Source organism: Mustela lutreola, chromosome 7 (assembly GCF_030435805.1).
Source record: "Mustela lutreola isolate mMusLut2 chromosome 7, mMusLut2.pri, whole genome shotgun sequence".
NCBI classification, from domain to species: Eukaryota; Metazoa; Chordata; class Mammalia; order Carnivora; family Mustelidae; genus Mustela; species Mustela lutreola.
Genome location: NC_081296.1, coordinates 31,673,949 through 31,919,286, shown reverse-complemented (window position 1 = coordinate 31,919,286; position 245,338 = coordinate 31,673,949). Strand labels below are relative to the sequence as shown.

At 38.6% G+C, this 245,338-nt stretch overlaps 1 protein-coding gene across 2 annotated transcripts; it reads left to right on the top strand.

Moving 5' to 3' along the window:
• Nucleotides 1-2,451: 2,451 nt before the first annotated feature.
• On the top strand, nucleotides 2,452-223,645 carry GABRB3 (gamma-aminobutyric acid type A receptor subunit beta3). 2 transcript variants are annotated; one of them, XM_059180239.1, is made up of 9 exons: nucleotides 2,452-2,642; nucleotides 2,772-2,863; nucleotides 3,086-3,153; nucleotides 159,245-159,465; nucleotides 183,023-183,105; nucleotides 185,728-185,865; nucleotides 207,940-208,092; nucleotides 214,306-214,550; nucleotides 223,252-223,645. In XM_059180239.1, the coding sequence occupies exons 1-9, from the start codon at nucleotides 2,563-2,565 to the stop codon at nucleotides 223,591-223,593; spliced, it is 1,422 nt and encodes a 473-aa protein (XP_059036222.1). In that variant the 5' UTR covers nucleotides 2,452-2,562; the 3' UTR covers nucleotides 223,594-223,645. The 2 variants fall into 2 exon arrangements, with proteins under 2 accessions (XP_059036222.1, XP_059036224.1); XM_059180241.1 differs by lacking the exons at nucleotides 2,452-2,642; nucleotides 2,772-2,863; nucleotides 3,086-3,153 and adding an exon at nucleotides 38,072-38,169.
• Nucleotides 223,646-245,338: the final 21,693 nt, after the last annotated feature.

Here is a 245,338-nt window from a genome sequence, read left to right as displayed (position 1 = left end):
AAAGGGAAAATTATTTATTTACCTGGATCCCACCTTTCATTCACCAAAGTTCCAACCCATGAACCATTAGCTCTCCAGCAACTTCGAATTGCATATATGTAATTACTGAGCAGGTAGCATCGTGGATCTCATTGTCAACTGAGAAACTTGAAAGTGGGAGGTGAGAGATAATAAATGTGGATATGAAGTGAGGGGTGTGAGTTTGTTCACATGTAAGGCTGACCAGAGCTCTTGCGGAACTGCATGCTAAAGTAGCAACTGGTATGAAAAATAAGGCCAAGAATCTCAGGCACTGGTTGAAGCTAAGATCTGAAGCGGTACACAGTTGGATAATAATTACATTTGTCATGTGGTTTTGCAAGTTTTAGAACATATAAACCAGTAGAAAGAGAAATAATACTTACTTTGTTATCAGCTTTACTCAAACACCTTATTCTCATTGTTTACTTTCTATAGCTGTGATCCCCAGCAGGGCATTTCTCTAAAAGACATATATGCAAATAGGAGAAATAGACTGAAACATGAATGTGGAGGGAACAGCATAATAACACAGAACTCATTTTCCTTATAATTCCATTGAACATTAACAGAACACAGAATATAAAGTAGTTGTGAACAGACTTTTCCAGAAAACAATTAGGGAGCTATATTTATCTCTTAACCTATCTTAATATCAACCTTGCAGGTTTTGTGGTCAAATTTTCTGTTCCAAAAATAAAATTGCTGATTTTTAAAAGACAATGATGTTTAAAATTAATGCACGGAAACATGCCAGCTTTTAGAATATAAGTCTAGATTTAGACATTTACCTACAAAAAGTCTCAACAGTAGAAAAGAAGACCTTAATCTTTTTTTAAAAGATTTTACTTATTTTTGAGAAAGTGAGAGCAGTGGGAGGAGTAGAAGGAGGAGGACAAGCAGACCCTGCACTCAGCGGGTAGCCCCCTGTGGGGTTTAATGGATGCGTAACCAACTGAGCCACCCAGGCACCCCAAAACCCTTAATCTTTATAGAAAAAAATAAGTAAATACAGAAAGGCAGTTACCTATTAATCAGTTAAGTCCTAGAATGGCCCAAGAAAATCTGTCAAGCACAAAAGTGAACTTGATTTGTAGGTTTTGCTGGTTGACCACAAGTAGGATTGTGTAACCATGTACCTCAATATTAGAAATCTGAGGAACAGAGAAACTTTATTGAAGATTATTCACTAAAGAAAAATATACAACCTGTAGGCGTGGGTGAACAGACACCCCTTAGGCGCACTGGTGACACACAAGGCAGGGTGGCTTGTAGTGAACAACGGTCTGTTTCTTAGTCAAAGTACCACGGATCTTCTAATGAGAACCAATGGATGGAAGCTTGTCATAGAGAAAACAAGTTTCCTTGCTTTGTATTAAGAACTACGGACAGCTCCACGCTGCACCAAAAAAAGCACGTTACTTTCCCAAACCTGGAATCACAGCCAGGGTCTCCTCGTCTGATTCAGACTCCATCTTACTGATAATAGGTGCATAATCAGGCCTCTCTTTACCATTCATTATAAATGTATTTACGTGAGGAGGGAGGGCCCAGTGCTCATATGAAATGTTGGAGGGTGAGAGTGAGAGGAATACTTTAATGAACCGATTTTTTGAAAACGGTCTTACAGTGCATAAATAATTAATAGAGCCGCCATGCGAGGGGCTGGATGATGGGTCAGGCGGGAAAGCCCGTGGGTGGGGGCAGGGGCGGGGATCCCCGCGTCGCTGTTTGAATGCTCAGTGGCTGTGGGGGAGAGCGGATCCCACCCAGAATAGGTCGGAGGAGCAACGCCATGTGCTCCAGGCTCCCAGCTCTCCTGCTGCCCATCTGGCTCTCCTGGACCCTGGGGACTCGAGGTTCTGAGCCCCGCAGGTGAGGTGGGGTTTTCCCCCCCGACCCGCAGTCTCTTTCTAGATGCTGTAGCGCGCAATCCGGTGGGCGCAGGCTGTACTTCACCCACTGGCTTTCGGCCCTTGTCGCAGGTGGGCGGGGGTCGTAGAGGGGTCGGACCCAGGAAAGGGGCGGGGGAAGCGGATAGCGTTTCCCTCACCGCCTCTGCCCGTGTCGCCGTGGGTCCCCTCCTACTCCCGGTCGCTGGGAGCGCGGCGGAGCTGGGAGCGCAGCGGAGCTGGTTTCACTGTCGACCCCGGCCCTGCTCCGCGCCGCGCAGCCGCGGCTTCAGCCTGCTGTCCCCGGCGCGGCTCCAAGTCCCGCTCCGCTGCCGCGGTGTCGGGAGGGAGCGCCGAGGGCCGGGGCTACCCGCCCGGGAGAGTGCGGGGGAGGCCAGGGCGAGAGGCTCAGCGGGCTCCGCCTCCGGCTTGCCTTGCCTCCTCCCCCTCCCTCCGCTCCCAAGTCCGCTGCTCCTCCTCTCCCCAGGCCCGCTCCTCCCCCTCCTCTCCTCCCCCTCCCCCTCCGCCCTCCTCCGCTCGGGGCCAGCGCGGCGGCGGCGGCGGCGGCGGCGGCAGCAGCAGAAGCAGCCCCGGCTGCGGGTCGCGACGGCGGCGGGGCGCCCCCTCCCCCGTGCCGGGGCGCGGCGGAGGGATGTGGGGCTTTGCGGGAGGAAGGCTTTTCGGCATTTTCTCGGCCCCAGTGCTGGTGGCGGTGGTGTGCTGCGCCCAGAGGTAGGGTCGCGGGTGGGTTGACGGGAAGCGGGCCGGGCGGCGAGCAGGGCGCGCGGGTGTGCGCGCCGGGCGCTGGCGGGTGAGCCGCCGCCTGACCCTGCTATCTCTGCCCCTTGCCCCCTCCCCCAGCGTGAACGATCCCGGGAACATGTCCTTTGTGAAGGAAACGGTGGACAAGCTGTTGAAAGGCTACGACATTCGCCTAAGACCCGACTTCGGGGGTAAGTGGGGTGTGCGCGGCCGCTGCGGGAACCGCGACCCACAGCGCTGGCGGCCTGGGTGGAGGAGGGAGGCGGAGGGCGCTTAAGCCGAGCTGCGGCGAAGTAGAGGGGGTGGAGGGCATTTCGCTTGCTCCCACTACTCGGGTAGGCACCCCCATCCTCAGAGCCACCCTCACCCCGTGCCCGAGCTTCGCTGATCAGTGTGTCGTGCTCTTTCTGCAGGTCCCCCGGTTTGCGTGGGGATGAACATCGACATCGCCAGCATAGACATGGTTTCCGAAGTCAACATGGTGAGTGCCCTCCCTCCCCAGGGCTGTCCCTGAGCCCCTGCCCCACTATCTGGGCCCACAGTACTGGGTCAGAGGCCTTCTTTGACGGGGCCGCCCGCAGAGGGAGCGGCTCTCCGGGAGCCAGCCCCCAGCTCGTGCGGCTTCCTCCACCCGCCCGGTGTGCGCGGGGGGCGTCGTTGGCGTCGGTGCCATGAGGAGGGCGCACCCTTCCTGCGGAAGGAAGGGGTCCTGGGCTGGCCTAGCACTGGGCTTTCACCGCAGCCCTCGTGCTCCTAGCTCCTCCAGGGGTCTGTCACCTGGTCCTGAGTCTTCCCAAGTGCAATCTCGCCTCCTTAGCAACAGGCGCTGGGGAGCTGGGGAAGAGAGGCGAGTTGTGGGGGTGGCTCATATTCTAGGTAAGAGGTACTTACGGTTTCCTTTGTTGTATTTTGGAAAGAGATGTTGGCAACTGGAGAGAACCAGGGACAGTGGTCTGTGTATTCTAGGGTGTCTCAGGTCAGTTTCCTTGGTCTCTGGCTTTTCTAAGGGCAAGCTCTTTGGCTGTGAATCCCCGAACCCCGCTCCGCCAAGTCGCTGTCGGAGGTGCTGACGGAGACCGGGTGGCTCTCGAGAACTGGGGGAGCTGGGCAGCAGGCGGGCAGCTCTGCCAGGAGAGTTAAAGGCTAGTGAGTCCAGTATTACTTAGATATGTTCATATGTCAGGGTTCAATATCGTAACCTGTGGAAAGCGGTCCGTGTCCCGAGGTGCGAAGTGGGTACCGTGTGTGTGTGTGTGTGTGTGTGTGTGTGTGTGTTTTGTTTGTTTATTTGTTTTTTGCTCAGCACTTTAAGCCAACAGGGAATGGGGGGGGGGGAGAATGACCCCTTTCATTTGTTAATTGAGCTGAAATATCCTGGGATTTGGAAACAGACTTAATTTTCTGTTGAGTGGCACTTTAGAAATTGTAAGAATGAACATTTGCAAACAGTATTTTTTTGGGAGAAACCATTTGGTGACTTTTCTTTCCAACATAACATTGAGGATATATTGAGGCATGGTTTCAGATAGACCCAGTAGGTTTCTCAAGTCTGGTATATGTCAGAGTCACCTGAGCAAACTTGTTTTAAATGCATACTCCCAGGTTCCTCGCAAGAGATTCTGATCCAACCGTGAAGAGGAATCTTGGGGTCTCTGCATTTAAAACTGGTGCTTACTTACTTTTTGAAGTAAGGATTTTGTGGACAACATTTTGAGATGCATCATCATAAATAGAAATATGGACATTTATAAAAATTAAAACTGTTGTTTTGAATAGACCGCTTAGCAAGATATATTTAAAATACATACTACTGTGGATTTTGTAGGAAGAAATCTCTGACCACATAAAATTAATTTCATCAAATTTTCACTCTTAATCTAAAGTTTTAAAATTATAATATGTGTTTTAAAATCATGTCCTTTTCTTTCAATGTATATCACTTAGGACATTTTTTGTACAAGGCATTACAATCATAAGTGTTAGTAAGAAACACAGAAGGAATAGCACTTAATACATAACATTCAAAATTAACCTTACGTATGTTTTTATAATCTTGTAAAAATGATCCTTCCCAAAAGGTATGCTTTTTGATCTTAAGTGAACTAAGTTGACATAATCTGTGATTTTTCTCAGTTGAGAATTTCACATTCTCTAGAGACAATCTTTATGGAAGATAATTGACTATTTAGTGGATTATTATATCAAAAATCTGTATATTGGATGTCAAATGAAAGAGAAGGTATGTTGATGTGGCTCTTTTTTTTTTTTTTTTTTTTTTGATGTGGCTCTTTAAGAACTTTATACAGTACTAAAACAACCAGATGAATAAGGAGAATGCGTTCTTGTACACTACTGCACATTTTATTTGAGTTAATTTTTTTAAAGATGTTTATTTATTTATTTGACAGAGGGAGGCATAGTGAGAGAGGGAACACAAGCAGGGGGATAGGGAGAAGGAGAAGCAGGCTTCCCGCTGAGCAGGGAGTATGATGTGGGGCTGGATCCTAGGACGCTGGGATCATGGCCTGAGCCAAAGGAAGACACTTAACGCTTGAGCAACCCAATTGCGCCTCTTTGAGTTAATTTTTAAGTTTAGTTATCCAGTTGTCATCATACTGATACTTGGTACCTTTGAAAACTACATCAGTAGTTGCCTAATTCATGCACCATGAATTGAAATGTCCCAATTTTCTCTGGACCCAATAATAGAAAGGCAAATTTAAGATACAAGCCATTATACTAAATAATCTTTAGAATAGTTTATATCCCAAAGCCAATAATTATGCATAACTTAGGCATAGTATACTTGTATGCATTTTTTTGCATTCTCATAATGCTAATTTTTGTAGTTCTCTAAACATATATTCATTGTAAACAAAAACTGAGAATTGATAAGAATGGAAACTTGATAAGAATTAGACATATTTCATATTTGAAATATCTTCAACAAGTGGACTGAGTAAAATCTTATGCTAGAAAAACATGATTTCTCTTCACATATTTGCTCACAATGAGAGTTATGATATTTGACCTATTATTTTTAAAGATTTATTTATTTATTTGAGAGAGTAGACATGTACTTGCACACACATGGGGAGAGGGGTAGAAAGAGAAGGGAGAGAGAATCCCAAGAAGACTCTGCAGCTGAGCACTGAGCCAGTGTGGTGTTAGATCAGGACCCTGAGATCACAAGTTGAGCTGAAACCAAGAGGGCCATGCCTAACCGACTACACTACCCAGGCGCCCCTTGACCTATTATTAAAGAAACTTTGAATAGCAGTGGTCAAGCATCATTTTGGAGGTCATATTTCATAAGGAAAGAACAGAAGTACAAGCATAAGATTAGAACCATCCTTCAATCATGTTCCTTAAAAATAACAAATTCCACTTATGAATTTCTTTAATCACTTTACTGGTCACACAAAACTAATATGTGTGAAGTAATGAAGCTGGATAAATAATGGTCTTACTTTGAGAATATTATAGCTGTTAAAGGTTGTAGCAAATGGTTTTAACAAAAAGTATGATGTAGTCAGTCCCCTTAGAGGAACAGAAGAAAGGAGCACACAGAACAGAGAGTGGAAAGTGGGGGTAAGATTGGGGAGGAGGGAGAAAGATTATTTCTGACATGGAAGGTTTCATGGGTAAGTGGCGTAGATGGAGGAGAGTGTTGTGGGTTAGGGAAGAAATTGGCAAAAGTTTGGATGAATAGATAAGCAGGATAGGAGGTTATGAAGGGGAGAGTCAAAAAGGTGAAATTGGAAAAGTACAAACCCCTGTTCACTTAGGTTCTTCTCTGCCATGCCAATTCCAGATGCTAATTGTGGAGAAATAAAGAGCCCTGTAAATGTTTTAAGCATGTGATTGACATGATTTGAGATGCGGTTTCAGATGAATCTTTTAGCTAAAATGTAAATTTAGGTAGAAGCATGAGGCTGTTACAGCAGAAGCAAAATTTATAAGAAAATTAAGGGTATATATACACATATATATTAATTATATAATTATTATATAATACATATTCTATTATATAACTTATTAAATTATTATATAAATATATATTTTATTAGATATATAGATATATTTTTGAAAACATTTATTTAGTAAAATAAAAACTTACCTGAGTTTCAAATAAGAATATGTAAAGCATGTGTACCTCAAGGTGGAACAGATATGTGCATGTTCATGAACTTTTGGGGGTGTTTGTAAAGAATAACATACACGCATAATAGCAGTATTGGTACTTTTCTCTTTACAGTCGTAAAGCACAATCTTTATCTATTGAGAGTACCTACAGATGGTACCTCCAAATAACACCTCTGTCCTCAAGAAAATAAATAAATTTGTATATATACATGTGTACATCATCATGCTTTTTGCTATTTTGTAGAGACAGCCTAAGAATGAATTTGAGTATTTCAGTATTTAACTATAACTTGTGTCATGGAAAGTTTCTTTTTTTTAAAGATTTATTTATTTATTTAGTTGACAGAGAGATCACTAGTAGGCAGAGAGACAGGCAGAGAAAGAGGGGGAAGCAGGCTCCCTGCTGAGCAGAGAGGCCAATGCAAGGCTCAATCCCATGACCCTGAGATCATGACCTGAAAGCCAAAGGCAGAGGCTTAACCCATTGAGCCACCCAGGTGCCCCTCCATTTTTCTTAATCTCCCAATTCTTCTTTTCATGCACCTTTTAAAAAATTAGCTGACTTGACAAAGTCCAAGGAAAACCATTTTGTCTTACATAACTTCCATTGTTTCTCTTAGCTTTTGTTTTAAAATTTCATATGTTTTTTAAGATAATTTAGATTTAGTTTACATATTTCTTTAAGTGACATTGTATGTGTGAAAGAACACTGTTGACTGAACATTTTTATATACACTTTTAATAATTCTGATGCTTAAGTATTGGTCCTAGTGTATAAAAGCATGTGTTGCATATTTAGATGGGGAGATGAATAAATGGGGGAAAATTATTGATAGTGTAGGAAACAAATAAATATTAAAGATATAAAACAATTAAAAATTTTTATTTTCAAAACTATTTTTACTCAGAGAATGAAGTAGTTCTATAATTCTTAAAAATAAATTTAAAAATGAAAACAATATTTTAAAGTACTCGGGTTTTTTCTTAAATTTGACTAGAATAAGCCATTTCTTGATTTATTAATTCAGAGAAGAAACTATACATACTTAATTTTTACTTAATTAACTTTAAAGTATCGAGGATAGAAAACTAGGTTTAAACTCTAGTAGTCTTAATAGTAATTTCTATGATTTATCTTGTACTTTGTTATTATTTTTTACTTAATTAGTCCATCAAAATTATTCCTAACATAAGTGAAACTAAAGGATTTTTTTTCTGATATCCATGTAAATCATAAATTCTCTTTTTTTGTTGTTTCTGAGTTCCTTTTAGATAATATATAATGTGTATCCTTAGTTGTTAAGAGATACGTTTTCATCCATTTTTGTAGTTCTACTGTATTCTTTTCTCATCTGTTGCATTTTCTTATAAAATCCACTTTTTGGGGCACCTGGGTGGCTCAGTGGGTTAAGGCCTCTGCCTTTGGCTCAGGTCATGATGCCAGCGTCCTGAGATCCAGCCCAGGCTCCCTACTGGGAGGGAAGCCTGCTTCTTCCTCTCCCACTCCCCCTGCTTGTGTTCCCTCTTTCTCTGTGCCTCTCTCTGTCAAATAAATAAATAAATAAAATCTTAAAAAAAAAAAAAAAAAGCCTAGATGTAAAATAACTATTTTACGTAACACAGTGTTGCACATCCCAAGAAGCAGCTTTGGAGCTGCATCACTGTAAAATCGATACAGTCTCACTCATGTACAAAACCAGGTACACACACACATACACACACACACACAGACAGACATTTGTACTATCACTTTGTCTTTCCTCTCTTCAGGACAAGTAGGAAAAAGGAGGTCATCTTGGTTAGAGTGAGCTGGGATCTGTGGTCTGGAGAATTCAGCTTTCTGGCATTTTTGACCAAATTTATGTCAATCAATCCTCCCTCCCCACCTTTCAGAATCTAGAGGTTTCTTTGTCAATAGAGAATGCTGAACCAAAGTGTAGTGTCCAGCACATGCTAGAACCTCAGGTGGAGTAAGAGCTAAATCCCAGGAGTCCAGGTAATGTGCTGAGAAGAGCCTAATGGGGTTGGAGTTTTCCGTTCTATTTCCAAGTCAATGGGAACATCTAGCCTTAGGCAAATCACTTAACATTCAGTAAATCAGTTGCAGGCTTTCCAGATGCCCCTAGCATGCCTACAGAATGGATTCCAAAGTGATATCACACTTTTTCTACAGAGAAAATCGTGGTAGACAATCACAACTACATAGACACTTGGTAGACAGTGATCCTTTACTGATTTTTTTCTAGAGGCTTGGGCCATATTTAGAGTTTGCATATTAATTGTTATTAGCATTTTTAAGGTTGAAAATGTGCTCAATGCTCTTATTACAAAGTAAGCTGGGGGATGATTCAGCAGAAAGAAAAAAAAAGTGTTTCTCTGACCCAGTTGGGATTGGAAAACTGCTTACATGGAAGGCACTCCAGGGGTAAGGTCCACAGACTGTGTTGGCATTTGGTTCCAAGTTGCTGCATTTTGGAGGTAAGGCTATTTATTGGGGACATTACTTTTCACTGGCGGTATGTTTCATGCATAAGTGATGATCATACGTCAATGCTGAGGTACTGATAAGAAAGCATATAATGAACTTCAGAGATGGATGAAAATAATACCTTATATAATATGCTTTTTACGAAGGGGAGTTTGTGTTAAATATTGGAAAGAATGGTATAGAGTGTGCAAAGAGAATACTTTCTGCCTTTTCCCTCAGGGAGGTTGTAAAACTTATGTTGCTACATTTCTTAAAAGATGGATTTTACACACATCGTCCTCTTGTGAACCACCTCTTGCCTGTGCCTGGCTTAGGATTGTCCGGTGTGTTGCACTTAGAAATACTTGGTTTGAAGTGATGGTGCAAATATACTTATTTACATATAAAAGAATTTCCGGTTTTTGCAAGTAAAGCAATATGGATTCAATCTTTGAAACTGCTGTTGTGACTCTTCTGTTGGTATAGGATCTTTCTTTCTCATATGGGTTCTGTATTGTATCATGTATACTGTCATTGCATAAGAAGCCTACCAATCATTCAGAATCCTTTAAATGATTTTGTATTACATTTTCATGTTGAGGTGCAACTTAGGGAAATGATAGCTTACAGTTTTATGCCATTTTGCAATTTATGAACTACTTCAAGTATTTTGTCATTGGTCTTCTAACCTGATGGCAACACAGGTGTTAATCTCATCTCCATTTCTCAGAAGAGAAAATAGCTGTAGGACTTGGGAATAGCACTAACTTGGCCGTGCTCCTTTCGTGTTTCTCACTCAGACTACAGGGCAACAAAAAGTGCTCTGTTAGGAGCACACAGGATTTTATCTTCTGCCACCTTCACTGTTGTCTAAATTAGATCCTCCCATTCTACTTTTCCAAGAAAGTTTATTCTTTGCTTATAACACTTACTGAACTATTACATATGATTATGGTGTATTTATTTACTTAAAAATCTTTCTCCTCCGTTCCTTTTCCCATTAGATTATAAGCTCCATGAGACAGAACGATGTCTATTGACAGTCCTTGCACTCGATAGGCACCTATTAGACAAATTGTTGAAAGAAAGTGTATGAATGAAGAATGAATGAATGAATGAATGAATGAATACATAAGTGCCTAAATAAATAGATTATGTAGCTTTCCAATGAAATATTTTTATAACCCAGAATTTGGGCTCATGACCAAGAAGAAGCTTTTACTGGCTCAATGTGATGTACTGAGATTTTACCATAGGGGACTTAATTCAGCCAGATTTTGTAGGATTGTACAGAATATAATACCTTCAGCTGATACTTTGTAGCTGCTACCCCTTTCACTGGAGAGCTTTTATGCTGATTTCAAAGCAGAATGGAGAGTATTGTAGCAATGTCTGTGTAAGGTTTGGTGCGGATATTCTAACACCAATCATTGCTGCCTTCTTACACTCCGTTTTGTGTCTACTTGTCGAGTATATATGCATTGAGTTTTCCTATATGATACAAGTTTTGATTATTGTATACAGATTCATCATTCATAAGGCTTTGCCTTCCCTTCCCAGTGGCCACTCAGTGGTATAGTGAGACTGCGGTGGTTTTTATTTGTTTGCTTGCTTTCCTGCACAGTTTACTTCTGGACCATTTATGCCAGGCATTATGAAGATTCTTTAGCTGCAAAATATGGAACACTAAGACTAAGATAGGTCTCATCTCTTGGCAATCTGCTCAGTACCACCAGTTCAACAGAGAGTCAAGCCTCTGATCTCTCTGACTGGGGATGTAAAATTCCTTTATTCCTTCTTACCAGGAGACCACGTCAAGTAATAGAAGTCATTTGTAAGCATTAACTCACGTGCCCCTCTTTTCATTTTCCATCAAACTTAAGCATCACACAGAGGCATTAATACAGTGAACAAAAAACTTTAACATGCATGGAACTGACATTTCAAATGAATGGGAATAAAACTAAGACGTGAGAATGTCACAGCTCTTTAAATGCCCTAATTTGTGCTTCTCCAGTCAATCAATCTGAAAGAGGATATAGATTCTACTAATTACAGCATCATTGTATTTTATCCCAGTTCTTTTTTTTTTTTTTTTTTAAAAGTAAAGCTATTTTTTTTTAAAGATTTTATTTATTTATTTGTAAGAGAGAGTGAGAGCGAGCACAGGCAGACAGAGTGGAAGGCAGAGTCAGAGGGAGAAGCAGGCTCCCTGCAGAGCAAGGAGCCCGATGTGGGACTCGATCCCAGGTCGCTGGGATCATGACCTGAGCCGAAGGCAGCTGCTTAACCAACTAAGCCACCCAGGCGTCCCTTTTATCCCAGTTCTATAATGCAATAATTCCTTTTATATTAAATATTTGCTAAATCCACATGCTATGATTCAGGACATGAAATACATTTGTTTTATTTTGAATTGACTTTAAAGGACAACAGAAACTACTGATTTAAAGCTATATACTACTGATTGTGTTTATACATATGTATAAAACATGTTACTTAGCATCACATCATTGTTCTTTTTAAACTGAGCTTTTTGAATAAGACTTGCCAATTGATAACACTAATAAGTAGAAGAAACAAGTTTTCTGGATCACCCATTGCTACGTGCTCTGTGTATGTGTGCATGTGTGTATCTATGCAAACCAAAATTTGTTTTAAAAGAAACAACAATTTGGGTAATTTGTTGTTATATTACTGATTTTTCTAGTCCTGCTAAGGCTAAATATCTATCCAAGAGATAAGTTCAAATATCAGGTGGGAAGTAGACTAGAATGGTTACAGAGTATAGGGTCTGTCCTGTAGAATATGCTTAGTAAATATTTGCTAAATGAATTTGTGTAGCGAATGACCGTTGTAGTAAAACTGTATCTTTGATAAATTTTATTACAGAAATTCCCTTGTTTGGGTTTTTTTTTTTTTTTTTTTTTGCACATAAAATGAACAAAAGCTTTATATGCAAGGATTCCTGTGAACTTGTCACACACACACTTACAATTATGGAAAACAGTGCCATTCATATCATCTAGACCAGTGACTCCAAAACTTATAGATAGACTAAGAATATTTGTGTAGTATTAGAGTTATTGCAGGGGTGGACATAGATAAGTGTTCTCCAAGTATGATTTCTTATTATTGGTGAATTCTGTGCTTTGCCTTTCCAGAACAGTACACATACTAGAAAAAAGATTGGGAACAACTGAGTATATGAAGACCAGGATTGACTGTGCTATATTCCTTTTTTATGCTGTTATACATTCTACAGATAATTCATTGGAATGAGGGCATATTTAATTGTGCTGTTGAATGAGTTCATATTTCTGAATCTTTGTTTTGGCCCTGGGCGCTAAAATTTGCTGTGAGAATGTCATTTCATATGGTATGGGCTAAAATAATGGTTTCTTAAGAAAACACTGTTCTATAGAATGCAAATGTGGGCCCCATAATCAAAATATTTCTGCTCAAATCATATTGGAAATTATGTTAAAGATGTAAAATAGGTTTCTTCTCTGTGGGAATTTCTGGCCGATAATATGCTAATGATTTTGTAAATCTTCTTGGGAGGGGTGAAGAATTCAATATTTAAAAAATTATGTTTCCCTGGGCACTTTTTCTTTGTGGGTGAGGGACCGAATTAACACTTCTTCATGAAGTTTTTTGTAGAACACTGTTTAGAAAATATGGGGCTAATCCATTGAATCATATCAGCCATCTCCTGTGAATGATAACTGAGAAGATTGATACATTAATAAAACCTCTTTTGGGGGCACCTGTGTAGCTCAATTGTTAAGCATCTGCCTTTGACTCAAGTCTTGAACCCAGGGTCCTGGGATCAAGCCCCTCATCACTCTCCCCACTCAGAGGGAAGCCTGCTTCTCTCCCTCCCACTTCCCCTTGTGATCCCTCTCTCACTATCTCTCTCTCTGTCAAATAAGTAAATGAAATCTTAAAAAAAAGAATAATTAAAAAAAGATAAAATAAAACCTCTTTTGGTGAAGATGTCCACAGCATGGAAGTTATAATTTTGATCAAGAATCTACCAGTACATATGGGGATGGGTTATTTTTCTAGAAGGAAAGATTAGGCATCTGTTATAACTGATTGATAAAAAGCACAAAGATTTTCTATAATTATAGACTACCATATTGAGGGAAATCTGTGTGTTTTAAGCTTCCTTGTTTACTTTTATTATAAGAGTACAAGTACATGATACAGAGGCAGAGATGTATGTGTTAAAGAAGAGGAGATGCTAAAGGCTCTTGGGCCAAAAGCAGCAGACTAATATTGAAAGCAGTATATGGCTCCCTGAGGCTGTTAGGCTTGGCCAGTGGTTTTTAGATGGTGGTCTATATGTTATTCATATTTATATGTAATATAACATTCTGTTTGGATGAAAGGTTCTTGTGATAAACATATTTAGCATCCCTTAGAGTAAGCTATTCCTAAAATTTCCCTTATGACTAATTTTCTGTAGTTCAATGGGAGAGATCATATATGCTTATAAATAGTCAGTGACAATAGTCTATAAGGCAGATGCGTTTTCTGGATTTTTCTATAAATCACAGTGATGTTATAAGAGGGCGTATTGCTCAATATTGTCTCTACCACTGTGGAGGCCCTGCTGGGGATCTGTGGTGGGTTCAGGGATTATAAAAGACTGGTGGTAAGGGGCACCTTGGTGGTTCAGTTGGCTAAGTATCTTCCCTCAGCTCAGGTCATGATCCAAGAGTCCTGGGATCACCCAGCATAGGGCACCCTGCTCAGCAGAGAACCTGTTTCTCCCTCTCCCTCTGCCTGCTGCTCTTCCTATTTTTTCCCTCCGTCAAATAAATAAATAAAATCTAAAAAAAAAAGACTGGTGATAATGAGCAAATAAGCCAAAGTAGATCCAGAAAGTAAGAAATTCAGAATGGTATTTGATTATAATAGTAAATGGGGTTTTGTTTGTTTGCTTGTTTGTTTTTAGCATTTGGAAGCACAAAAAGCTGGTTTAAAAAAAAAAAAAAAAAAAGATGGGGCACCATCTCTGCCTTTGGCTCAGGTCATGATCCCAGGATCAAGCCCTCATCAGGCTCTCTGCTCAGCAGGGAGCCTGCTCCTCCTCCACCTTCTCTGCCTGTCTCTGCCTACTTGTGATCTCTGTCTGTCAAATAAATAAAATCTTTAAAATTAAAAAAAAATTAAATTAAAAAAATTTAAAAAAAGATTCTTATTTTGGAAATATAGTATTTCTCTGTACATATATATGCATGTAAAAATATATAACAATATATTTTTATATATTTATAAGAAATTTTATATTTATATATTTATGAGAAATATTTATAAATATAAAATATAAATATGAGAGAAATATAAATAAGTATAAATATAAGAGATATAAATGTAAAAGAAATATACATATTCTTTTCTCCCATGCTATGCCTTATTTAATATTACACTGTATTACATCTAAATTTTATCTTTAGTTTATGATTGAAAAGCTACTCTCAAAACTTGAGATTTTACTTTATTATTGTAAATCATTTGGAATTTTAGTTACCTAAGTAATTTCTTTTTTTTTCTTTTATTTATTTTCAGTGTAACAGTATTCATTATTTTTGCACCACACCCAGTGCTCCATGCAATCTGTGCCCTTTCTAATACCCACCACCTGGTTCCCCCAACCTCCCACCTCCCGCCACTTCAAAACCCTCAGATTGTTTTTCAGAGTCCATAGTCTCTCATGGTTCACCTCCCCTTCCAATTTCCCCCAACTCCCCTCTCTCTCTAACTCCACATGTCCTTCATGCTATTTGTTATGCTCCACAAATAAGTGAAACCATATGATAATTGACTCTCTCTGCTCGACTTATTTCACTCAGCATAATCTCTTCCAGTCCTGTCCATGTTGCTACAAAAGTTGCATATTCATCCTTTCTGATGGAGGCATAATACTCCATAGTGTATATGGACCTAGGTGATTTCTTCAGTACTCCGGGGTGTTTTGCTTTTAGAGACCATGGGGAATCTAACTTGCAAGGTTGCCCTCTGCAGTGAAAAGAGTTGCTTGTCAGAACACTTAGATCCCATGGAAGGGTTTGTTGTTGGAACTTTGGCAAGTCGTTCAGGTGCAATGGTCCTCAATTTGATCTTTTTAAAGAGTGTGTTAATAAGATTCTCTAAATTGCCTTCCAGTTTCGGTTTCTGTGTGTCTTAGAGTCTGTGAACAGTTAGAACCATTAGGGGACCTTCTATTTGCCTTACACAAACCACTACTTGTTCATTTGATACTGCATGTGGTTTAATTGGTTATCTGAGAGGTTGTCATCTGGCAGTTTGCAACCTTGTATTCTAAGCATGGCAAGTGTGAAACCTAGAATGATGTGCTATGATATTCAGACATTTTGCACATGAAGAGCTGGAATTTTAAACTCTGCATCCATGCTCATCAATTTTTAGGTCTCAAACAGTGGTATTTGCTTTTTCAGTTTGAATGTAGAATTATAATTTATGAGTAAAAACTGTAGTGGTCTGTTAAAATGCCTTTTTTTTTTTTAAACATTCAAAGTATAATCTTTACATTACCACCTAGGAAGAACAGTATAGAAATGTCTTAGTTGCTGTTGGATTCCAAATTGTCTATATTCAGGTTTTTTAAAAACTCTACATAAATTTAATTCATGCATAATTTTTTAATCTTCTATGGTCTTTTATTAACATAACATAATTTTAATATTGTTTGAATACATAATCCAGTCCAAAGGGAAGAGGGCACAGACCTGGTCAGTGTCATCAAGACTGCTTCATTCAGCCAGTTTGGGATGCTAAGACAGCATTCAGTGGAGAAAACTTTAAACTTAGACCTCAAAGGCAGAATTTCCCTATTTTGGCTCTATAAAAAAAGAAAGTTTTACCATTTTCTGCCTTTTTCTTGATTCCTAGTCTTATTTAAAATTGAATTTCTTATATATAACGCCAAGCAAGTGAACCTGTGCAGATACAGGGATGAAAATTTCACTTACCTCTACTATAGATTGCAAAATAAAATATGTAAAATTGTCTAATTTTATTCCATAAAAGTAAACATGTGGATGTACCAATTGTTACATTATTAAGAAACTACCTATTTAGGATGATATAGATTAAAATGCAAACTTAGATCTAACCAATCAGTAACCAAAAACAAACAAAACTAGGTCACTAGTTAGTGACCTAACTAGTATATAACTGCTCTCATAACAAACAAACAAAAAAAAGGCAAAAAAACCCAATAATTTTCAGAGTGCTCAGCTCATATTTTTCCACTGTAGGTGAAATCCTGCTAATTTGTAGTATCTGGTTAAGGGGAATTGTAGCACAGTCTAAAATGATTTCCTGATTTACACTTTGAAATTTTAATTTGTCTACAGAGATAGCCCCTCATGTATATATTCCTCAAAGGTTTTTTTCTCAGCAGTCATTCTCTCCTTCCTTTTCCCTCTCCCTGTCCCCACAGACAAGAGAGGTATGAAGGTTCTGGCAAAGCTCAGATATTAAAAGCGGAAGACACTTTGTCCTAAACGTAACCAAATTAGCACTCGGGGAGTAGAGCCAACTCTGAGGATCATGAGCAGTGGCTGGTTTACTGAGATTAAGGAGAAAAAGCCAAAAGAGGGATAAATGTTCCTGAATGACATTTATCTCCCCTTACCAGATAAGAAGTAAGGGTTTTACCTGCCAGTTTCTCTCGCCATTTATCTTTTCGGGATTTTGAATTCAAAATTTGGATACCTCAAGAGCCCGTTTGGCTTAGTAATGTTTCTCCTTTTATCATATCTCTCAGTTTCTGAAACAATGAAGGAAAATCCTCTTTTCTTCAACATTTTTCAGAGGAAAACACAATGAAATTTGTTAAACAAGTGTTGACAGGAAAGCAAGTGTCTATTAATTGGTATCCAATTTCCCGATATGCCAGCCTTTGCCCAAGACTGTACTTGGTTATGCAATAATGTGCAGACAGAAAAATCAGAACCTGCTCTTGCTACAATACTAATAGAAACTGTCAGTTAACCAAGGGAAAGTCTCACAAATCAGTCTCATACATTACTGAACTATTTTCTCTATCACCAGTTAATATGAGTGTTTCTAGGTGGCTCTTCTATGGAGATTTTTGTGGGACTGTCCACACTAGAATGGCAATTGTGAAAACAACAATAATCACACACACACACACAAACCCTAAAATGTAAAAGAAAGCATGGTGGAATTCCATTATACTGATAGTAGAGCCTGACGGGATGGTAGAGAAGAGGGGTGTGGGGCTTGTTTTGTGGATATGTATGGCAAGCACTATTTGTGATGCTTCAGCATGAAGTCCTATACCTAATTTACACTTATTCTAACAGCTCTTCTAAAAAAAGACTATGCATATAGATTTTTTAAATCTCAAGCTTATCAAAACACCTTGCATTTATAGGTCAGCACTAGAACTTGGGGGAAAGAAGCAAAGCAACAAACTTTCCCTTTTTTAAAATTCTTAAAATAACTAAAATCACTTAATAATTACTTCTTGTATTGTCTTTCATGGTTGGACTTTTTAGTTCAACCGTTTTGTTGACTGATACTGTTGTGCTGTTTCATTCCTAATGTTTTTAGATTTAAGCAGTGACCTAACTAGTGTATAACTGCTCTCATAACAAACAGAATGCCCAGGGCACCTGGCTGGCTCAGTCAAGAGAGCATGTGACTCTTGATCTTAGGGTCATGAGTTTAAGCCCCATGTTCGGTGTAGAGATTACTTAAAAAGTTAAAAATCTTTAAAAAAAAATGGAATGTCCACCATCAGAAATCCGCATGATGATAGTTTGGGATTTTCCCTGTTTCTTCAATTTAGCACACCTGTTCAAATTTTGCCTGCATTACTTCAGACTTGAAACTGGCAAGACCTCAGGTCCACGTAAAGTTATTAAAGAAACTCACGAGGAGGGTGCTTGACTAGAGCCAGGAGTGAGTGAGCTAATGAGCGAGTTGGACAGTAAATGTGTGAAGTATAAATAATTTTAAACTCCATGGTTGCAGCAATGGTAGGAATGAAGAAAGGACTGACAGACAGTTGGGCCTGTGAAGCTGAGAGATATACAATCAAACATTACCATTGGTATTCTGAAAAGCAATTTTGGGGAAATATGGCTAGAACTAGAAGGCATGGAAAAGACTTTCAGAGACCTATGGGAGGAATAAAAATTGCAAAAATGAGCAAAATTGTTATAAGAAACAAGACTTTTTATTCTTTTTTAAAAAGATTTTATTTATTTATTTGACAGAGGGAGAGACATCACTGGTAGGCAGAGAGGCAGGCAGAGAACGGGGGAAGTAGGCTCCCTGCTGAGCAGAGAGCCCAATGCAGGGCTCAATTGCAGGACCCTAAGATCATGACCTGAGCCGAAGGCAGAGGCTTAACCCACTGAGCCACTCAGGTGCTCCAGGATTTTTTATTCTTTAAAAACTTGAGATACTGGGGTAGCTAGCCATGTTTAATTAGAAAGTAGATACACACCAGTGTGTACTGTGCTATATATATACATAGATATATATATATCTATATATATATGTATATATATATACATATATATATAGATATACATATATATATACATATATATATATATATATATCTATATATATATGTTGTTTACTTTTCCTCTTCTTACATTTATCCATGATAAAAGTGGAACCACTGGTGGTGTTAACTCCCTGAAATGGGACCCATCATCCTCCTGGTGTCAGCCACCTCAGGTACAAGACTCTAAGTAGATTTACAATCTGCAAGAAACCCATGCAGAAATCCCTAGGTGTTTTCAGAGCTGCAAAACTTGCCAGTTGCTTGATAGATGTTCCTTTCAGGTATGATAGGAGGAGCAAAGTGGGAAGGAGAATAGTTAAGTGAAAAGGAAGACAGGATTCTTCTCTCTTATCCGGCTATGAGCTCTCTAAATAATCAGCACATTAATGAACTATTATATATACAGTTGTGTCAGGCAGGAGATTTTTCCTTGTGAGGGATGAATTCTCTGTACATTCATAGTGAAAAGAAGGCCTTCTGGCTGGAGAAGGCACCATGGCTGATGACCATCTGTTGGGAACTTTGGTACTCATTATACCTTTACTGCTTTCACAAGAGAGCATCTATTATTTTCTAAAATTTATATATGTATGTATATATACATATATACACACACACATACACATATATGTATATTTTCACACTAGAAAATTTAGAATATTTAGAAAAATATCCTTGGATATATTTTTAAGTTGTTTTATACATATATACCATGTATGCACTATTTTTTACACATAATATGTACAAGTTATTATCATGCTTTTCAATGTGATTTGTATAATATATACTTCCATGCTATGGAATATATTTTATAGTTATTTTTTTTATTTTTTATTTTTTTTAAATTTTTTATTTTTTATAAACATATATTTTTATCCCCAGGGGTACAGGTCTGTGAATCACCAGGTTTACACACTTCACAGCACTCACCAAAGCACATACCCTCCCCAATGTCCATAATACCACCCCCTTCTCCCAAACCCCCTCCCCCCAGCAACCCTCAGTTTCTTTTGTGAGATTAAGAGTCACTTATGGTTTGTCTCCCTCCCAATCCCATCTTGTTTCATTTATTCTTCTCCTACCCACTTAAGCCCCCATGTTGCATCACCACTTCTTATATCAGGGAGGTCATATGATAGTTGTCTTTCTCTAATTGACTTATTTTGCTAAGCATGATATGCTCTAGTTCCATCCATGTTGTCGCAAATGGCAAGATTTCATTTCTTTTGATGGCTGCATAGTATTCCATTGTGTATATATACCACATCTTCTTGATCCATTCATCTGTTGATGGACATCTAGGTTCTTTCCATAGTTTGGCTATTGTGGACATTGCTGCTATAAACATTCGGGTGCACATGCCCCTTTGGATCACTATGTTTGCATCTTTAGGCTAAATACCCAGTAGTGCTATATTTTATAGTTATTTTAAGAGCTGTACATTATTCCCTTGCCTGGCTGAATAATGTAACTTACTTAATGTTTTCCTTTTGTTAGATATTTAGGTTACTTGCTCTGGTTGCAAGAAAATTGTGTTTTTGATCACTATCCTTGTACAGACATGGGGAAACTCTGAGGAGAAAGGCCTCGAGCTGGGAGGAGCTCATCATCACCAAATGTGCCTCTGGAGGGAAGGGTCCTCATGTGTATCAGTGCCTTGATCTTTATCAGGAGGACAGTGAGGCTGATTTGACAGGAGCTCCCAATTAACCTGAGGGTACTGGGTATATTATTTTTTTATTAACATATAATGTATTATTTGTTTCAGGGGTACAGGTCTGGTGATTCATCAGTCTTACACAATTCAGAGCATTCACCATAGCACATACCCTCCCCAATGTCCATCCTGAGGTACTGTTTAATGAAGCATTAGTTAACTTTGCCTACATGAGTAACAATTTCAGAGATTATTTTCCGTAGACTTAATAAGAAAAAAAAACAACAACACAGACATCATTTAATGTGATCTGAAGTTTGGTCTACTGATGCAAAGGTGGGAGGGGGAAGTAAGTGGACATTACCATTTAATTGAAAAGAGAATTTGGATTTTTCCACGTTGATTATGAGATGACTGGGTAATTATTCTTTCTCACCACCCTGATTCTATCATGCCCAGAAATGGCAGTAAAAGCCATTCAGAAACAACCACAGTTTCTTGATTACCCCTGACCTCTGTTCTTATCTTTTTCATATAGAAGTCACACATGTGACTAAAGGTTCCATCCTGCTTTTTGAGAAGACCCTTTCTGCTGGTCCTCTTGTCTCTTTCTCCCTAACTTCTTCCCTGTTAGAAACTTTAGTTTGACACCTTAAGCACCTTGTTCTGCCTCTCATACCAGACACTAAAGAAATCTCTTTCAGGTTTCTGTAGTCCTCATAAATGTAGTCAGCTTTTGCCCAGCCTTCAAAAAGATATTTGTCCAGGCATACCCATCAAGAGGAAATAGTTTCTGATTACAAAAAGTCTCTCAGTTTATAATTTTTTATTATTTAATCTTCATTGTTTTCACCACATGGAATATTCTCTCTCCTTAATGTCTCCATTCTAACTTCACATCTTTCCTGCCAGTGTTGACCGCAAGTTTTGTTTCTCTCAGAAGATTAAGAGCATAGGCTCCTTTGCCCTGTATCAGCAGAAGGTAGGGGCTCCTGTTTCTGATGTCTTTCTCAGAGAAAGATGTTTTCCCTTCTGTCTGAAATCCATCATGCTTTGTGTGCTCTGTGTGTGGTTTTTTTGTGTGCCCACATTCACTACATCTTTTCAAATATCTTCCTCTTCATTAGGTTCTTCCATTTCATCTTCATATGGGAAAAGGAACATATCTGTATATAAGAGATAAACCAGGCTCTTCCCTTGACTGCACTGCCCTCCTTGACCACATATTTCTGGACACTATTTCTGGGACCAGTGACAACCTGTAGTCCTTGCCCATACCCTCACTAAAAATGTTGCTGGGGAGTGTGTATCCATGTACATGTGTACATGTGTTGTGATCAGGCATCATTCTTCTGCATGCTAATGCTGGTTAAAGTTCCTGAATTATGCTCCTCCACCTTATCACCCAATCCTAAAGATACTTTTTGCCTTTCCTTCCCCCCCCCCCCCCCCAGTATCCAGTTGTTCACCATGTCTTGCCCCGATAATTTTGGTAATATACTGAAGACTCACTCCTTTTTTTCCCCATGACCCTACTTTAGATCCCTCAAATACAGTGATCATGATCTGTCTGAAATCTGTGATTCTCCCATATTCTGGTTCCACTTGTGAGATATTGTCGCTCTACTCTTCTTGCTGTTTCTGGGATAGGAGACCCTAACTGGCTCCAGAGTACCTGCTGGATATGTCATAAAATGGGTGATTGGCACTAATGCCTACAGTCACAGGGATGTTAGGGTTAAGAACCAGCTTCAGGATTTGGAGCAAAGTGCCTGTGGTCTATGTCTGTGAACATCAGGTTAACCATAAGGGAAGAGAGTGGAGCTGGAAATTTTCAGGTTCTAAGCTGATATCAGAGCCTTACCCATTTGGTTCATACAAGGGGCAAGATTTTGGGTTCTTTCTGAAAAAATGCAAAAATGAAAGAAATGGTCGTGTATGAGAGTGTTGAGTATACACATTGGGTTTTGAGAGCACTCAGAATCTGAGAGCTGGGTTAATAGTGAAGTTTTTACCTTAATATGGTCAACTTGCCCTATGATTACCCAATTTTGCTTTATACTAATCTGCACTACAAACTTTAATGTATTTGTTTTTCCATTACTTTTCTATTAGCCTTCAGTTGCTTCCCTTGTACATTTCTTCCATTTACCATATTAGGTATCACTTTACTTCCATATATTCCAACTATCGGTCATAATTAGATGCCTTAAAAATGAGTATTGAGGGACGCCTGGGTGGCTCAGTTGGTTGGACAACTGCTTTCGGCTCAGGTCATGATCCCGGAGTCCCGGGATCGAGTCCCGCATCAGGCTCCCAGCTCCACGGGGAGTCTGCTTCTCCCTCTGACCTTCTCCTTACTCATGCTCTCTCTCACTGTCTCTCTCTCAAATAAATAAATAAAATCTTAAAAAAAAAAAGAGTATTGAAAGTGATGATATTTGGAATGTCAAGATGGCCAGAAGCAGAAAAGGGAACCATCACCCTGATACACAGTGCAATGAGACAGAGAGAACCATTAAAGGTATTCATGAAAGAGAGCAAATAATGAATGTTGAGGAAGTAATTGTGAAATTGTGAGAGTTGGAAGGGTGTGTGCTATGGACTCCTCTCCACTAGACCATCACCTTAATCTTGGATAACTGCACAGTTAAAAGGGAGAATCAGAAAGAAAAGACATAAAGGAGTGGGTATGAGAAAGGGTCTTGGTCTGCCACTTAAGTAACACTATGATGTCAAATTTCAAAACATTTGAAAGCATGGTTTTTTTGGATAGAAAAATACATTTCTTGGGAGGGACAGGCATGCTGTCTCAGCTAAATACCTATATTTAATATGTACCCTCCTTTCTTGCCAAGTACCCATTAGAAGTAAGGTTATATATTATATCAGAAAATTAAGGTTGGCACAAAAGCATTGCTTTTATTCCTAAAATAATAAAAACCTGGAATTAGTTAGAAAAAGAACAGACTTGACAAATATGAAAGCTGGAGAAGTGGTGGCAAGATTCGTGCTCTGGATAAATTTCATCTGCTGAGATGCTGAACCAATAACACAACTCACCTGAGAAAGGTGTTGATGAGTTTAGATATACTATTTTTTTTTTCCTTCTAAGTGCTTTGAGAATATTGGGATATAATGAATGTGAAAAGCCATGCATTAAATTCCAAATCAGAAGGAAGAGGTGAGAGGTGGTTAGTTTAAGATCCTTTATCTCATGACCTTCTGTGTCTAGCGAGCTCTTTTTAAACTGAAGGGATCTGATCACTGCTCTGTTATTACCATTGGGCCTTGTTCCAGGAGCTGGAAACCATACACTATGGAACAATGTAGCTTTCCATCTGCAGTTGTTCTGGTGCATTTCTGTTTTGAATTTCCACAATGAATTTGTTGCCAGTTGATATTTAAAAGGTTATTATTATATTTTAAATATTTGATTAACACAAGTTGTAAAGTATGCTTTGTTAAAGAAAGAGAGGAAAGAATCCCGTGAATTCTAGATAGCTGTAACATCAAAACAATTTTTTTTTCAAGTTAGCTAAAATAAAACATACAAACACTTAAATTTCAGAGAAATCTTGCAAAAGTGCATTATACAAGTATTAACATTGTCAGTTCATGAATCTTCTGTAATTTAGAAAGATTATGAAAATCTAGAGATTCCACTATTCCTAGATGCTAATTGCATTTTATAACACATTTTGCAGGAGGAAAAGAGCCAAATGTTGCACTGCTATATGGGGAACTTAAGGGAGAAAATGATTCTGTTATAATGAAATGTGAAAATAAATTAGCTTTGGAAAACTTTTATGATTCATGATATTTCTGTGTTGTAATAATTTATTAGCAAAACTTTTCTTATTTCCCCAGTCTAAATAGCATTACTCCTGACCTCTTTACCTTCCCAGCTACTTCACAAGCTTTCAGAGATTGTCCTATTTCTGTCAATTTTCTACCATTCATGAGTTAAACATTTCATGAAATTCTATTTCTTTAACTTAATAGAGCCATTTATAATAAAATAGCTCCTTGTGTTAACTTTTCTTTTCATAATCAACAGTAGCTTATTTAAAACCAATGTAAATCCCATATTTTCATTAATCTTAATTCACTTGTCTTCATGTAGTCAGCCTGTCTCTTCTTATTTAATTGAGCATGCCTTAGAGGTGGGTACCATGCCAGCTGGTCACTTTGCTTGGTACAAAACAAAACTTTTTTAAAAGCATAATTTTTATCTTTCATAACAAAAAGTTGACATTCCTACTTTGTTATCTAGCTTTCTAGCCTGGGTTGGAAGTACCTTATCATGCTCTGAGCAGTTCCATCTAGAAAGCATTTGAAGGACAGTATCTAGGCAGTGAATGGGGTCTAAGCCTTAGTGTTCCACTACTGCTAATTGTGGGCTTGCGTGAATGGATAATTAACACCCACAGATTATTGAAAACCTCATTTTAGTAAGTAGTTTCAACTTCTTCCTTCACTGAACCTCGTCCAGAGTTGCTAATGAGTAGCAAAATGGACTGATTTCAAATTTGAGCTCCTTTTATTTCCCTGCCTTCTTTGTGATGGAGGTGCTAATAAGCAAGAATGCAATCACAAGGCATGACACATAAGGGAAGGATTCAATGAAACTGTTTTTTAAAAACCTCTAAACAGATTCCTAATTCCAGCCAAGATGGAGTAGCCTCATTTTTCCTTGTCTTCCCTCTTAAAACTAAAAGCCCGGGACATAACACAGCTACTAAACAAGATTCTAAAGGTTGAAAGAAGAAGGAATTACCTGAAGATCTCAGGACGTGAGGAATGGCTTGGTACTGAATTCCCTAGGATTTCCTTCTGCCTTTCAGATGTCCCAGATAGCGTACTCAGAAGCCTGTAGCCTAGATAGAACTGTCAATAAATAGAGACAAAGAAAATAAACTCCGAAAAAGCCCCCTCCTAGCCAAAGGATCAGGAAAAGAATGGCCTAATAGAACAGAAACTTTTTGATAATGCCTACCTTAGTTCAGCCAAACACCAACAAAAAACAAAACAAAACAAAATAGAAGCCCCAACCCTATATATCCTTCTCCCATCATGGTTTCATCCAGGCCAAATAGGAAGATGATCTTCCACCCACTGCCCAGTAGAAACAGGTGTACATGCTCCCAGAGTATAGAAGAACTGAACAACACCTCAGTAAACAAGATCTGATTGGCATTTAAGGAATACTTCACCCAGGGCTGCCTGGGTGGCTCAGTGGGTTAAAGCCTCTGCCTTTGGCTCAGGTCATGATCCCAGGGTCAAGCCCCGAATCGGCTTCTCTGCTCAGCAGGGAGCCTGCCTCCCCCTCTTTATCTGCATGCTTCTCTGCCTACTTGTGATCTCTGTCAAATAAATAAAATCCTCTTAAAAAAAGTTAAAAAAAAAAAAGCAATACTTCACCCCAAAACAGCAGAAAACAAGTGTCCACAGATAATTTCCCAAGATAAATCATGTTCTGAGTCATAAGACAAACTTCAACATATTTAAGAGAATTCATATCCCAAAACCAAGAAATATAAAAGAATTCACATCATACAGTTTGTTTATGTTTTCTAATTACAATGAACTCAAACTAGAAATCAATGCAGAAAGACAATGGGAAGATCTCCAAATAATTGGAAATTGAAAAAAAAAAAAAAAAGACTTGTAAGTAATCCATAAGCAAAGTGGATAACTCAAAGGAAATGAAATGAATGAATGAATGCTGAGTGAAAATGAAAATGTAGTGTATCAAAATTTGTGGGATACATTGAGAGAAGTGCTGAGAGTGTAAGTTATAGTGCCAAATGCTTACATTCAAAGAAAGGTGGTCTCTAAAATCTAAGTATCTTGAAAACAAGAAAATATTAGAATAAACCCAAATTAAAGAGATGTAAGGACATTATAATGATAAGAACAGAAATGAATGAAATTGGAAACAAGAATTTTAGAGAAAAACAATCCAAATAAAAAATTGGATCTTTTGAAAAAGTCAATTAAGTTGATAAACCTTAAACATACATAAAAAGAAGACACAAATAACCAATGTCCTAAATGAAATAGGAGCTATCATTACACATCCTGCACTCATTTAAAGAAAAGTAAGAAAATAGTATGACCAAGTTGCAGATAAATACAACAACTCAGGAGAAAAATACCAGTTCCTTAAAAATCACAAATTACTAAAACACATTCAAGATGAATTAAGTAATCTGAATATTCCATTAATGACTAGTGAAATTGAATTTGTAAATATAAATTTCCAAACAAGTAATCTTTGGTCCCAGATGATTTCCCTGGGAAATTCTATAGTACATTTAAAAAAGAACTAACACCAGAAGTACACAATTTCCCCTGGAAAGGAGAAGAGGAAGGAGCAGGTCTTAATGTATTTTAGAACATCAGTATTGCTCTGATACCAAACCAGAGAAAGACAGACAGCACATAAGAGGAAATCTCTCAAGAACATTGGCACAAAAATTTTGAACAAAATACCTGCAAATCAAATTCAGCAATTTCTAAAAGTAATTCTATGCCTTGACCAAGTGTCATTTATTCTAGGTGTGCAAGGCTGTTCTTTTTTAAATAAAAAAATCAATCTGTATTTATAGTATCAAAGGGTAAAGAAGAAAAATCATATGGTATGTATTAATAGATACATAAATACATTTGAAAAATACAGTAACCCAGTTGTAATGAAAATTCTCATCAAAGAAGAAAGAACTTGCCCATTCAATAAAGAAAATCTGCAAAACCCCTATAGTTGTCATGGTGCTTAATGGTAAATGACTGGCATGGATGGCAAATGACTGATAAAAGAAAATACATACAGTTTGGAAAGGAAGAAATAAAAATGTCTCTCTTACCAGATGACACCATCATCTATGTAGAAAATGGAATCTGAACAAAAAGACCTAAAATTAAATTCAGCAAGGTTACAGGATATGAGATCAATAGGAAAACCAACCACATGTCTATATGCTAATGAGAATGTGAAAACTAAGATTAAAATTAGAGATAATAACATTCACAATCACTTTAAGAAAATGAAGTACTTAGATATAAACTTAATAAAACAGATAAAGAACCTGTACACCAAAAATTGAAAAATGCTAAAAAATTGCAAAATCTTAATGAAAGAAAATTTTTAAAAGCCTTAATAAATAGAGCTACTGTTTTCCGAGCTGGAAGACTCACCATAGCAAGACATCGATTCAAATTGATATGTAGTCTTTATGCAATTTCTATCAAAATCTCAGCAAGATTTTTATTTATTTGACAGAGATCACAAGTAGGCAGAGAGGCAGGCAGAGAGACAGAGGAGGAAACAGACTCCTGCTGAGCAGAAACCCCAATGCTGGGCTCAATCCCAGGACCCTGGGATCATGACCAGAGCTGAAGGCAGAGGCCTTAACCCATTGAGCTACCAGGGGCCCCAGCAAGATTTTTTACAAAGACAGACTGACTCTAAACCATAAATAGAAAGGCAATGTGCAAGGAATGCTGAAATCAACTTCAGGAAGGGAGGAAGGAAGGAAGAAAGAGAGAGAGAGAAAGGAAGAAAAGGAAAACAGTGGGAGAGAACACTCTCTACAATGTTTATTTTTCTCTGTATAGCTGCAATAATCAAGTCAGTGGGGTATTGGCAGAGGGACAGACATATAGATCAGTGGCATAGAATCCAGAAATGACCCACACAAATATGCCCAACTGATTTTAAACAAAGGTTCAAAACAGTTCAGTGGAGGGAAGGCAGCCTTTTCAAAATGGTAATGGAACAAATGAATTTTGACTTAAATTTAAGATTTATACAAAAATTCACAGAAAATGGGCTTTCACATAAAATGTAAAACTTAAGAAGCAAATATATCGGGAATATTCCTCAGGCCTGGCATTAGGGGAGGAGTTCTTCAACTACACCGAAAGCTTGGTTCATAAAATTAGACCTCACCAATATTAAAATATTTGCTCTGCAAAGACCCTGTGAAAAACATGAAAAGACAAGTTATGTAGTCAAGGAAAATATATGTAAATCATATATTTGATAAAGGACTTGGATTTAGCATATATAATTTCCCAAATTTAAGAGTAACAAAATGAATAATCTAATTAGAAAATGAGCAAAAGATATGGATAGACATTTCAGCAAAGATTGTATAGAGCTGGCAAATAAGCACATGAAAAGATGTTCAATATCTAAAAACTATCAAGATGGCTATAATTTTTAAAAAACAGTGACAACATCCAATACTAGCTAAGATATGTGGAGAAACTAAATCATGGATACATTGCTGGTAGACTATAAAATGGTCAGCCACTCTGGAAAACAAGTTCACAGTTCATTACAAAACTAAATGTGCAGTTACTCTACAACCCAGCAATTGTACTCTTTGCTGTTTGTCTCAGAGAAATGAAAACGTACAGTCACACAAAAACCTGTAAATGAATATTCATAGTAGCTTTACTTTCAATCATCAAAAACTGGAAACCAAATGTACTGCAGTGGGTGAATGGTTAAAGGAACTGTGATACACCCATATCATGGAATACTACGCAACAACAAAAGGGAATGATCTACTGACAATTCAACATTTGAATGGATCTTATAAAGTCATGCTTTTGAAAAAAAAATCTCAAAAGGTTACACACTGTATGGTTCCATTTACATAACAAGTTCGAAGCAACATTATAGAGAAAGGACAGATGTGTGGTTCCAGTAGTTAGAGAGGGAAGAGGAAAGGGTGGTGGTAAGGGTGGTTAGAAACAAGGAGCAGAGGGAGGCTTGTGATGCAAGAACACATCTGTATCTTGATTATGGTTATCTGAGTGTCATATGTGATAAAATTGCATAGAACTATAACCATTATGCCCCCACCCACTCATCTAACACACACACACACACACACACACACACCACACAAGTGCATATGAACCTGGCAAAATCAGAATGACATCTGTGAATTGTACGGATATCACTTTTTTTTTTTAATTTTTTATTTTTTATAAACATTTATTTTTATCCCCAGGGGTACAGGTCTGTGAATCACCAGGTTTACACACTTCACAGCACTCACCAAAGCACATACCCTCCCCGATGTCCATAATCCCACCCCCTTCTCCCAAACCCCCTCCCCCCAGCACTTTTTTGATTTGGGTATTGGTTTATACTGATGCCAGATGTTACCATTGGGGTAACTCGGTGAAGTATACTGGAATCTCCTTGTACATTTTTTTTTTTTTTTTTAGGATTCTATGTATTTATGACAGAGAGAGATAGCAAGAGAGGGAACACAAGCATAGGGGAGCTGGAGAGGGAGAAGCAGGCTTCTGGCTGAGCAGGGAGCCTGACATGGGGTTTGATCCCCAGACTCTGGGATCATGACCTGAGCTGAAGGAAGACACTTAACGACTGAGCCACGCAGGTGCCCCTCCTTGTACATTTTTTTTTTTTTTACAGTTTTCTGTATTTATGTGTTTCTAAATTAAAAGTTAAAAATTAAAAGTTAAAAATTAGAAGTTAAAAAATTAAAAGTTAAAATTAAAATGTTAAAAATTAAAATTCAAAAGTTAAAATTAAAAGTTAAAAATTAAAATTAAAATTTGAAAAAAATTCTGAACTTATGCATAGGTATACATAAGTACATATTTAAATCTACCTATATAATACCTATGTAATATGAGATAGAGGAAATTTTCTTGAGAATACACATTCAGAATTGAAAATATGAGTTTCAACGAAATGAGCTTATTACTGTTTTTCAAATTTTAAGGGAAGTTTCTGTTCTTATTGAGTTATACTGAAAATAATTTCCATCGTAGCTGGTAACTATATTTATCTCACAAAGGAAGCACGGTTTAAGTGTTTAAAAAATTACACAATCGAAAGAAGTGGGCATTACAAAAGCAGTTAACCATCCAAATAGCCTATCTGACTTTCTAAGGGAACTATCTGAGAATTTTCATGCTGGATCCTAGTATCAAATGCAATTACTGAGCAGTTAGCCCTGATCCATACGAAACGGCACGTAGAAAGAGCACGTAGATTGTGCTGTTTTTATATGCCTCATTCAGAAAGCCTCACCCTACATAGAATTCTTCACTGCAAGTTGTGTTGAGCTCTGCTAGTTATTTTGGTGGGAGGCACGGTCTCAAGAACACTGGAAGGGAAATTACGTACATAGGACTTTATTTTTGGTGACTGGCAGCAGTCTTTTTCCCCAGCTTCCTAATCTGTACACATAATTTTCTTCCTCCTTAGTGAGATAGGAAATAGAATTTTTTTTTTTTTTCGAAGAAACCTGAAATGTACTTCTTAGAGATGAGTGTTCAAGGCATACAAATTGTTGCTGATCCTTGTATGCGTGTTCATTCATCTCTGGTGATCCATCCAATCACTGCTTTGAATCAGTTTTTTGTTAGGATGGTAGAAATGAAAATGGTACAAGGTAAACATTCACAAGGAGGAGTCTTCCTATTAAGTCTTCCTATTGAGACTGTCATGTTACATTTGGCTCAGTAACAAAACAGACAGAGAAACTAAGATGATGTGCACTTTTTTTTTTCCCCTCAATTTTGGATTTTCTTTGCTCTGCCATAGAATGTTGGTTGATCTAATGAAATCTTATGGAAACACATAGTTATATGCAGGCATCATTCTGAATCAGAAAGTGTTTATAATGATACATACTAATAATCAAACAATACAAATTGAGCACCCACAGATAAGCATTAATAGCTATCTGCTTTAGGCAGAAACTGAAGGAGTGTAATTTCTCCAAGCCACATAGCTTGCTTAAAACCAGGATTCAACCCCAACCTGAAATCTTTCTACTATAGAAGTGAATGCCTTTTGGGGTATGAAGGCTTCGGTTGGGGATGGTGGAAGGATTGGATATAGGAGGCCGAAGAGAAGGATGTCATCCATTATATGTGTACCATTTTCATGAGGAAAATAAAGTCTAGTGACAATGTAATGATAGGATGAAAAGACTTGATATTATATAGATGCTAATCATTCCCAAATTAGTATGTAATTAGAATCCCAGTTACAACCTAAATTTCTGGCAAGAACTTGATAAATTGATAAAGTTCATATGGGAGAATAAATGGGTAGATAATAACAGTCTTGGAGAAGAAGATTAATTATGGGAACTTTCCTCATCAGATATTTAAAAAGCAGTATAAAATGAGAGCTGATTAAGTTGCAGCAAGGGTGATATAGTGAATCAGAGGAAGAGAAGAGAAAGTCTGGCAACAGATACATTCATATATGAGAATTTAGGCAGTTAACAAAAATGGTGTTTCAAACCAGGGACAAAAGAATGATCTATTTAAGATTTGGGCGAAAATATTACCTACTTGGTTTTCTACCTTTTGCTGTGTGTAAATATCTTCCCGATGAAGCCAAGGCTTGCACAAAACAAAACAAAACAAAAACAAACAACAACTCAGGAGAAAATATGGGAGAATATTTGGACTACATCTTGGACGTTAGTTATGATTCCAAGATAGAAAAAAGTGATGTCCCTTCCCTTGCCTTGCCTTGCCTTCCTTCCTTTCAGTTTTTTTCTTTTAAAGCTACACACCAAGACCAGACACTATAAAGAAAGCAGAGTTAAAATTAATAATTGGGTGAAGTGTACAGTATGGACTGTACCATGGCAAATAGTAACTATCTATTGTGGGAAAAGTACTCTTAGACCTAAAGATATCAAAAAGCGGGTCTCGTAAGAGGCCTATAAGAGGCCCAACGGATAAGCCGTAGAAGAAACATGGATGTCAATAGTGATAATGAAGAGGATGCCAATACGGGTAAGATGCTTAGAGAAGCACAAGTAAAGCAATACGGACAAATCATTACTTATCCAGCATTAATAAGGCTGCAAACGAGTATGCTTCTGAAACATGGATCGTAAGAATGCATTAGGATACCATAGAGAAGGGTCACTTCATGCCATATAGTGCATTTTAAAAACTGGTTTTTTTTTTTTTTTTTACTTTTTATTTTTTCAGTGTAACAGTATTCATTATTTTTGCACCACACCCAGTGCTCCATTGACTGAGATGGTGCAGCATGAGAATTTTCCTTTGGAAACACTTGCACAATTGTTATAAAGATAATTAAATCATTGTTTAGGACAGTGAGAAAATGATAAGTAACTACAGTAAATGCCCATAATAAGGGAGGCTCATTTAATAAGGGTGGATACTTTCAAACAACAGCATACACTGAAACCCTTCAAAAATTAAGTATATATATAGCCCCATGATGTCCATAAATATTTGGAAAACAGCATATGTGATATAAACATAAATTTGGGAAAAATGTATATACATTAGACATGGGCAGAAAGAATATTCACCCATTATACCATGTGTTTTATTTAACTATTTTGGAGGGTATCAGGGAGATGGGATTACAAGGTACTTTCATTTTACAAATTTCTTTTTTTTTTTTTTTTTTTATTTTCACAGCTAAGAGGAATTATTTTTTCCCCCCAAATGGAGAGTAGAGGTACTGGACAGCTGACTTTCGTGGGTCTTATGTCTCAATATTTGGCATGAACACTCATGCCCAGTGGAATGGCTGCAATATTAATTCTCTTTACTTCTCTGCTAAGGATTATGGGAATCATCAAAAGCAACTACTCATTATGTCACAGGGAATTCAGTCCAATTCACACAAGGCTTAAACATTTTCTATTCTGACCCTAAGCTTGGTGCTGCAAAGAAAAAAAACATAAATAAAAGAAATAGAAAGAGATGAAGACCTTGAATGGCTTGCTTTGTGCCAGGGGTTTATATAAAGTATCAGGGCACCCATACACACACCCCTTCCTTAGCTCTATGGGGTAGGTATCTTTGTCATCATGCCATTTTCCAGGGAAAGAAACAGAGCATTTCATAAGTGTTCTATTCCTCCAGGCATCCGAGAGTCCGTCTCAGCATCTGTGCTCTTGGTCTTGAATGTCAGCCTCTCCTACTGTCTTTATCCTTCAAGCAACTCCAAGAATGCACATGTATGTGCTGGGGAACCTGGGAAGATTCTATATAGCTTATCTGTCCACAGGGAGACTTTGAGCGTGAAAAAGCATTACTAATAACCATTCTAGGACAAGCAGTGGTAAGCAAGTGTGCCTGGGAAATAGTGGGACCACCTACAACTGCCATCAAATTAGGTGCATCTCATATTGTCTAATATAGAGCAAAAGCGTTTCATGGCACAGATTAGGAAATATCTGAGAGTTCAGAAGGAGTGCAGAGCCCTGTCATGGGAAAGGGAATGCCTTTGTAGGGTGCCACTGGCAGTGACAAGGTTGTCCAAGCTGAGTACACAGAACTGGAGGGCTAACTCAAGTGCTACAGAGGAGAGACAGACCTAGTGAGGGGATATCCAGTGCAGGGGGCTCCTTCAGCGTTACACCAGGCATTTCTCTTGCCGGGAACATGGCCCAGTCCTCAGGCCCCAATGCACTGCCCATGTTATCTGCTTGGAGATGGTTTTGTTCCTTACGAACTAGTGTGCTTTCTCCATTCATGGCAGCTCCTTCCCTGACTAGGCCAGGGTAAAGTGATGCCTTCTATCCTTGCTATGCCTCTGAGCCCTGCCTACACTGCAGCTTCATTTTCCTGGTCCATATCAGCTCATTGGAGCTCATCCTCTGCTGGACTCCTGTTACTCAGCCTAACCTTCCTGGCCTGCCAGCCTGAGCTTGGGGCCTGGCACCCTCAAAGATGGTGAATGTGATGAGACATGAGTCTTGGCCAGTCCTGAGAAGCTCCCGACTGTTGTTTGAATGAAGGAGTGCAGACATCAAAGCTGATTTGTAGGAAGACTACTTTTTTGGCAAGGTGGTTCAAAGCAGGGACATCCTGGAGATGGAAACAAGTGAGCAGCTTGTGCAGGTGTCAAAGCAGGACGCAGCAAGGTGGATACAAGAACTGGAAGTCAGCTCTTGCATGCATCCCCTTTTATTTTCTGGAGATAAATAATTTTAACTCCATTTTCCTCACTTCTACTTGATATATTCCTCTTAATCTTTTCCAAAACATCCCCATATTCTAGTTCCAAATCAATTGTCTAGACACAACAACCATTTTTTACTGAGAAATGTCTAGTCAGTAAGAAAAGACACACTCTCTCCCTCCTACTGCATCAGCCTCTCATTGCATCCTCACCATCTAGTTGGTATAGAAAGGTGAATGAATTAGTGCATTAATTCGCTCAACAACTATTTATTGAATACCTACTAACACCGTAATAGACTTCTGATTTCCCAGCAATAAAGATAAAGCTGTCTTGATTTTCTTTTAAGTTAACAATTCCTTCTCCTTACATCTGACACAAACACACAGGATAGAATACCATGCACAAAATGGTATTTGTCTGATCAAAGACCCTTATAATTTGATAACAGGCCTGTATGTGTTCTGTAGAACTTGTTCTTATAGTAGACACATTCTATTTATTTATTTATTTATTTAAGAGAGACAGGGATCACAAGCAGGGGGGAGGGGTAGAGGAAGAAATAGACTGCCTGCTGTGCAGGAAGCCCGATGTGGAACTTGATTTCAGGACCCTGGGTTCATTACCTGATCTGAAGGCAGACACTTAGCTGACTGAGCCACCTTGGTGCCCTTTTAGACATGTTCTAATTGATAGATAGACATGTGTCTTATTCTATCACATAGAGCAAGAAGATGGCTCACGTGGGTGGGCCTCAGTGGGCAAGGGTGGAGCAGGCTGGGTGGAGATGCTGCACCTCCCAGTATCAGCTGCATGAAGATGGACAAAGCAACCAGCACAGGCACTGAGGAGCTAGGCCACTTGGGTCCACTTCGTCACTTCACTAAGCCCAAATTTGATTTCTTGTCTTTGATAATGACCTTGCGTATTTGTTGCTATAACTAAGTTAAGTAAGATGTATCATTAAAAGTGACTACTGCATATGTTCAGTACATCCTAGGTCTTTACCCCTTTGTTCTTCTCTCTGCCACTGTCAAACATGAAAACTCACCCCCTCTCACTCTAGCATTTCAACCGTTGTAACTTAAGATATATGGCTGCTCTCTCACAGATACGCCCATCCATCACTCAGGATGCGATAGCTCAGGCAGTCAGGAAGTGAGGAGAGAGTTCAGCGGAACACTTGGTTTCCCAGAGAGTGAAACTCAGCCTCTCGATTGCATCTGTGCAGGTACATGTTATCCGGGAAGGAATTCCAAGGTAGGGATAGGAGCAGAGTGTGGAAGGCATCATGGAGTGAAGACAATGAGAGGGGTGCTAATAGCAATGGTCCGTGTTAGAGAATCAGAACTCTCTGTAAGCTGAGTTGACAGGAGTGTTCACTGTAGGTGGGATGCTCTTTCCCTACCAATAACTTGTATTGTTTATTGAGATTCTTTTAAACTTTTCCAGCCTAAAAAGGAATTATAATTCTCACTGAAGATAAAGCAGCAGAGACAGACTCTCTCAGTCACAAATGATACAATGACAAATCCATACAAATTGCCAATAAGTATAGGATTCTTAAAAAGTTGGTATTTCTCTTCCAGCCTTCTCTTACAAAGGAACATTGATAAACTTAGACAAAGACTTAATGCCACATTCTAGTTTTAATAGCAAAAAAGCACAAAATAAACGTACAACGAGTAATGTGTAAATAAATGATGGTGCAGATTGAAAAGGTACAATATTACATGGCAATAAAAATTAGTGTTTTTAAAACTATTTCCTCTAGGAGAATGTTCATGTAATGTTAAGTTTTATGCAATAAACTACATAAAACCTTTCAATAAATCAAGATATTGGCACTAACAGGTGCATGAAAACTGATTTGAAGAACCTCTTTCCATTGGCCTGCAAAATTCATCTTTGTTTTCAGTTTCTATCTTGATAAAAAATTTTGCATTTTACCTAGCCAAAGAAATAAAATTTATCTTTATTTCAGAACATGGAAATGATTGATTTTGCTATTCTCCTATTTTCTGTGTCCAGTCCTATTTTGCATAGTGAGTTCTTTTTCCCCTGGGCTATCAAGTTGTCACTGCATCAGAGGTCTCAGGCTTTTGAAACATCCGGCAGAAATCACACAGATACATGGTACTTTTATAGTCAAATGCTCCACAAACAAATCAAGAAGGAAGCAAGTACTGGTGGCCTCAGCTGTGTCAGTGGGCATGAGTGTAGAGGGTGTCTTTCCTTGTCTGGCAGTGAGACGGCACGTTAGATGGCATTGGTGGCCCCTGGAGACCTGGCAGTGACGTAAGAGGCTAAGTGGGAAAATCAAGAAGGTCAAGCCCAGAGGGAAAAGGTGGCACTTTGCCATCTGTCCTCCTTATTGGAAAATGAACTCTCTCTCTAGACCTAAGCTTGGAAATGCTGGTGATCTGTCTATGTGTTTTAGGGCATTTCCACGCATGCTGTGTTTTTGGGCTATTCTCTTCTCTGGGTCAGGGCCCATTGCCATTATTTGTCCATTACTTCAGTCAGTGTATACTGAGCACTGGGGACCTGATTATCCTCACAAGAGCCCCCGTTGTGTGATATTGAAATAGAAACATGGACTAACTAGTTAATTACCTTGCTTTACTCCGCAAAGCTGCCCTGTGCTCCTGATCCACAGCCCTGGAGTGTCCCAACTCCCCGTGAAAGCCCAAATGTTGCCCTTCCCATGGGGCATGGGACTTCTTCCCTGATGTCTGGGATTTCCCCATACAGATGTTGGCAATATGTTTTCATCAGACTGTGGATGGAAAATCCCTGATGGGAACATTTAGCTAACAATTTCAGAAGCAGTCGTCTTCAAGACAGCAGTTTCTGTCATGATTTATTATTTCCATCCCTATAAACTGTTGCTAAAGAAAATTCTTTACACTTCAGCTTAAAGTGAAGCATAGGTTATGCCTTGTAATTTTATATAGTTGCTGAACAGCATATTTTTCTTCTGCTTTATCCTAATGGGACTATAAGTATGCGATCCCACTAGATACTGGCTTATGAAAGTAGCTTCTCTTTTTTTTAGGGTCTTCAAACAGGATGGAGGATTGACCTATCAGGAGTTGAGCTTTCCTTGTAACCAGCTAAAATTCCATGTTGACTTTGTTCTCTAGGAAATAAACCTAATCGATACATAAATATCATTCATTACCCAATTCAGCCACATGGTCTTTATGCAGGGGGCAGAGGCTATTGTAATGTTTTTCAGAATAGCACTAAGTACTATGTAAGGTCTTCTCTTTTCTTGTTGACAGCTCTTCCACTTGTCTCCCTCTGTTTGTTTACCAAATTTTGACATAAACCCTTTGCAACTGGCATTATTGTGTGTAATCATCCATGCAGAAATAGAAATGCAGAGTGTCAGGAATACAAATAAGGAAAGAAAAAGGACATTATGCTATGAGCTCAGTTCTTCTGTTTGAGTTGAGTTTCATAAGAGGGTACAAAAATAGCATCTGCGTTGGCCTGCACGCCCTTTGCATACAAGTGTGGGTTTCTATCTATCCTGCTTCCCATGTGTGTCCCCAGAAAGAACTAATGAGGTTGAAATCCCCTGTGTAAACTCCAATGTGAAGCCCAGGGAGCCAGCAGAGCTCGAAAGGTTTTTATTCAACTTGAGAATTCAACAGGGATATTATTCTGGTAAGATCTGTGTACGATGAAAAATCATTCTCTCAGTGGCGAAAAGAAGTCTTTTGAAACCTTGAAATGAAACGCTTGCTGTAGTAAGCAATGCTTTTTTGTATGTCTACTGGTTTGTTTTCTTCTTGCTGTTTATTTTTGTTTTGTTGTTGTTTGGTGATTTCTTTCACTATTTTATTAAATAGGTCAAAATGTGTCCTACTAGTACTTTCCCATTTAAACAAGTAGAACTGTGAAATCAGTGTCGATTATAAACATAACTTTCGGATGAAAATAGCATCATTGATTTGTTGAAAAGATTTAAAAAGAGAGATGATATCTCTCATATTAGTGTTGCTGAACATAAAAGAAACTTTGCAGTAACAGCTACAAGGATCACACTAATACAACTAAATGTTGAACCCGAATTTTATTCATGATTGTTTGATGGGAGTTATTTGTGTGCTTCCTTTGTAAGTGCTGTCTTTGTGCAAATTCACTTTTCACTTACAGTGATCCTGTGAAGAAAATGTATTATTAACCCTTTTCTTAATCAATGAGGAAGCTGAGGCCCAATTGGGGTAATTTGTGCCATATCACATAGTCAGAGAAGAGTAGACGGAGGATTTAAGCTCAGACATCTGGTTCCGAATTTTTGTTCTTACCTTCTATATCGTATTTCTCATTAATTCATTCATAATTAGATGCACACAACCCAGAAAAAAAATGCCCCCCCCAAAAAAAGAAAAGGTCTTAAAATGTAAAGGAAGAGCAATGGCCTTGAGTGTCCTGTTTAGACTCTGAGTGAGATGAAAGTGGGCTCAGCCCCTCCCCTGTCCTCTGTGCCCCCATGGCCTCAGGTCAGGTGCTCTGTCTTCTCTGCTCAGTTTTCTTCTCTGCAGTGGGATGCGGCTGTGTTTACCCCCCGGGGTCTTGGCAGAGAACACATGTGTGTACTGGGAAACTGTAGTTTTCATCCTGTAAATCTCTCTGTTCTAGATGTTCTCATCACTGAATCAGTAGTGTCAGAGTTTCAGGAAATGACACATAACCCACAGAAGAACAGTGTATTTTCTCAATTTGGACTGTCACAGCAGGTATTTGATGGACTTCTCAAGAATTCAGTAGATTTGAAAGCCCCCCATTTTCTAAATTCTTTTGTGTGTCTTAGTGTTCCTTCCATAACAATAAAGGGGACACTCTTTTTGCTTCATCCAGCCAGGTCATTCCTGTGTTCAGTATCCATTCACAGCAGTTAGTGAGGAGCTTGAGCTGCCAGGCCCTGTGCCAGGTGTACATCCAGGGTTACCTCAGGGGAAAAAGTCAAGTCCCTGCCATGTTGAAGCTAACAGTATATGGGAAGAGATAACAAACCAACAAACATGCAAAAGACCTACTGGTCAAATAGGAAAGCCTCCTGGGGAACGTGGTGAAGTCGGGCAGAGAGGAATGAGGGGAGGCCCCAGGCTTGGGTAAAATCTGAGTGTGTACCTGGAAGAAGTGAGAAAGCAAGTCATGAAGCTATCTGGAGTGACGATGCTTAGGGCACAGGACAGAAAGTGTAAAGTTTTTGCCATGAGAAGGACAGCTAAAACAGATCCATTTTTGACCCAGCAAGTTGTGGGGAGAAATCAGGTTGTGAGAAAATAAAGAATACCACACTCACGCACAGTGGCAGCTCTAGAATGACCTCAGTTATCATGATGGCTACTTCTGTAGGCCTGCAAGGACCCTAGCCATTAGCTTGCTGACTTTGTCCAACAAGGGATGTGGTAGAGTGGGCAGTCGGTAATGGGTGGGTCACTGAGCATGCCACAGTGCTCCCTGGCCGCCCTGGGCCTGTGTGCCTCAGGAGAGGACTACAGAGAAGGAGGCCTCTGGGCACGGGTGGTGGAAAGGACTATACAATTGAGGGCTCCAGGTTTTGTTGACTGCACATCACTCTTGAAGACTAATTGGAGGCTGGAGGTAGCTGTGCTTAGTGGTCTCGAGAGTAGTCTGAACATTCTCTGCAGCTGACACCACAGAGAATGTAGCGACCCCATGCTGTCCCAACACTGCCTCCCTCCCACTGCTGGGCCAACAGTAACCGTCCTGCGGAGGACTGGCAAAGGTAAGAGCTGAAAGAATAGATTGGTTTAAAAAAGAATCTGAGTAGGGCGCCTGGGTGGCTCAGTGGGTTAAGCCGCTGCCTTCGGCTCAGGTCATGATCTCAGGGTCCTGGGATCGAGGCCCGCATCGGGCTCTCTGCTCAGCAGGGAGCCTGCTTCCCTCTCTCTCTCTCTGCCTGCCTCTCCATCTACTTGTGATTTCTCTCTGTCAAATAAATAAATAAAATCTTAAAAAAAAAAAAAGAATCTGAGTATATATCTTACAGATAAATTATTGAATCAGACTTATTTTAATCATATATACTCAATGTAGGTAGGAGTGTTTTTGGGATACCCAAAAAGTGAGCCATCTTGAGGAGAATCGCATAGGGAGCTGGATTTTCATTGTACATTTTAGTGCTGTCATGCAAATTTATACAACTAGATGCATTTAAATTGCTTAGCACAAAACCTGGCCTATATAAAGGGCTAAATAAAAGTCAGCTGTGGTGTATGGGGTGATATATCTAGAAAGGATAAGGGATATTTTGGGAAATGATATACAAATGGAAACATGAGAATCCTTTGTATTTGAAAGTTTGACAACAATCCTAAAGCAAATATGTGATGAGATTTGAAGTAAATTAATAACATCTTTTATGGAATAGTACCATCAGAGCTTTTTTGAAGAATTTTGATAATATAAACTTATCCTTCCCTCATGAATATTTAGCTTTGTCAGTATGTGCAATGTGGCCGCGGTGATTACCTGCTCACAAAAATCCACTCTCTTCTCCTTCAGACCTGCAATAGACCACATTTTCCAGTGTCTCTTACGGCAAGTGTGGCCTTATGCTTGAGTCCCATGGAAATGATGGGTCTTCTTCTCGCTATGGCCCCCAGAGACCCGTATGCATGCCTGGGTGGAGACAATCCCCAGAATTATTTTGGAAGGCATGTGTTGAAGATGACAGAGTCTGTCTGGGAATCCAAGTGAGTGGAGTCTTGACCACTTGCCTGTCTGTTTCCCCTGCCCAGTGCTGTGACTGGAAGACTTTAACTTTGATGGTGTTTGGGTTTTGGTCTCATTGATACAGCTAACCTAATTAGTTGGCCTGACCCAATATGCACGGTATATGATAAGCTATTTGACAGAGCGTCCCTCAGTTTTTCCCATAAGAATGTCTCTCCTTCCTATTTAAGTGTTTATTTATATTCAAGCTTGAGGGGAGTAAGAATTAGTCCAGGTAACTTAGAAAATAATATTTTGACCATTGACTCTTAGGCAATAATTCTACTCAAACATTGTACTCTAATTTCTCACCGATGCATGGGTTAGAATTTGTGAAACTATATATAATTTTGAGCATATAAGCAAGTATATTATGAGTAATGAAAGCTAGTTTTCTCACTGTCAGAGAAAGGAGTGACAAAGACAGGGACAACGGTAGAATGACCTATGCAATTTATGAGCCCACAGATTTTTGATGTACATGTGGAGAGAGAGACACAAAAATGGACATTAATGTATGGAATGTGGTTGTGTGTGTGTAGAAAAGAATGTCCCAGCTTTGTCCATGGAGAGGGCGGAGAAGCAGCAATACACTGGTAGCAAGGAACATACCTAGCTTCCAGATCTTGGTTTCCAAATATTTTCCGATGAAATTAACCTTCTTGGAGTAATAGCTGATTTCAGGGCTGGGCCAGGGAAAGTACAAGATGATCCTAGAGTATCTTTTCATACCAAAGAGTAAGAAGGTGCTTAAAAATGATGGAAATCCATTGGAAAAAACATGGGAACCATGCTGAAGGCGTTAGCCAAATCCGGAACAATTCAAACAACAAAAAATGACAGTAATGGACTATAACTTATAGAATAAAAGTAACCCATTGAGAATTAATTGTTGTTGTTGTTAGTTGTTGTGACAAGCACCAGGTGTTGTATGGAAGTATTGAATCACTAAATTGTATACATAAAACTAATATTACACTATATGTTAACTAAATTGGACTCAGTAAAATTTAAAAAAAATGACCCGTCGAATAATCTGTGAGTTCATACTAGTATAAATAAACAATTTAGTAAATAAATATATAAATAAGTGATCAAACAAGGGAGCCCTTCCTTACTATAAGGGATGGTAGACTGGGCACCTGGATGGCTCAGTGAGTTAAACCTCTGCCTTTGGCTTAGGTCATGATCTCAGGGTCCTGGGATCGTGTCCCGCATTGGGCTCTCTGCTCAGCGGGGAGCCTGCTTGCCCCTCTATCTCTGCCTGCTGCTCTGCCTACTTGTGATCTCTCTCTGACAAATAAATAAATAAAATATTTTTTAAAAAGTGGGAGAATGGTAGACTAAGAAAACCACCATTAGGCAGGTATCATAGCAATAGTTGGTTCAGGCAAGAATGACTAGTGTGCTAAAATTAGTGAGTGAATTTTTTTTTATAAACATATAATATATTTTTATCCCCGGGGTACAGGTCTGTGTATCGCCAGGTTTACACACTTCACAGCACAGTGAGTGAAATTTTGAAGAGAAACAAAACATTTGCATAGTGGGGCAGTCTCTCTCCACAAGATACTTAATTACAAAAGGAAACAATAGTGAACTAAGCGCAGAAACTAGGCAAACTCCAGTTCAACTAAGTAAGGAAAGTTGCTGATGAGGAAATCTTGCCAACAGTGGCACAAAGAGACATCCTACCCTTCCTGATGTGACACACTGAGAAGGGTACAGCAGTTCTTCAGTGATATTATTCCCTAAAACACAGAACCTGAACTGAATCATGAGGAAAAAAAATACAGACAAACCCAAATCACAGACATTCTACTAGATACCTTGCCAGATTGAGGAAGAGTTCAAGGTTCAAGAACACTAAGGGGCTGGGGTGCCTGGGTGGCTCAGTGGGTTAAGCCGCTGCCTTCAGCTCAGGTCATGATCTCAGGGTCCTGGGATCGAGTCCCACATCGGGCTCTCTGCTCAGCGGGGAGCCTGCTTCCTTCTCCCTCTCTCTGCCTGCCTCTCAGTGTACTTGTAATTTCTCTCTGTCAAATAAATAAATAAAATCTTTAAAAAACAAAACAAAACAAAACAAAAAAACACTAAGGGGCTGTGACACCTACATGAAGTATCTGATCCTGACTTGGATCCTGGTCCAGAAAGAGACATTAGTGAAACTGTAGATGAAATTTGAATAAGGTCTGTAAATGAGTTAATAACATGATACCATTATTGGCTTCCTGATTTTAATCAATTTGCTGCAGTTTTGTGTGATGTTAACAGTAAGGAAGCTTGGCAAGTAGTATATCGGGAATTTTTGCAATTATTTTATAAATCTAAAATTATTTCAAGATGACAAATCAAAGAAATAAATGAGAAATTATTCATATGTTATTATGCATTATCATAATAGCATTACCAGTTGCTTGCATATGAAGTAGCTCATTTTCATTCTGGAAGCACAAACTTATCTGAACATCTTGCATGGTGCCTGGAAAGATGGCTTTTGTCACAGCCACCTATAACTTTTCCAGGAACAGATATGATCAGATGAAATCCTTCACAAGCCTGTAAGAATCCAGACTGGTTTGTGTGTGCCCCAGGAAATAAGGCGTTTCTTCCTATTAATCAATTCATTCTACAAATATCTATTGGATATCTCTACCAGGCACAGTGTAGTGTGAAGCACTTTGGGAGACAGACACAAATAAGAAATGACACCTGTCCTCAAGGAGGATACACTCTACCACTTGCATTTGGCAGGTCATGGCCAATTTCAGTACAATGTGTTGTGTGCTCCCTACGCTGGGATAGCCCTGGTGGGGAGGAGCTGTTAATACTTGTAGCAGTATTTTGCATGGAGGAGAACATAAAAGTGTTGCAGAACAAGTGACATTTCAAGAAGATGGGCAGGATGTTCCCTGGGAGAAGGGTGTTCTCACTAGAGTTTTGTTTTGTTTTGTTTCTAATGTTCAGTTAGCCACTGTATAGTAGTACATCATTAGTTTTTGATGTAGTATTCAATGACACCTTAGTTGCTTATAACACCCAGTCTCATCCTAACACATGCCCTCACTAGAGTTCTGCAGTAAAAAACCAAAAACGAACAAACAACCCCAGATACAAAAAGTTTGGTTTGCTGGAGACTACTAAAAGAGCAGAGTGATGAATATGTGGCAGTAGATGAAATGTGAAAAAAGGGGGTGTTTCCAGATTGCAAGTTGCCCTGTAAGGAATTTACTTATGTCTGTGGCTAACAAGACTTTTTCTGGCATTCTTCCTTATTGAAAAGCAATTTAGGAAACACCCATACAATTATCTGATACCAGCCTTTTGATCGATCTCTTTTTTTTTTCTTTCCAAATGATCAGTGGAGTTTTAGGAATTGTGGGTAACGGGTGGGCAGAGAAAGATATAGATATAGTAGGCAGAATCTGACCAGAATCTGTGGGAACAATGACAGTGGTTGGAGGCCATGTGCGTGTACACATTTGCATACCTTCAGCTCCCATTGCTGTGTGTTCAGTTTTTTTGTCTGTATGGAAAGGCACATTCTATCTTCATATATGGAAAGATAATTATTTACTTAAATTAAGCTGGAGTAGCTCATTCTTTGCAGAATTATAGCTGATGAATGCCACAATGTGGGATTTCTTAGTGTGAGAACAGCTACTCTAGGTGGGAGTTATATTCTGAGATAGTCCATACTTATGAGGATGTCGAATTAGAAAGAATGTCAACAGCAAAGGAGAATACAACATTCAAGCTATTTTATCATAGGAAAATGTAAATGATGTGTATAAACCTGTTTCAAAGCTCACATACATTTTATATAGTGACCTTGTAATGACACTAAAGATAATATTACTTCAACAAATTTCTCCAGAAATTGAGCAGAATTTTCTTGTGTTTTCTTTGATATGTGGAACTTCAGGACCCTCTCCTTCCCTTATTAATGTGCTTATCATGGGCAGAGAACTTGAAATGTTCTCAGTGGATGTACAAAGGTCTTCATGAGTGACATTTTGGAAGCTCCTCTGAATGTCTTAAAGTTGACAGCTTTTGTATTATTATTAACATGAATTTACTCTCCTGGGAAATGTATGATAAAATCTAAAATAGTGTGAAGCTGGTAGGTCCTTGAGGCAAAGCAGTGGACACAGGAAGGCAGTAACAAGTACAAGCTGAGCAGACAAGCCCAACGGGTAAATAAGGCTAATTTTGATACTCAGAGGCAGAGGATCAAAGGCAAGGCCTTTAGAACTGGGAAATCACATTTGAATGAATAGAGTCAGAAACCCTGAGTCCTGTGACTCTTTTTCTAGGTAGCCATTGTGTCCTGAACGGGATACCTTTACCAGTTTCTCCACCCATAAAATCTAAAGAGCTACTGAGGTAACGTATAAAGACGCTGCCAGGGGCACCCAGCATTTTCTGATTAGAAAAAGGCTATCTTTAGTATTCTGTTGTCATAATGTGTCAGAATCTATGCATTAGAGTTGATGTGTTTTGTACTAGTGTCACAACATAAAATCATATTACAGTGACTTAAGGATTCAGGGTCTCATTATAGAATGATCATAGCTTTATATTGGATGAAAGCCACTGTGCTTGTCTTTTGATTGGAGATTCCTTTAATGTCAGGTGTTTGGAAGCCAATGATGTTTGCCACTGAAATTTATATCCATAGAAGTATATCATACTTCCATGGAACTTTGCTTTAAGTGGCACTATGCACGAAGAGTTGGCTCATCGGGTGGCTCAGTGGGTTAAAGCCTCTGCCTTTGACTCAGGTCATGGTCCCACGGTTCTGGGATCGAGCCCCACATTGGGCTCTCTGCTCAGTGGGGAGCCTGCTTTTCCCCACCCCCACACCTGCCCCTCTGCCTACTTCTGATCTCTGTCTGACAAATAATAAATAAAATCTTAAAAAAAAAAAAAAGATGCTGCCAACTGGAAATTCTGTCAGGTATGAGAGGTGAATGTTGATGTAAAGTTCAGTGAATACATTGCCTTAGAATTTTCCCCCTCAACCCAAAGCACATAAAAGAAGCAAGGGTGAGAGGCTAGTTTTAATTTGCACAGCTCACCATGTTGCTTATTTTCTCCTGGAGTGCTAGTTTCACTACTATCTAAGCGGCCCAGAAGAATAACCAACCAGAAGGTCTCAGGGTCCAGTGTTTTCAGATTCTGTCTCATAAATAAACAAGTAATTTAAAAGGCAGCCCAGAGATTTCAATGAAATAGCTCTTTTAAAAAAAAATTGTTTTTTTATTAACATATAATGTATTATTAGCCCCAGGGGTACAATGAAGTAGCTCTTTTTGTCTTCATTTTGTTGGCTGGTTCTGTATTTCCCCAAATTAGCTTAGAGCTGATCCCAATAGCCCCAACATCACCCAACCCGACTGAGTCGAATCTCTGGGCTGGAACTTCAGCCTGGTTAAAAATCTTCTGGATTATTCTAATGACCCACTCCTGTTGAGGGTTCCTTTCCTAGATGGCGCACACTACGGGATGGGAAAGTGAAATTAGATGACATAGGCTGTGGAAGATTCATTGCATGGGACACACTAGGGGTTCATTAAAAAAAAAAAAAAGGATTGCATTTCCGTTTAAAGAATGCAAAACTCTTGCTAGTAATACTGTGCAGATGGAGCACTGAGCTTGGGGTGGAACTATAGTTGGAAAATAACTGTGATTATGTTAGCAAGCACTAATTGAGCCACTGCTATGGGCACAGATCTCCCTGCAGCATTCTTAGATATTTCTACAAAATATTCCAGGAGAACAGAGGGCGCAGCTGAAATTTACCCGTTCTGGCTCTTTTTGGCATCTCAGCTGACTCACCAGAGTCTTGAGTAATCAGAGTGCTGACACCCCTGGGAGGGAGTGCTGTGGGCATTTGGGGGATGGGCTCTTGCACCCATTTTAGGAGGGTGAGCTGCTGTGGCCTGACCTATTAAATTCTGGCTGAAGTCCTCCCATTTTCAAAAAGCCTGAGAAGAGCTGAGGAGACCTCTTGATAGATGAAAGGAGAATGGAGACCTTGTAAAATAAAATGTTTACTCACATTTGAAATGTTGGCATTTTTTTTTTCCCTGATGGGATCTGGTTTGAATCCCCCTTCTGAGTACTTTATTTGATTCAGTGATAAGACCGAAATTCTTTGAGCACCTTTTGATAAATGAAAGCAAATAGAGTCTTTGGAATATCAATATAACTCGGTTCACTGAATTTATAGTTCCCATGTTGTGTTCCTTATCTTTCTTCCTCAGCTTTTCCTCCAACTTCTATTTCAAGTTTCAATTTGAGGGAGCTTTCTTCCTTTTGAAGTAACTGGAAAATTATCTGGGCCTATGCACTTAGCTGTCAGTGTGTATGTAAAGAAAGTTTAAAAAGAAATAATGTAAAAATTCATGAATCAGAGAACTCTCAATATTCCTAAGGGGGGGTCTGGGCAAAATAGGTAAAACCAGATGCCTTTTGAGGATGGAGGGGGCAGGAGATTGCACTCTTGCCAGTTTTTAAAAGTATTTCTCGGTCTCTCGGTGCTCTGAAATGAATGCCCACTTGTTATGGTGATCTCGTGTCCTAAGTCACAGTGCCTTGTGTCTCCATCACACTTATTTCAGAGCCCAAATCATACTGAGCTGCAGGAAGGAAGTGACAGTCTGACAGTCAGGAGGTAAGTGATGGCTGATGGCAACTCACAGTGGTGACCAATAGTACAGATTCTGATGATCAGTCAGGTCTGGGTGTCACCAATTTTGGTATCGGAATCAACTATTGGATCAGTTTTTGCTTTTTATCTTTTCTCATCCAAATGTCCTGGTTTCTTGAAGTGGTTGGTAACATTAGTAATTAGGTCTAACCTTCCTGAGAAGAGCTGTGTCCATAATGATACGCTGGCATATTTTGTGACAGAAATAACAGCTGCCTGTATGGGATAGTAAGACACGGTGTAGGAATCAGTGTCTTCACTCCTTGAGGCAATTTAAAACACTGCATTTGAACGATAGCAAATACTCGTTATCTAATGTTGTCAGTCATTCAAGGCAGAATATTTTAAAACTTCACTTTTACACTCCCGTGTTGCAAAATGGAGCACACAAACGTATGGATGAAATTCGAATATTAACAGTTTTAATAATTATTGACAGTTGCTGGAATCACCATGCCACAGATTTTCACAGAATGATTTCATGCCTGATTAGAAGTGTGAAATTGAAACCAGGGACGTTCAGTTTGTGGTATGTGCCAACCTCAGTTCCTGGGAAGGTCAACATACATGTCTGTGTAGGTGTGGCCTTCTTAAAATAGTCCACACTAAACGGGGGCCCCTGGGAAGCAAACATGCCCTGTGGTCTGCCATGTGCCCAGCTCTATGCTGTGTGCCGTGCATGCAAAACAAAGATCATGGAACTCTTGTGGAGGCAGCAGGAATACCTACAACCCACGTGAATGTGTGTATTAAGCAGCACAGGTGCGGTATATGCAGGGAACACCAGGCAAGGTCCCAACTGCCCCACCCAGGAGGTAGGTTCATGCAGATGGAAGCAGGGGCCTGGATGACTTGTGGTGTTGGAGCGGGCTGAGTTGGGGATTCTAGAAGCCTGTGGCTTTATCTTTACGTAGGAACACACCATCGCTAACTGCATCATGATCATCGTCTCACCTGCTTTGTTGGATGTGGTTCCTTTTTATTTCTCAGGGTGTTTTCCAGCTCCACTCTTGGCACGTGCTTCCTCACACCCCACCACAGTCAGCAGAAGACATTCAGTCTGTGCCATTCCCTCACCAAAAGCTCTTTTGCACTGTATATCCTCTGGACCCTTAGGACAAAAACAAAACAACAACAACAAAAAAAAAACAAACAACAACAACAACAAAAATTGATCACTATCTTATGTTTTGAAAACAAGGTTTTTCTGTTTCCTTTTTCCAAATTGGGATATTGATTGACTCCTATGTCTGAGTTGGGTGGATTTGCTTTAGGAGAAGTGGGGAGTTTCTTCAAGGCTTGGTTTCCCGTTCTCATTGAAAACCAGCCTCCGTTTTCCTGGGAAGTTTGTATTCTTACCATGGCTTGTTTGTTCCCTCTGCATTTTGCTTTTTGTAGTCTGGGAGATGTCACAAGTCTGGACATTTTAGGGAAATCTTTGTAATGACACACGATCACATTCTGTAGATGATTAATGATTTATAGTAAAGCATGCCTATATACAAGTCATGTACACTTTTAATAACTTACTCACAAAGGAACCCCTTTTGCGCAAGAGACAACAGATGAGATTCAGGCAGTGAACACATCAGAGCCATCTACTCCCTGTTGGTATCCTACACGTCATCAGAGGAACAATGCACCCGCCCTATGCACATCAACATTTTCTAGCATTTCACTCTCTTTAATTTTTGTTTCAAGAACATATTCTATAGGCTCAGAATCCATAAGAGAATTAAGTTTATAAATGGTTTCACAATTTGTTCCACGTAATTACCAATGCTAAGTCATACCCTCCCAGTTCCTGCCTTGGCACGTAAGCACTTATTGTCATACTGTGGCATCTTTGTGAGAGTCTTACTCCGCCGTGTGGGTTTTCTTGCCTCTGTCTTCGGAGATGCAGCACATCCCACACACGGCTTCAGGGAAGAGTCTTTGTAGCCGTCATATCTGTTGCCCTGTTCCCTGCTCCACTTGCGAGAGGTTCTGAGATCCTTACACATTCAGAGTTGACTTGGTGGCCCAGAGGTAGTGGCTTCCAACAATTGTTTTTCCTTCCTTTCCTCGAGCCTTTCTGTCCTATAGGAACCAGTCCCCATCTCCCATATTTGGTGCTGCCTCTCTCCTTCGGGAACCTGATTTATCAAGGCTTGCTGGTCTTGGAGAGTGACTCCCCAGGCCACATCTGCCTCAGCCTGTAGTCTTTCTGGCTCACACGCGCTCTTCCTTAAACCTCCGTATTTGTCCTTCACCCACTCTTCTTGCCCCTCATCTGGGCACTCTTAGCTCATCTAAAGTTAACCGGCATTCTGTTTTGGTTTTTTGTGTGTTTGGTTTTTTTTTGTTTGTTTGTTTTTGTTTTATTTTTACCTAACTGCTATGTGGCTTTGTAATTTTTCCCATGTTGCTTTTTTGGGATGTGTTTTCTCTCCCCATGAGGCAGGTGATGTTTCCTTTCTCTGTTCTTTCTGTGTCCCTGGAATATGTCATAGTCTACATGGGGCTCAGATCTGTGTTTGACAAGAGTTTATGGAATTTCTCTTTTGAACCAGGGACAGTGCCAGATGATTTCAAACACACATGTCATCCTTACCAACCACAGTGATAATGATGATAGCTACAGGGGGGTTATATTTCAGACACAGTTCGCATCTATCATCTCATTTATTCCTCCCAGTGAGGGGCATGACAGTGATAGGCAGGGTCTGTTCTGAAGGCTGTTTTACAAGTGAAGAAACTGAAGCTTGAATAGGTTACATAAGTTGCCCCCAAATCATGCACCACGATGCTTTCACGTCTTCTAGGACTGAGATCCCGTGGGTTTGAATGGAGCAACAAGTTCATTCTCTGCTTTTACCATTCTTGTTGCTGGCATGTGTTAGTTTTCTTCTGGGTCCAAGGTTCCTGTCAGCATTTTCACCTCAGCACCCAACCTCGGGATGACACACCCCTGGACATATCTGCTGTGGTTGACTCCCTTTCCTGGCTACCTCACCTGAGGTTTGGTGTTGTTTTGAAGTATCACATACAGAGAGGAAAGTGGGCCCATGAGGTGGGCAGCCTGGTAAACGCACACTCTTGCACAAGTTGCCACCAGTGCCCAGATCAGGACAGGGAGCACTTGCTCTCCACCCAGCACATCTAGTTCTTCCCTCACTGGCTGACAGCGCACAACCATCCTCTGAGTGACTGACTAGCTTGGAGAACTTTTCATCCTGCCTTCTGAACCCTCCACACTAAAGATCCCCAGGCTAAATCAAGCCGGTGGCCACTGCCTTCCTCCACACTCTTGAACCTCAGCCCTGCATTTCAGTGCCTTCAGAGATGAATGGTTTTCTGCAGTGATGTGACTGCCAACATTACTGATGAGTAGTCTCCACAGTGATCCATGTGCACTTGCTCACTCTTCCACCCCTCACCTCTGCTACTCAGAGCTTCACCGTTTTCCTCATCCCACACCTCAGCAGCTGGCCTGTATCCCACAGCCTGAAAAGACCAAGAAAAGGTTTTCAAAAGGAAATCCCCTTGGCTGTCCTCACAGGAGTGCTGCCCCTTCCTCTACGGACACGTCCTCACCGCAACACTTCTATCACCGCTGCATCTCTCTTGGCTACTCTTGGACACTGAGTGCCACCCCATCGCCCAAACCAGAGTCCTCCAGGGTCTTTCTTTGCTGCTCTTGACCTCATGGCCTGTTCAGTTTGACCAGCAGAGCCTTACAAAGCTGCCCTTTTCTCTACCCTACCCCTACTCCAGTGGCTCACTGGAATTTCTGTGTTGGTCTTCTCTTGCATCTGCCATTGGAGACGACCTCAGTGGTGTGACTTCCTTTGTTTCCCGCCAGCACCTAGAGTACAGCCTGCAGGGCCAGTGGCTTCCTGTGAACCCTTAACTCCCCGTACCCTCCTGCCCTCCTCCTCTTCGTTTTAGCCCAAGTGTTTGCTCCAGGCTGGGGTGCTCTTGTGCAGGTCTCTGGGTGCAGAGCCTCCTCCTAGACCCAGGGTCAGTACCCCAACCTCTACCTGCCCTCCTCTCCTTCCAATGTCATTTGCCCTCTGATAACCCCGCTAATGAGTAACACAAGCCCTTCCTTCTTCCGAGGACCAGATTGGCATCCTAAACAACTGCTTGGAAGTTTGAGCTTGCAGATATAAAAGGTCCCAAACAGAGTTTTTCGATCATTGGCTCCTGGTTTCCCTATACTCTCTATTTCTCACTCATCAGAGAATCTTGCACAGTGCCCCCTGCGACACCTGTAGATCACTCCTCTTGTTACTGTTCCCACCAATGCTGCCCTTACCCACAACTTCATCATCTCCATCTGGACCCCTTTAACTGACCTCCTTGCTCTTCTCTAGTTGCTCTTCCTTTTGCTATTGTTGCCAGAGTGACTACTGAAAATCATGCATTATATTTCCTATGTAAAATCCACTTTATGATGAAACGTAAAATCCACTTTATGATCTTTTAGGTCCTCTCTGCCCTGCCCTCTGTCCCCCTCCTCTGCTTTTCCCCTCCTCAGGCCTTGTCCTGGCAATCTTGGTTTAGGGCCAGTAAGTTAAGTTTGTGTCTACTGCAAGGCCTTTGCATTTATGCTTCTTGCTCCCCATTCCTCTGTCTTTTCTGGGCAAACTCCTTAATATCCAAATCTGTATTCAAGTTCATCCTCATCAGAGAGGGATCCTGCATTTAATACAACTTCTCCTCTCTGTCTTAGTCCTTCTCTCCCCTTACTTCTCAAATCCACAGTGTTAAGATTGCACTATCTCACCCTTTGTGTATTTCTTCCTATTCTCTCTCCCTTAGAATATAGGATTCACTAGGGTGGGTACTTTTATGTTGCTTACTGTGCAAATGAGAAAAGGAAGTTCTTTCTGGGCAGTAGCTGTGGCTGGAATCATCCCACACACAGTGCAAATCATATAGCTCACTGTGCCGTGCTGACTAGCACTGTGCCTGACACCTGGTGGATGCTCTTTTTCTGGCACTGTCCCCCTATTGCTCTGGGGGGAGTGGACAGGTGAGCTGACTGGTAGTTGGTAAATGCCATGTGTGGCTATTTTCAGCTTTTACATTGTCATTTCTTAGGGAGCAAACTAGAGCTTGGCCCATACTTATTGGGGATGATTGTCATATACAGCAGTCAACTTTTTACTCTTTGTTAGATTAAAACTCTACAAGAACATGAACATTTTTTTTCATGGAACATCTGTAGGAAAATTAATTTATTTTAATAATTTGGGGGGTGGGAGTTTTAATCTGGTTGTATACCGTATCATTTTACAGGGATTTTTTTTTCCTCTCTTCCTCTGCGATCCTCTCTTTCAGTGTAACTTCTGTCCCCATCAGCATGCTGAAACCCCTCATGCTAAAATTTCATAAAACCCCCTTTTGTCTAAACTCTTTGTGTTAACACTGCCTGAAGCTGCCAGATCTAAGGGGTGGTATTCACGCTGTATCAGACTGACATTTAACACCTTGGTCCATGTCTGTGGATTCTCATCACACCTGCAGCAGAGAAATGTATCTTGCTCCATGTGACTGTCTAAAACATCTCAAATTCACCATTTCCAATAATGAATACATACTCTGAAATGTGTGAAGTCATGAATGACACTTTCCATAATCTAACAGAGAAACTCAGGTTCTTTCTTGACCCCATCCTGTTCCTCAGCCTGTACTTGTGATTACACAGTTACTCTGGAAGACTCAGTATCCCAGATGATTAACTCTTTATCTTCTTTTCCATCCTAAATGCCACTGTTTAAGTTTGGTATCTCCTCAAGTTCAGTATCTCTGGATTTTTGAGGTCATTTCCCAACTGGTTTCTCTGTTTCTGACTTACCATCCATCTTCTCTGCTGGAATTATCAGATTCTTCTAATACAAATCCTATCTCATATTTTGTTTGTTTTTTACAAAATGTTCTAGAAGCACACCTGTCATTCACAATTTTCATTCTTTCATCACACCTGATCATTCACAAATATCTCCTCCTCCAGGAATCCTCTTTGTCTTCCACAGATGTTTTCTCCAATGATCCCATAGCATCTGGTAAATTACTGTTAAAACGTTTGTCATACATGCACAATCATGCCTTTTTGGGCTTCTTTCTCCTTGATTTTATGAGTGATTCTAGGATGGGAACCACATTCCCATCTTCCTAGGCGTTTCCGACATGTAGCACATTGTCCACACAAAGTTGAAGCCTAAACACTGCTTCTCAAATACCAATCCTCATTCCCTTTGGAACTTTCACTCCACCTCCCTTCTCTGAAGACTCATTGACGACGGTGGTGGGAGGTTGGGTGGGAGACTGGGAGTCTCTATGATTTTCATGCAGAGACCTGTAGACATAGATTTAGTAAATACTAGCTTAAAGAATCTTTGTTGTTGTTGTTTTTACTCAGCATCAAGACACCAGAAGTTTGAACTGTGTCAGTGAGCCTCTTTGGTTTATCTTGATTTATTTTGAGCAAACATTAGTAAGATGTGTCCTAAGGTATCAGAAAAACCCAAGACAGGTTATTTTTTTAGTCTGAGAATGCTCAAAATTGTTTTCATATAAATTAATGGTAATTTCTTCCTTGCTTTAGGCCATTTGGACTTAGAAAGCTTCCATAGGAACCCTCTAATTTTATATAGCAGGGGAAACCCATACATCTTCTTCTTTGGTGAGCATCTGTTCAAATCTTTTGCCCATTCTCTTATCCTTTTTTTCTTATTGTTGAGTTTTGAGAATCCCTTATATACCTCGATATAAGTTCTTTTTCAGATATATGCTTTGCAAGTGTTTTCTCCAAATCTGTAGCTTTTCAACTTCCTTTTCATCCTCTTAATAGTACAACAGTATCTTTCAAAAAAGGAAAAGTTTTTCACTTTGGTGAAATGCTATTTCTCATTTTTTTTTCTTATATGGATTATGCTTTTGAGTCTAAGACATCTTTTTCTAACCTAGGGTCACAGAGGTTTCTTCATATGTTTGCTTATGGAAGTCTATAGTTGTAGGTTTACGTTGAAGTCTATGACCCATTTTCACTTGGTTTTTGTATATAGTACCAGGTATAGATTGAAGTTCTTTTCTGCACATGGACTTTTCCTTTTGTCTATGGATACGTGTGTGTGTGTGTGTGTGTGTGTGTGTGTATACTGAATTTTATATATATATATAATTCTCTCTCTCTCTCTCTCTATATATATATATAGAATTGTTCTGACATCATTTATTAAAAAGTTCCTTCTCTACTGAATTATCTTGAGGCTTTGTTGAAATTAGTTGTTCATAAATGTTTGGGTTTATTTCTGGATACTGTTTTGTTTCATTGATCTGTTTATCTTCATGTCAATCCATGCTATGACAATTACTGCAGCGTCTAATAGTTCTTGAAGTAAGTAGTATTAGTTCTAGGAGTATGTCCTCATTTAAAAGCTTTTTGGCTATAATAGGTTCTTTGCATTTCCAAGTGAATTTTATAATACATTTGTCAGTTTCTATGAAAATACTGATATTTTGATCTAAGTGCTTTGAATATATAGATCATTTTGGAGAGAACTGACATCTTGACAATACTGTTTTCTAGCTATTAAGCTTTCTTATCCACTTACTTAGGTGTTTTAAAGTTTCTCTCAGCAGTGTTTGGTAGTTAGCATTGTATAGATCTTTTACATCTTTTATCATATTCATCTTTATTTCTTATTTTTGGATTAATGAAAGTTTTTTTAACTGCAACTTCTAGTTGGTTATTCCTAGTGTATCAAAAGAAAATTAGTTCTTGTGTATTGATCTTGTATTCTGCAGTCTTGTTAAACTCATTTCGTTTGTTCTAATAGCATTTTTTGTAGGTCCCTTTGGATTTTTGACATAGATGATCATGTCATCTATGAATAAAAAGTGTTATCTTATCCTTTCCAATCTGGATGTTTTTTATTTCTGTTTCTTGTCTTATTAACACTGGCTACATTTCTGATTCAGTGTTAAATAGAAATGATGAGAACAATATCCTTGCGTTTCTCCTGATTTTAGAAGGAAAGCAGTCAGTCTTTTTATCATTAATATGATGTTTCATAGATGTTCTTTATTGATTTAAAGAAGTTCCTCTCTCTTTCTAGTTTGATGAGATTTTCAGTGAGAAATGGATGTTAAATTTTGTCAAAAAAATTTCCCTCTAAACTTACAGGGATGATAATACGGTTTTCCTTTTGTTAATATGTTGAATTATATTGATTAATTTTTTAAAGTTAAATTTACTTTGAATTGCTGGTATGCATTAACTTGGTCAAGATATATTATTATTCTTTTTATATGCAGTTTGATGTGATTTGCTAAATTTTTCGGGTTTTTTACATGAATGTTCAAGCAGATATTTATATCTATTTTTTTCCCTTGTGATTTCTCTGTCAGATGTGGGTATTAGGGTAATTTTAGCCACACAGAATAAGCTGAGGTATCACCTACATGTCAGTTTTCTGGAAGAGTTTGCATAGAACTGATATTAATCCTTCCTTATATATTTGGTAGAGCTCACCATTGACAGATCTTTGTGACAAAGTTTGGAAAAATGCAATTTTAATTTCCTTAATAGAGGGTTATTCATGTTACCTGTTGTTTCTTAGGTAAGCTTTGGTAGTTTGTGTCTTTGAAGAATTTGCCCATTTTTGTCTGAGTTGTATAATGTATTAATATAAAGTTGTTCATCATAGTCCTTTATTTTCTTTTTTAACATATATAGACCCTCAGGTGACACTACCTCTCTCATTCCTGAAATTGATTATCTTTGTTTTCTGGTTTTTTCCCCTTATTCATCTGTTAAAGGTTTATCCATCTTCATAAGGAAATCAACTCTCAGTTTCAGTAATTTTTCTGTATTGTTTTTGTTTCTTGTTTCACTGACTTCTAATCTGACCTTTATTATTTTCTTTTTTCTGCTTAATTTGGGTCTAATTTGATTTTATTTTTAGTTTTGTCGGGTGGAATCTAAGGTAAGTGATTTGAAAACTTCTTTTCTAAAAGGAGACATCCAGTGTTACAAATTTTCTTAAGTACTTCATTAGTGCCCTCTATAATTTCTCTATATTTTCATTTTCATTCAGTTCAGAGATATGTTATACTTTCTTCATTTTTTCTCTTCTTTTCTCTCTGTCTTCCATTTTGTAGAGTGTCTACTGCTCTGTCCTCAATTTCACTAACATTTTTAGCAAGATCTAGTCTTTTACTCCCATTCATATGTTTTTCATCTCAGATGTTATAGTTTTCATCTGTAGAAGTTCAATCCTTCTTATGTCCTTCATGCTTCTAGTTAACTTTTTAAATATATATAATAGACTTATAAAAATTTTTAAATGTTAATCCTAATTTTTTTTTAACTTTCTGTGTCTGTTCCATTTAGATTCATTGGTATATGTCCATATGGGATGCATTTTTATGGTTCTTTGGATGCCTAGGTAATCACTGTTTGGATTCCAGGCATTGTGAATTATAACTTCCTGAGTGTTCAATATTTTTGTCTTCCTATAAATAATCTTATGCTTTGCCCTGGGACACAATAAAGTTCCTTGGAAATAGTTTTGTCCTTTTGAATGTTGCTTTTAATATTGATTAGGCAGGACTGGAGCATTGCTCAGTTTGGGTTTAATTATTCCCCATTATCAAGGCAAAACCTTATGAGTACTTCACCTCTTGTTCTATGAATCTTGTTCTGTTGGAGTAGGCACTATTTATTCCTAGCTCTGGAGGTGGTTTTTTTTATTTGTTTGTTTTGTTTTGTTTGTTTCAAGATTTATTTGTTTGTTTAAGAGAGAGAGCACATGCAAGTAGTGGAGGAGCAGGAGAGAAAGAATCTTAAGCAGACCCCCCATTGAGCACGGGGCCTGACATGGGGCTCGATCCCAGGACCCTGTGATGGTGACTTGAGCTGAAGTCGAGAGTCAGCCACTTAACTGACTGAGCCATCCAGGCATCCCAGAAGTTTATTTTTAAACCCTGACAGATGTTCCCCTGAATATTTATATTCCTGCCTCTCAATTGGCTTTCGGGTTTGTTTTTCCTTTTCCTACTGTTTTGATATATTAGCTTAGTGTAAACTCAAAAACTTATCACACTGTCTAAAGAATGATACTTTTTTCTCAGCTTTATTAAAATTTGGTTATTTAATCTAAATTTAGCAATTATGTTACTCTTATGGAGGTTCAATATAGCACACACAAAAATAAATGTTTTATTGTTGTGGTGGTGGTGGTTGTTGAATCAAATTTACTATATCAGCTTTCTTTTTCACAGTCCTCATAACTAACATTTTAACAGATGAAGTTTCTGACAGCTGAGCATAGGGAGAATAAACATGCATCTGCTGAACACAAGCTAAGCGGAAGCCTTTGGGGGGCTATAAGAGAAAGGCAATAATGAGGTTGAAAAAGGGAGCACTAGTCCCATAAATATCTCTTATCTCTCATTAGGCCCTCTCCTCAACTTTCTCCTACCTTCTCTTTTTATTCTCCTATTTCACTTCCTCTTTAAACATATTTTTCATTTCCCCCTATTTTATTTTTCCCTATTTAATTTTCATCATTTAGAATAATACTCTCTTCTTTTTCTAGTTGTGGGTCCCTTGTCACTGTGTTTTTATGTTAGAGAACAGTCCCCTATAAATGTATTATAATTGTGACTCCCTGGGTGTCACAATATAATTGTGATCACTGGGTGTGATCGCACAGCAATCAATTGAATTCTAATAGATTTCACTCTGGCATTCACAGCCATGTTAAAAAAGAAATGAAAGAATATGTAATAGAGACTGAATACTTCTTGTACCAAGAAACAGCCAAAATATTCCCAGCCCTTACCTTCATGAAGCATATGGGTAAATACTCTTGTGTTTTCTCCCTGTTTCTAATTCCCAGAGGCAAATAGGCTAATGACATTAGTCACATCAATCCATCTGTCCCCTTTTCCTTCTGGGGTGTAATCAGTTGACATTTCTTTGGCAGCAGAGAGGCTAACCTGGCAGCCTGCTTTGCATCTGTCTTTTCTGCAGATTGCACGGGGGCTGTTTCATCCCCATCCCCTTTGCTGCGTGTGATTCATAGAGTCTGGCTTAGCTAATAAGCACTGAAGTGATGGGGTGGGGGGTGAACTGAAATGGGAGATGGTTTCTAAGTCCTGTCCTAGACCTGAGATTCAATAGAAAAATCAAAGATCTTGATGGCTCCAACCTTGATCAAGTCCCTGAACCTGACATGAGAGACAGTGGGTGTGGAGAAGAAAATGTGAGAGGAACATTGTTGCTTGATCCTCAAGTTTCTTGCATGTAAGGCCAATTTTATTTAGCTAGGGTTGTTATAATTTACCAGATCAGTGACTTGTAAAATGTTTGCATGGGTTTGTTGAGAGAGATGTTTTAGTCTTCTTTTGTGGCCCAAGGGAACAGACCAGACTTTCTGCATACTCTTAAAACTCTGGGCAGAAAGGGGATTGGCTGGCAAGGGGTGTGGGGATGGTGGGGCATCCCAGGATCAAAGTGGGTATAGGCTGACATACATGTGGTATTTCCCATTTTATCTTATATCTTACTTCTTTGTAGGATTTGAGAAGTGCCGGGGGGGTGGGGAGGGAGAGAGGGAGTGTGTGTGTGCTTGTGCACTAGATAGCTAGATTCAAGTGAAAATGCAGGAGACAGGTCATTCTCTGCAAGGAGGGGAGACCTATCCCATGCTCAAGGGTTGAGAAGATGTCACTGAGATCATGTTGTATAGACTTCACTTCTTTACAGAACTCTGAATTCTCAAACAGAAGTTCAGCAGTTGATTTTTAAGCATATCCAAATAGTGTTTATTTCCAAGGAATTCAGAGGAAGAGCACATTATTTAAATAATAATAAATGCAATTTTTAAAATAGAGCATTATTTATCCTATTAAGTAGGATAATATATTTTTTTAAAAACATTTTATCCAACCTGGTGCTTAAAAATAATTGAATCTTTAGAATTATACTTCCCTTGCTGTTAGCACTTTAAAGAATCTATGGGGATCTGAAAACTGCAAGGCCACCTACTTCCAGAAAAGCCTTATATATTACAAGCATTCTTTAAAATGTGTGTGGGTTTGGATATAAATGTGTTTTAAGCACATGTTTTCTTGTGTCATCTCTTTTTTTAATCCCCCAAATTGGATTTTATCACTTATGTCAACATTCTCTCAAATTCATTATATGATGGCCATGGCCAGTTTCTGGAATGCAACATCATATTGTCAGGTCTGATCCAAGGGAACACAGATATTCCATGTATATGCTTTTTTTGAGAATATTTTGATGTCTTTGTCTCCCACTGTGAATGGTGTTCAGGTGCTCTTGATTATACTCTGAACTCGACAGTACCTGGTATAAGGTGTAGTGAACGAGCTGAATTGTCAGAGTAGCATTGGTCTCCTGGCCACTGGAGAGATGAGACTCAAATGGTCTAGAGCCTTGCCCTATGTAGAGTCAGGTCCACGGCCAAGGTGAGAACATGTACACATGTGTTTTTGAAAGTCCATTCTGATTCAGTAGATGAGGTCATACTAGGCATGCTAGACATGAATGAGCCCATAACAGAGTGCTGAAGAATGTACCATTTATTCTATCCACATGCATGGGTATATGGAAATGAGTTTAAGAATTGAGGGATGTCAATAATTTAGATACCTAAAAGTTTCATGTGGGAGGGACCTCAAATAGTATAAAATTTTAACTTTGAGGAGAAATAACATAAACCCAAACACAACTGCATTTTGTTTTTGTTTTTGTTTTTTTTTTGTTGTTGTTGTTGTTCTGTTTTGTGGTTACCCCTGTAGAATTTACTCCTTACTTTCTTGCTTAAACCTACCAGGAAAGCAAAAGCTATTGGGAGTTTACATAAACACTATGAAAAGACAAATTGCCTTCCAGTGACTGAAGATGGGTTCCTTGGATTTGCTGTCTCCATGTCAAGCTCTTCACTACATTAGATTTCCAGGATTCAGGAAGAACACCCAAGAGGTGTTTTTTGTTTTTTGTTTTCATTTATTGATAAGCTGTCTTCCCCAATTCTATTCCTGCCATGATTATTTTGAACAGTTATCTGTTAGATCAGTTAAGAATAAGAAAATTAAAATTTTTATCTTACCATCATTTAGTCTTTATGTAGATACACATTTCTTACCTATTTCAATTTTCTTCTTTCTGAAGAACTTCCAATAGTCCTTAAAACATGTCTACTGACAACAAATTCTAGCCACTTATGTTTGCCTGATAAAGTCCACTTTTCTTTTACTTTTGAAAGATACTTTAGCTGGATAGAGAATTCTAAGTTAGTGATTTATATCTTTCAATAGTATTTCATTCCATTCTAGTCTTGTTTTTATGGTTCCAGAAGAGAAGTTTGATGTAATACTTATCTTTATTCCTCTTTAAGTTATTTTTTCTGGCTTTTTATCACGATTTTCTCCTTGTCTTTGTTTTTTGTTTTTTGTTTTGCAGCTTGAATATGATCACCCTAAGTGTATTCTTTTCCTACTTATTCTGCTTGCTATCTCTGAGCTTCTTGTATATGTGTTTGTTGTCTGTTATCAATTTTGGGAAATTCTCTATCATTATTACCTTAAATATTTATGTCTCTTTCTTCTCCTGATATTTCCGCTACATGTATGCTATACCCTCTGTAATTTTCTCATAGTCCTTCGATGTTCTGCCCTGTTTCTTTCATTATTTTATTTCTCTTGGCTTTCCAGCTTAGCACACCTTTATTGACATTTCTTGAAGTTCACGAATTCTTTCCTCAGCTATGTCTGGTATACTGATGAACCGTCAAAGGCATTCATCATTTCTGTTAACAGTGTTTTTGGTTTCTACTATTACCTTTTGATTCTTACATAGAGTGTCCATCTCTCTGCTTATATTACCCATCCCTTCTTACATGTTATCCATTAGAGCCCTTATTAATCATAGTTGTTTCTAAATTCCTTTTCTGATAATTCCAAAATTTCTGCTATATCCAAGTATAGTTTGATACTTACTTTGTCTCTTTTGTCTCTTCTGCTGTACTTTTTTTGTTTTAATCTTTTAGCATGTCTTGTAATTTTTTTTTTTTTTTGTGAAAGCTAAACATAATGTACTGGCTCAAGAGAACTAAGGTAAATTGTCCTATAATGTGAAGTTTTATGTTTATCTGGGTAAGAGTTAGTCTTTGTTTACTGTTTGCTATAGCTGTGGCTTTCATAAGTATTTCTTGTTTTTTCCTCCTCCTAAATGAGCAGAAAGACTAGAAAGAGCTGGAGTTGTATATTCCCCTTCCTTCACATTGGTTAGGCTTTGATAAAATAGTTTTCCTTGAGGAAGGTCTTTGTTAAGGGAAAGAAGACACTTTGAGTGTATTTCTAAGTGGCTCCTTTTCCCTTTCCCCTGTTGGAAACACAAGAGGTTTTTTCTGCAGTCTTCACCTTAATAACCTGCTGGGTCTTCTGGTGGTAAAAACTTACAGAAGTGTGGGAGCCCTCCTAAGACTGTACCCACGGGAGGTTTTTTTTTTTTTTTTTTAAGATTTTATTTATTTATTTGACAGAGAGAGATCACAAGTAGGCAGAAAGGCAGGCAGAGAGAGAGAGGAGGAAGCAGGCTCCCTGCTGAGCAGAAAGCCCGACGCGGGACTCGATCCCAGGACCCTGAGATCATGACCTGAGCTGAAGGCAGCGGCTTAACCCACCGAGCCACCCAGGCACCCCCCCACGGGAGTTTTTAATTTTCAAGATAGCCTATGCTCAATCTCTAGCAAATAGTTGCTAGCTACAGCAGCAGCTTCTACTCTCAAAGAGCTGTGATTCTCCAGATCTATCAATTGGTCTGTATAGTTTTTGAGACAGTAGTTTGCACTGTGACCTCAATTCTTGGATGGATCTAAGAAAAGTTGTTGATTTTTAGTGTGTTCAGCTTTTTTCTTGTGAAAACAGGAGTGATGACTTCCAAGATCTTTAAATGTTGAAGTGGAAATCAGAAGTTCCTTCCAAGTTTGAATCTCTCTCTCTAGAGACATAAAGTATTACCTTTTGTTGTAGGAATACAGTTCCAGTGGACCTTTTCTTTCTAACCCAACAAGGTTACCACAACTGCCTTTGTATTTAGCATGATGCAAATAGGAGACATTCACTTCCATTTCTTTTTGTGTGTTTCCTGTTACTATTTCAGTCTTCTGGAGCACATTGAAAATAGTGCTGGAAATGCTAGGCCAGCTTGCAATATTAGGCTTGCTTCTGCCACTCATTAGCTGAGTGAATTGGAGCAACTCAGTAATCAGTTTGTGCCTTGGGTTTCCTCACCTGTGAGAACAGTTACTGATACTTGTGCCCTTCTTCTGATTGTTATGAAGGTCAAATAATACAATGTACTGATGCATTTTCAAGTGAGAAATCCTGTGGGAGTGGAAGGCATTATGCTAAGCAAAATAAGTCAGTCAGAGAAAGACAAATACCATATGATTTCACTCATATGTAGAATTTAAGAAACAAATCAGATGAATATAGGGGAAGGGAAGAAAAAATAAAATAAGGTAAAAACAGAGAGGGAGGCAAACCATAAGAGACTCTTAACTATAGGAACCAAACTGAGGGTTGCTGGAGGGAAGATAGTTGGGGGATGGGGTAACTGGGTGATGGGCATTATAATAGCAGGGCACTTGATGGGTGTTGTATGCAACTGAAGAATCATTGAATTCTACCCCTGAAACTAAAAATAATAATAATAAAAATTAAAATTTAAAATAAAAAAAAAATGAGGACTCTTGGGTCCTGGATTTCTCTGTGCTATTTTTTTTTCCCCCAGCTGGAACTATCATGGTATTAGTTCCTCAACATTTGAAATGCATGTGAGCTGGGGGCCAAGCAAGACCTTCTTGTGCAACCTTAGTCATTTTAGTCTCCCTTTGTTTTATATAATCTCTCCCAATTTCTTGAGACCTAAATGTTCTTAAAGTTAAGATCTGAATCCTGTGCTACATGAAGAACATTTTAACCCATAAAAAAGAAATGAACTTTGCTCAAAATTGTAAATGTTAGAAATCGGTTAAGTAAAATGAGATTTCTTACTTTGATCATGCAAAGTTGTGATTCACAAAGCACCTTAGTTTAGACTAATTTACACTTTTCTATTATCAAAGCAGTGTAAATAATATAGAAAAGATCTTAATTTTTCTTTCTCTGCCGTCATTGGAAAAGGTATTGCTGTTATTACATGTGACTAAGGTAGATACAAAGATATCCATATGAACTACCCCCAGATAACTGTCAGCCACATCTGGTACAGGCCATAAGTCTTCCAACTGCTTCAGACACTAAAGTAGGGACTTAATAATCATAATTTAATATCATCTAAGACTAGATCCTAGACTAGACTCTAGAGTCAAACACTTGCATTTCTGAGTTGACTACAATCTTACTGGGCTAAAAAGCAACTTTTAATTGCAAGAAGATGTTACACTTAATATTTTTACCTGAAGATTCCACAGAAATATATAGGAGAGCTTTGTGATACTCAAGCATGGAAACTATTATATCTGAAAAGATTTTTGCTGATCTCATCATCATTTGACCCTTTGTTCTAGTCCATTGCCTTGATGAGTGCAACGGGCACAGTTGCTGGCTCTTTCAAATGAGTCATGAATTTCTTTGATGCACAAAGTTCCAACCAAGAGCCTGTGTGTGCAGCGAGGGATGGTAAGGAACTCCATTCATTACCTTTCATCACACCCCCATTGACCAAATTGCAGTCTTTTGTCAAAAATTAAAAGTGGAATTAAAATATGGAAATAAATCAGGTGGCATATACTTTATATATACTTAATAAAAGATGCTCCATTTTCTGACACGTTTATTCATTTTTCATGAAAAAAATGAGTGCTCATACACTAATGTGCTGAAGTTACTTTTTCTCATGGTAAACTTGTAATAGGAACAGAGAATTCTTAGAGCTTCATAGCCTCTGAGAATAGAAATTAGTGGTAACTCTAGCCACCAAGAAAATGTATTTACTTGCCCATTATAATCTTCCTCCTGCATTCCATTCCTTGGCTTCTCATTTTTCTTTAATGTTAAAATGTAGTTCAGTTGGATACTTTCTCACATGGACTACAGTAAACCAGAAAGGGGATTGTTTCTGAGAGGAGAAGGATCATCTCTAGGAGATTAATTCTTGATAGGATGGCAAAGGGAGATACTTGGGACTGGAGGCCAATCAATATTGAGTGGGCCAGTGTGGGAGATATCTACGTAGAGGTTGGAGGATGGAACAGAATGTTCTCCTGGGCCACTTCCAACTCCAGTTCTTTACAATTATATTCTCTTTAATCCAGTTTGCTATGGACTGATTTGCAGTGAACTAGTGGGAAGAATCAGTACCTTCTAATTGTAGCCACTTGGGCAGATAAGTAACCTTATTCCTTGTAATTCCTTTTTCGTAAAGATTAGTTCATGAAACAGTCTGTGATTAGATTCCTCTTTCTTGAACCTTCTCCCTGAAGTACTGCAGGTCATTTGCTTTAGTTCTATCCTCTCCATTCTGTGAGGCTCCCAGCCCAGCCCAGCTAAGCTGCATAAAGGCAGAGATATTGAATGGAAGTGACACCTGATTGGGCCACACGTCCTTGAGGCTGCATTTTTTGGGATTCAGCTCTATGAATTCACATAATTCCTTTAATTTTTTGTTGCTCTGACTTCTTCCTTCTTCTCCCCTTTTCCTTCTCCTGTATCATCCTTAGTCCCTGTGTTGATATAAAATTCATATTTAAGACAAAGGAGAAAAACAGAGATAAACAAAAGAATAAGAAAGAAATACAAAGGATATGTAAGAAAATGAGAAAGAGGGACAAAGCAGGAAGTGTAAGGCCACAGTCTTAGAGTTTCATTATCTGCTGAGAGGTGACCGTTATCTAATCAGTGCTTTAAAAATAAATACATAAATAAAACCTGAAGAAAGAAGGAAGGGAGGAAGGAAGTATAAAGAGTGGAAGGAGGAAGTAAAAATGCCCAGAGAAAAGGAAGAAGAAAAGATGAGAAGATAGGGGAGAAGGAGCCTGAAAGATGTTGGAGTTGAAGAGAATCTTTAGGACAAACACAATTGGCTAGAACTTTTGCGTTACTATTTATGTGATCATCTGCACAATAATGAGAGGTTTTGTATAATTCCTCACACTAGAAATCAAAGTGCTCATCCCCCTCATCCATTCCCTTTGCTTTCCTCTTGTGAAAGTTTGCTACCTGGTCAACAATGTGTCTCACTGTACTAACACCAGCAGGCCAGTGCCAGGGCTGAAGGATGATTTGTACTTGGCTCAAGATGTAATCTTATTGCTCCTCAAGAAACAGTTTCTTGGGGTCCCTGGGTGGCTTGGTCAGTTAAGCATTTGCCTCTGATTCAGGTCATGATTCTTGGGTCCTGGGCTAGAGTCCTGTATTGGTCTCCTTGCCCAGCAAGAAGCCTGCTCTCCCTCTGCCTGTTACTCCCCCTGATTGTGCTCTCTTTTTGATAAATAAATAAATAAAATCCTTAAAAAAAGAAGAAAGAAAGAAACCATCTCTTTCTTATTTTTCTAGAATAAAAACAGTTTTTCTTCCAATTCCCCAAGTCATTGTAACTACTTTTGGATAAGAATTTCATTTGATTTTCTCATTTTCCATAGGAATGTTGTGAGAACAAATATGAGTTGAAATCTCTGTAAACTTTTATAAAGAAAGAGGATTCTAGAAGTGTGATTCCTGCTTTAGAACTTGCATAAGAAAACAAGGCTTAAATAACCCTGAAAATAAAGAAGAAGCCGAAGTTTTATTATAGATTTGTGCTTTAAAGTCTTATTTACAACTTAGCTAGATTCCTAGGTAATAAGAATTTCATCATGATTTCTAGACAGTTTAAATTATCCAAGTATACCTCTTTAGAATTCTTGGAGTATTAAAATGTTCAGCATCAGTAACCAATTATCAGTGTCTGGTTTACATGTTGTCAGATTTTCTCAGCTACTTGAAAGTGACTGGGCTAATTCCCCACCCACTGAACAAATAAAATGAACCCAGCTCACTGTAGATTTTAATCTATATGGCCAAAATTTGGACTGAAGTAAACAATAACTTGGAAGGTCTATCACAAAAACTCCATAAATGATAGCACTGACATATATGACATACAGTATGGCACAGATAATCAAGTGATTCCTTTAGAAGAGTTTTCCACCTCTCTAAATGCCTCATGCCCCTCCCCCAAGAAAACATAAGCTGAGAACAGTCACTACAAAACCATCATTGGCATGGAGTTGTGGAAGCTTAGTTCACAAAAGGATATCTGTGCAGTGCTAGTTTAGTACCTTAGACAAACACACCTACAGAGGTTTGGAGAGGGAATGGCTGGCGTGAGTTTCCAGAACGAGCTAGTGAGTAATGTTTGGGCAGCCGTGGAATGCATTTCTGGCAACTATAGTCCATGTGGTTGGCATTCATTCTACCTGTCTGGTTAACTGTGTGGCTAATGTTTGCCCTGTGCCCACACCTGAACCTAACCACCAAGATTTTCAGGGGAAAATACATATTAGATACATTCATTTACCTTTGCCTTTAAACTATGCCATGTGTCCGTTTAATTTATGATAACTAATTACTGACTTCGAGCTTTTCACTCAAATTATCAGTCTTATGGTCATTATGTAATAGAGAAGACTTCATTTCCAACTTTAGTTTTTGTTTTGTTTTGTTTTTTTCATTTTCTGACTAACAGTGATATGTCATAAAGTCAGTGTGTCTTCCTTGGTAGTAGATTCTCCACTGGATGCAAAAAAAGGATGTTCTGTAAACATAAAAGGATTATTAAGATTCAGTAACTGGTAACCTACTAAAAATTAAAATAACATGTCCATTTTAGGTAATTATTTGGTAATTATTTGGTTTGAAGCAGGACTCCTTTTTAAATATACATTTTCTAATGATGGGAAAGAACATTCATCATGGAAATACTTATTAAAATTCTCAGTCAGCAGGTGTAATTAAACAGGGCCAGACATCCTACAGGGCAGCAGAAGCAAATCTGTATGAAAAATGCAAGACCTGTCCCATTTTGTACTCTTCTGCCAGACTTTTATCAATGAAGGGAAAAATAACAACAACAAAAATTAGGATGTCATGGTTTTAAATATTTTATGTTATATAACTTTCTATCAGTCCTAGAGACAATGGGAGGGGGGAAGGAGGGGAGAGGTAGAAAGGGAGGAAAGAGAGAAGAGAGAAGAAAGGAAGCAAGCAGGGAGGATGGAAGGAGAAACAACAAAAAGATAAAAGACAAATGATGCCAAGTTGTGTCAGAGCACTCCCTTTTGGAACATGGCACTTAAACCTTTCCTGCTAACATTTTTTTTTTTTTTTTTAAGTAGGAGGTTGCTTCTATAAACATTCAGTTACTTATATGAATTTAGTTACTTGTATGAATAAACCCATTTCAATTTAAAACTCATTTATAATTTTCAAATCTTCACTGAATTCTAAATCTTAAATACACATCTATAACCTCATTCTTTCAAAAGGTGACACTGATAAGTTTCTTTTGAAATATCTTCAAAATAAGTGATGGAAGTTAGTCTGAAAAGTAAAGCGAAATATGTATTATCTAGAACTGTGTGAGAACAGAGTAGAGTCAGCCAACCAACAGTGAGGTGAAGGAGAAGGGGAGTGACATGGCTCAGGCAAGACCACCACCCCGCCACATACCACCCAGAGAGGTATAGTTTCCCTGCACTCAGCTCACTCAGAGTGGAGGTTTGGGGGAATGTCCACAAGGCTTCTTCTCTCCAGGATGAAGCTGTGTGGTGTCTGAGAGCTCCAGGATGAAGCTGTGTGGTGTCTGAGAGCTTCAGAGAGCTGCCTGGTCATCAGGTTTATGCCTCTTTTGCTGAGGTAGTCGGTTCCACCTCAGCACTTTCCCAGATGCAGCTACTATTGATGAAAGAACTTCCACTTAGTAGAGAAGGAAAGCACTCTAGGCAGAGCCTTTATTAAACATATTCTTTGCAAAGTAGACTTTGTGCAAGTTCGTGATTCACAGCAACTCCTCAGTGGTGTCTCAGGCACAACCATCCTGCAGTCCAAGAGCATAAATGTGTTATCACGCTAATGAATGCTGGCCCTCATGCGGCTTCAGCACTTTTCCCTGGGGCATTGCCAGTGCGATATAAAGCAACATTGCTGACATATTATCTTAACTTTATGAACATCCTTTGATGTGGGATATATTTTCATGAGCCATTCAGCTACTATCAAATTAATTGTTAAAACTAGAGTTTTACCATCCAAGTATTTTGAAGCCATCAACAACTATTCGTACCTTCTAACAGAAGCCATAGATTATTTAGAGCTTTAGATATTGTAATGGACTTTATACTTTGTTATTTATCAATATAAATGCTTTTGCTGAAAGTACAGGAATATTCTCAACAATGACATACCATCCTTGGTTATTGTTGAAGATCTCCTTCTATTTTTACATTGTGCCCTTTTTCAAAATAGCTGATGATCTTCTTTTTTATGGCAGTCATTCATATTTGGGGAAGATCAGGACCGCCATACTTACTGAGAAATGGTGGATCCAGTCCAGTATCCTAGCCAAGTCATACATTTTTGAGCCTTTCTTATCAACAACCTTGACAAGTTCAAAGTCTATTCCTGCTATCTTTACCTTCCTTTAATAATTTATTTTGGGGACTCCTGCATGGCTCAGTGGGTTAAACACCCAACTCTTAATTTCAGCTCAGGTGCTGATCTCAGGATGGGGGGTGTCAAGCCCTGGTTGGGCTCTGAGCTCAGCAGGGAGTCAGCTTGAGATTCTGTCTCTCTCTGTCTCTCTCTCTGCCCCTTCCTTGCTTTGTTTCTTTAATTAATTAACTAATTAATTAATTTGGGGAGAAAGACAATTATCATATGGTTTCATTCATATGTAGAATATAAAAAATAGTGTGGAGGACCATAGGGAAAGGGAGAAAAAACTGAATGGGAAGAAAGCAGAAAGGGAGACAAACCATGAGAGACTCTTAACTATAGGAAACAATCTTAGAGTTGCTAGAGGGGAGATGGGTGTAGCGATGGGACAATTGGATGATGGGCTTTCAGGAGGGGATATGATGTGATGAGCACTGGGTGTTATATGCAACTGATGAATTGGTGAACACTATATTGGAATTAATGATGTACTATTTGTCAGCCTAATTGAATTTAAATTTTAAAAATGTCAAGGATGTGGTGATTAATAAGAAAAGACCTGACAATCAAAATAATAATAATAATAATAATAATTCATATTATTATTCATAATAATTATTATGAATAAGTTATTTCATAAGTTTAATGTAACTATTCTTGAACATAATTATATTTTAATTCTACATTATTTCTTGAGATCATTTCACCTGTTTATTACCTAACACTGCCTATTGTTTAAAAAATTGTATATTTTAAACTCATATAGATTAGCACATAGTCAAGCATTTTTAGAAATATAGAAAACAAACCCAAATTCACTTTTCTCTTACCAATTGTGCTTTTATGGACTTGGATCAAAACTTTCATTTTCCACCATTCTATTCAATAATCATTCATGCATGTATTCCTTCATCATTAATGTTATCTCATAGGAGGATTAGTTAATTGCCCTGCATCTCAAGTTGCCATAATATTGGCTGGGTGGTTTTGTTGTTGTTGTTGTTTTGTTTTTGTTTTTGTTTTTGTTTTACTTCCCTAGAAACAGACCATGAGATTAGGATCCAAATTTTGGCGGTTTTACTTAGGAAGGGACTTGAATGCTGGCAGAGAAATAGGGCAGTGATACAGGGCAGGGAAGCCAGCCAAAGAAAGCCTCATTTTTAATCCACTTACCACCGAGAGTGGCTTTAGCTTAATTCCATAGGAAACAGTAGGCAAATGTGTAAAACACACCCATTGGCATTAACTCACCCAAGATAATGGGAGATACCCAATACATGGGTGAGGTACTGACAGTTGGCTCCAGTAGAGTTGGTGTGAGGAATAAATGCATCGTTATGTGGGAAATACTTTGAATAAACAGGAGTCTTGCACGTGGTAAAGTACCTAGTATCTGCTAGCTATTATGATTCTTCACTATGAAATTATATGATAGCTATTTTTAAGAACAGGATATATTTATTCAGTGCCAACTATAGGTTCACAGTCCATCAGATCCTAGGGTAACCCCAGTGGATAACACATGGTCTCACTAAGCTTACAAGTTAGTTGGTAGACAAGCCTGTGAAGAAATCAGTGTGGTTTATGCCAGGACACAGACAGGAAGGGAGGGCCACATTCTGTTGAGAGAGGAAAGGGGGGCTTCATTTAGATCTGAGCTACAGAAGAGGGATGTTTAAGGTTCCCTAAAGAAGGCTGACTGTGGAGCCTGGCCAGGCTGAGGAAAGGTATATGGGGCCATGAAGACTACAGAACAAATAGAGAAGTATGGGGAAGACGCTGGATTAAAATCTCAGTAGATTTTTGTCATAGAGCAGAGAATTTGGAAGACCAAAGAAAAGGACCAGCTTTAAGGCTTGTGATTTGTGCAGTCATCCAGGACCCTGTGCTTGGAAGGGCTCCACACTTGGCTTAATGTTGTACTCTCATCATCTTGACAATTTTTGAAAAGGGGATTTTGCATTTTCACTAGGCCCCATGAGCTGTGTAGCTATTCTGCATAAGAGCATTAAGTTTGGGATAGATTATAAAGGGTCTTATTAACCTTTCTATGATGGTTAATTTTGTGTATCAACTTGGCTGGGCCATGAGGTCCAGATATTTGGTCAAATGTTATTCTGGATGTATTTGTAAGGAGGTGTCTTTGGATGAGGTTAACATTTGAATCAGTAGACTGAGTAAAGTAGATTACCCTCCTCAGTGTGGATGGGCCTCATCCAATCAGTTGAAGTTCTGAATAAAATAAATAAGCTGATCTTCTTGTGAATAAGAGGGAATTCCTCCTGCCTGACTGCTTGATTTTGGACTTGAACTGAACCACTGGCTTTTTTTTTTTTTTTTTCTGAATCATGCTGCCCTTTCAACTAGAACTACACCATCAACTCCTCTTGGCTGCCAACTCCATGATCATATGAGCTAATTCTTTATAATATATTCACAGATAGATACAGATATATAGATTTAGTTAGATGATTTGTGGATAGATAATCTCCTGTTGTTTCTCTGGGGGAACACCCGCTAATATACCTGCAAAGGCTTTCATAGTTTCCTATAAGAAATGTGGGACCATTTAAGTTTTTGCATACAAGAAAGTGGCGTGTGCCCTAGGTAAAAATCCAAAGCACAGAAAAGATGAGTTAAATCAGGAAGAGGCTAGTCCAGCAGAGAGATAATGAGGCCCAGCATTTAAGCAAAGTGGTGGTGAAGGAAAGCAGTTTATAAACCATTTGGTGTGCAAACTTAAGGAAATTGGTTCTAAGAAAGAGATGAATGAAAGACAACCTCACAAAGAAAATTTGGGAGACCAGAGTTTCTCATGCTGTTGTCTTCCCTCACTTGAAAATTTCCTTGGTAACTCTGGTCATTTTTTCCCCTCCTCACTTGCACTGCTTCCAGCAGCATTTCCCTCTTGCTACCATGTGGCCACCAGACTAACACCCAGTGTCCAGATATGGGTGGCAATGTGGGGGTATGCATATTCTCTAGTTGGTCCCATTGTCCATGCTGATGGATGGACTGAGTTTTGTGTGTCTGTTTCTGACTGCAGAAAACATTAAGGTCTTCAGAAAGCATCCTGAAGTTATTTCTAGCTCCCTTTCCTGGGTTGGAAAATGAGAGCTTTGAGCCATTCATTTGGTAAATAACGACATTAAATTAAACATGCATATACTGAAGTGTCACAGCATCTTTTTTCTAAATCTCACTCTCAAAAGTTCTGCTGTGGTTATTGCCACTAATTGGACACTTTACTCCCCACAATAACTCAATAGTATCTGAAAACTTAGAGATGAATTTGTGCTCTCCTCCTTCTAGGTCAGTTATGAAAATGTCAGCTATAATCTTCATGCCTCTCTAGAGAGCTCTTCCTCTTTGTGTGTCTTTATTCAGAGATATACAGCATTATTTCTACTCATCTTTTTCCATCAGCTAATTTACTACTTACGGTTTTATCATTTTGTATAGTTTTATAGTGCCTTACACTTGTTTTAATGAGGAGGGCCTGGTAGAGAAAGCTATAGAGGGTTTTATTTTAATTCTAAATATATTATATGTTTGGATTTCCTGCTGTCTTCAGACCCTAGGAGACAAGGGTGACACAATGTCTTCTCACATAGATTGGGTTCACTTAGGTCATTTCTCCTATGACAATCCATGTCCTTCTAGAGGTCAGTGTAAAATTGTCCATCTCATTCCTTTATTCATCCTGCAAACACTCTAAAGCATTTACCATAGGTTAGGAACTGGGTTATGGGCTAGCAGTAGAGCAAGGGAAGACTGATGTGGCCACTCTTACTCTCCATCCTACCCAGCAACAAGCCAGTTCCAACCAGGAAACCCCACGACATGGGGGCCCTGAAGCTCCTTTCTTGAATTGAAATTGACCCTCATCGATCTGGAGGAAGTTGTACCTCACATATGGTGTTCATATTTGTATTATTTCATAATAGAGTGCATCTCCACAGAAGAATCTCTAGAAACCATGTGCTGGGAACATCCAGGGTTGGTGCCCAAGAGCCACACTGCCCCAATGGTGTTTTTATGAGCAGCTGTCAGCACGCTGGCTTGGGGGACGTATTTTAATGTGGAAGCCAAAGACTGGACTCCTGATCCCTGAACTTTTCCTGAATTATCTCTAGAACTGAGGGAACCTGCAGTTTGTGTGGGGGAGATAGGACAGTGCTCTTGGTGACCATGCAATCTATTCATGTCTCAGCAACACACATTGCTGGCACTGTGAGATGAGTTCCTTACCAGGGCTGGGGTTGACCTGCTATGTCCCAGCTCTCTCATGGTCCTGTAGGAGGCTGATAGGTACATCCAGAGGGCAGCGACAGGCCTAAACTGTCGTCCCATCCAGGGGAGTCTGCCAGTGCTTTATCCTCCTATGTGATGATCTAACAATCTGTCATTATGTTACCTACCCTAAGGTACAGGGCTGTGACCTGCCCCAACTTATCCTGCTAGTTAGGGGCAAAGCCAAGACCCAGACTTCACAACCCCCTTGTAGCTTCAGGCTCCTATGGGCAGAAGAGCGAATTCTCTAGAACATAGAGTTTATCCTCCTTCATTTAGCCAGGAGTTAGGACCCACCTAGTAAGGCACTCAGCACAAACTGGCCATGCATTCAGTTAGGTCAGTCTTAAACTCTTCATAGATACGCTCATGTTTCATCTTGCTTCTTTATAAGACTTTATCTGCATTCTGCCAGCAAAAAATGAGGAAGCTTTTAGAAAATCCGCTTGGGTGCTTTTCTTCAAAATAGCAGGAAAAAAGGGTGTCTGGGTGTGTCAGTGGGTTAAGCCTCTGCCTTCGGCTCAGGTCATGATCTCAGGGTCCTGGGATCGAGTCCCGCATAGGGCTCTTTGCTCAGCAGAGAGCCTGCTCTCCCCCTCTCTCTGCCTGACTCTCTGCCTACTTGTGATCTCTCTCTGTCAAATAAATACATGAAAAATCTTTTAAAAATAGCAAAAAAAAAAAAAAAAGGGTCAATTGCCTTGGGAGTGAGTAGGGAGAAAAGTATGGGGACAGTCATTCCAGAATTTCCCAGGGCTTTATCTAGAACATTGCAAATATGAAGGTGAAAGCAAGTTTTATATACTAAATTGAATCAATACTGCCTGAGCAACAAGAGAAATACAAGAAACCAAACATTAGATATGAGCATCATATGCTATAAGGACAAACTTAAGTGTAGATATTGGAGTCAATGATTGTTTTTGTTTTTAATTTATTTTTTTATTTTCAGCATAACAGTATTCATTATTTTTGCACCACACCCAGTGCTCCATGCAATCCGTGCCCTCTCTAATACCCACCACCTGGAACCCCGACCTCCCAACCCCCGCCCCTTCAAAACCCTCAGATTGTTTTTCAGAGTCCATAGTCTCTCATGGTTCATCTCCCCTTCCAATTTCCCCCAACTCCCTTCTCCTCTCCATCTCCCCTTGTCCTCCATGCTATTTGTTATGCTCCACAAATAAGTGAAACCATATGATAATTGACTCTCTCTGCTTGACTTATTTCACTCGGCATAATCTCTTCCAGTCCTGTCCATGTTGCTACAAAAGTTGGGTATTCATCCTTTCTGATGGAGGCAGAATACTCCATAGTGTATATGGACCACATCTTCCTTATCCATTCGTCCGTTGAAGGGCATCTTGGTTCTTTCCACAGTTTGGCGACTGTGGCCATTGCTGCTATAAACATTGGGGTACAGATGGCCCTTCTTTTCACAACATCTGTCTCTTTGGGGTAAATACCCAGGAGTGCAATGGCAGGGTCATAGGGAAGCTCTATTTTTAATTTCTTGAGGAGTCAATGATTTAATAAGACTTCTCTAGAAAAGTAAGGAATCAGAAAGTGTTCAGGGAAAAACAGAGGCAAGATAGCAAGTAATTTAATAATAATTACATTTAATAATAAACATTCTTCTACTTCACTAGAAATGTGTTTCTTAAGCTGCAAGGCCTGGGAATTTCTGATATTAACTAGAGCCAACATAAACTTATGGTTTCTGGTTTGTAATTTGGACCATTACCTATCCCTTGACACTTAAAAACCTAAATGTGGATAAAAATGCATTCTCTGGAAGAACTGAGAAAAAAAGACTTTCTAAGTTTTTCTTATGTTCTGACTTCCCATATGCTTAGCACGGACACTAAATAGGAATCATATTACTGACCAAGTGTAGCAACTCGGATCTGGTAATATGCTCACATTTTCCTATATGTAGAGTCAGATATCACTTGAGACATAGTTTATGTTTTTAGTAATCTGATTTTGAAGGGAAATAAGCATTTAGAAACGTATACTGATTTGCTCCCTGAGGAAGGAAATGGAAAGCAAATATATCAGCCTTTCATCTTAATTCATACTGGGTGCATGAATCTTAAAAGTTTAAGTTTTGGATCAAGTGAGGAATAAATCCAGAATGATTAGATCAAGGAAGGATCATATTAGAAATGTTGATCATTGGCTGGTTGGTTAATTTCAGTCACCTTCAAAAGACTGACAAAAATACATAATGAGCAGTAAGCTTCCTTTTTTTAAAAGATTTTATTTATTTATTTGACAGACAGAGATCACAAGTAGTGAGGCAGACAGAGAGAGAGGAGGATGCAGGCTCCCCAGAGAGCAGAGAGCCCAATGCGGGGCTCGATTCCAGGACCCTGAGATCATGACCTGAGCTGAAGGCAGAGGCTTTAACCCACTGAGCCACCCAGGCACCCCTGAGCAGTAAGCTTCTTAAAAGTAGGAGCTTTGAAATCAGGCCTGAAGGAAAACAAGGGTAAGAAAAGTAATGGGAAGCTATGGGGAAGGTCAGTTTTTTTTAAAAATGTATACGTTCATGGCTGCTACAGTTGGAAGATAGAGAGCACACATTTGGGTTGATTTCCAGCAAGCAGCACAAAGAAGGCAGGACAGTTGTTCACATAAAGTGTGATGCTCCTGGGCTTGATCTGAGGAAGACTCCTCCACGGAGCTCCATGAAGTTTAGCACTCTTGGACCCTCACCGCCAGGCTCTAAAGCAGTGATTCCTGCCATGAAGGTGCTGACACGAATAACAATCATGACCACTTCTTGAATATATACCATGTCCAATTATAGAGAAAATGTGAGTTAGCAGCTCTAAAGTTCAGCTGGCTAATAAATGGTTTGTTCTCCACTCTATCTGACTACCAGGATTTTGCTTTTAACCACCATGCTGTAAATTAGGGAAAGAACAAATTCAAGACACTTTAGTCTGAAAAGAAAGCATCCTCTGTGCCAGAAGACATGTTGAACAGTGAGGTTAAATTGACCTATGTGTGACTTTTTGTCTGAAATATATTTGGATCTAGGTGCCTGGGTGGCTCAGTTGGTAAGTGCCTGCCTTCAGCTCAGGTCATGATCCCAGGGTACTGGGATCTGGGATTGAGCCCCCCATTGGGCTGCCTGCTCAGCGGGAAGCCTGCTTCTTCCTCTCCCACTCCCCCTGCTCATGTTCCCTCTCTCACTCTGTTTCTGCCAAATAAATTAATTAAATTTTTTAAAAAATAAAAATAAAATAAAATAGATTTGGATCATGACATTAAGCAGGGTCAATCACATGACAAGTTTGCTATATTGCTGTTAGGCAATCATAGCATAGATTCTAGGGTTTGCAGTGGGGTAGCCCTAGGCTTACGAGTTCTTCCCAGGGTGGGATTCAGTTCCACTGAGGTGTTAAAGTATCAGGAGTGATAAAATACCTGTAGAGCATGTCTTGGGGTATTTTCCAGAGAGATAGAACCAATAGGTTGTATACATAGACGGAGATTTAAACAATCAGCTCATGTGATTTGGAGGCTGGCATATCTGAAACCTAAAGGCTGGGCCAGCAGGCTAGAGATGCAGTTTGAGTCCCAAGGCAGTCTGGAGGCAGAATTCCTGCCTCTTTGAAGGACATCGGTCTTTGCTCTTGAGGCCTTTAACTGTCAGACGAAGCCTACCACATTATGGAGGATAATCTGCCTTACTCAAAGTCTACTGATTTAACTATTAATCACATCAAAAAAAGTACTTTCTTGGCTACATATAGACAGGAGTTTGACCAATATATGGGTGTCACAGATTAGACAGATTGACACAAAGTTAACCATCATATCATGTTAAAAAAGGAATGGAGGGAAAAGAATAATAAAAAATGGCTAGTTGGGTTGGGGCTAGATTTCTCCATATGTGCTTCTAGGGCATATTAGGGAATGAGAAATATGACTTGTGCTTTGAGGTGCCGGAGTGAAGAACCAGGCCCAGTTAGGGATGCCTGCCTCGCTCAGTTGGTTGAACATTGGTCTTTGGCTCAGGTCAATATCCTAGGATTTGGGGATGGGGTTCTACTTTAGGCTCCTTGCTCAGTGGGGACTCTGCTTCCCCTCTGCCTGCCACTCCCCCTGCTTTTGCTCTCTCTCTTGCTCTCTCTGACAAATAAATAAAATCTTTAAAAGAAAAGAAAAGGAACCAGGCCCAGTTGGTGCCAGTTACAGGAGCAAATGTTAGTCTGAGATAGGGAAGTGCTCCCCGCACAGGGTACCAGGATGGGCAGCATCCCGAATCTTGGGATGTATTCAGGAAGCAGTGAAATTGGCTCTCAACTTTTGTGATGGGACCTGTTTATTGCTCTGGGTGGTCCTAGATTTCCCTCTACTGTTTGAGAAGATTTAGTTTAAGATTTTGTGATCATCAAAAGCTCAATTATGTCTTTCCAAAACATACTTGAATAAGTACACCAAAAATGCAAATGACATAAACAGCTGGAAACTGAATTTTGAAAAGGAGTGATACGGGGACAAAGAGGATGAGTATACAGTAGACACTATATCATATGACAACGTGCTTACCAGATCAGAGTGAAATTCTAATATGTATGTGTGAATTCTCAAGAGCAGGTGAGTGTGATTCTCACTGTCTTATTCTGCAAATTCAGAAAGGGTATTTTAGAAATGTGATGCCAGGCAGCACTTATCTTAATGAGGTCAAAAAACGAGATTTCAGTGGACAGTGTAGCCAGTGATCAATGAATGAGGGGATTAGAAGCAATTGCCAGAAGACAGAAGAACTTTCCCATTTAAAATATTTTATGTTTTTATTTTCGTTATTTGAAACATATCATAAGACCAGTCATCTACACCCCACATCCTGTAAAGTTAGATCAGAGTGTTGGTTTCATTGCTAAGGATTCAAAGGGGCTGGCCTTGCAGGGATTGATGCTGTAGATTTCCATGCAGGTCCCTATAGACCTCCAGTTTCCCAGGGAGAACCTGTCCTCTGGATAGGGTCATGTTGGAGCTATGTCGTGCTGCTTGAGGAAATTTTACATATGCTGGCACTTCTGGTTCTTGTTCAGAACCTGGCCTCAATGAGGCACATGTCCACCTGGGACAGAGAGCAACACTAATGCTGCCTTAGAGTTCATGAGTTCAGGAACGAAGGCTCTGGAAAAGCAACTTCCCCAGAGCCTAAACCCTGGTGCTCCCTCAGAATTCACCTGACTGGGTGCTTTGAGGGTCACAGTGAGCTCAGAGCACATATGGTTCATCCATATTTTCCTTTGATGCATTCGCATTCTCTCTCCCTCCATCTCTGTCTGTCTCTGTGTCTGTCTGTCTTTCTGTCCTTCTCAAATCAAATAAGGTTCTGGAAAAGCAGAGAAGGGCCCTGAGTCTAGGCAGGATGCCGCCAAGATCTTTCTACTTAGCAGTCCTGTTCATTACCAACACCGTGAGAGCTTAATAATAGATTAAAAAAAAAATTCCTAGGAGTCTGAAAGCCGTACCAGATTGTGAACCAATTAATTTAAAATAAGAAATCGTGAGCAGACTAAGCACAGAAGTCCTTATAGCCAGCTCATTCTCTCCCGATAGTCAGTCCCCTGAGAAGACAGATCATAATGAGAGTGTTGCTTTGGTGGGTGAAGATAAAAACCCAAAGGCATTGAGTGGCTCTTATGAAAATGTCTTAAGAGAATTCGAGGGACAGTCACATTCTAGAAGTAGCTTTGCCACCCATGCATAACTCTGCTTTCACTTTTTGGGGGGACTCTCCTCCTTGGTGCCACAACTCTTTGATTTTGTTTTTTGTTTTTTCTTGACATATGTTAATAATAGCAGTGGCTAATGGGATTCCTAGGATGTTCATACTTTTGTGTGAGCCTGCTTTTGCATAGAGTTACTTTCTAGAGCTTAATTGGAAAACCAATTATTGATCTATTCATGTAGTGATGGTAGTTTAGGCTGATAGAAACTTTTTTTGATGTCCTTGTCATCCTCCTATGTGGATGAAATTTGGAGCCTTTTCCCTCCCTAATTTGTAAGTTCTTTTGAGAACCTCATTATAGCCCTCAAATACTGACAAAAAAGGAACACAAATAATTAATTATTAAAGTAGTTTCATGAGCCAACTTCAAAGTAAAAAGGAAAAAATCAGAGTAAAGAAATAGCTCAGAAAAATGCGATACTCCATATTAATGGGCTGCTGCCATTTTGATTGACTTTACTGTAGATTGCCCCCCCCCTTTTTTTTTGGAAGAAAGAATACTGTTTTATCTTTCCTCTCCTTCTTCTGGGTTCACACAATTGGGTTGGTGTTTTGACTTCCAGTTTGGGCCTTAGAATTCAGTTAAGTGCATGAATGGCATCTCTAAAGTTTTGGGGAGAAATCCTCTTCCTCTAAGCTGAAGAATGGTCAGTAGGAGGACGAAAAACATGGCTTCATGTTTTGCGGTATTTTCTCTGTCCCAAAAAAAGCAATATTAAGAAAGGCTCCGATACATTGGGTGCTATAAACAACTAATGAATCGTTGAACACTACATTGAAAACTAATGATGTGCTATAGAGTGGCTAACTGAACAAGATAAATTTAAAAAGTTTTAAAAAAGAAAGGCTCTGATAAGCTCACTGTCACTAACATGTCAGTGAATAAGAAGACTTAAAAAGTTTTCAGTTATAAAGAACTAAGCAATATTTATATTATCTCCTCTATGGATATTTGTGGTCCATGTTGGAAATAGGCTAAAAGATGGAATTCTACCTGGGGAATTGGGCATCTGCCAGCTCGGTGGAAGGAGTATTTGCGGTGGAATGGACTTTCTGTTCCTGAAATCAGATCTGTTTCCTACCTAGCCCTTTGAAGGAAAGGACTTAACCTTTTAGATTATTTTAGGTGTGGCTGAAGGAAAACTAAAGCAGAGGTCAAAGAGGCAAGTGGGATAAAACTAAATGAATATAATTCTGTGCACAGCTGATCAAGTTAGGGAAGAGTCCTTCTTATCACAGGGCCTGTACATGTAATACCCGGTGTGCCCAAGAGAAAGGCCTAAAATTCATGGTTATGAGCCACTTCTTTAGTTAAAGATACATTTTGGAAAATAACATTAACCAAAACCATTAGCTAAATTTAAAAATGCTTCTAAAAGAGAAAGAATTAAAAATAAAAAGACTTAGAAGAAAAGTACTTAAATATGATATTTGGTATAATGTGGAAATCTTAATCATTTATTTCATCTTGAATTTATTGTTATTCGATTAATCCTAGTCATGCCTTTATCTATTAGTAGGGAATGAAATGCAAATGACAGTATTTTATTTACCTTAAATTTATTGGAGATGTTAAACCATGAAGGATTTGGAAGAGTATGCCTAAAACACTAAATAAAAACTAAGATATTGAGAATAAGTTCTTTCATTTTTATTTTAAGAGATTGAGCTTAAGAATCATTTGTGGTAATGGATGTAACATACTTCTAAAAGAATGACAGGTGTGTGTGTGTGTGCGCGTGCGCGTGCATGTGTGAGAATTAATTAGCACACACAAACACAGTGTTGGAGTCTCTTTTGTCTGTCCAAATGGTAGTTTTAGTTATACCAGCTTCTGCTTGGTTGCAGGGTAGCCTCTGCCAGGCAGGTGGGCCTCTTCAGGGAGCCTGTTCACTTGGATCTCATCAGATAGGCAGTCAGTGGCTATAAGTCAACTTCCTACCACCACGGGTTTGCTAGGACCAGAGTCAGAAATGAAAGGAGAAAAAAACCTAAGGGTATCCTTAGGAATTGGATTTTGTATAACTCAATCAAATGCTACAGCTGAATCAAATTCAAAGAGAACTGAAGGTCTGTCTAAACAGAACAGTTGGGAGCAGGTGCTAAGGAATTTATTGTTTACCAACTCAGATGCTTTGAAAGATGTGCTCTATGTTGATATAAGAAGAGCTGTAGGGTCTGACAGTGACTCTGCGAGTCATGTAATTAATTGTCCAAGTTCTTTTCTTCAAGACGCTTTCCATACTATTTCTACTTACATTGACCCCTCTTAAAACATACATACACACAGACACACACACACACAGGCACAAGGTGGAGGAGCATTCAGAGTCCTCTGATTTTTCAGCTTCTTTATGATTGAGTTACATCATCTTGGAAGGGCTCCAAGGATGGAGGGAAAATGGAGAGACTGTGGTACAGGTTCTTCTTTTAACCGATGTTCCACTCTTGAGTAGGGCAGAACAACTGAATCAAAACCAAAGCTTTGGTTTTATAAGCTGCAAAGAATCTTAAACCTTGCTGTGTTGTTCAGAAAATTGGGGAAAAGTCACGGTGCCGTGAGAAATCTAACTTCATAATCTCAATTGGACCCAGGGCTCTCGAGTGTAATTTAATATTCAGTGCCTCATTAAGAGACCCAGGGACTCCTGAGATTTCTGAAACCGCAAGTAAATATTTCACAGGGAGTCTTACAGGCTTGGTAAGTCTGAGCCTGCCTATCCCAGTGACAAGGAAGGCAGAGGCTTGGATTGCACAACTCTCTATGGTAGGTTGGTTCCATTTAATATACCACTCTTGACTCAAGGAGAAAACAGCATGTGGTCTAAGAGTGAGCCACCTTTTTCTTCTGCGCAGAAATGGAGTGTTGGCCCTGTACTTGCACCTCTCAAAGCTGGTGATCTTCTGGTGACATCCTTAATGCCCATGACTTTGTAGTTATGCCCTGGTTCACGTTTCCCTTTTTTAGGTCCTCCTGTGAGCACATTTCATCAGATCTCTGCTCGCAGTCATCTCCCCAGGGAGGCCTTGCTTACCATGCATCACTCCCTGTCCCTTCCAAGGCTCTGATTTTCTTCATGACACATACCCAGTCTCCATCACTACACTGTATGTGTAAGTCTTTATTAGTTCATTAGTTCAGAATTTCAGTGCCAGAAGGACAGAATTTTATTATATTTCTCTCTGCTATGCCCACAGGCTCTAAAACAGAGTCTCAGGAAATACTACCAGATAAAAACTAAACTGAATGAATGAATGAATAAATTAATATCTTAATGCATGCAGTCCTGGAACTTGCTTAGGCTTTTACTGCCAGATAACATATTTTATAGATTATGTATATGTGTCTTTGAGAGAGGACTTACATAAAACTACTCTGAGGTGTCAGATAAAAATAGAAAAATCTGCGTTAATGTGACATTTTCCCTGTAATGGGTCATTAATTAACTTGTCATATTCTATCTTCTATCCCAAGAAGTAAGCTTTGGGGAGAGTTTTTAACACGATGGTGCATTTCTAGATGCACAGGGCATCCTCTAAGAATACAGTAACTTTGTGAGGCGGACCCAGCATCTTGCTGTGATGCACAAAGCTGCCTGATTTGCTCACGATGAGAATGCTTCCTGTGATACAGATCCGCATTGCTTTCTTTGGGTAAACTAAGTCAGACACTGCTTTTCCTAAGAATGGAAGGATAATTCCCTCTCCAACAGGGTACAAGACTGGTGAGTGGCCCTGGGCACCCTTCAACTCAGATCAGTGTTTGAGAACACTGTTAAATATTACCACTGCAAGTGCAGTAGAGGACAAATCAGAATTTTAGGTGAAGAGGTAAAACTGTAAGAAATAGAGATAAGGTAGTTACAAAAATTCACTTCTCTAAGAGAGACTGGGAAGAGAATAGACTGAAGCCTGAATCTGACTACTCACTCTTCGAATGGTTTGAAATAACCTTGTCACCAATTTGCCTGTATCCACCCTACGAAAAACAAAACAAATAAACGAAAAACAGTCACAATTTGAATTTTTTTCTGGCAATATTATGGATGTTGTGTTTTAGAAGTTCCTTGAATATAAATGCCTTAATTCTGTGCCCAGCTCATGTTTTTTAAAATGAGTTGGAATTAGTCTTGGGGAGAGCTGCGTCAGGAAGATACCATACGAGGTCAGTTGGCCATTCAATTATAACAAACTCTGATTCCTGCTTAAAATTCAGATTCTATTCTTTTGTGTATTTTTAGGCATGTAAATATGACAAGTACCCATGTTTTTTTTGTGCAATAGAGTTTAAGATAGCATAAAATAATTTCTTATTTTATTCTAAGAGGATATACTTTTTCTTTCTCCCTCTGTTTTGAGTGCTTTTTTTTTTCTCTTCTTTAACCTCATTTGATCATTCCTCCTCTTCCTCCATGTAGTTTTCCTCCTCTCTCTTCAAAAATATCACATCTCCATTCTGATCATGCTTGTAGAGGCCCAGGATTTTTCCCATCATGAAAACCTCAAGTGTATAAAATGGTGAGTTGTGCCAGGAAAAAAAAACTGAATGATATTAGACAGCCTATAAAGTCCTAAGCATCCACGGAAAAGGAGGGAGGGAAACTAGAACTACAGAAAAGGAAACAAACAAACAAAAACACTGGTTATGAGCAGGATGTAGGGTAATTTTTCCAATTTCTTTTTCTTGGTATTATCTCCTTCCCACAGCGAAACCATTTGTTCATATGTACCAAAGTGAATTAACAAATTTATATTTGTGAAGATGAAAAATAGCATTTTGCCTTAGCCAAGATGAGATCAAAGTCTTCTAGAAAATGACTGAAAGAAAACAGAGTTTCTGGTGTACAATTTCAGAATCTTACCGCCTGTCCCTGTGGCCTTAGGGAGAGGGAAGAAAGAACTGAGCATTTCCTTCCAAAACCTCATTTCAATTTTTTAATAGTAAAAAGTAAATTGAAAACATGTCAACCATAAAATGGATGAAACACAATAAAGCCATTCTGAGATTCGAGCAGAAAACCCGACCCAAATTAATCAAATAAGTACTTTACAGTTCTTTAATATGACTTATAGATAAAGCATCCCAGCATTATAAAGCACAGGGCTCTATTACAAATTCTTCTGGTCTCTTGTTGAATGCTTAAGACACTCATAATAGCGAAGAAAAGGTGCAGTCATCACGGAGAGATTCTTTTTCAGCAGTATCAGATCATTCTCTGAACTAGGAGGAAATGTGCCCTGATTCAACCTTAATTTAAAGTTTTCCTGCCTTCCCACAGCACATAGATTGCTTCTGAAGCCTCTGGATATGGCACTTTTGCTTAGATGTATGTGAGAGATAATTTTGGATTTCACTATGAATTTATGAGTTATTTGTATAGCATAACAAATTTTGTTTATTTCAAACCACCTAGTAACAGATTCTTTTTTTCTAATTTATTGTATCATGAAAAATTTTTAAGAGATACCAAAGACCCGAAAGGAAGATGATTGGTTATTTGCATCTTGTTATGGGGACATTTCTGGAAATTTAAATCCTAATTTTTTCTTGATGAACATGATGTTGGGGAAATTTCTTTCATCTTTTCTCCATATATCATGCCATTTCTTCCTTCATTATGTGACCTTGGCCTCATCACTTAGCAATAAAATAAGAATAGCTTCCTGATAAGGGATCTTAGTAATTAATGGTCTTTGGAGGAAAAAAAAAGAGAGCGTAAAGGTGAGAAAGGAAGAACACATAGAAAAAGCAAGGAGAATACAGTTTTTTAAAGTTATGCTGTGTCTTGAGTATACACATATTGATTTCATCATATTTCTCAAAATACAGTTACTCCTCATAATTTTCTCAGTGCCAAAATTATCATTCTTTTAAATCCCAGAATTTCACTTTTTTAATGTCAATATTTATTGGAAAAGCTGGAGCTGGGATGTGGTAGACATAGCCCCTGAGTACATACGGAACTAGTATATTGAGTGGAGCCCTGTGGGCTTGTCTTGAGCCCTCTGCCCTCTACTCTTCTTCTTACTGTCTTTTGGTAACATCCTCTGAATTTGCTCTGCCTGAGCCTCTTGGATGTAATTCACAGTATGGGGCAGGATGCTCCAAACCAAGTCTACCCTCCTTACCCTGACCTGCCCCTTCTGCTGAAGGTGTGTCTCACAGGCTCCCTCCCCCCTTCCTTGCCCTACCTCCAACCAGAGATGCTGTCTTCACCTCTTGGATCTCTCTATCTTCTTCTTACTGTTCCCTTTCCACTCTGCTTTCTATCAGCCCAGACTCCTTTCTCAGCCAGACCATTCCACCCGAGTACTTCCTCTGTGGTTTTCTAGGTGCGTTCCTCTGTGGGGAGCCTGTATACCATAGACCAAGAGCACCTGAGCTCCTCCCTTGTGGCCAGACATGCTGGACTAGTGGCTGAAATTGGTGTCTTAATTATTTTTTTTTAATTAGAGAAAATCTAATTTTTTGAGTGGACTGAGACTTTCTGAACATTTCTTCATGCAAGTATTACCCATATTTACTAAGCACCATCTATGTGTGAAGCATGTGCTAACTATTATCTAATGAGGCTGAAGAGATAGATAAATTCTCTCCTCAGGGTGCTTGGAATCAGCTCAAATTATCCTCATCCTTATCATCAGTAAAGACTCCAACCCATCTCCATTCAAGGGTTGTGTTGGCTAATGACAATTGTTGGGGTATTCATGTTTTTTTTTTTTTTTTGTATCATTAACTTACTTTGGTCTTTCTGCATTTTGTAATAAGTTGGTCCAGTCAGCTTAGAAGTTTATGTAGGTTATCACAAATATGTGTGTGGAAAATCAACACAAATTTAATCTTTCTGCTCCAAATAAAATCTTTGCAGAAAGAGTAGGCATTTTAGAATGAGGTTGTATTAGGTTGGAAGTTTTTAAAATGGGTTTTATGATAAGCTTGCAGAAGTCTACCTAAATAGACTCCATTTAGACTTTTGAAGTACTTCTTTTTTTTTTTTAAGATTTTATTTATTTATTGACAGAGATCAGAAGTAGGCAGAGAGCCAGGCAGAGGGAGGGGTGGGGGAAGCAAGCTCCCTACTGAGCAGAGAGCCCCAAGTGGGGCTCAATCCTAGCACCCTGGGATCATGACCTGAGCTGAAGGCAGAGGCTGTAACCCACTGAGCCACCCCTGTGCCCCAATTTTTGAAGTACTTCAAACTAATGCCCTTCTCATCTTAGAACTCTGATGAAGAGAGTGTTGGGTTATAGTATATGGCTTAGAAGAGTCTAAACTTCACCTTGTTTCCAAATGTAAATAAAAGCTCTAATAATATATTGATTTGATACTAAAGGTAAACTTGTTTCAGTCCCTTATATCGTCCTTTCAATAAAAGGACGTGCTCTCTGTATTGACCAATTAGCCTCTCACCGGTTATCAGTTGTATGACCATGGGCAGGTCTGCCCTTTGCTCTGTGCCTTGGTTCCTGAAGCTCGGAATGAAGAAATGAAGCAGAGACTGGATGAGGCCTCTTGGGAAGCACCACTTTGCATTGGAATAGTCACACGTACAGGACATTGCATAGTTCCAAGACACTCTAAGGAGAATGGCGTCTGGATCCGAGGTGGGGAGTCACAGGAAAGGTACTTGGCCCAAAGGAGAGATGATCAGGGTGAAGGATGGGAAATTTTGAACCAGGGAAGAACATTTTTATGGACCCAGAGATAGGTAGTTGTAGGAAAGACAATAAAAACAGTGTTAAAAACAGAAAGGGATTCTTAAACTAAGGTTTAAGAAGACAAGGGAAAATGTCAAAGAGAAATTTTCATATCAGAATAGGAATATTGAGTGAATACAAATGAGAGAGAGAGATATAGAGAGAACTGTTTTGAAAGAGTCTGGGAAAGACACTATAGGGTCATAAGAACATTAGGGACCACCACCTTCTCTGGGGAAAACCAGTTGTGGTGCTGACTATCAATAATTAAAGAAGTGAGTGATAATAGTCAACATTTCTTGAACACTTGCTCTATGATGGACATTGCACTATGTGCTTTGGATGGGTTATGTGATCTAATGCTTATAGTAAACCAACAAGTGAGATACAGTTATGATCCCCCCCCAAAAAAAAAACAAATGAGGAAATTGAAGTTTGAGGATGCTACCCATCTAACAAATGCACAGCCAGGATTTAACCCTGTTGGGAGTCACTGTCTTACACCACAAAGAATAAAGATAAGACTGTTTCAGTTGAACAGTTAACGGAGGTCACATTTTTAATACCAAAGATAATATACTGTGAATTTAAGAATTTAAAATAAATGTGAAGAAGTTGGGGTGCCTGGGTGGCTCAGTGTGTTAAAGCCTGTGCCTTCGGCTCAGGTCATGATACTAGGGTCCCAGGATCAAGCCCCTCATCGGGCTCCCTGCTTGGAGGGGAGCCGGCTTCCCCCTCTCTCTCTGCCTGCTTCTCTGCCTACTTGTGATCTCTGTCTGTCAAATAAACTTTAAAAATCTTAAAAAAAAAATGTGAGGAAGTCATGCCTTTGTAGAGAAATGAGGAAATTTACAAAGGCCTGTCAGGAGTCCACACTCTCCAGGTGTAGCTGTGTCATGCTTCCAGAATTTACCAACATGAGCAGGTCCCCTTGGAGGACTCTGCCCCCCATGTGGCCACTACCTGAGAGCAGTTAAAATGAAAGGAAGCAGGTGAAGTGTCCTGGAGTGTGTCATGCCACAGATCCTCCTAGAGACAAAAGAACCCTGATGCAAACATCCACAATCTCCAGAAATCTTAGGAAGCTGTCCTGCTTAGTGGTTCACTCTTTTGGCTCTAGTGTCTAAGACTTTGGCAAAAGTCTGCAAAAGCCTGCCTCTGCTCTGACCTAGTGTGAAGCCATAGAGTGGTGTGCCTTCAGTAAATATTTGTCCCTTTAGTTACACACTGAAAGTATCTAAAATCCATAAATAGTGTCCATTGGGAAGTGAGACGAAAGTATGCATTTTTATCATGCTATGGTCTTTTTTCAAAGGAAATGGATTATCCCTTGGTCCCCCTGGAAAAGGACAGAGATGAACTTTCCAACCTAGAATGTGTTAGACCTCTGGGTCTAATGTGACTGGCCCTGTGTTTCTTCTTCCTGACATATCCTCCCTCTTAGGGCAGCCTTGGCTGTTTAAATATTTTCTAGGACCAGGGAATGCTTCCTCCACACAAACATTTTATCTTGGGGAGGGGGCATCCTTGCCTGGAATTCTATATATGCCTCAGCTGAATCCGTGGCTCTAATTCCACAGATGTTTTAAGCCTTGTAGGTGGTTTTAGGGATCCCTGAGGAGACACTGGGTTGCATTCCTTGTTTACAGCTTCCTGGGACTTCCTTTGACGTGTAATAATGATTAATGGTATAAATAGCATCTGTCAGGTTCTCTGTGGCTTGCAGATCACTTCACATCCCTCCACATTTACCTCTTGCTTCTGAACTGACTCGTATAGAACTGCAAATGACCCATGAAAAGCCTGGAAGGGTTACTGTATCCCTCAGCCTCCCCTACTTTACAAGCCTGAGTGACTTCAGCCCTGCACAGACAAGAAGCCCAGTATGCTGCTGGTGAGTGGAAAATACATGATCTCTAACAAATTATTCTTCAGAAAAAGTTGCAATAAAAATATTCAGTTCTCACTTCCCATCTGCCAAGTAATAGAAATAAACTACTCAGTTGCCTTAAAAATTATTTGACCATAGGTAATATGGTACTTGGAAGAGTGATCCTTTCATCTGAACAATTCATTTTCCCCTGAAACCTAAAAATAGAATCACACTTGGATAGATTATTGAGGAGTTTTACAGAGGCCATTTTTCAGCGCTCTTGTCCTTATGTAAGCATGCTTTCTATTATGTATTGGCTTCAGACTGGAAAGCAGCACAATGTGGGTGTGTGTGCATGTGTGTATACATGTTTGTGTGTGTTTGATGAAATAATGTTCTAGGGTCAAAGAGTTTCAACTTGGAATGACCTGAAATAGAGAAAGAAAGAGAGAAAATCTGCTTGTCTCATTGTTACCATACATGTGATGCTATGCCATTTTAACATATATATCATTTGTTATCCATCACTGAAAGAAAATAGCCAGGTTTATGGTTTTTACTGCATACAACTTTGCAGTTTATCCTAATGCTATCCATACATTGGCACTTTTAAAATGAACAAACAAAAACTAGCAAACAAAAAACAAACAAGCAAAAAAAACAAAAACAAAAACAGAAGCCTATATGTTTATCAGATGAGGATTTATTCTGAATATTAGGAAGCTGTCGCCCAGAAAGGCTAAGGAACTTGTTAGAAGTCCTAACCTATCTAGCATGGGTGTAGCATGGACATTAAAGGATCCTCTTTGATCTGACACCATCCCCTTCCAGCACCTTATTTCCTACTCTTTCTCTTGTCATCTGTGAGAAAGGAAGGTTCCTTTAGATGGCATGTAGGATAAATGTCAAGAAGAAAACATTCATTTTTTTCCCTCTTCCTCTTCCTCCTCCTTAAAAGATACTCTCAGTCCTCTAGTTCTTTAATTAGTTCTTTAATTCTGTATGTTTATCCAGCCTTTCAATAGCACTTTCCCTAACCTGTACCACCTTTATAATTTTGCATTAAGTTTCCAGTTTGTATTTGTGTAATGAGAGGACTTAACCCTATAGACTTTAACATTCCTTCCCACACTGAGAGGTACACTCCCCAGACTGAATGAATTTACAAATGAGGACCAGGTTTCCAATTCCAGCCAAGATGGAGCAGCCCCTTTCCTCCTAGCTTCTAGCTCTTACAGCTAAATCATACTGGGTGGATGTGGGAAAACAGATCAGGAGAAGACTTTGAAAGTGGAGAAGCAAGGCAGACTGTCTTGGTCCTCAGGACTGAGGAAGAACATGTGATTTTCCATCCCTTTTTGTTATCTCTTTCCTGTACCAGACCCAGTGCTGGTAAAGGGAGCAACGTGGAGGCACCAACAGACTAAACTCCAACCAAAGCCTCTACCCCAGGCAGATGACCAGGAAAAGGGTGATCTAACAAAATGGAGAGCTTTTTTTTTTTTTTTTTTTTTTTTTAACAATGGTTGTCCTCATCCAATCAAACACCAACAGAATAAGTGCCTTTTCCTATCACCCTCATGGTTAAACTGGGATGAATTGGAAGAAGAATGTCCACTTGCCCCCCAACACAGCAGAAGTAGGAAGCGTTACTCAGATCCTCCACCAGGTGGTGTCAGTGAGGATTTAGGTCATTGGACGGACCTACCATCCCTTGCAAACTAGCGCTCCTAGTTTTCCCCTTGGATGGTGGTTGATGGGGTCTGCAAAGATTTGATCTTCCCTCAGCTTACCCCAGTGTGGTACTGTAAGTAATGTCTAACAGGGAGCTAAACCTGTATCCTCAATCAGCAGCAGTGGATGTAAGGGAGGCAGTGTGAGGGAGGTTAATTAGCCCCTCGCTTCTCCCCCCACAAGACATCAGTGAGGAGCTGAGAACCCATCCCCATGTAGTAGCAATGTGACTGAAAGAGCTGGTGTAAAATGGAACTGTCACTTTGCTTTTTCACCTTCAGATACTAGTGGGATGATAACAATGAGAATGAGTGAGGTTGTGAGCAGGACTAGTCAGGATTTCACTTACTCCAACCCTCCCCGATTTCTGTGGGACCCTGCAGGAAGCAAAGCCTTCAACCCTCCCTTTACCAGCGAGGTGGAACATGGTGGTACAAGGCAAGGCTAGCCTTTTTACCCTCCACCCCTTAGGTCAATGGGGTTTGATGAGAGGTTGAGATAGGGGTGGGTTGTGGGTATTTATACCTCCTCCTAGCAATAAGTGACTCAAGTCAACCATCTGTTTCCCACCCCCTGAGCTCGACTCTGGAGTCAGCGTGCTCAGTAAGGAGTGGATACACTGCATTTCCTGGAAATTTGTTGACAAGGTCTAGGGAGAAGTTGAATTTCTATCCCACTGTACCCCACACACGTGCAGTTAAGGTGCCATGACTCGGAGAGTGAGGCCAGCTGGAAACTTGTGCAGGGAGGAGTCAGTGGAGCTCTCTGGAGACCTAAAGAAAACCCTCTCCATCCGGATATGCGTGTTAAACTTAAACAGGGTGACTACCTGCTAAAATGAAGAAAGGATGGTATCCAGAGTTTCACAACATAATATCCAAATGGCCTATATACAACTGAAATCATTTGTCATATCAGAAACCTGGAAAATCACAGCTTGAATTAAAAAAAAAAAAAGTCAACAGATGCAAATCTAGGAATCAGATATTGGAATTATCTGACAGTGATTTTAAGGCTTCAACCTAAAAAATGTAATTTTAAGTTAATTTAACCAGTCTTAAAATGAGTAATTACAATTAGACCTGAAACAAATGGAAAAATAGAAAATCTCAGCAATGGAATAGAAAACATAAAGATAATAGAAGGAAAATTATGTAACTGAAAACTACAATAAGTGAAGTTTAAAAGAACAAAACAAAACCCTCACTAGATGGGAGATTGGAGATGGCAGAGAAAGGAATGGGTGAATTCTAGACAGATCAATAGATATTACCCAATCTGATAACAGACAAAAAGGTAGACTGGGGAGGGGGAGGAACAGAACCATGTGGGGTAATCACAAGAGAGCTAACATTTGCATCTCCAGAGTCCTAGAGGAAATGAGAAAATGTGGGGCTGAAAAAAAGAAATAAAAAATATCATAGTTGGAAATTTTCCCAAGTTTGCAAAAGTCATAAATCTAAAGACTCATGAGGCTTAGTGAATCATGAATACGTTGAACCTGACAAAATCCATACCAAAAACAATGTGATCAAGCTTTTAAAAAGAGAAAAACAGTTCTTAGAATCAACCAGAGATAAACACAACAGGATCACAACAATCTGAATGACAACAATATTCCCATCTGAAACCACAGAAAACATAAGGAAGGTGGCACATTTTTCAAATGCTGAAAGAAAAGAAATGTCACCTGTGAATTCTACATTGAGCAAAAATATGCTTCAGGGATGAAGAGGAAATAAAGGTATTCTCAAGATTAAAAAAAAGAGAGAATTTGTCCTCAGAGACCCACCTGTACACAATACCTAAAAGGAGTTCTCCAAACAAAAAGGAAATGAAAACTGGGAAAAAATGTTGCATCATGAAGGGAGACAGAGCTGTAGGATGAGTAACTTAGTGGTAAATATAATGAGATTAAAAAAAAAAAACACTTGAAGCAAAAATTATAGCATCTTTCGATGTGGCACTCAATAAATGTAGAGGAAATTTTTAAGCTACTTCTATTTATTTAAAAAGATAGAGGAGTACAAGGACCAAAATAGATACAAGGTGTTGCCACTTTGCTTAAAGTGGTAAAATACTGATGCCAGTGGATTCTGGTATGTTTTTTGTATATAAATATATTATACATATAAATATTTATAAATACATATACATAAATAAGTATATAAAACACTGAGCAAACACTGAATTACTCTACTGAGATAATCAAAACATGACAGATAAAGTAGATTTCTAAAAGATATTCCAATAAGCCATAAGACGGCAAAAAAAAAAAAAAAGTGGGTGAGACAGGAATAAAAAAACAGAACAAATAGAAAACAAGAAATAAATTGGCAGACTTTAGCTCTAATCTATCAACACTTGAAATATGAAAGGTCTAAAACATACCAATTAAAAGATAAGACTTGTCAGAATAGATGAAAAATGTAACCCAAATGTGGTATATGCTTTCTACAAGAAGTTCACTTCAAACATAGTGGTATAGAGAGGTTGAAAGTAAAATGATGGAAAAGAGAATATGTCAGGCAAGCATTAGTTTTTTTAAAAAGCAGGTTTGACTACATTTATATAAGATAAATTAGAGGTAAGAATAAAGAAAAGAGGACCATTACATAACAATTAAAAGATCAGTCCCCCGGGATGATACAGCAATACCAAATGTTCATGCAACAAAAAGCATGAAATGCCCAAAGCCAAACTAATAAAGCAGAAGGGGAAAAATAGTCAAGCCCACAATGGTAGCTGGGAGCTTCCATACCCTACTCCCAGCAGTCTGTAGAGCCCCTAGACAAAATAAATAAATAAATAAATAAAAAGAATTAAAAAAAAAAATCCTATGGTATTCCTAAAAATAACAGAATCCAAAAAATAGAGAACACATGAGCCGTTGTCAGGGGTTATGAATGGGGAGGGGATGTGGGTGTAGTTACAAAGAGCTCACGAGCAAGTTCTGTATTTGAATTGTGGTGGTGGTTACACCACCCACGCGCACACGCACACACACACACACACACACAAATGATTGCACGTAAACCTAGTGAGATCTGAATTAGGTCTGGATTTTACCAAGGCCAATTTTCTGGTTTTGATTTTGTGCTTGAATTATGCAAAAGTCCTATGGTAGGACTTGGGGGTGGGGGGTGGGGAGTGGGGGGAGACTGGTGTAGGGGATGTGGAACCTCCCTATAGCTTTTTGTCCCCCCCCAACTTCTTACATAACTCTATTTCAAAATAACTTTAAAACAAACTAACAAAGGAAGAATGCTAACACGCAGTATGCCACTGGGTGTTTGTTGGAGTTGCATCTGGACGTGTGGTCATGCTTTTAGAGTCAGTACAGAAATTTATTCCTCTTTCTTCACCTGATTTGAACTGGAGTTGTAAGGACTCTGAAATGTACTTATCTGGGCTGGGGACTGAAAATGAAGGCCCTTTTCCAGGGATCGCTAAGGCGAAGCCACATGTGTGGGGGCCCAGCATCTCAAGTCCCCTGGGATCTGAGGCCCAGGGTCTCCCCGTTCATCTGCAGACAAAAACCATGGCAATGGCCTAGTAATTATACCCAATTGTTGTGAGGTTTCACTCAAAGCAACAGAAGCTAAAAATAGGGCCATTTATTTCTTGATGCAGGTGTACCATCTGTGGAAATGCTCCTGGCTGTGAAAGGGGCAGCATAACCCAGTGACAAAGAACATGTGATCGGACACATCTATTGATGGAAATGACTGAGACAAATAAAAATTATGTGTCTAATCAAATAGGAAATTGACCATTTATATCTGATTAGCTCTCTTCTAGAGCCCTCTTTGAAAGCAGAGAATCCTTGAAAATTGTAGAATGAATGCTTTACTCTGGTAATAGAAGTGTCTCTTTTCTTTGTTGTGAAATGTGAATGAAGACCAAGGGGCACAAGCAAATCACCTGGGGAGATGTGTTTCTGGCAAATACAAATCCTTTTTATGTACTGCACAAGTTTAAAACCCCCACTCATTTAAATGGATTATGTTTTGATAATTATGAAAGATGTCATGTGATCAAAGACAGAGTGGAGATGACCACATAGCTTATTGGTTTTAAATATCAATCTTGTATAAAATAGATGATTTGGGGGTATATATTAGTCACTTCGGCTATTTTGGCTGAATTTCCTTGGATACTCAATATTTATTATATAATAAAATGTTTTTCATGTTTTTTGTGGCAGTCAGTGCTACACCTTAAGTGTACTACATTAAGAGCTTAACACCAAAATAGCCAAATACTGTCCCAGCCAGAGAACCTGGGGGACTCATTTTAGGCTGCTCCTGAAGGTCCAGGTTCACATCTCAGCTCCCTGTCCGTCACACCTGACTAGGGGAGCTTTTCCTTTGGTGTTTGTTCCACTCTCTTTGTACCCTGTAGGCATTTCCTTCACCACACCTTACTGCTATTGTAAGTAATACTGCTCTGAACAGAAGAAGGCAGGTCTCCTTTTGAGTCAGTATTTTCTTTACCTTTAGATATATTCCTCGAGGTGGAATTGCTGAATCATATGGTGGTTCTATTTTTAATTATTTGAGGACCCTCCATACTGTTTCCCCTATTGGCTCTACTGATTTACAGTCCTACTGAGAGTGTACAATGGTTTCCTTTTTCCCATGCCCACACCTGCATTTGTTATCCTTTGTTCATTTGATAATGGTCATTCTAACCAACATTGTGTGGTATCTCATTGTGGGTTTACTTTGGATTCCCCTTATGACTAGTGATGTTAAGCATCTTTTCAAGTACGTGTTGGCCTTTCTTATATCTTCTTTGGAGAGATATCTGTTCAGATCTTTTGCCCATTTTTTAAAATTGGGTTGTTTGGTTTCTGGCTATTAAGTTGTATGAGTTTTTATGTTTTGGATGTTAACCCCTCATCAGGTATATGATTTGCAAATAGGTCCTATTTCATGGGTTTTCTTTTCACTTTGTTGATGTTTCTTTTGCTGTGAAGAAGCTTTTTTAATTTAGTGTAGAGCCACTTGTTTATTTTTTATTTTATTGCTTGAGCTCTAGGTGGCATATTCAAAAAATCATTATGAAGACCCATGTCAAGGAGCTTTGTTCTTATGTTTTCTTCTTGGAGTTTTATGGTTTCAAGTCTTAAATTTTAATACATTTCAAGTTTATTTTTGTGAGTGGTGTAAGATAGGATCCAGTTAAATTTCTTTATGTGTGGATATCCAGTTATCCCACCCCATTTGTGGAAAAGGCTATATTTTCCCCATTGAGTATTCTTTGCTTTTTTGTCAAATGTTAATTAACTATATATGTAAGTTTATAACTGGGTTCCTGATGCTGTTCTATTGACTTATCTGTCTGTTTTTTATACTGGTGCCATACGGTTTTGATTACTATAGCTTAATAGTGTAGCTTGAAATCAGGAAGTGCGATACCTCCTGCTTTGTTTTTCTGAGGATTTCCTTAGCTCTTAAGGGTCTTTTGTGGTTCTATATACATTTTAGGAATGTTTTTTCTATTTTGTAAAGAATACCATTGAAATCTTTATAGGAATTGCATTCAATCTATAGATAGCTTTTAACAATTTTAACAATATTAATTCTTCCAATCCATAAATATGGGATACTTTTTCATTTATTTGTGCTTTCTTTGATTTTTTTTCCTCAGTGTTTTGTAGTTTTTAGCAGAGATTTTTCATGTCCATAAATTTATTCTTAAGTATTTTATTGTTTTTGATGCTATTGTAAACAGGATGGTTTTTTTTTTTCTTTTTCAGAAATTTCCCTGTTAGTGTATAAAAATGCTACTGACTTTTATATGTTAATTTTGTAACCTGGAGCTTTACTGGATTAATTAATCATATCTAACAGTTTTTTGGTTGAGTCTTTGAAATTTTCTGTGTACAAAATCATGTTTCCTGAAAATAGAGAAAATTTAATTTTTTTTCAAATCCTGATACCTTTTATTTCTTTCTCTTGCTTGATTTCTCTAGCTAAGACTTCTGGCACTACCTTGATTAAGAGTGGACACTCTAAGCTTATTACTGATCTTACAGAGAAAGCTTTCAACCTTTCACCCCTGAGCATGGTGTAAACTATGGGTTTGTTATCTATGGCCTTTATTATGTTGAGATATGTTCTTTCTGTACCTAGTTTGTTAAGAGTTTTTATCATAAATAGATGTTGAATTTTGCTGAATGTTTTTTGATATGTCTATTGAGATGACCATGTGATTTTTTTTCCCTTCGTTCTTGATTTACGTATGTGAAACAATCTTTGCATTCCAGGGATAAATCCCACTTGATCACGATGAACGATCTTTTTAATGCGCTGCTGAGTTGGTTTGCTAGTATTTTATTGAGAATTTTTGCATTTATAATCATCGGGATATTGGCTTGTAGTTTTTTTGTTTGTTTGTTTGTTTCTCCTACTAGAGTCTTTTTCTTGTTTTGTATCAAGATATCAAGTTAATGGTATCAAAATAATGCTGATCTTGTAAAATGAGTTTGGGAGTGTTGACTCCTTTTTGATTTTTTAGAAGAGTTTGAAAATTAATAGTGTTGATTCTTCTTTAAATGTTTGGCAAAATTCACTAGTGAAGCCATCTGGTCTTTGGCTTTTGTTTCTTGGGAGATTTTTTATTACTAATTCAATATCCTGACTAGTAATTGACCTATTCAAGTTGTCAATGTCTTCCTGATTCAGTCTTGTAAGTAAGTTTTATTAAAGTTTCCAAGAATTTTTCCATTTCTTCTAGGTTTTCCAATTTGTTGGTATATAGTTCCTCATAATAATTTGTTATGACCTTTTGAGTTTTTGTGGTGATAGTTGTAATGTCTCCACTATATATATATACATATATATATGTATATATATATATTATATGTATCTACCTATCTCTCTATCTCTCTCTCTATATATAATTTCAGCCTTTCCCCTTGTACCTTGGTTACTCTATTGAAGGGTTTATCAATTTTATTTATCTTTTCAAAAACCAACCTTTAGTTTGGATAATCTTTTCTATTGTTTTCTGTTCTCTATTTCATTTATTTCTGTTCTAATCTTTTTTTTTTTTCATTTGCTAATTATGGACTCAGTTTTTTCTTTTTCTAGTTTCTTAAGGAGTAATGCTGTTTATTTAGGCTCTTTCTTGTTAATGTAGATGTTTATTGCTATAAACTTCTCTATTAGAGTCATGTTTTATTTTATTTTACTTTATTTTTAAGATTTCATTTATTTATTTGACAGAGAGATAGAAAGAGAGCACAAATAGGTAGAGCAGCAGGCAGAGGGAGAGGGAGAAACAGGCTCTCTGCTGAGCAGGGAGCTCCCAATGCGAGGCTCCATCCCAGAACCCTGGGATCATGACCTGAGCCAAAGGCAGCCACTTAACCGACTGAGACACCCAGGCACCCTGAGTCATGTTTTATTTTTTGTTCATTGTTGTGTGTTATGTTTTGTTCATTTGGTGTGTTGTGTTTCCATTTCATTTATCTCAGCTTTTTAATTTCCCTTTTATTGTTTCTTTGATTCATTGGTTGTTTAGGAGAGTGTCATTTAGTTTCCATGTGTTCATGAATTTTCTAGTTTTTCTATTGTTGTTGATTTCCAATTTCATGCCAGTATGGTCAGAGAAGATACTTGGTATGATTTCAAGCTTTTCAAATTTGCTAAGATTTGTTTTGTGGTCTATCCTTGAAAATATTTCATGCATGCATGAGAAGAATATGTAATGTTGTTTTTGGATAGGATGCTCTGTATATATCTAAGTCCATTTGGTCTATAGCATTGTTCAAATCTGCTCTTTCCTTATTGATTCTGTGTCTGGATGACCTATCCATTTTTGAGAGGTTGGTTATTAAATTTCCCAATTAGTATTATATTAATGTTTATTTCTCCTTTTAGTTTTGTTATTCTTTTTTTTTTAAATATATATTTAGGTATTCTGATGTTGGGTACATAGATATTTACAATTATTACATATTCTTGGGGTATTGTCTCATTATATAATGACCTTCCTTGTTTCTTTTTACCATTTTAGTTTAAAAATCTTTTTTTTTTTTTTTCTGATCTACTTATCGCTGCCCTTGCTTTTTTTTTGGTGGGGGGGATGTTACCATTTGCTTAAGATGTCTTTTTCCATCTCTTCCTTCTCAGTGTAGTGTGTAATTATCCTTAAGACTAAAGTGAGCCTCTGTATCCTGCATCTTAGATATTATTTTTGGAACTTATTTTTTGTATCTCTTTACTGGAGAATTTATTCTGTTTATGTTTAAAGCAGTTATTGATAGATAAGTACTCATTATTGCCTCTTTTTAAATTGTTTTCTGGTTGTTTTGTAGATCCATTCTTCTTTGTTTCTGTTTATGCTATCTCTGTTATATGCTATAGTGTCTTGGTATCAGTTACACTTTGACTTCTTTATCATGTTGTTTTGTGTAATTACTGGAAGAATTTTTCTTGTGGTTACTGTAAGGCTTACACAAAATATCTTTAACTTATAACAGCCTGTGTAAAACCAGTAACAGGTTAGTTTCAAAAGAATTCCTATACTTTATAGTTTTACTTCTTACCCCCCACTCACATTTTAGGTTCTTAGTTAGAATTTACATATTTTTATATTGTGCAGTAACAGATTATTGTGTTCATGTTCTTTTATTTTTTTAAACTAGAGTTATGCATTATGCACCACTATATTGCAGAATCTATGTACAACTGTGTATTTACCATTATCAGTGATATTTGTACTCCCACTTTTTGTTCTTATGGTGTTAATTATGTTCTCTTCCTTCCACTTGAAGAACTCTCTTCAGCATTTCTTCTAAAGCAGGTTGGGTGGTAATGAAATCCCTCAGCTTTTGTTTGTTCAGGAAAGTCTTTATCCCTCTTTTGTTTCTAAAGGACAGCTTCACCAGGTATAGAATTCTTGGTTGACAATTATTTTCTTTCAGTATTTTGAATATGTTATCCCATTCTCTCCAGGCTTGAAAAGTTTGTGTTGAGTAACATACTGATAATAGTGTTATAGGGGCTCATTTGTACATAATATTTCTTTTTTTCTTGCTGCCCTTAAAATTCTTTGTCTTCGTCTTTTGACAATTTAGTTCTAATGTGTCTTGGTGTAGCCCTGTTTGGGTTCAAACTATTTGGGATCCTTTGGATCTCAAAGGATCTGGATGTCCATTTCTTTCCCCACATTCAGAAAGTTTGGGGCCATTATGGTTTTAAATATACTTTTTGTCCCTTTATCTTTCTCTTCTCCTTCTGGAATTCCAATAATGTGAATATTGTTTCTTTTCATGTGTCCCATGTTTTCATAGACTTTCTTCATTCTTTTTCATTCTTTTTTTTTTTTTTCTTTTTGCTTCTGTGATTTGGTAGTTTCCAATGTCTTATCATCCAAGTTACTGATTCTTTCTTTTGTTTGGTTGAGACAACTTTTAAAACTCTGTATTCAGCTCTTTATTTCAGTTATTTTATTTTTCTGCTCTAAGATTTCTGTTTGTTTATAGTTATTTCCTTGGCAAACTTCTCATTTTATTCATGCATGATTTTCATAATTTTCTTTAGTTGTCTGTCAGTATTTTCTCATAGCTCACTAAACTTCCTTAAAAAGAATTATTCTGAATTTTTGGTCTGACAGTTCATAGATTTCCATTTCTTTAGGGTCAGTTATTGGAGCTTTGTTAGTTTCCTTGGTGGTATTTACCTAATTTACCTGATTTTTGTGATCCTTGATTTCTTACAATGATATATGTACATTTGAGTAATGGAGCTCTTTTTCTAGACTTTGCAGGTTTGTTTTTACAGAGTTGGTTCTTCATCACTCAGCTTAGTTGGGATTTCTGGGTATGTTTGCTGATAATGTCTTCGCTCTGGGCCAGTCAGCAATGGCTGCCTATCTCTTGGCTCAATTGTCACTGGACCATACATTTTTTAGGAGTTATTACCAGCCTTTCTGGTCATATGAGGCTGGAAAACACTCTCCATAGCAGGTAGGGCTGTGATTCAGGTATTTGCATAGGACTGGGCAAACCAGGCTCCATGGCTAGCAAATTTTATTCAGTTTTGAGGATCCAAATCAGACAGATTCTACAACCTGCTTTCTTCCTTGGTCACTGTGCCCCTGGCTTGGTTCTGCAGTTAAGCAAAGCCACTGGTTGGGATTCTACTTGGGCACTGCAGGTATGAACTAAGTCCACCAAGATTATGTGCTGTTGTTGCAACCCTCTCCCCTCTTCTCTGTCACAGTCAGATTCCCAGTGGCTGGGCCCTGTAGGGTCCTTGCAATCCTCTGATGTGAGAAAAAACATAAACAGTATGGGCTGCTATAAAACTACCCATATGCTAGGGGAGACTGGTTGGCCCCCGGGTTCTCTTTTCTAGCTGGAAGAAATTGAGGCTTGGGGAAGCCTCTATATATAGTAATATACTCACCTGTGGGAGAGACTCTGTGGTCAATGTAAACATACTTCTCTTACTGAATGCAGCCTGTCTTGGTCTCTGAGGTTCAAGGGATTATTCATTTACCTCCTTATTCTAGGATTCCCTTAGGGGGGTGTTCTTGAATAGATGTTAATTGAACTTCTCGTGATTGGGAGTGAAGTAAGAAACACTATGTCACCATTTTGGTGAATTACTCTAAATATCTTTAAAAACTCCTTGTCATTTACAAAGTGTGGTCATGCCACTATTTCATTTTTTCATCATGACAGATTTGTGTGATAGACCTAGATAGTTTTATCTCACTTTTCAAGTTATGAAATGAGGATCCCAAGCATGTTAACTTTGGGGGCTAGAAAAGGCAATTCCAGATCCAGAGCTCAAAGTGGTCTTAGTCCTGGGTGCTTTCCCTAAAATATCCCACAGAACTGGAGTGCCGCCTGGAATTTTGCCAGATTGGGGGACTAGTCTTTTACTATCAAAGCATTTTGGAGAGTTGCCAGTTGATTTTCCTTCTAAATAAGGCCTCTATTAACTCTGATATATTTATCCTCTGTATTGAAGTTAAGAGGAGAGAGACAAGGAAATTGACTTGGGATTTAAGAACTCCCTCACCATCTGAGATCAGGTGGTTTTCACTACAATATAACTAAACTGTTTATTACACATATTCAGTTGCTATGGACATAACCATGTGTTTTGTGATCAACTAGATGTTGGGAGGGTCCTAGCTCCAGTCCCTTATTCACATGTGCATTTTCCCTGATGAGGCTTAAATCTGCCAATTGCTATTCCCTGAAGTGTACATTAAAGGGATTCCTTCATCTTTCCTAACAGTGCTGGCAAAATAGCTTTACAACATGCTTCCTGTGACTTTCTGTGTGCTGTTTTACTTGTGGATTTCCCAAATGCAGGCAAATGTCCACAGATAAGGTACTTTCCTTCAGAAAGTACCTGGGCTGTCTTTAGAAGCTCATGGTTATTTCTTTGCTAATGGACCCTTTCCTTGACAAAGAAGGTTTATTCCTTTCTCATTTCTGTCTTCCTCTTTCATTCTCTCAGTTTTTAAACTACCAGGCAAATATGTTTTGAGGATGTGACACTTGAGTAAGGTTTGTTAAAAAATCAAGTTTATAGATGGTCACCTTTTTTTGTTTTGCCATCATCATGCTACTTAAATTATTTTTAATAAGTTGTTGGCTTCATTGTTCAAACAACAAATGAAGCTTACAGAGTAAAAGATAATGTGTGAGTTGAAACATGGAACGGTGGACCCACTACATCATCTAGCAGTGTTTATCTCAGATCCACCTCCCAAATAATGTCAGTCTTTGAAGGCATGATCATCTCCCTTTACACCCAGGTCTTAAGAGCAAAATACAGTGGACGTGGGCTTTGTATTCATGTGGCTAAATGAAAAAGAGAAATTATATTCTGGGGGCAGAGATGGATTGCTTATAGGAGTAATTTGATCAATTTATTTTAGCATTGTTATGTTCACCTATGACTTATTGTCCAAATGAGTATGCTATGACTTCCTCTGTGCTGAATTCTAGTTTTGAGTGTTTCATTTCGGTATGCAACATAACAGTCCTGGGGATATCTGAGATCAAAACAGCCAATTTCTCTTCAAATGCCAATAAATATAGAGAGGTCTTAGCATTAGGTCACAGTCATTAGTCCTGGGGATGTTTGAGATCAAAACAACCAATTTCCCTTCAAATGCCAATAAATATAGTGAGGTCTTAGCATTAGCTACACAGGTAGCATCACGCAATGCAAAGAATATGGGCTTTGGAATCAGATAGAGACAAACTATTTTGAGCATCTATTAGTGCATAATGTAAGTTAACAAAACTCTTTGAAACTCAGATACCTATGAACTAGAAGGAATACCCCTATTCCTCATATGTTTGCTATGAAAATTTAATGAAATCACCCATATAAAGTAACTAACAGTGTCTGGGAAGTTTATGTTCCCATTAATACTCCTTTTTACTGGTCATTAGCTCACTCTCTTCATTTTCAGGGATTTTACTCACATTTGGATACATGGATGGCTAGCTTGTTACCTCACATCCATCACCAGTTTCACCCATAAATGTCTTCATTACTAAGTTAGGGGAAGTAATGAAAAGGTTAACATTTCATTGTGAAAGCCACTTTGGATTACATTTGACAATTGGGATTCAACTCAGAGAATTATGAATCATTGACTACCAGTTTTCTCCAAAATCTGAAAATTAGTGAAGAAAGAAACCACTCACCCTTAGATACTAACAGCTCCAGGGGAAGGAATGTTTGGTGAAATAAGGCAATAAATAAGATATGTGTCTCCACAGGAAATAAAAAGTAATGGCAAATGAAGTCCAAGCTGTTTGCCTGGAGCCCACCTTCTGCCCACAGCAACATGGACACTTCTAGTGTGAGTTAAGATGAAGGGAGAGGAAGTAATTGCTTCCCAAAGACCATTGTCAAAAAGCTGAAAACTATACTGATGACTATAAATCCTCCACATATTGAACATATTTTCTTTCCACCTCAATACAAAAGGGAAGGTGTTGCTTTCTACTCTGAGACCAGAGCTCTATATGAGAGCTCATTATTAGTGTTTGTAATAACCCATTATACTTTGGGACCCAGATCACTAGGATCTCAAAACCCAGACAAGATTTCTTTTTTAGAAATTCTGTGCTAAAGGATATTCAGAGTAAAGTTAACAAAGGTTAACCATGCTTAAGGTACTTAAAGAAAAATCTTAAATTTGCAGTAAACATAAATCATGTCTCTGAGGTTTTCTGGAGGGACTTGATTTTATAAGAGTCATTTAATTCTTGACAGCATTTATTATTTAAGTTTCAGAAGGATCAACAAGTTCTGCTTGTTACAATAAAGTTGCAACACAATTTATACTTTAGGAGGTCAAAGTGATGAGAGATGGACACCCTAGATCATTTGTTTTACAGATCAGAAGCTGTGGCAGGTGAGTCACTTACTGGTGGCAGAGTAGAAGCTTAGCTCAGGGCTGTCCCCTCTTCCTCACAAAAGAGGCAAGCTGCAAGGACTGCTGCATTTGATGACTATTAAAACATGTGTGACCCAAAAATCACAAAGAGATAAAAAGAAGATACTACAAATGGAAAACTGACTTGCCAAAGTACATTAATCAGAGGTTAGTAGCTGTCATAGACAAAAAGTGCCAGGACAAGAACAATCTAAAATCTGCAGAGAAATCTGGGCAAAGGCCTCATTTCATCTACTCACAGAAAAGGAAATACAAGTGATGAAATTATATGTACTTGATAATTCAAAAAATGCAAATGAAAACAACAGTGAGCTTTCATTCTGGTCTAATAAACCAACTAGAACTGCAGGTGCTTGGGTGGTGAGGCCAGGCTTTGCAGCTGGATCCTGACAGGTACATGTGTACCCACACTTTGAAAAGTTCTCCCTGGGAACATAGCTGGAAAATTTACATTCACTTCTATCATGCATCCCACAAAATAGTCAGTAGCCTGGAAATCTATGTGTCTATGAAATTTTTCATCACTCTACTATTTGTAGCTCTTAAAAAAAAGGGTAAGTTAAATAAATTATGATACATCCATCTAATAGATTGTGCATGTAAAAAAAGTGATCTTCAAAGAATTTTGAATGTGGAAAGATGTTCAAAATGCAATTTTACATGAAATGAGGCACACACAGCACAAAATTCAACATAAGCGTGATCCCAGCTATATTAATTCATGTGTACTACATTAAAATGTAAAGCAGTTCACTCACATAGTAATAGTAGTTATCACAAGGTAATATGGGTTTTGTTTTCTTTATTTTTTCTAACATTTTATAATAAAGGGGAAATATTTTTATAGACAGAAAAACAAACACGCTTATTTTTAAATAATTTACAAAGTTAAATTAGAATCAAACCCATTTTTTGGAGTACCTCAATTTGCCATGAATTTAAAATTTCTGGAGTCATCAAACCCCATATGTACACAGCACATTCTCCACAGATCACATGAAATAGCTGTTGCACACCTCAAAATGATATTACTACCCAGTGTTCTCTGGACTCAGGACTTAATATTTTAACATTCTAGCAGCTTACTAGTTCTAATAACATTATAATCATGAACTGATTGAGTAGTTTTCCAAGCTACTTCCCAAGTTTTCCATATGCCTTAAAAAAAGGAATTTACTTCAATATTCAGATGCAGCAGTTTATTTTTTTCAGCTTCTACATAATTCCTGTTGGGGAGAAAAAAAACAATAATAATGACTAATATTTATTCAGTGTACCAAGAGCCCTAGGTGTGCAGTTTCATTTAGTCCTCTTGTGTTCCTATTTTAAAAACGCATAAAGGAGGGGCGCCTGGGTGGCTCAGATAGTTAAGCATCTCCCTTTGGCTCAGGTCATGATCCCAAGGTCCTGGGATGGAGCCCTTGCATTGGGCTCCCTGCTCAGTGGGAAGCCTGCTTCTCCTTCTCCTACTCCCCCTGCTTGTGTTCCCTCTCTGACTGTGTCTCTCTGTGTCAAATAAATAAATAAAATCTTTTTAAAAATGCATAAAGGAAGGCATGGGAGGCTTGCTCTTCAGGCTGTCTTGTCCTCCCTGTCATGCCCCATGCCATGCATTTCCACATCTCTGTATCCTGGACCCAGAATAAATAGGCATAAATAAATATTTTAATTGTCATTGTACAAAGATTAGATTTACCCACCAATTTGATAGTTAAAGAAATTGCAAAGCTCCATGTCTTGGTTTTTCAGCCCAACCACTGGAGATGATTAAGAGTTTTTATCCAGGCTAATGTTCACCTCTCTGTCGTCTCTGTCAACTGTTTCAAAAAAAAAAAAAAAAAAAAGAAAAGCTCATGGCTTTGTTCAATTAAAAAAAAAAAATTCAACCAAGTAAATTTGAAGATCTAATTGACTTTATTAAACCATTTATGAATTGGGTAGTACCTCAACTAGCCAGTAGAGGGGGCTCCAAAGAGTTGTACAAAATGGAAAGTTTTTATAGAAAGAGGGTGGGGACAAGAAAGGTATTAACAAAAGAAAAAGATTGTTCCAGGGGAGCGCAGTTTCTAGAGGGAAAGCAAGGTGTCTCATTATACATACTACATCATTATCTTTGAGGGGTGGAGAGTTCCCTGGTGAGAGATCCAGTTTGGACTGAAAAATTCTTGGCTGACCAATCAAGACTCATTTCTGGAGGAAGTTGAAACAGCAGTTAGTTTATGTATTGGGCACCATTTTGATCCTGTGGGTTTTTTGGTTAGTTCATTTCAGTAACAACTTGTATTTTTATTTTCATAGATACATTTATGTTTTAATATGTTTTATTAAATATAAATTTATGTTTTCATGGGATTATGGGGACAATCTCTACATATCATACAGTTAAAATTGTGGTGATTGTCTTTCGGTTATGTGTGTCAATTTCTTTGTCTCTGGGAAGATGCTAGCCTTAAAAACAATAATTTAATCTCTAAGAATTACATCCACTTAAAATCTACTTGCCTTTATCTCCCTCAGCATTTAAAAATGGACTCTAAGCTCTGACGTTTATTCAGTCGGAAACCACCAGTAAGGAGGTTTTTAAAAACAAGATTTATATAGTTCTGAATATATTTGCATGTTTTCACGACTCAGTACACCTTCTGACTTCTATCAACAAGTAGCTGAATGCAGAGGGATGATACTAATGCTGATATTAAAGGAACTACTTATTTCCATTTGCTTCTGAAGACAGAGGGATCTTCTGACCATTTGCTAACATCATGCAAAGCATTATACAAATGCTAGTAAAATTAGATGAGGTGCAAAGTCTTATTTGCTGTGTATGTTTTTAATTAAACGCACTGATTATAGAAAAATATGTTCACATAACTCTCCTGGGTAAGGGGGTGGTGGAGGAGCAGTTACCCATAAAGCAGCTTCTAGTTTCCAAGTTCAGAATCCATTTCTTTCTTTCTTTATTTTTTTTCTTGTGTGGCTACAGCTTCCTCATTAAATGTCCTAAAAATTGACACCCACTTCTTCATAGAACTGACTTCTTCTGTGTCTAGCTGATGGCTGCAGTGCTGAAAAATTTACTTGATCCTTTCCCTATGCAGGTTAATTGCATGACTTTGCACTCCTTTGAAATTCACTGTTTGTGATAAGATCGGCCCTACTGCAGTCATTTAAAATGCAAATTATCATAGCAGGGTAACAGAAAACTGTACTTACAAGGTAATGCCTCACAGTGTCTAGGCTGGATGTGAGAAGATTCTCTAGGGTGGGGAATTGGGAGCGGAAAACCACTACTAAGAAGAAAAGGAATAGCTGGTGCCTGGGAGTCTTGTGTGGGTGGGTCTGGGTCCTTGACTGGTGAACTCTGTGTGCTACATCAGTGGGACGGCCTGTCCCTTAGGCAACTGTTGTGGTAGGGTGTGGAAGTGGGGGACAGTCTCATCATGCTCTTACCCTAAAAAAGGGCTTGCTTAGGGCCAAACCTGAATCTGCAGCTTTCTGGGGAGGGCATCCAGAGAGCACTTGACTGAATTATGCAGGTTAACAGATGCCTCTAGGATGAAATGGTGAGGCAATGAAAAAGAAAATAAAAATGGCTCTAGAGGAAAGTACATATAAGGAACAAGTGACAGCTTTCACACTTGGATCTGATTTCTCAGATATATATTTGGCTAGTCTCAAGCCCTCCGGCTTTCCACTGGGATTGTGAAGCTCCTTTGCTGGGTATCAAGTGGTAAGCAGATTTGCCAAGCTTTGTAGGCAGATTCCCGAATGCTCATTATGATCGCCTAAGAAAGGCTTCCTCTGCAGGGCTGCAAGGCTTTGTGGAAGGACCCAGGAATGGAGCCAGAGCTGGTATCTACACAGGTGTTGCCTGGACCTATAAACCTGCAGTTTCCCCAACCTGCGACTTGCACTGACCAAGATAGTAAGAATAAATTATAGTTCTAAAGCTGTGGATGCTGTTCCTGAGAAATAATACTCATTTCAAATATTCTGATTTTTGTTGCATGAAGAGTTTGGAAAATACCAGTGTTCACAGCAAAGAACAAAGGAAATGATTCTCAAGCTCTGTTTTTGTTTGTTTGTTTGTTTCTTATACCCTTTAAAGTCCTTTTTAGGATTTTGAGGCTGTAGAAGCCTTGGGGAGAGGTCAGTCAGCATGTTTTGGTACAATTTTGCTAAGTTATACTTAAGTGTTAGTTTTTAAGTAGAGTAATCGTTATTGCTTTTTACCTGCGTGTTCTAATTGGACTTACTGAATATGGTTCCTCCTTGCAAATTCTGATTCTCAAAGGACTTTGAATAACTCAGTAATTTTCCTATAAATTGCCAACACAAACTATCATTTTATTATTTATTTATCTTTGATAAATATAAAATGCTCAACTATTAAACAGTTGCTCTGTTGAACAAAACTTTGAGAAGTTACAGTATTGCCTCCTATTGTTGAAGTTAATCAAATTATTGTCCCTTGTGGATAGTAAAGGAAGTGATAAAAATTATTCCTTGCTCTATTTGGTATTTTTTGTTATGCAATTACATGATAAAATATTGTTCTTATGGTATCACCTCCAGGCTTTCTTGATAGATAACTTTCAGAAGTATTTGGTCCCCTTCCCCTGGACTTTTTCACAGTATTCCAGGTTCTGGTAAGGAACACGGTATGACCAAATAATGCCTGAGCAAGAATCTCACATGTTTGAAAGTTGGGGGCTGCTACAATGAGATTGCAGTACCTAGTGTAGGGGAAGAAAGAAATTCTTTTTCTGTAAGCACCTTAGAATCATACCCTTGGGCTAGGGCTCTGCAAATTAGAAGGGCAGAAGACAGATTAGTAAGAGAAAAACAAACAAAAGTGTATTAATGCATTAATTGAGCATACCCACAGGAGTACTCAGGGATGGCTTAACTCAAAAGACATGGTTGGGGAGCACCTGGGTGGCTCAGTCGGTTGAGCATCTGACTCTTGAATCCAGCCCAGATTACGATCTCGGGGTTGTAAGATCAAGCCCTGAGTCTGGCTCTGTGCACAGTCTGCTTGAGACTCTCTCTCCTTCTCCCTCTGCTCCCTTGCCCCCTGCTTGCACTCCCTCTCTCTCAAATAAATAAAGTAAAAAAAAAAAAAAAAAAAAAAAAAAAGGAGGTGCTTGGGACTTGTGCTTACGTGGCATCTTAACAAAAGAACAGTAAATTTGTAGATAAGCGACACTATAAGGAAAAGGCTTTTAGGGCTGGCAAATATATGAGGAAACTCAGGGTAGATAGGAATTAGTTAATAAAGCTTGTGTAGACTCTCAGTGTCATCTCATCTCCTTTAATAAGGCTGTTACTTTCTTCCTGGTATGGACATTGGGGAAGGAAGGAGCATCTTCATAAGAGGACTCTGTTCTGTTCTCAAGTAAATAGGGGAAGAGTTCTTCTTCTGTCTGCTTTTTCTGAGTTGTCTTCAGTGCCAAATAATTCTTAGGCCTGAGTGGCACATTTTGGGATGGCATATTTTGAACCTCTTCATCAGCCAAGGGTAGGTTCATGTAAGGGCTGGACTACCACAGATCCAGCAAGGGTTGCAAAAGCAGACCAACCCGCGCATGCTCAGACAGTGCCTCCAGAAGGAGATTGGGGTTTTTACTTTAGTCATTTTTCTCCTTACTGGGCCTCGGTGTCCTTCAGGAAGGTAATTGCTCATGAATACCAAGGATATTCCATGGATGGTCTGTGGGTGAGTCTGCCTTCCACATGTCCAGAGATGTGGGAGAAAAATCCATGGTCAAAACATGCAAACCTCAAGACATTGACAGATCTCGGCAGCCCCAAGGCATAGATATCAATGGATGTGTCTGGATTTCCCTTGCTTCTGCTTTTTTTCATTTCTTTCCCCCTTTCTATTCCCCCCCCCCATTTTTTTTCCCTAGCTCCTTACCTTCTTTGTGTAGAAATACTTAAGTTCCCAAATCTAGACCCATGAGCTGCTTCTCTCAGTGCCCACTGTTCCCCAGCCCCATGCTAGCCCTACACTCTGCTCCTTTGAGATTCCCATCTCGCTCAGAGTAAAGTCCAGTATTGCTGATACCAGTTTCCAAGCCTTCGTGACTAGCCCTGACCAATTGCGTCTACCACTTGCTTGCTCTTTCCCCAGCCCATTGACTCTTCTCTTCTTTATCTATCTAATGCACCAAACTATGCTCCTATCCCAGCACCTTTCCCTGTTCTCTTCTCCCCTCTGGAGGAGGGATCCTCAGGATCAGCCTGAGGACACATCAGCATACCACCCCTATTCTGTGCTCAACCATTCCCTCTTCAGAGTTTTTCTATCTGCTTCATCAAAAATAACATTCTTCTGCACCATTACCTCTCCAGTCTTCCAGTGTACTTTTATTTTTCTTCCAAGTAATTCTTTATTTGTTTTTAATTGTTGGTATGCCCCAGAAGAGCTCTTTCTGTGCAACTCCTGCAGCAGTGCCTGGTCAATAGGACATGTCAGTAAGCTAAATGAAATAAGTTAAATGAACTATGATGAGTCTCCTCTGCATCATGTCTCATCACTTTTCTTTAAAAATTGCATTTGCACCTTCTTAACTCATTTTTGTGTGGCTCTCCTGCATGTAATACTTTCCATTTTATTTTATTATGTATGCCATTTCTTTGTCTTTTCCCTGACAAAGCCTTGTGGACAGGCTCCACAAGAGGTTAGGCCACGTCGCTTGCAGACTTGCATTTGGTTCAGTGTTCTCTATTGCTTTAGTTTACCCTGTGCAGCTGTACCATCTCCCCATCCTTGCTTCTGTTGCTGCCAAGCTCCAGAGCACATTTCTGTGCTTTCTCCACTGATGCAGGGCCTATTCCTAGTTGTCCATTTCCTTCTGATTCATTCTTGTTAGTAGTTCTCCTCTGGAGCTTCTAAGTGTGCCTGCAAATACCACTTCACTAGGAGTCCCATTCCACTGCAAAATTGTGCAGACGTGTCTCCATGTTAACCTCTTGGCAGTACTTGTTCATATATTTATTCATCAGGAAACAGAGGTGAATCCTGGGCTAGCAGCTGGGAATCAGAGGGGCTTTTGATTGACAGCCATTGTCCTCGAGGAGCTTTTATCCAACTGAGGAGCACATAGACAAAGGGATCATTTGAGATCGAGCCTTGTGGAGTATGCTATGAAAAGCAACAGAGCAACTCTTGATGCCTCTTGGGCTTGAAGAGAGTTGAAGAGTTCACCATAGTCCTAAGGGGGTATGCTTAGGAACCTTCATGGATTCTGTTAAAATATGGCTTAGAAATTCCAATCCATAGGTCCTGATTTGGTGGGTTTAGGTCAAGGCAGAAGCATTGCATTTTTATTATGGAAAAAGGACACCCTGGGTACTACATAGACATGCAGTCCACTGGTAGTAGTGCCTGGCCCCAGATACTATGTCAACTTTATTCACAGAAAAATATCCCAAATCATTTCAGGGGTCCCATTGGATAGCCTACTAACCTGCAAACTATTGAACTAGATTCATCAGATTTTGCTAAAAGCAAAGATAATTTTATAATGCAGAGCTAGAGAGTACATTCTATTTTTGAGGTTAGAAGTAGGAAATTATATATGTAATATTCGCTTTCTATATCCAGATACAGAAATAGCTTCTTATTTATCTAACCTTGATGAAAAAGAAATTATAGGCCATAATTTAGCATGGTCTAGTCATTTTCCAAAAAGTGGCAGTGCTCTCATAGACATTAAATACCCAGTATGGAGGAGGCTACAGAATGTTTACAGTAAGCACCAAGTAACCTCTTGGGCGAGGGTGAAGTCCTCAGGGCTTTGGGTCTGATGCTGCTTTGTCTGGTCACTCGTTGTAAGCTTGGCATCTGTGCTTCTGGATGTCATGGTTGGGGAATTGGGTCGCTTTGGGACACTGTGGTGTTTAACTGCAGAGTTTCTGTCATTTTTAAATGCAGTTCCTTACCCCAAGTCTTATGTTAACATTTAAGTGGTTATAAAACATTTTTTTAGAAAATCGCATGAAGTCATCAAATGTGAAGTTCTGGAAAAAACATCTTTATAAAATAGGACTTATATTAGTCACTAGGGTTTTAAATGGAAGAATTAGTGAAAGTATCAAAGTTTTCTTTCCTTTCCATCATTCCTTTGTTGTATATATATTTTACAAACATTATATCTTGCACCTCATGTATATATGCACACTATTTCACATACACCCTGATAATCTGATGGGAAAAGGCCATTCCTCCTCCCCACCTGTTCATGTTAAAGTTATCTCTGGCAGTTCTGATCCAAACATAAATACGTGTTTCTTCTCCATGTACAATGTAAAACATAAAGTTCACGAAGGGGACATTATCTCCCCAAATTTGAGTTACAGTCTTCTGCATGTACATCACCAAGTGATGTTGGATCATCACAGGAATGTGGCAAGACATGCACGACTTCCCTTCCCAGTTCACTGGTCACAGAAAATCACGGCACACCATCTCATGATGGGAAGGAGGGGAGCCAAGAGATTTGGTGGCTGCGCAAATGATGCCTGATGAGGAGAGAGTGTTGAACTTTATTTATAGGTGGAAGGATTAGTATATTTATAAGCAGAAGGAAAGGAGCCAGCAGAAGGAAGACATGAAAACCGTAAGGCAGGCATGGATGAAAAGAGTGAATAGCAGACGGGAATGGTTTTCCTGCCTCTACTTTTTCTTTCAGTAGACTTCTACATCTTGCTTGCACTTCACTTTTATACTAAAAGTGAGAATAGATAGCTTGGGGACTACCTGATATTTATGGTATTTTCAGACCTTATGTTTTGCTTACTCTTCTCCTTCAGTCTTCATTTTGTTGTCTCTCAAAATGCTCACGGTCCTTTATGGTTCGGCCTGAACCCCACCTTCGGAAGGCTCCCTGACGCCTCTCCCCAGATGCATCCTCTTCTCAGCTCCCATCATCCTCTAGCCCATGTTCCTCTCTTTTAGAGCACTTTTCCCTTCCTGCCTTGTTGTATAATTATGTGTGCCCTCCGCACAAGGGTGACTTGATAATGGAGCCACTAAATTGGTGTTTACTTCAAAATCCAGCTTGATTTCTGCCTCCTCTCTGGAGCATTCTGAAGTAGCCATGCCCACATTGTTTTTATCTTTTCCTGACCTTTCAAAGCTCATTAAAAATTTGTTTTCATCTCCATGACTTATTTATTTTGTTTTATTTTAAGATTTTTAGTTATTTATTTGACAGACAGAGATCACAAGTAGGCAGAGAGGCAGGCGGAGAGAGAGGGAAGGAAGCAGGCTCCCCGCTGAGCAGAGAGCGGGATTCAGAGCTGGATCCCAGGACCCTGGGATCATGACCTGGGGCGAAGGCAGAGGCTTTAACCCACCCAGCCACCCAGGCACCCCACTTATTTATTTTATAACTTGAAGTTTGTACCTCTTGGCCCCCCTTTACCCATTTTGCCCCCACCCTCCAACATCCCCCCCAGCTCTAGCAATCATCAATCTGTTCTTTGTATCTATGAACTTGTTTTGTTTTATTTTAGGTTCTAGATGTAAGTGATATCATACGGATTTGTCTTTCTGTCTTTCTGACTTTTTTTACTTAACACAATGTCTTCAAAATCCATCCATGGTGTTGCAAGGGACAACATTTCATTCTTTACTATGGCTAAAAAATATTTATATATATCTCATGTCTTTTTCTATTCATCCATTGACAGAAGCTTAGGTTGTTCACATGTCTTGACCGTTGTAATAATGCTATAGTGTACATGGGGATGGCATGCATCTTTTGGGTTTAGTGTTTTCCTTTTCTTTGGATAAATACCCTTAAGCTGAGCTTGATTTCTTTCTCATCTCTGGAGCATTCTGAACTAACCCTGCCTACATTTTCTTTTCCTGTTCTTTCAAAATTCAGTCAAAAAAATAATGAATTGATCTCCTTCCTCAAGCACTGATCATGGTCTACCTTAAATATTTCAGATATTTAAGACGGCCACCCCACAAATTTGTGAGCTCACGGATGGGTCGTCAGTTAATGGAATATATGCTCATTCAAAGAATGTCTTCAAGGATCCTTTTATTCATAGATATATGTCTATTGTTCCAGAAAAGACAGTAAGCTATTTCTAGAACAAGATACTTTATTTCTTATATATCCTTTCAAAAGTCCACTATAAACTATGCTTAAAAAAAAAAAAAAGAAAGAAAGAATCTACGATAATTCCAGATTAGACAGTTAAAAACTAATTGACTATGGTAGAAACCTAGGAAATGTTAGAATCTGTACATATATGTATTACTAGTGATGTTTATTATGAAAACAGAAATAGTATGCAAACTGATTTTAAATGAAGCAGTGCCCTTGTGTGTAATAGTTGCAGGGATACATAGTTGAAGAGGTAAATGTCTATATGTTTCTGCCCAAATAGCTATTAGATGTCATAAAGAAGCTCAGAAAACAAACAGAGCTGTCCTCTGCAATTTACACAGCCTAACAGATTCCATGGAGCTCCTGAGTATTGTGCCACTGCTAAACAGAACAATAAGGATTCTATTTGGAACTGTTTTATAAAGAGAACATGCTTTGGAACAACTATTGCATGGTGAAACAGATGTGACCTTCTTTCCTGATTCCATTTTGAAGGGTTTAGATTGAGTCTCTATTATAGATGTTTGCTTTGTGCATTCAGCCCTATAGCAGGACACTTGACTTCAAATTAAAGATTTTTATACATCAGCAGACCCTTTAATCTCCTCTCAGCTTCCTTGTAGTAACATCCTAATATCTGTTTCAGACTGGCAAGCATTGGTTTTGAGTCTTATAAAATACTGTAATACTGCCTTAGATACTGCCTAGTTGAAGATTTTATTTTTAAAGATTTTATTTATTTATTTGACAGACAGAGATCACAAGTAGGCAGAGAGGCAGGCAGAGAGAGAGGAGGAAGCAGGTTCCCCATGGAGCAGAGAGCCCGACAGGGGGCTCAATCCCAGGACCCTGGGATCATGACCCAAGCTGAAGGCAGAGCCTTTAACCCACTGAGCCACCCAGGTGCCCCGAAGATTTTTAAATATCCACAAAAATAAATGTTTATATTGAGTTGATTAAAATATTATATGAAAGCCTCTTAATATATTATTACATTGTGACTCAGTTACCTTATTTTTTGCATGCAAAAGGAGAACCTATTCCTTAGTACAACAACATATGAAACTATGTCCTTTCATTTGTGTAGAATTAGAAAAATGCATTGTGTTTCAAATTCTCTTCTTCCCTCATTAATGTTTCCCCTCCGGGTCTTTGTGTGGCAGATAAGATATTTGGGGTCCTGACTAAGTGGTGTTATGGTTGCTTGTGCCCCAGAAATTTTGGCATAAAATGCTGACAGAGCTACAAGCTGAATGGTACATTTTCTCATAGAAAGACACTACTAGAATTACACAGATGTATAGTTTTACACTTGGCAAAAGGCATGTAATGGAGTCAGACAAAAAGCCTTAGTGACTTCTTGATAAAAACTGGAGAAACAGAGGGGTGCCTGGGGAGCTCAGTCAGTTAGGCATCCAATTCTTGGTTTCAGCTCAGGTCACAATCTCAGGGCGGTGAGATCAAGCCCCATGTTGGGCTGTCTGCTCAGCATGGAGTCTGAGATTCTCTCTCTCTCTCTCTCCTCTGCCTCTCTTCCTGCTCACGCTCTCTAAATAAATAAATAAATAAATAAAATGAAAATAAAATTAAAAAAAACTGGAAAACCAGATGTGTGCCCCCTAGGAATCACTCACTTGGTGGAATGCTTTCCCCATTCTTCTGAGAAGATGGAGAGGCAAAGAAAGGAAGCTGGTTGCCCATCACACTTCTGATCCTGGGAGTCCTGCCCACCCAGGCTCTGGGCACCCACATCATGGCATCTGCTCAATGTTTTACATTAGTGTTCTTTTACTGCCCAATTTTTGGATGGGCTTTTCTGTCTTCATGAAGGATGTCTAACTTATTTTTCCTTTTGCAATAGTTAAGTGGTGTTCAACACCAAAACCAGAGGAAGATATGTACCGTTGTGTCTATATTCATGATAGGAGGACTGAAAGCAGGCTGTGGTTGGTAGCCCCAAGTTCAACCCAAAGGTCAGCACCTCTGGGATGTCTATGATGGTGACTGTGGGACATAGAGCAGAACCAAGGTGCTCTAATAAGGAATGAGGTGATGGAGGAAGGCCTGCAGCACATGGGGGATAGTGAACTGAAGGAGGGAAGGAATGGCCTCTGAGACAGGGCCTCTCAGCTCCCAAATGACATCAGCTGACGTGCAGGGTCTCAAACCAGCTTCAGGAGAAGGTCAGGCTCAACAAGCAACAGCTCTGTGCTAATGAGTCTTTTGAGGTACCTCCAAGGAGCCTCAGCCACTGAGACCCAGGTGAGTGAAGCCAAGTGGGAGGTGCAGGTTTCCAGGTTCCTGCCTCACCAACTCCAGATGCATGCTTCCGTATATTCACAAAGAAAACAAATACCGTTACATGCACTTTGCCAGTTGAATTTCAAGCTGGGTCTAGTTACGTGGTTGAGCACAACATTTCCATCAGTCCCCCCATGACTACCTCAGGCTCACACATTTCTCTGGTCCTCAGAGCACTTGTGTTTGGCCATCTCCATGTTTGATCACTTGCTATCTAGTTGTTCATTGTGTCATTTGTAGAAAGACTGATGCTGAGATTCTGTAATGGATGAAATTTGTGCTCCAGGCTTGAGCTACACAAAATGATATCATGAGGGATACATTTCTACTGATGTAGTCCCATCAAGATACTGAAAGCACTAAGATCTCTGATTCTTACTCTCTTCAATATGACAAGAGAAAAAAAAAAAAATCACCCAGTTGTATGTTGGCAATTCCAAATTGGGAAGACTAGAAGCAGATCAGCTTCAAATCTTCCTTGGGCTCTCTAATCAAGAATCTGCCCATAAGTTTGTATGGGAAAGTTAAAGAACTAAAAAGTTATTTCTTAGTTCATATGTGTTGAGAATGATTGCAAATATATCCAGGTATATAGTTATATGGGTTTGTTTTTATCCACTTCTTTAGAAAGATTATGTAAGAAAGAGAATTGTGATGTATTTTTACATCAGAATGTTTGATAATTGAAAAAATTACTTCAAAAAATAAAAAAAAGTGATGAGAATGTTCATGTTCACTCAACATCCAAATAAATTGAATAGTGATTTTCAAAGATTGATGGCCTGAAATAAATATAATATAACTCAAAATTTAGGGGATATTGTACATATTAGGCCTACTATAAATTATCAAGTAATAAATGTCTGGAATAAGTGGGCCAGGTAATTTCAGATCACTGATACTGAGAAGAACATTAAACACCAAGTTTGACTGAAGTAAAATAGATGATTATGGAAATGTGATTATGAAATTTTCTGTTTATGTGCAGTGTGTGTAGGAATGGGATACTTCTCTCTCATAGTGATACTTACTTCTCTGGTTTGCTCTACATGACAATTTTCATACCTAGAAATATATGACCTTACCTTTTTGTTGTTCATCTATGTACTATGTTCATATATGTACTTGAAAGATAAAATTAATTCAGTGAGTAGCCACATGTGCCAAGTAGGATAAATTAATGAGTGAGTAATTCAATGGGGAGCTTAGAAATATTAAGAGCCAGTCAGAGGATAAAGGAAAGTGTAAACTATACCCCTAGTTACTTATATTTTTTTATAGAGTGATCAAACAGTACAGAGACAGTATTGATGATGACTGTGGGCTGGGCAGTAATGTGAAGGCTATCCCCTTAGCACTGAAAAACAGGCAAAACACTTATTCTGTGTGCAAGGTTTGTTTATAAAATACTCACATACTCAGCCTCATAGGCTGATAATGAGAATTAGATCAGATGCAAAATATGAAAGTGTTTGGAAAAAACACAATCTTCTAAAAACAGGAAAAGTATAATTAAATGATAATAATTCTGGTTATAGACAAGATGGAGTAACAAGGATAGGATTTGCTGTTCCACCTAGAACAACCAATTATTATTATTATTATTATTTTTGGTGTTTCTACAAACAACAAATTAATCTAATCTAGTATGATATATGACATGATTGTTTTCAAGACAGTTAGTTAGTGTGGTCCCAAGGGGGTGGGAAACAAACAGGTAAGCCCTATGACTGACCCAGCTCACTGCATCGAGAAAGTTTCAAGGACATGATATAGGAGGGGAGCCGAGGCAGAACCTGATGGTGACCCTGAGTGGATGAGACAGAGCAAAGTCTGGGGAGACAAAAATGGTTAGAGTTCACAAGATACATTACCAGAGAGGAAGGTAGTACACAGAGAAACCCCTAGAGGACTGCAGAGTCCCCCTCAAACATTCAACAGAGTATTGAGATCAGTGCATGCATATGAGGAAAATGCCTGAGGCTGGGGGAAGAACAACCCAAAAGGATCCCCCTAGCTTACCCAGGGCTGGGAATTTCCTGTTCCCACTCATTAGATCTGAGACCTCATAATTTATGAGGCATTGGTATAGTACCATTGAGTAGGTAGGGGTTTTACTTCGACAATAGAGAACAATTAGCCACAGACTGAGCCCAACTCCGGTTCCACTTAATAAATCTTTTAAAAGTAAGATCCAAGAGGATCAAATGCATTCCAAATAACTAAACAACATCCCTAAAAAAAGCTGAAGCAAGTTTACAAGAAAGCACAAATGCCTAGCTCCCAACAAGGTGAAATTTGTAATGTCTGGAAGCCAATCAAAATTTACCTGACAATTTACGAAAACAAGAGTCATAATGAGAGAAACAGATCCATCAAAATTGACCCAGGATTGACACAGATGTTAGAATTAGCAAACAAGTGCATTAAAACAGTTATTAATGGACTTCTAGTTCTGACTAAGATGAAACAGCCTTGTTCTTTGATTCTTCCCCTCACAAATGAAAATCGCTGAATGTAATACAACAGACACATACAAAGAAAGCTGGGCTGCCTAGAGGACATGAATGAGACATAAGATAGCAGGAGCAAAGGCTTTTCTTCCTTCCCCCTACTTTGTCAGTTGGGCCCCTTGAGCTGAACTTTCATTCCCACCCTGTAGCAAAAAAGCCGAGTATTTAGCTTTATGTTTGCTCCCTACCTTGTGTCTTTGGGTCTTAGAAGGACTCTGATCATATATCCCACCACAGAGGTATTAAGGTGGTATTAGACTATGCCACCCTTATCCCAAGGTAGGTTTTAGTGGGAGCAAGGAGGGGATGACCTTCTATCTTAATGCACCCCAATGAAGCAGGATCCACTTTTGGGGGGATGCTCTAGGTGGGGACTAGTGGGAACCTGAACATTCACAATCACCTGGCCCTTAAGCTATACCTGAATATGGGAGCTGCTTAGTAAAAACAGAAGATTAAATGGAAGTCGCCCAACATCATGCCCCAAATATCCAGGACATCATAGAAAAATCACTCATCATTCCAAAAACCAGAACAATCACAACATGAAAGAGAAAATCCAATGCTGAGAGGAATTGAATGGTGCAATTGTCTGATAAGGATTTTAAAGCCACTACAATAAAAATGCTTCAGTGATCAGTGACACTCTTAAATGAGGAAATAGAAAATCTAACCAAAGAATCAGGTATTATTAAAATACAGAAATTATAGAACTGACAAGTACAATAACTGTAAGTTTAACACCTGCTGGATGGGCTTAATAGTAGAGTAGGAATTAAATAGATAAAATTATTGAACTTAAGATAATTAACAGAATTTACCCAGCTTGAGCAACAATGAGAAAGAGAAACTACACTGAAAAAAAAAGAAAAAAAAAAGAAATGAATAGCATCTAGCATCTCAGAGACTTGTGGAACCATAACAAAGAAACTAACATTTATATCATTAGATTCCCAAAAGGAGAAGGAGAAGAGAAAGTAAGTGGAGCTGAAATGTATTTGAAGACATAATGGCTAAAAATCCCCAAATTTGGCAAAAGTGATAAATGTATGTATTTAAGAAGCTAAGCAACCCCCAAAAGAATAATCCCAAAGAAATCCATGCCAAGATCCATCATAATTAAGCTTCTGAAAACTACAGATAAAAGTCAGTTTCAAAGTAGATAGTGAGAAATTATAGGGGAATACCAGTTTGAATGACAGCAAATTTCTCAAATAAAACCATGTTGTAGGCATGTAGTAGGAAGTGGTACAATAGTTTTGCGAAACACTGAAAAGAAAGAATTATCACCTATGAATTTTATACCCAGTGAAAATATCCCTTAACAATGAAAGGGAGATAAATGCATTCTCAGACATAGATAACTAAGAATTTGTTGGTAGGAAATCTAGCCTTTGAGAATGATTAAAGGAAATTTTTCTAAATAAAAAGAAAATGATAACAGAAGTCTTAGAAATTCAGAAGGAAAAGAATGATCCCACTTGACATTACTATCTTCAATCATAATTAGATAAATCATAATTAAATGGCTGAAAAAAACAAACAAAAAAGCCCTGTAATATCATTTGATGTGGTACTCAGTGTATGTAGGGGAAATACTTAGGAAAAGTATGTTTTACAAACAGGACAACAAAGGCACCTAAGTGAAAGCAAGTTTTCTACACCCCACCTGAGGTGGTAAAATGTTGATACCAGTGGACTGTGATAGTTAGCATTGTATATTATAATATCTAGAACTACTAACAAAACAATGCAAAATGATATTCTCAAATATATTATAAATGAATGAATATGGAATCCTAAAAATTTCAAATCAGGAAAATTTACAGAGAGAGAGAACCAGAGGAAAACAAAGAGAGGACAAATAATAAAATAGCAGGCTTATATTCTAACATATCAATACTTAACTTAAATGTAAATACTTACTTTAAAAGATAGGAATTAGTTGAATGGATTCTAAAAATACATGATTTGATAATATGTTCTGCAGAAGTAATTCACTTCAAATACATTACATAGATAGGTTGAAAGTTAAAGGATGGAAAAATATATGTATCATGCACATATCAATAAAGGAATAAAGCAGGTTTGACCATGCTAATATATAAAATATACTCTAAAGCAGAGAAAACTCTCTTTGACAGACTATTATATAATCGATCTGCCAAGAAGATGTAACTCTCCTAAATGTGTGTGCCTCAAAATATATGAAGCAAAAAATTTATAGAGCCCAAAGGAGAAATAGGCAAATCTACAATTGTAGTTGAGGACTTCAGCACTCCAGCACTGGTAGAACTACTAGGCAGAAAACTGTCAAGGAAGTAGAACTGAACAGCATAGTCATGGTTATTGACTTATGCACAAGATTTTACCCAATGAAGTAAGCCACATACTTCTGCAAGTGTTCATAGAATATTCAGCAAGATACATCATATTTCAGGCCATAAAACAAACTTCAACAAAGTCAAAGAAATTGAAATTATATAGAATATGTTCTCTGACCATAAGGGAATCAAACTAGGAACAAATAACATTAAAAACAGAAGTTTATCAACATACTTCTAAATACTTCATGGATTTAAAAAAAAAATGGAAATCTCAAAGGAAATTAAAAATGCATGGAATCAGGGGCATCTGGGTAGAGCATCTGCCTTCAGCTTAGGTCTTGATCTCCAGGTCCTGGGATCGAGCTCCCTGTTGGGCTCCCAGTTCAGCAGGGAATCTGCTTCTTCCTCTCCCTCTGCCTCTCCCCTCTGCTTGTACTTTCTCTATCTCTGTCTCTCTCTCAAATAAATAAATCTTTTTTTTTTAAATGCATGGAACTTAATAAAAATGAAAGTACAACACATCAGTATTTGTGGGGTGCAGCAAAAGCGGTGCCAAAATGAAATTTACAACAATAAATGCTTATATCACAGAAGAGGAAGGGTCTCAAACCAATAATTTAAGTTCCTACTTTAGAAAACTAAACAACAACAACAAAAGAGTAAAATAAAGCCCAAAAAAGCAGAAGGAAGGGACTAATAAATGTAAGAACAATAATCAATGAAATAGAGAACAAGAACTAAATAGGAAAAAAAATCAATGATACTGAAACCTGGTTTTTTTAAGTTAATTAATTTGATAAACACATAGGAAGACTAACCAAGATAGAAGGAGAAATAGCACATAACCATCAATATCATAAATAAAACAGGACAGATCACTATAAAGTCTGCTCCCATTAAAAGCATAATAAGAGATTAATAAAACAACTCTATATTCCTTGAAAACCAGAAACTTTTAAAACTCAGCTGAAGTGAAACATATAACCTGATAATCCTATAACTACTAATGAAATTAAATATTCAGTAAAAAGCACCCCTACCCCTACCAAAATTTTTAGGTCTAGATACTTTCATTGGAAGATTCTACCAAACTTTAAAGAAAAATAACACCAGTTCTACATGGTCTTTTAAAATAGGAGGGGGGGCTCCTGGGTGGCTCAGTGGGTTAAAGCCTCTGCTTTTGGCTCAGGTCATGATCTTAGGGTCCTGGGATCAAGCCCCACATCGAGCTCTCTGCTCAGCAGGGAGCTTGCTTCCTCCTCTCTCTCTGCCTACCTTTCTACCTACTTGTGATCTCTCTCTGTCAAATAAATAAATAAAATATAAAAAAAATTAAAAAAAAATAAAATAGGAGGGAACATATCTAACAGTCCCATCTCATTTTATGATTTAGTATTTAGTATTGCCTTGATATCAAAACCCAAAGAAGACAGTAAGAGAGAGGAAAGGAGGAGTGGGGAGGAGGAGGAGGAGGAGTGGAGGAGGAGGAGAAATGATTTTAGGACAATTATCAGTTATCTCTAACAAACTTACATGTAAAATCTCAAGAAAATATTAGCCAACAGAATCCAGCAAAATATAAGATGGATCACACACCATAATAAAGTGGGGTTTATTGCTGCTATTTGAGGTTGGGCTCAACATTTAAAAATAAATCAATGTAATCTTCCATAACAATGGGTTATAGAGGAAAAAATTCATATCCTAATTCATATTATTTGAGTAAAAAAAAAATAATTTGAGAAAATCCACCACTTATTCATGATAGAATCTCTCAGCAAACCAGGAAATGAGGAACTTTTTTAAGTTGACAAAGAGCAACTTTATAGTATCCACAGTTAACATCATATTTAATGTGTTGTTACAATCATAATTTAATGTTTATGGTAAAAGACTGAATACTTTTCTGTTAAGATTGGGAACAAGTCAACAATATATAGTCCCACTACTCTCAACAACATACTACTGAAAGTTCTAGCCACTGCAATGACAACAAAATGAAAGCAAAGTCATATAGGCTGGAAAGGAAAAAATGAAACTGTCCCTACTCGAAAATGACATGATTGTTCACATAGCAAATCCCAAGGAATCTGTATGAAAATCCTTCTAAAATTAATGTGAGATTGACAAGTCACAGGCTACAACTTCTAGAATCAATCTCATTTCCATATATCAACAAACATATGAAAATCAAATCAGAATGCCATTTGGATTTTATCATTACAAAAAAAGTCGAACACTTATGTATCACTTAACAATACCCGTGCAGGATCTGTATTCTAAAAATTTCAAAATGGCTGATGAAAGAAATCAAAGACTCAGATGAATGGAGAGACATACTGTGTTTGTGAATTGGATAACAGCATAGTGAGGATGAAAACGCCATTTAAACTATTTTATAGTTTTAATGCAATTTCTATCAAAGTCACAACAAGATATTTTACAGATACAGATAAATTTATCCTAAAATGTGTATGGAAGGGGGTACCCCTGGGTGGCTCAGTCATTAAGCATCTGCCTTCTGCATGATTCTGGGATCAAGCCCCACATCGGGCTCCCTGATTGGTAGGAAGCCTGCTTCTTCCTCTCTCACTTCCCCTGCTTTTGCTCCCTCTCTGGCTGTGTCTCTCTCTGTGAAATAAATAAATAAAATCTTTAAAAAAAATGTGTATGGAAGGGCACAGGCCAGGAATAGGTAAGACAATTTTTAAAAAGAAAATAATGTGGTAAAATTACTTTCCACAATATTAAGGCCTACCGTATAGCCACAGTAATCATGAATGTGTGGTATTGGCAGAGGAATTAACACATAGTTCAATGGAACAGAGTAGAGAATCCAGTAATATACCCACAAAAATGTGCCAAACTTTCTTCACAAAGGTATAAAAGAATTCAGAGGTGCTAGGGCAATTGGACATCCATAAGCTAAGGACAAACAAAAAACTTCTATTTAAATGTTGCTTCTTGTACAAATGTTATCTCACATTTCATATTCACAGACTTAAATATGAAACTTTTGGAAAAAAGCATAAGGGATAAATCATCAGATTCAGGGCTAGACACAAAGTTCCTATACTTGAAACCAAAGCACAATCCATACAAGGGAAAACAAAAAAGATAAATTGGACCTCATCAAAATTCAGAATGTTTGCTCTGTGAAAGATGCTGTGAAGAGGATGAAATTACGAATTACAGATCTAGAGAAAAATATTTGCAATCCAAATACATAACAAAGGATCTGTATGTGTGTATATAATAATAATAATGACGATGATAATACCATTAGAAAACAGGCAAAAGACATGAACAGGCATTTTACTGAAGAGTGTATATAAGTTGTGAAGTTGTTCAATATTGTTAGTCAGTAGGGAAAGGCAAATTAAAACCAAAATATCGCTACAATACTTATCAGAATGACTAAAATGAAAGGTAGTAATAACACCAAATGCTAGTGGGGATCCAGAGAAACTGGATCACTCATGCATTTTTGGTGGGACTATAATATGATATACCCACTCTGTAACATAATTTTGGAGTTTCTTTTAATAAAAACCAAATATGTGCTTACCATATGACCCAGCAGTTGCATTTTTTGGTGTTTATCCCAGAAGAATGAAAACTGTTCATAGTAGCTTTACTCATAATAGCTTTAAAAAAAAGTAAACAACCTAAATGTATTTTAGAGTGTATGGTTAAATAAACTGCCTTATCCATACGTTGGAATGCTACTTAGCAAGAAGGAGGAGGCAACTGATATGTGTACTACTTGGATGGATGTCATGGGAATTATTCTGAGTGAAAAAAAGTATCTCAAAAGATTGCATACTACATATTTATGTTTATGAAACATTGTACAGATGACACAACTCTAGATCTGGAGAACAGATGAATGATTGCCAGGGGTCACAGATGGGGGTGGAAAAATTGAAGAAGGGAAAACTATCAAAGGCCTTGATATGAGACAACCTTGTGTGATGTATGTGAAGTATCTTGACTGTAGAAGTATCAATAGGTTGGTGTGAAATTGTATTATAGTCTTGCCAAATGTAACCTTGATAGGAGATTGGATCTAGAGTGCCAAGTAGTTTCCATATTATTTTTTATAATAACATGTGAATTTAGAAGAATATCAAAATAAAAAATTTAATTACAAAGTAGTGATTACAATTGTGTCCTGTGTGTTCAGAAGTTTAGAAGGGACATGAAATATAAAAAAAAAAAAACAAAAAACCAATATCTGAGATGAATGCACTGCATGGGATGAATGACAATTTGGAAGTGCTGATGAAAAGGTTCACACACTTGAAGCCACTGTAATAGAATCTATCTGAAGTCAAATACTGAAAAGAAAAAAGGTGAGAAGTGTTATAAAGAGTATTACAGAGTGCAAAAAGGAGGGAGAAGGCAAAAAATAAGATAAACATATAATGACCCCACATTTTCCAAGTTTGTGGAAAGCTATAATCCTAAGTATTCACAAATATCAACAAACCTCAACTTTTATTTGTCTCCATGAAGCATGGAGACAACCACGCCATAATCAAATTGATCAAGATCAGTAATAAAGAAAAAAATATTAAAAGAAGTCAGAGGATGAAAATGTTATGTACAGAAATACAGCATAATGAAGTCAGTAGATTTTTTTGTTAGAAATAATACAAGTGAGAAGACAGTGGATCAACATTATTAAAGCTACTGAAAGAAAAAAAAACTATCAATCTAGGATTTGTATCCTCTGAAGATATCTTTCACAATCAAAGGCAAAATAAATAATTTTTTAGACATCCAAGATTTGAAAGAATGCATTGACAGCAGAACTGCAATATAAGAAATGTTAAATGTAGTTCTCAGGCAGAAAAAAACTACCACAGATGGAAAGATGGGTCTATAAAAGGAATGGAAAACACCAGAAATTAGAACTACATGGGTAAATATGTAAGATAATTTTTTATTATTTAAATAATTTTAATCAGATAACTGAATTTAAATAAAAATAACAATACTCTATAGTGAAGTTTATTAAAATATGCATTTAACCCATTGGATTAAATAAAGGAAGGGAAAACTCATAGGAATCAGTTGTTTGAAACTCTGGTTTAAACATGGGGGTGATGAGTGATCCTTGCCAAGTTTTCAGCTTATATGAATAAGTAAATGTCACTCATTTAAAAAGTTGACTCAGAAAGAGCAACCTTTGGAAGGACAATGATTTCGTTTTTGGTTATGTTGTGTTTTATCTGTTTCTAGGGCATCCAAATACATACCTTCTAGAACCTATCAGGAATAGGAGGCCCAGCTCTGGGAAGAGGTCAGCATGAGCTTGTTGTGTTAGTACAAGGAACAAGGAATGAAGGAGGCCGGGGTCAATGGCGTGGGTGTGAGAACTAAGGTGAGGAAGGCACTAAGTAAGGCCATGTGGCCAGCACGCCAGAGGAAGGATCACAAGCCCTTGCTGCCGTCATTAACTGTGAAACACCCTCCTCTCCCTCCTGCCTTAGTAAAGGGTATGAACTGAGTGGCAAAACCATACAGATACACTCTTAACCCCAGACTGTTCTTAGTCTCTGCTAGGGCCACTGCCTGTTTACACCTGCTTTCCATTCTCCCCGGGCCAGGGAAGAACGGGGCCTACTGATGCTGCACGTTCTCAGGCACTTTGGTTGATTTCTTGCAGCAGGAACTTGCTGGGAAGAAGGGGCCAGTGGTGGCCTTGCTCTCAAACCTATTCCCAACCCCAGCATTCTCCCTGATGCCTTTGTGGTTGTCTTCACCCAGAGCGGCTGTCTTCCCTCTTGGCTGTGCTCTGGGCTTCTTTCCCTACCATCTGTGCACTCGCCTTACCAGACCTGCCCCCCCCACCCCCCCACCCCACCCCCGCTTCCCTGAGTGCTTCTGGTGCCTGGGGGCTTTCTCCAGGTGCTGAGTTTCCTGTATGGGGTGGGAGACCTAGACCTCAGAATTAGCCCACAGATGTCCTGATCTGAAGAAGCCAGGCATGCTTTGATTGAGGAGCTGTATCAGACTAATTTGGCCCCTTGCCGTCTTTCATGTGAATGTGTTCTGCGCCCTGCGGTTTTCTCCACCAGCTTGTTTGGATGGAGGTTTGTCTTCACTGCAGACGGCCAGTGAGAAGAAGATCCCTATGTAGTTGTTGAGTTACAATTGTTGTGAGGACAGCTGCTCAGAGAATAGTGCTTTCACCTCAAGACCTTACTTCTTCACCAATATAACAACTAAACTAGCAGCTGATGATAGTAACTTCATATTTGATCTTTTTGAACCATCAATAAATGGCAAAACTAAACATCAGTTCACCTTTTTAATTTCAGCTGTGAAATTAAGAAAACCTTCCAAAGCAATCTCCAAGATACTTTTTTAAAAACTTAATATGTGCATAAATATATATTTATTATATTTATATCATTATAATATATCATTTTAACATAAACCTATACTATATATAAGTGTATTATATATTAAAATAATGGACATTAAAATATTTATATATAAATATACACTTACATATGTATTTATGTAATTACTTTTTTAAAACAAAGATCTTGCACTTTTTTTAAAAAAAGGTCTATTTTTATTTTAAAGAGGGAAGGGAGGGGCAGAGGGAGAGGGAGGGAGGGGGAGAGAAAGAGAGAGAGAGAGGGAATCCTCAACCAGACTCCCTGCTGAGCACAGAGCCTGACATGGCACTCAGTCCCAGGACCCTGAGATCATGACCTGAATAGAAACAATGAGTCAATTGCTCAACTGACTGAGCCGACCATACTCTTTATTTCTTTAATTATATGTATTTATATATACATATATATTTATGTATACATTGAGGTTTTTTTTTTTTAAGATTTTATTTATTTATTTGACAGACAGAGATCACAAGTGGCCGCGAGGCAGGCAGAGAGAGAGGAGAACCCACTGAGCCCACTGAGCCACCCAGGAGCCCCTCCACTGAGTTTTTTAAAAGCATCTTACGCATTGCTTTGGAAGGTTCATAATATTTATAATTACAGTATTGAATTGCATTATAATTACATATAATTACATTATATTTACATATAATAATTATATATGTAATATATTTATATGTATTGTAGTAAATATGTAATAAATATGTAATTATAATTACATATAATTACAGTATTGAACTTGAACAACACAGGTATGAAACTCTGTAAGTCAGGGGCACCTGCGTGACTCAGATGGTTAAGCGTCTGCCTTCGGCTCAGGTCATGATCCTAGGGTCCTGGGAGTGAGTCCCACATGGGGTTCCCTGCTCAGTGGGGATCCTGCTTCTCCCTCTGCCTCTCTCTTCATCCCTCTCTCTCTCTCTCTTTTTTTTTTTTTAAAGATTTTATTTATTTATTTGACAGACAGAGATCACAAGTAGGCAGAGGCAGGCAGTGAGAGGAGGAAGCAGGCTCCCCGCCGAGCAGAGAGCCCGATGCGGGACTCGATGCCAGGACCCCGAGATCATGACCTGAGCCGAAGGCAGAGGCTTTAACCCACTGAGCCACCCAGGCGCCCCTCTCTCTCTTTCTTAAATAAATAAATAAAATCTTAAAAAAAAATAAAAACTGTAGGGGCGCCTGGGTGGCTCAGTGGTTTAAAGCCTCTGCCTTCGGCTCAGGTCATGATCTCGGGGTCCTGGCATCGAGTCCCGCATCGGGCTCTCTGCTCGGCGGGGAGCCTGCTTCCTCCTCTCACTGCCTGCCTCTGCCTACTTGTGATCTCTGTCTGTCAAATAAATAAATAAAATCTTTAAAAAAAAAACTGTATAAGTCCATTTATACATGGATCTTTTTCAATAAGTTTGGGACTGTAAATGTATTTCTTCACCTTTATGTTTTTCTTAATATTTTATTTTCTCTACTTACTTTATTGCAAGAATACAATATATAATACATCTAACATAAAAAATATGTGTTAATCAACTCTTCAGGTTATTAGTAAGGCTTCTAGTCAGTAGGCTATTACTAGTTAAGTTTTGAGGGAGTCAAAAGTCATACACAGATTTTTGATAGTATCGAGGGTCAATGCCAACCCCTGTGTTGTTCGGGGGTCAACTGTGCATAAAAACAAGCCTATATTTTATTATATATAATATAAATATAAACATATTTATTCTGTATATAAGTATATATTAGGTATAACTGTATACACACAAACACGAAGATATATGTGACAAAAGTATCCTGCTTTGATGGGTATATTACCCAGGACCTTGTGGCTGTGCATCAAATTGAAAAACAAATAGTTTAGGACTGTTGGGCAGCTGGTTGCCGAGGCAGTCAGTGTGACTCATGGATTACGCAAGCCTTCTTGTTCGTTTTAGCTCCCTTTATTATTTGTCTCATCTTTACTTACCCTTCCTCTCTCATTATTAAAATTAACAAGTGAACTAAAAATGGCTTGTAGCATAAGCTTACTTTGTACAAGCCACCTTTCTTTGCACCTTTCTTAGTACTTGCATATATTCTCATGATATCCATATGAAGATGTCAGTGTTGGTGCCTAACAGCATCTCCTTTCAGTTTTCTCATAGAATCCCAGTTTCATTCATTCAGTCCCCTCAAAGACACCTCACATAGAAAGTCTGAAGTCATACCATCCCCTTCCCCTTGCTGGTGACTTGATTAGGTGGTGATCACACAATCCAGTTTGGGCTAGAAATGAGAGCAGTCTGATAAGCCTTTGTCTTTTTAACAAGAGTCATGAGGAAGACATGATCCTACACAGAACCTGTGGTATGCTGTACGTGTTGTGATAGTTTGCTCTCCATGGTCATTTTACAACAAAGGAATGCTAAGCAGTTCTACTTCAAGGCTCCACAGGGAGATGTATTAGGTAGCTACTGGCACAATTATGCTGCCTAACAGCCTGCCTAGAATGCAGTGGCTCAAAACCACAATTATTTTTTCAACTTCACATGTCTGTAAATTGGCTGAGGATGGAGTAATCTAGACTGCACTCAAGCAGGCTTGGTTCCAAGCTGCAAATTGCGTTCAAATTTGTACCATGTGTCTTTCATCCTCTGGGCAAACTTACTTGCAAGGGAGTAAGCTGAAGCATGCAAGCACATTTCAAGTTTTTGCTTAAGCCACATCCTCTAATGTCCCAATGGCCAAAGCAAGCCATGGCCACGTCTACCATCAGTTGGCAGGTAAGCATCCCTGGTGAAAGTCTCTGCAGAGTGATGTGACAAAGGATATGGGTGCAGGAGAGAGTGAAAAATTGGCAACAACAGCAGTCTACCAAAGGATATAATTTTCCTTATCATTTAAGCCAGTGGAAGCAGGCTCTCATGTGGCTCACAGCTGAAGACATCCAAAGAGAGGTAGGTGTTTCAAGTTTCCTAACTTATAGGTGAGGAAACACAGCATGTGCTCTAACCCCAGAGCCTCTGCTCTTTGAGCGATGTTGAGTAAATACAAGATTATCATTTCTAGGACAGTTGCCAAGAGTTCTTTAGGATTATGTATTAAGTGCATTTTCATTTGCATAGATTTCCTCTCCAAATTGACTTCTTAAGTATCACTTTGGGCAATGAAGGAAAAGACATAATTTAAGGAAGAGAGGAAATGGAGAAGAGAAGGTAGCAGTGAGAATAAAAGAAACACACACAGAGACACATTGGGTAATGATGTAAGACAGTGTATGAACCTTGTGAAATTGATGGTTCAGGTATTACTGTGGGATTAAGAGGTCAATAAAACATCTCTCTTCTTTTTTCCTTTCAGAACTAGTTGAGAAAGAGATAAAGTCAACTGAGCAGAAATCAAAATATCAGGTTATTGTTGGTGAGAGCTGGAGTGAAGGATATGACTTTGATAGGCAGGCACACACACTACTTCCAGCCACCGCTACACTAGTAAACTGCAGGATTCAGAAGCTAGCTGCAAGGGAGAGAGGGCAAGGGGGCTGTTCAGAGTGCCGGCATTTACTTTGCTCTGATTGATAGATGAGTTACCCCGTTCCCATGAGAGGAATGATAGCCTAGCATCAGTCTCTTTCCACATTGGCAAAGTTCTGTCCAACATCAGTTCCAAGGGAGAAAATTCTCAGATAGAAATAAATGAAGAACTAAGTCAATCAGAGAAAGACAAATACTATATGATTTCACTCACAGATGGAATTTCAGAAACAAAATAAGTGAGCGTAGGAGAAAAAAAAAAAAAAAAACAGAGGCAAACCAAGAAACAGATTCTTAACTATGGAGAACAAACTGACAGTCACCAGAGGGGAGGTGGGTGGGGGAATGGGTGAAACAGGGGATGGGGATTAAGGAGGGCACTTTTTGTGATGAGCACTGGGTGTTGTGGAAGTACTGAATCACTAAATTGGGTTTTTAAAACTAATTTTGCACAGCATGTTAACTAAGTAGAATTTAAATAAAAACTTTAAGAAAAAAAGATCAAAAGAAAAAAAAGAACTAAAGCCTTAACTTAGGGCGCCTGGGTGGCTCAGTGGGTTAAGCCGCTGCCTTCGGCTCAGGTCATGATCTCAGGGTCCTGGGATAGAGTCCCGCATCGGGCTCTCTGCTCAGCAGGGGGCCTGCTTCCTCCTCTCTCTCTCTGCCTGCCTCTCTGCCTACTTGTGATCTCTCTCTGTCAAATAAATAAATAAAATCTTTAAAAAAAAAAATAAAGCCTTAACTTAAACCTAAGCCTGGATGTGTCGTAAAAGAAACAAGAAGCAACTGGAGCTAGATAAACAGTAGGAGTGATTTTAGGAAGTCTTGTGATAATGGTAGTATTTTAAGAAAACTAAACATGAATATAACATAAATATATTACTTAGGCTTGAAATGTAGGTAAAGGCTTTATCTGCTTGTTTTGAACCATAGCAGCAATCAAATATGCTGATAATTTATCACCTGCTTTGAAGTCTTGAGTTGGAGGATTCCAGCATCCCTGACTGTGTTCTCCATCCTCTAACACCTTGCTATCCTTGAATCTCCACTATGTCTTCAGGTCTGACCTCTCCATCCTCCCACGTTCAGTGCTCCCTCAACATTCCCTCCATCCCATTGCACAGTTCTCAGAACCGCCTTCTCCCGCATCTGTCTAATGGGGCTTCAGGTCATGAGGTGCGGATTGGACCTACCTGGCCCCACCATTTAATTGCTTAGGATTAAGTAAATTCATTAACCTAGGACTCCGTTTTCTTGCCTGAGAGTTGACATGACAACAACGTGCACTTTAGGAAGTGGCTAAGATGATGAGTGTCTCAGAAATATGTGGTCTCCGTAGTAGTAGTATTCTAAGTTCCTCATTGTTGGGCTGCTGAAGGTAATTAAAAAGAACCACAGAAACCGGCTGACTGTGGTTACAGGTTCTTCTATAAATGTACACTTTCAGTCTCTTTTGGATCCTCCAAATGGCTCAGCATTTTGTTTTTGGTACTGTGCTCAATAATCTCTAAACATAGAATTGGACTGTTTCATCTGGCTAATAAAATGTCCCTCTTGTAGAAAATTTGGAAATTAGAAAACATTGTGAAGAACTCATGATCCCACCCCCTAAAGAGAGCTTTACTCCACTATTTCCACAGGATAGGGTATTTTTAGTGTATTAGGTATGTCTATCTCGCTGACTAGTTGGCATACTATTATTCATCTATTTAACCTTGTATCCATCTTACTTTCTTCTGTGGACTCAGCATATTTTCAGTTCTCTTCATAAGCTCTCTTTTCTTTATAGCAGCTATTGGAGAACCTGGCTTGTCTCTTTAAACTACCTCAGTTCATGTTATTCATCTCACCAAATGGCCACCGAGAAGACACAGAGAGAGAAGCCAACAGCTCTGCTACCTCCTTGTTCCCCAGACTCTTATGTGGCCTCCTGCCATTTAGTTCTTCCATTCTGCTCTTTTTCCATGGCTGTTCTCTGTTTACTTTCTCCAAGACTCAGCTCCTGTTGCCACCCTCTCGGGTACCCCCATCAATCAGCTCCCTGCTGAACCTCCCTCTTCGTCTCCAACCTGCCAGCCACTGTTCCTTCCCCATCACGTGGGACCTGTGGTCTCTCTCCCTCCTCAACCTACAAACGTGCCTTTGGGCTTCTGCCTAATGCAGAAATCATTTGCATGTAAGTTACCCACGTCCTCTGAACACCCTCCACCCCCGCACCCCGTGGCCTCTTTCTAGACTGCCTTTCCTCCAGTTCTCAGCTGCTACAAAGAGTTGAAATTCTTGAGTTCAAATTCCGGGTTTTACTGGCACTTGCTCACTCCTTCTCTGCAGTATTTTTTATTGATTGATCATCTTCTGCCCTCTTCTTAGGGATCATAGGTTCTTACCCCACACGTACTCTGTGACTATTTCATCCACTTCAAAATCTTCATCTCTTCTAATCTCTAAGCTTTAGACTCTTACTTCTACATCACACTTACTGATTCTCACCACCCTGCCCCACTGCACTTCCAAGTTTCTGTGAGCAAAACAGAACATCTTTACAGTGGACTATTATTCAGCCTTAAAAGGGAGGGGGACCCTGATACATGCTACAACATGGATGAACCTTGAGGACATCATGCTAATAAGTAAAATAAGACAGTCACAAAAGGACAAATAATGTATGATTCCACTTATATGAGATACCTAGAGTAGTCAAGTTCATAGAAACAGAAAGTAGAATGGTGGTTACCAGGGTTTAGAAGGAGGAAATAATGAGGAGTTAGTGTTTAATGGGTACAAAGATTCAGTTCTGCAAAATGAAAGGAGTTCTGGAGATGGAAGGTGGTGATGGTTGCACAGCAGTGTGGCCATACTTAATACCACTGAACTGTACACTTAAAAATAGTTCAGTTAGGGACACCTGGGTGGCTCAGTGGTTTAAGCCTCTGCCTTCAGCTCGGATCATGGTCTCAGGGTCTTGGGATTGAGCCCTGCATTGGGCTCTCCGCTCGGCGAGGAGCCTGCTTCCCCCTCTCTCTCTGCCTGCCTCTCTGCCTCCTCGTGACACCTTTCTCTCTCTCTCTCTCTCTCTCTCTCTCTCTCTGTCAAATAAATAAATCTTAAAAAAAATAGTTCAGCTGATAAAAAAATTTTTTCCCAACTTTATTGAGATATAATTGATATACATTAGGTACACTTAATATGTATAATTTGAAGATTTGATACACATATATACTGTGAAATTAAGCTAGTAAATTTTATGTTATGTGTCTTTTACCACAATCAAAACAGAACCCAGAATGTCTTTTCCTCCTTTTCTGATTTATCTATTTCCGGACCGGAGTAGCCTCCCTTAGTCTCCATTTTGGATAAGCAGTTGCTCAGTGTCCCCATGTGTTCCTTTGCACAGCCCCCATTGCTGACCTGATAAGAATGGCTCTGGGATCCTCTGTTTACTTAAGCCCCATCTCATGTCTTACTCTGGGTTTCTTCTCTTGAGAATGGCTACAGTTTATCCTATAGATGGCATTCCTGAATCCAAACTATACTGCTTCTGTAGAATGCCCCGCTTTTGTATGTGAACTTCTCTCTACCAGGAGTGAGTACCCTTTTCCTTTCTTTGACAAGCAAAAGTATACACACAAGATCTGCACACAGAAAAACAGATTCAAAGTAGATCCTAGAGCTAAATGTAAGATGTAAAATGACAAAACATTTAAAGAATTAAAAAGTTAAGACTAAGCCTTCCTGATCTTAGTTTCAGTAAAAATTTCTTAGATGTGACATCAAAAGTCCAAACAATAAAAAAAGGCAAAAGGCCTTGATAATTTGGACTTGGTCAAAATTTAAAATTTTAGCTCTTCAAAATATTGCTAAGAGAATGGAAAACAATCCACAGCCATGGAGAAAATGCTTGCAAAGCATACAACTGACATAGGACTTATGTTTAGACCACAGAAAGAACTCTTACAACATAATAAAAACACAGATTGACAATGATTCTGAACACACCTTTCAAAGACATTAAATGAACAGCCAATAAGCCAAGGAAATGGGAAATGCAAATTAGAAGCAAAATGAGATATCCATATCATACCTAGTAGGTTGACCATAGTAATAATAATAAAAAAGAAAATACCAAGGGTTTGCAAGAATATGGAGAAATTGGAAACTTCATATTGCTGGGGTGACTGTAAACTGATGTGATTACTTTGGGAAAACAGTTGGGCATTTTCTTAGGGTAGTTACTATATGACCCTGCAGTTCCAGTCCTAGGTGTGTGCCCAAGAATTGAAAACGTTTGCCCACAAAGGACTTTTACATAAATGTTCATAGCAGCATTACTCATAATACCCAAAAACATGAGTATTCAAATACCCAAATGTTCATCAATTGATAAATGCATGAACAAACTGGTTTAGATTCATACTAGGCGATAAATATTTGGCACTAAAAAGAAATGAAGCACTAACATATGCTCCAAATAAACATGCATCAAAAATATCATGCTAAGTGAAAGAAGCCAGACACAAAATACTACATGCCGTATGGGTCCATTTATATGAAATGTCTAGAAAAGGAAAATCCACAGACACAGAAAGCAGATTAGTGATTGCTTAGGGTGATAACAATGTAATGGAGAGTCACTATAAATGGACACATGGCTTATATTTATATGTTCTAAAATTATCCATGGTGTGGCTGCCTGGGTGGCCCATTTGGTTAAGCATCTGCCTTCCTCTCAGGTCATGGACCCAGGGCCCTGGGATTGAACCCCATGGGGAGGCTGCTTCTCCCTCTACCAGATTCTCCCTCTGCTCGTGCTCTCTCTGTCAAATCAATAAATAAAATATTTAAAAATTAATTATTTAGTTAATTAAAATGTGAATTTTGAAAATTTACAAAAAATATTTAATTATACCTTTAAAACAGGTGAATTCTTTGATATATAAAGTATATCTCACTATTAAAATAGATCTCATTATTTGCATGTGGAAATAAAATTTGAATGTATTCTTTTTTTTTTTTTTATACTTTTTTAATTTTTTATAAACATATATTTTTATCCCCAGGGGTACAGGTCTGTGAATCACCAGGTTTACACACTTCACAGCACTCACCAAATCACATGCCCTCCCCAATGTCCATAATCCCAACCCCTTCTCCCAAACCCCCTCCCCTCGGCAACCCTCAGTTTGTTTTGTGAGATTAAGAGTCACTTATGGTTTGTCTCCCTCCCAATGTATTCTTAATGAAAATATCAGGCAGAATAAATCAGACACATTTCATGCACACTTGAAACTAAATGTGACATTGTTTCCAAGTATACTTCAATAAAATATATGTTGTATATTTTATTATATATAAATATATGTATTATTTATATATAATTATATATTATAAATAATATCTATAACATATTATAAACATAATATATAATATAAATATATAATAGCAGGCATAATAAAGATGGCCTAATTTCTGTTAATAAGTAGTTATCTCTCTGTGTACACACACACACACACACACACACACAAACACAAGACCAGAAGAACTGAAAATGTATGCATCAGAACAGAAAGAAAGATGACTTTTGATTGGAGATATTAGAGGTGTTTCTCTTTTCTAATTTGCCACTCTTTTCCATTTTCTAATTTTACCACAAATCTATAGATGAGAATTATTGCTGAGGCTCCATCACATGCAGGTGAGATAGAATTACTCTCATCATTGGCCTTCCTCCCACCTAGTGCTTCCTTTCCTCACCACGTACACACTGTCATGAGGACACTGGCATCTCATTGCCAAAATTTCTTCCAAACATTTCACACCTTTCTTTTTCAGGGGAGCAGACATTTTATTTATTTATTTTTTTAATACAGGGAATTTTTTCCTTTTTCCCAATACAACATTGTATAAGTTTAAGTTGAACAATGTGATGACTTGATAAATGTGTATATTGGGAAATGTTTACCAAACATCCTTCACCTCAAATCATTACCATTTTGTTGTTATTGTTGTTATAGTGAGAACATTAAAGCTCTGCTCTCACAGTAACTTTCAAGTATATAATACAGTATTATCAACTATTAATTATAAACACCATGCTATACTTTAGATCTCCTGAACTTATCTATCTTATAACTGGAAATTTGTATCCTTTGTCCAACATCTCCCCATTTTCCTGTATCCACCAATCCCACCACCAATCTACTCTCTGTGAACTCAGCTTTTCTAGATTCCATATATTCCATATATAAGTGGATTATACCATATATAAATGTTTGTCTTTCTCTGTCTTGACTTACTTCACTTGGCACAATCCTCTCAAAGTCCATCCATGTTGCCCCAAATGGCAAAATTTCTTTCTTTTTTATGGCTGAGTAATGTTGCATTGAATACATAGAGATATATCTCTCCATATATTCCACTGTATTACAGTATTCCTCTGTGTGTGTGTGTGTGTGTGTGTGTGTGTGACATTTTCTTTATCCATTAATCTGATGGACACTTAAGTTGTTTCCATGTCTCGGCTATTGTAAATAATGCTACAGTGAACATAAAGGTGCACGTATCTTTTTGAGATAGTGATGTCATCTTTTTTGGATATATTTTCAGAAGTAGGATTGCTGGGTCTTCTGGTTCTATTTTTTAATTTTTGGAAGAGTTTGTTTATTTATCTGACACAGAGAAAACACAAGCAGGGGGGAGTGAGAAAGGGAGAAGCAGGCTTCCTGCTGAGTCAAGAGCCTGACGTGTGGCTCCATCCTAGGACCCTGGGATAATGACCTGAGCCAAAGTCAGACCCTCAGTGACTGGAGCCACCCAGGCACCCATTTTTTTAATTTGTTTTTGAGGAACTTCCTTTCATTTTCAATAACGGTTGCACCAATTTACATTCCCAGTAACAAAGGCACCAGGGTTCCCTTTTCTCCACAACCTCTGCAGCATTCTTTAGCTATTATTATTATTATTATTATTATTATTTCTTATAGCCATTCTCACAGCACTCATGACCTTCTGTTGCCATCACTACATTCTTCATGGACTGTGGTAGTATGTTAGTTGCTAGGGCTGCCATTTCAAAGTACCACAGAACAGGTGGATTAAACAACAAAAATTTATTTTCTCGCAGTTCTGGAGTTTAAGAAGTTCAAGATTAAGGTGTCATCAGGGTTGGTTCCTTCTGAGGGCTGTGAGGGAGAATCTGTTCTAGACCCTTCTCCTAGCTTGTGGTATTTTAATGGCCATCTTTGGGTTCCCTGGGCTATAGAGGCATCACCCCAATTTCTGCCTTCATGTTCACAGCTTTTCTTTTGTGGTGTCTGTGCCCAAATTTCCCCTTATTATAAGGATACTACTCATATTGAACACTGATAATGTCTTATTTGCCTTTGAATTTCCTCTCTTGTATGTCAGCAATGACATACATATGGGGGGCACCTGGGTGGCTCAGTGGGTTAAAGCCTCTGCCTTTAGCTCAGGTCATGATCCCAGGGTTCTAGGATCGAACCCTGCATCGGGCCCTCTGCCCAACAGGGAGACTGCTTCCCTTCCTCTCTCTGTCTGCCTCTCTGTCTACTTGTGATCTCTGTCTGTTAAATACATAAATAAAATCTTTGAAAAAAAATGACATACATGCGGTCATCAATAATGTTTATTGGATAAATACATGAAAATGTAACAACAGAGTGAAAGATTTGTACCTTGGAGTTTAGATTGAGGTCCCCCATAAGGCTAATCCCAGTAAAAACCTGTGGAGTGAATCTCTACATACACACACACACACACACACACACACACACACACGGCCATCCTTAAACCCAGAGAATGTGTTTTGATTGCATATTTGTTCTGTCATGTCCCCATGCTTAGAGGGAATGCAGATGTTAATGGCATTGACCTCAGTGTACTATGAGGGAGTCTGAAGACACCACAGGAAGAAAATTCTTCCTCCCCATAGCTGAAGACTGCATTTTGGGTGATGCCCACAGCTGCTATTTTCAGTTTTCTCTAATAAGTGACTCTGTCCTTGAGGATTTGAAGTTACTTAGTAGATGTGCTCAAAATGGGTCGTCCATCTCTGATCGCTCCTTGTCCCTTTGCATTGTTTGCTTTTCTGTTTTCCAGCACCCACAACTCTGTGGCCATATTTTTTTTTTAAAGATTTTATTTATTTATTTGACAGAGAGAGGGATCACAAGTAGGCAGAGAGGCAGGCAGAGAGAGAGAGAGGGAAGCAGGCTCCCCGATGAGCAGAGAGCCCGATGTGGGGCTCGATCCCAGGACCCTGAGATCATGACCGGAGCCAAAGGCAGACGACTAACCCACTGAGCCACCCAGGCGCCACCTGTGGCCATATTTTAGCAATTACCTGTAGATTATCTCCTGTAACCCAAAATGGGTACATGGGGGTATTTGTGAAACAAGTAGATAGAAATTACTTGGTAAACTCATATATGTCCTGTGATGTTTTAGAGAATTATGAAATTTTAGTAATCTTGGTAGTCATCAGGGACAGCCTCCTTATTTTAGGTGAGGAACCAAGTCCACAGTGGAGGAGAGTCCAAGAAGTCTCCATAGTAGATGTATCACTTGAGTGTTCCTTGCAGAAAGATGGGATAGGGTAGGAAAGCCTATAATATGGCAAAAATATAAAGAGGGCTAGCCATGGCGAGGAGCAGAGTGATACAGAGGCTAGACCAGTGCATTTGGGAAATTAACCACAAAGCTCAAGGACCACCCAGAGTTTATAGTTCATGTGCTGGACAAGGAGAACACTTCATTGCTTAAGAAGACCAGGTTTTTGGCTCAAGCAACGATGAGCCCAGTATCAAGTTTATTTGCAAGTGCAGAGCAGGTCCCCCTCGCAGGACCCACCTGCTGGAGTCCTGGAAACACAGATTGAGGGAAGGTAGGGCATGAAGGCCCAGAGCTGCAGGGCCTGGCCAGGACCAGAGCACACAGGAGAGGGCATGTTCCTCTGTGCTGCCTCAGATGCAAACAGAGTGAGGTGGGGCTGACCGACAAGGAGAGGAGACCCTTTCAACAAGTGGCCAAGAGAAGCTAGGCAGAGGCTAGTGAGATACTGTACTGCCTAGGGATGATGATGAAGGCACTGGCCAGGCTGGGGAGTGGAAAGTAAGTAAGGAAGTAAGGAAAAGATGGGAGAAGATATTTACAAATGACAGTACAGACAGAAGGTTGATATCCAGGATCTATAATGAACTCCTCAAACTCAACACACACGAAACAGGCAAACATATCAAAAAATGGGCAGAAGATATGAACAGAGACTTCTCCAATCAAGACATAAAAATGGCTACCAGACACATGAAAAAATGTTCATTATTATTAGCCCTCAGGGAGATTCAAATTAAAACCACATTGAGATATCACCTTACACCAGTTAGAATGGCCAACATTAGCAAAACAGGAAACAACATGTGTTGGAGAGGATGTGGAGAAAGGGGAACCCTCTTCCACTGTTGGTGGGAATGCAAGTTGGTGCAGCCTCTTTGGAGAACAGTGTGAAGATTCCTCAAAAAATTAAAAATAGAACTTCCCTATGACCCTGCAATTGCACTCCTGGGTATTTACCCCAAAGATACAGATGTCGTGAAAAGAAGGGCCATCTGTACCCCAATGTTTATAGCAGCAATGGCCACGGTCGCCAAACTATGGAAAGAACCAAGATGCCCTTCAGTAAGGAAGATGTGGTCCATATACACTATGGAGTATTATGCCTCCATCAGAAAGGATGAATACCCAACGTTTGTAGCAACATGGACGGGACTAGCAGAGATTATGCTGAGTGAAATAAGTCAAGCAAAGAGAGTCAATTATCATATGGTTTCACTTATTTGTGGAGCATAACAAATATCATGGAGGACAAGGGGTGTTAGAGAGGAGAAGGGAGTTGGGGTAAATTGGAAGGGGAGGTGAATCATAAGAGACTATGGACTCTGAAAAACAATCTGAGGGGTGGCGGTGGGGAGGTGGGAGGTTGGGGTACCAGGTGGTCGGTATTATAGAGGGCAGGGATTGCATGGAGCACTGGGTGTGCTGAAAAAATAATGAATACTGTTTTTCTGAAAATAAATAAATTGAAAAAACTAAAAAAAAAAAAAAGAAAGAAAGAAAAGATGGGCCTTTAAATGCTTTGGATATAAGAAAAGATTAGGTTTGGACAGCAGATCTAAATAAGAGTGTCACATGTCTTGTGGACTGAATTCTTTTTTTTTTTTTTTTTTTTTTTTTGGTGGACTGAATTCTTAACAAGTATTCCTCTTATAAGATTGGCTAGGCAAATATAGTAAATAAATGAATAAAAAGTGATGAATGAATGAACGAATGAATGATCACAAGACTGAATGACTACGTTTGTGAATAAATGAATTGATTTAATAAGTGCCTGGCCATTAACTAACTGAAAATCTTTTTCACAATAACCCCACAGTATTTAACAACTACATCCTTGTGCAGCTATCTAGTACTGCTTTGGTGTGTGTGCACGTGTATGTGTGCGTGCGTGTGTGTACATTTGTATACAGATATGTGTATGCAGCTAGGTAGATAGCTGAACTATTTTTAGAGTGAGAACAGTAATTCACAGTGTTCTTTCTGTTTCTTATGGCTTTGCAAGCTTTCTCTGCTTTCTCAACTGCACAGCTAGGATCCAGCCACTGTGCTGCCAATACATTGTTTTGTTTAGCTAGTAATCACAGCTTAGAGATACATTTTCCTTCCCATGAGTTTGGAATGTATATTTGTGTATTTATATTCACATTTATACAAATACATATTACCTGTGTGTGTTTGTGGGTGCATGCACGTGTGTGTATTCCTTGTTCTTTATTCTTTTTTTAAGCTTTTATTTATTAGAGAGAGAGAGCACGACTGAGAGCACATGCAGGAGGAGCAGCAGAGGAAGAAGGAGAAGCAGGCTCCCCACTGAGCAGAGAGCCTGACACGGGGCTCTATCCCAGGACCCTGGGATCATGAACTGAGCTGAAGGTGGATGCTTTACTGACTGAGCCACCCAGGCGCCCCAGCCCTGTTCCTTATTCTTAACGTTACTTCATTATGGCAGGGCACTCTGCAGCTGCGAATGCATCTTGCTGTCAGCTCTCCTCTGTCAGTCAGGGAAACTCAGTTGCACCTGTCACTGGCCCAGCCATGTACTGGTAGACTGGTGTGACTGGGAAATCTCCATCCACCCCCTGACCCATCCAGTGTGACTCACATGTGCTAATGAAACTGACCAGAGCAGATGTGATCTCCTTCTCAGGTCCAGGGGTTTAGTCATGGACAGTTGAGGGGCAAAGTATAATTCTGAGTACCTTAATTCTGACCATGAGTTTGTATTCCACAGGACAGCTGACCCTGTATTCTGGTGTCCTGTCCCTTAGCTAAGCTTGCAACCTCAGCTATGTTGGTCAATCCCCTACCCACCTTCTTTACTCTCTCACTGTCATCTGGCCTGTTCCAGAGGGACGGCATCCATGAGAACTAAGGTTGTTGGAGCAGCTCTGTCAAGCCCGCTCTACAGAACCTCCAACATTTGCTTCAGCTCTGGGAAGTCATCTGATACAGTGACCAGGTTCAGACATTATTTCTCTGGCTCATGTCCTGCACTGGAAGGCAATCAGATCATCACAGGCTGTCATTCATAAAAGTAAATTTGCTAACAGCCGTAAACACTGGAAGGAAGTCTAAGGTCCTTTATAGATGTCTATCACTCATAGTACTGTTTCATTTAACCTTGCACAAATGTTTTTTTTTTTTAGGATATGGGGTTACATTTTCAGTCAGAGCATAGCAGGAGACAACAAAAAGGATTGTAGCATTTTTGACATCACACCCTATACATTTTAAGTGCCCACAGTTTCACGGTTTTAAAGGTGAATATAAAGCAAGTGAATCGTGACTGATTAAATTACCAGCTGTTAATTATATCGCTGGTTATAAATTATAAACCCTAATTCTAATTAACACAGCAGTTAATTAATTGACAACTTCGGTTGTGTTACAACTGAGTCTGGCAGGCACAATTCCAAACTCATGGAAAGGGGAAAAAATGTGTCTACAAGCTGTATAATCAGTGGCACAGTGACTAAATCCTAGCTTTGTGAATCCTGAGACAGCCTGCAAGGGAACAAGAAACATAAAGGACACTCAGAATTATGGTTCTCATACTAAAAATAGTCTAGCTGTTATCCAACACGAGGTAAGTCACATATGAAAAATGTGTATTTTAATATCCAACATCACTCACAAAATCAGGAAAATGTACAATTAACTTGATAGTTGATGTCAACTATCACCCTGGCGAAAGCAGACCTTTTACTACTTTAAATCCCCATCTGGATGCTACGTGGAAGTTCGTTGTCAGTGGCTCGAACCCTCTTGGCAGGTCCATAGCTCTGCCTGATGATTCCTGTGAACTCATATGCGTAGGAATGGTGTCGGATAGTATCTTGAAGTTTACCAGGACCACAATTGCCAGCTGAGGGAGTACACTTGGTTTCTTGAAACAGTCCTCTTCCTTTTGAATAATTAAACAGTTCTTATTTATTTACCAATTTCTAAGCAAAACATGGACTTTTTAACATCAGAATCAGCCTTTCATGACTCCTGTTGGCACCACCACCGTTTCACCTTCTCTTCATGAATCCTAAATCTTCCCTGTGCATGCATGATGTGAAGGCATAAGTATTGAAAGGGAATAATTCGAAACATCTGTTTACATTTACCAGAAGCAGATATTAGAAGAATTAAAATAAGCACCACCGGCACGCAATCGCTTGGAGAAATTGAATATGTAAAAATGTCTGAGTATCATGAGAATGCCAGATTTCTGTGTAAACACACTATATGAATACACTGTATGATATAAAAAGATCCTTTATGAAATGCTATAAACAGCAGGCAAAGTTAACATGCACTGAATAAATATTCCGAAATATTCATTTCTCTTCTTCCTTTACCAAACAGCTCGTCAGTGCGACATTTGACGATAGCAGTGCGAGTTGGGTTGATGGCCATAGTTATTTATAGCATCAGGCCCTGGAACAAGGCAGGACATCCATGCTCTGAGGCAGTCCTCGGATACCTGTGCTGGAGCACAGTCAGAAACCTGTAATCCTAGAGCCCTAACCCATGTCTTCATGTTGTCATGCTAGCTGCTTGATAGAGTTGATGGTTTTTGTTGAGACCGCTCGAAGCGGTTTCCAGCAGGACACATTAGCAACCACTAGAATCTCAGAAGCAAGTGGGAAGATTGTGTTCTTGCAATGCACACAGCACGGACTCCTCTCCATGGCAGCGTGTGGCGGGAGCTCCATATGCCTGCGTTTCAGTACACACGTGCATGCTTTCTAAATATAGACTGTTGATATTAGCAAGTTGAGTTTACTAATTTTAATGAAGTGAAAGGATTCTGTCTAACTTTAAGTCAAAATAGTGATCCAAATGTGAATTCATGGAATAATTACATGCAAAAATAAGAATCACAAATAGAATTTTTAAGAAATACCAGTGCTGGTTCTTAACCTTGTACAATTCGGACCCAAGTCAGTAAAGTTGGGCCCTGGAATTGGAACAGGAATAAGGAAAGAGAAAAGGAAAAGATGATTAAAGACACTACCTAATAGAGCTGTCAAAAGAGCAATTGGACAAGGAATCAGTGCTCAAAGTAATACCTGGCTTGCAGATAAAAACAGGATGTCATTAGCTAAACGTTTTGTTAACATCTTAGGGATGGATGAGATCACCATGGAAGAGGGGAAGAAAGGGGGAAAGGAGTGGGGTCAAGCCTGAGGCAGTCAAACATTGAGATACAGTTGGGAACCTCTGTACTGTTTACCAGCTTGCATTCCCACCAACAATGTAAGAGGGTTCCCCTTTCTCCACATCCTCGCCAAGATTTGTTGTTTACTGTCTTGTTAATTTTGGCCATTCTCACTGGTGTAAGGTGGTATCTCATTGTAGTTTTGATGGCTAATGATGTTGAACAATTTTTTTATGTGCCTGTTAGCCATTTGTATGTCTTCTATTGGGAAGTATCTATTCATTTATTCTGTCCTTTTTTGGACTGGATTATTTGTTTTTTTTGGATGTGAGTTTGAGAAGTTCTTTATAGATCCTGGATACCAGCCCTTTATCTGTAATGTCATTTGCAAAAATCTTCTATTCCGTGGATTGCCTCTTCGTTTTGTTCACTGTTCCCTTTGCTGTGCAGAAGCTTTTTATCTTGATAAAGCCCCAAAGTTCATTTTTGCTTTTGTTTCCCTATACAATGGAATATTACTCAGCCATCAGAAAGGATGGATACACCCACCATTTGCATTGACATGTATGGAATGCAGGGAATTATGCTAAGTCAAATAAGTCAAGCAGAGAAAGACAATGATCATATGGTTTTACTCATATGTAGAATATAAAGTATATTGCAGAGGACTACAGGGGAATGGAGGGAAGACTGAATGGGAATAAATCAGAGCGGGAGACAAACCATGAGAGACTCTGGACTCTGGGAACCAAACTGAAGGTTACAGAAGGGAGGGGGTTGGGGGATGGGTAACCAGGTGATGGATATTAAGGAGGGAATGTGGTGGTGAGCACTGGGAGTTATACGCCACTAATGAATCATTGAACACTACATCAGAAACTAACGATGTACTGTATGCTGGCTAATTGAGCATAATAATGAAAAGAGAGAGAGAGAGATGGGAGGTGGAAGCACAGGAGCCCTGAGATGAACCACTGATGGAGTAGAAAGGCCAGAAGAGGGAGTATCTCCAGGAAAGTGAGCTTTCAGCCATGCTCAAGTTCCCTGTATATATTGAGTCAAATGAGGACAAAAAGTACCCTTTAGAGATCATTGGGTCACCTTGCTGTGAACAGGCTGGAGATTGGAAGTAAGTCTCAGGTGAATTGATGAGGGGATAAAAACTCTGTGTTCAGCAATTTGGTTGACTAGAAATTCTAAATAACCTTCAGCATAAAATCATTAGAAATGGTGAACAAATCATAATAAACATGACTGGGATGTATCACCTAATTTACAGGAAAATATGAGAAAGTTCCAGTATCCACAAAAAAGGACATATTTTAAGATAAAACTGAGGATCAAAGTGCTGTACTTGAAGACTGGAAGGTCTGGGGTCGTTTGTCCCATGTGAGCCGTTGGCTTGCTGTTAATGATGAGACAGAAATAAGAGACTAAAGTAAGGAGCTCTATAAAGCAGAGGGTTAAATTGAGTCTTCATAGAGCTGGCACACCCAAGGGCCACACACTCATTAGAAGGGTATTGTAGAAAGACATTCCCCAAAGGGAATTCCATCAAAGGGAGATGATAAAACAATATGTCTGTTTCACCTGGGCTTTCAGTGTCATGAAAGACATCTGCCCTGAGAATTTGTATCACATGCCCATATTAATCTGGATTCGGGGATTGAATTCAAACTGCAGAGAAATTTTCACTGAATGTGATCTGAGGTTATCAACCAATGTAGAACAACAGGTGAAAGCACATGCAGAACTTTTATGAAGGGACACACTGGCAACATAGACCCCGTAGAAGTTCTGCTCACTTGTTCAGCAAATGTTTGTGAAACTTCTATCATGTGCAAGGCACTGTCTCAGCACTGTGCTCAGAATACATCAGTCAGCAAAACAAACTTCCTGAACTCATGCAACTTACATTCGAGCATGGGAGAAAGGACTTAAACATAATTTTAAAACATAAAGTACCTATACCATACATATATAGAATATGAACGGGGCTACTAAGGTAGAAGAGGATGGGGAGGAAGGTCGCCATTGTCAGGAACAGGAACTTTCCATTGTCAGGAACTTGTTCAAAATATGAATCTGAGTAAAGACGTGGGTGAGGAGGTCAGACTAAGGCAAGGAAGGTTATTTGGGGAAAGAGAGTTCCAGAATACAAAGGACCTAAGGTAGGAGAATGTCTGGATTGTTTGAGGAACAACAAAGAGGGTATTGTTGTGTCGGGGCCAATGACTGGTCTGGGATTTCACCAGCAGTTTCATGGATGCTGAAAAAATGCATCAATCTTGTGGGTGAGACAAAGGACAGTTGACTACTCTCATCTAGGGCCAGCAATATAATTGTGGGGTCCAGCACAAAATGAGAGTACTGGGTCCTTTGTTTAAAAAGGGGGAGTAAATTGGGCCCCCTGGGTGGCTCAGTGGGTTAAGGCTCTGCCTTCCGCTCAGGTCATGATCCTAGGGTCCTAGGATCTAGCCGCATCTGGCTCCCTGCTCAGCAGGGAACCTGCTTCCTCCTCTCTCTCTGCCTGCCTCTCTGCCTACTTGTGATCTCTGTCTGCCAAATAAATAAATAAAATCTTTAAAAAATTAAAAAAATAAAAAGCAGGAGTAAATAATCATTCCTCTCCTATCTAAAAGTTAGCAATTGTGTTTCTCCTTCCTTGGAAACTTGTGCTTGACTGAGTGTGTGAAAATTGGCATTGCAGTTTCTTTCTGGCTACCTGAGGTTTGATTACAGTGTCCCAGAGGATAGAACTGTTTTATGTAATTCCATGTAGCAATGTCCACCCAAATTTTTCTGCTGAAATTCAGAAACATAATGATGATCAAGCCAATATTTTCTCAGTTATATAAAGTATAATATTGTTAATATTGTGATTTATCTAATAGCAATAGCCTAACCGGTTTTGGGTAAAACCCAGAAATAGACATGATCTCAGAAATGAATGAGCTTGCTGTCTAAAAATAGCACATCTTCTTAGAAACTGAAAGTACTTTAAAATGTGTGGCATCACTAATCCACATGATTTGTCTCTGAGGAGAAGAAATCCATTGTTAAATCCTGCCATAGATGTACATATATAAAAGCAAAGGGCATTGAATTCTCACAGTTTAAGTACATGATGGGGTTCTTCATTTAAAATGGGAATATTCAGGGCGCCTGGGAGGCTCAGTTGGTTAAGCAACTGTGTTCGGCTCAGGTCACGATCCCGGAGTCCCAGGATCGAGTCCCGCATCGGGCTCCCAGCTCCATGGGGAGTCTGCTTCTCCCTCTGACCTTCTCACCTCTCGTGCTCTCTCTCACTGTCTTTCTCTCAAATAAATAAATAAAATCTTTTTAAAAAATGTTTTAAAAAAATAAATAAAATGGGAATATTCATCCTTTATATTATAATAAATATCCTTCTTTCTGTTGAAGCATATTTTTTCCTTGTTTGCTCTCTTGAAGGGATTCAAAGAGAAATGATTTTAAGTGATATTCAGTTCAACAAATCTAATGGTTCGAACTCTAGAAGCCATGTAACCCAAAAGATGTCACTATTTAAAGACGTAAAAATCTTCAACTTCATGGCCATCTGCAGGAACCATGCCTGAGCAAGGGAAAAGCACGGAGGCTTGTTAAATGCCACACAGTCAGAATGTAGGCAAGTCACTCACAAGTCTCTAAGTGTGACATTCGACCAGTTGTTCGAATATCCCTAAAATATAGAGGTGTTGAGGGTTCCTTGCACAAGCAATATGGCTGTTTCTCACAGCCAGTTCTTGGAGCATCTTTGGATGAATGACATATTTAAGAGATATCCCATCCCCTTTTAGAGGCCTATTAATTAAAGATAGCTGCTAGAAAATAAAGATCTAGATTGCATATATATATGATATATATATATCTTATATATTACATATATATTAATATATACATAAGTTACTGAATAGTCTGGTGTCTTTAGCGACTATTATTCAGATAAATATTTTTTAGAATAAAGGAGAATATACAATGACTCTCCAGTTTACAAGCACATTCCAAAATTTCATTCATATGGTGTTTGTGCTGAGTTGAAACATCTGTTCTTATACAGAGTGTGAGACATCTGATCATCTTGTATATTCTTGTATTTAACCCATTATATACCTGAGGTCTGGTGTTGGACTCAGCCTGCTCTAGACGTGGGTAAGTGTTCTAGGATGCAATTTGAGAGTCCAAGAGCTTATCTCTATTCATGGAGCTGTCAGTGAAACACTCCCAACACTCTGTACTGTTGCTGACTCAGGGGCCAGTTCTAGATGTGGAAGGCATTTAGACAATAGGATCAACAGAGCCCAGTGACTGAACACATGTTGAATGTAAGATGAGAAAGAAAGAAGTTGGTGTACAACCTCTGGTTTTGGTTTGATGAGTGAGTGGGTACAAAATGGTGGTACAGAATGGAGAACAGATTTGGCATAGAAAGATAATGAGTTAATTTTGGACATATTGAGCTTGGGTTGCCTGCAGGGCCTCCTGATGGAAAGGCTCAGAAGGCAGCTGGATCTACCCATGGAAATCTCAGAGAAGTACAGTGGTCACAGGTACTGATGGAGGAATCTGGGAATGGGAAAGAAAAGCAGGGATACTTCTCTCTCCTGGTTTCCTGGTGCCCAATTTGGGAGGGGAGCTTCCCCTTAAAAAAAAAAAAAATAATAATAAAAAGGTTATACAAGGCCACCAATTTACAATTAAAGGGGGCCATGAACGAGACACTTAATAAAAATGTTCTTTATATAGAGGGGTCAATTGATCGTAAAGTGGGGTTTTTCCCAATTTAAAATGGGGAGGACTGGGGAGGAAGTGAATCCAGGAGCATTTGAAGGTCCGGTCATTCACAGTAGGTCAGGCTGCCAGGATGGCTGGTTCTAGTTTTTTGTTATTAGTGCTATAGTTATTTTTACAAATCTGTGTTTAATATTAATCTGTAACTTCAAAACATTTTACAGCAGAATAAAAATGGTTGATAAAAATCTGGTGACCTGATACATTTAAAGGAACAAGCTTTTATCTGTTACATTTGGATATTAAGTAAAAGACGCATTTAGGATTTTAAATGCAAAGTGTGAAGCCTACTTTAGTGGTGTTGAAAATTCTACAGTAAAGTATCAGGCTGAGTCTTTTTCAGCTGAACCTCCAAATAATATCCAAATAATAATATCCAATATATCCAATAATATCCAATATCCAATAATATGTAGATAATAAAGCTCATTTTGCTTTGCTGTTTGGTATGTTCTTGGTATAGAACAATGCACTGGGGGTCCAACTGTGAACGAGGAGCATTTTTTATCCAGTGCTAGGAGACTTCTTTCAGGGCTGCCTGGCCCTGCTCTAGGTTGAGGGAAGACAATGCAGAATTTTCCAAATGCCTAGTAAGAGTCAAGCACTGCGTTAAGCATTGTTAGCTCAATTAATTGCTAGAGCACTTTTTTAAATGACCATTTTTAGTTTCTTTTTTTCTCAAGAGATTTCTGAGACTTAGAGTGATTAGGTGACTTTCCCAGGTAAGGTCCAGAGCAAGGAAGCCTATCCAGTGTTTCAGAAGCATTGTGCCCTACCACTCCCTGCACATCAGCCCCTGCCAGAGACTTATTTAGCTGTGGGCATCTGTCTTACATTTCCCTCGTACTCATTGGCTTATGCTGAATTCTCAATTTCTTCTGATACTACTTTTTTTTTTTTTTGGTCTTTTGAACGTAGATCGGTATAATCATTTTGCTTTTCAAACTTAATGGACTCCAGAAAAATATCTATGATATCTATTTATATGTGGAAAGAAAAACATATATTCAAAGTAATTTATATCCTATGCCAGTTTTTCAGGTGGCTTTGGAGAACTGGGGAACTTGTAATTATTTTCACCAGCCCTTTTACACTTCATACAGAGGTGACTGGTTCATCCTTTGAATAAATTTAACATTTAGGTGGATGAATAAAAAATACAAACCATGAAACTTTGGGCCGGTATAACAATTATAAGAAGACCAGAACATCTCTGCGACCTACCTGCTTATTTGCACATCAGCCTCCTTCCTTCCCAGCCCAGACTTAGTAGATATCCCTTAAATATACACTTCTTTTGCATTATTGTGTGTTCCTTGATTCCGAATGGGTGCCTCCACCATGCTAAGCCCTTAAAAGTGTGGCAGGCTATCTTTCCAGATAGGGTAAGTGGGCTTAAAACCGTGAAATGGTTCACCTACATTTGCCCAGTCAACAGGAAGAAAGCGAACTTGAAACTTAGGCATATTTGATACTAAAACTCCTTCTCTTAATCACTTTCATTTTTTTTTTCCCTTTGGTTCAGTTTTATGTTTACCTCCTAAATAGTGAACTACTTAAAATTACAAATTATGTCTTCCTCATCTCTGGGTCCCTAGCACTCTGCATGGCCCCTCATCTATGTAGATACTCAAGGAGTGCTTGAAAGGGAATGGGGCAGGGAGAGGGTAGTAGAAAGAGGTACATCATGCTTTCTTAGAAAAAAAATCACCATATGGATTCAATGAATGGAAACCTAAGCACCAGTGAAGTCTGTTGTGGAGGAAGAGGTAGATGTCACATTGGATACTCCTTTTCAGAGGGTTAGAAAGAATGGATTCAGAATTTCTAAATACATTTTGTTAAGAGAAGTGCCAAGATTCCCCCAGCTTAATTGTAGTTGCAGAAATGCCTACAAAGGGAGTCTCTGTGACCTAGGTCTTATGTATACTTTTCAGAACAATTTTCCTTAACCTAAGAACAACTTACCTGTGAGGTTTTGTATCACAAACTTGCTGAACCAGATGTAAATGCAGGTGTCCTGTGGCTTTCACAGCTGCAGCTAGATATTTAAATGTGGTTTAGAGATTGCATTTCTTTCTCAGGGTTAGTAAATGTTGTCTTCATTTCCTGCGCTGAGAAAATCTCTTCAATTTCTTAATTGCAGAATAATGAGCAGTATCTCCACTTTCAAATATGTATTCTTGTTATTTTAATGTGATAAATGTGGAGAGAGTTCCACCAGCAGAAAGAAACTTTGTTGTTTATCTCTTATTGCAATTTATGTGAGCTGCTTGAATGCCTAAAAGACAGGCTGAGGTTTTATTTTGTTATTTTTGTTGTTACTGCCTCTGTTTCTACATTCTTAGGAGATTTTGAAAGGACTGCCACCTATGTATAAATGCTTGGGAGATGAATGGCTCATATTCAAGAATGCCTGTTCCCTGCCCCAACTACTGGGGCTAAGACTGCCAACAATCCTTTCCTAGCAGTCCCACACTGTCTACTCTTTCTGCCCCACCCACTGTATTTCAGCCCACTGGCTCCAAACCCTGGGACCCTGGGCTGGGCTGGTGTCTCGCCCAGGAACTCTGGCTTCTGACCTTTGCATGAAATGGATTTTTGTAAGCTGGGATAAAACCTGACAACTGTGTCACATTTTTTCAATGACAAAAATTATGCAAATTCTAAAGAAATTACTAAAAACTCGAAGAACTTCCATCACTAGAATTTGTTCTCACCTTGTAAAAGCAATATGAAGCAGGTAGGAATGCACCGCCATGGACTTATTAGTATGCTGATTGATTTGATACACAAACATCTGCATGCACAGAGTTAGAGAGGGGAGAAAGTCCATGACTTCAGTAGCTTATCAGAGGTCATCATCTCCCCCAAAAAAGCCCTAAGGAATAATGGCCTTCTCATTGAATGATTTTGCTTGTAAGATTCTTTAAAGAAAGACTGTTCTGAATATAGTTCTTACTTCAGTATTTCTTCATGCTGATCCTAAGTTTGTCATATGCCTTTTATAAAATGGGGAGAGAGGAACTCAAGACATTCAAACTTACCTAGTGATTTTGTTGAGTTACCATAGTTGAAACCAACTATAATTAACCCACATTTATACATTATATATAGGTCCTAGTGGACTAGAGAATTCTGGATGAGGAAACACTTGGGTTTTCCTCCTCATTACCTAACCTCTCTCCACTGAGTCCCATATCCCAGGGCTATAGTGTCCACTGGAATCTGTCACAGTATAAACCAGAGAGAGGAGGCTTCCTTGTATAGATAATCGTTTCAGATACAGATGGACCTGGTAAAGCAGAAGCCCAGGTGGTCTCAACTGGTGTCCTGGGTCCAGGTCCACACAGACACACATACATACACTCAGGCAGTCTGTGACTAGAGATGGAACAGCACAGAGCCTGCTCCCCTGGAGACATGGCTGAGCTAACCTAGGAGGCCAAGGATGGTTCCTCTATATGGGCTTCCAGTTGCCTTCCCTGGCAAGGATTTAGGGCTGGACAACTGAGTGAATGGAGAAGCAGAGGCGGTAGGAGGTGCTGGAAGCTGAGGGGGCTGAGGGCCAGGAAATCAATGTGTTTACTTAGGGCCCCCCAACTATCTGTTGCCAGCCCCATTCCCAGGTTGGATCTGCACCTAAGCCAGAAACCCAGTGTTCTCAGCCCCCCCCCCCCCCCCCCCGCCAGGCTGTTGAAGCAGCTGCTAACACAGTGGATGAGAATCACTATCTATGTATACACATTCAGTGTGTATACATTAATTAATGTATAGGAGGGATATTTTATAAATGCTCCAAGTACTGCAAATTTCAGCTATCACCCAAAGCACAGTGTTTGGAAATCAAGTGGTTCCAAATTATACCCAGAAGGAACTCTGTGGGCCTATATTCCCAGCCAGGTCTGGAGAATCTGGGACAGGGCTAGGAGCGAAGATTTTCCCTCTCAGTCCATGAAGGCCCCACAGCAGAGGGGGTTCTGTGTCTCCTGGACACAGGGCCCCACCATTGTGCCTCAATTGGCAGCTATTTCTGTCACTCCTGATCTCTAAACCATTGTTCCCCTCCTGCATCTGTCAACATGTTCTGTCTAGATGTGCTGACATGACTAGTTGTGCCACAGCCAAGGGTCAGTGCCAGGAAGCAGACTGCCTCTTCCTACCACAAGTAGCTTGTGTAAGATCTAATTAAGCCTATCCTCCCAGGGTGAGGTTTCACACGGCACAGTGAAGGGACTTCGTGGTCCCCCGGCCCCCACCCCTCCTGGACACCCACTACTCTCATGAGCCTGCTCCTCCCAGACTCCTGCTTCTCCCCATGCCCTCCCGCTTCCTGTACTTCATTTCTCTGTATTTCTCACAGAGCCTGGATCCTCGATATTGCCCCACTCCTTCCTCCAGCCCTTTTCCTCCAGACCTTTGCTTTTCCCTACACCAGACCCTGCTCTCACTCTGACCCCCTTTGACCCCCAAAGCTCCTAATGCAGCTTTTCTCTATACTCTCTTCCTCCCTCATCCCCACCTCTCCCCACACCCACTCCTCCCTACTGTCTCTGTCCAGGAGCGTTAGTTTCCCCTGCAAAAGGCACAGGTGGGAAAGGAGGAAACAATCACAGCTTCCTCTCACCCTGGCAAGGGCTACTGGTGTCTGAGAGTTCTGCATCAGGGTGACTGCAGACCCTTCCCTGTGCTCAGGTGGATCATATCACCAGAGCCAGAAAGATGAAAGTCAGGGACACCGGGAGCTCTCCAGAGCCCCAAGGAATGGAGAGCCTGGCATTCACCACCAGGATCAGAATCACCAGGATTGCCTGGTTCTAATCCCCATCAAGGCAGGAGCCCCCAAAAGCCCTGCATTTGAGAAACACCATTTCAGGGCCTTTCCCCTTTCTCCTTCCACCCCCCGCCAAAACTCCCCTCAGCTGCACCGTGTTTGGGGGTGACCAATACAAGAAATAAATGAATAAAGGCAAGGAAGGCTCACAAAGGCTCTGGGGAGCTCTGAATGTGGGAAGCACCAACTTGTCTGGGATCTCCTGAAGGAAAGAAACTTTCACAAGGCATCTGTATACATAGCAGCTGTGCTAAATGTTTGCGAAGATGGGGGCACTTAGTGGTTCCATAGTGTTTATTCCCCTCAAAAACAGCATTGACTTATATGACTTGCTTCTCCACCCTTTAGAAATCTTTGCAAACCGTCCTCCCACCAAGCTCATTTCCATATATTACACAGAACAATTTAACTCCTGTCCCTTAGAGCTTCGGTTTCGAGGTTGAGAGTTGCACCCTATAGGGAGGTAGCCCCAGCTTCAAATCCCATGTCCTCTAGTTACTCTTGTTTAATGGGGCATGCAGGGGAGGGAGGAGGCAAATTACTTCAGCTCTTCCATTTTTTTCCCCTTCATCAATTGGGGATGATAATGAGAATACTAATAATCCCTGCATTACGTTTAAGTGAAATGACATTAGAAATGACTGGCATATGCCAAGGGATCAGAGCGTGTTCACTGTTACTGTCATTTGTCTGCCAATCTGTACAGAAGGAAGTGGGATACTCAGTAGTGTCCCCACTGATGTAGTGAAGCCATTGCTTCAGAAGGCAGAAGTTGGATTTAAATAGCTATTTTTCCCTGTCTGTTACCTAAGCTCTCAGCAACCCTAATCCACTCAAGTCACCTCAGCAAACACCCAAGACCAAAATTGAGAAGTGTTGTTAATGGTGTGAAGAAAGCACAGGTCAAAATAAGACCCAGAGCCTGAGCTTGCAGACTCTGGATGACAACTGGGTTCCCAGGATAAACTGACACATTCCCTCCATCCTCATGGCAACCCATGTGAACGCCAGTTGGAAGGGAACTCAGAGACGTGCTAGACTTCATGACTCAGGCGTAGGATGTGGGCTTAGAAACCAAAGAGAGAAGCAAGTGAAATGCTTCTATTTCAATAAGAATGTAATTTGGAGCATTATATTCAAATAGAAAATCTTTTAGCTGCTACTGCTGATTTATCTCCACCTTGTTGTGCCACTAGAACTTTGAATGTTTCAGTTAAAATGCATCACCTACATTAGCCATCATGCATGGTAACACAGGGAATGCGATGGCACTCTTTGGGGGTCCATTCGCAGCCTGAGGTTCTACATCAAGCCCAATATCTGTGAACTTTTAGGATTTCCCTAACCTGCATCCCCCTTACACTTGTTCTCCCTTATCAATCACCAGCAAACACTCTCTACTCATTTTGGTCTTTGCTCATCATCTCTCTTACCTCCACACAACCGATCTTCCCGATCTGTGATTTTGTGTTTAAAATAGGTTTTATTATTATTTGGGTATGGCAAGGGCAACAGATCAGGAGACAGCTGCCATTGGAAAGATAGTTTGCAAACCACAGACCTCAAAGGAAGGGGGTACACCATCCATTACAGGGAAGAGGGTGGTGGCACGCACAGGGAAGCACTAGGGTTGGTCACAGGAAAGAAGGGAAACTGTGGGCAAAGAGCTTTATTGTGGTTTCCATGAGAATGAATGGGCATATGGGAAGCTGGATAAGCAGGCTTAGGATGGGCTAGTTTGAATAATTTAAGTGGGTCCTGGGGTCTAAACTGTCCCTACTTTCCTGGTACTTAAACATAGTTGAAATATTGGCCTGGAATGTGAAAAAGCCCAATAGAGAAGGCACGTGGGGAATGAGCTCTGGATTGGTTGATTTGCATCTGGAAAGCACAATCTAGACCTTAACAGAATTGGTTGCTGTCTCTAGGAATTGGCTAGCCCTGAAGGAAAGGAGGAAAGTCCTTCCAGGGTCAGCCAGGGTCTAGAAGTGCTTATTTAAAGCATAAGGAAACAGAAAATAAAAGACTATTAATACGCTTGGTTATGCCACTTCCTACTGGGCTGTCAATGGCTTTCATTGGCTGAGGAGCTGACATTCGAGGTCTTTTTTTTTTTTTACATTCTGGTCCCTGCTACAGAGTCCAGGCTTGCCCACCACACTGTCCTTTCCTCCTTTTGAAGCCTAAGTTTCACGTAAACTGAACTCCTCACTGTCTCTCATCAGTTCAGTAAAATCAATGAAACAAAAGCAATATACTTGTCAGAGTGCCTGGGTGGCTCAGTTGGTTAAGCCACTGCCTTTGGCTCAGGTCATGATCCAGGGGTCCTGAGATAGGGTCCCGTACCGGGCTCCTTGCTCAGTGGGGAGCCTGCTTCTCTCTCTGCTCTGCCTGCCACTCTGCCTGCTTGTGCTCTCTCTATTTCTCTCTGACAAATAAATAAATCTTCAAAAAAAAAAAAAAAAAAAGCAACATACTTGTATGCTTCTTTTTCATGCCCCCTCTCCAATATCTGGCTAACCAAGGCCTATCTTTAATGTCACTTGCTTTATGAGAGCTGGAGATGGTGTGTGGCCCAGGTCACACAGGTAATGCGAGGCACAGAGCTCTGTCCATGTAAGTGCTTAGGAAAAAAACTCTTCTATGTTTCTTCTCACCCACTCAAATACTATCTCTCCTCCCAGTTGCAGATAAAACCTCTATAAAGACTCCCCAGCCCATTTGAATTTGCTGCCCCCCCCGTCTGATTTTTTTTTTTTAATGGCCCTTATGGCTTAAAATTTATCTTGCTGATAGTTGTTTAGCATGTATTGATTTTGTCACCTTGCCTGTGAGCACCTGGAGAAGAACATCCAGGTGTGTTCTTTGTCATTTCAGAGCCTTCTGTGCTCTACTACTGATGAGATCAGTAATAAGTAGACATTATTAGATTAATAAGCACTGAAAACTGCCCTGTGAATCAGCAAAATGAGTATTGGATGGGATGTCATAAGACCTGTGTCTAGGATGGGTTCTTGAATTGATTTGCAATGCCACCTCTCATTGCCCACAAAGCCAGGCTGTTTGCAGACATCTGGAAGTGTGTGATTTCAGACTTTTCTCTAAGTAACAGTGATTTCTTCTTCCCTGGTCAGAGAGTTTACTCTCTTCCCTTTGGATTTTCAGCTTGGGTCCTTCTATAGTGGGTTCAGGATGTCCCATGAATATTACCAAATTTTCAGACTTGATTATCATAGATTGGAATAGTGATTGCCAAAAGAATAAAAATTTACAAATAGAATGTTCATGTTTAGCCTGATTTCTTTTTTCTACTTTCTTACTGCATACTTTGCAAAGAAACAAACAAAACAAAAACAAATGAACAAACAAAATGTAGGATCATCTGTCTAAATACTTGCTTGTTTTGCTGGCAAGCCTGTGGGGGTTGCACCATGGCCCATTTCCCCCTCTCCTACACACAGCTTTAGCTATAGGCTCCCGTTTTCCCCAGACGAATGCATCGTCATTTCAAGATGATGATACCGCCTAGTTAGTGTGGGAATGGCCATGGCATTCTGAAAGAGAAAGAAAATGTAATGACATAGAGACCTCCCACAGGTATTATGTCTCCAGGGTGCAGAGGGTTTTTATTTCCAGCTCTCAAGGAGGGCAGGAGAGGGAAGTGGCTTACCTTGTAGAGAAAATCTGTAGATAGAGCTCCTCTGCTGTGGGTGGTAAAGATGCATGATTGCCTGGTGGGAGATGGAGGACCTGGGGAGTTTTCAGGGTCCTGCCAGCAACCTGATTTTATGATTACTTTTAAAACATTTTTTTTGACCTTTATATTGATTTGGCTATTGCTTAAATGCCAATATGTCTCATCTGGTTCTTACTTAAATAAAACAGAGGATTTTTTAAAAAAATTTATTATTAAAAAAAAAAACAACAGGGCATTTATAGACATGATTTAGACCTATTAAGCCTCATATTTGCATTTAAAGAAAGCAACCACTGTTTCCTACTTTGCCTGAAAGTAATGTCCATTTCTCCTGGGTTCCAACCTGAATCTGACCAGTCATGAAGGGAATATGCCTGTGGCTGTGCACAAACTAATTCTTTTCTTTTCTTTTTTTTCCCCCAGGATTACACCTTAACCATGTATTTTCAACAATATTGGAGAGATAAAAGGCTTGCCTATTCTGGGATCCCTCTCAACCTCACGCTTGACAATCGAGTGGCTGACCAGCTATGGGTGCCTGACACATATTTCTTAAATGACAAAAAGTCATTTGTGCATGGAGTGACAGTGAAAAACCGCATGATCCGCCTTCACCCTGATGGAACGGTGCTGTACGGGCTCAGGTCTGTCTGCCTTTTCAGGGCCAATTTTGCAGTTGCATGATGCATTGGCGTTGAATTTCTCACTTGAGGTGATTATAGGAAGGGAGACCATGTCTTCACATTATTAGGGGACAACCACAAAACACACACACACACACACACACACACACAAACATCTTAGAAATACAAGATTTGGGGCATTATTGTTACCTGAGGATGGATTTCCCCTATTATAACCACAAAGTCTTGTAATTAATATTGCTGTGACACTGCAGAGCTTTTCAATAAAGTTTTCCCAAAGCTGTTTGCCCAGGTGAAAAAAATGTCTAGTTTTGCCATTATACATTATAATCTCCTTAGAGCTTCATGAGGTAGTGTCACCAATATTTATGGGAATGACTAAATGTGAGGCTTCCTGATGAGAATCATCTCTCACCAGGTCTCATAATGAAATCACTTGACTCAGTAAACCAGACTGCTGCCTGGAACCCTGAGGAGGCCCTGGGCTTCCCTGGTTACCCTGGAAACCACCAGATCTTCCCATGATGCTCCACCACTGCTGGTGGCTAATTTTTTGAATATTATCACCCTTGCTAAATGGTGATCTTAAAAATCTTGTGTTGATTTTGCAATGATTTTTGTTTTGTTTTGTTTTGTTTTGAAGTAATTTGTGTGTCTGTGTCTGTGTCTGTGGGTGGGTAGGTAGGCATGGGTGTGAGTGCGTACATGCATACATGTGTGACTTTCTTATATCCTGGCCTAAAAGCCTTTGAGATCTTGTAGGAATGACCACAGTTTTGAGTAGGACACAGGTAGATATCTTGGAGAAAATATTTGTCATAAAATTTTGTGAGTCCATATTGCCTTTAACTAAGACTCCAGCACATCTAAAGGAAATCATAAAAACATATATTTAAATCCATATCACGGTGACTTTTACTGCTTCAGATGAAGAAAGGGGAATATTTAACATTGCCTTAAAGTAGAAAATATTGAGTGACTTTCTCAAAACAGCAATATACAGAATAAGAGACAGAATTTTAGCAAAAAATTGGACTTTGTAATGGAGGAAAGGTGGTGCATGTCAACCAAGCCATGGTATTACTGTAGGGAAAAAGTTCAGATTGATGTTTTTCTGGACATTCCAGGCATTTTATATTTTTTCCTAGAAATCAAAAACATGGATGTAGAATTCTGGAAGTTCTGACAAGTACCTCAGTTGTACAAAAGATTACCCAGAAACCATGTGAGCATGAAATGAGGAGTCATGTCCCTCCTTTATCTGCCCCACAAAATATGAATAGAAAAAGTGTGTGTGTGTGTGTGTGTGTGTGTGTGTGTGTGTGTGTAGAGAAAAAAGAAACAAATATCAATAAAAAATTAAGCCTAGACTTCTTGGCTTTTTAAAAAAGAATTATTTATTTATTTTAGAGACAGAGAGAAGAGGAGAGAGAGAAGATGAGGAGGGCTGGGAGGGGGCAGAGGGAGAGGGAGTAGGAGAGAAGCACACTCTGCTGAGTAGGGAGCCTGAGGCAAGGCTCAATTCAGGACCCTGAGATAGTAACCTGAGCCAAAATCAAGTCAAATGCTTAAACATCTGAGCCAGCCACCCTAGGCTTCCTGGCTTTCTAAACAAAACTTGGTATTTGGGTCCTCTCTATTTTTATTTTTGCATTCTTTATTTTCTTACCAGAGTGAGAATATGTTAGTATGCCTCTGTTGAAACTTTAACTGTTAAGATAGTGCCTTGGTCTATTCACACTGCTATAACAAAATACCATAAGCTGGGTGGCTTACAAACAACAGACATTTATTTCTAACATTTCTGGAGCCTGTAATACAAGATCAAGGTGCCAGTGTCAAGGGACGGCCAGCTTCCTCATCCACAATAGGTGCCTTCTTGCTGTGTGCTCAGCTGGCGAACCCGGGAAGGGAGTTCTGTGGGGTCTCTTTTATAAGAACACTAATCCCATTCATGAAAGATCCACCCTTATAACCTAATACCACCACCTTTAGAGGGTAAGATTTCGACATACGAGTTTAGGGAACGCGGACTTAAACATTCAAATCATAGTAGTCAGAATGATACGATATGAATGAAGGAACTGTAATAAATTTCCAAGCTGTGTTTGGAAGTGTTGGATTTAACAACATAAAACATGAAAGAATAAGGAAACCAAGAGAATAAAACTGTATCCTTAGCTAATACTCTGCCTATAAATTTATATATAAAAGTTAAGTAATCATATAATAAGCTTTGGGAAGTTTTCAATAATAAACTTGGTACAATAACTTCAAGAACTCTCTAGTCAAATTTATATCCATTATACATCTCAAACAGCCTTTTAAGTCAGTAAATGGATTTCTAAATAAATAGCTGTTTTTATTCAAATGTAGTCTTAATATACTCCTTAGATCTTTATTTAGAACGTCATATTTTTGAAACAATTCTTCAGATCTCTGTGGACCTGGACAAGCTATCAGAAAGAAAAATCTCTAAACAACAGACCGCCACATTCTGCACATGCTTAACAGCTACCCTGTGCCATCTGATTCCTTTTGAAATTGGCTGATCTAGAAATTTCTGTCTTTAGATTTAAAAATCACACATAGCTATAGAAGTCAATTTGAATTTGAATTTGAAGTAATTCAGATTTTTGGACAAGAAGCACTTTAGTATTTCAAAATACTGATAATGTTATTAAATTCATGTATATACATATTCTGACTTATTCTATGTGAACCGAAGTACCATTTGTATTTATTCTATTTTATATACACACACACACTCTGACACACACACTCACAGTATAGGTATTGTGTTTTTGGTTTAAAAAAAAAAAAAAAAACAGTGTGAGTGCTCACATTGGTAAGGCACCCTCTGTCATCCTCTTGGCCCCAAACCCTGTCGTCCATTTGTTCTCTTTCTCCTGTTATATTCACTGGATCATATTAGTGACATGGCAAACCAAGAATGGGCCAGTGTATGAAAGCCTAGTGATACAGTATATCCTTTTGGTATCTACGTACCATGCATGAACCTGAAGGAGGTCTAATACAGCTGAGGTCTTTAGTCAGTTAAACTCCCATGAAGCTTGATGGAGCACTGGGATCGTTGTTTATCTCCTGCTTTTACAGTGCTGCTGATGAAATTCCAGCCCAACAGGGATTGCTTTCTTACTGGCTGTATCTCGGAGATACTGGTTATCCTGGACGTATCCCTGAGACATTAGTGTTGATTATTTTCTCCCCATTTGAGACTGGAATTTCCTTCACCCAGCTATATGCAGTTGCCTCTACTGGTAGGTCAGTCACTGTTAAGCTCCTCTAGGCTCCTTTTCCTGTTCATGTCCAGCCATTGCAGTACATGATCAATGAGGGCTTTTTCTTTATCAAGCGTAGATGAAGATCTCTGGCTGTGGATGAGCTGTCCATGATGTAGGTTTGTACGTCATCTCAGTATTATTCTGGGAAGTCAATAATCCGTTACTCTGATGACTCTGCAAAAGTGGTCGATGACTGCTCACACAGATAGTTGAGAGTGATCACGTTCTTGTAGCGATAAAAAGTCATTATAAATCAGAAACTGTTTTTTCAATGACTCTTAAAGCCCCTTGAGTTGAAACTTGGGCTAACGCTACCATGAGCTCATTGGATTGAGCTCAGCTAAATAAAACAGTGATGAGCCTTTTACACACTCTACGTCACCATGTGATGTGAGAGAATGCTCTAGATAGGGCATACATACCATCCTAAAATAAAACTGGGGCTCTTTGAATTTCCTTTGGGCAGCAAAACCTTTTTAGGAACTAGGAAAATCTTGGGCTAAGATGCTTATGGATCTTGGGGCTGTTCCTGTCACAGTTTTTCAGTTTTCTTTGGTTCTGGGCTCGCGATTTTTGCTGTTTGTGAGAAGGCAGAGTCGTCCCTCTCCTGTCTTCCGGTGTTTCTTTTTCAGTCAACTGATCACCTGATGTCACTGAATATCTTACCTAGCACCATTTTGTAGCGTGACCTTTTCTCAGGACACACACTTCATCTTTGATTTTTTTTTTTTCCTGATGCTAAGAATTGGAAATGGGTTCACAAAACAGTATTTGATTTGCTTCAAAAAGCACCTGAGGAACTCAGGTTGAGTCATCTTCATCAAAACAGTGTAGCCATGTTCTTCCTGAGAAGCTTATTGCAAAATTTGTTGGAAGATAAACTGCAACATTTCCACTTGCTATTAAAAATACTCAAAATTGTTAAAGTTGACATTCTGATAATGAAGAAGTTGAATGCACTATTAAGATGAAGCTACAACGTATTTCACAAAATTCAAATTAAGTCACCTAATTGGTTTGGCTGTCATCTTATTCTGAAACCTTTTTATACAGTGGTTCTGACCAGACATCTCTTTCCCCCAGAAAATATGCAAACTAACAGAATTAATAAGGCCCATGTGATTTGAGCACAGGCGTGCTTACTTTGCAAACTCCTATTTTGCCATTGTTTCTCAGTTACTTCTATGTAAGTAAATAACATATTGGTGAATTACTTTCTAAAAAGGATCATGCTGGGACCCCTGGGTTTCTCAGTCAGTTAAGCATCAGAGCCTTGATTTTGGCTCTGGTCATAATTTCAGGGTCGTGGGATTCTTACATTGGGCTCTGTGCTTAGCACAGAATCTGCTTGTCTCTCTCCCTGCCCCCTGCTTGTGGGCTCTCTCCCTCTCTCTCTCTCTCTGTTTGTCCAAATAAATAAATAAATAAATAAATTTTAAAAAAGAATTATGCCAGTATTTACTTCTATCAGCAATCAGTTACATATTTAGTATTGTGACATCTGCTTTGGGCTTTATCATTATTTTGGTTACTGCAAGTAATCTATCTATTTACTTCATCCCTCAGGGCTGGAGAAAAATCTCTCATTTCATTTTATGTTCATACTCATAAAATTCTATATCCTTCCTATGCTCATCCATTCTTCCCCTGCTTTTAAGGACTGTTTCACACCTTCACTTCAGTCACCTCCCGCCACGCTCATTTGACATTGCCTCATACTTTCATTAAAAACACAGAAGCCTCTTCATCTTCCCATTTCCCATCTAACATGCTTGTTACTCACACTTTGAATCTTCCACTCACTCTTTATCTTGCTTCCAGTATGCAGACCTTCCTTCCACTCTTCAGAAGTATCAAGCGTTAGGATGTCCCTGTCTTAAGGCCTTTGCACATGCTCTTTGCTGGATATAATACAACACTTCTAGATATTTGTGTTTTTAGTCTCATGGAGTAGTTATGTAATTGAGGACAGTTCAACGGTCACCTCCACAAGAATTCCGCTTTGATTGTCTATTCCCTTTCTATTACAACATATTGCTTTTATTCGCATTAGAGCACTTATTTAGATGTAACTTTATTTTGCCATTTTATTCCATCTCTTAGGTATTGACTTTTTCTTTATCAATAATGGTGGGGAAGCCACCATGAGAATATAAATTCTCTGAGAAAAGAACTGTTTCTGTCTTATTTATTGTTCCATCCCCAAAACCTAGTGCAGTGCTGGGTGGAAAAGATATTCTGTGAGGATTAAATTTAAATTCTAATTCTTTCTGTAGCATTTCTATTTTTATATTTTCTATTTAGATTCTTAGTCCACCAGAATTTATCTTGGTTAGAATTATGTTCATTAAGTATTACTTTGAACAAGTACTATAATATGTCCAATCTTTCCTACATAACAGGTGACATTTCTGAATTCATTCATGTCTTCATTTCATGGCTTGTAGCAGAATTTTGTCATTTCTTCAGACAGCCCTTTCATATCTTGATAAGGTTGTTCCTATTCATTATGTGTGATGCTTTTAGGAATGGGATCATTTTTGTGTTGTTTTTCCAACTAACTTTTACTGATATATGGAAAAGCTATAGTCTATTTGCTTATAAGGATCTTTGTTTGGGCATTTATCCAATATCATACCCATCTAGGCTAACAGTTTAGTTAATAATCTTGAGGATTTTAGTCTAACAGTCATATTTTTATAATGATTTTTATGTTCATTTTCTTTAGTTTTATTCTTATTTCTATTTCCTGATTATTGCACTGATTTCAACTTCCAGAAAATGAAACACAATAGGGATAACAGTGTACATTATTTCCTAGTTCTTTGTTATAATAAGAGTGCTTTTTGTATCACACTATGAAAAAATGATTTGCCTTTTCAGTTTAAGGTAGTTACAAATCATTCTTTTACTTTCATTAAAAAATGTTCTGGGAACTGTGTCATGAGTTTAATAACACAGATATCACCAATTTATGGAATTTATATTCAAGAAATAATTATAAATCAGACAACTGGCCCCAGATTATTTTTTCTTTACATATCAGAAATAAAAATAGATTTTTATTAATTCACCTTATCTGCTCATTTTCATAATTTAACCTGTAACTGAAATGTATTAATACCCTACCTTGATTCATCCTCAACTTCCTGAAATAAATCCTATTTTATCATGGTGGGCAATACTCTGTAAAAAAAACTATTACATTTGTTCTGTCCATGGCAAACTTATAATTGTTTTTATTTTCATTGAAACATGATTGACACAAAATGTTCTGTTAGTTTCAGGTATACAACATATTGATTCAACAATTGTATATATTACTCAAGAATACCATGATAAGTATAGTCACCATCTGTCATGATGCAATGTGATAATATTATTAACTATACTCCCTATGCTGTATTTTTCATCTCTGTGACTTATTTATTTTAGAAATGGAAGTCTGTACCTCTGATTCCCTTTATCTATTCTACCAACCCTCCACACTCCTCCCTTCTGGTAGCCACCAGTTTGTTTCCTGTGTTTAAGAGTCTGTTTTTTGTTTGTTTCCTGACTTGCTTTGTTTGGATTCTACAAATAAGTGAAAGCTTATGGTATTTTTGTTTTTCTGTCTGACTTATTTTACTTAGCATGATGCCCTGTAATTTCATCATGCTGTTGCAAATAACATTTCTTTTTATGGCTGAATAATATCATTGTGTGTGTGTGTGTGTATCACATCTTCTTTTTCCATTCATCTATCAATGAACACAGGTTGCTTCCATAATCTTGGGTGTTGTAAATAATGCTGTAATAAACATAGGGGTGCATATAGCTTTCCAAATTAGAACTTTCATGGACGGGGGTAAGCGCCCATAGTGGAATTATTGCATCCTATTGGATTTCTATTTTTAATTTTTTGAGGAATATTCATACTGTTTTCCATAGTGGTTGCACCAGTTTATGTTCCCACCAGCATGCGGGTCCCTTTTTTCCACATCACTGCCAACACTTGTTATTTCTTATCTTTTTTGATATTTGCCATTGACTGGTGTGAAGTGATATCTCATTGTAGTTTTGATGATTGATGGATGATGGATTGATGATTTTCCTGATGATTAGTGTTGTTAAACATCTTTTTATATGTTGGTTGGCTATCTGTATTTCTTTGGAGAAATGTCTATTTAAGTTCTTTGCCCATTTTTTAATCAGACTATTTTTTGATGTTGAGATGTGTTCTTCATATATTTTAGATATTATTTTTTTATCAAATATATCATTTGCAGATATCCCCTCCAGTTCAATAAGCTGAGTTTTTGCTTTGTTGATGGTTTCCTTTGCTATGCAAAAGCTTTTTATTTTGGTGTAGTCCCAATAGTTTACTTTTGCTTTTGTTTTATCTACCTGAGAAGACATATCCATAAATATGTTGCTATAATTATTCCTTTAAAAATCTTTAGACAACAAGTTTATTGGTGGTAAACATACCTTGTGACCTAGTCATAGTGCAGTTTCGCTTGTCCCCCACCATCACCTTATACACTGTTCAGTGAGGCATTACTTAACCTTATAAGAATTTGGGCAGATCTCTTGGTTTTCTGCCAATATTTTAGTAATAGATCTTTTTTTAAAAAATTTAATTTAATTTTATTTTTTTCAGGGTTCCAAAATCCATTGTTTATGCACCACAGTGCTCCATGCAATATGTGCCCTCCATAATACCTACCACCAGGCTCATCCCACCTTCTCCCTCCCTCCAAAATCCTCAGTTTGTTTCTCAGAGTCTATAGCCTCTCATGGTTTGTCTCAGGAATTATCAGGTCAATGTTTAATACTAAATTAGATTTAGCATTAATATTTTCTCCTTCCATAGCCCTGCCCTATTTTAGACTAGAAGCCTGTAATGGCAAAGGGAGGATAGTTGATTTCTCAGCCTCCCTGATTCTACTTTTCTCTATACGTCTTCTACCCCACAACCCAGATTGACAGTTTACGTAAGACTCCTCCCATTTTGGAGATTTAGGGGATGGAGGGAAAATAAGGAAAAAAGATTTTACTTGATCTAGTATCATTTTTTTCCATAGCTTCATACTCTCTGGTCTTAGAAGATATTGAAAATTGACTCTTCTCAGAGCTTCCTACCAAGAGGGACCTTTCTTCAGCTGGTCCCTTGACCAGCATTGGGGCTTGGGAGAATAGCAGAGTAGAATGTGTTTCTATTCCATGGAGTCCCTTGGAACACTTTTCTAAGCTCCAAGAATCCATTTTCCTGGTCAGTGTCTATCTCTCTACCCTCTAGGAAGCCATGTAATAGAGGAGCCAACATAACTTTGGATCTTCTATTTTTTACATGTAGCTCATGTGTGATCCACAGGAAATATGCCTGCATTCCTACTCTGACAATCCAGTTCCTATTTAGTCTCCTGTGTTCTTACCACCTCAAGACTATTCTAATTGTCCCAAGTCTGAAGTAGACACCATTCCTCCTGGAATCCTGACTGGAAGAGATAATCTCCCATAGGGATGGCTGGAGATCATCCCAAGAAATCTATTCCCAGGTTAATTCCTTCTCTCCCATTATTCTGACTCCAATTAAGATCTATGACTTGGCTGAAATTTCTAAGAACCATGGACCGTTTCACCAAATTCCCTAGTAAATTATTTATTGGTGAGGTGGTAATGTGGAACACTCACACACTTGTGATATATACCATATAGATTCTGTTAAATATAGCAATAGATTATATCTGTCTTTATATTTCATAGTATGTTTTGATATAATATGAATCAAGAAGATTTCTCTCTTTGTATGTTCTGTAATAGATTACATTATGTAGTAAATATCTATATTTAAGGGTTAGTATTCCTGTAAGTACTTTAAAAAAATTACTCATAAATATACATGACGTATGAAATGTTTTGTATAGAAGCATGGTACTTTGAATAGGTTCTTTCTTCTTCTTCTTCTTTTTTTTTTTTTTTTTTGCTTAAAACAACAGGAATTTATTATCTCACAGTTCTCTAGAAGCTTTTTATTTTTCATTTTATTTTATTTTATTTCTTTTCAGTGTTCTAGAATTCATTGTTTATGCACCATACCCAGTGCTCCATGCAATAAGTGCCCTCCATAATACCCACCACCAGGTTCTTGAATGACATTTTCTACCCTGGTATACAGTTTCAATTTCTGCTATATTTACAGATTTCTCTAAGTTTTCTTCTTGTATCAATCTTGAAGATTTATGTTTTTTAGGAAAATGTCCTTTTTAATCTGGCTCTTCTAATTAATTAGCATGTGCATATGCGTTGCCCCCTAGAATATATTGTTTTATGCCCTTTTTCATTTTTAATTTTGTTCAGTAGCATAAAGAAATATTTTTTTATATTTTAAAGAGCTAGCTCTTGATTTTATATCATAATTCTGTTTCTTAATTTCTTCTTTATTTTACTTTTTTTATTTTTTTGCTTTCTACCACTGTTTTATTTATTTGTTTTTTTATGTTCAGTTAGCCACTGTATAGGACAACATTAGTCTTTGATGTAGTGTTCATTAATTCATTAGTTATATATAATACCCAGTGCACATCACAACATGTGCTCTTCTTAATACCCATTACCTTGTTACCCCTGCTTTCCACCCCTCTTCCCTCTGAAACCCTCAGTTTGTTTCCCCAGGTCCATAGTCCGTCATGGTTTGTCTCCCTCTCTGATTTGTCCCTTCCATTCCCCTGTAGTCCTCTGTGCTATTACTTATGTTCCATATATGAGTGAAACTGTATGATAATTGTCATTCTTTGCTTGACTTACTTCACTTAGCATAATCTCCTCCAGTTCCATCCATGTCAATTCAAATGGTGGGTATTCATCCTTTCTGATGGCTGAATACTATTCCTTTTTGTATATATACCACATATTCTTTATTCATTCATTGGTTTAATTTCTGCTTTATCTTTATAAATAGCCCCCTCCCGTTGATTTTAAAGGTCTCTTTATTGGGGAGTGACAACAGCAAAAGGCAGACTAAGAACCTTCAAGCTCTTGTTTCTGTACAGAAATATCAAAAAAATAAGCAGAAGCTGTCTGAAGCAACTTTATAGGAGCTCTGGAAAATAATCCAGAGTCCAGAGAAGCCAACCAAATGCCAAATAAGAAAAACAAAAACAAAAACAAAAACAAAAACAAAAAAACAAAACACTATATTCAAAAGAGTTGGAAAGTTTTGTGACATTTTTAACCTACCATTTCCCCATCCCCACCCTGGTTCAGGGGCAGGTGGCAGGTTAGTTACCAGTTTTCTCCCTTGCAATGCAGGGAACAGAGGAAACCTTGTTTGTAAATTGTTGTGTACATATGTTCTAAAGTGTCTGGAAGATAACTAAAGGACTGAAACATGATGCCCAATCTCTGTTTATACAGGTAACTCAGAAAGCAGGCAGGAAAAGAAGAGCAGGTTGTGCTCATAAAGGCTGCATGTCTACAAACCCAATAGGTGTCCAGGGCAGGAGACTCAAGGTAGAAATATGAAATAGACCATGGAAGGCCCAAAGGCGAAACTGGAGTGAGATTCTGAGAAATAAGGTTTTTTAAAAGCAGCTAAGTATACAAAATTTAGAAAGTTTTGCATATGCCCAGGCAAAACATATTCTTAGAAAAGTCCTGAGAGGACTTGAAGTTTTTACCTTGGTTGATCTCCACGCACAGGGCCATTCTAGGCAAGTGGTGAAAGAATGTGCCAGGACAGAGCCATTCTGCAAACACAGGAAGAGGTAGTTGTTTGCTCTATTGATTGTTTGTTTGGGCTTTTTGTTTGTTTCAGCTCCTGTCATTCAAAGGCATTTCTGTTAAAACATTAGCTGACCATGAACTAATAGAACAGAGATTTTGCAAGTTTTACTGATAAGTAAAGTGTTTTTTAAAAAGTTTAGAAATACCTCAAAATAAATGAATTATTATGACCTTCCTTAAAAAGAAAAACAATAACAAATAAGACAGCAGCCCCCACGGGAAGGAAAAAAAAATCTGATTTTTAGAGTTACAACATTATAATAGTCAAATGACCAATTTTTAAGAAAAAATAACACAAGACATACAAAGAAAGAGTAAAACATAATTCATTTGGAGGAACAAAATAAATAGACAAAACTGTCCTTGAATATGTCCAGACACTGGACTTACTGGATGAAGACTAAATTGTCTGTCTTAACTATGCTCAAAGAGCTAAGGGAAAACATGGACAAAGAAACAGAAGGGAATTGAGAAAATGATACATGAATAAATTGCACAAAATAAAATAAAGAGGTAGAAATTATAAAAGGGAACAAACAAATTCTGAAGCTGAAAAACACAGTGATTGAAGTGAATTCACTAGAGGGGGTTCAGCACCAGGTTTCAGCAGCCAGAAGAAAAAAATCAGCAAATTTGAAAATAGGAACATTAAAATGATCAAGTCTGAGAACAGAAAGAAAAATGATTGAAGAAAAGCAAATGAAGCCTAAGGGACTTGTTAGAAACCATAAGGTGCACCAAGGGATGAACATGAGAAAGATGCACAGAGATTATTTTAAGAAATACTGGCTCGGGGCGCCTGGGTGGCTCAGTGGGTTAAGCTGCTGCCTTTGGCTCAGGTCATGATCTCAGAGTCCTGGGATCGAGTCCCGCATCGGGCTCTCTGCTTAGCAGAGAGCCTGCTTCCCTCTCTCTCTCTGCCTGCCTCTCCATCTACTTGTGATTTCTCTCTGTCAAATAAATAAATAAAATCTTAAAAAAAAAAAAAAAGAAATACTGGCTAAAAAATTCTGGAAGTTGATTAAAAAAACAAAAACAAAAACAAACAAACAAAAAAACACATGAATCCACAAATCCAAGGACCTCAATGAACTCCAAGTAGGATAAAACCAAAGAGACCCACACTAAGACACATATAATCAAACTATGAAAAGCAACAGATACAGGGAGAATCTGGAAATCTTCAAGAGCAAAATAACTCTTCCTATATAAGGGAGCCTCAAAAAAGATTATCAGCCATTTTTCTAATCAAATAATAACATTTTTTTAAAAAAGCCTCTGCTTTCGGCTCAGGTCATGATCTCAGGGTCTTAGGATCAAGCCTCACGTTGGGCTCTCTGCTTGGCGGGGAGCCTGCCTCCCCCTCTCTCTTTGCCTGTCCCTCTGCCAACTTGTGATCTTTCTCTCTCTGTGTCAAATAAATAATAAAAATCTTTTTTAAAAAGGCATAATAAACTCAAAAGTTTATAAAGAAAGCAAAACAAATTCTTAGTCGAATGAATTATTTAATTACAAGGATGAAAAATTATCTCACATTATTTTTTTAAGATTATTTATTTATTTATTTGTTTGACAGACCGAGATCGTGGGTAGGCAGAGAGGCAGGCAGAGAGAGAAGTAAGCAGGCTCCCAGCTGAGCAGAGAGCCCCATGCGGGGCTCCATCCCAGGACCCTGGGATCATGACCTGAGCTGAAGGCAGAGGCTTTAACCCACTGAGCCACCCACGTGCCTCTATCTCACATTATTTATCAGTGAATTTCAGCTAGAGTTTAAATGTGAAAATTTCAGTCTTAATAAAATTTAGAATTAAAATTAAAAAAAAAAAAAGAAAGAAAGAAACCTTGGAGACCAGAAGGCAGTGGAATGATTAAATATTTAAAATGTTGAAAGATAAACACCTGTCAAAAGGAAATTGTAAATCTTGCAAAATTGCTCTTCAAAAGTGAGGAGAAATTAATAAATTCTCAGATAAACCAAAACTGAAGGACTTCATTACTACTAGAACTGCTCCACAAGAAAGGCTAAAGGGCGTCTTCAGTTTGAAATGAAAGGATACTAGACATGAAGGTATATGAATATTAAAAATCTCCAGTAAAGGTAAATGAAACTAGTTTTACTTTAATTATTTTTATAACTCCACTTTTTCTGTTATTGAAAAGACAACTGCTTAAAAATAATTACAAAGGTATGTTGTGAGGTACACAGTATATGTAATGTCAATAACACAGGGTGGTGCAAAACAAATTGGGTAGAGTTTTTATATGTGGTTAAAGTAAAGTTTATGTCAATTCAGATTAGATTATTATAATATTAAGATGTCCCCCATGGGAACCAAAAAGAAAAGGACATACATCAAGGAAACAAGAAGAGAATCAAAACATCTCTCTCGCATACTCACACACAAATCAACTCAACAGAAAAGAAAAAGATGGAGGAAATGAAGGAACAAAAATCTCCTGAACATACAGGGAATAGAAAAAATGCAGAAGTCTTTCCTTATTACTGATTACTTTAAATATAAATAGATTAAACTCTTCACACAATAGCTAGAGACTGGAAGAATGGATTCAGAATAAAATAGAATCTACCCATATGGTACTTAGGAGAGACTCACTTTTGATCTAAAGACATACATAAATTTAAAGTGAAAGAATAGAAGAATGTATATTCCATACAAATAGTAATCTAAAGAGAGCTGAAAGATTAGAGTAGAGATAGATAAAATAGAGTGTACTAACACTATGTAGAAAAATCAATGGAATGAAAATTTGGTCCTTTGAAAAGAGCAACTAAGTAAACTAACATTTAGTTAGACCAACTAAGAAAAAATGGAGAAGACTCAAATAACAAAAACCAGAAATGGAGAACATTACTACCAATTTTATAGAAATAAAAGACTTACAAGAGAATACTGTGGAAAATTATATACCAAAAAATTGGATAATATATGTTCAAGTCATGATCACATGGCTTACAGGATCAAGCCCCAAGTTGGGCTTCATGCCCAGTGGGGAGTCTGCTTCATACCCATTAGGATGGTATTATGAGAAAAAGAGAGCGAGAGAAAGGAAGAAAAGGAAGGATAGAAGGAAGGGAAAGGAGAGGAGAGGAGGAAAGAAGAAGAAAGAAAAGAAAAGAAAAGAAACGTGTTGGCAAACGTAGAGAGTAAGTGGAATCCTTATGTATTGCTGATGAGAATATAAAACAGTTCAGCCACTGGGAAAAGCAGTATGACTATTCCTCAAAAACTTACACATAGAAGCATTGGAAGGGCCAGCAATTCCTATTCTAAGTATGGACAAAAGAAACAAAAGCAGTGACTCAAACAGGTAGACTTACACCAATATTCACAGCAGCATTATTCGTCATAGCCAAAAGTTAGAAACAAACCAATTGTCCATCAGCATATAAATAAACAAAATGTGGTATATACGTACAATGGAATATTATTTAGCCTGCCTGCCTGCCTGCCTGCCTTCCTTCCTTCCTTTCCTCCTTCCTTCCTTCCTTTCCTCCTTCCTTCCTTCCTTTCTTCCTTCCCTCCTTCCTGCCTTCCTTCCTTCCTTCTTCCTTTCCTTCCCTTCCCCTTCCTTTCCTTTTTCCTTCCTTCCTCCATTCGTTCCTTCCTTCCTTGCTCTCTCTTTCTTTTTTTCTTTTTTCTTTTTTTCATAATACCATCCTAATGGGTATGAAATGGTATCTCACTGTGGTTATGACGTTGATTCCCTTAGTGACTGATAATATTTTAAGCATCTTTCCACATGCCTATGGGCCATTTGTATATCTTCTTTGGAGAAACAGACTATTTAAGTCCTTTCTGTGTTTTTAAACGGATTGTTTGTTTGTTCGTTATTGACTACTAAGAGTTCTCTATATAATCTGAATATTAACTACCTTTTTCAGATATATAACTTGCAAGTATTTTCTCCCCTTCCACTATTTGCCTCCTCAGTCTGTTGATTGTGTTCTGTGATTCACATAAGTCTTTAATTTTTCTGTAGTCCAATTTATAGTTTGTTATTGTTCTTGTTGCCTGTGCTTTAATGCCATATCCAAGAAATCATTGCCAAATCCAATGTCATGAGGCTTTTCCCATCTTTTTCTAGGAGTTCCAAGTAATGTGAATGTACTTTATACTAAACTGTACACTTAAAAATGATGCAAATGGTAAATTTTATGCATATTTTAACCCAATTTAAAAAAATTACTGTTTCATGTTTAATTTGTTGACTTGTATATTGTTTGTTTTTTGCTCTGTTTGTCTAATAAAGCTGTTTCATACCCATTTTCTGTCCTATACCTATCATCTTCTCTCTGTTTCCAAAGCTTTGCCTTCTTCTACCTTTAAGAAGGTTCTGTAAGTTTGCCCTCTCCTTTCCACTTTAACTACTATCCCCAGGCAGGAACAGCAACATCATCTGGGAAGTTCAAAATTACAGACACACCCCAGACCTTCTGCTCAGAATTTGCATTTTAACAAATTCCTTCAGTGACTTGTATGCCCATTAAGTTTTAAGAAGACATCCCTACCATTAAATTATTTTCAGCTGCGTCAATTCTACTATCTGTTTTCCATATAAATTTCCAATTTAGTATCTAAGGCTGGAAATCCTAGCATTCTTTTTCATAGCTTTAATAGCATCTATTTCTGCCTTTTTCCCAGGCTGTTCTTTCCCTGTTTCTCCCTGCTTTTGTTCTAAAGAGAGCATATGCATTCATGCCTTTTGACTACAAGGCAGATCTTCCAAATATTTCAACTTTCATTTTTCACACTTTCATACTTTTCATAGAACACTTCTTTGTTTTATTCATGATTATCCTTGGGTGGGATATATCCTAGAGATAAAGTGATTTTTTAGTGAGACTATGGATATGGTGACCTTAGTCTCCTTCAGCTTCACTTTCACCTTGGAGGGCTTAATCCTTAGGGTATAAATCTGAAAATCTGGTTAATGTGTTCCATTTTTTATGCCTAATTGCATTCATGCAGAGTAGGACCCTCACTTCTGACTGCCTGGTTAACTGACTAGGCCCTGAAGTCAGGTGCAATGTATGATACTTTGCATAGTCTTGAATGATATCTTCCACTCTGGTATGCATGGCTTCCAAGTCCTGTAGATACCTGCCTTTACTAGCAATGGATTTTCTTTGAGTCAGTGGGTTACATGCATTCAGCTATGTTCCCTAACCACTTTCAACCAGAGTTGTGTCCTCTGAAGATATAGAAGGGAGGAGAGAGACAGAGAAAGAGAGAGAGCGGAATTGGGGGTTTGGATTAGCAGGCAAGGCCAGACCAGTTGCTTGTCTGGCTCAGTGCTGTTTTCTAGCCCTTTCCATGGGAAACTTACACATGGTGATGAAGATGTTCTATAATCTGTACCATCTGATACAGTAGTTGCCAGGCCATATGTGGCCACCGAGCACTTGTAATGTGGCTAGTACATCAGAGAAACTGAATTTCAAATTTTATTTCATTTTTAATTACTTTAAAAATTTAATGTAAAATAGTCACATGTGCTAGTGTCTACCCATTTGAACAACATTCTGGAGGTGAAACTCTGCCAAGTGACATAATCAGACCCAGATAGGTGGGGAGTACTTTCCTAGTTCCTTCAAACTGATTCCTCCCTTCCTCTTCAGAGTGCTGAGCCTGTAGTGTTCTCCTTAAGAACTTCCTCAATCATCCATTCTAACAGTTCTGACCCTGGCTGATGATTGAGGACCTGGCATACACTTTTCTGTTGGTTTTGGTTTTCAGCACTCCTAGCAGTTTTGGCCTTTGTGTGTTGCTTTATGACTATATTGTTTGAAAATCACGAAGAGATGCATCAGAGCCTATCTCATTTGCCTGATGTGACTACTCATTTCACCAAGATTGATATTTCTACAATGATAGTGAATTTATCCTGAAACATAGAGATAGATGCTCCTGTTTTAGAAAAAGTGCCCTGTCTACAAAGGGCACTGCTATCTTATGACACTCTTGAGAAGTATCAGATTGTGATTTCCATTTATTAATAGGAGAATGTATGCTTTTCTATGTATGTTGTCACCTGTGTTGATTGTTGTATCTCTTATCTATTGCCACAATGTTGCTGTGTAACAAATAGCTGGAAAGCCTCAATGCCAGATGATAGTAAGTGCTCATAACTTGTGTGTCTGTGTGATTAATGAGTATCTCTGCTTGTCCTGGCTAGCTCACTCACAGACCTTCGGGTGGGTGGTCTCTGAAGGGATGAGTAGGCACCTCCATCCTGCTCCCCATGGTCATCGTCTACCTAGGACCAACAGATTCATCTGGGCATGGCTTTTTCACAGCAAAGGCAGAAGCACAAAAGGAGACCAAAACCAGAATGCCTCTTGGGAGCTAAGCTTGAGACTGACACATGGTCACTTCCACATATTCCGTCAGACAAAGCAAGTCACAAAGCTGGCCCTTATTCAGGAGGTGGGTTGACAGCTTCTTTTTAGTGAGAAGAATTTCAAATGACATGGCTAAGAGTGGATATTGGGGAACAAGGAAAGAATGGGGCTGCCAACAAAATCAACTTAACCTAATGACTTTCCCAGCAACATGCTCAAAGAATCTGCATAACAACGGCTTTCAGACAGTTCTGTGAATATATTTCCTTTTTTAAAAAAATATTTTATTTATTTATTTGACAGAGAGAAAGAGAGAGAGAGCACAAGCAGGGGAAGAGGCAGAGGGAAAGGGAGAGGGAGAAGCAGGCTCCCCACAAACTGTGGAAGCCCGATATGGGATTTGATTCCAGGACTCCGAGAATTATGACCCGAGCTGAAGTCAGTGGCTTAACCAACTGAACCACCCAGGCATCCCTGAGAATGTATTTTCTTATGTATTTTTGTAAAACAAAACAAAAATTAGAATAACTTAAATGTTAATTTAGGCCTTGTGTTTTCTCCACATTGAATAGTAAGCACTTGCTTTAGAATAATACTTAGTTTGAATTATTTGACTTAGGTTCTTAACCCTGCATCTGTGTTCCTATTCCTGAAAAAAGGCCTGAGGAACTTGGCATTTGGAGAACCAGGAAGAAGAGGACTATGACTTACCACAGAGCTGTTGCAAAGGGCTGAATGGTTACCTATAAAGCAGTAGTCCAGATGTACTGCTATCCCATGAGCATAGATATAACCATTGCCCAGAGTTCTCAGACATGCAGCCATCCCAAGTGCAAGCCAGAGGTCTATATACAGGAGGTGCTGCTGACTTGCTTTGGGTCCTGTTAGTTTAACAAGATTATGATCAGAGAGCCAGGACTCTACTGATGGCTGCCATTTTGCTGTCATCTTCCTTGTAGGCCAGGCCATAAAACTCACGGGCATAAACATTGGCCTGCTAGGAAATCATCGTGCGGTAGAAGGATTCAGAGAGTATCTGGCTACTAATTCAGGGGGTGTCTGTCACTAAGCATCTTGACCAGTAAGCCCATGGAGCTCTCAGTGAGTTAGTAACTGCGTAGGGCCAGGGCTTCTACTTAGAGTGGTTGAAAGGGCAGGTGTCCCCTCTTGCACTGAGATTTGGGGAATTAAAGCCAAGAAGAGCTAAGCTATCTCTTTCCCTTTCTACTTCTTGAGTCCCATGCTGTATGCTTTTGTGTGACCCCCCCCCCCCATATCTTCAAAGTCTTTGTTTTGTTCATGGGACACCCAGTGTGTGCATGCTATTCCAGGCACTGGAGAAATGACTGCTTATAGAAGACTCTCAGACTCTGCTCTCAGACTCATCTGAAGAAATAAAAGGGACCTACAAGTCAACAAATAGATGGATGTTCCAACTGTAGATAGTTCTGAGTGTAATGAAAGTATTCAGTGAGAGGAGAGGTAGATGAGGCTGAGATACTTTAGTTCTGAAAGGACTCTGAGAATGCTTACTCAAGGACATTTTCATTTCTGTCCTGCCTGGCTTTTACCATGAATCTAAAAGTTTAGTACAAGATGGTGAAAAGATTGTGCTGAAAGCTTAATGATGTCGCTGTAAGGACCCCCGACTCTGCCCATAGCCCACCTTTCCCAAAAACATTGGCAATAGGTATCTTTGCACCTTGGCCAACAAATGGACGTTTCAGGCAAATGTTTTGTGGTAATAAGTGTGCTGAGCAGTCAACAGAAGCATTTCTGCAGCAGCCTCTCTAGGTGGTCTGTGGGGAATTCTGCATTTGTGCAATGACATGAGGAGTTCGCATCTGCCCTTATTACTATTTTCAATTGGTGGAAATTTAAAAATGCTGACATCAAAGTACATCTCATAATCTTAATATAATTGAGACAAAGTGAAAATGTTGAAGGCAACATGTTAAGTCACGGGTCTCCTCGACTCAGGCTTCCTCACTCAACTGTATGGGCAAAGGACACAGAGGAGAGTTTATAGATGATGTCCTAAGATGGCTGTTACCATATCATAGGACTTTAAATTTTCTGGAGATAATGATACCCTTATAAGCTTTGAGTTTATTCCTTGAATTTTTATACTTTTGACTGTTAAACATAACTTTATGAATATATCACTTATAAAAGCAAGACTATCTACTAAATTCTATCCTATTCCACAGTAAGTTAGATATTACTACTGTTACTACTGTTAAATATTACTACTGTTACTGTTACTATAGCATGTAGAATATTTATTTTTTTCTTTTACATATTATATTTACATATTGTCACATATATAATGAGAATACTGTATGTATGTGTAGGATCTCTGTGTGTGTACATTGTATACATTATGTGTGTATATATATATTATATGCATATGCATGTGCGTATATATAATTACAAATTTCTGTACCTTCTTTGAGCTTCAACAAGAACTTCATTCCGTGAGTAGGCTTCTAAAAGCTGAATATACAGTATGTCACACTTTAAGGCAGAAGAGATATCAAAGAGGGAGTAGCATGTAGGATTCTGGTTTGCTGGATCTGAAAGTTGCATCTGCCTTCTAGTAGTTTTGTATATGTGGCTATCAAACTTATTCTTCCTGAGCCTTGTTTTTTTTATCTGCCAAAGGGGAATGATAATAACACTTCCATAGCATGGTTATTAATTAAATGCATGAATGTTCAAGGGCTGAGCATAAAGTTGGGTACAAAGCAAACTCTCAACCAATGTTACATGAAGTACACATATGATTCCATGCTGTGCTGAGCAAGAAGGTAATAAATCAACATCCTTTTCTGTAGTGTTTCCCAGTCCTCTATCACTTCTCTACTTCTCTTATCTTTTTTTTAACGTTCTACTTTCAGCACCCTCAATGTGATTATTTGTAAAGAAAGCACATACTGAGAGGTAGACACTTTTTCTTGACTGCCATCTTTCTCTCCTTTCCTATCCTAAGCATAAATTGCAGCTATAGATACTCTAAACACTGCTCTCTCTCAATAAGTAAACAAAAAAGTAACAATGACACCCCCCAAAAAAGTATCTACTGAAGAGTAATACTGCAGAAATCTTCAGGCAGTCATGTTTCTCATGACCCTGTCACTAATCCTTAGAAATAGTAGAATTCTCAGATTACAGAGGGCTGTAGAAGTGAGCTTGATATTGGTTAAATTCTCCTCTCAGGTCAAATAAAGTTTATTGGGAAAAATATAAAAAGTTGTGTGTGGATATTGGGGAGGTTTCCCTGCCCTTGGTTCGTGTCCATTAACTAGGCTTGAGCTCCCAGTCCCACAGACTCAAATTCCCTCCTACAATTTCTGCAAAGCCCCAAGCCTCAAAATTTGGTCAATTCATGCATAAAGTCCACTCCCCAAACCAGTCATGAATTTACCCAACTTGGAAGAAGGTTTTATGGTTCAGGGAGCTGTTCTGGCCTACCATACCCTTCTTGATCTTTCGGCACCCCCCCCCCCCACCTTTCCTTTTTCTTGCCTTTCTGTCCCAGTGGCACACAGACCTCTTTCCTTCTACTGTGTCATCCCTGTACTTACCTTTTGTAACATGAGTATGCTCTTGTGTCCTACGTTCACCAGGAGAGCGTTTTCTATGTTATTTCTTCCTTAGGAAAAAGAATAGTAAATATATATATATATATATATATATATATATATATATTTTTTTTTTTTTTTACTGTATTTGTCAAGTAAATTGGAAAAGGACTCCTTTTTACAGCCAGTCTTATGCCAGAATGAAAAGACAAGACAGCAAGTATACTGGGAACCCTTTTACAGATTCTTCCAACATCATGTTACACTTCCAATAATGCCCATGAAACACATTACATAATGTCACAACCAGTGTGAATCCCTAAACAATTTGGATATGTTCATGTTCTTGCTTATGTGCATTTATTTTACAGGCAGCATTGAGAATGAATAAGAAAAACAAACAGAAAATAGTAGTCTCAGTTATTGAATTTGTTCAAGTGAATTGGTACCAAAATATATAGGAACTTTTTTAAAATTTGAAGATTTCCAGTAGAGATCTGTTTTTCTTTTCTTCATAAAAATTCATAATTTTAACAGAATCTTATTCTAGTTTTGCCTTATAGAGATCTTGTATGAATGTTGGGTAGTCAATATGCCATAAAACATGCCAGAATTTTTAAGTGTGAGGCTGGTTCTTCAGTTAGCTAGAAAGTCAGATGCTTTAGAAAAGTACACCAAAGAGCTAGGTGTCGACTTTGGATTATAGAATGTAATCCACTCCTTGGAGTGACAATTTAAAGTGTTATGACATGTGGAAAGGACACACTTTCTCCATTCATATGGGTCTCACAACATATGTCTGCATGGCGCTTACATACCATTTGTAGAGAATAATTTAATATTTACCCATAATTGCAAATATGTTAACATTTTCCCTTACTGCTCTTCTTAGCCAATGAAAAGTAGTACTTTTCTCAACTTGCCACTTATCCAGATGCTAATAGAAGGACATCCTTTACTACTGCACTTAGGTTAAATGAGACAAGCCCAACAGAAGTGGCACATGCCTGGTGTTTTACTGGTGTTTTGGTTAAAATCTGCTGATAGGAACAGAACTTGTTCATGCTGCCCAAAGTAGGAGAAGGTCCATTGTGAATATTCATATGGAAGGCTGTCTAGAGAAAGCTGAATACTGACCTTCAAGAAAGGTGGAACATGAAAGGTGGTTGGGAATTCAAGGTAAGTCTAGGGATCTTAGGAGGAGACATTCTTACTTCATTCTTATCCAACAGTGAATGCATATAGCCAGGGCTGCCAGTTACGTACTTCCACATAAGCCATGAGAATGCTGTTCTCAGGTGCTCGCTTCAGCAGCACATGTACTTAAAAAAAAAAAAAAAAAAAAGCTGTTCCCTGAGATATGTGGTACCTACACTGCAAGGCCATGTTCTGTGGCTCAGCCATAGTGACCGCTGTCTCTTCAACCATCCAATTTGCATTTTTCTCTACCTCTTATGCTTTCTCACGCCTCACTCTCCAGTTGGAAAATGACATTTCAAGACTCTGATTCATGAGCTTGCAAGGCCATCTCCATTCTTGCTCTGTCTTTAATTCACTTACCTGGAAGAGAATCCCTTTAGCTCCATTTTGCCTTTTAGGTCAGGCTGTACCATAGATTCTTGATCAAGTAATGGTTGACTATCCTTGAATCAGGGCCCCATCCCAGTCCTGTCAGCTGTAACTGAGGTGGAAAAGGGGAAGCATTCTAGAGAAAAATAGTATAAAACATAGTGGCTTAATTGCATTTCAACAGAGGCTATGTGTAGGTTGGTTTCCCTAAAAGGCTGTACATAGAGTAGGAAATAAACTTGACATTTCTAGAAGTGTTGTTTCTTAATGGACAGTTGATTTAACCATTGCATGGTGGAGGCTTCACTGTCCTTGAGCCCTGATATAAGTTCTTTCCATGGCTGCAGCTGACCCCAAGGGAAGCTAGCCCCCTTTATTTTGATTCATAATCAATAACCTGGAAGCCAAATATTCTCTTTGAAAAGGTAGATGATTTCATGGTGAGAATCTCAGGGGCTTTAGGATCCAGCCCAGCAGACAACGATGATAAAAAAGGATGAAGCAGAAACTTGGCCAAGAGTTCCAAAGTGCAGCCTGTGCAACTGTAGCTAGTTAGACACTTCACATGGAAAAACAAAGAATTCAGTCTTGATTTAATCAGTACTGTCACCACACATAAGTTTTCTCTGTGCTATAAGGTTAAAGAACCACTGAACAAGGAGGCAAAACAAAACTTGAAGACAAAAGTTTCCTTAGAAACCCTTTTATCTGCACTTGTTTAACCAAAGTCAACAAGGCTACATGAATAATTATATCAGATTTAGAGGTTTTTTGATTGCTTTTCTTGACAAATCTGGACTATCAGGTACTCAAAATTTACTCAGTATACAATATGGAATATAGTTAATCAGGTATATCTTGGGGAAAAGGGGTCCTATATGGGGGCTGCTCATTGTTTGACTGGAAGGAGTTTTCCTGATACATGTCTGATCTCATCTTTACTGTCTGCCCTCGTCTGTGTGTTTCAGAATCACCACAACCGCAGCATGCATGATGGACTTGAGAAGATACCCCTTGGATGAGCAGAATTGCACGCTGGAAATTGAAAGCTGTGTGTATCTGTACTTCTTTTTCACTCACTGTTTTTCAGGCCTGGCTATTATTTGGCATCTTTTTCAAGGCATATGTCATTTTCTGGACATAGTTTTTAACCATTTTAAAGAGGGGAGGCTTAATCCTCCACTCTGTAAATTACACTGTCATGAGAGAGACAGAGACAGAGACCCGGCATCAAAGAATTCCCCATTCTAATCTGATTAAGAGAGTATGCTTGCTGTGCTGAAATATAAGAAAACAAACATTCCTCATCTTGGTCCATTCAATGAGAAGAGAACAAACACTGAGATGCAATTTTCTCACAATATGCTTCATCACACATGAGTGGCTGTACTCCTGGGAACCTGGGCAGTTGGAGTAAAACTCATTTCCCATCAGGAACTCAGCTTCACAAGCAGGCTATTCCTGCATTTTGGCAGTTTTCTCAATTTGAAGAGTATTCAGATGGCTTATTGATAATTCAGTGTTGAGTACTTCTTTGTGAGGGACGAGAGCTGCATCTTTATTACTTAACAAACAGGTGTCCTGCCAGCTACCTGAACTACATCTCCTGGCATATCCAGATGTTGCTGTTTTTGTCGTCACTCACCTTAGTCTATCATAGATTGGCTTATAATTGGCCTAAATTGGATTTAGTCTTATCTGTATTTATATGGATTTCATTAAGGGGGATGGCAAATGACTGCAAATGTTACTCAATGCATTTGTGGGGAGAAGTGAGTGTCTTTGTGAGTAAACATACTGGGAAGCTGTGGTGGGTGTAGGTCAGTTTTCATCCCATATAGAGCTGGCTCCACAGAGCCCCTCACTTCTACACTACATCACTGTCAAGTTTTCTGAGAACTGTGCTTTCAGAAAAGTGAGGTACATGGAATCATGTCAAGTGATGCATGGTGGAATCATCTGGGGAGATTTAGCATGGAGGACAGAAAGCTCAGGGGAAGGATGATGATTTCCCCATAGTGAAGACTATCTTGAAAATTAAGTGGATTCTGTGTGGCCAGAAGGTAAAACTCCCAGTGAGGTGAAGAAAGTTTCTGGAAGGCAAATTTGGGACCTAAGTAAGGAAGCAGCTTCTACTACAAATGTATGAACACATAGTGTGTAGTCTCAGAGAGTACAGATTCTGTTACTGTGACATTTGTGCTGAGGGGGATGATGGGCAGGAAGGTCTGGTATCAAAGAGATATCCTCAGAAAGTATGAGGCCATTGTCTTCAGAGAATCCATAGTTAAAGCCTTTGAGTGGAAGTAGGGATTTTCTGGTGAGCTGACTACACACATATGCAAAAGGTTTTATTTAAGTGAAGATGGAAATATGGGGATGTGTGAGCCCCTACCCATGGGGGTGGGTAGGTAAGCCCTGGGCACAGTATGCTAGTTTGAGCCACAGCCAGAAGACCAGTGGGTACTGGGCTCGGTAAGTGAAGGAGAGAGAGTGGATGTATTCATGATACACAGAGAATACTATAGATTCTTGGCATCCTTGTAAGGAGTTTGAACTTTATTGGGAAATGTGAGGAGTTTAAGCAGAGGAGTGGCTTGATAAAATGTGTGTGTTATGAACAATTGCCATGCCTGCCAGATGAGAATGGAATGTAAGAAAGTCAGAAGGAAGGGAGGAGACAGAAGCTGGAACCACCATGATGCAGTGAGAGAGTATAACAGATGGGACAAGGGAGATGACATTTACCATGGAGAACAGTCATCTCCAGAGCTTTGGTCTGTCTGTCAGATATGGAGTGTCTGCCTTGCATCGTATTACACATTCAAATCAAAAAGTCCCTTATACTAATAGGGTATTTTTCTCTAGGTGTAAATTTTAATCAGCCTTACCGACAAAGTTGACCTAATCCTTTAGAAGACTCTAGGTACTACAAGAAGTACCAGATTTTATTGTCCTATTTCCTCATTCTGAAGAAGCATTGATTGATTGATTACCAAGTGAGTAATCAAGCCCATGCTAAGAGCTGGGCTTGGAGCTATAATCCAACTAGTAAACACTCCTCTCTTTAAGGCCAAGAGTATCCCAACAAAAGACATTTCTCATGATGGCAAACCTCATAGCCTGATGAAGCCACCCAAAAATGCTGAGGAGAACACTATTTTGCCCTGAGAGTTTCTGATGTTATCAGAAACTTTGTCATCAGACATTGATTGGTTAAATCCACCCTTAGTGTTTTAACGTTTCTGTAGCTTTTCCGAGTTTCCTTTCTAGAATTCTTTATATTTTATTTTCCGTTTTTTTTTTCCTTACAACCATCTTTTCCAGTGGTGTTAATATATATTTTAAATTCATTTCAATGCAACCACCTAGTTCTCTGTGATTAGGATTTGCAAACAAAACTCTGGTCAGAGCATTCACCCTCCCCAGTTCCTCTACTTTTCAGCCCCAGGGTGGTGCAAATCAGACAGCACAAGTAACCAAAAATATTCAAAAGTTAGTTCTCTGATGACACTTTTTCTTATGGACAAGCACATGAAACAAATCTACTTCATATTCTACAAATATGAGCAAGCTGTTTTTCCATTTTATTAGTTACAGTTTCTTCAGCCTTGCATGTAAACAAAATGATGATTCTTCACTTCTGCCATGTCCCTGTTTTCTCTCCTGGCAGATGGCTATACCACAGATGACATTGAATTTTACTGGCGTGGCGGCGATAAGGCTGTCACTGGAGTGGAGAGGATTGAGCTCCCACAGTTCTCTATTGTGGAGCATCGTCTAGTCTCAAGGAATGTTGTCTTTGCCACAGGTGAGTCTTGTGTCCTCTTTCTGGCTGATTAAGCAGTGATGGTCTTTTAATGAAACTGTACAACTGAATCACAACCCTGAGTCACCCAAAGATGTACCGCCATCGATAATTGATCATCTTAGCTACTCCTTTTTTTCTATATCTAAAGGGATTGATAAGCTTTGACGGAAAGGAAAGATCACCTGACAAGGAGAGGCACTAAAAGGCCGGTTATTGAGAAGTTAAAAACCTAAGGGTAGATTTAACTAACCCATGTTTGGTAAGATAAGAAACTCTCATCTCTGGGCACGTAGGAGGCCATTGATGGCCTTGGAGGCAAACAAGAAGGAAGGAGGAAAGGAAAGAAAAAAGGAAGAGAGGAAGGGAGGGAAGAAGAAGGAGGAGGAGAAGATCTGAGGAAGTGGTGCTATTCCCCTCCCAGAAGTAAGAGACGTTCTCCTCACTTCTCGGGTAGCAGTCAGCTTTGGTGGTCCAAGAAGTTAACCACACCCTCAGTTAGTGATGCCTATTGGAACAAGATCATCCTCTCTTAATACTATCTGGTTAAGGTTGCCCTGGCCTTGGTTCCATTGTCATCTTCATTTCAACAGTCTAAAGACTGAGAAGGTATGTTCCGCTCTCCTGTCTGTCCTTCTGAGGCTTTATTAAATTACAATTATTTGCATTTTAATTTGTGCAGTACTTTCTTGCTATCTTTGCATTCCTGCTGAGTGCCATATACTACGATTGAGACAATAAATAAAAGTGCTTTGTAAATTGTCAAGTATTATAAAGACCACAAACCCTGGGTTGAAAATGCTAAATAGAGACAGAGCTGGAACCTCCCATCTTGGCTTTTTCCTGTTGATATAGGTTGAACATGATAAGTAGGTCGCAGTTAGCTTTAGTCCTGTGAGGGCATTCATGAAGCTCAAGGAAGGCCTGTTCTCTCTACCTGTTGCCTCTGACTGGAATGCCTGTGACCCACAGTCACCTGCTTCCCCTTCACCTGGTCACCTCCAACTCATTCTTTAGCTTAATCTAGATGTCATTTCCTCTGGGAAGGCTTTTTGATCCTGGCCTACACATCTACACTGCTAACCCAGGTTCAGTTAAATGGCTACTCTGCATTCCCATGTACTGCACTGACCTTTTTCTAACTCTGCTGTGCCTCTCTCCTCAAAAGTACATCTCCATTAGGAGGCATCTGTCCTGGTCATGGTTTATCCCCATCTCCTTCCCCACCTTGTGTAATGCCTCACATATCCTAGGCATGCTACAAAAGTCCCTGCATAAGTGAACAATGATTCAAAGTGTCGACTTCCCTCCTCTCCACCCCAGCCTCTAAGAACCACTGGGACATGCCAAGTATAGACAAAAACCTGAATGTTTAAGACACCAGTCAGGTCCATTTTGATGCAATGCCACTTAATCCTTTGTTGCAAGAGGTGCTACAAATATCCCTGTAAATCTCTAGAGGCACTCATCTTGATGAGAAGTAAGATCCAGCAAGTACATGGGCTTATGATTTCCCAGTTTCTACAACCAAGAAACTTAGCCTGTGATGAACTGGATAAAATGATTTTTCTGCTTTTAGTATCAGGATTCAAACTCCCATGCTCCAGGTGATATGAGCAAAAGGTCTGCTCCAAACACAAGGGTAGTTTTCTCATGGTGGAATTAAATGCCGTGCCTGCCTTGGTCTTGAAAATTGCTATTGTGGCCATTAGTATGCAATCTCTTAACTGCATTTTCATGCAACCTCATCAGAAAGCTGGATGAGGTATAGGTGGAGGACGCAGGGTTTCCGTAGGAAATTGCAACCAGTTAGAATGGCCTTCCTGAATCCTCTACCACAGAACCACTCAGGGGCAACTCTTTTCTAAGTGCAGTCTTTGTTTTTCTTTGATGTATTTATATGGTAAAAAATATCTCAAACATATCTGGAAAAATAGATACTACGGGTGTGGGGGATAATATTTAAACTATGCATAGAGCCATCGGCCCATCAGAATGTGGTGCAATGTCTTCTTCCTAGTGCCTACCAAGTTCTGGCAAGGTATAAGCCAAGAGTTCCATATCAGCCAGGTACAAACCTCCTAACCTTCAAAGAGGTTTATATTATATGTCAACTACACTTCAATAATAACTTTATTATAAAAGGTTGCAGTTTAAGTTATTCTAATTGACCTGTTCATGAAAATTGGCACAAGCCACATTGCTTAAAATTTATTTTAAAAATTGAATATTACACTAATTTTTCCCCCTTTCCATAAATGTTCTGAATTAATGAGATTTTGATCAGTCAACTGGATTAAAGAATTCTGTACCCTGATAGAATTCTCAAGAAAGGGAACAAATGCTCTGGAGGTTTATTTGGACCAGGCAGAGTCCATGACGAGGATTTAATGTGATTGTTTCCACCTGTCCTTCAGCCTGTTGGTAAACACAGGGCAGCCAGACGAGTCTGCAGGACAATGTGTAAAGGCAATTCTGGTTTCAGGAACTGAGTAAGGCATATGGAGTGCAAAATTCCAGATGTTCATTTTCAGTATCATGGAAGTGAAATTTTGTGCTTTACCTCTTTGCTCTTGTCCTGTCCATTTGGGGACCTTGTAGAGACTCTTGCTGGTCCATCCCCAGATTAACATGGGGTTGCAGGCTACAGGGAAGAGAACACATATAAAACCAAGTTATGAATATTCACTCAGCAGTTGGCACGAACTAGAAGTGGGGCTAGGTCCAGCATCAAGGAGAGAAACAAGGAGAGTCTGGTACCCTGGGATTTCTCATTGGATCTCCATGTTTCAGTGATGTTCTCCCCAATGATGTCACATAGTCCATTATGTAGAGGAGCTTTTAGCGGGAACAGAACTCAATGAAATATGTTCAAGAGATGTTACGTACAGAGTTTAAAACAGACACTGGAGCCAGACTGTTGGAACCTAAGTCCTAACTGAAACTTTCAAGCAGTGTGACACAGGGAAAATAGAGATATTAGTAATATCTATTTGGAGGCGCCTGGGTGACTGTTTGTTAAGCGACTGCCTTCAGCTTAGGTCATGATCTGAGTCTTGGGATCGAGTTCGGAGTAGAGTTCCCTACTCAACGGGGAGTCTGCTTCTCCCTCTGACCCTCCCCCTTTTTATGCTTTCTCTCTCTCTCTCAAATAAATAAATAAAATCTTTAATAATAATAATATCTATTTGGTTGGGTTTTGAGAGGACTACATGGCTTGTAAAACAAGAAGCCTAGAATAGTATCTACATTTAGCCCTGATTAGGTCTCATTAACTAAGATATGTGGGATCAGGAATGAGGCATATTTTGAGGGGTCTGATAATAGACCCTCTAGCAGCTGACCAAATCTTTGCATATTAGAAAATTTATAGCATTTTCTCCTGGACTATTGGACTCCTAATGGCATATTGGAGGGTTTTAAGAGTGGGTGTTGTCTTGGATTTATATTTGTATCCCCATCTCAAGCCCACTCAGCAGTTTGAAAACTGAATGGTTATTGAATTGAGGAGAGAAAATCGGACCATCATTTCTGAGTATGTACTGAATTGTAATCAAATGAGTCATTTCTCTAAGAGATATTATAAAAAATTAATGATATTATATATTCAAATATATATTTTTTAAATTGTACCTGGGAGGAAATTGAGTACACCATTGCCTAGAAAGAGGGAGTGGTGTTCCATAAGTGTGTTTTAAAGACAACAAAGAAATGACTGAGATCATATCGACAAGTAATTATGCAGTTCCTCCCAGGATTCAACAAATGGTTTTTGGGAAAATCAACCCCTTTAAACTGGAGAGAAAATGAAGCAAGACCGCATTACTCTAGTTTCTAACCACAGCGGCATGCTATATTATAATTTATAGCACCTTGTTTTAAACATTTTTCACTAATGTCCACTGGAGACAAATAAATTAGCAAATAAATTAGCTCAAATTAAAGGTTAGGAAAACAGAATCTCAAGAATAATAATAATTTGACCAAATTTACATGGTAAAGCTAGAAAGGATAGTGATTAATTCCCAAGTTTCCCAAGAAATGGGAACCTATAATACATTTTTTATGAAGATTTTAAAAGCTAGTCTTTTTATTCTTTAATTTAAATGATCATTTTCTACGCTTTTACATATTAGCATTGTAAGTGTTGTTACAAAACAGGTGAGTACATTGTTGAGATGACAAATAATGTCCACAGTGCCCATCTTTAGAATCTGTGCCATCTCTCTTTGACATGCCTATGCTAACGGGCCATGTGTTCCTGATGAACAGTGCTTTATGCAGGTCTCTAAAAACTGGTATTGGGGAGCACCTGGGTGTCTCAATCATTAAGCATCTGCCTTTGGCTCAAGTCATATCCCTAGGATCCCTAGAATGCTGGGATAGAGGCCCATGTTGGGCTCCCTGCTCAGCGGGGAGAGCCCACTCACTCTGCATGTATGTCCTCTCTCACTGTCTCTCTCTCTCTCTGTCAAAGAAATAAATAAAATCATTTTTAAAAAATGAAAATAAAAAAATAAAAACTGATGTTGGGATTGGAGGCCTCCAAATTCCTAATCCAAGACCCTAAAATTGTTTTATCCAACACCCAGAAATCTTTGGTGACAAGAAACGTGCCTCTGGCTTCCTGTTCACAGGCACTTTGCTGCTAGATTCATGGCTGAGCAATACTGTTTAAATGAGGCCATTACCCAGATGCAAACACTTTGATGCCTGGCTCTTGCCTGTAGCATGGGATTCAGGCTCCTTCACCTTCAAAATAAATTATTCTCATTAGGCTTATCTTATGTCATTCACTATTTCAATCTACTGGATTTCTTGGGAAGTCTTGGAACTGTAATAAATATTTTTTCTTGATCCAGAATTTTATTTAATTTTTTTTTATTAAAGTGTAGTTGACATACATTGTCACATTAATGTCAGATGTACAACATAATGATTTGACAACTCACTATACATTATTCTATGCTCACCACAAAGTGCAGCGGCCATCTGTCACTATACAGTGCTGTTATAATACTGTTGACTATATTCCCTATGCTGTACCTTTCATCCTTCAGACTTTTTCATTCCATAACTGGAAGTGTGCATCTCCCACTCTCCTTCAGCCATTTTGTGCATCCACTAACCCCTTCTCCTCTGGCAACCATTGGTTTGTTGTCTGTGCTTAATGTGTCTGTTTACTCTTTGTTTTTTTTTTTTGTTGTTGTTGTTCATTTGTTTTATTTTTAGATTCCACATATAGGTGAATTATATGGCATTTGTCTTTCTCTGTCTGACTTACTTCACTTAGCATTATATCCTCTAGGTCCATCCATGTTGTCGCAAATGTCAGCATCTCATACTGTTTAATGAAATAGTTTATAAAGTGAGTACTCGAGTTATTCTTTGGCACCTATAATCTGTAGGATGGAGGCAAACCTGAAAACATGCATGAGTAAGAAAAAGGAGGCTGATTAAAAGGGATACAGAGAGACAAAGAGAAACAACGCAAGAACGATCCTCTCCCTCCTGCGACTCGTTACCTAGATATGAGACCAAATGGCATTTTCGTTCTGCTTTAACCATTAAAATAGAACATGTTTTCAGTATAGTCAATGTATTTCTATTTAATGTGGTATCTACTTCTGTAAGACACAGTAGGGAATCTATGGTAGAATTTCAGGAAATTCTTCAGTAGAAGACGTATTTTTAAAATAAGTAGAAACATATTAGTTTTTGAAATTTTTTTGATTGAAATCTGAAAAGATATTGTCCTTCTATATAAGACTTTAGGAATAATGTAAGAAATTTTTACTGACCTTAACTTTTAAACCTTCTCTAGGTTGATAATCTTTAATCATTTAAAAGTTGGGGTCTAGGGACCAGTGGGTGGCTCAGTCAGTTAAGTGTCTGCCTTTGGCTCAGGTCATGATCCTCAGGTTCCTGGGATCAAGTCCCACATCCAGCTTCTTGCTCAGCTGGGAGCCTGCTTTTCCCTCTGTCTGCCACTCCCTCAGCTTGTGCTCTCTCTCTCTTTCTGATAAATAAATAAATAAAATCTTTGAAAGTTGTAGTCTAGAAAAATTTTCTCAAAAAACATTAAACAAAGCAAATGTTATATCATTATATTCTAATTACTCAAGCAGGAATTTATTTTTTTTAAAGATATTATTTATTTATTTGACAGACAGAGATCACAAGCAGGCGGAGAGGCAGACAGGGAGAGAGGAGGAAGCAGGCTCTCTGCTCAGCTCTCTCTCTCTGAGCAGAGAGTCTGATGCAGGGTTTGGTCCCAGGATCTTGGGATCATGACCTGAGCTGAAGGCAAAGGCTTTAACCCACTGAGCCACCCAGGCGCACCAGGAATTTATTTTTTTTTTAAGATTTTATTTATTTATTTGACAGAGAGAGATAACACAAGTGGGCAGACAGGCAGAGAGAGGGCAGGAAGCAGGCTCTCTGCTGAGCAGAGAGCCTGATGTGGGGCTCGATCCCAGGGCCTGAGCCAAAGGCAGGGGCTTAACCCACTGAGCCACCCAGATGCCCCTCAAGCAGGAATTTCAATAAAAGATTTTCATTTTTTATCCAATTTCTGTTTAAACATAAATATACATGTGTTACTGAAGTATTTGGAATGTACCAAAAATATCTGACTGAATGTCCTTAGAGAAAACCAATCCCAACTCATTAAAAATATGTGAGACATTTAAGTAAATTGTCAAACTTCAGTTTTAAAGATTTCTAAAAGACTTCAATTAAGCAAGACATTCCTAGGAATGGTTAGAATTTCCCCATGCTTTATTTTTTTATACAAAGACATAGATTTTTTTCTTTTCTATTTTAATATAGATTTTATAATTTTTCTGTGTAAGCACATATAGAAAGATACTTAAAATATTAATGTAGAGCCAAGTGAATTATCAGAAAGTGAATAATCTTTTTTTCTTTGTATGAAATTATTTATTTTTTTTAATTTTTTTAAAATTAAATTTATTTATTTTCAGCATAACAGTATTCATTATTTTTTCACCACACCCAGTGCTCCATGCAATCCGTGCCCTCTATAATACCCACCACCTGGTACCCCAACCTCCCACCCCCCCCGCCACTTCAAACCCCTCAGATTGTTTTTCAGAGTCCATAGTCTCTCATGGTTCACCTCCCCTTCCAATTTCCCCCAACTCCCTTCTCCTCTCTAACTCCCCATGTCCTCCATGCTACTTGTTACGCTCCACAAATAAGTGAAACCATATGATAATTGACTCTCTCTGCTTGACTTATTTCACTCAGCATAATCTCTTCCAGTCCTGTCCATGTTGCTTCAAAAGTTGGGTATTCATCCTTTCTGATGGAGGCATAATACTCCATAGTGTATATGGACCACATCTTCCTTATGCATTCGTCTGTTGAAGGGCATCTTGGTTCTTTGCACAGTTTGGTGACCGTGGCCATTGCTGCTATAAACATTGGGGTACAGATGGCCCTTCTTTTCACGACATCTGTATCTTTGGGGTAAATACCCAGGAGTGCAATTGCAGGGTCATAGGGAAGTTCTATTTTTAATTTCTTGAGGAATTTCAACACTGTTCTCCAAAGAGGCTGCACCAACTTGCATTCCCACCAACAGTGTAAGAGGGTTCCCCTTTCTCCACATCCCCTCCAACACGTTGTTTCCTGTCTTGTTAATTTTGGCCATTCTAACTGGTGTAAGGTGGTATCTCAATGTGGTTTTAATTTGAATCTCCCTGAGGGCTAGTGATGATGAACATTTTTTCATGTCTCTGATAGCCATTTGTATGTCTTCATTGGAGAAGTCTCTGTTCATATCTTCTGCCCATTTTTTGATATGATTGCCTGTTTTGTGTGTGTTGAGTTTGAGGAGTTCATTATAGATCCTGGATATCAACCTTTTGTCTGTACTGTCATTTGCAAATATATTCTCCCATTCCGTGGGTTGCCTCTTTGACTTTTTGACTGTTTCCTTTGCTGTGCAGAAGCTTTTGATTTTGATAAAGTCCCAAAAGTTTATTTTTGCTTTTGTTTCCTTTGCCTTTGGAGACATATCTTGAAAGAAGTTGCTGTGGCTGATATCGAAGAGATTACTGCCTATGTTCTCCTCTAGGATTCTGATGGATTCCTGTCTCACGTTGAGGTCTTTCATCCATTTTGAGTTTATCTTTGTGTACGATGTAAAAGAATGGTTGAGTTTCATTCTTCTACATATAGCTGTCCAATTTTCCCAACACCATTTATTGAAGAGACTGTCTTTTTTCCACTGTATATTTTTTCCTGTTTTGTCGAAGATTAATTGACCATAGAGTTGAGGATCCATATCTGGGCTCTCTACTCTGTTCCACTGGTCTATGTGTCTGTTTTTATGCCAGTACCATGCTGTCTTGGTGACCACAGCTTTGTAATAAAGCTTGAAATCAAGTAACGTGATGCCCCCAGTTTTACTTTTGTTTTTCAACATTTCCTTAGCTATTCGGGGTCTCTTCTGATTCCATACAAATTTCTGGATTATTTGCTCCAGCTCTTTGAGGAATAGTGGTGGAATTTTTATTGGAATGACATTAAAAGTATAGATTGCTTTAGGCAGTATAGACATTTTAACAATGTTTATTCTTTCGATCCAAGAGCATGGAATGGTCTTCCATTGTTTTGTGTCTTCTTCAATTTCCTTCATGAGTGTTCTGTAGTTCCTCAAGTACAGATCCTTTACCTCTTTGGTTAGGTTTATTCCCAGGTATCTTATGGTTCTTGGTGCTATAGTAAATGGAATCAATTCTCTAATTTCCTTTTCTGTATTTTCATTGTTAGTGTATAAGAAAGTCACTGATTTCTGCACATTAAATTTTAAAATATTTTTTATTGACATATAATGTATAATTTGCCCCAGAGGTACAGGTCTGTGAATCATCAAGCTTACACATTTCACAGCACTCACCTTTGCACATACCCTCTCCAATGTCCATCACCCAGCCACCTTATCCATAAGAGTCTCTTATGGTTTTTCTCCCTCCCGATCCCATCTTGTTTCATTTTTCCTTCCCTACCCCCCACAACTCCCTTCCCTGCCTCTCAACTTCCTCATATCAGGGAGATCATATGTTAATTGTCTTTGATTGACTTATTTCGCTCAGCATGATACACTCTAGTTCCATCCACGTTGTTGCAAAAGGCAAGATTTCATTTCTTTTGATGGCTGCATAGTATTCCATTATATATAACTGCAGTTATATAATTCTATTATATAACTGCAATTAGGTCAAAAAGTAGAACCCTAAAATTCTTACTAAGACTTCTCATTTCCTCACCTCCCTCCTTTTCTGAAAGGAAACCAATGTCTTGTCACAGTATAATTAATTTTGTGTGTTTGGACCTTATTTAATGGGATAATACAGTTTGAATTAATTTGCAACTCTCTTCTTTAACTGAACATTATGGTTATGAAATCCATCCATGTCACTGCTGTGCATTTGTTTTCAGTGCTATACTGCTGTGCAAGTGACCACATTTTGTTTATCCACTCTACTGCAGATGTAGGTTTATGACTAATGCTACTATGAACATTATCGTACTTTTTTTGTGTGAGTATATGCAAACACAAGTGTTGAGTGTATACCTGAATGTGTAATTGTGAACGTTAATAATTATGCCAAGCTCTTCTTCAAAGGGGTTTTTCCAGTTCACTTTCATACCAGTAATGCACGAGTGTTCCTTTAGTCCCACAACCTTGCTAGCATTTCCCATGGAAGTCAGCTGCTGGGTGTTGGGTGATATTTTGTGCTTTTAAAACTTCCATTTTGGGGCACCTAGGTAGCTTAGTCAGTTAAGCCGCTGCCTTCAGCTCAGGTCCTGATCCCAACGTCCTGGGATCAAGCCCAACCGACATCCAGCCCCACATTGGGCTCCCTGCTCAGAGGAGAGCCTGCTTCTCCCTCTCTGGCTGCTGCTCTGCCTGCTTGTGCGCTTTCTATCTCTCTGTCAAATAAATAAATAAAATGTTAAAAATAAATAAAATAAATAAGATAAATAAAACTTCCATTTTTCTGAGTACTAGTGAGATTGAGCACCTTTCCTATTGGTGATTTGGAGATCCTCTTTTGTGAATGACTTGTACAAGCCTCTTGTTAATTAATTATCTGTCATTAACTTATTTGAATTATTTATACCTTTCAGTGCAAGTTTATTATACATTACAGTATGTTACAAAAGTGTGCTTTTTTACATTGAGACATACAGTCCACCTGACTTTCGTGAATGGCATAAAGTATGGGTTGGTATTATTTTCCATAGCTCCGTTGCTTTGCAGCGACACATTTGTCATAAATTGTTTGTATGTGCATAGATCTGCTTTGGGACTATATATTCCGTACCATGTGTTTATTCATCCATCTTTGTACCCCTTATCTCACAGTGTTAACTAGTGTAGCTTTAAGTAGAGCAGGTACTTTATTTACTCTTCACTGTCAGCTTTCCTGTTTACTCTTTATTTACTGTTGGCTTAATTATTTTGGGCCCTTTATATTTTCTTATAATTTTTATAAACAGATCATTAATTTCCACCTAGAAAATGGTTTGGCTTTTTATGAGAATGCTTTAGTTGATTTGGTGAAAGGGCACATTGTTGTAATTTTTCCAATCCGATATATTTTATCTCCATTTATATAGGTCTTCTTTAATTTGTAGTAATAACATTTTAGGGTTTTCTGAATAGAAGTTTAGTGCATCTTTGATAGATGTTTTATATTTTCTGATGTGATTATACATGATAAAATTTTTATTTATTTATTTATTTGTTTATTTATTTGTTTGACAGACAGAGATTACAAGTAGGCGGAGAGGCAGTCAGAGAGAGGAGGAAGCAGGCTCCCCGCTGAGCAGAGAGCCCGATGTGGGGCTTGATCCCAGGACCCTGGGATCATGACCTGAGCTGAAGGCAGAGGCTTTAACCCACTGAGCCACCCAGGCGCCCCTAGATGATAAAAATTTTTAACATTCTTGTTTGTTGCTAATATATAAGAACACAATGATTTCTTATTGAACAACCTTGCTAAAAGTATTTGTTAATTCTGATAATTTATGTGAAATGGTCTTTTTGCCTCTCCCAAACACTGCAGAGACCTTTGTGCATCTTAACTCACCATTTCCTCATTCTGACTTATATATGCTATTATCATACATATTATATTTTAATACACATTTACAACCCTGTATGATGCTATTATTGTTAAATGTTCACTTAGATATAATTATAAATGCCCTCTTTTCTTTGTTATTCATTCTTTCTTTTATCTCCAAGTCACTCTGCCTAAATAACTTTTTTTTTTTCCTGAAAAACATTTTAAAAATATTTTTTTTAGTCTGAGTCTCCTGGTCACAAATTTCTTTTAGTTTTTTTTTTTTAACTGTTTATGACCTTATGTCATATATTCTTATATGTTGGTTCTAGAAATTCATGTTGGCATTTCTTTTTCTGCCAACATGAATAGTAGTATTTTATTGTGTCTGGCTTCCACTCTTTCTATTGAGAAGACTCTTATTGATCTAGTTGGTGCTTTCAAATTAATCTGTTTTTCTTTTCTCTCTAGGAATTTTTTTTTCCACTTTTTTTTTCTTTTTTTAAAAATTTCATTGGTATTTATGATGTGCCAAGATACTATTTTCTCTGTAACTGGAGGTTGTAGATCTTCCTGATTCTTTGGCTTGAGGTCTCCTAACACTTCTGGAGCATCCTCAGCCATTGCCTTTGCCCTATTCTCTCCTCCATTTTTCTTCTAGGATTCCAATTTTAATTCCAATTTTATAACTCCAACATTGGATTTCCCCCCATATCATCTGTATATCTCCCTTTCCCTTTTGGAAGTTTTCATTTTATTTTCTCTTCATGATTCATTCTGGAATTTTCTTCTCACTTACCTTTCAGTCCAACAGTTTTCTCTTTGTTTATGTTTAATCTGTTATTACTATCCATGGGGAAATTGTGGACATAATTCCAAGTGTATGATGATGTCCTCTTTCCTCAGAAAGGATCTATGCTTACCTCTGTCAGGCAGCTAACAATCCAGGACAGGTAATTCTGAGCTCAGATCCAGTCCTTGTGTATGTGTTAATCCTTCTGGTTTATCTTTGTTTCTTGGACAGAGCTCTTTGGAATCCCTATTTGATGTTCTCTGTCCCTAGTTCTCTCTTTTAGTCCATGAATCTGTCAAATGTCCTGCTTAGCTTCTCACTTTCCCTTCTAAAAGTACATGTTTCAGCTACCTGAAATGGGGCTCACCTCTCTCAGTTTCTTTTTTCTCCCAGATCTTGGCCAAGATTTTCACTGACTTGCTATTTCTCCAGTGTCTTCAGGTAGATGTATTTAAATTTTGTCCATTTTCTTCTAGTTGTTTCCAGTGGAAGTGTTACCTATTCTACAGTAATTAAATACCATTGTTTGTTTGTTTGTTTTCTTACCCCTCTTTATTTTTTTAAGAAAAAAGTACACTTATTTCAAAATTTAATTCTTACTTAGTTTGGACTATTAATACATGAGAGTAAAAAAGAAAAAAAAATAGGATACACTTTGCAGTCACATTTTGGAAAATATAATTCTGTATTTTTCCAATAACATTATATAGAGGAAACACTTACCAAAGTCCTTTAAAGCTGAAAGGAGATCTGAGCTCTTGTTTGTAACAATAAAAAACTGTGAGGAAAAAAAAAATAATAAGCAAAGCACTTGAATAGCAGTTGGTAAGGGAAATCAGGTTAAAAGAAACATTGCATTAAATTGATTTCAATAAATACATCCAGCTAATAATCAAAGAGCTCCTTAAATATCACTCGGCACAGGATCACCAGATTGAGACTTCATCTTTTGTATTGGTCTTGAATGTATATTCTGCTGACAAGCAAAATTTGGGATGTATTTTTTTTTTTTGTCAGATCTGAACTTTACTTCTAACTTTTTGTTTTGTATGAGCTAAAAAACTGAAACTTTTGTTAGATACATGAAAAACACATTATTTAATATGCTGCTTTAACTATCTGATGTTTTTATTTCTCTTCCCTTTTTTTCCTGGGATATATTTGGACTGATATCTTCTGGCTTTATTTTAAAATGCTTCTGCCAAGATTAGAAGAAAGAAAAAGAGAAGGATCCCAAATTGAATGATAATGAAACATTTCTGTTAAGATATGTGAATTTTCTATCTTTCAAAAATCAATTTTCAAAATACTATTTTGCTTTTCATTAATGATTATGACAAATTACAAGTGTTTTTAAAGTCTGCATGTCACACTTTTAATACATTCATTTCATTTTCTCTAAAGTCCATTCGTGAATTCCATGCTTTAGTAAACTAAATTCCTGTGATCAAGTAATTGTCCATTGGGTCTATAAATAACATCTACTATAGGTCTAGAGAAAGTATTATATGAAATGTTAAAAGAAGGAATTATCATCTTTATCTTACTTATAATATAATTCAACCTTAAATTCTACAGACAAATCTCCATTCTTTTTCCCCATTTATTTTTGTTAGAAGGATCCTAAGAAACAATTCATCTGTGTTTCCTAACCAGACGCTAATCCTTCATCCAAAATCGTGGGCCTAGAGCAAGCTTACTCTCAGTGCTAAATGAGAGCTTAGCTATCACATCTTGTTGTTACGAAATCATTTTCCTTTAAGGGCTCCTGACCCATGAAATGTGTCCTACTACAGAAGCCAGATTTCTTCAGAAATTCATTGCCCCACATCTCCTTTGTAAAAATAATTCTTGGCTACCTTTATCTTCTGGAATTATATTTAAACCTCTAGTACAATTTTTTTTTTAATGCTCAATGATAAAAACTCTTAGATTATAGAATCCTGAACACAGAAGGCATCATAGAGGAAGAAAAGGAAAGGAAGAAGCAACATGTGTTTATTGAATGTGTATTTTGGGCCAGGTAGTATGTATTTTACCTGATATAAATTAAGCCATTTAATATCCAGTAAAATATACATAGTAGATATTCTATTTTCTTTATAACAGATTTACCAAAGTACAATTTAGATACATACAGTTTATCCATTTAAATTATACAATTCAGTAGTTTTAGTGTATTTAGATAGTTGTATAATCATGACTGTTCAGTTTTAGACATTTTTATCAACCCAAAAAGAAACCCTGTACCCATCAGCAGGCACTCCCTATTTTCCCCAACACACTTCCCCTAATCCTGGGCAATCACTAATCTAATTTCTGCTTCTGTGTATTTGCCTATTCTACGTACTTTATATAAATAGAATCATATACTATGTGATCCTTTTGTGATTGGCTTCTCTCATTTAACGTGATGTTTTCAAGGTTCATCCATGTTGTGTCATATATCAATATTTCATTTCTTTTTATTGCTGAATAACATTCCATTGTATGAATATATCATATTTCATTTAATCTTTCATCACTGAGCTGTTTCTACCTTTGGGGTATTAAGAATAAAGTTGCTCTGAATATTCATGTACAAGCTTTTCTGTAGATAAGTTTTCATTTCTCATAGCCAATTCATTAGGATTAGAATTGATGGATCATATGGTAATTAGCTAAGTTTAACTCTTATAAAGAATTGCCATACTCTTTTCCAAAGTGATGTTACCATTTGATATTCCCACATATTCCCACAAGAAATACATGAAGATCCTAATTTCTCCACATCCTCACCAACACTTGTTATTGTCTTTTAAAAAATTAAAACATAGTTGACATACAATGTCACATTAATTTCAGATGCACAGCATAGTGATTCCACAGCTCAATACATTATACTATATGCTCACCACACGTGTAGCTACCGTGTGTCACCATACAACTGTTTCAATACCATTGACTATGTTTCCTATGCTGAAACTTTCATCCCCACTATTTATTCATCCCATAACTGGGAGACTGTATCTCCCACTCCCCTTCATCCATTTTGCCCATCCACCACATTTTCCCTCTCTGGCAACCACCAGCTTGTTTTCTGTATTTATGGATCTGTTTCTGCACTGTTTGTTTATTCATTTTTTTTAAGATTTTACTTATTCATTTGTGAGAGAGAGAGCATGAACCTGGGAGAGAAGTAGAGGGAGAAATACACTTCCTGCTGATCCAAAAGCCCAAATGTGGGGTTCGATCCCAGGTCCCATAGATCACAGCCTGAGGCAAAAGCAGACGCTTAACCATCTGAGCCAACAAAATATCACATCTAAGTGAAATCATACAGTATTTGCCTTTCTTTGTCTGACTTATTTCACTTGGCATAATACCATCTAAGTCCATCCATGTTGTCACAAACGGGAAGATCCTTTTTTTTTTTTTTTAAGATTTTATTTATTTGACAGAGAGAGAGACAGCAAGAGAGGGAACACGAGCAAGGGGAGTGGGAGAGGAGAAGCAGGCCTCCCACCAAGCAGGGAGCTGGATGTGGGGCTTGATCCCAGGACCCTGGGATCATGACCTGTTGAAGGCAGATGCTTAATGACTGAGCCACCCAGGTGCCCCAAGATCTTATTGTTTTTTTTTTTTTTTTTTTTATTGCTGGGTAATATTCTAGTGTATGTGTAAACCATGTCTTCTTTATCCATTCATCTGTCAAAGGACATTTAGGTTACTTTCATAACTTGGTCATTGTAAATAATGTTGCACTGGGGTTCATATATCTTTTTGAATTAATATTATTGTATTCTTTGGGTAAATGCTAAGTAGTGGAGTCACCAAATAGTATAGTATTTCTATATCTATCTAGACATCCTAGTGTGAAGTGGTATCTCATTGTGGTTTTGAATTGCCTTTCCCCTAATAAGTTATAATATGTTTTTATATTCTTATTGGATGCTTTCCTCTTTGGAGAAATGTTTATTTAATTCCTTTGTCCATTTTTAAATTGGATTGTATTATCTTATAAACCTTCTTTATATATTCTAGACACAAGATCCATATCAGATATATGATTTGCAAATATTTTCTTCCATTCTGTGTGTCATCTTTTTATTTCCTTGATGGTTTCCTTTGCAGATTAATAATCTATAATTCTGATAGAGTATAACATCTTTTGTTTTTTTCACTTGTGATATTCTTGCTTTATTACAGTACAAGAAAACTAAGGGTATAATAGGACAGTCAGCTTCCAAAAGGAATAGTCCAAACAAACCATGAGGCTGAAACTAGATCCTTTAGACACCCCCACTCTTTGCTTCATAGTCATGTGATACAACATTCTGGTTTTATTGTGGAGACTCAGAAGAAGAATCATTGCCTATTGAAACAAACTGAAAACAATTTTTTGGAGCTCCAGTCCTGTTTTTCTTCTTTCTTTCCTTCCTATTTCATATATTTCCTTCCCTTCATGGGGTTTTTGAACGTAAAATAATTAAGGGGACTCGTAATGGGAATAAGAGAATTACTAACTCTATTTTGAATTATAACATGAAAAAGTAGATTAGAAATGAATGAGACAGCATGTTGAGAAAGACCGTGCTGACGAAAACCCAAGAGCATCACTGAGAGTTACAAAGCTTCTCAGTCAATGAAGGGAGAGCCCCTCACAGTGGCCACCTTAAAGAGGGAGAGGCACATGTGTATAGGTCAGCTCTGCCGCAGTTGCTAAAATAGTTTATTACTTTATGGACACACTTGAGTGGATCTCTCTCTCCACAAAGGTGACACAACACCCTGTCCACGTTTTTTATGAGTTCCTCAGCAATATTAATGCTTTAGAGAGCAATATTAATTTAGGCTAGATTAAATATCCAGAGCCTTGTTTTTAGCATAACTTTAGGTGCCTCTAGGGAGAAAAGGTTGAGATCAGCATCTTCGATAGATAATTTTGCCAAGGAATTGGAACAATGCACTTGTGTTCAGGGACTGTTCCTCTGTCTGTTGGCTCAGCACCTATTGGGAACCTGACCACATCTGCATTGGCACACAGGCTTTAGGGCTTCTGTGCCTTTCTGTTGTAATTTTTAAGCTTCTATTGCTGTTTTGAAGGCTATATCTTGATGTAGCTGACTCAATACTTCTCAACTTTATTAACCACTAGCTATGATCATGTGGGGAATTTTCCCATAGATACAGCATACATCATGGCTTTTGCCCTGCAGTGTAAGGACTTTGTCTAATAGAGCTATAAGAAGACTTCTGTGTGTTCTTGAGGATGCATATCAAATGGCAAAGGTCTTGGACTCGAACATGTCTCAACATCTCTGAGAATTCTTGTGTTTATTAATACTCTGAGGTCTCTTTCTCATGGCATATTGAAAGACTTTTCTTCATTTGGCCCAGTCTTGAAGGCTTTCCTGCTTCCTTGCTTGAAAAAAAAAAAAAATTCAACCAGGAATAGTATCTCACTTCAGATGCCATGAAACCTCTCTTGTATGACCAAATCTCATGCTCTATAAATATTTTTGTATCTCCACCATGGTTCCTATCTCTGTTTTACCAAGGTCAGTCTGTATGGGCCTGACATGGATTAATTGGGGCTAGTTGAGAATGTAGACTCTCTTCTTTTTCATCTGTGTTGTCTATTCTATTCACCATTCCCAAGTCTAGAATTATGAAACTGGAATGGATGGGGCATATGGTGAATGCCTAAAAGTTGTTTTGATTTGAAGTGACACTTCAATTTCAATAAGTAGAATATATTTACTGAACAAATACATAAGAAAATGGTATGTTTCTTAATTTTCTAAATTCAGTATTATGAATTCTGTGTTATTCTAAGTTCTGTGTTATATCTTGGCAAATTTTCAGAGATGCAGGTTTTTTTGAAATCAGATTAGTATTTCTTTTTTGAGGTCTACAATGATCTTCTGAATGTTTGACTATGCATTCATGTCGTTGGCCTCCATGTTATAGGGGACAAGAATTCCCAACATCCTCTGTCATACTTCATTACTTAGGTATAGATATTTGCCTCTGATGGGAATGGTTTTCCTGAAGACGGTATACTTCGGGAAATACCAAGAAAGTTGACTTGAAAATGCAAAGTTGAGGAAGATGGTAGATTAAATTTTTACTCAAAAAATATTTGCTGCTCTCCCCTGGGAGGGGACTAAATTGTTTTCCAATGACATAAAGATTACTGTAAGACAAGGAAATGTGAGGCCCATTGAGTGTAGCACTTCTCTCACAATATCCAGCAGTGCTCCAGATACAGAACTAAACAGATATGTAACAAAAGAAAAAAATCCTTGTTGTCTGCTACGGAGATCCGGGGATCCTTTTGTTACTGCAACATAAGCCAACCTATCATAACGGATACGGAAACTATTGTTTAAGTATAGTGGCTACAGCGAGACATACCTGAAACAAGAGAAACAAATGACAAGTGATAAGTAAAGCATGAGATTGTCATGAAATTGCAAACTAAGAGCCAACACTGATGTTACTTCAATAAAGATATTGAAGTTGCTATGACATTTCAAACTAAGATTCAATAAAGGTATCGAATGTTTTGAGTATTACACTTGCTAGAAAGTCATGTAAATAAACTAAAGGCTTCTATTTTCATGCATACGAATGTATTTGTTGATAACCTATGATAGTTTAGAAATTTATATAAGCATCACAGTATATGAAAAATACCTCACTTCACAAACTCTGCCTTGGAGACTGTACAACTGATTAAGGAAGATCTTACCTTTCTAAATAGTAATAATTTTAATGAAAAAGAAAATGACTCAGGAAGGTAATGACTTTCATTTGGAGGAAAGAAAGGACTCATGGAAGATACGGCATTTGACAAAGACTTTGGAGTGTGGAGAAGGAAGGGCATTTCATAAGGAGGGAAAAGTGTGTGTGAATCAGAAGGGGCAGGAAATATGGACAATTATTTTGAGGCAGTGAGGAGATTCTTTGGGCTAGAAAATTGTCTGCTTAATGAAGAGATATAGTGGAAACTGAAGTTAATCTGGGAAACATTTTGGAGAAACTAAAATTCCCACATGCATGTTTGAACCTTCATAGAAAGCAGTGAACTATAGAAGATTTGGAGTATGGATTGACAGCGAGTTCCAGGCTGTGCTTCAGGAATGTGTGGATGGAGCTTAGGGCCAAGGATTTAGAGATGAGAAAGCCTACAATGAGGTTCTGAGCCAGCTCAATGGCACATTATGCCAATGATCCATATATACACTGTTTTATAACAATAATAGAATCTATCAAACCTGTGTCAATGGAAGCTTTATTCCATTGATGGAATTGGGAGGATCGGTAGGCTGTTTGTGGAATAAAAATCAATGTACATGTACACTTCATACTGAACACTGAAATAATTCCAACCATAAAAGTAGGTTTGTGGTTAAGCTTCTATTGTGAACTTACCTAAGCCTTAACAACAAGTTTTTAAAATAACAAGTAAAAAATGGAATGGATAAATTTTACATATAAAAAATTAAAGTATTTATATGTCCCCCACTCAAATCCATTATAAGTTTTAAAGCAAACAACTGAGAAAATGCTTGTAGACAAGGGCTACAAGCCCTTGATACACACAAGGGCTGGTATCAAAAGAACTTAAATGAATAAGTGAAAACGATAAGAGGAACAAAAAAATGAGAAAAATGAATAAATAGTATAATCAGATTATTTATGAGCTTAAAAGCAGAGGAAAGACATTTAGGAAGTATGCAGTTAAAGAAAGTGATTGGAGGGCGCCTGGGTGGCTCAGTGGGTTAAGCCGCTGCCTTCGGCTCAGGTCATGATCTCAGGGTCCTGGGATCGAGTCCCGCATCCGGCTCTCTGCTCAGCAGGGAGCCTGCTTCCCTTCCTCTCTCTCTACCTGCCTCTCCATCTACTTGTGATTTCTCTCTGTCAAATAAATAAATAAAATCTTTAAAAAAAAAAAAAAAGAAATCTTTAAAAAAAAAATAAAAAAAAGAAAGTGATTGGAAAGGACAATTTTTCCCAAAGAAATTAGCAAAAGTTATTTTTTTTTTAAAGATTTTATTTATTTATTTGTAAGAGAGAGAGAGAGTGAGAGCGAGCACAGGCAGACAGAGTGGAAGGCAGAGTCAGAGGGAGAAGCAGGCTCCCTGCGGAGCAAGGAGCCCGATATGGGACTCGATCCCAGGACGCTGGGATCATGACCTGAGCTGAAGGCAGCTGCTTAACCAACTGAGCCACCCAGGCGTCCCAGCAAAAGTTATTTTTAAGAAATATTATGGAACATTGTAGTGTTTACAAGGTGGAATAGACAGTTTTATAAAGTTCTTATAGTGGTATGTATACTGATATGATTCTTTGGCAAAGTAATTTGGCAATAAGTGTCAGAAGCCTAAACATTGGCCCAGCAAATCCTCTTTTGGCATATCCATCCTAAGGAAGTAAGTCCAAATACAGAAAAAGGACTCTGCACAGGGATAATCTTAAGAATATTATTTATAGTTTTGTAAAAATGGAAATAACCTAAATTTGTAGCATTTAGGAAAATGTATTTATAAACTAGAGTACATATGTATATATTTGAAGCAAAATTTGGAAGATTTTTAAATTGTGTTTACAAATAATTTGAAATAAGTATGAAAATGTTTGTGCTCTGATGACAGTATGCAATATGCATTTGATCAGAGCTAGTAAAAGAAATTTTACAACCACACAAAAATGACTGGAGGTGGGACGCCTGGGTGGCTCAGTTGGTTAAGCAGCTGCCTTCAGCTCAGGTCATGATCCCAGCGTCCTGGGATCGAGTCCCACATCGGGCTCCTTGCTCCGCAGGGAGCCTGCTTCTCCCTCTGACTCTTCCTTCCACTCTGTCTACCTGTGCTCGCTCTCACTCACTCTCTCTCTGACAAATAAATAAATAAAATCTTTAAAAAAAAAAAAAAAAAAAAAAAAAAAAAAAAAAAAAATGACTGGAGGAAACTTTACAAATCATCGGCCTTTAGGTGCTAAGTCTTTTCGATGACTTCTTTTCTCCTTTATATAATTCTGGCTGAAAATAGTTGATGCCAAAGTAGAAGCCTGGAGATAAAAGTCTTCCTCTTCGACATAGAATTAATAGTCATATGAGTAAATCAGGCATCTAAAGAAAAGCATATGGTGACAAAAACAGAAGACATGAAATGAAGTCTGGAAGATGCATATACTTTGGTGCAGGAGGAGAATAGGAGCTTGTCAACTTTGGAGTAGAAGGAGGTCATGAGAAGCAAGGTACAGCAATCTCAGGAAAGGAGGACCATCCATCAGTGAGGATGGGAGGGAAAGAGGCAAGGAAGTTGGTGATTAGAGAAGGTCATTGAGTTTTCACTGGTTGACCTGCCAGCAGCTTCATTAGAATTTAGATCAGGAACTAGGAGGTTTGGTTCTGATAAAGTGGACAGGAGGAAATGGAACCTACCCTTGCTTTGTTCTAAGAAAAGCAAAATAAAACAGAGAAGACAAATATAAAACAAAATGCAGTACAATCAGTGGGCAATTTTCTGTGATGGTGGAGTTCCAAAAGTATACTAAGGGGGACGCATACATCAGATTAGCACTGGAATTCACTTACAAGAAACTTACAAGAAAGTGGGCAAGGTGCTTCTCTGAGGCCCTCCTTAATGCCTTGTCTGTGGTCAGAGGAGAGCATCTCAGTGTACACTGTTACCTTCTGTAAGACTGGACCTGCTTCTGTGACTCTCCAGCTCTCAGGGTAGCCCAGAGTTGTCTTTAGATGAGGATCAGTAATTCAAGTATCTGTGTATGGTGTTGCTCTAGGTGGGTGGAGGGAACAACTGGTAAAAGCCATTTTTCCCAATAAAACCTTGAGCCAAATCTCCCCTATTTAAATGGAGAAGAGAATAGTCTTTAATTAAATAATCAACAAGATCCATGGCATGATTCTGTATTCTAAACTAAAAACTTCCCCAAAGTTTTCCCAGGGATAGTTCTCAGCTGAATGCTTGGCTTAAGAAGAATATCCTCATTATTCTCTTATAGACTAAAACAGACTTCCCTCCTAATTCTTCTATAGAAGCAAATTGCATGGGCCACCTCGTGGTTCATGGGCTTTTCAAATGCATGTTGTTGAATCATGGAGGTCAAAGCAAACTCTTTTGTTTGCCATGTCTTTTCTCCAGTGTAATCTTTGTCTGTTTACCGTAGGTGCCTATCCTCGGCTCTCACTGAGCTTTCGGTTGAAGAGAAACATTGGATACTTCATTCTCCAGACTTACATGCCCTCTATACTAATTACGATTCTCTCATGGGTGTCCTTCTGGATCAATTATGATGCATCTGCGGCTAGAGTTGCCCTTGGTATGTGCTATTTTTAAATGATATCTAAAATGTAAAGTAACCGTATCATTACAGTATTAAGGAAATTCAGAAGCTATAGTTCAACTACAATTTTTTGACATCATGACACCAGTCTTGCCCATACAGTCACTTTTTATCTTGAAACAATAATTTCATGCATGATTCCCTTGATGTGTTAATTTAATTATAAGGCTCAAATGTGAATTTTCATGCCCATGAAAGCGAAAATATGCTTGCCGAATATTTGCATAATAAAACTATTTTGACACTAATTTTAAAGCAAGGATTAACATCTCTTGTTCAAAACTGTTCTATGGCTCAGAAAGAAGACTTGATTAATTGGACATTCATCTTTTTTAAGTCAGAAAAATAGTCAAATATTATAGCATGTAATTGGAATTACACAATTTAATGGGCATTTAAATATGTGATTAGTTTCTGAGTGATCCTCAAGGCTCTAGTGATCTGTAGTGGCCACTGGTCATTTGGCAACTGGATTATTAGCTGATGTACAATATATTTTATAGGTTCTAATAATATTTCTAATATTTTTAAATTATTAAAGGAAAGCTTATATTTTCAAAAACATTATTCTCTATTCAGCTAATTATTATGAAGCTGCATAGACAAAATAATTATTTAAATACATTTTAGAAAATATAGAGCTGAAGAACAATTTTCCCTACATTCTTTCTCTCATAGGGTTGGGTTCAATTCCTGAAAGCAAAATTATCAAATAATATTTTAAAAATTGATGGAAAATAATTATCAATGCATTTGCTGGTAAATTAGCTTACGGAGCACCATAAGAATTCAGGGTTCTAGTTATCCCTCTTTCTTCCTTGTTTTTTTTGTTTGTTTGTTTGTTTTCATCTTTTTCCAGGACTTCCAATTGATTGACACTGTTTTCCCTAGGAAAATATGTGCGCATGTGTGTATGTGGATGTCTGGTTTAGACTCACAGAGTTATAGTCGAGATTAGATTAACACATAGGAAATCAGGTAACTATTCCCAAAAGTGTTAGGTGAATAATAACCTAGTTTGAGAAGAAGAAAGTATCAGAAAACTAAAAGCGTTATATTATTATGTATTTTTAGTGAGTATGATAAGAAAAACATCCCTTAAGAAGATCTCCAGGATTTTTCAATGGCCTGCAGAGGTTTATCCTGTAGCAATAGTCCTTTCTGTAAGTTCCCCCTCCTCTTTTTTTTTTTTTTTAATGCTACTAGATTACTCGTTGTTAAATTATTTTCTTTCCTCTCACCCGGAAAAGTCAGATCTAAAATGTATTTGGAGGGACAGATCTAAATTTTGTAGATCTGTTAGCTTATACAACTTCAGAGTCTCTCTTTAGGAAAGAGAATATAAAATAGACAAACATAAAATTACGGGATCCCACCCAAAGCCTGGATGGGGACTGTGCAAGTTGAAACCTCAAGTTAAAGCTTCTTGAGTTTCACATTAAATTGGCCTTGGAGAATTTGTCATTATTGAGATAATTAGGGAAATATAAGTACCAAAGAACTAATTATCTGGCATCAATAGGACTGAGGTATACTGAAAATGTGAATTTCTAAATTTTCTAGATATACATGTTCTATAGCCCCTTAATGGTAAGACACGGTCTTCCACAATATTAAATAATCTATTTGAAGTGAGCTGTTGTCAACCCAGCCTCATTATAGTAAGTGAAATAGATTCCACTTTTTCTAACAGAACAGCATTATGATTATAAACCTAAATCATCCTGTTACGGCTTTGCTAGGACAAAGGAATGGTCTGCGCAGAGTTGCTAAGGCTTCACCACTGGAGAAGTGCCAGGTTCTGACTGATGTCACAAGTCTGGGAGGCGGATGCGAGTACAGAGGCAGAAATGAATGGGCATTTGCCAATGTCAGGATGAGCCCTGAGGCCTGGGGGTCTGGAAGGCAAGTGTGACCCTAGGGCCACAGCATCTGAGCAGACTACAGTCCAACAGGTCCAGCGCTCAGGGTAGGATACCAGCGTGCTCACTCCCTATGTCCCACCTTCTGCCTATGTAGAACAGGGTTTCTGAGCCTGGGTCTACCGGTATTGGGACATACCACAAGGTCACTTCTAATAATTTAAGGAAAGTATAGCATAGAGTCATGAACACTGAAGAACAACACAATAATCATTAAGTTGAAATTTGCCAAATACTCAGGTGCCAGGTTCTCTGCAAGGCGACTAATGGGGTTACCTTATCTGTTCTGCAGAACATCCATAGCACAATAAGCAATGTTATTGTTCCCATTTTACAGAGCAGGAAAATTAGGTACAGAGAAGGTACATAACTAGTACAAAGTCATATGACATTAAGTGTCAGAAGAAAAATTTTAATCCTGTTAGTCTGACTCCAGGGTTCTCCCCTCCAACTGCTACAGGCGATTCCTATGGTATTAATAGATGGTACACACAGAGTGTTCTTGTCTGTTACATTGTAAAAAAGACAAGGATTAAAAAGAAAAAAAAAAGGAAGAACTATTATTAATTATTATTATTGCGGGATCCCTCAGAATCTTTTTTTTTTTAAAGATTTTATTTATTTATTTGACAGAGAGAAATCACAAGTAGATGGAGAGGCAGGCAGAGAGAGAGAGAGAGAAGGAAGCAGGCTCTCCGCTGAGCAGAGAGCCCGATGCAGGACTCGATCCCAGGACTCTGAGATCATGACCCGAGCCAAAGGCAGCGGCTTAACCCACTGAGCCACCCAGGCGCCCCCTCAGAATCTTTAAAATGCTAATGTGCTCTGTGCCTTTTCAAGAAGATATGGCCATGGTTTGGGGAACTTTAATTGGAGAAATCCTCCTCCTGCAGTTCCATTCCACCTGCCTAGTCTTGTACCTCACCTTTTAATTGTTTTGAGTGCTGTTATCAGCATCCTGAATGGCTGCACCATGATGAATATACCTCATTTCTAAATTTAGAGGTACAGATCCGTGCAGAGGGGTGTTCAACAAAGATATCCACGGAACGCCCTCTCTGGCTCAGGGATCTGTTGGACCTGCAGTTGTCTAGAGTTCTCTCTCTATTGAGAAGGGAAATGCTGGTCCTTTGCAAAACTGTTGCACTGCTGTTCTGTACACCTCAGAGTTTTATGCTTCTACTGATCAGGGGCTGACTCGCAGATCTGTTGAATTGCTAGTGTTACAAGTCATCAGGCTGCAAAGTAGGGAGTTGTATTTGGATGGGCTTCCTTCAGGTGCCTGGGTGACTCAGTCATTTGGCTCAGGTCATAATCCCAAAATCCTGGGATTGAGCCCCGCATCGGGTCCCCTGCTCCATGGGAAGCCTGCTTCTCCCTTTCCCACTCTCCCTGCTTGTGTTCTCTCTCTTCTCTCCCTATGTCTCTCTCTGTCAAATAAATAAATAAAATCTTAAAAAAAAAAAAAAAAGAACAACTGAATGGTTTCCCTCAAAACCCTGAAGTGAATAGTACTGGTCCTTTTAAAAGGGAAAATTTAAACTAAAATAATTCACTCCACATTATTTTGATTACAAAGAAGAGAAATAAAATATCCTTTGATTAAATGATACAAATTATATTTTTATTTCATAACTTTACAAATGCAGTTTTTCAAATATACTATTTTATTAGCATAATCTAAATGAGAAATAATTTGAGGCTAACAATTAGTAGAAGGACTGAACAGCTTGATCAGTGTACAAAGAACATGGAAAGCACCATTCAGTCATCTGTACTGCAGTTGGATAGGTCCCCTTAGAGAGCAGAAGTTCAAAGCAAGGCTGTGGGTGTGGGTCTCTTGCCAGAAAACCAGAAGCTCCTGAATAATTTCTCTTTCTTTAATGATAATAATAAATACCATTATTTGTTGTTACCATTTGTTAACATATCACCAGTGGTTTTCAGGCATCACAATTAAACTTGTAGACAATGGTATGGACCCATCAAGTCTCAGGGCATGCTGCTGGGAAGTGGAGCTAAGCTTTTGGCCTGGGCCCTGTGGCTGGACCATCCAAGTCTATGAATCATTATTGTCCACCACCACTCACAATATGTAGATAGAAAGCAAAATTATACAAAGAATTAATAAATTCACTGGCCTTTTAAACTAAGAGCTAATGTGAGCCCAAACAGAGCACTCATCCCAAAACCATACTATTAAGAGACTCCTTGAGCCTGAGCTTAGGTGCCTGAGCCAGGTTGCTGTCCCATTTTCCTCAGGGCTGCTTTTCCCAGGCTGAGTGCCTGTGAGTGTGCTGACTCTTCCTATTCCTGTGTTCTTTCAGCCCATTTCCCAGGACCCCCACTGAAGCCTGTGTCATGCATGTCCACTCAAAATAGTCAACTAGAGAGCCACAAGAGTCAACTGGAGAGAACCAAAGCATTCATGTTTTCCAAATATGTTTGGAAGGGAAAAACGTTGTGACAGCAAAATTACAAAATTTTTGAATAATGGTGAAAACATCTAATTTTGGACAGTTTGCATGGTTTCACATTTATTTGTAAACTGTAATCATCCCATTGCCATTTTTCAAATTTTAAAAGTCCCCAGGTGCACATGAATGTGACTTTAAAGGGGAACCTTAAAATATTCTGACATATTCGATTTCCATATATTCCATAAGCTCTCGTGGTTTGCAGTACACACAAAAATAGTTTCTCAGTGCCTCAATTCCTTCCTCTACTTTTCATAGCAGTTTAGATGTGGGTGGAAGGAAAGCATGTGCTAGTGACAGAAGACTGGGCTTTATTCCTTGCCCTCCAGATGGTCTGAACAAGTAGAGATCTGTGGTCTGGAGGTTGTCTCTGTGAGATACATAGTCTAAGGATGCTTACCTCCAACGATGGGTTAGGAATCTGGAGGACATCAAACTAAGATGCTTTATAAATACAAACCCTCACTGGAGAGTTGGGTGGGATATGGAGCCTTAGAGAAGTGCCTTTGGTGGAATCATATGTAGAAGTAGTCTGAGCTCTTCCCTATATCTTGGGAACACTGACCTCTCTGTCCTGCACTATCCCCTGGCCTCAGTGACATCATATTTTTCAGGTTGCTGTGGCTGAGGGACCATGGCTAAAGCTCTCACTTTCAGAAGTCTCCTTTTTGAGGGAAGACCTGACATAGCAATGAGGAGGAAGTGTTTCTCTCCACTGGGTCCTATAAGACATAGGGATAATTGCATTCAGTGCACCAGTTGAACAGATAGAAAAGAGATGACCCTTTGGAGTGGTCTTGCTTCCTTGAAACTTCTTATTTTAAGAGAGAGCAAGTGTGTTGTAATATTTACTATCCCACCAAGAAGTGAGCAATCCATATCTTTCCTGCATGTGTGACTTCACTCAGTTCATCAAACTCTAGTCATGTCACTGCCATGTCTCCTCCTCTCTGTGGCTTCAAATTATCCAATATGGGATATTCGTATTGAAAAAAAAAAAAAAAGTTAATTGCTATGGTATAATTGCAAAATATGGTCCTTACATGTTTTTAGAGACTGGACTTAGCTCTGTTATGGAAACAGAAAGCATTCATATACTGCTATCTAGAGAACTCAACATTATGACATTTTTAAAAAGTTGGGGGGATCTATCCCCCAGAGTATGGCAAGAGTCTATAGTTTGAATAAAATTGTTAGCCCTTAACTTCATCATGCATGTTCTGAGAAGGAGGGAAAGGACTCTTTGAGATCATCTGTCCTTCCCTGAAATTCTTTCTTTTTGAGCTCAGGACTGAATCATGTGCATTCTCAATTTTAAAAATCATTGCCTCATTCCCCTTTTTCATAGAGCACTGTGGTAAGAATTTCCTTTTGATGAGCAGACTCACTGAGGCCTCACTAATGGCCGTAGATGACCCTCTTCTTTGAGTCTTCATAGATTCATTCTTCTTGGAAGCTTCTCATCCAGACACACTGTATTTTATATTAATTTCTGGGATCGTTTTCATTTCGTCCAACTTTCTTAAAAAGCACATTCTCCTCAGTTTTCTCCATTCTCTCTCTGAGCCAGGTGCCATGGAGTGGTGCCCCACAGGGAACAGAGATGTCAGCTTCCTGACCTGAGCTGTGACCTGCTGCCCATACATGTTTCAGGCTCTGTTGCCTTCCGATGTAATAATATTCAGTCTACTATCTCCAACTATTTAGAGCTGTTTGAGAAGATATAAAAGTGAAACGTGAGGAATGGAGCTGCAAAGCTGCAGCCTCTCACCCTTCTGTTTCTTTTGTAGGGATCACGACCGTGCTGACGATGACAACCATCAACACACACCTTCGGGAGACATTACCCAAAATCCCCTACGTCAAAGCCATTGACATGTACCTCATGGGCTGCTTTGTCTTTGTGTTTCTGGCCCTTCTGGAGTATGCCTTTGTCAACTACATTTTCTTTGGAAGAGGCCCACAAAGGCAGAAGAAGCTTGCAGAAAAGACAGCCAAGGCAAAGAATGACCGTTCCAAGAGTGAAAGCAACCGGGTAGGCCCTCCACCAGCCTGACCACTCACCCTCATGCCTTTCACAGACTCTCCCTGCCCCCTACCACGCATCAGTCGCCGCAGTTACTTACCTGATCTTTAAGTGGGAGTTTTTGGTCATAATCTGTAATGTGGCCTCCTGGAAGTCACCAAGTTTTAGATAAAACCAAAATTAGTGCAGAAACTGGAGAAGCCACAAGCTTCCAGTTTCCTCTGAAAAGAACAGAACATGTGAATACCATGTGAGATGCTGGCTCTGAACTTGACAGGCAAAATGTTCCAAAATGTTGCAATATTCTTTTAGTGATAAAATTACAAATGATATTGTCCAGCATGCCGCTGTGCTTTTTGAGAGGGCAGACCCCTCTCTCATCTACCCACTATCTGGCATAGTCCCCTAGTGCAAGGGAGGAGCAGTGTTCTGTTCAAGGGCTCTTGGCAGGTGTGTGCAGAAAAGTCAGAGCCTGGCCCAGTCAGATAACAGTAGCCAAGGACGGTGCATTGTTTTAGGAAGCCCTTGGGCTGTACACTCCAAAAGAGACCATAAATTAGGTTCACCCCCTCCAGCCTAGCATCCTTATATCCTTCTGGTTACAAAGTAGTTTTGCAATTTCATGTCATTTCATTTTTTAAATGAAAACAATATGTCATTGGAATTATAAACAGTACTTTAATGAAAGCACGTTATAGTTTCTATGTATTTTTTTCTTTATCATTTTACTTCTTGCACCCCATCAAGTTATCAAAAATGTATTTCTCCCTGTGTACGTGCTGTAGTTGCTCCTACATGTCTCTATGGCTTAATTCTTCTTGCTAAACTTACTCATTTCTCAAGCCTGTGGTCTTTCCATGCTTTTTCCCATGCTCTTAGTGCATGTCATGGGTCTGTTCCTTAGAGGAATGCAGAAGCTCCTTTAGAGCATTCACTGTGTCCGTAGACCACTGGTGGCCCAGAATAGGTTCACAAACACTCGTGAATGAATGCAGGCAGTTAAATAAGTGTAAATGGCTCCCATCCTTTCAACAAAACATAAATAGAGTTGGTCATAGAAACCCAGGATCTGTGAGAAAAATCAGGCTTCCACAGGCAAAATTATCCTGACTTCTTACTGGAAAATATACTTAGTAGCACACTGTTATGTTGCTAAATAAGTCTGCATCCTACTATGAATACACAATATGCTTTGGTCATGCTGTTTCCAAGGAAACTGGAATTCATCACATCATTATTGTTTCTATCACACCGATGTACAGACACACATACAACATACAATGCTGTTTTTCCAAAGTCCCTCATAATTTAAACAGATTATAAATTTGTTTCCTTTCTTCTAAATGAGATGGTTTAGACTGCCAAATTATTGTGGTACCTTGAGTGTGAAGCTTAAAATTTAAAGCAAAAACAGAAACACCTCTAACATGCACAGAGAAAAGTAGCAGAATGTGAAAAATATTTTACATCAGATATTATATGGTAAATGAGATGCAGAGAAAAATTATATTTTATTCCCAAGGACATTTTTATTGTTTTCCTAAAAATTTGTTCTGTGTTTTCCCAGCAGCTTTGTTAAAGCCTTTATATGTTCATATTTGAAAAATCTGTAACTGTAGATCAGCTGCTAAGGTCTGAATTTGATATACAAACTTATAGATAATAGTTTTAAACTCATATTTGATATTCTTAAAAATAAGGATTAAAAATTACTGCTGACCCACATCTAAGACTTTAATGATAATTTTCAGATGGAAGTGAAACCCCCCCAAAAAGCTTATATCATGTAATGTGGATGAGTTAAGGGAAAGTGAGAAAAGAATCACAAACTTCCTGCAAAAAATAAATGGCACTATGCACCTGGCCAACACCTCCACAAATTTGTAATTATAATTATTCATTCATTAATTTTCAGTGATATCTTTCAGGGTTGTTTGTTAGAGTGGCCATCAACAGCCTCAGGGAAGTCCATCTGTGTTATAGATGGGAACCCTGGCCCTCAGAGGGCTGCACCTGTCCTTGGACTGAAAGAGGACACTAGACTGACCACAGGGATTTGCACAGCCATTTTATTTCTGAGGTCATATTTCCTGTCCCGTAAGGGATGTCAGGGTCGTTCCCTTGGGGACTCTGCAGGCCACCAAGAGGGATCTGTGCCACCAATGACTGTCTTTGGGATGATGGTGTTATTGACCTTACTATAAAACCGTAGGTAGATTTTCCTTATATTCAGTGGTGGTATGCAATTTTAACTTAGGGGTTGATTCATGAATGCTTAAACTGTTCTCGTATTCACTTCGTTTATCCTCAGACCAGTGGTACAATGTAAATCATGCCCTTAATTTATGTGTGCATAACCTCTTTGCTTTCCTGAATTGTTTCTATATTCAAGAGTTAGTCTTTAAAAAAAAAAAAAAAAAAAAGAGTTAGTCTTTGATTGTGATGCGTGTATTATGGTTACTAGCCTTTGATATTTTTCAAGTTGACCAATTGGCATTGGAATTTCATGAAGTGTCAGAAAGTCATAATTCCTTCCAACGTATCAGAGATGCAGACTTGACATCATTCCTCTTACTAAAAAATAAGATCAGCTAGAGAATGAGTATCAATAAAGTGCTAATCTGGTGAGAGATTCTAGAAAAAAATGAAAACCCCTTTGTGATATATTCTGCATGAGATGTTTTCTACCTTTGCATATTTGTGCCTGCCCAGGTTGTAGAACAGGAAGAAAACCAATATTAAACTCATTGATTCTAATTACAGTAGATATGAGACAGACTCTTCAAAATATGAAGTATTCATATTTAATATTTAAAGTATTTAAGAGATGCAAGTCATCATCTTTCATCCTCTACAGGGCATTTCAGTCTTGTGTTTCACCAGCTCCACTTCCATCTGTTTTAAGATTTAAATTTTAGCTGATAGAAAAAGATTAGCATCTTTTGGGGACATATTTGTTTAAAATGTTTAGTTTCTAAGATTTAGCACATTTTAATAACTCCTTTAATTCCCTTGGGGAAAAAAAATCTTCTCATAATGTTGTTGGAAATTTTCTACACATTGCTTCACTTTTAAATGAAAACTATGTAAATGTAAAACTATAAGTCAAAAGCATCCAAACTAATTTACACTAAGCTCTTATTATCCAATATATGTTCAAGTTTCTTTCAAGATTATTGTTTTGTTTCCATTACAAGTGTTCACCCACTCTGAAGTAGAAATTGTGGAAAATAGCATTGGTGCTTGAGACCTACCTCACACAAGCTGTGTCCCGAAACAGGTGCAAGGTAGCCATAAATGTCCAAAGCACCCAAGAGCACTCCATTTCTGTCAATTATTAATGATATTGGGTTTGGCTTCTCTCAAGGTAGGTTTCCTTCACTAGAGTCAAGGGCACACACTTAGATCTTGCCCTCATGAAGTCCTTTCCCAATTGCACAGCACAGGCCATAAGGGACTTGAGAAGACAGGATATTGATTCAAACAAATTTTTCATTAAGTCTTGAAAAACCAACTCAGCATTCAGTTGACCTTACTTCTTGTGTTTTCTCCGTTCTTCCTGTGTGCTTCCCAAAACCACTGTGTACATTATCATCTCTTTGCCTTGAATTCTCTCTTTCCAGAATCCCTTTCTTCTTCATCCCCAGCTTAGCCTCCTTCAAGACCTCAGCCAGATGCTCTTCTTCATGACATGCCCTGGATATTTTTTTCCTACTACTTTTCCATTCTGCCTCTGTCATTCCCTTCTTCAAGTAGTTGGTTTTGTCTCTGTTCTCCTAACTTCCACAGCACAAGCTCTACACTTAGGAAATGGCATGTTATATTTCACACGGCCACCATGCTCTCTCTGCTAAACAGCATTTGATTCTTGGCATCTACCAGAATATGCACACTGTGGCTCAGATATGATAAATGGTCATGGAATGTGTGTCCATGAATGAGCCATCATGGACTCATGATGCTGAATGAGTCCATGGTATTCATCATCAGAACACAATGTTCTGTTGATATGGTGTGTTTTTTTCACTTTTCTAATGGGAAGAGAAGGGACAGTTCTCAAACACAACTTTTTAAAGCCAGCTGAAGCTAAATCATTAGAACCATTGACATTGATCAGAATTAGTCTCTCATAAAATATTCCTCACCCTTTAAAAAGAGACTTCTCCCCATTTAGTATTTCATTCTACAAAGTCATTATAATCTCCTAGATTTTGATAAAGGGAGCTTTTCATATGGCATTGTTTATAACTAAAAAAAAAGAGATTATATTGCTGGCCTGTATTTAAAAATGTGTTTAAGTTTCATTATGCAGTATTTTTTTTTTAATATGCTTGTTGATTACTTGAAACTCTCACCTGTTAGACCCCTTAAGAGTAAGGATCTTTTCTTATTCACCTGTTAGGGTCTCTCACCTCACACAGGGCATGGTACAAAGAAGATATATAGTAGTTTTTTACATGAAAAATCCCAAGAGTCTGGACCTCTCATGTGCATATCTCCAGGGAGGTATCTACCTTCCTAAGTAGACCACTGGGTCTTTTGTCTCATGGTTTTGTTGTATTTGAAATATTACATAAAATGGAGAGAACGTTTTTTAGAGTTAATTGGTGTTTTCTTTTTTCCCCTACCTTTAGTAAAATAATTTCAGTCCTCTGAGGTTCAAATTAATATATAGTAAATCATTTATTATTATTGGAAAGTATAAATTTCACATGACAAAAAAAAAAGCAAGCAAGTATCTTCCACCTTTGGTTATTTTCTGACTCAATTTTAGATAAATTTTGTTTTAAATATATCAGCTTACTATTTTAAGAAGTCTGTTTAATATATTGGTCAGTTAAATAAGGTCTAATGGAGCCAATTTGATAAGTGATCTCAGTTTGTAAAATCTCCATAAGTGATAAGTTAATATATTTCTTGTCATAATTCAAAAACATATTTTGTAGGGTATCACACCTACTCATTGCAGTACTAAAATACACTGATTGACTGTCTATCAAGGAAAAGATGTCTGAGTGAGCCGGACAGCTCATTCACCATCCTGTTCTCTCCTGTGTGGCATAAAGCATGGTGGAGGGTACTGAAGAGAGAGAAGAGACTACTAAGAGGCTTCTCTCTCTAGAACACTGGTTTTAATTTTCCTTTGTATGAAGACCAGCTCAGCTGACCCCATGGCGCTCTCCTCTCTGCTGTCTTAGCAGCTAGCTTTCAAAGTGGGTCCAAATCACCGCTTTCTTAGGGAGAGTGACTACTTCCACAGAGGACGTGCTTGTCCTGTGCCCACTCCTTGGCTGGCTTTTCCTTTGCTGCCCCTCCCTTTCAGCCACACCGTAATGTGTGTCTCAGACTTCTCCTTCCACAGCCTCTTCTTATATTGAGGGACTATCTCCCAAACCACTGGAGGTTTCAATGACTTTTTTTTTTTTCTTTTTTTGTTAAGGGTTATAATACTAGCCATTTCAGGGCAAGATAACAAAAAGAACAGACATGGAACACATGTTCCAAATTCTTACAAAGGTCTAACATTCCTGGTACTTTTTAGATACAAGCCCCATTCGAATTTTTCCCTCTACTGGATTAAAAAACAAAAGCAAAAAGCCGAACTCTAATGCTTCTGACAGAACTGTCAATGCTCTGTCCCTACCCCCAAGAATGGGTCTCCATGAAAGGCCTTCTCCTCATTATCTGGGTGTTTTCTTGGTCCATTTGCATTTCCCAGCACCCCCAGGTTGGCTGTCCTCCATTCTAAGGAGACCATAGGTCTTCAGGGCCCCTCCCCACTATGGTGCTGCTGGCCCTACAGTTCAGAAGCAGCATCATGGAGGAGAGCCCAGTACAGCCCAGGCTCATGTGTGCCTGCTGCTGCTACCCCTCCCCTTGGACCCTGCATGGGTGGTATGAGTGTTTCTGCGGAGAGCTCAGGAAAGGCCAAAGGCCAAGTGGGAGCAGGACGGCAGGCAACTCTCTCTCCACCCCTCTCTTCACTGAGAAGAGACAGAACAGAGTGGTGATTGTGGAGCACCACTGCTGTGTGGACACAGCACATGCTGGGAGTGCTGGGATTTGCTGCAGTGAAGGGAGGGGAGCCTTGCTCACAGCCTCTTGGCATTTCTCCTTTAGACTGCGCTAAAGGAAACAGAAGGAGTGCGGTACACTCCAACAGGGGTCCCTCTCTTTACTCCCTCCTCTCAGATGCATCTCTACTCTGCAGTTTCTGTTGTACTTCAGAAGAATGTCACTTTTCTACCTAGAAATCACTGTTGCTTTTTACTACTTGGAACATAAAGTTGAAATTCTTTGATGCAATATACAGAAACCCCTACTGGCTTAACTCTGATGTGCATTCCTGTTCATCAGGGGGAGTATTTTCTTATTATAAAATGTTAGGAAGATGGTAATGACAGTGATAAGAATGACTACCATCCCATCAACTGTGAGCTTAGCATGTGCCAGGACCCATGCGCCAGGCCTTTGCTTGTGATGGTTTTTTTCTGCTTTTTGCTGGAAAATGTCTACTCATTCTTTGAGGCCCAACTCAAATGCATTTCTGCTCTGAAATCTTCCCTCTCTCCTCCTATGGTAGTTTTGGTTGTTGTCACAGGAAATTACCACAAATGTAGCCATTTTAAAAAAGCACCCAGTTCTCGGGGCGCCTGGGTGGCTCAGTGGGTTAAGCCGCTGCCTTCAGCTCAGGTCATGATCTCAGGGTCCTGGGATCGAGTCCCGCATCGGGCTCTCTGCTCAGCAGGGAGCCTGCTTCCTCCTCTCTCTCTCTCTGCCTGCCTCTCTGCCTACTTGTGATCTCTCTCTGTCAAATAAATAAATAAAATCTTAAAAAAAAAAAAAAAAGCACCCAGTTCTGTTGGTCAGAAGTCCAGTGCAGTGGGGCTCAGCTGGGCTCTCTGCGGAGAGTCTCAGGACACTGACATCAGGCTGTGTTCCCTTCCAGAGGCTCTGGGGATAGATCTGTCTCCAGACTGATTCAGGTTGTTGACCACAGTTTTTTCTGATTGTAGGACCGAGATCCCTGCTGCCTTCTGGCCATCAGCCAGGAGCCAGTCTTTGCTTCTGGAGGCTGCCCCCTTTCTTCCTATGCTTTATCTGCAGTGCCCTCTATCAGTAGAAAATCCATTGTTTCTCACTGCAAATCCCTCTGGTCTCTCCTTCTGCCACCTCTCTCTCTCTCTCATGCTCCCAGCTGGAGAATACCCTATACTCTTGAGGGCTCGTGTGATTAGATTAGGCCTATATGAATAATCCAGGCTAATCTCCCTATTGTAAGGTTTATAAGGTTAAATATGTTTACATATTTACATACTCACAGATCTGGAGAGTAAGGGGTGACATCCTGATGACCACACCTCTCCTTTCCCAAGCATGACTGAATGGTACTCCAAATCATGTGTTAGACATCTCAGCGTCAGTGTTGGTGCCTTTGTGCCTGAGCCTGAGTGGCCCCTAGAGATTTGCAGCCCTTCCTGTGTCTGAGCTACTTGGTGTCTGAAAGTCACCCCACCTGTGGTCTTGGTACTGCTTGGAAGTCTGCATAGGCACCTGCCTCTTCTGAATTGGGAATCGTCTCTCCATACCTCACCTCCTTCATATCTAGCACAAAGCCTTTAATGAAACTAAAAAGTATACAGAAGATGGGACTGTACAAATTAATATGTACTAATACATTTTGCTCCACACAGTAATTAATTTTGTGAAATTTCCATGGAAGAAACCAAAGACGCTTAATCTAGTTCTAGAAGAAAGGGTGGGGCTTACACAGACAGAGATAGGACAAGGAAGATGGCCCTCTAGCAAAGAAATGAAGACAACTGGGAGAACATAAAGCATGCTGGAGAGCTGTGAGACCGAGGGGACTATGGAATGGGCCACGTTCCCCTGAGACGGATTGGCATTGCCCAGAGAGGGGATTACAGACCCTTTAGAAAGGACCCCATTGAGGACCCCTAGCCTCAGGTATGCTCTGTGGAAATTTCATGGCAGACCAACAAATAAACAAATGGACCATTGACATCGTCATGAAAAGTCTGAAGCTTTATTTGGCACAGAATAAAATGTTTAAGTTTGGCTCTAATATGAGCGGGGTGGGAGGGGGTGGGGGGTGCTTTAGTCTATCATAAATATAACTCTTAAAAAAGAGGCCTCCTGCCAGGACCAGGATTGGGTAAGGAGATCATACTTGGGTAGGAGTCTGTATCTACCCCCATCAAAGTCATCAGGAGTGTCCATTCATCATAGGAATATTTGCTTGTTTCTTCACGGTAATGTGAATATTTTTGTATAGTTAGAAAAGGGGACAAGCTGACTTCTAAAGAAGATTGAGAAAGTATAGTTTCCACCCAGTGTCCAGTTATGAAAAATGGTGAAGACACCTAAGTTAACATCTTAAAAAGAATTTGTACTTTTTGTCTTTAGTAAGAATTTGTATCCATAATAGGAAATTTCAATTTAAAAAGCCCCCTTTATTTAATCTAGTCTCCTATGTGAGAATTTTTAAATCAAGGAAATAAAATCTCTTAACTGTAGTTAAGCCTTCAAAATGACGTTTTCCATGAAAACAGTGCTGGGTTTGACAGATGTGCAATTTCTCATAATGTATGTGATATGATTGCATGGTATAAGTCTTACTGGGTTTGTATATGAAAATTAGATTTACTGGCATGCTAGCTGTCTAACGATGTGTATTTTCTTCAATTAGGTGGATGCTCATGGAAGTATTCTGTTAACATCGCTGGAGGTTCACAATGAAATGAATGAGGTCACGGGCGGTGTTGGTGATACCAGGAATTCAGCAAGACCCTTTGACAACTCAGGAATCCAGTACAGGAAACAGAGCATGCCTAGGGAAGGGCATGGGCGACACATGGGGGACAGAAGCATCCCGCACAAGAAGACCCATCTACGGAGGAGGTCTTCACAGCTCAAAATTAAAATCCCTGATCTAACCGATGTGAATGCCATAGACAGATGGTCCAGGATCGTGTTTCCATTCACTTTTTCTCTTTTCAACTTAGTTTACTGGCTGTACTATGTTAACTGAGTGACTGTACTTGATTTTTCAAAGACTTCATTTAACACTGAGTGAAATATTACTCTGCCTGTCAAGTTTTTATACCTGTACACACACACAGACACACACACGCAGACACACATATATACATACGCAATTGTATATATATGTGAACTTTCTCAGCATATATATAAAATACACGTGTATATGAGGATGTATGTGTTTATGTTTATACACACGGGTATGAATACCCACGTGTATGCCGAACAAATACACATACATATATACATTTTGCAGCTATGGACAATTTAACACAGGATGCATATTAAAGAAAGTCATAGTTTTTTCTTTTTTAATTGAAAGGGACAAGCATCGTCTAAATATTATGCCTTGAGAATGAGGGCGTGAAACACAATATCATCCCAAAATGTGTCTTTTATTATCATAAGTTAGATGTTTTAGTTTAAAAATCAGAAAGAAACTCTTAGTTAAACTTGGAAAACTCATACAGTGATATTGCTTAGGTTAAAATGAGTCACATACTTCATATCCTTTCTGTTTACTAAGTGAAGGCTTTTCAGCTCTTTTGGTGATGGGGTTTACTTTCATCGGGCATACTTTTTCTATACTGGTTTAGTGGATGAAGTGAGCCACAGGTGTGCGCTCACCTGTTGTCTTAAACACAGATCCCAAGCTGATGTCTGAATGCCCATCTTTTGAAAACCCATCGGAAATGGATGGCATTTTATTGTAAGTACTCTGATGTACAGTGTATTCTTTTGTTTACTTGGAGTGGATCCAGCTTACCTGTCATGCAGGAACACAGTGGCATGTTTTGGCAATGTTTAGTTGACATTTCAATCACTGGAAATGTGCTCCACATCTTGTATGGATTTCTAGGCCTGATATCTAACAGAAAGCATAGACGTCTCAGGTTATTTGTTACTCTAAGGTAAAACCATCTAGGATGATTTTCCCCCTTGTCTTTATGTTATCAATCACTCTTATAACATTGTATGTTAATAGAAAATATATTTGCATAATATGCATATATATGTATATTTACCAAAATTTCCTTTCTTAATGCTTGCTATCATGGCAGCATGCGATGTCATATTTTCCTTTATGTGATGTAACTACTTCTGTTACCTAGAATTAAGATTGAGGCTTAAAACACTTCTACTGTTCAATTTCAGAAACCATGAAACATCTTCATACCTTTATTTCTGTATCTGACATATTTCATAAGCACATCGAACTACTCCTAGTCTAACTAGGATGCTGCAGGAACATGACCAGTACACACCACGCATCACCCAGTGACCCATGACTGTTCTCTTGAGGCAAAGGAGAGCAACCTGACAACAAACACAGTCACTTTTGGTTCCTTCTGATCCACAGCCTCATCAGTATTTGGACTTTTTAAAGCTCGTAGAAACAAGACAAGGTGCACCGGTTTCATAGACGCAACCTTAACTTACTATTTAGATGAGATCTTTCTAAAGAAAAAAAAAGATGATATATTTTTTGTAAACAATATTTCTATCACAGGCCTCCATAAACTGAAATGACTACAGTTGTGCAAACAGATGTCACAGTGAAATTAAGCATTTGGAGGGGGAAAAAAAAAAAAAGCAAAATATTCAGGAAAGAACTGCTAAATTAATACTTTATCCCAACTTGCCACATATGCCTCACCCTCTTTGTTCCATCCTAAACCAATGACCAAAATCTCGTCCAGTACTCTATTAGCTGGCACCAGTTTTCTCTGGGTAGATAGAGGCACCACGTTCCCTGAGTATGCATGTGGTGTGGGCTATCACCGTAAGCTGACTACTACTTGATTTTTCTTTGGCGGCCATGACAACCTTTAATTTGTGGGAGTCTGTCACAGTTCAAGACCCAATGTCAGGTAAAATATAACCCACAACCTCTCATGCTAGAAGCAATGCCCAGTTTTATACCCCTTCCCCTCCTTCATTCCGACCTTTCTTCAACATCTTCTTCTACCTGCTCCTCTCTGGTTTTATTTTTTATCTGGAGATTAGCCAGTGATTTCTTGGTCTTGGGCTTTTCTCTGATTTTTTTTTTTTTAATTTTTTCCATGGGGAACAATGAGGGATCCTAAAAGTTAAAGAGATTGGGGAAAACCTTGTAAGTGGCCTTATCATTGTTAACATGTTAAAGAAAAAAGAAAAGACGTTTGTGAAGACCTTATCCCTTTCAATACTTCAGGTATATTTTTCTGTATCCAGTGATTTAAGGAGTGAGCTCCACATGCAGAAGAGGGACCCCAAAATGCAAATGAACATGGACAAAACTGTCAGTGACCGATTTAAGTGTGCAATTTATACTTTTCAGAACTGTGACATTAATTCTTTCTGGGAGAAAAATGATTCAAAACACTTTTTGATGCATAGTTCAGGTACCCAACTATCAAAGGCAGAGACCCCATGGGGCTCAGAAGAGCTGCAGTCTACTTACCAAGGTTTTCTGGATATAAATTTGCATGGTATAGTCATAATAGCTTTTGAGCTTTTTATATGCATTTGGCACCAAGACTGGGATCCACAACTTTGTAGACACTGCGATGAAGTTAACATAATAGCTATACTATAAATAGTGTTTGTAACTACACACATACACACACACACACACACACACACACACACACACACACAAATACATACGTATATTCTGTAAAAAAAAAAAACTTTTTAAGATTCTTGGGTATGTGTTTGCTTTACTCCATTTCAGAAGAAAATTACTTTTCTTCTAATAAAATTATTTTATAGCTTCTCCATTTTTAAAAGTTGTGAGAAATATTGAGAAGCAGAACTCTGTGCTGACAGAAGAGAGTTGAATTTGGTTCTCTGTTCTGTTACAATGACCTCTCATTACTCCACAGTAGTTACTGGAGCCAGTGAGCGAGCCGTATTGATGAATTCTGAACCCAGACCTCTGACACTAATGTGAGGTGGCTTTTACCCACGTCCAGACATCTTGAGTAAGGAAAGAAAAATTGAATTTGGAATATAATGATATTTCTTTCTCAACAACTGAACATAATAAAAAAGTTAATTTTCTATGTAGTCCTGTCTTTCCAAAATGCTTCACAGGGGCTCAAATGTACAGAAGAATCTTGCTCTGACAGTTGGTTATTACCCATATTCAGATATACTTGAGACAACTCAAGAGCCCTACTACATAAATCCTTACAGAGAAAGACTGATAAGAGTTGAGTTATCTTTTAAACAAGTGTTCTTCTTGTTCACCGACCCCAGGACTGTAGAGGGGTTTCACTGTCTATACCATGAGACATTCATTTCCCTCTGAATCATAAATGAAGTAGAAAGTATGTCATGATAATATTCCTGTTAGGTTTGAAGATTACATGTACGTCTGCAGTATCATGTGTTTTTAATGCCAGCACCCAGAATTTTTGACATATTCAGTCATTCAGATTAAAGGCACTTTTCCCCTGTGCAGCTTTGGAATTAACATTTTCACCTAGGAGCTATCTCAGACAAGATGCCACACATGTTTGGGACTGGTTTTAAGGGGACAGGCACGTTGCAGCTGTAGGTGTCCATTTTCAGCAACTAGTAGAAAACCCCATTGGTGTTAGTCCCACAATGGTGTGTTTGATTAAAGAGAACATGTCTAACTTTGAATCTCCTGGCTTGAAATTATGAACCATCTCATAATTCTTACTTAATGCTCCACCTGAAAACAAGTCTGTATTTCTGGCCATTTCTATGTAAGCAAAACTGAACAATGGGTGAATTGTTTGTTACTCATGGAATTGACTCTGGCTCTCATCTTATGTGAGCCATCGGTCAGAGTAACAATGAATCGTGGGGCAAAGAGCTGTCCAGGTGGATTAAATTTTCCCAGGACACTAGCTAGTGTGCCTTGGATCGATTACCTCTTCTACTGCATTGAAAGGTGCCATGTTTTCCGAAATACTCAATTCCCAACACCTGGGTAAACAGTGACCTCCCAGAGAGTGGCTCACACAACATGCCTCTCCCTAGGATGAGCCCCATAAACACGTTTTATCATTCTTGTCTCATATTTCTACTTCACAAGTCAGTGAATGTGTTCAAGGTAAGTACAGGATTATTCTAGTAGGAATAGGCGATTGCTGTCATGACCAATTCCCATGTTGATTTCATTTCATTGTAAAGATAAATTAAAACCCAATTTTGCTTAAGCACATTGATGTAATTTTTTGGTATTATTTGACATGAAAAACAAACAGCAAAATTGAGTGATAGATACAATATGAAACTTGTTGATGAATGAATTCAAATTTATTAAAAAAGAACTAACTGACTTAAATACAAAGACTGATTTTTTTTTTCTTCCTTGGCTATCTTTTGGTGAAATGGTGTGCTTATTTTAATTCTAGGTATTTTTAGATGCACATGCCCATTTAGGTTACTTGGAAAGTCACAGGAAATAAGCTCAAAGCTGACTGCATGTGAGGACAACTGAAACATGACATTTCTTTAAAAATCATGATTTATTCTGAACTTCAAAAGATACCTAGAGCCACAGAGATCCAGCTTGTCTGTGTCTTCAAATAAGTGTTTAAGGAGAGAAATATTTTTATATGAAAGACCAGGGGAAAGACCTACCAATAATCTCTGGCACAGGTGGTATTGGTCCTTACTTTTTAGTTTTTTAGTACTAAAGGCAGTTTCCCCTGTTTCCTTTCCAGTGAGAAAGTAACAAGCAATGTCTATGAATGAATGAATGAATGAATGAATTCAGATCCCCACACACCTCAAGCCAGATAGGACTTTTATTGAGAAATATATCTGTAGGCTCTCAGAAAAGCTGCTGGCTCACCTGCAAATACCTTAAAAGGAAAATCCCCGCTGTGGTTGTTAGTCTTATAAAATGTCCTCAGGCAGTTAGTACACCCTCAAATTTATCTACTCTAAGCAAAATAATACAAATTCTTCAGTAATTCTTTACAGACACTGTAACATACTTTTTTTCATCATACGCTTTTACATCCCTGATCTACTTTGGGACCCTGACTTGGACATATTTCACATATTGCTTCATCTAAGACTGGAACATCACTATGAGGACATTTCTCGCTTACTCCATGAGGCTGTAACGCTATTTATTCAGATAAGTTTAAATTACCAATAACTTCAGGGGGAAAAAAAAAGGTTTTCAAATTTTGACTGAGTTTCTTAAATCTTCTTCCAAAAGCAATCCACTTTTGATTAACCAAAAAAAAAAAAAAAAAAAAAAAAAAAAAAGCCTCCCTAAATGCAGAGTACAATTATGCCCTGGGAGTCTTTATCCAGAATCTTTTCAGTCCCATGTCCCCAGATTTCCTAGGGTCCATGTACACATTTGGCACCATTTTAAAATTCTTGCCCACCTGTTTTTTTGTTTTGTTTTGTTTTTAAGATTTATTTACTTATTTGAAGGCACCTGTTAGCACAATAAGTAGCATATGGGTCTCATAAAGATTTACTTAAGAATAAATAAATTCGAGAGAGAGAGAGCATGAGCACAGGTTGGGGCAGAGGGAGAGGGGAGGTAAACTCCCTGCTGAGCAGGGAACCTGAGACAAGAAGCTCAATCTCATGACCCTGAGATCAAGTCCTGAGCCAAAACCAGAAGTCAACCAATACTCAACCAACTGAGCCACCCAGAGGCCCCTCACCTACCTCCTTTTTATCAGCTTTAAAGGGCATGGACTGCCAACTCTCCTTTGAATGGGAAAAATTCCTCAGGAAAGATTGACTCTTTGGAAAGTAGGACATTGAGCCCCAATAGGACTAAATCAGCAATGGTTATTGATTGAGGTACTGCTTACATTAGAGTGACTCACACTCTATAATTTTATTTTTTACTTATAGAGGTTTCATTTAGAATCCATGGGCAAGCAATGCAGAGGGTACTTGTGAGCAAAATGTAGTTCACTGAAATGGTGTGGAATGGGTATGGGTGTATGTGTGTGCATCTTAAAACCAAATAGCAATTAGGTTAGTGGCCTTGGTAGCCAGATGATCCTAAGAAAAAATATCTTTACAACTGAAATCTCCATTTCTGATCCCTAGGTTTTCAAGCATTTGTTTCTTGACTCCCATTTTTTTTAGATAAATATGTCAACACCCCTATCTTTTAATGAGTTTCTCTTATTCTTTCCTCACCCCCTATCTTGTGTTAACTGTAGTTCTATATTACCAAGGTTCAACACCTCTGCATTCTACCTACAGTCATAAAGTTATATTTTACTATTTAATATTATGTTTATAGATTGATTCTAAACAAAAACTAATGAAACAACCTACATTATTGAGCTATATTCAATGTTTAATATTTCATTTGAAGGCATAAAGATAAATCTTAGAAGAAGAAAAAAATTTCTGTAGTTAATAGTTTTTCTCACTTCAAAGTGGGTTCCTGAGTGAAACTCTGGACGTGTAAGAAAAGAGGTGTCCTGGCAGCTGTTACTGAGTTACAGAGATTGAAAACTGCCCCATTCCGAAGGGTAGCTACATTTCAGCCTTCAGGATTTTACTTTAAATTAGTTCTAAAATTTCAAAAACAATGAAAAATGTTATCAAGTATATAAATATTCAAAGCAAAGCTAAACAGTTTGTTCCGACCTCTTTGTGCGATATCTCGACTTTGGGTTATTTGAGGGAGAATCTTCCTAAGGTCTAGATATAATGAACTACTTTTTCCAACACTACTTCATTTGATCCAAATCATTCAACAGGTATGTTTCATCAAGTCCTTCCTGGGTTTAGTCCCACCCAGTCGCCCACGAACACCCATTCTAAAGTTTCTAATTTGTATTATTTTTACTTAGGAAGGAAGGAATGGTATCCTTTCTTGACCGTGTACCTAACATTATTCACCACATTAGTCATTAAATTTATTGTTTGTTGTCCTTTCTATCTTCCTTCATGAAAATATTTTTCTTGGTATTAACTGACTTCCATACAAATTAGGATTGCTTGCATTTTGGACCTGCTGCAAAGTTCTCATCCTATGATTTCTTTCCATTGAACTCCTGGATTAGTTCCACCAATTTTTTTAACAGCCCAGGTCTTCTCTTTTTTATTCCTCGTTTTGCCAAAGTTCATCCTCTGTAAATGTCCGAACATATGAGAAGAGGACAGAAGGTTTCTGAGGTTTTGCATATCTGAATTCTTTCTTTGTTTTTGTTTGTTTTTTGTTTTGTTTTGTTTACTTGGTAATTAGGTTGGTAGTGATGTGGATGCAAAGCAATCTCCCTAGAACTTTGAAATCATTGTATAATTATATTTTATCATCTAGTTATACTGATAAAAAATTTGACGTCAATTGATTCTTATTTGCTTATAGAGACTCACCCCTAACTTCTCAACCCATCCAGGATTAAGGGAACTTTTATGACATCTTTCTAGCATTTATAAAGAGCTATTTAGTGCAAGTCTTTTTGTTCATTGAGTTGTAGAATCTGAGTGAAACTCTGGATCTAAAGATCTATATCTCGGGGCACCTGGGTGGCTCAGTGGGTTAAAGCCTCTGCCTTTGGCTCAGGTCCCAGGTCTCAGGGTCCTGGAATCGAGCCCCGCATTGGGCTCTCTGCTCAGCAGGGAGCCTGCTTCCCCTCTGTCTCTGCCTGCTGCTCTGCCTATTTGTGATCTCTCTCTCTGTCAAATAAATAAATAAAATCTTAAAAAAAAAATCCATATCTCTTAGCTCTAAATATTTTTCTTATATTACTTTTTAAGAAAATGTCCTGTGCCTCTCTTCATGTGCTCCTAATAGTCAGATTTTGCACTTAACAGATCCATACTTAACATATAACATTTCCTATTGTGGTTTTGTGTCTGTTAGCTATGTGTTCTAAGAGATTGATTTTAATAATTCGATTTCATTTTCTAAATAGCTTTTTTGAAGTACAAATGACATATAAAAACTGCACATATTTAAAATGTATAACTTGATCAGTTTTGACATATATGAAACTGCCATCACAGTCAACATCTTCACAATCAAAATTTTGCTTGTGACACTTTGTAATATCTCCACCCTATTCTAGACAGCCATTCCTGTCTCAAGCAGCAAGTAATGAGCTTTCAACAACTGATGCACTAGAGATTAATTTGTATTTTCTAAATTTTTATACAAATGAAGTAGTATGCACTCCTTTTCCTCTAACTTGTTTTATTCAACATAATTATTTTGAGGTTCATTCATGTTTCAGGTATCAATACTTTGCCACTTTTTATTGTTCAGTTGTATTCCATTGTTATGATAACCACAATTAATCTACCCATTCACCTCTTGACAGACATTGGATTGTTTCCACCTTCTGGCTTTTGTATATAAAGTTGCTAAGAATATCCAGTAAATTTTTGCACAGAAATACATTTTCATTTTTCCTGGGTAAATATGTAAGAATGAAATAGCTGGATGATGGTGATATATGTTTAACTTTTAATGAAACTGCCAAACTGTTTTCCAAAGTTGTTTTACCATTTACATATTTCACCAGTTGTACATTGTGCCAGTTGAAAGTACTAATTCCTCCATGCATTCTCCAACATTTGATACAGTCCTTTTAATTTTAGCCATTCTAATACCTATATGGTGGTATTTCCTTTTGGTTTTAATTTGCATTTCCTTATTGGCTAGTGATATTGAGCATCTTTCTGTGTGTTTTGTTGCCATCTGTTTCTCCTCATTAAAAAAGGTCTGTTTAAAAATTCTATCCATTTTTAATTGGTTTATTTTTTATTATGTTTTCAGAATTCTTTACATAGTTATGCATTTAAGATACAAATTCTTTATCAGACATATGCTTTTTAACTTTTTTCTCCCTGTCCATGGTTTACCTTTTTATCCTCTTAGCAGTTTTTTTCAGAATGCCTAAGTGTCAAATTTTGATGAGGTCCAATTTATCTTTTTTCTTTTATGGGTTATGTATTTATTATTTCTAAGAAATCTTTCCCTAATCATAGTCATAATGATTTTTCTTTATCTTTTCTTCTAGAAGTTTTATATTACAGTTAGACTTATGATACATTTTGAGTTAACTTGCATATGTTGTAAAATATAAATGGAAGTTCATTTTCTCCTTCCACATATATCCAATTGTTCTAGCACCATTTGTTAAAAGCACTATCTTTTACCCCATTTAATCGCCTTTGCATCCTTGTTGAAAATCAATTGTCCGTATGTGTTCACTCTGTTTCTGGATTAGCCATTCTGTTCCATTGTTCTACTTGGCTATGTTAGGGTCAATACCACATTACCTTGGCCACTGTTTTTTTTATGTCTCAAAATCAAATAATGTCAGTTTACCAAATTCTTTTTCAGTCATTTTGGCTATGATAGGACCTTCCCATATAAATTTTAGAATTAGCCTGTGTGTGTGTGTGTGTGTGTGTGTGTGTGTGTGTGTATGTACGCATGCACACATGTGTATTATACACAGATTCTGAGAATTTGATTGAGACTACATTAACTCTATACACCACTGTGTGGAGAACTGGCATCCTAATAGTGTGGGTGCCTTTGCCTTGCACACTGACATTTTGGACCACATAATTCTTTGTTGTACAAAGCTGTTCTGTGCATTATTGACTAGATTTCAGTAGCACAACCTCCTTCCTCAGCTTGGCAACCAAACATGTCTCCAGACACTGCACAATGCCCCCAGGAGTGGAAAATTGGTTAGGAATCACTGCTTTGATTCTTCTTTAATTTCTTCCAGCTATAGTTTTTGTTTTGTTTTGTTTTTAAATATAAGGACTTTGTACATCTTTTGTTGGGTTTATCCCTATTTCATATTTTTGGATGTTATTGTAGATAGTACTTTTTTTTTTAAATTTCAGTGTAAGATTGTTTGTTTCTAGTAAGTGGAAATGCAATCAACTTTTATATATTGGTCTTTGTCTTAGTTCATGCTGCCTAATTTTAACTCTGTCTGAGGATAGTAAAGGTTTTCTTGGATACCCAGAGTATCTATTTAACACGAATGTTTTGGTTTTGTTTATTGCAGTGTTGTTTTGTATGTTTGTTTTCATGGCAGTGGATTTCTTTCTAAGACTGATAGCCTTCTGTGAGGTATTTTGTGAGATAGATTTTCTCAGGGTTTCTTTGTGTTACAGATCTCTTGTGGTTCTCTTTTACAACCAGGTTTTTCCTATAAATATAAAGACTAAATTAGAGGTCTGAATATGTTTCTGGAATGTTAGCAGAAAAGTTGTATTTTAGGGTGAGTGAACAGACAGCTAACTGACCTAAATGCTGAGGACCACCAGTGCCAGAACAAAAAGGGCTTCTGTTTTCTGGGCTACTTACCACTCCCACCTCCAGGATGCTAGTTCCTCATTGTTTTTTAATGTTTTTATTAAAGATTTTTGTGAAGATTTTCTTCTTGTTGCTTATTTGTTTCCTTTATTTATTTATTTATTTATGATAAAATTCATAGTACATGAAGTTGGAGTGGGGAGGCAGTGAGGGTGGAGAAGTAATGGGACCAGTTGTCCCAAATGGAGATTTCCAGGAACCTTCAATTTTTGGACATCTCTTTTCATACTGCTAACATTATTTATGTTTATTGTATAGCTCATAATACCTATTGATTTTATGATCTTTAGAAGAAAAGATTTGCAGACCCTTGCTTTAGATGTTTTGGATGAATGGAAAACAAATGGTTTAGAACCTAGCTTTTTACTTAAAATCACATTCTGGTCATAGTTCTCAAAAGGTTTTTTTCCTCAAACAATTATTCTTATCTTCACTATTATGGACTGAACAAGTAACACTTTCCACTATACTACCTTGAGTTAGCAGAGGACTTCTTCTTCCATCAAACCTATATCTGGTCATAGCTTTAGCCACCTATTTCACTTATGACTCCTTAGCTCATTTCTTGATCCTTTAGTTTAACAGTAGGACTTGGAATAAAAATTCAAGTTTTATATTTTTAAATAAGCCAAGTAAAAATTATTTAGCTTCAGTCCTTCAGAATTTATCTTATTGAGCTACCTGAGAATAAATAGTTGCTGAACTTAACACATTGATAATTCCCTACTCTCAAAGAATAAGCCTCTCAAAGGAAGGAGAAGAAAATTATTTCTATAGGATATACTATATTGGGTTATTTATAAGCTTTATGTACATTATCTTCATAAAAAATAATATTATTTCTTTAAATGGTAAATAATTCTGAGTTAAAGAAAAACACATAAATTTCAGAACCTTGAGTCTTTGATAGACTGTCCTGTCTCCATTCCCCTTCCATCAAAAGCAAAAATGATTATTGGTAGAGATTTATCACAAGACATCAACTTTTACTTTGAGTATGGCTCTTGGAATTACTAAAAAAAAAAAAAGCTGACTATCTCTAATAGTAATAGAGTTTGAATACAGAAATATCAATGAAACAAAAAACTAGTTCTTTGATTAGATTGAAAAAATTAGCAAAATTTTAGGCAAATTTACCAAGAAAAAGAGAGTGAGACTAATTAAATTACTAGAATAAGAAGTTAAATAGAAGACATTACTACTGATCTTACAGATATTAAAAGGACTATAAAGAAAAACTTAATAATTTTATGCCAATAAATTAGATAACTTATATAAAATGGACACACTTGTAGAAAAACATAAACTATCAAGCCTACTCAAGAAGAAATATACATTCTGAAAAAAATGTATAACAAATGAAGTGATTGATAGTAATTTTAAAAATTACAAAGGAAATTCCAAATCCAAATGGTTTCATTGTTGAATTCTAAAAACTAAAAATAACATGATTTTTTCCATTCTTACAGGAAAAAGCATTCGACAAAATCTAACACATATTCATGACCCAAAACAAACAAACAAACAAACAAACAAACTGGAAACAGAAGGGATCTGACTCAACCTGATAACAGGCATCTACAAAAATCCACAGCTAACATTATGGTAAAAGAACAGATGTTTTCTTACTGAGATCAGGAACAAAATTAGAATGTTTTCTCTTGCCACTTTTATTCATAATTTTAATGAAGATTTTATCCAGATCAATTAGAAAACAGAAAGAAATAAAAGCCATCCAGGTTGAAAAGGAAGAAGTAAAACTAACTCTATTTGTAAATGACAAATATATAGAAAGAATCTTAAGGAATTAACTAAAAACCTGTTATAAATAATAAATAAATTTAGCAAAGTTGCAGGACATAAGATCAAAACACAAGATCAGTTACACTGTTATATATGTGCAATGGACAATCCAAAAATGAAATTGAAAGAATTCCATTCACAAGAGCATCATAAAGAATAAAATAGTTCAAAAGAAATTTAACAAGAAAGTGTAAAAGTATACTCAGAAACTATAAAACATTGTTGCAGGGAATTAAAGACGTTCTAAAGAAGTGGGAAAATATCACACATTTATAGAGTAAAAGACTTAACATTGTTAAGATGGCTACACTCCTCAAACTATTCTACAATGTCAACACAATCTCTTTCAGAATCCTAGATGACAACAGATATGGGCAAGATGGCTTTAAAACTCATGTGAGATTGAAAGAGACTCAGAATGGCCAAATAATCCTGAAAAAGAAGAACAAAATTATTACTCACCCTTCTTGATTTCAAAATTTACTGCAGGGACGACTGGGTGTCTCAGTTAATGATCTGCCTTTAGCTCAGGTCATAATCACAGGGTCCTGGGATTGAGCCCCTCAGCAGGGAGTCTGTCTCTCCCTGTGCCCCTCACTCTGCTCTTGTGTTCCCTCTCTCAAATAAATGAATAAAATCTTTAAAAAAAAAAAAAAGGAATGTGGAGAATTTGGAAACCGTCTCATATACTACTGGTGAGAATGTAAAATGGTGCATCCATTTTGGAAAACAGTCTGAGTCCTCCAACAAAAAACAAACAAACAAAACATAGAGTTACAGTTGGATACAGCAATTCCACTCCAGATATATGCTTGAAAGAGATGAAAACATGATGTTTATAGTAGCATTACTTACATACATAGTGGCATTATACGTAATATCCAAAGGTAGAAATAACCCAAATTCTAAAAATGGATGAATGGATAAACAAAATGTAGGCAATCCATACAATGGAATGTTATTTGACTGATACATGCTACAATGTGAATGAAACTTGAAAACATTATGGTGGGGCGCCTGCGTGGCTCAGATGGTTAAGTGTCTGCCTTCGGTTCAGGTCATGATCCCAGAGTCCAGGGATAGAGCCCAGCACTGGGCTCCCTGCTTGCTGGGGAGCTTGTTTCTCCCTCTCTCTCTACTGCTCCCCCTGCTTGTGCTCTCTTGCTCTCTCTGTCAAATTAAAAAAGAAAAAGAAAAAGAAAAAGAAAACATGGTAAGTCAGAGGAACCAGTCATAAAAGACCACATAGTCTATGATTCTGTTCGTATGAAAGTCTAGAATAAGAAAATCTACATACAGAGAAAATTGATTATTTTTTCCTCAGAAGTGGGGTGAGGTGGGACGGGTGCTTAGCAGGGCATTAGCTAAAGTGTATGGGATTTCCTTTTGAGGTAATGAAAATATAAATTTGACTGTAGTGATCATTGCGTGTATCTGTGAATATACTCAAAACCATTGAATTGTACCCTTTAAATGGGTGAGTTATACTATATGATAATTATATCTGAATAAAGCTGCTAAAAATTGAGTTTAGTTGGTGACAAAAAAATTAAAGTAAAATAACAGTGATTTGAATAAGATATGTTCAACTTTTATCACAATCAAAAGATCTGGAAGCAGCCCTTCCAGAGTATATATGGCAGTCCATACATACTCAGAGACCCAGGCTCCTTTTGTCTTATTGTTACCAAGATTATCTTGTGGCCTACTAACTGCTGGACTAGCAGCTATAACATCTGACTTTTAGACAACAGGAAGTGAAAAGGGAAACAAAAGTTCAAGCGTCTCCTTTTTTAATGACACATCTCACAATTGCACCATACCATAGCTGACCATAAGCTAGCTATGTGTCTGTACCTATATGAAAGTGAAAACAAGCAGTTTAATTTTTATTCCAACACTACTATTATTATCAAATGGAAGAACAACAGTTGTAAGTGAACATCAGCCATCTTTGTCATGTTAACAATAAATCTTTGATCAGGATAGCCGTGAAACGTAATGATACTGGGTCACGTAAATGACTCAATCAGTTGAATGACCAAGTCAATTTCGGCTCAGTCATGATCTCAAGGTCATCAGATCCAGTCCCCCATCAGGCTGCATACATAGTGGGGAGTCTTCTTGAGATTCTCTCTTTCCCTCTCCCTCTGCACGCACACCCTTGCTTATGCTCTCTCTCTAAAATAAATTAATTTTTTTAAATTTAATACTCTTACTAAAATATAAAATTACTGTCTTACTGAGGTGTGAGGTGGGAAAGGAGATGAAGAGAGAATATTTAATTAAAAATATAGAAGTAGTGAAATTTTGGGATGCTCGGTGGCTCACTCAGTTAAGTGTCTGTCTTTGACTCAGGTCATGATCCCAGGGTTCTGGGATGGAGACTTATTTTGGGCTTATAAATAAATAAAATCTTTAAAAAGCAAAATTTTATATCAGAAACTCTGAGTGGCTCTATTCATTATAATCAACTGTTGAAATTAAGGTTTTATAAGCTACAGAGAAATAAGCATAAGCTTCAGAAAAGCAGCTGATTTCAAGGCAGCTCTGAAGTAATAGGAAGATAGATGAAGTATATGTTCTCTCCCCAAAGACAAGGCGATTAAGGTGCTGGAGTATGGGGGTGCTTTGGTGGCTCAGTGGATTAAAGCCTCTGCCTTCCTCTCCTGTCGTGATCCCTGGGATGGAGCCCCTGCGTGTCAGTCTCTCTGCTCAGCGGGGAGCCAGCTTCCCTTCCTCTCTCCCTGCCTCTCTGCCTGCTTGTGATCTCTGTCTCTGTCGAATAAATAAACAAAATCTTAAAAAATAAATAAATAAGGTGCTGGAGTACAAACATTAAAAGAAAAAAAGAAAAGAAAGAAAGAAAAAAAAATTAAGGCTCATTTAGATTAATTAAAAGTGGATGAAACATCTATTCCTTTTTTACCCTGTCTCTGCTGTCATAAAATAGAAACAAATACTGAGGAAAGTGTTTCATAAGTGATGACATTTGGAAATAAAATCTCTTTATTTTATCACATACCACAGATATGTGCAACCATCACCACAGTCAAATTTATATTTTCGTTACCTCAAAAAGAAATCCCATACACTTTAGCTATTGCCCTGCTAAGCACCCGTCCCACCTCACCCCACTTCTGAGGAAAAAATAATCAATTTTCTCTGTATGTAGATTTTCTTATTCTCTTTATTTTATTACATAAATAAATTTTATTTATTGACATTTCTTTATTTTATTACAAAATAAAGCATGTATTGGTGTGTCAGAAAGGAGATTTAATCTATACTCCTTATGTTTGCCTGATTTTGAATATTAGCACAGTCACAATGTTGGAAAAATTTAGCAGTCATAGGTGTTCACTTTAGTTTGAATTCATAGTTCACGTTTCAGGGTTGATATTGGCATCACTTTATCATCTAATGTAAATAACCCATGAAGAATAATTTAATATCCAGGAAAGGTGTTTATACTTGAGTGCAGTATCATTTTTAGTTGCATACTAAGCAAAGCAAAACAATACATTGGTGTCTTCACACCTATATTTTAAAATAACTATCATAATGAAAATATTCATAAACATTTTAAATGATGGCTTCTGGTAATGAAAGTCTCAAAAGTAGAAGGAACTCTTTCATAAAACCTATTTGCAAATGTATGGGGAAAGAAGATAAATAATGCACAGATATTAAAAGAAAGAACCAATTTCCCTAGCATTTCTTTAGCTCTAGAAAGATGTTACAAGAATCATGTCAGATCTTTGATGAACACTGAAGACCTGGACTCAATCATTTCCAGGCTATGTTACCTTGGAGAAGTTAATTAGCGCTTCTGAGCCTCATTTATCTCTGGTACAGAACGGTAATAATCCCCATCTTGTAATGAGAGGTCATTGAAGTACTTGCAATATAATAGATACTACCTTCCCCCACTCCAGTCTCCCTCTTTGCTCTTTAATGGGAATGCATCAGGATTATCAGTAGAATATAAGGCACAAGGCAATGGAAAAATCAGCCCAGTCATGTAGGTCACAGACATTTATTTTTCCCTTAATTGGTTCCCAAATTGGTATTTGGTCTATAATTTGGTTGAGGACAACGGCTGATGGGAGGTGCGGTGATTGAAGAGGGCTGCCAGCTGACATTGGTCCTAAAGTATCAGCCCCACTTAAACCAGGATATTTGTATTTTGTGGCTTTTTGTTCCAGTGTTGGGTGCATACAGGTCTAGGTCTCCTAATGGGCTCCAGGAAGCCTTGGAGCTGAGCAGACTGGGTTAAAAGCAGAGAAGCCAGATTTCCTTCCTCTCCTGCCTATTGGTTGGGTGAGCCTCTCCAGGGCCTTTCCAGCCTTTCTTTTCTCTACATGGTGCTAACTACTGCTATGGGGCTAATAAGCACATTCAGATGGGTGACTAATAATTTCTCTACCATCAGCTCTCATTTATCACAGCCAGATTATTTGAATTTCAAATTATCTCCAGAAAGCCTCCTTTTTGAATATTTATTGACATTTCAACAACTCTTCTTAATTAAGTACTTTATTGGAATGAACAAGATCTTTGTTTACTCTAGTCCAGCAGAAGCATGAAAAGTCAAAACAACACCATTACTGCTCTGTGGAAGACACTGAGAAGAACTTTGCCAAGAAATCTTGGGTCCATTTTAGATTGGTTATTCATTCATCCAACTGGCAATGAGTGATGTATAGGATGCACACACTGCTGAATTCTGGGCATGTGTAAATGAAAAAAAAAATACATTTGCTGACCTTAGGAATCTGAGAATCCTCTGGGGAAGACAGATATGAAAACACTGATTATATAGAAAGAAATGTATCTGAAGGAGGGCATAATGGGCAAAGGGAGGAGACATTTAAGTCAGCCTCACAGAATCAAAGATGGGTCAGAGGAAATGGTACCAGAGCTCAACCAAGTTTGGGTGGCTGAGAAACTGAAAGACTTCCACGTGTGATGGTACTGCAGTGTGACTGAGGAAAGATCAGTCCTATGTTGCAAATTTAAGTTTTCTGAGTGGTGATGTAATCCTTTTCCCATAGAGCTTGGGTTACAGAAGTCGTACGCCCATGGTGGTTTCACTCTTTAATGCAATATGGGAATCCTCAGAATATTAGAGGTTCCCGCCTTCATATTTTGATGTTAAATAAGTCAAAACAATTTAATTGCATTCGTATATGTATTATTTCAGATATTTCATCCTCTAAAGGACAGGTTGACTGCATTCACTGTAGTATCCCATTAGCATCCATTTGAGTGTTATGATGTGCCATTCTTATTCCAGGAGTTGGAATTGTCATCTGAACAACCATGAAAATAGAGGCTCCATGTATTGAATAAAGGGCTGCATGTATTGAGATTTTACATAAGTCATCTCATTAAATAATATACACTAATAATTATTTTAGTTATGCTTATTTTACAAGTCTCTATAAAAGCCATTGATAGCAAAAGAAAAACACTAAAAGTTTACTTTTCTTTATGCAAACTTTAGTTTCTTGAACAACAAAAAAAATTTCCTTTTTATCAATCATTAATTCTATTTAGGCTTTGTATGATCTATAAATATACACTAATTAAAAAGTTATTTTCTTAGCATTCATTGACCATCATACCACACAACTTTTGAGTTTATTTCATGTTTTCAGTGATTAATAAATAACACTCTCGTAATTTTTTATGATTAATGAAAATGATTGAAGGATAAATGTATATAAGGAGCAAACCATTTCATGAGGCATAGAGACATTGTCTAGATACAATTCTGAAAGTCAGAGTAGCTTTGAGTGGTAACAGAATTTAAAAGGCTATCTTTCCCTGCAACAACCCAAGGTAAGTCACTTTTCAACAGCTGATTTGAAGGGCTCCTGGGTGGTTCAGTAGGTTAAGCTTCTGACTCTTGATTTTGGCTCAGATCATGATCTCAGGATGGTAGTCTCAAGCCCTTGAGGAACCCAACACAAGGGCTCAGCATGGACTCCGCTTGTCCCTCTCCCTCCTCCTCTGTCCTTCCCCCAGCTGTGTGTGTGTGTGTGCACTCTCTCTTAAACAAATAAATAAAATCTTTAAAAAAAAAAAAAAAGCTGATTTGAACAAAAGAGTAGGAAAAAAGCACCCCCCTGGGAATGGAAGAAACAGCAGTGTGGACAATGTTATATGGAGTCGTGAATCAGATGACATCATAACTTGCATATGACTGTTTTCCTTTGACTTTTTTCGATCTCCCTCCCATTCACTTCTTCAAATATGGGACTGTAAATGGGAAGAGGAGAATCGTGAATACCACCATAGCCTGGATACATAAATGGTTCTCACTGATGTTGGCAACTGGACAATGGGTAAATTAGATAATGTACGTCCTCAGGACAAATATTAACATTGGAATCTTTGGTGACAAAAATGAAATCTGTTAAGCCAGAAAACAAAGATCAAATGCTACTATCTGATTTTGCTGACAATAAATAGAGACAGAATTTTCCCCTGGCTTTAAATGCTTTATATGTTATTATCTTGTAATTATAGTATGATACCTAGATTCTATTTTAATTTTTCTTGCACATAATTACCTAGTGCAAATGCTTTTCTTCAAACAGAAATTCATTTGATCAGCTCTGTATTAGCAAGAAAGCACATTAGTGTATGTTTATCAGTGAATATTAAGGAATAGGAATGTAATTTTTGAAACAATGATGCAGCTCTGTGAAAATCACAGCCTTTATTTTCTAGTTGCCTCAATTTCAGAATTAGTTAACATGAAAAGAAGGGCCACAAAACAAAATGCAACAAAATCTCATAACAGACTGGGGTCACTTTCCTTTAAAGATATTCTTGATTTCATTTAAGGCTGGGTGCTCTTGGAAACAGAGCCTAATATGGGGATTCAGGTTCAACTGATTTATTGCTGGTGTTCGCAAGTCAAAAGAGGTCTCAGCTCAGACTGGCTTCTGTCCTATCCCAGGGAGGTGATGTGCAGGACCCCACAGGGGAAGGCCTTGGCTTCTGCACCCATGTCAGTCACTGGGGCAGGTTTGGGTAAACATGGTTCCTCTTTAGAAGAGGGCAGTTCTCCAGAGAATAGATAACTGTAAGGGGTAATCATTTCTGGTATGCACCGCATAACCAGCCCTCCAGCAATGACTCAGAAGTTACCTGCAGAAGCTAAACGTAGGAAGCAAATGGAATTCATGGAAAGATTTGCAGCCTGGCATCTGTAATTGGCAGCTATCTTTAAGGATGGTACTGTGTCAGTACCGGAGTATGAGATGCCCTCCCAGCAATGACCTCCCGCTGGTTCTGTGTCCTCTATAAATCATACCATTGACACCTGGGGAAATGGGGATCTTGTTGCATGATGTTCTTGTAGAAGATTTGCCCAGAACACTGTCATTTGGGTGACAAATCACCAACAGTGCCATAAGCTTCCCGTGGAACTTTAAGCCTTCCAAGTTTTTGTATGCCACAGGTGAAAATACATTAACAGTGCTGAGCAAAAGGAGAATAACCAAAGACAGAGGGAAAATTATTTAACCAAAACAACAAAAGTGACTCTCTGGATTCCCTGGGTCATGGCCTAATTCACTGGGCGAAAGTCTCCCACTCCCTGTGCATTGATACACCCTAATGCTTGTGTCTGGGGTGGGGAGAAGGCAGAGGCCTGCTGCCTTAGACTCCAGGCCTTGGAGGCCTGGGAGGGTCTCCCTCCCTAGTTATCTTAGTCTGGAGGCAGCATCCTCACCAACTGGAACTAATGATGCACTAATGTCCCAGAAGGCAGGCACTCATCCATTCTTGCTGCCAATATTACCAGGACATTTCAATAGGAGCTTCCCCAAAAACATGCTTTACAAACTTTACAAAATTTTAAACTAGTTAGCTTACACACCACTGCTCCTCTGCCCTTGGGAATGTGCATGCACTGAAGTAATGATTTCCATTAAGTCTTTCCGGGTGACCAACTAGGCCCAGTGCTATGCCGCTTTCATGAAGCATAAATAGGAAAGCTGATCTTAATCCTGGGGGCCTCCTTAGTGCAGCAAATGAGTTTCCTAGGTGTTGGGGCCTATTGAAAAGGAGGACATTTCTGTTCACTGTGCAGACTGGAGGGCTGGGAATGAAGTGAGGGGGCCAGCTCGGAAGTTATTGCAATGGAGCCCTTGAGATGCTTTCGGAATACTGTGGTGGCTGTAGGCTGGAACGGCAGGAGCAGCCAGACATCTCTCATCGGTGTGGACCTCTTTTAGTATGGATTTGGGTCCACTCCACCCTGTATCATGTGAGAAGAGTCAACAAGACGCTGCCCCAGTTCTTTGATAGGCCACCAATGCTCCAGGGAAGAGTGGGCATATGTGTCCCATCATTCTGAGAACAGCAGGCATTAAATAAACGTTGGTATCCTAGGTAATCTAGCATTTATCATCTCCATGGGATCAATCAGCCTTGAAAAGAGCAGAAAGTGAACAGCCCAAGGAAATCCTCTCCTGTTTCCCAGCAATAAGAAGAGATAAGGGATGACTTGACAAAGGTGCTAATATGGGTGCTGACCCAGGCAGTCTCAGTCTTTTCCTGGGAATCCCCAGCAATGTGAAAAGAACCAAAAAGCAATACAGAGAGATTGCTGCCTCTCCAGGACCTTGCCCAGCGGCCTTCTGCCTCCAACTGCTTTATAAGACAAAGGTAGGGTCCCAGGGCAGGATTTGAGTTACTGCTTCCCAGTGGCACCAACTTTACTCTCACCTTCCAATATGACAGAGAAGCACTGTGAGTCTCAATTGCAATTCCTGATTCAGCTGCAAAAAAGGTCAAAACGAAAATTTTAAAATAATCATTAGAGATTCTTCTATAAGCTGGATGCCGTACCCAGAACTTCCATATACATTTGCGCTGTTTGTTTTCCGAAACCCTTAAAACAATGATAGGAAAGTAGCTACATTTGAACAATGAAAAGCCTGCAGCTGCTTTGCCAAAATTACATAAGTTGAAGAGCTGAGAGAACCCCTGGTCTAAATCGAGTTAGGTAGTGCTAGTGGGTTAAAAGGGACTAGTTTACTAATTAGTATTTTGTTCACCTGTCCTTAGAAAGTCCAAGGTTATGGTAGCAGCCACGAGAAGGATGTAAGCCCATCTAAAGAAGAAAGGAAGAATGCTTTGTTCATGCTTCCTATGTACTCCAAAGACCAATGGAAAAAATTCTGTTATCTGATGTTTAATGTCTGACGAGTAACCCTTTAGTTGAAGGGGATTACGTGAACGTTCATAACTGCAATCAGTTCACAACTGGCGGTGCCTTCACCTCAACAGCCATGATTTGAGGGGAAAATGTGTATATACAGCATTTAGGAGTCAAAGCCTTATGTGCCCATCAGTTCCCCCTACCTCTGATTCTCAAGGAGTGAGGCAGGGTGGTTCAGGAGCTCACTGAACATGCAGTGGGTCTGTGTCACAGTGGGGCAACCTTGAACTTAGGAGACTCTGATCTTATAAGGGCCCCCAAGGAGACCAATTTCATTTTATTTACCTGCTCAAGAGAAAAAATATGCCTCTGTCCTGAGGAAGATACTATCTCGGTCTTCCACGAATATCACAAGACATGTAGAAACACCATGAAAATGTG

Bases quoted from the DNA above. Each gene is read 5' to 3' on its own strand.
- GABRB3 (XM_059180239.1), top strand. From the start codon at position 2,563: ATGTGGGGCTTTGCGGGAGGAAGGCTTTTCGGCATTTTCTCGGCCCCA. The intron at 3,154-159,244 runs GTGAGTGCCCTC...TTTTTCCCCCAG, and splicing joins TGGTTTCCGAAGTCAACATG to GATTACACCTTAACCATGTA. The intron at 185,866-207,939 runs GTGAGTCTTGTG...TGTTTACCGTAG, and splicing joins GAATGTTGTCTTTGCCACAG to GTGCCTATCCTCGGCTCTCA.